The following is a 202,179-nucleotide window of genomic DNA, read 5'->3' as shown; positions in this document are numbered from 1 at the left end:
TTTAGTATGCAGAATCACAAGACAAAAAAATTGTTTCCCTACTTCACTATGGAAAATAAAATATTAGGGTCAATATCCAGAGTCCTGCACACCATTCACAGCTGTTAATTTGGCATCATAACACTACTCACTTTCCAGATGAAGTTTCCATGCAGAGACAGCTGCTTTGGTTTGGGATACCAAACATAGCACACATTCCATTGGGATGTTTCTAAGTATCAGGACTTTATGGATCATGTATAGTCTTCAAATGCACAACACAGCAGAAGACTGAAGGAACTTTTCCAATTGCCCTCAAATAATGAAGGAATTTTGAAGGATTAACATGCCCAGAGGTGATGGGACAATTTTATAGTGGGGTTGCTGAAGGCAAAAAAGAGCTATTTTGGTTCTTGTTATTACTTCAAGCTAAGGATATGACAGCAGCACCCCCACTACCTTATTTCTAGCACCTATGAAAGTATCCAACATAGAATGCTACACAAAGCCACATATTTGTCTACAGTCTCTGCTACAAATAAAATACTTTATACTTATACAGCATCTGTCAACAAAGGATCCCCAAGTGATTTACAAACATTGATGAATTAAAGCTCACAGCTCAGTCTCTTGTGATTATACCCATTTTACAGATTGGGTAAGCAGAGGTACAAAGAGATTTATAGGCACCACCCTGCATAGCATTTAGTAGTCTGACCCTGATCCAGCAAAGCACTCAAGTATGTGTTTAATTTTGGCATTATTCATGATATTACAATTAGCCATATGCTTAAGTATTTAGGTGGACCGGGACCAGAATGCATAACGCATTGCAGGATTGTGCCTCAAGTGACTTTCCCATGATCAGCACAGAGCAAGGAATAGAACTCGAGACCAGAGGCTGGGATACATTGTTCAAAGATTTCTAAGTGAAGTGCCACAAAGTTTCAATGAGACCTAGGCTCCTAATCCATTTAAATTCTTTTGAAAATTGTATCCTCTGGTGGCTACTCCCCTTTCCTATTTACTAAACTAGTGCTTGTTTGGGTTTTTTAAGTAAAGTTGACTCAAGAATACCAGCAAGTTTGAATAAAATAGCGAATTATTCCCTACATTAATATTTTCTTTTGAGAAATGAGATTTTTTTTTCTCTCCCTAATCACTGGCATACAGAGATTTAGAGTGCACAAAGGCATTTCAGCATGCTAGTACACTGCAAATTTGATATTTTCTCACTCATTATTTAATTCCAACTCCTTAAACAATGCATCTTATGTTAAGCTGTAGTACAGACAGCACATAGCATAAACCAATGCAATTTAATCTCACTTCTTTGTAGTGATGCTTAGAGACTGTTCACACTGAATATGATTTTCAAATCACTCTTCTACAGAAAAAAGAGTAGGCACTTTTCTGACACAGCATAGGATGCATCTTGAGCCGCACTTACTGAATTTGGTCAGCAATTTCTCGAGTAAGCAGTCATGACACAGAGACCTCGATTACCTTTCCCACTCTGAGAACTGTAGAGGGACATAACATTACTGGGGGAGATTTATGAGGCAGAGTACAGTTTCGTACCTAACTCCCACTGAAAGTCGGGGCCAGTTGAGCACCACCTAACTTTCTATTTGTGCCTTGAAAATCTTCCTCTCATATATTAAAATCATTGTTCTGGGGTAGGGCTAGGAATTAACTAATTGGACTGAGCATTAATAAGGGAAAGACCAAGACAATGAGGATCAACTAGTCCAACACCACATCTGGAAGATGTGGAGCAGTTCATCTAGTTGGGGATTATTACGGGCAGAGACGGAGGAACAGACAAAGATATCAATGCTAGGATTGGGAAAGCAACAGCTACATTCAAGACTCTTCAGCCCATATGGAGTTCACAAATAATATCTGCGAAGACAAAGCTGCGAATCTTCAATACAAATGTGAAGAGTGTGCTCTTGCATGGATGTGAGACCTGGCATACTAAAAAAGTCTTCAAATCACAAGCTACAGATATTCATAAACAGATGCCTGAGGTACATCCTTCACATCAAATGGCAAGACTGTCACAAATGAGGAGCTTTGAAACAGAGCAGGACCAGAACCACTTGACATTCAAATCAAGAGAAGAAAGTAGGGATGGCTAGGCCACACTCTCAGAAAACCAACATCCAGCATAGTCTGTCAAGCTCTCACATGGAACCCACAAGGAAAATGCAAAAGTGGAAGACCTCGGACAGTGTGGAGAAGATCTATTGAGATTGAAAGACAACTGGGGTACTCCTGAAGTCAGCTAGAAATTTTGTCTCAAGACAGAGTGAAGTGGAGGAGACTTGTAGATGACCTATGCTCCACTCAGCGTGCAAGGGCTTAAGAAGAAGAAGAAGAAGGGCTAGGAATGAGGGCAGTTCAGTATTCATGCTACCCCAAGGAGAGAGGATAACCCCAGCCCTCTCTCGCCGCAGCAGCTTATGGCCAGGTGAAAAGTGCCTGTCCATGGATGTTGGAGCTACAGCGGGCACAGCTGGGGGAGGGGTGCATATCCCTTAGTTGGTGGACAGACAAACAAACAGACCCACAGAAAGGAGTCAGGTGGCACTTTAGAAACTAACAGATTTATTAGGGTGTAAGTTTTCATGAGATACAACTCACTTCCTCAGATGCTAGAAAAGAAAAGGAAAGGGATCCAGAGATGAGAGTATGACATCAACTGCTAATTAAATCAGAGTGGGTAAGATATTTTAAAATACCATTGGTATTTTAAAAGAGACTCAATGCAAAGAGGACACACAGCATTTTATAATCTAAGTGGTCTACAAGAACATAAATTAATATAATTTTGCACTCAAACCAGCAACCACTTAAATCAGATGTTTTGCTGTATGTCAGGGTGTCAGATATCAGAAAATATATATATTAGTGAGAGTCTGTAGATTATTAAATGACAGTTGAGAAGCCAACTTTCCTTTTTTAACTTGGAAGATATTCCCAGGATCTGTGACATCTGTGGTGGCTAATCCCCCATAGAGAAACTGACATTAAAAGGAATTCACACTGTGGTAAAGCCATCTTCCTGTTACAATGTCAGATATGAGTTTCCAAAGCTCTCTTGGATTCTGGGCTGTAGAAGAGAACATGGAGTAAAGAATGATAAGGTTGGTTTCCAGATTAACAAATCTGACAAACAGATTAGAGATTGTAACTTTAGAACAGCTACTGACAGTACATGAAATCTTTCCAGTAAAGTATTGATAGTTTCCACACACTATACGCCTCATTAGTGACCCGTGTACATGATACAGAATACAAGTCATAATTTTAAATTCCAGTCCATGTCACTTTCAACATGCAAATTACACACGTTTTGTATTTCAAAAGCAAAATGTGTAATGAAGTATGATTGCATTCCCTCCAAACATCCTGGCTACGTCTAGACCGGCATGATTTTCCGCAAATGCTTTTAACGGAAAAGTTTTCCGTTAAAAGCATTTTCGGAACAGAGCATCTAGATTGGCACAGACGCTTTTCTGCAAAAGCACTTTTTGCGGAAAAGCGTCCGTGCCAATCTAGACACGCTTTTCCGCAAAAAAGCCCCGATCGCCATTTTCACAATCGTGGCTTTTTTGTTGAAAACAAATCTGAGCTGTCTACACTGGCCCTTTTGCGCAAAAGCTTTGCGCAAAAGGACTTCTGCCTGAACGGGAGCAGAATAGTATTTCCGCAAGAAGCACTGATTTCTTACAGTAGGAAGTCAGTGCTTTTGTGGAAATTCAAGCAGCCAGTGTAGACAGCTGGCAAGTTTTTCCGAAAAAGCGGCTGATTTTCCGGAAAAACTGGCCAGTCTAGACATATCCACACTGTCACGTACACAAGAATGAGGAATTCATAAGATTTTCTCAGTGAGCAAAAACTACATGAGAAAAAGGCATGCACACATTTTATGGTACTACATTGCTCTGGGTAGTTAACTGATTTCAGTCTTTCCTTTATCATTTCTTCCCTTTATAGTCTTAGTAGTACATTTTGAACTCTCACTAGAAGATGAAGAATTTGGAGTCTTCTACTCACTTTCACCTTTCCAACCATCTCTCCTCATCACCCCTATTTCTGGTCAAATCTAGGGCACTTCACAGAATTGGAAGATCTCCAGAAACATGGCCATTGTGCTGGCCTGCAATGAGCTCTTGTGAGCTCATAGTTTCCTTAACACTGTGTGAAGGTGTTAGATATGGAAATTAGTCAGTCAGTATATTAGATTATCTGATGTTACTATTCCAGCTCATCAATAATTTACACTAAACAGCTGCATATTTGTACACAGCTATTAACAACAGGCTCTTGTAATGAACAGAGCAAGTTGCCCTTTGGGAAAGCAAGTTTAAAAACCCTCATATAAGGAACTGATAGGGTCATGCTCTATCACAACCAAAACCTGGCTCTACCTCTTCATAGCTGTGCTGAATTTGGATCTAGCTTCACTTCTAGAACACTCAATCTTATTTTCCAATGAGCTTAGCCATATGACTTTTCTTATTCAAATTATTGAGTCATCTTCAGATGCTGTGCTTATTTGATAGTTTCTATGTTGAAAATTGGGAACAGTTATAGTATATGCACATTAAAACCCTATAGAAATGAGACAATCACCAGGCAGATGAAAGATGCTAGCTGGAGATTTGATCCCCATCTGGGATTGTCTGAGCCAACCAACCCTCCTATGCGTCCTTTAGAAAGGGACCCCATTCATATGGGAACATTGCTGGCTGTTCCTCTTTGCCAGGGAGCAAGGGGAAAGTGCAGTTTGTTGTATTCCTCGCTCCAGCTGGGGAGTGGGGGGGGAGGGGAAGACAAACCTGGATGTGCCCCAGACAGGGGAAATGCACCCCTCCCCTAGATGTGCCCACTGGAACTGCAGCAGCCAGGGAGAGGCGGTTCTCATCTGGCCTCACGCTGCTGTGGTGGGAGAGGGCTCAGATAGTTCTCTCTCCCTGGGGGCAGCCTGTATACTGAACAGCTCATCCCCAGGCCCACCTGAGGGCAATGATTTAAATAAAGAGAAACAAACCCAAATAATATCTGTTACACTTTCTAGCAATACATATACAATATCATTTCTAATTAAAGTCTCAGATCATTCTGGGGAAAATAATGGCCGCATAGTAATGAAACTATCAGAGATCTACACTGAAATTACTGAATATAAAAGACTCCTATGGCCTTTAAGTGGGTATTATGCAGATTCAGGAATTACAGGATTAGATATTTAACATGATTAATAATAGAGATGTAGCCGTGTTAGTCTGATCTTGCTGAAACAAAAGAGAGGACTATGCAGCACTTTAAAGATTAACAAGATGGTTTATTAGGTGATGAGCTTTCGTGGGCCAGACCCACTTCCTCACGTCAAATTCTGGAAGAATTTGGAATGGTCATGCCAATTCTCTCTCCAGCAGCCCTCTGCAGCAGCAGCCTGCCTGATGCTGTGTTTTTAATGCAGGACAGAACAGAAGCATTCCAATTATTTGTTCTTTGTTCCCCAAATGGAGCAGTGCACTCAGATGTCAGTTCTCAGAGCTTTGAAAGAGGAGAGGTGCATGCCTGCAAAGCAGCGGAGATCCTAAAACACTGAGCACAGCCATCAGGGCAGGCATTGTGGGACTCCAGCAAAAGCCAGTTCTCTCAACAAAACAGATTGCACACTGACTCTTTGTTGACAATAAAAGAAGACAAAAAGACCAAAGTTTCTTGGAGAGGTGGAAGTTTCGTGTTGCCAAAACTGGGTGTTTTCCCCCCCAACAAAAGTTACATTGTAGTGTGTACACTCTCACTATTTTTTTCAACATAAGGCAGTTTTGGGTGACAAAACATGCCTGTGTAGACAAGGCCTGAGTGACCCAGAGTCGGCCTTTAAAGACCTGTTGGGAAGATGAGTAAATAGTAAGTGGGCTTTTACATCTAAGTTAGGGTGTAACTTTGAAATGCAAACTTGCATTGTTACAGCAATAGAATGATAGATGTTTGCTCAGGTCTTATGAGGTGAACAATCTTTGTCTGTTACTACAGCTTTGATTCAAGATCAGAACAGAATATTAACATTTATTTTAAAACAAAGTAGTATTATTTTTTACAGATCTCTAAAGTTTGTGGTAAACTGCTTAGTGATAAATTATCTTATGTTCGTTACCATGCTGTTTGGGAAACAAGATTACACCAAAGAACCTAGTATGTGTTCCCAGGCCAAGAGGCTACTGCAAAGGCATAAAACCCCTTTGTTCATGGGGAAAGCTGCAAGCCATAAGAAATGACATCCCAGGATATCCTGGTGTCCCTTTTTAATGGACATTGATTTAGAGTCTCAGACCTGCTTGAGGTTTTATTATGGGGGGAACCAAAGCCACAAGGATTGAAATCCAAGTCATTGACTGGAATCAGCTTGGGATATGGATTTTGGAAAATAAAAGAACTTTTTGCAACTGCAGGATCTCTATTATGTGTCAGAGGAGTAGCCGTGTTAGTTTGTAACTTTAAAAACAATGAGTAGTCCTGTGGCACCTTAGAGGCTAACAAATATATTATATCTTGAGCTTTTTTGGGTAAAACCCACTTCAGATGAGTGAAATGGGTTTTATCCATGAAAGATCATGGTGTATTTGTTAGTCTCTATGGTGCCACAGGACTGCTCGTAATTTCTATTATGTAACTGAACCTTAAGAATTGAACTCCTGTCCAAGGCTCGCTGAACTGCAGCAAGCCCCACTCGCCAGCCGGCGAGCTGCGCATGAGCAGATCGTTCTGCGCATGCGCAGATCGCCCGAACCCGGCTCTTCCGGGTTGCAATCTACTCGCCATAGGCGAGTAGATTGCATTATTTGTCGAGCCCTGCTCATGTCTGTATGTATATTGATCTTTTAACCAACACTATTTTTTCTAGTAAATAGTTTAGTTAATAAAAGTTGGCTATAACACATGTGTTTAGGATAAGGTCTGAAATATTTTATTGAACTGGAAGATAATGTGTCTGATTTTTTGGGACTGGTAGAACCTTGTTTGACTGAAGTGTCTGAGTGGAAGCTTGAAGCTAGGTAATTTGAGGGAACTGCATTGTTTGGACTTCACATTGACCAATAAGGTAATATGGAAGCTGTTTTGTGCTGGCTTGGTGATTAAAAATACTGGAATAACCACCAGTTTTGGGGATCAGGCATCCCATTTCTTGCAGAACACCCTAATTGAATCACCTCAGCTGGCTCCCCTAGGGTCCGGGTACCACAGGTCCAAGGTAATTATCAATCTTTTTTCTTGGCTAAAAACAAAGAAAACTAATATGAAGTGTTCAAGAAAATATCAGGATATGAATGAAGGATAGTGTTGCCAGGTGGTTTAACCAAAAATACCGAACCCCCTTTCCCCCCCTCTCCCCCCCGGCCGGCCCAAAAAAACATCAGGGAAAAAATTCTGTTGAGGAAAAAAAAGGGGGAGGGGGGGGAAACAGACCATGAGAGTTATTAAGCAATGAAAATTTACAAAAAATTAAAAAACCAGCATGGCCCCTTTAAGAAATGCCTTGAGGCTTTTTTGGCTTTAACAGGCTTTTTTTCTGCTCTGAGCCAGAAGACAGCTCCCCTGAGGAACCAGGTAAGCAGAGGGGTGGGGGGAAGGAGGGACCTGGGCCCAGTTGCTGTGTGTGTGTAGGGTTGCCAGGTGTCCAGTATTTTTGCCTCCTGGCTGGGGAGGCAGGGGGGAGAGAATCAGAAAATAGCGGACATTTTAGGTGTCTAGTATTTTCTGAATTTTTTTTTTTTAACCGGACAGGAGGTAAAAATACCGGACTGTCCAGGTCAATACTGGACACCTGGCAAGGAGTCCTATTTCTCTAAAATGATTTAAAATGCTGTCCATTCACCTTTGTCCTAGCCAGCTGCTAAAGTTTCTCATTTTTAATCCATGCAATCTAAAGCAATGAAGAAGTCTGATAAAAATGAAATTAATTTAGTTCTGTACAATTAAGAATTTGGAGGAATCCCTCTTTCTTTTGAACATATAAAATGAAAAGATCCACCACCTCCAGAAGGCTGTGAATAATTAGTTTTACTAACAGGACTGTCAGAAATTTTTGAACACTTACTTAGCACAGGATTTTGCACACTTACTTAGCAAAGGTTTAAGTTTTCCCCTGATTCCTTCCCCCAGCAGATTTTACAAATAACTTTTTCCTCACACACACACACACACACACACACACACCATTAAAAATAAATGGCATTAATAAAGCCAGAGAGACAGCATTTTTATTCATTTAAATTTTGCATGGGAACATGTTTATATACACAGACGCAGGAGTTCAAAGTACAAGTCATTAGGAAACTGACCACAGTTCTCTCACTTCGCTAACTTGTCTGAGAATGGTATCAGACTTGACTCCGCCATTGACACTTATTTTATCAGATGAGCAATTTGAGTAATAACTTTATAGTCAATCTCTTGACTTCATATCAGTTTACACCAACTGCAGAGCTGGCAAAAAACCTGAATAAAGGTGTTAAAAATGATTAAAAGCCAAAAGAGAGGCCAGATTCTACTCTTAGTTACACTGCTGTAAGTTCAGAGCAACTCCATTGCAATCAATTGAGTTTTTAGTGCTGTTCCCATGAGGTTATTCAAGAATTGTATTGATACAACTGAGAATAAGTTTTGGCTCGGACTCACCTTGAAAATGTACAGCTCAGTTCTCCGGTCATGCCTAGTCAACTAATATGTCCAGAAAATGGCAAGAGGAGGGGTGAGGTCAAGGTTCTCCCTTGTCCACGCCTCTCTGTGTTCCCATTTTACACAGGGCCTGCACTACTTCACCAGAACCAAAGACAAGGCCCAAGTAGGCTACCCAATGGCATTGGGGCATATAAAACTCCAATGTACAAAGGTTTCACTCACCCACTCAGTGCCTGATTCATAGAGGATAAGAGTCCGTTACTGACCCTGAAGTGTTTGTGCTCAGGCTTCAGCAACTGGTGTATTTAAGCTTCGGAAGTCTCCACCTCAGTGTATTGGCGAAGTTGCAGCAGTCACAAAAGTTGTGTGCTTGTTCAGGATTCAAACTGCTTTGGCTCCTTTGTCTAACAGATGTACATAACCACTTTTGAACTTGTGTTACAAAAGTTTACACTCGGTGCCACATCCTCAGGGGATGGGAGCCCGTCACAGCTGCCTGCTCCAAACTCTGGCTCATGAGCTCTAGCAGTAGAGAGCTTTTGGTTCTAGAGGTTTCTGTGCCCCTTGAATAAGATAATTGTTCTCACACTTAGACCTCTTTGTGTTCTATTGAGCAGAACACAAATGTTGTAGTCTTGTGTGCATATCTTTCTCTTATGGATTATGTATAGACTGGCCAGATCCCCAACTGGTTTAAATTAAAAGTGCCATTTTACATCAGCTAAAGTACAATATTTTAAAGTACCTATGTATTTTAGGAATCTATCCCACTGGCTTTCTATAAAAGCCAGTCATATAAGAGCCTGGAAAATTTTACCCCTCACCTAGCAACATATGCGTGTGCAGCACATTTCATTAGGGTGTGAACCCAGGGAATTTTAAGGTGAACATTTATTGAATACTCAATCATAAAGGACATTATTTTTATTCATCAAACAAACTAAAGAAACTAAAACTTAAAAAAATTAAGTTAAATTAACAACTAAACTTTACTTTAAAAATACAAATTTAAGTATGGGACATTGTACTTTGTTTTTTACATGTGCGATCCAGCGCTTATTGCATAATACAGCAATCCATACTTTAAAACTAAAAGAGCGTATCATGCGATTAAATTAAAATGCAAAGCCACTTTTTTTTTTGAGACATTATAGGGTTACCAGGTAGACTTTAAAAAAAATACCGGACACACTTCATGGGGGGAGAAGCAGGGGGAGGGACCGGCCGGGAGGGGAGCGTGGCTGGCCGGGAGGAAGGGGGGGCAGCCTACGAGAAGCAGAGCTGGTCAGTGGGGGAAGGGGGGAGCGGGGCTAGCTGGAGGAGATCGGGGGGAAGGGGGTCGGTCAGAGAGAGCAGGGCTGGCCAGGGGTGTAGCGGGGCTGGCCGGGAGAGATCGGGAGAGGAGGGGAGAACTGGCCACCGGAAGCAAGGCTGGCGGCGGGTACAGTAGGGCTGGCCGGGGAAGATCAGGAGGAGAAGTGGGAGAGAACCAACCCCACCAGGAGGAGTTTGCATTGCCCCATTTCACATGTGCAGCAGCTCTGAGTGGCTCCTGGAAGCAGGGCTGGCCAGGGGCTAAACACATGCTGCCTCACCCCAAACACCAGGTCTGCAGCTGAGAACTATGGCCAAAGGGAGCTGAGGGAACAGCGCCTGCGGATGAAGCAGCATGCAGAGCCACATGGCCTCACCAGCTTATGGATGGCCTGGTGCTTCCAGGAGCCGCTAGAAGTAAAAGCTGACAAGTTCTTACACCCACCCACCCCAACCTCCTGCCCCAGCCCTGATAGGCCCCCTCCCCCCCACCACTAGTTCCAAACACTTCAATCCCAGTATGGTGCATCCTCCTGTATCCCAAGCCCAGACCCATCCAAGAATCTGCAGACCAGAGTCTCAGCACTCAAGCCTGACCCCAGGGCCTGCACCCCCAGCCAGAGCACTTGCCCACTCATGCACCGTAATCCCCACTTTTGTGAGCATTCATGATCCTCCATAAAATTTCCATACAAAGCTGTAGCCCTCAGGCAAAAGGTTTGCCCACCCTAGCACAGGACAACCTTCAGATCACGTTACTGCACCTAAGACTTACTCTTTAATCATGGACTATAGTCAAACAACTCCCCTCTGCCGTAGAGTCTGCCTCTACCCGTCCCTGCCCCTACTCTTCTTCCAATAGAAGTGGCCCAGGACACTGTCCCTGCTGTTGCTGGTGAGTGCACGAGGTAAAATCCTCTTAAAATCAGGAATAAGGGATCTTTCGGAAAAGGGTTTATTTTCCGAAAGATCCCGTCTAGACTGGCACTTTTCTCCGGCAAAGCCCCGAGCCGGAAAAAAGCGGCAGCCATGTTTATACAAATGAAGCGGGGGATATTTAAATCCCCCGTTTCATTTGCAATTCCGACTTGTCTCATCTGCATCCCTTTTCCCGAAAAGGGGTGCAGTGTAGACACAGCCATCGTGTATGAGTGTTTTCCTGACTTGGGGCCTAACCTAGGAATTTTAATAAATTGTATCAGCACATCCACAATTTCACGCCACCCAACGACAGATCAGTTTTTACATCAAGATCAGGGGATAAGGCAGTTAACTATGTTAAGACAGAAACTGTTACACAACCTTTACTAGAGCAGTCACTGCTGTTCCCACAATGACACAGGAAAATAGACATAACTTGCAAAGAGCCCAATAAAAAAATTTCATCTCTGCTCTCCTCTTTTCTGTGTTTGAAAAGGGATAGCTAGAAGTAAACTGTAAATTCCTTACTCAGAAATATCAGATTAGTAGGTCTGTTTCTCAGAAAATGTCATCTTTTTTACTTTCCCTACCCCCAAGAACACAATACAGCAATGCACAATTATTTTCTTCTTTTGTTTTACATTCTTATCCTGACATCATCTGTTAGATATCAAATCAAAACTCTGTGATAGTCTGTTTACCAGAAATTGAAACACCTCCTATGAGATTCTGTTTGTGTTTTTTTGCCAGTATGATTTCATGCATAATACATCATTCATTTATATGTGTGGTAGCTTTTCATGTATTATACTTGAAAAAGTGCAAGTACACATTATAATGCAGAATATTTCAACATGGAATGAAACAATGTGGTATATGCTAGAAATTCAGATGATCAGACAAAAGTTTCCCCAAACTATTGAACCATAATGATTTCCCCTATCTCCACCAGCTCTGCCTGCTGATTCTTTTACACCTAACAGATATTCATAATCCCTGATGTTTCCTCTTGTCTTCCCTACTTGTCAATCAGTTCCTTCCTGCCCATAGTAAAAATCTGCAGCCCCTCCTTTTTCATGCTCCTCCTCCCTAACCAGTTCCTGCTTGATTCTCTTCTGTTTGCTTCTGTTCCCTCCCTGTCTAAAATAAAATGTATTTGAGAAAGACGTTCTAAGCACACAAAACAGTATTAGTTAAAGCAGCATGTTCAAGTTTTTGCAGCTGTTCAGATGTACAGATAAATTTTATGTGTGTCCTTAATCAAGATTCAAATATTTTCCAAAAAACAATGCAGATTGATGAGAACTGGATAGAATATTTCAAGTTACTGGGCACTGGCAGTATTCCCTGTAAGTTGAGCACTTGGGTGGCCTCCCAGGAAAGATTCAAATGCCACCCAGCTCATTAGCAGGGCACCTACATCCAGCAGCATGTGTTTTTACTGGTGGTGCACATCCACACGTCTCGGTGAACAGAAAGTTTATTCTGCACATCAAGAGTGGAGAACCTTTTTTGGGTCAGGGGAAAAAAAACCACCCCAAAAAACCACCCCTCAGTGATGTGGCCCTTGACGGAGAAGGTGATACTTCCCACATTCCTCTTGCACACCAGAGCCTAGGGGGGGGGCCCAGCCTAGTAGATTTTGTGTGCTCCAACCCTGCAGTGGAATGGGAGAGGGAAGGCTGGAGAACCAGTACAGGCTTGCCAAGGTAGGGGAGGGGCCCTGAGCCTTGGGGGCCAGATCCAGGCATCCAGCCCCTGGGCCTTAGATTCCCCATCCTTGCTATACAAGGATGGAAACAATTAGAGGGAACTTGCTGGGCAGTTCAACTTATGGGGCTACATCTACGGTTAATTATGGTCTAACTGATTTGTTACTTTTCCCCACTGAAAAAATCAAGTACATTTTGTTGGGGGGAGAAAAAACAAGCCTCGTGGAGAAAACCAAGAGGTATAAACATATATTGTTCCTTCAATTTAAAAGCGTACATTTTAAGTGGAACTTTCCCCACCTTTCCCCACAGCAATATTGATGTGTAAAATCAAAATGTTGATCCTTTGACTTCTTATACATTTGTGTCTGGTTATAGAACAGACATAAGCAAATGAGCAGTATTACTGTAAAATAAGTATGACAGATGTTGTTAATCATTACTTATGCTTATCCTTCTAACTGTCTGAAGGATTTAAATGGTAATCAACACAGTAAACAGTGTGATGAAGAATATAGCAAAAAAAAAAATCTCATCTCATTTTTTCCTCTGGTTTTTGAGCATTTGTTTGCAATGACACACCGCAATAAGCAGTTTCTAAATAAACAGCAGTTTTTATGATTTACAAAATGTCTTCAATTTTCTCTAACACGATCGCTCTTATTGAAAAAATATTTGTTAATAATTTGAAAGCTGTATTATAGTACATGTACACCTAGTACTGTAACAACTTACACTGATACATTGTCTGAGCTGTAAATTGTTTTGTGATGAAAGGCACAGATCATCATTACGTGCCCCGTGAAACACAGATTCCTTTCATATGAAACTTGGTAGCTGAAGTACTGCTCTGTGCTATTAAACAAAAATTCTGGACAGGTAATAATAAAAGAAACCAAAAGGACGTTTTCTTTTGAGTAAATATAATAGGGCAATACTGCTCCCATTGAAATCAAGAGAGTTTAATTAATATCTTCATTAGAAACAGGACTGAGTTCTTTAAGGGCACGTCTACACAGCAGGGCAAAAGTTGAATTAAGCTACATAACTGAAGTTATGTCAATTGCGTAGCTGAAGTCAAAACAGCTTAATTTGACTTTTGGCACTGTCTACACAGCAGGAAATAAAAGGAAGAACACTTTTTCTTCAACTTCCCTTACTCCTCATAAAATGTGGGTTATGAGAGTCAGAGCAAGAAGTCCTCCAGCCTGCATTATTTCGAAATAATGGCTTGCTGTGTAGATGCGCTCTTTGTCATTTCAGAATAACATCAGTTATTCTGAAATAACGGCTGCGGTGTAGACATAGCCATTGAGCTAGAACCTATTTTTTGAGGAAATTAGATGTGGATTTTCAAATGTGTTTATAAAAAAAAAAAAAAAAAAAAAAAAAAAGAAGTACTTGAGACAGTGATTTACAATTACTTTGAAATACCTACCTCAGCATCAACATCAGACAATAAAACTGCACTCTGGTTCAAAAATGACTTTTAAAATGCAACCTATTGTGCATATCAGATAGGTGTTTCTTGAGGGGTCTTCCATACAAGCTTTTACTCAGACCAACCATGCTTGTTAGTCTCTAAGGTGCTAAAGGACTGCTTGTTTTTTATGCTCATAGTAGACAGAGATCCGTTACTTACTTTACCGCTGCACAGGAGGCATGTTTGAAGGCGTCTCACAACGTACAAAAAAGAAATAATCAATATTGTCACTAGACTCATGAGCCATGATCCCCAAAATAATGGTTCTTTTAATTTCCTTCAGCTTTTTAAGTGTCTTGAGTTCATACTTTCTGGCCTTCATGGTTATAAAGAAAACATTGAAATTACCTTCTTAATTAAAGCTAAGATTCTTCGCTCTGACAGAGGATTCCAAGAGCAGCGAGTTTGAGAAAAAACACCATATTGACTATAATGTCATAAGATTTGGAAACACCAAGTGATCTACCATTTTTTACACTCTAAAAGACTCGAGTTTACTGTTAGGTAGCACTTGTATAAATCTATTGAAATTCACTCTATAGTATAAGACGAAAGGGACATTCAATGAAACTGAAAGGGTGTAAATTCAAAACAGATAAAAAGGAAATACTTTATCACGTAATGCACAATCAGCTTACAAACTCATCACTACAAGACAGCATCAAGGCCAAGGGCTTAAGCAGGATTCAATTAAATATTGGCTGTTTAAAAACTTTATAGGGATAATAAATATAGATAATAACAGCAAATATTATAACTGGCAAAATTTTGAAGGAATATCTATCTACATGCATCTGGGCATAAGCTGATCTCCAACTACTGTGAATCTCAAGATACTGTTTTTAGGAATCTATTATCCTGTAACTGTCTGCTGCATGGTTTCTCGCACCTCTGATCTTTCACTGTCAGATACATGACTATCAACTAGTTTGGGAATTACCACTAGATGATATATATGAAATATAAATGTCAAAATACTTGAGAAGTTTGTATGCTTTCATTTTCATGTTTTAAGGAAAGAAAGAAGGAAAGCCCTAGTTGACCAACATTGAAAAATTCAGAATAATACTTAAAGCAATGTGAGTATCCTGTCAGAGTAAATCAGAAAGCATGTACTTCCATACATATTTTTAGACTGTATTCCTCATGCAGTCAGACAAGACCCTTTTGAGTTGTTCAAAACTAGACCATCACAGACATTCATGCAAAAATACTTTGGCACAACAACATTAACCAGAACTGACATAAGGAATTTACGTCTAACCAAACAGATTTCATAAGCCCATCTGGTCAGTGTTGTCTCTCCTAAAGGGACTCAATCTCTTTTGCAAGCTGAGGGGTCAGTTTCCCCCCAGAATATTGCTAAATAAATCAATCATGTTTGTTATTTAATACAGTTCTTTTTGACAGCTCTCAACACAACCAAGCATGGGCAAAGTAAAAGTGACTTCTGCATGGGCAGAGTCAAAGCAAGAGTACCACAATGTCAAAGATAGTGGACTGCACTGAGCCTATGAATAGAAAAGCCTCAAAGCAGTAAGTAAGTATAATAAGATCACTATAGCCCTATTTCTGCCCTTACCAGACAAGTTATCCTTGAGGAGAAGAAAGCAAAAAAGTGTACCTGGAAAGCAAGTCTGCCAGGTCATCTCTCGCCATTTCTTCTTATTTAGTGCCTGTAGCTACCTGTCATTCCCAGTCTCACCCAAACCGTATTGAAGTATTCGTATTAGAAGAATGTTTATCATTACAAACCGTGGATCCAAGGCCAGCCAAATTTGGGGAACCTTCAGAATGGTATTTTGCATTTCCACTGCACATCCCAGACAAGGATTTTGAAGGGCTGTTCCATATACATATATATTTAAAAAAAAAAAAAACCACAAACAGCAAAAGCTTGAAAAATCTATAAAGTCACAATCATCCTTTTTTTACAGATAAGAAAACTGAGGCACTGCAAAGCCCTATGCCCAGACTAACAGACAAATGTAGGCCAGAATTTATATATTTTGTACTTTAAACACCAAGACCATACTGGCTCCCTTCCCTTTATCCTGTTAGTCATATTCAGCATTACAAAAAGAGAGCCACGGGTCCCAATTTCCCCATGTTGGTGCCTTAAAAGGACACCCTATTTCCATATTTGCACAGACTCATCAGGTCTTAGACATACGAAATAGATGCTTAGGGCACAAATCCAGTCCTCCTCAACCCTTGCAACACTTCTGAGTTTAATGAAGGGAACTCCCATTTTCAGCTGTGTGACGACAGGATATGCCCTTATTGGCAGTGAGTGTCTCTCTGGAGAACATATACCATTTATGGAGAAGTGCTAAATAAAATTGTTCATGTTATCAGTGCCCCAATAGATAAACAAAAAACTTGAATAAATCTGTATTAGATATAGGGTTACAGAGAGCAACTGTGGCAGACAAAAAATTTACACAGCCATAGTGTTCCCATAAATTTGTGTACAACATTAAAAAGAAAAGTTCCACAATTAATGATGAGACAAAATCCTGCTACAACCCATATTAAATGATGACATTTCCATTTACACTACAATTACAAGTGGGTCAGGGGATCCAATTATAATACTACTCCATTCTGTAGAACAGGAAACAGCTTACCTCAAGCAACCTAAAAAACACATAAGCAAAGGCAAACATATATAATTAAACAACTACTTTTTGATATGAGGCTAAAGTCTGCCTTTAGAAACATATGCATAATCCCTATTTTAGTCAAGGGATTGATACATACAACTATGTGAGGGGAGAATGTGGTTATTGCAAACAGTATTATTCCTAACCATGCATACTCAGAAGCACAGGTGAGCTTGTATGCTTTAGTTTTCATGTTTTAAGGAAAGAATGTTTTATTACATGCTTCCCAAACTGTTTACAAATAAATACTCACAGATTAGAGTTGTAGAGGTTTTTTTTTCTGGGATCTAGGGAAACACATTACAAAACTGCTGTTCCTCCCATCCATGCACTTTGCCTGGTTTCAACTCTACCTTAGTTTTCTCTGTAATCAGTGCATGACACAGAGGAGTGAGAGGATGGTCTTAATTACCTGACCCTAACCACCTGACCGGAGTAAGTATTCCAAAAGAGTAGTACTCTCTATCACATGGTCACTATCCTTTCAGGGATTATTGATAGATGTGTTACTTCAATTAATAAAGGGAAACAAAGAAACTCATGTGGGTACATTTTAGTTTTTGTCAGAAGGACTCAAGAACTAGCCATCACCATTAAGAAAGTCATTCAGTTGAAGGTTCAAAGAACTCAGAATGTACAATGTATAAATAACAGATGTTAGTTTGATCTTTAATCTTACCTCAACTGTATGTTGCTTCTGAATAAACTCAAAGCTAATGATTTCTCCTGCCCAAATAATTGTTTGCACAAGCACCATCTTCTTATTGCATGAGTTAAATGAAATACAAACCCAAGTTTCTCACTTCATTTCATTAACATGGATTAAGCTACATATGACAAATCCATTTTCCTTTGCATATTACACCACCAAGTGGCCTAACAGCTCTTCATGTTTTCTTCTGTTTACCATGTGTTTTCTTTGGATACATTAGTACTCTTTCCTCCTTTACTGACAGAATGAAGATATAAATAAATAAAAGAGCTGAACTGTTATTTTTCTAAGATTACAAATAACACACACCCAAATAGTCCAGAAGCCTAGAGGCCCATCTAGAGGTTCTTAACACTGCATAAAGCAATAAGCTCACTGGAGAAGAGCATGGGTATTTTAAAATAAATCAATCCTCTTTTCATATGTTTTTTCTTGGAAAATTTGAGAATATACCGGGAACAATTTTTAATTATTGGAGCATGCGGAAAAATATAATGGACCCAATTCTCTGCTGGTATAAATAGACATAGTGCAAACTGGCCTAGCACCATGACTCATACTGAGGATTGAGCTCAGTATTTCTGTATATCTGAATCAGCATTTTTATATTCTAAAAATGTTAAAATGGCATGTTTGAAGAACTCATTAAAAGTTTCAAATCAAAGACTAGTTTGAGGAATTTCTTGTAATGATTATTACTGTAGTGACTAGGGGCCAACTGAGACTGGAACCCCATTGTGCCAGGTATTGTGCAAACATAAACAGATAATACAAACAATGGTTAGAGGGAAAGGCTATCATAAAGCAGAATAAACAATGCAATGGAGTTCCAATTTTTCCCCTTTGTTATCTGTTTCAGAGGAGCTATGTTAGAAGAGTGTCAATGTTCTAAATACAAACTTCAGAAAGCAATGTGATGATTGCATCAGTATCCTTTGGTTCCTATTTGACCTGCTGTCTGCGACTGCTCTACCAGCTTCAGTACCCGGCTTACTCCTCCCTGCAGTTTCTTTCCCAAAGGCCACATAACCAGAGCAAGCTGGGATACCATGTGAATCCTAATAACCCAAAAAGAAATTATCCTGCATAGTTCTGGGTGTGGAGGACATGATAGAAGAGAGCATGAACTCCATTGAATTCTCTTTCCTACTAAGTGTGTCAGTACCTATTTGAGCTTGGCAAACTGATTATTTGGTTTAAGAACAGTTTAAAAAAAGAAAAAAGTAATTTGGGATCAAATTAAATTTGATGGTATTTTTTAGGGACTTAACTAAGACCATGTTAGTTCTGTTCCAGAGAAGAGATTCCACTTGCATCTTCCACTTCATAGCTGAATGGTCTAATCATTCAGCTAAAAATTATCAGGGAATGGTGCAGCAGAACAGCCACCCCTAGTGAAAAGCCAAATTTCATTTCCCTGCATAGTCCAAATAGACTCTATGAATCTATTTGTGTAAGTAAGGCAAGAATAACTTTGACAAAGTTGTTCACATATATACTAATTAATAAAATTACATTAGCTACATTCCATACACACTGACCAGTGACTCAAAATGCTGAACCATAGGGTTTATTGTTTCCTTCTTGATTTAGAAGAAATAAGACCAATTTAAAGCATTTTAATTATTAATTTGCAGCATAGAATATGTGTTATCTGATATACAGCTAAATAAATATATACTGAAATATATTAACAAGTTAATATATCCATAATTGTTCATACAGAACAATCACACTTAACGCAAGGGGTGGAAGAGGCTGCCCTAGGATATTCCTGGATTTTATTTTAATATTTTCAAACATCAGCTCTGTTTACAGAAGAATGACTCACATTTACTATCTAGCACTCTTAGGCTAGTTGCTATGACACCGACTAAGCTAAGAACATAATTCTCTATAAAATATGCAGCAGATTGAAATTTATTAACACAGCATACTAAAACTTACAAGAATGAGAGCATGAGAGTTTACATTGGTCACTATATATATATATTCTTCTTCACCGGGCAAGTGCAAAAGACAAACTATATATTGCAAGGGCAGGAAGATGCAAAGACTCACCTCTCTCATGGAAAACTCAGCAGTTTTACTCCCTAGATCATTTCACTTTATTGTGCATTATCTAAATAAAAGTTGTACCACTTTGACTATTCTAATATTTAGTTTGGTATATACACACTATGCTATAATGGTAAACAACATAGTACAACTGCCCTAGTGTGGACACATACATATTTATTGGTATAAATGTTATTATACTTCTCTCTGTTTACCTCTTAGTTAAGTTTCACATCACCTTAAGAAGGCCAAAATCCTTCATTTGTTAAATGCCATTTTACTTTTCCATATAATCTCTCTCTGAATTCTGCAATAAAGTTCTTATACCTAGGTTATAGAAAATGTATAGTCATTCTTTCATCAGCTAGTTCTGAATTGTTATAGACAATATAAGGAATAGTCTGTGTGAAGGTTCTTTCACAGTAAAAGACTTTGAAGAAGTCCCAATATGGCTCTTGTAGAATCTTATATTTGGTTGTTTTGATGACTTTTGATACAAATTTGAAAGTCTTCCTAATCATGTCTTCATTTTATGCAATTCAACATTACATAAGTCAGCATTCTCTTCTTAAATTTTATATTTATCATATTGCGGAAAAATATAAACATTTGATTAATTTTTGAAGCATAAAATAATTGTCAAAACTGTTCTAATTTCACAGGAATAATTATATCTATCTTAATTCTGTTATTTCTTCCCATTGTTTATTGCTGGTTTTCCACAAGATCCTACATTTGTTGACTCACGGTTGACTATCATGCACCTTTTTTGACAGAATATTTGAACATTCAAGGAAATACTAGGTTGTATGTAATTAAGGGTAAAATACACCATTTCTTCCCTGACAAGCCTTGTGTTTAAAATTAATGGGAGTTAGTCGTAGAAAGAACTGCAGGATTCAAGCCACATAGGCTGTGTCCAGACTCAGGGGTTTTTTCGGGAAAAGTAGCCTTTTCCCGAAAAAACTTCCCCTGCGTCCAGACTCAAGCCGCGTTCTTTCGAAATTATTTCGAAAGAACGCGGCTTTTCTTTCGATGGCGGTAAACCTCGTTTCACGAGGAAGAACGCCCTCTTTCGAAAGTTCCTCTTTCGAAAGAAGGCGTTCTTCAATGTAAATAGGGCTTCCTCGAAAGAGAGCATCCAGACTCGCTGGGTGCTCTCTTTCGAAAAAGCGGATTGCTCTTTCGAAAGATCCGCCTGCAGTCTAGACGCGATCTTTCGAAAGAGCCTCTTTCGAAAGATGCTTTCGAAAGAGCCTCTTTCGAAAGAAGCCTGCAGTCTAGACATAGCCATATTGTGTTCTTTCAATCCTATGGGGGGAAAAGAACATATTATAACAGACTGACACAGACCTCCAATGAGCACCCCCAGGCCAGGTGCATATGTTTGCATTCTCTTAGGGTATGTTTACACAGCAGCATTATTTTGAAACAACTGATGTTATTCTGAAATAACATAGAGCACGTCTACACAGCAAGCCATTATTTTGAAATAATGTCAAGCTGGACGACTTCTTAGTCCAACTTCTGTAACCTTCATTTCACAAGGAATAAAGGAAGTACAGGCAGTCCCCGGGTTACGTACAAGATAGGGACTGTAGGTTTGTTCTTAAGTTGAATCTGTATGTAAGTCGGAACTGGCGTCCAGATTCAGCCGCTGCTGAAACTGACCGCCAGTTCTGACTTATATACACAATCAACTTAAGAACCCCAAGCGTCCCCAAGTCAGCTGCTGCTGAAACTGATCAGCAGCTGATTCCAGGAAGCCCGGGGCAGAGCAACTCTGCCTCGGGCTTCCTGTAGTCAGCGCTGGTCAGTTTCAGCAGCGGCTAAATCAGGACGCCTGGGGCAGAGCAGCTGGGGTGCTGCTGGGTTGCTCCAGTAGCACCCAGAGCGGCGCTGCAGGACCAACCGGCAGCGCCCCAGCTGCTCTGCCACAGGCGTCCGGAGAAAAGCCTAGTCTGCTGGGGGGGGGGGAGTACTAGCTGCGCCCCCCCACCCCACCCCAGCAGACCAGGAAGACGCGGGTGGCGGACCGAGACGCACCGCGGTCCCGCCGCCTGAGTCCTCCGCGGCTTTGCTCCCCGTCTCCCTGGTCTGCTGGAGACCAGCAGACCAGGGAGACGGGGAGCAAAGCCTCTGAGGACGCCGGCAGCGGAGCAGCCCACGCGCGCCTGGGTTGCCCCGCTGCCCGAGCCCCCCCGCGGCTTTGCAAAGCCTCGGGGAAGCCGGCAGCGGAGCAGCCCGCGCGCGCCTGGGTTGCCCCGCTGCCCGAGCCCCTGCAGTTACGAACGGGGCTGCCCCAGAGTACACGGACTGCGGGACCTCGCGGTCCCGCCGCCCGTGTACTCCGGGCGAGAAAAGCTGCTGCTACGCGTCTCCCTGGTCTGCAGACCAGAAAGACGCGGAGCAAAGCCACGGAGGGGCTCGGGCAGTGGGGCACCTGGGCTGCTCCGCTGCCAACTTCCCTGAGGCTTTGCAAAGCCGCGGGGGGGCTCCGGGAGCTTGGGGTGGGGGACTGCAGGGCAGGAGGGGTTGTGGGGTTTGAGAAGGAGTTTGGGTGACAGAGGGGGCTGTCATCTGGGGCAGGAGCTTGGGGTGCTCGGTCCAGAAGGAGTAAGGGTGCAGGAGAGGATTCTAGCCTGGGGAGGGGCTCTAGGAGGGATGCAAGGTCTGGGAAGGAGTTGTGACCTGGGAGAAGGGTGTGCAGAGGGTTTGGGTGGTGACCTGGGGCAGGGGAATGGGGTACAGGGTCAGGGAGGAGGTACGGGTGCAGGAGAGGATTCTGGCCAGGGGAGGGGTATAGGAGGAGGTGCAGGGTCTGGGAGTTATGACCTGGGAGAAGGGGGAAAAAGGGATACAGAGAGTTTGGATGGTGGCCTGGGACAGGTAGTCAGAGGGAAAGAAGTGGGTGGGCTGAGGAGGGCTGTCTACTGCAGTCCAAGGCTGCAGGCTGCTCCACTCTGGGCCTGGGAGACTTCCCACACTGTCTCCCTGCCCCACCCCCCACCCCCAGCAAAATTTCTCAGCTCCTATTGGCTGGAAATGGGACAGTGGGAGCTGAGAGATTTTACTGGTAGAAAGGGAGCAGTGTGCAAAGACTCCCTCCCCAGTCATCTAGAGCAGACAGCACCTGGCTGTTTATAGCATGAGCTGTTCTCTGCCTAAAGGTTCTGCTGAGGCTGCCATGGGCTAGATTCAGTGGCTTGGCAGGCCGCATCTGGTCCAGTGGAAGAATCTTGCCTACCCCTGACCTAGGGGCTGCTGCAGGAGCCTCGTGGTTGCTTTCAGGAGCTGCATGGAGCTAGGGAAGTACAGAGCCTGCCTTAGCCATGGACCCCCACCGCACTGCTGACTGGGCTTTTATGGACATGATACCATGATAACAAGACTACATGTTTTGTTAGTCTATAAAGTGCTACTAGACCATTTGCTTGCTGCTTTTTTCTGTAACAAACTAACTCAGCTACCCCCTGAAGCTCCTGGGCTTTTAATGGCTAGCTAGAGCAACCAGGATCTCTTTTTGACCAGCTGTTCTGATAAAAAACTGGACACCTGGCACCCCTATTTTTCAAGTGGGTTTTCAATTATTCAGTTCTCCAGCCAAACCACACACACAGTCTCTGTGTGAAACAAAACAGACCCCTTCTGGGATATCCCAGTATGCCTCTGCTGGTATCTCTGTAGCCTTCCCCAGGCTCAGTGGTCCTGCCCCTGGTATGGGGCTGTACAATACCAGGCATCATCTGTACAATACCAGGCATCACTGTCTCTGCCTGCTCTGGGTCTTTCTAGTTCCAACCCTCCAGCTGGGCCCCGAATCATCTAATCCCCTTTCAGGGGTATTTCATAGTTCAATATTCAGCCCCTTCTCAACTCCCTTTCCTCAGGGCTTGAGCTAGTGAGAGGTGGGAGAACTTGGGGCTGCCCGCTACATCAGGTCTCTGCATAAGGGACTCTATGAATAGCAGCCAATATAGCTGCATCCGCTTTAATTAGTCATAACCCTGCTATAATTCCCTGGTACTTATCCCCCGCCCCAGCACTTTCACAAACACTTCCCCCTTCCCATAAGGCTGAAGTCTTGTCATCAGTCCCAGCAGCCAGCCAGGAGTTCTCTCTTGCGCCCACTGTCCCTGCCAGCAACAAGCCTGGAGTTCCCACTTACTTCCCCCAGTGTCCCCAAATGATTAATTCATCAGCCAAGAAGACAGGCCTTACTTCTCCAGCTCCTTTGGTACTGCAGCTCCTTTAATATAGCCCTGCCAGGCCCTGATTGCCTGGTCCCTGCAACCTCCCTTTAATTGGCTGCTTTCTCTGCACCCACAATAGGCAGCCTGTAGGACTTCTTTACTATTTCTTTCTGGAATAGGGTGTCCTAAGGTCCTGGAGGCCTCCAGCAGGGGGAACTAGGACTTGAACTCTTATCCTCTAGTTCCCAAAATTAGCATCTACTTGCACTAAAGGAAAGTTTCTGCAGCTGGTAGGAATAGCTGTGTTGACATAGCCTCTTTATGGGGTAAACACTGGAAGGCAAGATTCTACAATGACTTACATACACTAAAGACATACATTATAACATCATTTACAGCCATTGAACACATTTTTTAAATAATAATTATCCTGTATGTCATTGTATGTTTTGGAATGTGGCATTTTATTTTGTAATTACCTTTCACAGACACTTGCATACAAGTGAGGAATGCCACAGGACAAACATGTCACAACTACTTGCCAAAATGGACAGAGCAAGCTGGTGTTTGCATGTATATTCCATAAATTATATTATTTTTTTAAATAATTAATAACATATTTATCTTTTAGGTAAAAAGGAGACCACTGGAAGAATCCATGGCATCAGGCCACTCTGAAAGTACTGTAATCGTTACATAATGTTATTTCTACTCGTGGCATAATGTAATATTATTATTCAGATTACATTCAAGATTGATTAATGACAGTAGATTCAAAAACTTCACTGCACTAGGTCTTACTGTATTTGGAGTCAAACCATGCTTCTCATGAAACAGATGGTTTTTGCTGTTAAAAAACAAATGCCCTTAGCTTCTCTCAGGTTGTCAGTTTCAGTGCAAGTATAGATCAATAAATATTTCTTTTTGGGAAAAAAAATCAATGTGCAAACTTTAACACCTTGCCTATAAAGGAAAGTTTGCTAGGAAAAATGAAAGTCCTTCAGCACTGGAACATGGATCTGCACCTGATCAAAACCAAGATTTTGAATCAAACCCTTGCATGTTGACATAACTTAAATTGCAAAGACTTATGTTATGATCATCTGCAGTTACATACTGCAGAGATGAACATACTTTCCCTTTTGTGATTTAAGGTTTTTTAAAACAAAAAAGATTCAGAGAAGTGAGCAAAGGAGGGGATTTTTTTAAAAAGCAAAGTTCAGTTTGGACCAATAACCCAATATTCAAACATTTTCTTAAACTTTTAACCCTGCAAAACTTTTAACATTTTCTTTAGGGCACAGCCCTGTGAAAAGGGGAATGTCAGAGGTTTTGATTCTGTGTGTGTGTGTGTGTGTGTGTGTGTGTGTGTGTGTATTCTTACCCAACTATTTTTGGCATGTGGGGATTTACTCAAGGCCATCAAGCAAAGAATAAAAATGGAATGCCCCATATTCAGAACTAATACAAATTTTAAATTGTCTTATTAGCTGTGGGAAATTGAAGAAGTGGGACACTGGGACACTTCAAGGTCTATTACTACATAAAAGAACTTTTTAACATACATTATTTGTACAGGTGGGTCTAAGTCACAAAGTGCAGACTGTGAACAGTATTACCAACCTAAGTATCAAAAACTCCTGAGTCAGCCCCTCCAAACATTATATTGGCTTAAAAAGCATGAGATTTAATATAAGAAAAATGGATTCTCGGTATTTTTAATTGATACTTGAGCCTCTATGGTGCAGTTGGATTGTGTGTTCGAGCTTTCCCCCACAACTATAAGAACTAAATGCTTTGCTTGTTTGTTCGCTTATTTGTTTGTAAATGAAAACTAAAATTCCTATGTAATCACATGGGTTGGACTTTAAGAAAAAAAATACCAAATAATATGGAAGACCAAGGACAGGGTAGGCCCACTGCTTAGTGAGGAGGGAGAAGCAGTAACAGGAAACTTGGAAATGGCGGAGATGCTCAATGACTTCTTTGTTTCGGTCTTCACCGAGAAGTCTGGAAGAGTGCCTAACGTAGTGAATACAAGCAGAGAGAGGGTAAGTTTAGAAGATAGGATACACGAAGAACAAGTTAAAAATCACTTAGGAAAGTTAGATGTCAGCAAGTCACCAGGTCCTGATGAAATGCATCCCAGGATACTCAAGGAGCTGATAGAGGAGGTATCTGAGCCTTTAGCTATGATCTTTGAAAAATCATGGCAGACGGGAGATTCCAGAAGACTGGAAAAGGGCAAATATTGTACCCATCTATAAAAAGGGGAATAAGAACAACCCAGGAAACTACAGACCGGTCAGTTTAACGTCTGTCCCAGGGAAGATAATGGAGCAGGTAATTAAGGAAATCATATGCAAACACTTGGAAGGTAATAAAGTGATAGGGAACAGCCAGCATGGGTTTATGAAGAACAAGTCATGCCAAACTAATCTGATAGCTTTCTTTGATAAGATAACGAGCTTTGTGGATAAGGGAGAAGCGGTGGATGTCATATACCTAGACTTTAGTAAGGCATTTGATACGGTCTCGCATGATATTCTTATTGATAAACTAGGCAAATATAACTTAGATAGGGCCACGATAAGGTGGGTGCATAATTGGCTGGATAACCGTAGTCAGAGAGTTGTTGTTAACGGTTCTAAATCCTGCTGGAAAGGGATAGCAAGTGGAGTTCCTCAAGGGTCTGTTTTGGGACCTGTACTGTTCAATATCTTCATCAATGATGTAGATATTGGGATAGAGAGTACGCTTATTAAGTTTGCAGATGATACCAAACTGGGTGGGGTTGCAACTTCTTTGGAGGATAGGGACATAATTCAAAATGACCTTAGAAAGTTAGAGAAATGGTTAGAGGTAAACAGGATGAGGTTTAATAAAGAGAAATGCAAAGTGCTCCACTTAGGAAGGAACAATCAGTTCCATACATACAAGATGGGAAGCGACTGTCTAGGAAGGAGCATGGCGGAAAGGGATCTAGGGGTCATAGTGGACCACAAGTTGAATATGAGTCAACAGTGTGATGCTGCTGCAAAAAAAGCAAATATGATTCTAGGTTGTATCAACAGGTGTGTTGTAAGCAAAACTCGTGAAGTCATTCTGCCGCTCTACTCTGTACTAGTTAGGCCTCAGCTGGAGTACTGTGTCCAGTTCTGGGCGCCACATTTCAAGAAAGATGTGGAGAAATTGGAAAGGGTACAGAGAAGAGCGACAAGAATGATTAAAGGTCTAGAGAACATGACCTATGAAGCCAGGCTTCATGAACTGGGCTTGTTTAGTTTGGAAAAAAGAAGATTAAGGGGGGACATGATAGCGGTTTTCAAATATCTAAAAGGGTGTCACAAGGAGGAAGGAGAAAATTTGATCCTCTTGGTTTCTGAGGACAGGACAAGGAGTAATGGGCTTAAAGTGCAGCAGGGGAGGTTTAGATTGGACATTAGGAAAAAATTCCTAACTGTCAGGGTGGTCAAATATTGGAATAAATTGCCAAGGGAGGTGGTGGAATCTCCCTCTCTGGAGATATTTAAGAACAGGTTAGATAGACATCTGTCAGGGATGGTGTAGACGGAGCGTGGTCCTGCCTTGAGGGCGGGGGGCTGGACTCGATGATCTCTTGAGGTCCCTTCCAGTCCTATTATTCTATGATTCTATGATTCTATGAGACTTGAATAAAACTGCAAGAGCTAGTGAATACTCTATGAATACTCCAGAGTTTGAGATAGTGCTGAGTTTAGTTCTGATTCGCCATTACCCAACATCTTATGTAGTCATTTACATCTATGCAAAGTGCATGTAACCCTAACAAAGTAGAGCTTAGCATTTTGTACCCATATTGCTCAGTGTAGTGGATACATAAGGAGCAAGGCAACAGAGAATCAAGCTGCTGTCCTGTACTGCTCTGGCTTTTCAAAGGGTGAGATATTGTGGATGGAGTGAAGGAAAACATGCCCCATAGGCATAATAATCCTGATGTTATAGGGGTGGGCAATAATTTTTGGCAGGGGGCCCTCCCAAGATTTTGGAAAGTGGTTAAGGGCCACACTTTTCTATGGAGGGAGTACGGGGTATAGAATGGCGGTTGGGCACAGAAGGGTGCATGGGGTAAGGGACTGGGGTGCAGGAGATGGTGTGAGATCTGAGAGGCAGTTTGAGCAAAGGAGGGAGCTGTGACCTGGGACAGGGGATTGGGGTGTAGGGCCAGGGAGGGGGTATGGGCGCTAGGGATGTAATAGTATAGTTGATTAACAGATAAGCAAAAGCTTATAGGTTAATGCTATAGACTACCCACATCCCCGCCCCAGTAAATTTTTAGCAGCCTGGCTCAGGCCTGGCTTAGGCTAGCAGCCTGGCTTGGTTCTGGCTTGCACTGGGACTGGGAGCTCAGAACCACCCCCCTGGCGAGGGGCTGCTGCCACTCTGCGCTACTGCCTCTGTATCAGAGCAGCAGCACAGAGTGACAGGCAGCCGGTCCACGAGGGGAGCTGGTTTTTAAACAAACTCTACTTATGGACCAGATCCCACCTGACACCCCGCGCTGTTGCCTCTGATACAGTGGCTGCTGGCTCCACCCCCGGGGACTACAGAATAGTTGAGTAACTGATAAGAATTCATAAGGTTAATCAACTATTCAATTAACCAATATTTAACATCCCTAATGCATGCAGGAGAAGATCCTGGCCTGGGAGAGGGACTTTAGGAGGGGGTGCAAAGACTGGGAGGGAGCTTGACCTGGGAGAAGGGAAAAATGGGGTGCAGACTGCAGAAAGTTTGGGTGGTGACTTGGGGCAGAGGAATGGGGTTCAGGGTCTGGGAAGGGGTTTGGGTGAGAGGAGAGGATTCTGGCCTGGGGGAGGAGTCCAAGGGGGGATACAGGGTCTGGGAGGGAGTTGCTCCCATCCCCCAAGCCAATCTCTCAGCTCCTATTGGCTGGTTGTTTCCACAGATAGAGATTGGCAGGGGTCTGTTCCTATTGGCCAGTTGTTTCTGGCCAATAGGCACTGAGGATTGAGCTGGAGTCGGGAGATGGAATGAAACTTCCCCCTTTTTGCAGAACAGAAAGCCTGGCATACCGCACTGTAAACCTCACAGCTGTGTGCCTGAGGGTCCTGGCAGGGTAGTCTGTGGGCCGGATGTGGCCTCTGGGCCGTATTTTGCCCAGCCCTGTGCAATTATGAGCTACTTTCCAATTAAACTCAGGGATACATTAACTTTTTCCTCTCCCCAAAACAAGAAGTAAGAGATCTTTAGTCAGTCTCCTAACCATCCTCAGTTGTCAGCTTACCCACTTGGCCTTAATGTTTCATTAGGAAAAATAAACATACTTTTTCAAATTTTGAGATGGAATTGGATGTTCTCAGCATCTCACAGCTTTGGGTCTTTCACTGGACAAGTCTTCAATTAGACAGATTCTATATTCAGTAGGATAGATGCTGATTCAATTAGAAAGGGCACACAAATGAATCTTTTGTACGGAAGCTGGACCTGAAGTGCTCAGGTAATGCCCTATATTTCAAATACGTATAATGCCATCCTGTTAACATTTTCTTGAACACTTGTTCCAGATTGTGCACAGCCTCCCATGTTGGCATGTAGCAGTCTCAGAGCCTCTTCCCTTTCCTGGTTGTACTCAGATGATGTGTTGAGTTGCATTCTCAGCAGAAGGTGACAAGTGAAAAAACTGCTCCTTAGCTTGCAAGACTTAGCATTATTAGCCACCTGAAATGGCTGTGTGTGGGAAGTATACTGAACTATAACTCCTTCCCTCACTCCTCACTATCCCCACACAACCAAACAGCTAGTGAGTTAGGAAGGGGAGCACATTCTACTTCCTGTAAATGGTTGACACAAGGGATCTCTGGGTATGTCTACACTACCACCCTAGTTCAAACTAGGGTGGTAATGTAGTCAACCGGAGTTGCAAATGAAGCCCGGGATTTGAATTTCCCGGGCTTCATTTACATGTTGCCGGGCGCCGCCATTTTTAAATGTCCACTAGTTCGGACTCCGTGCCCTGCGGCTACATGCGGCACGAACTAGGTAGTTCGGACTAGGCTTCCTATTCCGAACTACTGTTACTCGAGGAGTAGTCCAAACTACCTAGTTCGTGCCGTGTGTAGCCGCGGGGCACGGAGTCCGAACTAGCGGACATTTAAAAATGGTAGCGCCTGGCACCGTGCAAATGAAGCCCGGGAAATTCAAATCCCGGGTTTCATTTGCAACTCCGGTTGACTACATTACCACCCTAGTTCGAACTAGGGTGGTAGTGTAAACATACCCTCTAAGACAGACACACAATCCATCTTAGAGCTCTTCTACATATCCTCAAAGGAGGACTGTGCCTTAAAGACACAGCTGAGCTTTCAGTATTTTGGGGAATGGGAATGTTACATTGAGAGTGTGAAGCAGACCTGGAAATAAATTAAAGAAAAGGTGTATTCTGGTTATGAGTGTCTATGTCAACAGATAAAATCTCTTCTTGTGAGATCCAGGATGTGCTATAAAACTGACAACTCAAAAAGGTACGTTGCACTCTCAAAGGCTGGCAACAAGTCAGACTTACTTGGCTATGTTATAATTCTCTCAAATTTCAGCAGATTCAGGACAGGGTTAGTCAGTAAAATTCAAAACAATTGTACAAATGTTCTTGCCATGTAACATGAAAGAAACCTTAGAAAGTTTACCAGTCCCCTAGGGGGAACGGAGGATACAGACACATTTTTGTTTGCATTTTATGAAACATGTCCTTTAAACATTTACTAGGCTTGTATTTTTACATATGGCCTTACACCCAGACAAAACTCTCTGCCTCCCACTGAAATATACTTAGGGACATATTGTTGTGTTTGTAATAAGAGTATTAAAAAGTCCAGATGTGAATTAGAAAAACAACTGCTTTTATTAGAGCTAAATTTCAAACTACTGGAATAAGATCAAGCAAGAAAGTTGTGGTTTATTCCAGACCACCATCCACACAATTCTCCTTGTAGAATATTGAATAACAACAAATCTAGCCAGTGAAACACAAAAGTATCACATCATCCAACCAAATTCTCACTGATTCTGGCCAAGATTGTTACCTTATAACTCCTCAGAGCTGCAGGCTCTAAAAATTAACTATTAGCTGGTGCTCTCTGTCACCCACCCACACACCATAAATGTCAAAAAAATCAAAATAAATAATTATTTCCTTTTATCTATAAAAATTGTCTATGATCTAACAAATCTGACAAGCATGAATAGGATCAGTTTGTGTTGTTCAGATTGAAGCTTTTTTTTCTGGTGGAACAGAATCAATTTATTGGCAACACTGTATGGTCACCTCCCTGTATCTTGCACAGCTCAAATTTCAGATGACACTGGAGAGTAGATATACAGGCAGTCCCCGGGTTACGTACAAGATAGGGACTGTAGGTTTGTTCTTAAGTTGAATCTGTATGTAAGTCAGAACTGGCGTCCAGATTCAGACTTTGACTGAAGCGGCAGCAGCGGCGGTTCCCCGCGCCTCTGAGGCTTTGCTCTGGCAAAGCCTCAGAGGCGCGGGACCCCCCCGCGGCTGCGGCTTCAGTCCGGGTGCCTGTGGTCTGCTGGGGACCGTCCCCAGCAGACCACAGGCACCGGGTCTCAAGGGGCAGCAGCAGCGGTTCCCGCGCTTCTGAGGCTTTGCTCTGGCAAAGCCTCAGAAGCGCGGGAACCCGCCCGGTGCCCCTGGTCTGCTGGAGACGGTCTCCAGCAGACCAGGGCCACCGGAGCAGCTTACGAACAGGGCTTTCTCGCCCCGACTTCCGGGGCGAGAAAGCTCCGTTCGTAAGTGCGGATCCGACATAAGTCGGATCCGCGTAAGTCGGGGACTGCCTGTAGATACGGTGGCACTGTGTGCATTGTCCCACTAGTCTTTGACACCTATGTGCAGAATAATTCTAATGTGCACTGAGGCATGGGTGAATGTGCACCAGCAGTAGAAACTAAAAACCTAGCAGTGGGCGCTCTGCTAATTGGGTGGTGGCATTTGAATCTCTCCTGAGGGGCTGCCCAAGCACACAGTTTTAGGGTGGCCAGGCGTCCAGTTTTGAACTGGACAGTCCAGTATTTGAGCTTCCTGATCGGGAAACAAATTGAGAAAATATAAATGAAAAAATGTAAATGTCTGGTATTTTCTAAGATATAATGCAGATTGTGATGTAATGTCAAGTGTGTCTGGTATTTTTGTTGAAACCATCGGGCAACCCTAGACAGCTTGCAGGGAGCACTGGCCATGTGTGGGCTCTCTGACAGGGTGAAATGCCAACAACAGAGGAAAAAAGCACAGAAAAGAACCCAGTGATCTTTTGGGGAGAGCAAAGGTAAAAGAGAGACAGGAGCTGCACTTAGGAATCACTGAAGAAGCCGAGGCTGGTGGACGCCAATGGGCAGCAAGACCTGTGTGCTGATGGCGTGGGGCTGGCAGGGAAGGCTCCCTTGTGGGAATTCACCCCACACATACAGGGGGGCAGGAGCCCAGCCGCACTGGGGCTTGTCTATTCCCGCCGCACAGCTGCAGCGCAGACCGGACCCACGCCGCAGGAGCAGGTGTCTGCCCTGGCGAGGGGCGGTAGCTAGCCAGGCGGACGGGAGGATTCCTGCCTCGCCGCTACCCGGGCACGGAGGCGGGCGTGGCGCGGCTACAGCCTGTGGATTGGGAGCCCAGCGCGGCGCTTTCTGAAGCGACCCGCCACTCCGAGACAAAAGCCGCCCGGGCTGGGAGCCGCTCGCTCCCCGCTTTCCTCCGACGCAGCGCGCCAGAGCCGCGGCGGGCGGGCTTCAGCAGCGGGGCCGCCAGGGGGCGCCGCTCGCGATCGCTCCTCAGGCTCTCGGCTGCCGGGTACCCTCTTGTCGCGCGCGGGCTCGGCGGCGTCCGCGGGGCGACTGCGGGGCCTGGCTGGGCCGCGGGGCGCCATGGGCAAGAAGCACAAGAAGCACAAGTCCGACAAGCACCCGTATGAAGGTGACGCGCCGCCTGGCGCCGGGGGCTGGAGAGCGAGCGGGGAAAGGGCCTGTCCCTGTATGGGGGGAGGGAGGCGGGGGAGGGTGTTTGTGGGGGGCGGGGAGCGGTAAGATGGGAGGGGAGCCGGGGGGGGAGGGTGTTTGTGCGGGGGGGGAGGGGAGCCGGGGGGAGGAGTGTTGGGGGGGCGACACCGGGGTAGCTGGTCTATTTTGATGGTCAGTGGAGATACGGAGGCTCCACAGCGCAGATACCGTTAGTGACCTGGGCTGGGCACTCATTTTTGATGGGGGGGGGGCACTTCCGAAATTTTTGAAGTGGCCCCGGGGAGTGTCAGGGTTTCAGGCAGAAGGGGCGGGGCCAGGATACTGCTGTGCTTACCCACCCACAGTTCCTGTTTGGGCTGGGGGTTGGGGGAACAGCTGGCAGTTCCTGCGAGGTGCAGATGCCCCTGGCAGTGAGAGGAGACTGGGAATGCTGTCCCCAGGTCAATCAGGGCCTGGGGGAGGGGGAGCACATGAAGTCTTTTGTTCCCTGCCCTCACCCTGCCAGGGAGCTCTGCACTTAGTCAACCACCAGCTGAGCAGCACCTGGTGGTTGATTTTAAGTGCTGAGCCCCTTGCAGGGTGGTGGAGACTTAAATCATTCTTCCCTGATTAGGTGTGGGGGGGTGGAAGCATGGAAAATCTCTCACCCTTAGACGCACCGCCCCCTCGCAGGGTGGGAGGAGACTTTGTGTGTTCCCCACCCCGGGGCCCTGGTTGACCTGGGGACAGGGGGAGCAGCAGGACCTCCACAGGCTGGATCAACTCTCTTGGTGGGCCACAGAGACCCTTTTGCCCACCCCTGGTTCAGAGCATCTTCTCTGGGTGGTGGTGCTGGGTATAAAAGGTCTGGGGGCTTGAAGAAGTATCATAAAGAACAGATAATATATTTGCTGTGTTTTCTAGGTTGCACAGCTCAGAAGTGTATTGATAAAAATTTTGGTTGATCAAGGATTTGAAAAAACACATCCTGAATGGCAAAACTTTTACCAACAAAAAGCACTGGCGTGAACAATGCTTTGTAGACAGGAAAAGTTCTCCTGCCAACAAAAATACTAACCATCATTTCGGGTGGTTTTATTTTGTTGTCAGGAGAGTTTTCTCCTGCTGACAGAAGAGTTATAATGCATATTTCACAGTGGCACAGTGTAAACACAGCCTTAGTGTAGATTGAAGGGATATAGGAGAAAAAAACACTTGGAAATAAGGCATAAGAGGTGCCTGACTACCTTTGATCCTAGTCTGAAGTGTCCTATTCATGCCAGTTGAAATTGATGGGAGGTCTGCCCTTGAATTTGAGTGGATTTAGACTCAGAACAAAACACTTGTTTTTGAACTTATCTGAAAACTATTCACTTTAAAATGCTGTAGTAAGTTTTTTCTGGAACTATTTTTGGTTTAACCCAATTTTGTATGAAATGTAACCATTTTAATAAAGACAGAAAGGTGTATCAGTTTGGTATTTACCAAACCAGGTATGATTTTCTGTTCCCCGGGATCTAGTTTGCCTTTGTCAGGGTCCAAGATCTAGTCCACGGGTGGGGAACCCCAGATCTGGCCCCCAGCTTGCCTGGATCCAACCCCCCTGAGGCTCAGCACTCTTCACCCACCATTGGGGACCCTTTGCTAGCACTCCAGCCCCCTCCCCGACCTCCAGGGGGCTGGAGTACACAATCTACTAGTCTGGGCCCCCTTGTTTGTTGGGATGTTTTTGTTTTTTACTTTCTCCTCGTATGCAACCCAGGACTGGTTTTTCTGTGGGTCAAAAAAAGTTGACCCATAGAAAGTTCCCAAAAATGTTTCCCACTCCTGTCAAGTGAGTATGAGAGAGGGAAGAACATCCACAATGTTTTAGACAACAGAGCAATGCTGTTCAGGAGGTGGGAGAGTTGTTCCTGTATGAACTGATTCTTACAGAGACCATTGGACATGAGATTTGATTAGCATTAGTTCATATACTGAATTTGACAGATTCTAATTATAATTTAATGTTGCTTAATTACAAATCAGCTCAGGAGTAGTTTTATAATGTCAGAAATAGATACTGGAATACAGGCAGTCCCCGACTTACGTCGGATCCGCACTTACGAACGGGGCTTTCTCGCCCCGGAGGTCGAGGTGGCGGATTGCTACCTCGAGCTCCGGGGCGAGAAAGCCCCGTTCGTAAGCTGCTCCGGTGCCCCTGGTCTGCTGAAGACCGTGTCCAGCAGACCAGGGGCACCGGGCGGGTTCCTGCGCTTCTGAGGCTTTGCCACAGCAAAGCCTCAGAAGCGCGGGGAACCGCCGCTGCTGCCGCTTCAGTCTGGGTGCCTGTGGTCTGCTGGGGACTGTCCCCAGCAGACCACAGGCACCGGGACTGAAGCGACAGCAGCGGCGGTTCCCCGTGCTTCTGAGGCTTTGCTCTGGCAAAGCCTCAGAGGCGCGGGACCCCGCTGCCGCTGCGGCTCTGCTCCCCGTGTCCCTGGTCTGCTGGGGGGGTGCAGCTAGTGTGCCCCCCCCCAGCAGACCAGGCTTTTGTTTTGGACCCTGGGGCAGAGCAGCTGGGGCGCTGCCGATTGGTCCTGTAGCGCCGCTCTGGGCACTACTGGACCAACCCAGCAGCACCCCAGCTGCTCTGCCCCAGGTCCTGATTCAGCCGCTGCTGGTCAGTTTCAGCAGCTGCTGAATCAGGACGCCTGGGGCAGAGCAGATGGGGTGCTGCTGGGTTGGTCCAGTAGCACCCAACAGCACCCCAGCTGCTCTGCCCCAGGCGTCCCCAAGTCAGCTTCTGCTGAAACTGACCAGCGCTGACTACAGGAAGCCCGAGGCAGAGTTGCTCTGCCCCAGGCTTCCTGGAATCAGCTGCTGATCAGTTTCAGCAGCAGCTGACTTGGGGACGCCTGGGGTTCTTAAGTTGATTCTGTATGTAAGTCAGAACTGGCGGTCAGTTTCAGCAGCGGCTGAATCTGGACGCCAGATCTGACTTGCATACAGATTCAACTTAAGAACAAACCTACAGTCCCTATCTTGTACGTAACCCAGGGACTGCCTGTACTATCTAATTGAGTAAATAATAGGAATGTGAATGTTTAACTAGTTAACCAGTACCTGGTAAGGATTGCCATTATAGTTGGTGGCAGGAGCAAAGGGGCTGCTACAGCCCTGCAGATAGGCTATTCAGTGGGAGGCTTTTTCCCTGGTGGGCCTGCCTGGTGCAGGTCGTGCCCGTGGGGGGTGCTCCAGCTCAGCTGTGCCACTTCTCCTTTAATTGGTTAACCATTTCTTGTTTAACTGGTCAACTGCCCCCCCTTTTTTTAAATTGGTAAACTGATTAAACAATATGTTTAACCAGTTAACCAATTAAACAGGATTTTACATCCCTAATAAATAAGATTATATTTATTTTCTATGCTTTAATCATATTTCTCATTTCATTGATGCTTTAAGAATATGTTGAAAAACCCTTAAAGTTGGTACTAAAAGTGGCCGGAAATGAAGTCACTGAACTCTCTACTGGAAGCTCAGGACACGATTCAAGCCTTTATGAAGACAAAACTGAACATGAAAAACACAAAGACCGGAAAAGAAAAAAGAGGAAAAAAGGAGAAAAGCAGATGCCTGGAGAAGAAAAAGAAAAAAGAAAGAGAAAAGTAAAGGTAGATATTATCACACTATGTACTTAGGTGCTAAAAGCTTCACCTTGCCCAAATATGAGGGCTGGCCTTCACTACTGGGTGGATTAATGCTATGATGATCAAACCACTGGAGATTGATTTAGCAGATTTAGTGAAGACTAAGGATGTTAACTAGCAGTTAATTTACTAGACGAGTAGCCAATGGCATTTCTATCTACTACTTAATAGTCACTTCCGCATTCCGCAGCATACCAGCTTTGAAATGTACAAGAGTCCCCAGTCTGCCCTGAGTGGATGGGGATGGAGTTCATCGGAGAGCCCACTCCACCTCCATAACTTCAGCAGGTCCCTTATCCTGCCTTCCTAGAACAGGAGCCAGCTCCATCTCTGGGACAGCCTGTGTTGGCTGTGTGGTCACTCCCAGGGTGAGCAAAGCTGGGAGGTGGGACTCATGTTCAGCGGCAGTGCAGCATGGATCCTGGGATCAGCGGGAGCCGATTTGAAATGACATGCGGAGCTGGGGTCAGCTGGCAACTCTCCAGCTGATCCCAGGATCTGCGCAGCATTTCAGCAGAACCTGCGATTAGCTGGGGAATCCCCAGCTGACCTCAGGTTCTGTACAGCATTTCTCCAGAACCATTAGCTGGATCAACAGCTGATCCCGGGTTCCATGGAAATGCAGCACTTGAGCCCGGGATCCAAGCTGACCCCAGGCTCCATGCACAGCAGCATCACACAGCTGAGCAGGGGGATCAGCTGTGCCGCGCTGCCCCTTTGAATGCTGCTTTGGCATTTCAGAGGGGGAGTGCCACACAGCTGATCCCCAGCTCAGCTGTGCCACACTATCCCTTTCCAATGCCGAGGCAGCATTTCAAAGGGGCAGTGCCGTATAGCTGAGCCAGGAATCAGCTGTGCAGCACTGCTGCTTTGAAGTACCCTCTCTCCCCCCCCCCCCCCCCCTTGCTACTTCTGATAAAGGCAGCAAGGGGGGGCAATCGACTAGTCGACTTGCTAGTCGACTAGTCCTTAACATCCCTAGTAAATCAGCCATCTATCACGCTCCCATTTACTCTGCTAAGGCACCAGAACGAGATGAGTAAGGGGAGTGAATGGGAGAGTTTGTCTCATTGACCCCATACAGTGTTAACTTACTGATAAGCAGATCTAAGCTACATCAGCTCGAGTTATGCTACTAACATAACTCAAATTGTGTAGCTTAGATCGATTTCCCCCCCGCCCCCCATATTGTAGACCTGTCCCAAGTCATTAAGGTGTAAGAGAGCAGTTCTGGAGAGATTTTAGGATTAGGCCCTCTAAATTACTAGTAATTCAGACAAAGATGAATGCTCTGTGTGCCGGAGTGCGCTGGGGTGAGGGTCTTAGCAGGAGGGGGGCAGGAGCAAAGCAGGAATGGGGACCTGGGGGATCTGCACGATAGGAGGGGACATTTACCTGGCACAGTTTCCTGAGGCCACACATGGCTCAGTGTTCCCCCATGCTCCCAGGCCTTGCCCACTAGTGCCTTTCGAAAGGAATCCCAAGATTTCAGCAGATCTTTGTTTCCTGTTTTATGTAATCTGAACAGATTTAGATGACATATTTAACAACAATAATGTGATTTCTACAGCATCACTGAAATTGCTTAACTTTCCCTTTCTAGGAGGATAAAAAGAAGCGAGATCGGGAACATGCTGAAAGTGAGGGAGAAAGAGAACTGAAATGTCAGACTCCTGTAAGATTGGAATTACCACCAGAGAAACCACTTGCGAGTAGTTTAGCAAAACAAGAAGGTAGAAATCCTTAAGAATTAATTGGTTTTGTTGCGGTGTTTTAAAAGCAGAAATTGGTTCCTCAAAAATGTCCTGTAAAAGGTGTCTAGTATTCAGCTTTCATGAATTCCATTTTTTTAAAACTGGGAATGTTTACCTAGTTTCATCTTGATAATCAAATGACTTGATATTTGATAAATTTAAAAAACAAGAAGTAGTCTGGTAGCACTTTATAGACTAACAAAACATTGTAGATGGTATCATGAGCTTTCATGGGCACAGCCCACTTCAGATGACCAGAGTTTTGAGTTTAGGATGCCCAGACTCAAAATAAATAGGGGAGACAGGAGGGGGGGAGAAAAAAAATGGAAGGGGGCGGGAAACAAGAAGCAGATGGTATGTAAATATGAAAGGCAAAACTGGTAATCCATAAACACCTACAAATTGGATAGTTAAAAGAAGCAGATGAAGATCATAGGGTAGCAATTAGAGAGGAAGAGTACTAGCATATCTACACAGACAAAGTGCTGTTGGCACCTTCATTGTTTGGTTGGTTCATATTTAATGCCATTCAAAATGGCTGAACTTTGATATACTGCTGCTATGGTGGCATTTTCAAAATGAGGGTTGTTGCTTGTAAATAAGGCATTGCTGCAGTGCTTAATAAGGCTAATTAGAAAGGTAACCCACCTACTGTTTGTAGTTTGTGCATTTAGGGCAATACAATTAATATTTGACAGACCATGAATTTGTGGCAGTTTTGTGAAAGCAGATGATGATCTCTTTGTAATAGTTTCTTTTCCTCCCTTCTCCGCCAGAAGTGGAACAGACACCACTTCAAGAAGCTTTGAATCAACTGGTAAGACAGCTGCAGAGGTGAGTGTGTGCTCTAATAGTTTTCAGGGCTATAAAATAGAAATTGATATAATTAGTTGCTAAAGCATTGAAAAAAATTTAAGCGAGGAGGCCTATTAACAAGCTTCATCAATTTTTAAGTGCTTGATAAATATTTTGCCTGGCAGCAGCAGTAATACACAGGGTTCACGAGATAGATTACACCCCGAAGAGCCAGCATGGAGCGATCTGCTCATGTGCAGAACGATCTGCACGTGCGCAGAGGGCAGAACCGTGTGGCTGGCGAGCAGGGCTCGCTGCCACTCGGCATGCCCTGGTAATACAAACTGTCATACATTCACATGTCAGCATTTTATTTGCTTTATTGGCAATTTGTAGAATATTCTAGAAAGAAGACAAATTGACGTGAACCTCAGGTAACAGCTACATACAAATAATTGAAACTGAGGGGAGCTTACAGGGCTATTTTATAAATTTAACTACCAATAGTGGAATATCAGAAAGCTTGGTAATGTCTCCTCAAACTTCCTTTAAATACCTTCAGTTATCAAGTTTTAAAGCCTGTTGAAAGGAAACAGCATGTCAAATACACTGAACTCGCCACAAAGATGTGTCCCTTGTATGTCAAAGTATTTGGTTTGCAATAATTTGTAATTATCATTCTGTCAATTACTTCATTTAACTGACTATTAATTTATGTAGTTCAGTCTTTAAAGTAAAAGTAAATTCACGTACAAATTAATACTTTCCAATGCATAGTGTGAGCATCTATTGAATACAAAATTCAAGTTAGCAGATTTTTTTTTTGTTACAATTTGTTATGACTTTGCAAATCCTCTTAATTTAAGCCTTCTCTGTCTGAATCTGAGCGCATGAGAGAGGATCACTGTCTGTGTGCTTGGTTTACAAATGTGAAGATGAGGGGATAGCAGGTTAAAGAGCTTGCTTTGTTAACCACCCTAAAGTTTCCAGTTCTCTCCCATTTTTCCAAAATCAGTTAGATATACACTATATTTAACTTAGTCTTCTACTTAAATCCAAGCTCAGTATGTTCCTTGTTATAAAAATATAGTTAAAAGAATATTTTTTTGTATATCTTAACAGAAAGGATCCAAATGCTTTCTTTTCATTTCCTGTGACTGACTTTATTGCTCCTGGCTACTCCATGATCATTAAGCACCCAATGGATTTTAGTACTATGAAAGAGAAGATCAAGAACAATGGTTACCAGTCCATAGAAGAATTAAAGGTGCTTTTAAGTACATTTTTGGTAGAGACAGGGATTAAAACTTATGATTATTCCCTCTTGCGTAGTTTGTCTTAAAATGTTCATATTCTATTCATAAGAAATTGGCAGAAATCAGCACATGTAATCTAAAGAATATTTTCTGTTGACCTTGTAAAAAAATATATACTACTTGCTTCCAAACAATGGCAAAAACAAATGCGTATGGTACTGTGTGTGTGTGTGTGTGTGTGTGTGTGTCTATCTATATATATTAGTATAACTGTAATCCATTTTCACGATATGTCTGCTGCTTGATTGTAGGATATAACCCAATGAATTTTCAGCACTGTGCTAATGGAGTTAAATTTCTACAGCTTGTCTAGAACCCAAAATGTGCAGTGTAGTTGTAGATACATAGTCCCAGTATATTAGAGAGAGGACATGGGTGAAGTAATATCTTTTATTGAGAAAGGTACTTTGACTACCAAAACTGAAGAACTGTGTGGCTCAAGTTTTTCTCTCTCTCTCTCCAACAAAAGTTCTCACAGTCCTTGTCTCAACCAAAAACATAGCCTTCTACTCTTAAAGCACACAAGTGCAAGTCCGTAGGAACTTTATTACGGAGTCCAATGGTTGCTATCACTTTGTAATTCAAAATTCCATTTGATGTCTTTATTTCAGTATAAAATTGCAAAATTTACAATGGCTTGCATATAACCAGAAAACGTAATTGAAGTGAATGAACTTGTCATTCTTGCCTACCTCTTACTATTTCATCAAATTTGCCTACCCCCGAAATAGCAAATTTAAAAGTAAAACATAATACACATATGACCCTTTTACTGCTGTTTTCTATCTGACAAGTGCAAGTGTGAGATCTCCAAGGAAAGCTGTTTCTGTCTGGCATTGCCTTTATCTTCCCATTAATAATAAAGAGGTACTCAAATGTCTGTCAAATTGCTTTGGCCTCAAGAACAAACCTGTCATCTCAAGAAGAGATGAGCTCTCATCTGCAGGCCTTTGTAGATGTCTAGGAGTTGGGAAAGAACCTGTCATTTTGTTGGTCTATATGGGGAACTCTCATGCTCAGTGGAATTCAATGTTTTCAAGAAATTAAAGATGCTACTTCTAACCGTTCAAGTTAAACTCAAGGGTTAAACTGATATCATGGCTTCTCTGAATAATGATCCCAAACCCCCTGCAATAGGTCAGTCATAAATCTAACATAACTGGGGTTAAAGTTAAACTCAGCCCCAGGGACTGGGTCACAGTGCTGTGATGTCTCTTCAGGTTTCTTGTTGCTGCCAAAAAGGATTTCCTCTGAAGATTCATAATTGGTTTCCAAGAGCCAACAGTCATAGCAAAAAGGATATTAAGTACCATGTAATTCACTAATTGAATAGTCAATGCATTTTTAATTGACTATTCGATTAGTCAATAGGATGGCGCTGCCCCTTTGAAATGCTGTGGCTCCAAGTGGCGCTGCTGCTTTGAAGTACCCCCCTCTATCAGATGGAGGCAGCTGAAGCGACTAGTCGACTAGTCCTTAACATCCTGACATAGCAATGTGCCTTAAGGGCTTGATCGTTTATTCCATGTGCACTAAAACTGAACAGTTTAGTGTGAATGAGTAATACACAGGCTTAGGTACCAAAATGCTAAGCTACTCATCACATTTAAGATCTGCTGCCGTTCTAATCTGTACCCCTTTCCTGGAAAACTGAGGCTATAAAATAACTGTATTTCATTGGGATGTGGAGATAATGTAGGCAGAATCAGCATCACTTTCAAGGCAGCGTAATATAGTTTTACTTTTGTTGTGGCACAGAACACCAAAGCAACCTTTGTAATCAGCAATCACATTGTTCATGGGTAAAAATACTCAGTAGCCCTTCACCTGCCTGACTAGGTTCAAATGAGGCCCTCAGAATTGCAATTTCTGACAATAACGTGTTTGCAATTTGTGCAGCTAATATCTGGATCACTGTTAACTTCCAATTTTTTCCCAAAATGAATGTTCTTACTCAGAGCTCTGAAGCTGAAGAAAACATTCCATTGTTGTTTCAGCTGCATCAGATTAGTGCGGTGCACAGCTCTACAGAATCTGTTTCTGCTTGCTTTTTTTGGCTTCTTTGCCTTTTATACACAACTGCACTGATTCATAATGGAAGATATTTTGTGCCAAAACTTAAGTTTTCATTTCAACTTTGATACACGGCGTAAATGGTTGAATGGGAGGTCTAGCATATCTATGTAAAGAAAGTCTTGACATAGTTCAGGTCATCCTGTTAGTCTTTTCGATACCCTTTGCTAAGATTAGAATTCTGTATTTCTGTCTCTGAGAGAGACAACTAACACCTCAATGAGTAAATGCAATTCATTCAAGTAAATATATATTTTAAAACAATTAAGGATTTCGGGCAAGATTTTAAAAATGGAGATCTACATCCATAAGTAAGTACTTAAATAAGCAGCTTTTTTTTTCCAGAAATCCTGAGCACCCAACAAATCTCGTATCAGACTGCTTATGTGGGTTTTAACATATGGATAAATTGTCTAAATTCATATGTTCTGAAAAGCTTGACCTTACTATTTTTAATATTAAATTACTTAAAACATCTTTGAAACTGCAACAGACTTTTTTGAAGTTTTGTTACCTTAAGCTCAATACACCACTGGTATCTTAGCTAATTATTTTAGTATTTCATCCTTTATGATCTATCTTTACTCTGATTCAAAACTTTTTTTGTACAGGACAACTTCAAATTGATGTGCACTAATGCCATGATCTACAACAAACCAGAGACTATTTATTACAAAGCTGCAAAGAAACTACTGCACTCAGGAATGAAAATACTGAGCCAGGTAATGAAAAATTTAAGTATCAAAATTTTTGTTTGTTTAGTTAGTTAGTTAGTTATGGTCTTTGAGTGAAGTAACAGTTGCATGAGCATCCCCAAACTTTCTTTTCAAGATGGATTGAGATAATATTGTAAATGCATGCAAGACTGCAGAGTCATTTGGGGTCTGATACAATAAGAAGGAACTGTAGTATTTCAAATATTGACATAATTTCTGCATTATAAACTTTTGGTTGAAAACTGTTTACTGTTCTCTCATAGGTCAGTTGTAGGGAATTTGTTTATGGAAGACAAATATTAAATCCTGCACAAATATTGCTTTTGCTGTTAAATAGGTGGGACTTAATATGGGATATATTTTCTTTTAGTATCACCTTATCAAGGGCCGTTGAATTTCACCAGTTTATCTGTCGGTTGAGCCCAATAACTTATGTTTGACACAAGCGTAACTACCAGAAACGTATCCAGTCTTTATCTGAAGACTTGGGAGATGGAGAATCCAAAACTTCCCTGGGTAGTTTGTTCTAGTAGTTGATCACTCTCACTGTTAAAAGCTTATTTCTAATTTAAATTAATTATATTAGCTGGTGTGTAATTGAATAGTCATGTAACTGCCTCAAATTTTAGCAATTACATGACTATTTGATAGTCCTCAGGGGCAGCCAGTGTGCTCCCAGCCCCACTCCCAGGGGAGCCCCCTGCCATCCCACGCTGCTGTCACTGATACAGAGGCAGTAACGCAGGGTGGCGGCAGTCCCTGTCCATGGGGTGCCCAGCATCAGTCCTTGTTTGTGGGGGGGGGGGGGGGGGGGGAGGTAGGGGAGTCCAAGCTCCCCGTGGACAGAGGCTGCTCTATGGGATGCTATGAGAAACTTGAATCCCCTCATGGACAAGGGCTGCTTTGTGGCAGCCTTCTGCCCCCCCCCCCCCCCCCCTCCTCGCGCTGCTACCTCTGATAGGGGGCAGGCAGCACTGCAGAGCCGGTGCTGGGGGACCCAGCTGTCAAACAGTCAATCTTCAGTGATACCCCTCCGTTTTAATCAATTTTGTGGGAGATGGGATGAGAGAGAACTAGGAATGTTTTTCACAGGGACTAGTGAAATAATTTGATCCTTCAGATTGCTTGAAACAAAGTTTTAAGATGCAGAATACACTTTAATCTATTGTCTCTTCCTCAAACCTGCTAATGCTTCCACTATTTCTTCCCTGCTAGCCTTACCCTGATATTTCGTTGTACCATTGTCACTCATCTTTGCTAAGTGTTGCACTTTATCCTTTGCTGACATCTTGGAGTGGGGAGGGTTGACATTACAATATAAACACACAGTTTGTTCTTTGCACCCTTGTCACTGGGAGCTATTGAAAATTAAGACGTTGAATCAGTATTAGATACATTAGAAATGAATCAGATGGTATGTGCTTTAAATGAAGGAGTACAGAAACCTGTACTGGTATGACTTAGAACATTAAAATAGTATAATCTTTGAGCATTGTTTAGCATTAGATCTTTTTAGTGTTTTACAAATTCTAAGTTGTTAAAGTAAGGCTTTTTTTGTTTTACTGTAGTGCCTGTGGGTCATTTTGGTGGATTCTTTACAAACACAAAATAATAGTCTTTGTCCCCAAAAGTCAACAGTCTAAATAGACAAAATTAACCAAGGGTGAGATAGGAAAGAAAACCAATGAAGGTATTTGCCTGAAGTCACACTAGGTCAGTGGTAGGTTTCCTAAGACTTAGTATAGTCTCGTATTCACTGGGTAACATTGCTTCTTAGAGGAGCAATGTAATCTTTTTAAAACCTGTTCATAGTACATCTTAGGTTATTACATTTGTTTTGCTCTGAACAAACTGTGATTTCAGGTACACAGCAGCAAGATGCAAAACAGGTGAAAGACTGGAAATTCAGCACCTTTATACAGCCTTTTTCTGTGGCTGATTCTGACCTCTTTATTGTTATGTCTTTATTTTCTTGTTCAAGAGCCTGAGCCTTCCTGCATTACTTTGCTCTTTCCTTTTCCTGTCTGTGTGGGAAGGATTCTTTAGCTTACTGAAAATTTTAAAAAGAGATTGCTTTTTGTTGCAGCTCTTAGCACTAAGAAGAACAGCCCTGCTAAAAGTCCCCTCTCTCTGTTTACAAACCCATTTGTTACACTCAAACTATAGTAATACAACTGCAAAACACATATTCTGTGATGTTTTATTGCTTTTAAATGTTTACCTTGGAGACTGAAAATTGTTCTACACTCTTATAAATAGTTGGATGGGAAAGTGGAATAACTTTGTTTTTCTGAAGGTTGAAACGGTTCCTGGTTGGTTTCTTGGATGGATATAATAAAAATATGCTACTTTAGAACAAATCATGAAATCACAATAAGAACATTCTTTAAATATTCAGGAGTTCATTAAAATCTCAATTTAATTTAGATTTGGGGGAGAGGGATAGCTCAGTAGTTTGAGCATTGGCCTGCTAAACCCAGGGTTGTGAGTTCAATCCTTGTATATAAGCAAAATGTTTGTTTTTTTTTAAACTGTATTTACACTAGGGCTTTTGCCAGACACTTATGTGTATGGATAGTGGTGTTTTTTCCCCCATGCTTTTAACCAACACAACTATGCCAGTAGAAGTTTCTAGTGTAGAAAAGCTCTAAAGCTAGTTGCAAACACTACGTTGACTTATTTTAAAGAAACACCTTGCCATCAAACTTAACTGGCTACGAGCATTACATTGTTAGAGCTGATAACTTTTTGTGGCTACTAGAATTGAACCCATCTGTACACAGACCTATCACTTCAGTACACATTTCCTCTTGAACTCTTTTCCGTGTTTTTCATAATATTAATACTGTGTAAATTAGTAAAAACGCAGCATTTCTCTACTGAACGCTAATTTAGTGGAATGGCATCTCAGTCCATTTTTTAAGGGTCGTGCTCCAGTACTGGTGCCACACTTATTAAATACAGTATCCCATATTAATCTATTGATCATCAAATGATTCAGACAGCGTTGAAAGAAAAGCATTTAAGTTAATATTTATGAATTAGTTGTAAAAGTTAACTGAAGATGTGAAATGAAAACATGCCTTGTATATTTTTAGGAGCGAATACAGAGCCTAAAACAGAGTATAGATTTCATGGCTGACCTGCAGCAGAGCAGGAAGCAAAAAGATAAGTTGGAATTGCAGCAAAGTGGGGAAGACGATAATGTTCCTGGAAAAGACAAAGAAGAATCGATGGAAGCGGACATCAAAGCATTCAAAAGCCCCAACAAGGAACATAAAAAGTGAAGTATTGTTTAAGTAGTGATTGAAGTTACTCAATCTAATTCTATTGAAAGATGTGCTCTTTGACATCAGTAGACCTGACTTGTTGCATGTCTGGCACTGCATATGTACCAAGAACTCTGATTGCTAATATCAGGGAAGTTATTTTGTTTTTTCCTCCATTCTTTTCTTCTAGGTCTGTCCTCTGGTCAAAATAATCAAATGTGTGTGTTCCACTTTATGAAAGGTCTTCATTTTGCATTATCAGGGTATTTCTGCACCAAAATTAACTCATTTGTTTCAAGATTTAGGGGGGAGAGGGAGTTTGTGTATGTGTCTGTAATTGTACTCACTCAAGTAATGCCGGGTTAGTGCACGCTGGCAAACATGATTTTTCAAAGGTTTTGGATGCACTCTATTGAGAATTTCAGCTGGCACCTGTTATGTATTTGATAGGAAAAAATAGCTCTTAAACGCTGCAGAGAATGCATGTAACAATAGCAGTTCTTCTATATTGAAATATCACAAATACTTCAAAATATTTGCCAGTGGCTTCATTCCTCTGAATGTTGCTACTGCAAGATATAACAATATAGTTCCAGCAGATCAGTGTTTAAACTGTTGTAATGTACCAAAGCTATGTTTTAGTTTATGGGAATGCAACTACAGAGCATAGCAGTAACCCAAACTAGCAAATCTCTAACTGGAAAAACCCATGTGTAAAGACTTCTGCAGAGATATGAGCACACAGAGAACCAAATTATTTGTATAATCGACTTTCTGATTTGTAGATAGAACTGGACAGGAAAAAGTCTTCCCATTCAGCAAGAATTTGACTTTTTGTTGTGATTCAGGATGGAAATGTTTTTGAAATTGATTGAGATCTTTTACAATCCAACAACCTGAAAAAATCCATTTTGGATCAATCAAAACATTGTTTTAGTTGATTCTTTAAAAAAAAACCACAACTTTTAGTATAAGCTCAATTTCAAAACAATTCTGAAATCCAGTCCCCTTAAACATTGTTGCTTTGAAAATGTCACAATGGGTCACTTTGATAATTTTGAAACTTTTCAGCTTCGAATCTAATGTGTCAAAGCAGACCTTTTCCTGCAAATAGTTTGTTTTGATTTATTGGTGTTTTTTAATGAAAAAATATTTTGGAAGAATATTACCAACCAATCTTTAGTCACAATTTTCTAATGCATGTTTTCTTGTGTTTAAACCTTCTCGTACTGAACTCCTTTGTACATACCAGGTACTTTGAGACATGAGACTGTTTCTCCATTGGACTGTAAAGTGAGAAATTGTATATACTTGCAGGAAAGACAAAGATCTGCTTGAAGAAAAATTAAGGAATAACAACTTAGAAAGAGAACAGGAACAGATTGATCGTGTCATTAGAGAATCTGGAGGAAAGTTAACAAGACGACTTGTGAACACTCAGGTGAATTGAGTCTATTTGGAAACCCATTTGTTTGCTCTTTGGGAAATGCCAATTTAATATCCTATATCATTTGAAATTCTGGGCATAAGTGGTATAAATGGCATTGCATTTTATTTCTACTCTTGATTCAGATCTAACCTTTTAAAACACAAAGTTGAAAACTACTTTTCAGTTGAATATTTATTGAACTTAATAAACTAAACTCTGTAGTATGGTCCATCATGCTTCTTGACTTCAGTTGAAATAACATTGTAAATTAATTTTAGAGCTCATTTATGCAAGTCTGGTAGAAACAGTTTTAATCAAAGATTAAACTTTGAGTCACTTAAACTTTATAATAAACGGTACAGTGTAGAAACTCAAAATATTTTAATGCTAGCGCACAAAGAAAATTACTATTTCAGACTTAGTCCGTTCTAAGTAGACTGATAACTGTATTTAATGATGCTGGGATCTTGTGCTGGGATCAGATGTTAAGACCCTAGACTAACACAATCAGGCTTGTTTCATTTGTGACCAAATATTTGAATGTAGCAATTACATTCCTAGAAAATCACGTTATGAAACTGTTATGTGAACTAAGATAAATGGGAAAATAGGGTTATGTTCCCAGACATAACAAAGTTGTACACTTTGAGAATGCTGAATCGATGGCACACTCATCTCAGGCAGCTCCCTGTGCCTGCTGTTCCTGGTAGAGGTGGAGGTATGGCGAGGAGGCTTCACACGCTGCCTCCTACTATAGAGCTTGGGGAGGGGATTAGGCAGTGCATAGAGCTACCTAGCCAAGAACAGTAGGCCACAGGGAGCTAACCCCAGGGAGCTTGGATCTGGGATTATACCTCAGGCAGCTCCCCTGCTTGTTCCTCGTAGAGGCTCGATTAGGCGGCTTTAGGCACTGCCCATGTCCCTTGCGAGTACTGCCTGGGCAGGGCAGAGCCAGTGGTGAAGGCATCCGGCAATACCATTTGGCCATGTCTCTGCCAGGAACAAACAGCATGTGAAGCTGCTTGCAGGGAGCCCCAGAGATAAGCACCTGTAGATCTGGCATCATGAGTGGGCTCCTGCACTCCAACTCCCTCCTGTCACTCCAACTCCCTCCTGTGATTGCTCTTTATATAAAAATAGCATGTGCAACATAAAAATGGGTCAATAAAGGAAAACTATGGTATGTCAAAAATGCACCCGTAAAAAATGCATGTTACATAAGGGTTTACTGTATTCCCTTGTACCTTTTTGGAGAAAAACTTAAGCTACACAAAGATCTTTGTTAATATTAATAATTTCTATCACAAGAAATCTGTTCAGTCTTTCACAACAATAATTTATATTTTCCCTATCAATAATGAAATTAGAGTTTTTCAGAAGTTGGTAACTGGAAGAGATACAGATTGTAGACTATTGGTTTAAAAAAAAAGTGAATTTTAACGTTTACCATTTAAATGATTGAATACCTTGTGTTGTGACCTGATAGTATCAACTGAAGAATAAGTGTAAAAATAGCAAAACTAGTAGGGATGTAACATCCTATATAAAATATCAACCAGTGAATTTATATGCTTACCCGGTTAACTAGCTTCTGCTCCAGCCGGGCAGGGGAATGGTATGCTGCCGGCAGAGGTCTGTTCTAGCTGGGCCAGGTGCCAATTAATTGCGTACCCGTTGACATCACTAAAAGCTACTGTAGCGTCAAAGTTCATGGGTCAGATCTCATCTCTTAATACTCTTCTCAATAAATAAGGAAAATTTTCTTTGACCGTTTGAGTTTTAAATTGTCTTACGTAAGTTCTTATTGGTTCAGATACTAAATCTAAAGTTATTTGTAAAATCAAATGTTTTAATAACTTTATTTGGTTTCAGTGTGAGTTTGAAAGAAGAAAACCAGATGGTACAACAACATTGGGACTTCTTCATCCATTTGATGCTAACGCAGGAGGTATGTTTCTCTGTTTAGCATGTTAACTAGAGACACGCTTCGTGTGTGCTTCAGCTGCCATCAGCCATGTCACTGTTTGCAGCTCCTTTACATCCAGCTCAGCCGGGCCAACCACGCTGTGGACGGGGAGTGGGCTGCTTCAGTGTCCCCCCCCTTACCTGTGGCAGGCCAGTTAACCAGTTAAATACAAAGCTGTTAGGAAATCCTCGGCTGACAAATATGCTTTGCCACCTCTTCCTGCCATATGGTTTAGGGAGCATTTCCAGATTAAGAGGCGGAGGGTAGGAGGAACGGGCAAGACTACAGTTTTTGGCTATTCCTAAATTATGGCGGTGCCGCACTAGTCCTTGATGGACTTCAGAACAGAAGGAAGTATAAAGATAACATGGTTGCACTTACCTCTCACCAATGCTGCCCAGCCCAGTGATTGTGCTTGCAAACTCTCTGAGATGGGTCTTCCATGACTCAGCTCTCTGGCGGAATCTCTGTCTGATAAAAGCAAAGCAAACCCTTTCTGGGTACAAGTCTAATTGGGGGCTATTTCTTCACTCTCAATAGGGATCTGCAGCCCTGTCCTGGGGCTCACTCAGTCAATTCAGCACAGCCTATCACAATACTCTGGCCAAACAGTCTCTCAATCCCTCTGGGCTCCTTCAAATTATCCCCGCTGTTTATGCAATCTAAGCCCTAGTGTGAGGCCACATTCCTCAGAGCTCCCTCTCTACTCTTTGCGCCTCTGGGCTTTTCTGGCCTCAGTTCTTCAGCTGGGCCACTAAGAGTTCATTTCTCATTTTGGGGGTTCATCAAAGTCCAGGCCACTTTCACAGTGGCTGGTGGAGGGAATTCTGGATCTTCCCTCTAGACAAGGGCTCAGCCTAGGGACCCTTTGGTTATCAGCTGTCTGTAATGTCCATTTAAACAAACTCTATTGCGGTCATAATTCATGGGCTACTCCTCTATAACTCCTGCATATTCTTTACCTTTATCTCAGTGCTTTGTTCTCATGGAATATCAGCAGCCAGCCTAAAGCACCAACCATTCTCCACCAGCTCTTACAAGAAACTGAACTCACTCTGGCTGGCCCAGCAACTCTTCTTAGAATAGCCTGCTAGGCCCAGATTGGCTGCGTCCTACGTAGCTGCTCTAGTCAGCTTGGAGGACCTCTCTATTGCCCTGTTCTGGGGCTGGGGTGTTATATGGCCACAAAGGCGTAATCTACACTGTCTCAGTAACAACACTGTCCCTTCCCCATCTCTGGTTTCTGCACTAAGCAGAACAAGACAAGAATAAAGATCCAAGTTCTGTTACCATTCCATGTCAATTTTTTTTTTTTTTTGTCTCGTATTGGAGAATGGAAGGAGAGAATTTTTTTTTAAACTTTATATTAGCATTGAATTTTCCAGGAAAAGTGGTGGTCTTACCAGTAAGTATATTGTTGTGTTTAAACACATTGAACTTTATATAACCAGAAACTGGTATTATTTGGGTCTGTCTTAATATTTTGCAGAAATTTGTTCATAATGCAATTTTGACACCTGATTTTTTTTTGAGTATCCATAATATAGTTTGAACTTAAATCTTTATAATTGCAGACACAGAATTTGTGCACTGAACTTCCATATTAAGTTGAACATTTTGCATCTGTTTAATGTTGCTAAATATTCCTTGGTCACTTCTATATTGTGCTGTATTGTAGAACCAGGCTACAGCCCTGTGAAGTTAGGTATGACAGCTGGAAGACTTCAGTCAGGAGTTAATACATTACAGGGGTTCAAAGAAGACAAAAGGAACAAAGTAACTCCAGGTGAATATTGAATTTTCTTTAAACCTTTATTTTCTTAAAAACAGCAGTAGTTCATATATAATAGGTATTTGAACTTCACAACAGCCAACCACAGAGATTAGAACTCGGTTTTATACTGCTGTTAGAGCTAAATTGCAGTGTGCTTAATTGTTCTTTGAAGCAGAATATTGCATATTTTTCATATACTGTGTATTAAATAACTAAGCAGATCTAAAATATTTTCTAAGGCCCTATCTACACTGCGAGATAAGGTTTGAATTTATTAAAGTCTTTCTTACCACTCAATTTTGTAAAGTCGAAGGTCCATGTCCCTGCTGTGTGCAAGAATTCGAAGTAGTTTGAAATAGCACATCCCCAGTAGGTAGACTGCTGTTGACTTTGAGAGCAGTGCACTGTGGGTAGCTATCCCACAGTGCCTGCAGCACTTCGCATTGTGGGTTATGCTCCCCTTCATACTGGGACCAAAACTGTGCAGCGGGTGGTTCTAGGTTGATGTTGTCAGACTCCCATAATGCACTCATCTGTTTCCTTCCTTGAGATTAATGGGAAACAGTCTTTTTGCCCCTGGTTACCTGCACATGTGCCATAACAGCACAAGCATAGCCCCCCCTCATGGATCTCCTTGTGCAAAGAACTGTTATGATGTCTGCCATGGTGTGCCTAATGATGGAGTCTGTTGAGAGCTTTTGCACACTCCAGGAATAGGATGAGAAGGAATCTGGGCATATTAGAGACACGTTGTTTAGGCAAGCCCCTGATTTGAGTGAATTGGAATACAGCCGGCAATCAGTTGGAGCTCAGTGAAAGCAGTATTCCCTGTGTGGTGGCAGCATGCGGCATGCACCATAACATTTGTAAGAGTAAGGGGGAAAGCTTTATGTGGCAGCATAAGGGCCAGAAGCAGAGCGCCTAACCAGAATGTTTGAGCATCCAGACACCAGAGCAATAAGGAGAGCACAGCACGGGGCAGTGAAAGTCAGAGTGGCTTTGAAAGAAAGTTTTGTTACTGGCCAGTTTTGAGAATCATGCACATTGCTTTCAACAAGCTGCCTCTGAATTCAGTGTGTTTGCTTGGGACAGCTGCACCACAGCTCCGGCTCCAGCAGCTACCACACAGCCCACCCTGGCTTCAGGGCTAAAGCCACATGGTGGCTGCGCAGCTGCTCTTGGGCAATCATATTCAGTAGATTAACTTTTCCAGTGATCTCACATGAAGCATCTTGCATAAAGCATAGTCTAGTTATGTCTTCACATGAATAAGCATATTTTCATGAAGAATATTAAGCACCAATGTAGACTCAATAACTAATAAATATAAACTAGCTATCAACAAGTTTAAGGTTGAAATAAGACAAGGGTTTCTAATCATCAGAGAAGTTAAGTTCTGGAACAGCCTTTTAAGGGGAAAAAACCTAGCTTATTTCAAGAGTTAGCTTGACAAGTTTACGGAGGGGACGGTATGAGACTGCCTGCAGTGGCATGTAGCCAACCTGTAATTAGCAGTAAATATCTCCAGTGGCCAGTAATGGGACACTAGATGGCAGGGGTTCTCAATTATTAAAACATTATTTCCCAGGTGTTGGGTTGGTTGATTTTACCCACTTACTTAGATGCTGATAGCTATATTTGGAGTTGGGAAAGAAGTTTCCTCTGGATCAGATTGGCAGAGATCCTACAGTTGTTCACTTCCTTCTGCATCATGGGGTATGGATCATTTTCAGGTGTAAACAAGTGTAAATGGTGGATTCTCTGTAACTTGAAATCTTTAAATCATAATGAAGACTTACTTCAGTAACTCAGCCACCGGTTATGGTTCTATTACAGAAGTTGATGGGTGAGGTTCTATGGCCTCCAATGTCCAATTTAGATGATTATGAACTGCACAGCGAGATCAGACTTAGATTTTTAAGGACATAAGGAACCTCAACCATCTATGTGGAAATACAGATTTATGCACATAGTGATGGCATGCCTTTTTACATCATGCTTTTTTATAAAATTGGGCCCTTAATGTTTAGAGAATTCAGATTTATGTAGGGATTAAAAGCCAAATAACTTTTACAAAGCATAGAAATGGGATGGAAAACACAGTGAAGTCATCTAGTCTGAATCCCTGCCAATGCAGAACTGTACTTCTGTTTATTTTCTAGTGCTTTAACTAGATGTAGTTGAAGGAATGCTTGTATGTAAGAAACTCTTGGAATTACATTGATACATCAAATTTAGTAAAACTTGTAAGAAATGCATTGTCAAAGGTTCCCTGTTTGGGACAATTTTACAACACTGAATATTACTCAGGTTAGAATATGATTTTGTGCGTATGTAAGATAAGAATAAATTGTGATATTGTATTATTCAACAGTGGCATACTTGAATTATGGGCCCTACAGTTCTTATGCTCCATCTTATGACTCCACATTTGCAAATATCAGCAAGGATGATTCTGACTTAATCTATTCTACATATGGAGAAGATTCTAATCCAGAGTTTTTCAGGTAACAAACAACGATCTGTATTCCAGTAACTATCTTGAGAGTAGTAGAGTTTATATAGATTTTGTTAATGATTTGTTTTATCACAAGTTATGCATATCTTAAAAAAAAATATACTGAGCAATTGCAGCATATAATGCCCCATTTTTTTTTGTAGTCTTTGGATAACTGATGTTCAGTTTTTCCTCATGCAAAGCAGAATCAAACTGTGATGCATAAAATAGGTAATGGGTGACTTCAAAATTATCTGGGTTCAACTTTCATACCTACCATATGTAGCAAAGTTCTGGCCATGCCCTGTGGGTCTCTCACTACTGGCAGATAACATTAGCTTCAGACTCATTGTGGTCCTATACACAACCTCTATCTTTACAGGAGGGAGCATCCATGGCTTAGTGAGCCATACTTATCACAGGCTAGTCCATGGTTTTGGGGTGAAAACTCCTTGATAGTCCTAGTCTCTCATCTTGGCTCTGTGTTGGCAGGGGATTGGGGGAGGGGACCCACCCACTATACTGGGTTCTGGCCCAGGGTCCTTAAAGTAGCAGTAGTAGTCAAGGTTGTTTTTCCTTCCGACTTGGCAGCTTTTTCCCTGGGCCACTTGCCCTAAACGGCCATTTCCCCTAAACAGCCCCTCCAAATGTCTCCCTCTGGTACCTGTTAGCTCACAGCCAACTGCTTCTTCTTGTTCCTCCTTTCTTCTTCTGGTCACACTGTCTTCCCCCTCTCCTTAGCTAGAGGAGGCCTTCTAAAGCAATTCCACTGGCTGTAATAGGCTGCAGGTGTTGAGTGACTTGCGTGATCAAGCTAGTTAATTAGCCCCAGGTGTTTTCCTGCCTTCATTTTTTTTTATTGCAGCAGGCTTTAGTGGTTTACTCTAAAAAGAGAAAAAACACTTACACAGTGCTGTGTATACCTGCCTTCTGCCTGAATGTGGCAGGCTGCTGGGTTAGGTCTGTCTCACATAGTATCATCAAAACTTAATAGCTTTCTTCCAGTTAACTATATTTCTGTATGCTTGTGTTGTTTAAATACTTAAAGGTATTTTGCAGTTGGATGCAATGGTGATGTGGTTGGTAGAAATCTCTAGATCAGTGTTTCTCAAAGTGGTCTGCTAAATCTCCTTGAGAAACACACTGAGGCTACGTCTACACTGGTGCATTTTCTTTTGTGGAAGAGTTCTTCTGCAAAAACTCTTCCGGACGAGAGCATCTACACTGGCATGAGCTTTTGTGCAAGAGCATCCATGCCAGTGTAGACGCTCTCTTGCGCAAGAAATTTATGTTGCCTGTCTACACTGGCCTCTTCTGGAAGAGCTCTTGCGCAAAAGGGCTTCTTCCTGAGCGGGAGCGTCAGAGTTCTCGTGCAAGAAGCCCTGATTTTATACATTAGAACGTTAATTTACTTGCGCAAAACACGCGGCCGGTGTAGACGGGCAGCAAGTTTTTGCGCAAGAGCGGCCGCTTTTGTGCAAGATCGCGCTAGTGTATAGACAGCCTGACTGGCATGCCAGTTTGTTTACTTACCAGCCCTGCGGCCATGGAGCCTCGCAGCTCCCGTTCACCGTTGTCTGTAACCAGGGGCCTTGGCTGCAATCAGTGAACCGGGGCAATGGGAGCTGCAAGGCTCCATGGCCACGGTAAATAAACAAACTGACAAGACCAGCTAGCATGTTTCTCAAATTGGTTTCACAGACCACATTGAGAAACACTGATCTAGGGACTTCTACCAAATCACCATTGCATCCAACTGCAAAATACCTTTTAAGTATTTAAGCAACATAAGCATAAAGAAATATAATTAACTGGAAGATACTTAGTGTGCAAAGATGTTCTGGAAAAAATGAAAATCCACTTACATGAGTTATTTCACTGGTAAAAGAATCTGTTGTTGTTGAAATTTAGAAAATGTGCCATCCTACTTTAATACTTGTTTAGAAATTGAAGAGTGTTGATGGCTACAGATGTAGAGACAGAATACTACTTACAATTTCTAAGGAAATTTATTATGTTGGACATGAGGCATTTTTATTAGTACAGGTTGCTCCTCTTAGTCCAGGGTTCTCTGGTCCTACAACTTCCGTGGTCCCGCATGACCATGGATGTTCCAGGACCAGAGTGTCCCAGAGCATTGCAGGGAGGTGGGGGCATGGGAGCTGGCGCACAGCTCACTTGGGATGCAAGAGGGGAGCCAGCAAGCAGCTCAACTGGATTGGGAATGGGGGGCAGGAACCCTGCCTGCGGTTCAGCTGGGCTGCAAAGGTGGGGGAGGGAGCTGGTGTGCAGCTCAGCTGGGCTGCAAGGGGGGGAGGAGGAGAGGCTAGCACGCAGCTCAGCTGGGTTGCAAAGGGGGAGGGGATGGAGCAGGTATGTGGTTTGGCTGGAGGGGAGGAGGAAGCCTAAACGCAGCTCAGCTGGGTTGCAGGAGAGGACGAGTAGCTTAGTTGGGCTGGAGGGGAGCGCCAGGAGCCGGTGCATGGCTCAGTTAGGCTGGGGAGGGGACAGAAGCTGGCACGTAGCTCAGCTGGGATGCGAGGGGAGCCAGGAAACAGGGAGAGGGGCATCAGGGAGGTCTGAAATAACCTCCCCTGGTCCAGAAGAATCCCTCATCTGGTCTCAAGGGTCCCAGACCAGGGAGGTCCAACCTGTAGTGTCTAATGTTGGCTCACAAATAGCGAGGGTAACAATGGACCATCTCCTTGCACCACAAACTTCTGATTATCATTTTAGACACTATATTGTATTTGAAACAGATTTACTATCCTGAGCAAAATGGCTGTAAGTCTTGTTAATACTCCATGATGTGTAACTCACTTTAAATAAGTTATTTAAGCAAGTCTAATAGCATTAATGAATATCAAACATGCCAAATTAATTGCAGTTTGAGATCTGGATGCACTGTAGACTATGCTGGGAATCTAAGATATTCCACAGGCTACTACAGCCTTGGCCATTTATAAACAAAAAAATAAATCTGTTAAATTGAATCCCTTGCCAGTCTAATACCAGCATTTTCAAAACTCAGTACAGTGGTTTAACATACTGACCATTTACAGGTTGTTTTTATTCCTGTCATTTATGCTTGATGTGAGATTGATTTCATTGTAATTCCCTTTCAGTATTCATGATTATTTGGCAAAGTCTCAAGATTACCCATATGTTATGGCTGATAGTTTGCTGGATGTTTTAACTAAAGGGGGACATTCTAGATCTCTGAGAGAAACAGAGACGGTAAGAATTGTGATTTGGGAACTTTGTTGCTTGGTTTGCTCTAGAAGAGAATGAAATTAAAATTATGAAGACCGTTGAATTGATGTGATTTAGAAACGGGCATTTCTCATTCTGAGTTAATGTGGTTTTTGAGTATGACCTGTTTTCATATTGTAGGCATCTTCTATCATGTTTTGACATGTCTCTACCGTAGGGATGATGACTGACAAATTAATGGGTTTTGAAATGTTATAACCTATATGTCCTAATATTTAACATATTAGTTAACCAATTATTAAATATGATCTATTCTCGTAAGATAGATATGGCATTACAGTAGTTCTGCCAAGCTAGGGTGCAGATTTTGGGGTATCTGATGCTGTTGCGGTTGTTAAACCATTTGATTTGAGGATTAAATAAGACTTTACCTGTAGTAGCTTTCAGTATCAGAAAGGATATTTTCTCACATTCCCACTAGAGATGCTAGCATGTAGTAATTTACATTATTAACCAATAAGTCTGGGAGCCGGTACCTGTGGGAAGCTGGCTTTTAAGCCAGCTCCCCACATGTACTGGCTCCTGTGGAGCCACCTCTTTCCCCCTCCCTCCTACTGCCTCCCACAGAGCCCCAGTATCATTGCAGGTGAGGGGGGCAGGTGGGAGCCAGTACACACAGGAAGCTGTCTTTCAAGCTTGCTCCCTGCACGTAACAGCTCCTGCAGAACCACTCCCCTCCTGCCCCACTGCATCAGAGGTGGCAGCGGGGGGCAAGTGGGAGTCTATGCTCCCGCCTGACCCCTCTGCATTGTATACGTGAAACCACTGAAAAATTCAGCAGTTACACATTTAATTTACATACAAAAGGCATTGGAGAAAATTCTACATATGCGGTGCCTTGGGGTTTCCCATTGGTCCCCATAACACTTACCATTATAGGCAATGAGTCAGTTACAAAAGATTTAATCTCTCCTGAAACAGTTCAGAATGAATGAAATGTTTTCATCTGCTTTTCATTCTCCATTGAAAGTGAAGCTGAGAATATAATTGTTAATGTAAGAAACTCAATTTTTCTTTAGTTTCTCTCATTGATATCACTTGCACATTCTTTCAAATACCTATAATTATGTGTTTCCATTTTAAATGCTGTTTCAGATAATGCTGGGAGAGAGAAAATAGACATCTTTTAGTTGGAGTTATTGTCTAGTGAAGTCACTTAAGTTGAAGCAATAAATAAACTGTGCAGTTGGCTTCGTGATGAGAGTTGCTTCAGAACATAAGTTTGACAACTGCCATGATTTTCCAAAAAATAATTGCATCAAAACACTGGCAAGAGATATAGTAGCAAACACTGACTGCTTTCCACAGGCAGAAATGCAGTTATGCCACTCTTGATTTGTATAAGTGATTTATTGAGTCAACTTTATGTATATTATACACCATTATTATCTAGCTGCTATTACCTAACTTTATATAAAGCCATACAGTGGACAGAGTGCATACTCATAAAATATGACTTCATAGTGTAAATTCCCACAAGATTAATGTAAGCAATTTTTAAATAAATAATTCCACAGTGAACAGCTTGAAGCTGTGCAAGTGAGCATTTTCAAACTTATAAAACATTTAATAGCAACTTAACATAAACAGAATAGTTCTGTGAACAGTAGCACAAGCAAAACAGTATATTTTGCCATTTGTACATAGTCATTCCATACACAACGCTGCATTAAATGTTGTAGTATAAAGATGAAGTCAGATAGTTAAAAGCCAGGAAATGCAGAAGAGAAGGCTCCTGCGACAACGTTAACATAGGCCATATTTGAAATAGTACAGATGTGCAACTGTTTCTTTGCAAATGGGCAGTTGAAGGTATTTAATGTCATAAATCATTCAGGAAACATGTATTCCTTTTGCTACTTTCAGCCCTAATGTTAAGTTGATGTAACTGTTAATGCTTTTAAATTCTACTTTTCTAAAGAAAAGACTGTCCTTTCCTAACTATTTAAATCAGGGGTGGCAAAGCTCAGACATGGGTGCCAAATTCGGGCCCCTGGCATGCCTGGATCTGGCTCCCAAGGCTCAGGATTCCCCCCAGCACTGGCACTCAACCCCCCCCCCCCCCCCCCCCGCTGCCCCCCTCTGGGGTTGGCACATACAACATCTACTAGCCTGTCCCCTTTCCTCTCGCCCCCCCCCCCCCCCCGACTCTGGTGTGTAAGCGGAATGTGGGGAGTGTCTTTCTCCTTTTCAATTGGGAGTCATAGCCTCTGACTGACTTTTTTGCTGTGGGTCAGTGCTGCTCTCCCCACCTACCCAAAAATGGATTCCCCATCCCTGATTTAAATAGTTGAGATGAATGAGGGAATGATTCTTGCTTCTGCTGTTAGTGAATGGCTAGAAACTGTTTTTTGCAGGGTTTAGCGAGCCATTATCACATCTTTATCTTATGAGGTCTTTCTTTTACAATAGGAAAGTATAGAGCTGGATTGCTTGACATTTCCATTTCCATAAGCAGTATTGTGGTGCACAGCTAGATCTAATGAATCTCTTTTGGAGGTATTAAGATATGCAGACAGGAAGGAGTCAAGAGGCTATTCATACTGGCCTGTTTCAGAACCAATCATATAGCAAAGTCAGGAATTGATACCCGTCACCCATGATGGGTTCACCATCTTTTTTATATGAGGTTGAGGTGGAAGTTGAATTGTCCCTTAGCATTTTTTCCAGCATCAGAGACAACCTGTCCATCAAGTTCCATAACTAGGGTTGCAAGATGGTTTCAACAAAAATATCGGACACACTTGACATTCCAACACAATCTACATTACATCTTAGTTAGAAAATACCAGACATTTATATTTTCTCATTTATATTATCTCAATTTGTTTCCCAAACAGAAAGTTCAAATACTGGACTGTGCGGTTCAAAACCGGACACCTGCCAACCCGATCTGTAACGAAGTGAAAATTTTCAAAATGAACCAAGTCCTTATCTCTCCCTATTGTAATGGTCTCTATAGAGCAGGGGTTGGCAACCTACGGCTCACTAGGAAGCCAGATATGGTATGGCTTTTTTGGAGCTCCAGCTTAGCCTCCCCTAGCGCCCCCTGCAGCAGTGAGCCAGTGCTGGTGCTACAGGCTTATGACCCTCCCCCCAAGAATATTGGAATGCCAGCGCTAGCTTCATGCTGGGGAGAGGACGGGAAGTAAAAAGCCCCAAGCCTCCCTGCTGGATCTGGTGTGCGGGGGACAAGTGGAGACAAAAATGGCTCTGTGCCCTGCCGTTTTCCTTCCCTGCTTCCTGGAGGCTTCCCCTTTGCTCCCACTGGCCAGAATCCAGCAAATGGAAGCAGTAGGAGGCTCTGTTAGACAGTGCCTGCAATGTGTTGTGAAAGCAAGTTAGTGGCTACCTCTTACCCCCCCTGACCAGACCCCTCACTCACCCCCCTGCTGTGACACCACACCCCCAGCCTGCTCCTATCCCCTCCCTTCCTCCTGCCCCTTTCCCCCTGGCCAGGCACCCTGTCCCCTGCTCAGTCATGCAAATGGGCATTCTTACACAGCTCTTTGACCACTTGTTCTGAATCTTGATGTAATTTGGCTCTTTGGTTTGAAAAGGTTGTTGATCCCTGCTGTAGAATCTACCTACAATTTTTGTCTTTGCTGGTCAGGGAACATACCATGATAAAATCACTTGTTTTGCATTTTGGGAGCAGAGGTTTCTGTTAAATGTTTAGTTTGCCCTTAGCAGCAGCCAATCTAGCTATCTTAGGAGAGAGAATAATCCTCCTACCCCTTACTTATTTATTCTGCTAATTAAATACTTAGTTATTTAGCACAAACAAACATGATACCTGTGAAGTGCTCATGCTGAATGTTACCACCAACCAGAAGGGCTGATTTGGCAGGAAGAAAGCATGATACCATAATGTTGTCCACAGGTTTTTGGCTTAACTCTGGGCCTATCTAAAAAATAAATGGTGTTATTAATGATATTCCCATTTTTTAAATTAGATTTGTAAGAGTTTTACATCATTTTTGAAGGGAATGGGGAGTTCATAGCTCTGAGATTCAAATGTTAATCAGTTAAATTAGTAAAACTGTTGGTTGCTCTTTTGACTGAAAATACTGGTATGTCGGACCTCTGCCTGGAAATACTATTTTACTTGTTTTATGTTAGTACCGCTTAAAGGATTCCCTCACTTTTGCTTTAGTCTAAAGAATGATACTAACTTTTTTAAAAAACAGAGACTGTAGCACATGTTCTAACTTAAAGGAATTTTCTTCAAATTTCTTCCCCCATGTTCCCTCCTTCCACCCCACCCCAAAGAAAAAAACGTTTAGTCTCAAATCATGAATGGACAATTTTGATCCAAAAAGGGAACATTTGCAAAGAAAATAATGGAGGACATTTTGTAATAACTGAAATGGCTTTCATTGCAGTAATTACACTCACATGTTCCAAATAACTTAATAGAAGGAAACCTCTTGCTGCTAACTTCTGTTACAAGAGAGATATAATGAATGCTCTCTCAGAATGGACTATTGTATAGTTTTTGTTATCAGTGAAAACCTATAACACTGTTTTGTCTCCCTCCATTTAAGAACATCCCATTGTACAATTCTTGTTTTGTTTTTGTACTTTAAAATAGGAACTTATTTTAATGTCATATTAAATGCCCTTTTTCTCCCAATTTCAGTCGATGGATGCAGAAAGTCAACATGGGAGGAGTGATGCAATAAAAGATGTAGAGGTGATATTTTCTATCTTTTTCCAAGGAGCTACTCTCAAGAGGCATTTTTAACCTCTAACTGCAAAACTGCTTGAAGCTGGGAAAATGTGTGCAGTTATATAAGCAGATGTTTTGTGTGCTACCATTCAAAACTCCATGCTTTTTATGGTAACTGTTTTGTATTCCAAGTTTTGAAGATAAAGTCCAAAAAGTAAATCTCACATCAAAATATAGGTTTGATTGGCTTTGATACCCCTGACTGTGGCTATGTCTACACTGCAGAGCTTTTCCAAGGTACCAGAGGTATCCTGTTAAAAGCTATGCCACTTCCAAGGAAAACATCTGCTTTTTCGAAACAGTTCCCGAAAAAGTGGACACGTTTTTTCACTGTCCCTGTTATCCTTTTTGTATGAAGAAAAAGGGATGTGTTGAAAGAGGAGGCTTTTCCAAAATTTGGCCCCAGGGCCGAATTTCAGAAAAGTCTCTTCCGTAAGGAAAGCAGAAAAAGATCTGCAAAGAAAAGTCGGAATTTGCGTTCTAGCCATAGCCTGAGAGACAGAGAAATCTGAAGAATTTCTTTTTGAGTAGGAAAAGGCTGATGCCAGTATTTTCAGAAATAGACTATACTTTAGAATTTCATCTTGGGGAAACGTGGGTTGTGGAGAGTCCTGATTTGGGACGGGTGCAGGAGGATTTTATATTTGGAGGTTGGTCATAATTTGTGTGCTTGTTAGGCCACTTCTGTATGTGTGCCCAGAGCTTTGACTGTTTGCAAATCTTAACACAAATAGTTAACTACAGTACAGTAAGAGATGGTTGTGCTTTAAAATCTAAATTAGAGTGTCTCCCAGCATCTGACAGTATTCTAATGTACACACTGCTGAAGTGGTGGCAGGGATCAGCCCTCCCTGTCAGTACCCTGCCCAACCCCAGGAATCTAATGATCCAACCAACAGATTAAATTTGGTGATTTAATCCTGCTGATGTACCACCTGAGGCATGTTGTGAATACACTAAGACTGCAAAAGCATTCTAGATGGATTAAAAAACAACTTGATTTAAACAAACACTTATTTGTTGGTTTTTTTGGCGGGGGGGTTTAGATTATAGAAACAGATGCTGCCAACAGGTTGGACTCTAATCATGATAGGCTTACAGCACTGAAAGCAGTAACAAATTTTGGAATTCACGTAGAGGAATTTGACTCTGAAGGTGAGTAATCTACTGCAATTAGGAATGCAAATGCTATTTTTTGTGATAAATGCATTTATCACAATCTCAATTCTTTGGTATACAGGCAGTCCCTGGGTTACGTACAAGATAGGGACTGTAGGTTTGTTCTTAAGTTGAATTTGTATGTAAGTCGGAACTGGTACATATTGTAGGGGAAACTCTAGCCAAACATTTCTCCAGAGCTCAGTTTTATTCTCCCACACCTCACTTCCCTCAGTCCTTTATTCTCAAGCTGAGGTGTCTGCTGAGAAAAGCCGCTTCACATCTCCCTGGTCTGCTGGGGGGAAGCAGCTAGTGCGGGGTTGCCTCACTCCGTTTGTAAGTAGGGATTCGATGTAAGTCGGATCCATGTAACCCGGGGACTGCCTGTATTCAGGAACCTTGTATTTTGTATTATCCCATAATTGCTTTGCTGGAGCTTGTGAATGAGCATATGTGTATCCTCCTTTCACTGACACAGGCTTTTCTATCAATCAGAGGCTGAAATCTTCCAGAAGAAACTTGATGAAACAACAAAGTTACTCAGAGAGCTCCAAGATGCTCAAAATGAACGCCTGAGTACAAAACCGCCTCCCAATATGATTTGTCTTTTGGGCCCATCTTACAAAGAAATGCATCTGGGTGTGTATAACTACTTTTAATTTATTTTTATAAAACAGGTTATTTGGAATTTTTATCAGATTATTACAGGTAAAGTCAGTGGTGGGTAACCTGTGGCCCACTGGGGCTCCATTGGTGGCCTGCAGATCCCCATACTTATGATAAGTACCTGGGCACTAATCTAAACTGAAACTGCCTTGAAGCAAGTCTCTTCTCTCTGTTTGAAAATGACTGATGTGTAAAAATAACTGCTTGCTTTGGTTATTGCAATGCATTTAAACCGTTGTACAAGTGTTCTCATTGTTAACTAAGGTCAAATACATAGCTTAATTCTAAAATGCTGCATTAATTTGAAAGACTTTAGCTCTTATGCTTGTGTATTCCCTCTGTCTTTTACCAGTTTCATACAAGTCTTAAGTGGACCAAATTCTCCCTTTTTTGAAGAGAAACAATAGCTCTAGTGCACAGTGAAGATTGAGAACCAATAGCAAAATACCCAGATCCAGAGACCAGTGCCTTGGGTGCTATGTGGGTCACTTGTCATTGATTTCCCAACCAGCAGTTTGCACTGTGATCCTTCTGATATGTAGCACATATATAATATTGAAGCAGCATTACCTTATGCTTTCAATAATCTGCCTGACTTTTGTCCCCTTCTCAAAGGGGCCTTAGTAAGCAGCTGTTTCATCTGCTCTTGCTTTCTCCAGCTCCTTTACCATCCCCCCCCCCCCCCCAAACTCTGCTAATGACAATTTTCAAATGGTCAAGGAAAATGCTGCCTTTTCTCTCCCTCTGGTACCTTATGCCTTCAATATACGATTAACGCTCCTCTGCAATGCCAGGAGCCTAGAGTGAATCACCAGCTGTTTTGAACAGCTGGTAGTTCACTTTAGGCATGGCACACCCACAATCAGCGCCTTGAGGCAGGAGAGCATTAAGGCTGTCATGGGCAGGATCAACCAGCTTGGTGGACCAGATCCAGCCTGTGGAGGCTCTCTTGCCCACCCCTACTCTAAATATATGCTATTATAGACATTTATTTAATTTTATGCAAATACAAATTCTCTAAAGCTAAGTACTAATGGCAGTTGTGTGGCTGTAGCTGAAAGGACAGTTCAGCTATTCTGGACAATTTGTAAATACACAAATTAATTTATATTATTGTAACCTTCTAGCGGAGAGAGTGACCAATAATTTAAAAGAACTCGCACAACAAGTGACCCCCGGTGACATTGTGAGCACATATGGAATCCGAAAAGCAATGGGAATTTCAGTTCCTGTACCTGACAATGAGGCCAGTTTTGTAGATTTAGTGGATGGTGAGTATATAGTGTATTTAGACATGTTGTAGTAGAACAAAATTACATCTGCAAGTCATTATAGCATTATTGATAGCAAAGCAGTAGTTAAAACGGGAGTCTCAATTTCTGGTGTGTCTTCCCTCTTTTTAAATATTTTTTGGATGGAAATTTGCCATGGTTGTTCTCAGTCCCAGGGTAACTTTTTTTTGCTTAGAGATTTGGTGTAACCACTTAAATTAGTAGAATGAAAAATGTTTTCCTATACATACATTTTGTAATTTTTGCATTTGCATGACTGACTGAAGATGAAAACAGCACATGTAGAGAAGATTGGTTGACTGCTCCTAAACATTTTTAGTATTATTTTTGCATGTATGCATTGGAATTTTTCCTTTTTTTTTTTTTTTAATCTTTCTATTTAATGGTGCTCAATTCTAAAGTGCCACCTATTGAAAAGAGTGAAAAGAATATTTAAGCCTGTGGCCTTGGCTCCAGCTCAACGTTGGTGCAGCATAGATGATGTAGTTTAGGTAAATTTACCGCAGTGTCTACTCGACGCCATGCTGCTCTCCCATTGACTTACCTTATTCCTCATTTCAGTGGAGTGGTCAACTAGAGAAGGCTCTGCATTGGATTTAGTGCGTCTTCATTAGCCCCACTAAATTGACCCCCAGTGCATCAGTCACAGCCATGTAGATCCTCAATAAGTGTAGATGTGGCCTCAGTAACATTGTAGTTGGCAACTCAGTCATGAAATCATTAAAGTTTTCTACTGCAACTTACTACCATGTTTGTACTTATGGTATTTTGCATTTATCTTCCTTAAATATATACCTCCCTTTTTTGTGTCCTGGCCTACACAATGTAATATGGATATTGACACTTTAATACAAAGTTTTGACTTTTTTGAATTACCAGATTTCTCCATGTGGCCACTGCATTAAATGCTAGGTTTTCAACTTCATTTAGTATTTTTATATCAGTCTTGTTTAAAAAACCATTTACTACACAAAATAGCAGGATTTAAAAAAAAAACAATGAATTGCATAACGTGTTATAGCATACAATATGGTATATTCCATTCCTCTTGCTTATAACAAACTGGTTTTAGTTATATGCTAGTCACTGCATTTCTTGATAATTTTACCTTTAGGCAAATTTTTCAAGCAGTTTAGCATATTTCTGAAATGAAAAACAGACCTAATAGTTACTCAGGCTTCTGAGATCAATACATCTTATAAAATACATTTATGGAACTGTACACTGCAAGAGTAATGTATTGTCTGTTCCCTTAAATGCAAAATTTCTGACTGTTTTCCTGTTAATTGTACCTAGTGTAATTACTAACTCCTTAATACTAATGTGTTCACTGCATAAATGAAGGAAACTGACTGCAGGAGTAGTAAGGGATTTTGATTGAATATATACTACATTAAAGGATGTTTAATAGGCTAATCGACTGACCAAACTGTGTGGAATAACTTTTTTTCAGATTGCCAAGAATCTAAAAAGACTGTCACTCTCAGTGGAAATGAATGTGGTCCAATTGGAATTTGAAACTTCATTTGTTTTAAGTTATATATTTTATTGATCTTATTAAAGAACTAGATTTAAATTCTGTTCAGGATGTATTCATTGAACACATGTACATGGTGAGTTGAAGGTAATATTTCGTCTATTGAACTTTGGAACTCATGTTGAACTAAATCAAAAAGCATGATTTCATGTTAACGTCATTTACTTCTAATACAGCTGGTCCCCAAGTTGCGAACGGTCAACTTACGACCTTTCGCAGTTACGACCGAAGCTGTCGTAAATGGTGGACCCCAAGTTACGAACAGCGCGGTCGTGTGTAACTTTACAGGGTCCGACTTATGAACAAGCCTAAGTTATGTCCAATTGCTTGGTCTGTAACCAGTTCATAAGTCGGGAAGAGGCTGTACATACACATCTAACTGAATTTTGGAGTAACTCAGCGTTGTCTCTTGCTGCATGAATTTTAGTGTTATATTTTGAAAGGCTACGTCTACATTGGCCCCTATTCCGTAATAGGGATGCAAATGTAGCACTTTGGAATAGGCAAATCCGGCTTGTAGATAAGCCGGAGAAAAGCGCCAGTCTGGACACGATCCTCCGGAAAATAAGCTTGAAAGTAGGAATAAGAGATCCTCTGGAAAAGAGCTTATTTTCCGGAGGATCGCGTCCAGACTGGCGCTTTTCTCTGGCTTATCTACAAGCCGGAAAAAAGCGGCAGCCATGTAAATGCAAATATTTAAATCCCCCGCGGATTTGCCTATTCCAAAGTGCTACATTTGCATCCCTACTACAGAATAGGGGCCAATGTAGACACAGCCAAAATGTTTGGGGGGAGGGAGGGCCGGTTGCAACAAGAGCTAAAGCCTGAAATTATTGTACAGTCTAGAGCACAACACAATGACCTGCTTATACCATTATCCAGAAATATGCCAAAGCAATTTACACTTTTAGATCTAGCCCACTTGAAAACATCAACACTTGAATGCTTATATATATTGATTTTTAGGTGCAAAGGAGAAGTAGATGGTCATTAGTGGAAGATGCTATATTGAGGCTGTATAAATGTTGCCTAGGCATCTTCCATGATTTTGTTGTCTATCACTTTCAGCCAACTGGAGTTTTTATAATGTTGCTACTAACTATTGCAGCTATCAGGACAATCGATTAAAATACCTTTTCAGATGCCATTTATAGAGCCAAATGACAGTCAAAATGGACCACTCTTCTGAGTAAGATAACTTAAGTCACATGGAAAAAATCCTGTCTTGACAAAAGGCTCCATAAAACTTTAAGGACTTGACCACTAGAAGTGTAAATTCCCAAACGCTGGCAATACAAACTCGGCTAAAATATTAACCAAAAAAAATGCCTTCAATTAAGATGGAATAGCTGAGCTGGTGTAGGAGAGAGAATTAAAGTACATACCAATACCAATGTCCCCTGTAAGCTGTGTGCTTCTGCAGCTACCCAGCTGATTTTGCAGAGAGCTCACAGCCAGCAGCATGTGTTTCTACTAGTGGTGCACATCTACACATGACAGTGCACATAAAATTTATTCCATACATGGATGGGAAAAAAATTAGAGGGAACATTGACAAATACTGTTTCAATGGCTGTTATTCTCCATGGATCCTTAGTCACCAAAGCTGGATGAGGATGACTGAGATTTCCCCCTCTTTCCCCCCACTCCGCTGCATAGCTCAGATTAGACATGTCCTACTTCCTTTCCCAAGGCAGATCTGCACTACCACTGAGTATCAAGGTTCCATCCCTTTCACGGTCTCAAGATTTTACCAAGCCCCTTTCTTCCACATTTTCTTTTGAATGTAACAAGGCATCTTTCTCCAGTTTCCATTATCCATAATCCTGCAATAATCCATATTCTACTCCACTTTATTTCTTTATGTATACAATTTCCCCCCTCATCTTTTGTCTTATACATTATGGCTACGTCTACACTAGCAGCTTCTTGTGCAAGCACTCTTTTGCAGAAGAGTTCTTGTGCAAAAACTGTTCCACAAGAGAGTGTCTACACTGGCATGTGGTTTTGCGCAAGAGCATCCATGCCAGTGTAGATGCTCTCTTGCGCAAGAAAGCTCTGATGGCCATTTTAACCATAGAGGCTTCTTGCGCAAGAAATTCATGTTGCCTTTCTACATTGCCCTCTTCTGGAAGAGCTCTTGCGCAAGAGGGCTTATTCTTCGTGAGGAGAGGAATAACTCTTCCGGAGGAAGCCGTGTTTTACAACACTATACTGTAAATTTACTTCTGAAAGAATGCTCATGCAGTTTAGACGGCCAGCAAGTTTTTGCAGAAGAATGGCTATTCTTCCACAAGAAGCTGCCAGAGTAGACATAGCTATGTATCTATCTCAGTTTTTCCAGCAGCCCCTCCACGTCAACAAGTAAATGCTTGAACTTTAGCCAGTCAGCAAGTATGCAGTCTGTGGGGATGGGCTGCATTTGATTAAGTGGTAGGTGATTAAAGTTAAGTGGTTGTGTGAATTGACTTTGGAATGTTCAAGTGTGCCTATTAACAGGTCAAGTGCTTGCTTTGACAGCTCTACCAGCAATACTGCAAAATGCTGAATGACAAGACATGCATTTACTACATGATGTAATTTAAGAGAATTTTTAGATGCTTTAGCCCACTTTAGATAAATTAGGGAAACTACTCTCCAGTTTGCAAAATATCAATCATGAGTTTATGACTGCATATTTTCTAGCGAAGATTTCTATCTTGAACATTTAAGAGTATAATATTTTCTAGCGAAGATTTCTATCTTGAACATTTAAGAGTATAATTCTAATCAGGTTTATACTGCATAACCGGTTAATGAAATATGGAAGGAAGAAATGTGAAGGCTCATGTAGGAATGTGCTTTAGATGTTATGTCCCAACAAATAATTAAAGCAAAGCAAGTTTCAGAAAGTTCTTTATTTTTAAGTTTGTTCTCTGTGTGCAATAGATAACTGACTTCATCATTAAATGTTACAATATATAATGAGCTTTAAATTAGATAAATTGGCATTTTGTGTTTAAAGACAATCATTCTTCAATTTTCTAAACTGTTTAAAAACATATAAGTCAATCCAGCTACCTTAACAATTCTCCCCTCCCCAGTATCCATGGCTTTACATTCACTTTCTAATGTTTCTGTGAATGGATAATATATATAATAAGGTGAAACTGTAGAATATTTAACTGCACTTTCTATCCTCAAAGTCATACTGCTCTTTGAAATTTAATTAGATAATTTCCCTTTAAAATCCTATAGGGATACAACCAGTAACAGAAAGACACAACCCTACTTCTTCTAGTCCCATATAATTAAGACTCAGCTATGCCCAAGCAGCATGTTACTAGCTTGAAATGGCAATACAAAGTAGTTCAGAATGTTGTTAGACATGGTTTAGTTTCACATCTTAATTGTATCTAAATCTCTAGCGCTACTGTGGACAGCACCATCATTTCAGAATAAGCTCAGTCCATAAGCAAACTTCACAATTCAACACATTGAGGCAGTATGGTCTTTAAGATACTGATCACAGACTGCTGAATTAAACCTAGGCAGCAGTAGTCAAACTTTTTGTAAAAAAATAAAAATAAATATCTTTGAACGCATGCTTAGTTAAATGCCTGCTATCAGAAATAATATAAATGCAATAAGATACTAAAAAAGTATACAAAATGAATTACACTGACCTGTTTATTAGCTAGAAATTTAAGTATTAACTAGTTAATATATTATGAATCTGCTGCCAAAAAGGAAACAGCCAACCTCAAACTAAAGTTATTTAATATACTACTTTCTGTAGGAGACTACAGCAAAAGCAGTTTTGACCTACCACCCTCATTAACCGTTTTTAATACACTGATTTGTTCCCATCATGAAACAGGCACTTTCAAAGAAATTACACAGTAATTAGAAAATAGCAATGGTGCATGTAAAAGATTGTTAGAGACAATTTGGAGTTATGTGCCCTTAACTAAAACTGAAATATTGGCAAATGTGAGGCGTAATAAGTCATCCAGTCATAGCACTGTATACTAACAAAATAACACTTAGATTTATTTTAACCACTTCACATTCTAGTCACAATGACTAGTCAATGGAGGAAAAAAAAGTCCTTTCCTGATAAATATTTATACTCAAATATCAGTTATCTTTGTTTTAGAGACACTATCTTCCTCACAAGCAAAATTTTGTGGTATATCTTGACATAATGATGTATAGTAGAAAAAAATTGTTCATTGAAGGGCCATAGCTAAAGCTATTTATACTCACCCGAATAAACTTTAAAGGAAAAAATTTAACATTAAACTAACAGAAGTGGATTAACTATAACTTTTACTAATGCCCCTGATGAATAAACTAAGTGGAGTATCTCTCAGGAGCCTGTTTGATAAAACATTTCCACTATAAAAGTGATTCTCACACATCCTTCTGTACTAATAAATAATAAAATTTGTTAGTTTTGTAAACTGTGTTATCTTTAAAAAGGATCAAGGCTTTAAACAAACCTATCCAGCCGTAAATACGCAAATCACAAAGGCAGTCAGATAAAATTCAGGTTAGTGCTATATCTAAAAACTATCTAAATTGAGCATTCAGAATGTGTGTACCGATGCAGAGTAATAACAAGCGCACAAAATACAAGCTCTTATCACATACATACATATAGGGTACGTCTACACTTGCACCCTCTTTCGAGAGAGGGATGCAAATGAAGACATTCAAAATTGCAAATGAAACGGATTTAAATATCCCATGCTTCATTTGCATATTCACATTATGGCACTATTTTGAAATAGTGCTTTTCAAAATAAGACGCGGTTATTTCGAGGGAAAACGCTTCTCTTGAAATAACCCTTATTCCTCATACAATGAGGTTTACCAGTTATTTTGAGAGAGAGGTTTTCTCTCGAAATAGCTGCATCTCAACAGCGGCTGTCATTTCGAAATAGCGCCATAACGCAGATATGCAAATGAAAGGCGGGATATTTAAATCCCGGCTTCATTTGCAGCGCTCACCAGATGCGTGCTACCGCATGCTGCGCATGCACTGACTGCACTGCGCAGCCGTGCCAGGCTAAAATCTACTCTCCACAGGCAAGTAGATTATGTTAATTATCAAGCCTTATTAATTTGCATCCCTTTCTCAAAAGAGGGTACCAGTGTAGACATACCCATATTGGCTAGTCTGTTTTAAAAATTTGCCCGTGGGCTCAGTGTACTAACAGAAAAAAAACATTTGGTGACCTGTCTTAAAGTTATATATTATAACTATAATAATGTATGTAAAATTCTACCTTGTTCAGAAAAAATGTTTTGCCAAGAATTTCCGTGAAGAAAAACACATACCCCTCTTGTTGTAGGTATTACTACTAAAATGTTAAAGTTTTCTGGTTCTGAAGAGCTAATTAAACAGGAGGTGCCCTTTCTGATAAATAGCTAATTAGTCCAAAACACATACTTGTATATAAATGTACATTAATTTTTAAGAAATATACATCTATACTTTTCTTGTGAAGTAGACACCTCACTAGCAGTAAAATGATGCAAATCAGTTGTATGCTTACTCGACAGAAATAGTGGCCTCAAGTCATATTTGCCTCAAGTTTTTGGGGAACCTTTGCAATATGAAGTTCAGCTTGATTAGTTATTCTTATTTCCAGAGCTGTCCCAAATCTTTTAAGAATGCTAGTGCAAAATGGGTCAAATGAAATAAATGTTGAGGTTATGTATTCCACACAGAACACAACAAGGAAAATTACATTTACTGATAACACTGTCAAACTTATGAAGATCTCAGACATGGGATATGTTTTTAAACAGGCACAGCTCTGAAAACAGAGACATAGGTGATTAGCTTGGAGAAGGGTCCTCAAAGGTCAGTGCCACATTGGTTTAAGTTTGCCTTCAGTCACAAATTAAAAAAATAAATTTAGTCTTGTATTTGCCTGTACCACACTACACAATTTGAGTGGCTGTTTCTTGTCAAGAGAAATGTCCTAGAAGGAGAAGAGCTGCCAGCTGAATTAAGGTGCATTGAAAGATCTGTTAAGCAAAGTTTGCCGCTGCTATCCTGCCTGACAGGCAAATACAGTTCATACTTCATCTTCATAAGCACCAAATCCTGACTAATACATACTAATACATTTAATGCAAAATAACAAGAAAAAAGTTGGGATAGAAATTCAGAAGCAAGTCAACAGATTGAGGGACAGGCCTCATCCAAGCAATTGAAACCAAGCTAGAGAATCTCACAAAACAGTGTAAATACACAAAGTCAAATGGCATGATTGCAATGAATATAATAAATTTCTATGCTACTAACATTCACTGTTTCTCTCCAACGTGCATATATCCCTAAATGGGCTTTTGTTCTCTGGAAATAGTCTGGATTTCTTCAAAGTCAGAAGATCAATTCTGAAGGTCAAAGTGGCTTACTTCCAATACATACTAAAACAGTTGTTTTCATCTCATCTAAGAAATGAAATATGTTTTGTCTCTCGGTATAGGGAAAAGAGAGCAACATAGGTTGTATCCATAACAGAGGTATTTTGAACCAACTTTAGCCAAAATTCATTTCCTGTACAACTGCTGATTAAGAAAAGTTTTTACATGTAAGCTATAGAAGAGGCCTGAGTTTGTGGAAAAGGCATCCAGGGGCAAGGGAATGTGCATTATTGTGCAAATTACTCTTTCCAAAAGGAGCTAGAGTAGAATAACCATGTAATAAACTGTAGTTCATTTGTGCCCTCCCTTATTCAACAATCTTTGGCATGAAAACACCTTTGCCCTAAAGTCCATGCATATGTGAATGGTCCAAATGTCTCTGACACATGCAACACTGCTAGCAGATCTAATAAGCTATGAGGCAGTGGAATTACTGAATCGTAAATATAGAGCTGGAAAAGATCTTAAGAGGTAATAGCATCCAGTTCCCTGCACTAAAGGCAAGACTATGTAATAACTAGATAAATCCTGACAGGTGTTTGTCTAAGCTGTTCTTAAAAACCTCCAAGAACAGAGATTCCACAATCTCCCTAGGCAATTTATTCCAGTGCTTAACTACCCTGACAAGATGTTTTTCCTAATAGCTGTTTTAATAAGGAAATTAGTTAAATAGTACATCTGCAACTATATGTGCTAGCAAGGGCCTTTAATCTCCTTGACTGCATGTAGGAAAGGAAATATTAGAAAATGCTGCAAATAATTTTAGGATTTTTCTGGAATTTATCTCAGAAACAGGCAGTCCAACAGTTGTTTCTAGGCACTTTCAGACGTCTTTTAAAGACTCTTCCCTTGAGATGTGGAGGAATCATCAGTAGTACACATACATTTGAAATAATCTCCTTCACATAAGGAGAAAAATTCTAAGACTTCACAGAAGGGCAGTGTTGGCTCAAAACACATTTTGACAAACTTCGTTACAGACTCAGTTCAATCCAATACCTTGTGACTTGGCTGTATCTGTACACACAAAGTAAGTCCTTAGTTCTCCCTTTCCTTTGACATTAATGAGTCCCCTGCATTCACATGAATATCCCAGTCCCTGTAATATTTTGCTTGTCTCTTCTGTAACCTGAGTGAAACAGAAATAGTGAAATTCTTGTAAAACTCCAGAGAAATTAATTTTGAGTATTTATCAATAAAAATGCTAAAAAGTTTCTAGAAACATCTCATGCCTATCTTTATACCTGAATTCTTCCAAGTTCCCCAGTACTCTCCATTCGGCTAGCAACATTGACCGTGTTGCCCCAGATATCATACTGGGGTTTACGAGCCCCGATCACACCTGCTATTACAGGCCCATGGTTAATCCCTACAGAAATAAAAGTACATGTTATTAGATTTCATATAATTTTGCACTTCAGAATCTCCTTCCATCAGAGGTCCACTGTAGTGTTTTACAACCAGCAGTGACTACAGCCTTGCTGTGTAACCCACATACCTAGTGCAGTTCACTGTCCCATGTAGTGGCCCTTAGAACACTTACAGCAAGAGATAGGAACAAGGGAGCTCTACAGCCTAAGCTGAGAATCAGCTGGTTTTATAGCTCAAGCCGAAGAGGCTCATACACTAAACTCCAGAGGTCCCAGGTTCAAATTTGCCTGGTAGCAGTTACAATTGCACTTTGGTGATAAAGAAGCACAGAAATGAAGTGACTAGCCCAGGGTCAAAGGAAGGTTGTGACAGAGCTGAACACATTCAGCAAAAGTCCACCATTCCTGCACTAGGGAGAACATTAACAGTCTAACATCACTAGAAACTGCCATGTAACAAGCCAACAGCAGCACACTGTCCTCTTATCACCCCTATATCCAGCCAGCAAACACACTATGCTCTCCCTCTCTTCCCCATTAGCAGCTGCTGCATTATTTCCTTTTTCCCCACACCCAGAACCATTCCTGAATATAGCAGGAATATTGGGGTAATGAGACTATACAGCCACATTCAAAGGTTAGATGTGGAACCTCAATGCTTGGCACATTTAAAACCTAGACTAGAGAACGTTCTCTCTCTCACTATTTACATTATGTTTATTACTATAATAACCAAGTGGCTGATCAGTGGCTTGACCATCTTATAATCCTTTTCTAAGTTTTTGCAAAGCTTGTAGCAGTCACAACCGATATGAAAATGAACTTACCAACACGTAAGCGGAAATTGTTAAAGGAATGTCTGTTGATGCCATCCAGTTTACTCATCAAGGCAATTCCATACTCCACCACGATCCCAATTTGAGCATGCTGTCTCTCCTTGTCCTAGGTAATTTGTAATGAATATCAATGTCACATATACTCAGGCAAGATCATGTCAAGCTCTCAGTGTAATGAATGACAACCATCCCTCCCAACAGATGATGGAAGCTCTATGGCAGCTCAGTTATTTTGCGACATGCATTGCAAATGGTCACTGTAGTGCTGTTTTCTGATGAAGTCCAGTACTATGAATTTATTGTGTATCAATTTATAAAGATTGGAGGCCAAATCTATGTCAAGCCCCAGATGAAATAACAGACCACAATCAGAGCTCACGTCAGACAAACGTGCACAGTAATTAAAATGAATATTAAAATAAATTGGTCTGGCTGGCAAAAGGAGAGCATTATTTGCTTGGCATTCATAAACCTTGCTCTTTACATCTCTTTCCAGGCTTTAGTGCCTATTTTAAATTAATACGTAATACTGCACTTGTATATACGGCACATGTATTCTTATGCTTCACACTAACACCCTCCTGGTGATGGGCCTGAAATGAAAAACAGATTTGCAACACCTACTAGCTCCAGGGTGTTTGAAAGCTGGATTTGATTTTTGCTACCTGAGTTTATTATACCCGGTTCTCTGCATAGATAACAATAATAAAGTCAATCTGCCATCAAATCCTGCATCCAAATCAGCAGGGCTCGCCAAGCAGCGGTGAGCCCCGCTCACCAGCTGCACGGTTCTGCGCTCTACGCATGCACAGATCGCTCTGCGCCGGCTCTTCCAGGGTGTAATCTACTCGCCACGGGCGAGTAGATTACATTATCTGTCGAGCCCTGCAAATCAGACATGGCTGAGATTATTAATTATTTGGCATCAACAGGCCCTCAAGCCCTCAGGCTGCCCACAATTTAAACTTTTGTTGTATATTTAGGAACCTTCTGCTCCTGGAGTCAAAGATTCTTGGGAATTTAAAGAAAAATGACACTGGTTTGGGATCTGATGTCTGCTCTTGAGAAACAGAAAGTTAAATGAAAGTTAGTCAAAAGTCACAGCTTCCCAGTGCTCTGAATTTCAGAACAATGTAGATATAGTTGTAAAACAGCAAACTGATTTTAAAGGAAATAAACTGGCACGAACTTCACTGGTCAGGTATTAAAGAGCAATGAATTCTCTGGTGTATTTGTCGTCTGAAGTAGTGAGTTGTGCCCATGAAAGCTCATAATACTATTTATATATTTTTGTTAGTCTCTAAAGTGCTACAGGACCATTGTTGGTTTTTTTAGTTACAGACTAACAACTAACTAACCCCTCTTAGACCTGCTGTACATCGGGCTGCAGTTCCATCAGATATTGCATCTTGGTAATTTTAAACCACAGTATTTGTTTTTGATAACAAATATTGGAATTATAGCTTTAATTTAGAAACATTTCAGAAATGTATTATTTATAATATGTGATACAAAAGATAGCCTCATAATATATATCCCTATCCTCTTCATACCTGAGACTATGACTGCTAATAACTTTCATCTTCCTTTCCATCCCACTGCACGCTGTCACTACACATATACAGATATGGACAATTACAACTCTAAATGTGTTTATACTTCCAAAGGGTATCATACCTGCTTGTTTTCTTGGCCTGGTGCGACACTGAGGCCTGCTGCTGCCATGTAAGTGCTTCCAATGGTTTTGATTTTTTCAACACCACTAAATTTAGGTTTTAACAACAGCTGTTTGGAGGAAACAAACTAAATTATAATTTGAGACCTTAATGCCATATATCCCCATGTATTCTCAACAATGAGCTTATAATACCTACCACATCCATAAGATTTATCTCTAGAAACACTATGTTACTTTATCACAAAAACCTCAATATTTTAAACAACAAAGTGAGGAAGATTTCTTTTGCTGCTGATTTCTTCCACCTACTCCACCACCTTTTTTGGACATATATTATAGAAATGTAGTAAATCCTGCAGCCCAGTAATAAAATCTGTGACAGATCAGTATTTGTATCATGTGGAAAAACACTAAGTCTTGTTTATATTGTACAATTAAAGGAATAGATGATCTAAACTGCAAGAGTACATTAGATGCAAATCATGAAAATTTCACTTTCCAAGACAGTATGGCTGATCCTGGTTCATCTTACAATTTTTTTTTCCACTTTTCATTGTTCTTACACTGAAGCACTGTTCTAGAAAAGCATTTTTATTGTAATCATGTAAATTCAGTGTTTGCCTGGAACTTGAAATACCTCATCAAAATCAGCAATAATTTCATTCAGCAGTCGTAAGCACTCCAGTCCTTCTTTATTGACATCACATTCGGTGTAAAACACCTTAAAATCAGGTATTGATGCAAACATGACACAGACACAGTCATAAGACTGATGGTACCAATCCTGTTGGAAAGCAATAATTTCAGTTACGTTGTAACCCCATAGTGTGTAACCCAGTGGTCTCCAACACTTGTTACACAGTGTATAACATGATCACTTTTTCAATTTAAGTTCAATGTAAGACGTAACTCAAACCCAAATACCCTTGTCCCACTTCCTTCTCGCCCCTTCTTTGAGGCCCTGCCCCTAGGCCTCACCCTGCTCACTCCATTCCCTTTCCTCCTCTATTCTCACTCACTTTCACCAGGCTGGGGTAGGGGCTTGGGGTACGGGTTCTGGTCTTGGGCCAAAGAGGTGCTCTGGGCTTAGCCCAGGGTGAGGAACTGGGGTGTAGGAGGGGTTTCATGGTGCAAGCTCTGGGAAGGAATTTGGGTGCAGGGGATTCACGCCTGGGGCAGGAGGTGGGTGCAGTAGGAGGTTCAGGGCTGGAAGAGAGTTCAGGATGCAGGCTCTGGCTGGGTACCTTTTAACTGAGATGGCTCCTACGTGGTAAAGCAGTGGGGTTAAGGCAGGCTTATTCCTGCCCTGGCCCTGCACCACCCCTGAAAGCAGCTGGCATGTACAGTAATGGTTCCATGGCACCATGTGCTGCCCCTCATTGACAGGCACTGAGTACACAGCTTCCACTGGCCACGGATCCCCCTTATTAATCAATGGGAGCTGCAGGAGTGGTGTCTGCAGGAAAGGACAGCATGTGGAGACCCCCTGCTCTGCCTCTCAGGGGCTGCTGGGACATGCCAGCCACTTCCAGGAGTAGCAATTACCACAGGGATAATGACGCCAGCCATTACAGGTTAGGATTTGAAAACTCACTACTCAAAGAACTAAATTTAAGCATAAGAGAGAAATGAAAATGATGAAATGCACAGACCAGTCAAAAACCCAGAAATAACCCACTCTGCAAGCAGTAAAAGAAGTAACAACAATCCCCCACGTATGTGTTGGATCGGGAGCTGAGCGTGAAGGACAGTGTATTTGTGAGAATGACAGACGCACGCACAATGTGTGAGAGGGACAGAGATTTGCATTGCCAAGCTCCCTCCAACCCCTTCACTCTGTGTGGTGATATGGTACAGGAGTGGGGGGAGGGGAGACACCCTGACATCAGCACCCATTTCCCCTTCTCCCTCTTACACCCTGCCCAACAAGCAGGAGGTTCCCAGGGGGTGCTGCAAGGCAGAGGGCAGGAGCAGCATGACAGCGGGTGGAGGGGCATCTGTAGTGACAGCGCTTCATAGCTTCCCAGCCAAACCAGTCAGGATCACCAGTAGATCCTGATCTGGTTGGTTACCACAAGTGTAACCAAAATTGCATTAATCTTTTAGTACATTTAAAAAACAACTATGACTAGAAGTGAACCCAACTCAGCCACTGGAACTCAGCAACATTAGCAAGAGGACCATACTTTCCTATTTTTATTTAGTAAGGATTTTAAGTGCTGAGAATGAAACCCAAGAAGATGCCCCCCCACTGCGTTCTGCACAGTGATTTCTCTCTCTGCTCCAATAGGCCCCATCCTCCCAGCTCAGCCAATCCAGAGACTCACTACGGAGCAATGCTTGCTCTGTTTAAGGTGTTGGCAGAGTGAGTTGCAGGGTGTAAGAAGAGTTGCCATCAATGCCCTGTTATCACCTGTCATCAGGGAGCTGCTAAGCAAGTGCTGCCTGCCCCTCAGCTGGCTCCCTATAAAAATTAAAAGGATCAGCTGTCAAACGCGGTCTCTGGAGAGGTGAATCCCAGCATCACTTCTTAACTAATGATCAGTGCCATAGCCAATGATCATCTCTGATGTGGATTTCCATGCCCCACTTCTTCCAGTGATAAAAGCAAGCATTCATTTAAACTGAAGTCCTCTTAATGCCATGGGGTAGCAGCTCGTTGCATGTGGGAATCTTGTATCATGGGCCAAGAAAAGGGAGGAACAGAGGAAGTAAGCAGTAGCATGGAACCCATTCATGGGCGGCCAGGTGGCATTCTCCCAGGAATCTGATTTATCATCCTTCCTACTATTAGAGTAAATTAAATATACCTCATTTAATTTGTCACCAATGAAATGAGCAGCAACATGTGCTGGAAGAACATTTTCTAGCAAGAGCCTGTTTACGTTCTCCATGGTTTCAAATTGTTCATGTTCTTTTTTAAATTTATTCTTCCACAGGCAATCTAATCGACAGTAATACTCAATCTGCAAACAAAAATTCATGCAGTAAAATAAACCCATGTAGCTCTGAGATAAGAGTTTAGAGGTTTCAAATCAGGTGAAAAGGGGCGCAATGACAGCCAAGCTTTGTCAAGTCACTTAGGACCCAAATGGCCACTGAAATTGCGACTGCAAAAATTGCAGAAGCACTTGTTTTTGAAAACAGAACATATACAGACACATGCAATTCAACTGGCATCAGATGAATGCTAGTTTAATTTGCACATGTAAAGCACATTTGTATTGTTAATGTAATCATTATGAATGAATTTAATACTTATACTTTAGTTTAATAATTAAATTTGCTTTGAATAATGCACAGACACAAACAACTCTGCCAGAAGGGTGGAAGGTGATTTATAAATACAATTGAAAGTGGCTAGATTATGTAGATTCTAGGTGCCCACTTTTGTGACTGCAACATCAAAAGCCACTTTCAAAAGTTTTAGAGTTAGAATCCAAAATATTCCTGAAATGTGTAGAAATCTTACCCTCCTTTCCCAAACACTATACAAATGATTTTTTGGTGACTAGGACCAACTACCAGAGATAGAAAACAGGTAAATTTTATTTAACAACTATCACCAAGTGAAAAGGACTGAGGTTTTTATTTTTATCCATACCTGTCTTGAAAATAGTATCAGAGTTACGTAAAACAAAGCCAGGTATAAGTTAGTCATCACTACTGGATCTTTGATGAAAAGCCTAGAATACAGAAAATCAACATACAATTGTCACTGTGAATATTTTGGAACCATTGGGTGTTTAAAAACAGAATCTTCTTGCATTCTGAAATACTCTGTCACAGAAATAACACAGTCCCCCAGTGTTAACATAGTCCCTTTGCTTATGGGTCCTGTCTTCATAGCAGTTTCCTGCATCTTAGGGATATAAGCGAGTAGTCGACATTTCAAAACCTACTGGGTAGTCAAATGGAGTTGCTTCATCTGCTCCCCTCTTCCATCCGCTCCTCTTCTTCTCTGTATGAGAGGCAGCAAAGGGAGGAGGGGAGGACAGCAGCCAGTGCAGGAAGGAGCCAGCTTAAAATCTGATTCCCCCCAGCACTATCTCCACAGTGCTGCCTGCTCCCCCTCCCTGATGCTGGCGGGAGAGGGGGGGGCGAATAATAGGGGAGGATGCTGCCTCCAAGCAACCCCTGTTCACGGCATCCCCAGCTAGCCACAGGTGGGGACTGCTCTGGGACTGAGGCGGCTCTTACTACATTTAAAATGCAGAGCTGCAGCGGTCCAGAGTTGGCGTGAGCTGGGTCTGCTCTGTCCCAGTTCCAGCTGGCTCCTACTGCGGCTCTGCAGAGGGCCCCCTTATCAACTATTCATGTAGTTGATACAAATTGTATTGACCACACAATTAGCCAGGGATTTTTTCAATTATATTGAGCTAACACATTTGAAAAGCTCAGCAAGACATAACCACAGAGGTTTAAAGCAGGAAACAGCTTCCTTGCTTGTGATGGGCAAAGGTACTAAGAACTTGTCTGGAAACTGCACCTGAAATAAATAAATTTGCTGTAGGTATTTCAGTGCAAGTCTGAGTGGACACACTTATTTTGGAATACAAGTATTCCATTTCACACTTCCAATCCACTCATCAACTCACACTAAAATAACTAAAAGTGAGAATTACAACTGAGTTATTTTGGTTCCAGTTTCTGTGTCAGATGAACCAGAAGTCTCAGCACACTAAAGTTGTCTTTTGCCTAGCAGATTATATCCAGAAAATTTGCAAATGGCTATATCAAGCTTCCCACATGGTAAATGCGAATTATTTTACTGTCTAAACCAAACATGTATCTGGAATCAAGAAGGTAAATGAATAACTGTGGTGCTTAAAAGTGGTATGATTAGTATTGCATTGGCAAATATGCATTCTCCACAAATACGCATCCCCATAAGCTCCCTTAAAATTATCAACTATAACATGAATATAAATACCATACCATTTTGTAAAGATTTAATGTACGAGGTAGACAAAGTGTCTTAGACTTTGCTATACCGTTCTTTCCCTAAGGGCAGTAGAGTACATACTACCACTTGTCTTACAGTTATTACATTGTGAAGTTTATTTGAAAATGTGTGAATGAGCAACTACACTAAGCTCACTTAAGAACCAGCTAAAGCAGATCTATTAATTGGATAAATTATGGTGAATACTGGAATCTATTGAAGGGGGCAGTCTGCTTCCTAGTTGAAGCCAGCTTCCATCATAGGCTTAGATGGGGGGGGAGAGTCAGGGCAAATGGGGTATAGCCCCCTAGTGTATAAAAAATATCCTAATGGGTTCTGGCACAAAGTCTTACAATACTTCAAAATTCCAATGAAAAGTGATGGAATCTACCAGCCCTTTTTAGGGAGAATTATTGTTCACTATTGGGAACTTCATTCCATACCTTGTGTTATTGGTGTCATTGAGGCAGCCTGAACTCCAGTTCGGATAATTCTGGTGGTTACTAAAGATGATGATGTAGACAGTCACAGCGATGGACAGAAGGAGAACTTTGAGTTCAAAGCTCATCCGAAGGAATACAGAGCAAGCAATGAACCCTAGTATGCAGCAAGAAGTATAATACTGTAACAAAAGACAATAATGTGATGTTGAATAATTCACACTCTTAAGACAAAGTAGTAGCAGTAGCATCTGTATTACAGAGATGGGGAAACTGCAACAGTTTGCATAAGGAGTCACTGACAGCCTGATCCAAAACCCAGTGAAGTCAACAGAAAAACTCTCATTCACTTCAGAGGGATCAGATTTCTGGCAAATCGTAAGTATTGTTTCACTTTCAAAATATTCCCAGTTTTACAATCACGTTCTTCGTTTCTTTTGAATATAAAAGACAAAAATATCTACAAGGCATGGAACAAATTACTAAGCTATTTGTACCATAACAATGATAACCGTGCAGGTATAACAAAGATATAGGGGCTGATCAATTGAGCTATCAAAATTTACATCAACCGAGGATCCACTCAATAGCATGTGATGTATCACACTGGACCGAACTTGCCCTCTTAAAAGATCTTGGGTCTGATTTTCATAGATTCAAAGGCCAGAAGCAACCATCTAATCTGATCTTCTGTATAACACAGGCCATAGAATGACCCAAAATATTTATAAATCAGATCTTCTAGATCAGTGGTGGGCAACCTATGGGCTGAATGTGGCCCATCAGGGTTCTATGTGTGGCCTATGAGGCATTTTGTTTACTGCTGCCAGATTCTGCTGGGTTTTGTCCACATAGTTTTTCCCTACCACTATTAAAAGTAACCCACACTGAAAGCAAGAGCATGTGAAGTGAGGTGCATGCTGATCACACACAACACTGTGAAAACCAAGTGCTCCCTCTGCAGCCAATAGGCACACCTCACAAATTCTAGGTACGCAAGCGTAGTTAGCAAAACTACCCTAGCCCAGGAGACTGTCTTGATTATGACAATCTTGCAGCCTACTGAGACGAAGAAGGGCCACTCACATGGCCCACTCACTAGCCTAGGCTGCCCTTCACTGTTTTGGACTAGCATCCAATCTGGATTTTAAAAGTGACAGTGATGGAGAACCTGCCACCACACTTGATATATTGTTACCATGGATAATTACCCTCATTGATAAAAATGTACCCTTTTTTTCCCAGACTGGATTTGACCAGTTTCACCTTGCAACTGTTGGACTATGTCATATCCTTCTCTCCTAGCCTGAAGACCATTATTAAATTGTTACCCAGGCATATACTTACAGACTATAATCACGTCACCTTTCTTTTTTGTTAAACTAAACAGACTAGGCTCTTTGAGAACCCAATATTCCAGCAGCAGTTGCACCACTGCCAAATACAGAGGTAAAATAACCTGTACCCCTACTTGAGCGTCCCCTGATTATGCATCCCAGGCTCACATTTTCAAAGGTGCTCAGCACTCAAAGTTTAGAGGTCTGTCTATACTGCAGGTGGGAAGACAGACACATGCAAACTTTGCGTGAGCCAGCATGTCAGAAGTAGCAACACAGCTGGGGGTAACACGGGTAGCAACATGAGCTAACTGTCCCAGTCCATACCAGGGACTTGACAGGTTTGCACACAGGCAGCACCTTCCCAGTATGTGTAGACATACATATATGCAAGAGGTCAGTGCATATCCATGTATCATAACCCTTTCCCTTGTACTACCATAAACTCAAATACTGATTTATATTCATTTATTGTACTGTAATATGTATTTCAGTCATATCCACCGTTTCTGTTCTGACTACTTTTCTCAAATTCTACCTTTGTTTTTTTGAAAGTCTAAAATTTCCGAAAAGAGAAGCTATAAATGTATCTTCTGTAGATCCCTCCGAATGCAGAAAAACCATGTGGGTCTATGATAGACAGGACAACCAGAATTGCAGAGGTGAAGTACTGTGCACTTCAATGATTAAAAAGCCATATTTTCAAAGAGCAATGGAAAGATACCAAACGCCTGCCAGGTATCAATATTAAACCCATCATTTGAGATGTATGTATTTTAATCTTGGAAGAAAACTAGTGTTCTACTCACAGGCAAGGTGACATCCTTAATATACAATCCAGAAGTGTCCACAGTTGTGCATTTTTCAGTAGGCTGATTCAGAGGCAAGAAAAAATGGAAACACTGATTAGCAGCAGAATGGGATGTGCCCCATACACAAGCAGCACATCATTCGAGCAATAAGAGTTTGCACAAAAAGATCTCATCACAACTTGCCACATACATTTCAAAAACGCACCTAACTCTGAGTTGGGCAACCAAATGTGAAAACTTATCCATAACCATTTTGGTGACTTCTCGACAGAATTTAATTTCTGAACATTAAGTGCCCTGAAATCAATGGATGGAATCCCTCTGGACACCAATGGGAATTGGATGAGTCCTTTAGTAAGTGCTAATTGTGTTTTTAAAATATTTCCCACCTTTAAAATACAGTCATATCTGTTTGGACTATAAAGTGAAAAATCTACAAGACTGAACAAAAAACTATATTGCCAATAGGCTTCTATATAAAGTTTAGCTGATCAACAGTAGTAGTCACTCTTGTATTGTACCAAACTAGTCCCCTAGAATCATAGAATAATAGGACTGGAAGGGACCTCGAGAGGTCATCGAGTCCAGCCCCCCGCCCTCAAGGCAGGACCAAGCTCCGTCTACACCATCCCTGACAGATGTCTATCTAACCTGTTCTTAAATATCTCCAGAGAGGGAGATTCCACCACCTCCCTTGGCAATTTATTCCAATATTTGACCACCCTGACAGTTAGGAATTTTTTCCTAATGTCCAATCTAAACCTCCCCTGCTGCACTTTAAGCCCATTATTCCTTGTCCTGTCCTCAGTAACCAAGAGGAACAAATTTTCTCCTTCCTCCTTGTGACATCCTTTTAGATATTTGAAAACCGCTATCATGTCCCCCCTTAATCTTCTTTTTTCCAAACTAAACAAGCCCAGTTCATGAAGCCTGGCTTCATAGGTCATGTTCTCTAAACCTTTAATCATTCTTGTCGCTCTTCTCTGTACCCTTTCCAATTTCTCCACATCTTTCTTGAAATGTGGCGCCCAGAACTGGACACAGTACTCTAGCTGAGGCCTAACTAGTGCAGAGTAGAGCGGCAGAATGACTTCACGAGTTTTGCTTTCAACACACCTGTTGATACAACCTAGAATCATATTTGCTTTTTTTGCAACAGCAGCACACTGTTGACTCATATTCAACTTGTGGTCCACTATGACCCCTAGATCCCTTTCCGCCATGCTCCTTCCTAGACAGTCGCTTCCCATCTTGTATGTATGGAACTGATTGTTCCTTCCTAAGTGGAGCACTTTGCATTTCTCTTTATTAAACCTCATCCTGTTTACCTCTGACCATTTCTCTAACTTGCTAAGGTCATTTTGAATTATGTCCCTATCTTCCAAAGAAGTTGCAACCCCACCCAGTTTGGTATTATCTGCAAACTTAATAAGCGTACTCTCTATCCCAATATCTAACTCATTGATGAAGATATTGAACAGTACGGGTCCCAAAACAGACCCTTGCGGAACTCAACTTGTTATCCCTTTCCAGCAGGATTTAGCACCGTTAACAACAACTCTCTGACTACGGTTATCCAGCCAATTATGCACCCACCTTATCATGGCCCTATCTAAGTTATATTTGCCTAGTTTATCAATAAGAATATCATGCAAGACCGTATCAAATGCCTTACTAAAGTCTAGGTATATGACATCCACCGCTTCTCCCTTATCCACAAGGCTCGTTATCCTATCAAAGAAAGCTATCAGATTAGTTTGGCATGACTTGTTCTTCACAAACCCATGCTGGCTATTCCCTATCACTTTATTACCTTCCAAGTGTTTGCATATGATTTCCTTAATTACCTGCTCCATTATCTTCCCTGGGACAGACGTTAAACTGACCGGTCTGTAGTTTCCTGGGTTGTTCTTATTCCCCTTTTTATAGATAGGTACAATATTTGCCCTAAGAACACTGAATTCCAAAAGGTGCTAAATGTCCATACCTAACAACTTCAACTAGAGTTAAAAGTATTCAACACTTCTGGAAGTTCCAGAATGAAGAGCAACAAAGCCATCTCTTGCAGATCCCATGTAATGCAGAGAATTACACTTTTGGTCAGAGAGAGCTGCTGGCAGTGTTTAATGACAGGCGTTCACCTTTGTGTTGTCAATCATTGAGGAGTTCTATTTTCATATAGGAAACTGGCCAGCTATCAGTATTACACACATCCAGGTCTTGGTTTTTGTCTAAGAAATGGAAGTGGCACTCTACTGAACACAAAGGTGAGAACCTCATCACTTGATCCAGTAACAATTATGGATATACTTTTGTCAGCAAGCTGATTCATTGCCAAGAAAGAATATTAAAAAAGGAGGCAGGGGGGTGCAAGTGGGGAGGTAGTCATTTGTTACATAAATAATAGCACCAGCCCCTGGGGCCTTGCTCTAGCTGCCTTCTAGGCCTTCTTGTAACATACATGTTCAATACTGATGGTGATCCCCTGAACATGTGCAGCATATTGCTACAGTGATCTGAAGTTATAAGAAAAGGTCATGTCAAAACTTGACACATTTTTCAAAAGTGAACCTGTTTTCAGAGCTGCGTGATCCAGGGAGAAAAGTTATTAATATTTTGGGGACTTCTAAACAGCTTTTTGCCTTTCCATTTTATGAGCCAAAAGTTCAGTACAACAAGTACATTGAAGACAGTAAAAAGACTTGCTTTGGACTTCAATGAAAATTGAATCTGACCCTAAATCCTGCAGCCCTACTCAAGCTGAACTCCAACAATGGGAGTAAACACTCCTGAATAGGACCTTGCAACTACCATAGTGGCTTTGTTTTTAAACAGGGCACTGATTCTTACTTTTCTTGGTTATCCTCCTCAGTGACCTTAGCTAGTGCAATGAAGAAGTGCTGGGTTGCCTATATGCCATAAAACCATTGCCTATGCAAGCCAAATAACTCACTATTATAAAAAAGCTGGCATTCGCTTATAGCCATAGTAATTATAATCAGCAGATACTACAGACAGCCTGAAACAAATAGAGAATGAGATATAATATATGAATTTCTGGCTCCACAAATTGCACAATCTCTCTCCTCAGCATTCTACTTGGCCCAACATTCAGTATTATCTTTCTGTAATGATGAGTTACACATCAGAAAATAAGGCCAAGAACATGGTACTCGAGTTAACACAGGAGTGGAGTGGGTGGGCAGGTCTGGAAAGAATACAAAATTAAATAAAAGCACAGAACAAAGACAACTGCAAGTACTTACCAAATTAAAAATAGCTATGATCAGCAAAGCACCGATAGTGATGACTGCCAATGGGACTCTCACTAGAGGCACTGTTTCCACCTTATCCAGAATAGCACAAAGGTGGTGTGTAGAAGGCCAGTGTTCTGAGCAGCATTTCTATAAACGAAACACATTAGTCTTACCAAGATGCATTCTAGGAAAGCTTTAATGTGCCAAGAGTTCTAATTCTAGATACATTTGTCCATTGCACAAACAGAAGTCCAAATACACAATTAAACAATCAGAAGGTCACAACAAGAAATTATTTCGTGTAAATATTATAACTTTGCTAATTTTGCTTTTATATTTAAAACTAAAAACTTAAATAAGAGACTGAATAAAATAAACCAATCATTCAACAACAACAAAACCTAACCTGCACTTCCTATTACAGGAAATATCTCTTTGCTAACACATACATCTCTACAGAAACTCAGGATGTCAATGTGTAGTCGACTACACAATTAACTGATAAGCCTGGGGTTATTGTTTAATCCTATCAACTACACACATTTCTCTCCCCATTTGCTGCCTCTGTATCAGAGGCAGCAAGCATGGGCAGCAGGTTTGTATAATTTTTGGTGGTGCCCCATTAGCCACACCGCCTGGCCCCCATTAGCCATGCCCCCTGACCTCCATTAGCCACGCCTCTGGAGATAACACGCTCGGGGCAAGATGGACACATGACCAGAAGTAAAAGGTGTCATGTCACCCCTCTCGAAGGCCTTTTCCCACCATCCTTCTACCAACAGGGATTAGTTTGGCCCCCACCAAACCCCCCTCATGCAACTATCCTGCAGTTGCATTAACCCAATATGTGTGACATTAACTCGGGGGCAGAGAGGCTGGAGGAAGTGTTCCCTCTAAGGCTATGTCTACACTTGTGGCTTCTTACGCAAGTACAGCCGTTCTTGTGCAAGAACCCACAGAGCATCCACACTGCCCGCCTGCTCTTGCGCAACAAAATTTACTGTATGGCGTGGTAAAAGAGGGCATCTTGCGCAAGAGCTACTCTTTTCTAACAGGTGTAAGCTCTCTTTCGCAAGAGGGCAGTATGGATGCTCAGCAGAGATTTCTTGTGCAAGAAACCCCTATGACTAAAATGGCCATCGGAGCTCTCTTGGGCAAGACAGCGTCCAGACTGCCATGGATGCTCTTGTGCAAAAGCACGGCTTGCACATGGCAGTGTGGATGTGTTCTTGCACAAGAAATCGCCAGTGTAGACATAGCCTAAGAGTTTCCTCCCATGAGCAGAATGAATTTTGTGCTGTGCACCTGTACTGAGTTCATGTGGCTTGTCTGGATGTGTCACTGTGGCACCCAAGTTATTAATAAATATTTTTAAACCTTTACCTTTTCTCTCTGCTGCCATGTCTCCTCCCCTTGTTCCATCAGGTCCCCTGGTGCCTGCTGCTCCTCCCCTCCCCCCCCCCCAACTCCTCACCTTCCTCTGTTGTCCTGACTCCTGCCCTTCTCACTGTCCTCAGCCCTCCTGCGACCTGCCCCCCTCCACCAGCCCTTCTCTTCCCCTTGTACCCACTCCTCCAGTAGCCCTACTCTGATCATGTGAGCTACCCCTCTTCATCCCCTCATCCTTGCGGGGAACCTTAGGCAAGGTGGAGGGGCGGCTCAGCACTCCACAAGAGGCATAGCCTCGGGCAGAAGGGGAGCGGGGGGCTCAAGCAGCCAGTCCTCAGTGCTGCCCAGAGCAAACACAAAACTCCCTTCCCTAGCCCATGGAGCTGCCTGGAGCATGCCGGTGGTGATGTGAAAGGGCCACTCCAGCTGCCACCGCTCCTGCAGGAACAGCAGCAGCAGCCAAGAGTCTTTGGCCCTTTTGAATCGCTGGCCCTGAAGCAGTTGTCCCCTTTCCCACTCCCCCCGTAGGTGGGCCCTGAGTGGGGCTTGAGTTAAGGAGATGCTTAATTGTGAAGTAGAGGTTTGGGCTTGAGCAGCACCTCTCAGGGTTTTAGATCCTGTAATGCAGCCCACGCTCAACTGTCTCTGATGTCATTAAACAGCCCTGTAGCACAAGACCGGCAAACCTGTGTCAGCTGGCACTGGCCAGCCAGGGTTTTAGACAACACAGACATACCATAAATAGTTTGATCTTAGACCCTGGCTACCTAAGAGAACCATCGCGGACGATGGGGAGGCTGGACTGAAGGAAGTTATCTCTTGTACATCGTAGGACTGCACCCTGTTTTTTGTGCAGCCTTTTTTAATTTTATTAAAAACATTGTTTGCATACATTTGGTAACATACCCATTGATCACAGCACTGTCAATTCAAATACTAGTAATTTTACTTTCTAGGATTCTAGGTTTGCTAAGGACCAACATTAAGAACATTACCTTTTATCTAGCTATGGAAATGCCACCATAACAAGCTTATGAATTCTTGTAGTCAATCAAGTCCTAAAATGATTATGCACTCAAAAAATCCATTTCACTTTAATGACACTTAAAATTACAGGATCCATAATCAGGATTCCTACCATATAGTGTACATCTTCCAGAAAACGTGACTGCAAGAACAGAAAGAACTTTTAAAAAATCCAGTTCAAACTGTGTTTACAACTGTAAAACAGCACGGAGGAATTACGATAAAAATTTTCAAATGTGGGGGCCGGACATTAAGTCCCTAAATGTGTATTTGAGGCACCTAAAAATGAATGTCCTGACTTGTGAGAAGTGCTGAACATCTACAACTCCTATCAAGGCTCAGAACCTCTGAAAATCAGATCATTTATATTCTGATGCCAAACTTTAACCACTTTTTGAAAATGCTGGCCTATTTCTACTTACCAGGCATTTATTAGCAAAACACACACACAAAATAAGCAGAATTAAGATGGCTACAATTCCAAATGAACATGCTATTTTTTCTTTTCTAAAACAGAGAAAGGAAAACAAAGTTAAACAGAAGTGTTATGCAAATTGTCATAGTCTAATTACAATTGACCAAGTTACAGTCAATAATGCAGTTTTCCTTAACTAAAATCAGTATCATTGCTGTTCTTTTGGCATTAGATGATCATGACAAAGGGCCTTCCATGAATGTTTATTGCCTTATCTTGGCAAACATTCACTTTCAGGTTTTCCACACATTCATTCAAATCATGTGTTATTACCCCATTTATAAATCACAGAGCCATCATTAGTATAACAGCAGAGAACAACAGTATGGCAGAAAATTTAAAATACGGAGGAAAGTCAGCTGTCTCTAGAGCTGTAACAAACCTTCCCTGGCCTCAGAGTCCTATCAAGCAACTATATTAATAATGGCAGCCACGATCAGATTAGGGATGTAAGTGAGCAGTAGAGTTGACTACTCACATTTCCCCCAACTTGCTGCCTTTGTATCAGTGGCATCAAGGGGGGGGGAGGGGGGGAAGCAGGAGCCAGTGCTGGGGGAAGCCAGCCTAAAAGCTGGTCCCCCCAACACATTCTTCACATTGTGTCCCTGCCCCCACGCACTGCTGCCTCTGGGGGACAGGGGAGGCTGCCGCAAAGCTTTGGGGGGGGGGGGGGGCAGGGCTGCTGGAGCCTGGCTCAGTCCCAGCTTGTGCTGGGTCCAGGATGTACCCCGACTGCAGCTCTGCAGTTTAAATGTAGTAGAAGCCAAGCTGCCTGCCCACCTGGCTCTTACTACATTTAAGCTGCAGAGCCACAGCAGGGCTATCTCCTGGACCCAGCACAAACTGGGACTGAACGCCTTCCCTTATCGATTAATCATGTAGTCGATAAAAATTCTATCGACTACACAATTAGTGAAATACCTGCATCTTAATGTCCCTAGATCAGATAGCAATACTAGAGCTAATATTACTAACCAATTCACAATCCTGACATTAATCATTACAAGAGATGTGTGTGGTAAGAGTTTCTTTCCTAAGTGCTCCACAGCCAATTACAGGTGTTTCACCTTCGTCCCTCTCATTCACACTCTCACCAAATCTGACCTTCCTCCTCCAAGCATTTCGTAAGTTGTTTCCATCCTGATTGCTTAAATCTTTGTCAAAATGTGGGCCATCTCTATTTTCAACTGTTCAACTGCCTCTTCACTAGGCTCCACAAATCTTACCACCAGTCTACGCAAGATGCCACTGCTACAATTAAGTTTCTCTAATGAATACAACAAAATGAATGTCTAGCAGGTTCCCAATATGAATTTATAGTAGTCCCCTAAGATTACACTGTTTTGTTGAGCTAGTCACTCCAAGTTCAAACCCCTCATTGATTTTCTCGGTCCTTCCACATCAAATTCAGGCTTCAAACCTTCCCAAACTGCCTACTCCTACTCTCCTATGCTCATCCTCAATCAGTAAGGTGATGGTCAGAAAAATCCCCTTCCTTGTTTAACAGGTCTTCTCCCTGTGTGTACTGAGCAGAGTTACACACACAACTAAGGAAGCACCATCCACTTAGATTAACGCAACTGTCATGGTTCAAGCACAAAACTAACTATGATTGCAACATACTAACAAAGAGCATGTCACCATTAAGAATGAATATGTATGTAACTTATTAGGCCAGCTCTACATTAAAAAGTTAGGCCAACCCATCCACATCATTCAAAGCTATGAGAAATCCACACCCTGAGTGACATCTGTTAGTCTATAAGGACTCCTTGTCGCTTTTATAGGTAAACCTGTGACATCAACCAGGTAGATGACTCTAGGTGTATGGAAGAATTATTTCATTGACCTGGCCAGAGGCAGAAGAACGATACTAATGGCAGAATCCCTCCTGTCGCAGAAGTCTGCATGTCTACATTGAAACACTACTATCATGATTTAACTGTAGACAGAGCCTTAGCTACAGCCCTTCAGGATGAGCTGGAAGAGCTGAAGGCACTGTTCACATGTAAGCAGTGTTTTATCCAGAGAATCCATTCAAAACGTAAAGAAGTGCAAAACACCACCAACTTACTTTGGCATGACCAACATCTGTATCACAAATATACAGAGCAAGACAAAACTAGCACAGGCAAAGTAACTCCTCAGTCCAGGGATGGGGATGGTACGATACTGAAACAAAGATTGGAGTATTTAATAAGGCTAATACTTAAGTTTATTTTTTGTAATGTAATCTACTACTTGAATTTTTAAATTCTACTGATAAACAAATTTACCACAAAGTATCTTTACACTATACTATTAAGCCAAGAATGTCAAGAGAAACCAGATAAGATACACATTTAGGCATCTTTGAAGAAGATTCCAGTCCAGACGAATTAGTTTCTAACCAGCTGGTGACAGCTAAAGAGGTATAGTAACTGTGCAATAGATTATTATACAAAATGTAATAGCAATGGGATAGTGAAATACTGTATACTTAAAGATTTGAAATTCAATCCTGCGTCCATTTAAGCCATGACTCTACAATGACTCAGGATGTTTTCAGTATCAAGGATAATGTTACTATTCATACAGGTACATACTGTACCATTATGTTGATGTATAATGAAATGATGTTAAAAAGCAGAGTCCTTTTTGCTACAACATATGTAAGGCACATTTTAAATACCTCTTATAGCTTTTTTATAACAAAGATGTTCAAATGAATGCTGGGCCCACTGCCAAAACATCTATTGACTTCAAAGGACTGAGGTTTAACCCTAGATTATTAACAGGTTCCTTTTGTCCATATAATTAATGTTACCAAGAAGGAAGGAATAATCCAGGTGAACCAAGGCATCCGCATTACATCACATTGCTTAAAATGCATTTAGTACTGCAGTCACCTCAGGAATCAACAGTCACTGTAAGGACATACTTTCAATTTCAACTGTCCTTTCGTGTATCTGAGAAGGTGTGTCTACACTGCAGCTGGGGGCGAACCCCCCAGCAGACAGACACAAAAGTGATAAAAAAAATACCCAGGTGAACAATGGTGTCAAGTATCAGAGGGGAAGCCGTATTAGTCTGGATCTGCAAAAGCGACGAGGAGTCCTGTGGCACCTTCGTAATGAATCTGACAAAGTGGGTCTTTGCCCATGAAAGCTTATGCTCCAATAAATCTGTTAGTCTATAAGGTGCCACAGGACTCTTCATCGCATGTGAACAATGTAGCACAGGTGGCTGCTCAGACTAGCCTCCCAAGCTCAGACTCAGAGGGTCTCAGGCATGGGCACAGATGGACAAGCTATACAGCAGCTGTATCACAGTGCCCACACTGCTACTGTTAACGTTCTCAAGCAGAGATAGTGCATGTCTGTCTCCCTAGACTGGGAAGCATGCTCCCAGCTCCCATGTAGACACAGTCTTTTATCTGAAACTTAGGATAACCCAAAAAATTGCTTTCTCTCTTACCTCTTTTTCCAGTCCTTTTTCTACAAAAAACAGCGAGCCTCTATAGAAGTAATCTGATTTATTACACCATGGTCTGCATTGAAACAGAAACATGTTTCACAAAATGTATGCAACAAACGTAACAGAATGCAAAAATCACGTGTGTCATGTTGGATTCCATGGTTCACTTAGCCAGAGGCTTGTTTACGATGGCATCATGCTTTTCTGAACAGCTGGCGGAGTCCTCCAAAAGCCTTTACATTTCAGCTATTGATTTTGGTAGTACAGTAATCAGTACAAAAGGAATCCAATCTGAAACCTTCCTGGCTGGGTACCCTGTCATAAATGTGACAGACGGACTGGAGATGTTACAGATGGACTGGAGATATCCGATCACTTCTCCCTTCACTCTGCAAACCTGCTATCTACTGTGTGAGTGCAATTTCACCAGCCTTGCCAGTCCAGTAGGAAGTGATAGATAGCTCCCTCTCAACTGAAATTATTCTATGTTTGCATGAATTTCCATGCTAGAATTCATTTTAAAAGATACAAAATACAGCTCTCATCCGCTTTTTACAGATATACTGTACCAACTGCTGGGCTTGCTACTAGCACTGATAATCCAAGTACCATCAGTGAACTGCTCCCAGCAGTTATCCATGTGCTCCTGATCTCTTCCTACATGTGCCCCACTGCCTCACCCTCTGAGCTTCCAACACATCCTATAACTTTTATTCAGCCCATTACATTACAAAGTGCTGGGAGAATCTTAAAATGTGGAACGTGCTCACACTGATAAAATGCAGCACTGAATAACTGTGTTGGACATTATCTATTTTCAGTCAAATGTCTTGTTTTCTCACAATGAACATTTGTCTATAACCTGGTTGAGAATTTCACAATGGAACTATATTAAGCTGTGCTTTAACACAGGAACTCAAGTTGCAAACAAGGAAAAAGGCACACAGGCAAGTTGCTTTTAAAATCTAGAAAAACATTTAAAAATGCATGTACATAATGGAATTGAGACCCTCAATGGTTGACATCATTTCATCATAAGTATCGTCTTCCATCCTTCCCTTCTGAGACATATTTCTAAATATATAAAGAGAGACACAAGTTATTAAGCATGAAATCAATTTACATCTTTGAATGTGATATTTCGTTGCTCAGACTTCTGAAACATGCTGCTGAATACATGCACAGCATGCATTTTTACCAGACACTTAACTATTACAAGTATCCTCAAAATACATCAAAATAACAACATGAGCTCCACTATAAACCCAATAAACTATTTAAACAAATATAAGTAATTCCCATACTTTATGACAGACTAAACCAAAAACAAGAATTATCAAAGCAAAAACACAATTACTTTGTCAGTTCTGAAAAATTTAAACAAATCTTTTTTAAAATGATTGGGAACACTCTCAATTATTGCTAATATGAAAGTCAAAAAGGAATGGCACACAAAAGTATACATTTATATGAGGTTACCCTCCCTCACACAAGCATCATCTCACTTTCCTACAAAAACAAAGATGGAGTCAGCGAGGAAATATTAGGCCCTCAGGGGCTCAAAGTGACAGAACAAATAGAGAAGCATAGGGAGGAAGAAGGAACTCACTTATAGCTTACAAGGGAAGAGGGACATAACTTTTCTTGTCTAGATCCATGCAGACTAACACAGAGAGACAGAGAGAGATTGAATGTAATACAACAGCTCTAAGCAGATTAACCTCAAGCAAATTAATCATTCAAGACAAATCATTTTGAAGGCAGCCTTCTGTCCAGATGAAAAATCTTCTTACAGAAGTTTACATGAGAAGTCTGACAGGCCAAATTTGGTGTGGCTGGTTATTCTGATGAGACATTAGCTGCAACATCCATCATTCAGAAAGAGTTGGCTCTAACTTAAAAAAGCAAAAGCGCAGGTAAGAAGCATCTTGCAATTAAATGCAACATTTAAAAACTGGACTATACAAATTGTTCTACTTTAGATGAATATGAGGCCTGTATACCCATGAGAAATTTTAAATGTCTCTGACACCTCTTCATCTTGGAATGATGATGTACCATGGAAATTAGAAACCAAGAAAAACACCTTCACCTAATAAGAGAATGTATAAGAAATGGCCAAAGCTTGCTACTGTGGATGACAATAAAGAGGAAGCAAAGAGAGACTGCCTGGAAAAATTCTGTCACTGACAAGTTTCTGGCATGACTATGCCATACCAGAACACCAGGAGGGAACAAATAAGCCATGCAAAGTTCAAAACTAGTTTTAGGATTTGCAGGTTCATGTGACCACTGCATTTGACTTAATTAAACATTTCTGTAACTGAAAACCAAAGTTATTAGTGAATGAAGACCCAATACTCTTCCTGATAAACAGAAGCAGGTGCAGTGCATCTGAAACTGATCTAGAGTGAAAGCTCTCTGGGACAGGTACTGTTTTACTCCTTCTTTGTACAACAGGACCTCCTCCCAATCTAGAGCTTTGTGTTTTGTTTGTTTGAATAAAGTCACATAATTACAGCATGTCACACTATAATGGGATCACACAGTACATAATAATGGTGCTGGACTTACCTATCTGAAGTCTTTTGACGACCTGTAGAATTCAAATGTATCTCCTAAACAAGAGGATTTGAGAATGAGTTACTGCTCATAAACTGTAAAAAATATTTGCATGTCTGGTAAGAGAAAGCTACTTAGACACAGTGATACAGCACAAGTAGGAGGAACTGATAAATCACGCTGCAGCTTTGTTCCCCACTAGTCAAGCAGAGAGGTGCTGGAAAGGTGTTGTGTAGAGCATTACATTTGATTAGCATGTAAGTATGGGTTAGCTGAGAGCAAGATGCATCTCTTTCATTTCCTTTTCAGAGCCAGAAAAGCAAAGATTCAATCACCATGCCACAGCTTGGTATTATGTAATCAGTGATGGGGAAAGGAGGAGGAGGAAGAGTTAGAGATGCTATCTTTCAGATAAGGCATTAAAGTGAGATCTCTTTTGGGTCTAGTGGGTCTTCAGGTGAAAGTTAAGATCCAAAGAGGACAGACAATAACTGATGCACTTGAGACAACATCTCTCTCAGTAAGAGGGGTTTAATGGTTGATTTATTTACTTACACTAGGTGCACTACCATGGCCTCCATTCAGCAAAGCACTTAATCAATCAATTAAAATGAAGCTAGACATCAACAGCATTTACATGTAACTAAAGTTAATCATGGTCTTAATTACTTGGAGGAATCAGAGCCTAAACGGCTACCTTTAAGATCCTCTCCCAAATTCCAGGAGTATGAAAAGAAGAAGAAGAATTCCTGTTTTATTCTTCACATTAGCACTGTCAAGTTAATTAAGGTTCTCACTGGGAAAAGCCCTAGTGGCCTCCTCCGGACAGGGCACCATCTTCAATAGATCCAGAAACTGAAGCTGGTACAGGATGCAGGAATCCTCTAGTTACATGATTAACTTTCCATTCATCCTGTGCTCTGCTATCTGCATGAGCCTATTAATTTCTATTGATTTTATGGTGTAGTTATACTGATCACTGATGTGTGTGTGTTTCCGTCCCGCATCCTATCCCTGAACTCAATGTTCCTGTTTACGACTGTGCGTGTGCATAGCACTGGATGTCCCCAGTTGCCATAATGGTGTTCTCTGAGGGCACATCTACACAGCAGGGCTTAACTCGAAATAAGCTACGCAAATTGAACTGTGTCAACTATGTACTTATTTTGAAATAGGAAGCATCTACACAGCACTTATTTCGAAATAGAGCACTTTTCCTCCTCGTGCAATGAGGGTTACAGGAGTCAGAGTAAGAAGTCCTCTATTATCATCACCATCAACAATCATGGGCTCAACACCCAAAGATGTCTAGTGCCTCCCTCACTATTTCCTTCCATCTTTCCCTATCCATTGCAGAGTGGCTTAGTTTCTATAGAAGTAGTCCTCTAGCTTGACAGTATTTCAACAATATTTTGAAATAACTGCCTGACGTGTAGACGTGGACTAAGTTATTTCAAAATAACACTAGTTATTTCAAAATAATGTTACTATGTAGCACTTCAGAACAGCATTCACACACACACACCCCTACAGGGAGTAAAAGTACCAATCCAACCATCACCTTTCTTTGCTTCCTACTTGGAGTTGACGATTCACTGCTCACACTTTCTCTGTGGTTCAGATGGGCAAAGGGCCTGGCTGCTCCCCAGGACTCCAAATAACGTGTCATACGGACAGAGGCTCGCATCTTCAGCCCATCGTTCACTCGTGTCTTAGGGAGATGATTATTCGATGTTCGCTGTTTAGACTAAAAGTAAGAGACACACAATTACATATAAAATTACACTGCACTCTGAGGTTCTGTTGCATTTGTACATTTGAGCCACACAACTGTGCAGGACCTTGCTCTTCAGGAATATGGCATGTTATCCTGATTCCCCAGCTCCCATCTTGGTTAACTCTAGTTTAAGCAAATCATAATAAATTAAATTGTCTTAGCTGCTCTCTGAAGATTCAATGTTTGAAAAACTGCTTTTATTCAACCTCCTGGCTTTCTGGACCACGTGTATCTTCACCAAAGACTGCAGATCCTTGCAGACAGATTAATGGATTTCCCCACTGTCAGAGGAAAGTTGCAGGCAGGACAAAGACCATAATCATGAGGTCTTGAGTAAATGACAAAGAACAACCCCACACAATGGTTGGGAGGAAGCTGGAGAGAGTACAAAGCTCAGTCCTGGATTTCAACAGAGATCAGGTCCTTCTGCCACAGATGTGCAGCAAAGGAACATATAAGCCTCTTAATGCCCCTTTATGCAAGCAAAAACAGAAGAAACTCTAGGAATATTGGGTAATAGAAGCAACAGACCTTAGCACACTGATGGATAGTTATAGCCTCACAATTTAGGCATCTCCAGGAGTGGAAAGGCCATTTTAAAAGAGGTGTGTCACATCACAATAATGAGTACACACATAACATAATGTGCCAGTAAAAATCTATTCACCTACATGTTTTTGTAATATTCAGTCCATAATTTAGAACAGCTAAATGAGTTTGAATAGCCATTTCTAGTGGTATCACTAAAGAAAGACATTTGAAAACTGCCTGTAACAGTCCATATCCCTATGTTCACCCTTTTTACAAAACTATAATGCATTTTGTACAAAGCATACCTTCTGAGGTAGCATTTGAAAACTTATAATCTGCTGATCGTTATTGTCCTGGTAAAATGTATAGGCAACATTGTGTATATATATATAGTTGCATTTACACTGTATAACATTCCTGAGATATGTTCCCAGTTCAAAAAAAAGCAGGGTTAATCAGTTTCTCAGAGACAAAAGGCAAACTGACATGTCAGCCAGACAAAATTAAATGGACTATCACCTGGTTGAGTGGCCATTTTTTGACAGGAAAAATTGTGAACAAGAAATGTACATCTTGGCAAAGGAACAGCTGGAAATTCCTGAGTAATTCAAAGACAAGAACTGCTATAAGAAAGGGGAGCAAACTCCCCAAATGATCTCTCCCTTCATCTCTATGCATGGCATCGGCAATACTTGCAAAGCAAAGGTCACCTCATGAGACTGGGGAAAAGATCCAAGCTGAAAGATTCAGCTGGTAGGACTTCTAGACTACATGGTGAGAAAGTGCCAACAGATCCACACACTGCAAACACACTTCTGCTGTATCATGTAGCTCCTTCAAGGGGCCTCCATTCTCTCCCTGCTCATGCAGTAATGCCTAATGCAGCTTGCCACAGTAATAGCTTATGAGACCTGTCTGGAGACTTCGGCAGCTGCTTCACTCACCAGCATACATTTCTTGCTCTCAAGGTACTCAGCTTAACCATGAGATGTACCAGTTGGTAACCTTAGCCCAGGGTGCATAAAAATTTCAGCTGGGTTGGAAAAATGAGGGACAGAAAAGAGGAAAAGTAATCAGAACAGAGGCACCTAAAAACAAACAGCTTGGGATCAGGGGATGGGAGGGGGAGTAAGGATAAAAAAAGAAGGTGGCTGCTATCAGGTTTAGCGTTTCTGACGGATGCGCTAAGTGTCTGTATGCTCTCGTCTTGCTTTTCATTTTTCTAAATTCTATTTGTTAAATGGGCATTTAATAGCTACTGCGGTACCTCAGTATGTTCAGCATTCGAAGACTGGCTTCCAGAGCTACTGTCCCAGAATACAGATATGAGTGAGTTATATAAAGCATCCTAGATAGAAAGCCTAATCAAAACAACACAGCAGACAACCCACTCTTTTTCAGAGTCTACCTGAGGCATGGCACTTCTATGGGGGAACATAAGAACAGTTAGAGCCGAGTTTCAACAAGAACAAACATTTCATGTTTCCTAGGGCAGGAGTCCTCATAAACAAAGAAGGATCAGTGGTACCAGTCAACAAGGTCTGTGTACAAGGAAATGTAGAGAAGCTGATGTCTAGGTATATTCCTTCCATAAGCAGAATGTCAAATGTTCACTCACACACACACAAACTGTTACCCTGGATGCCTTTTCTATCTGTAGTGTTGATCCAGCCCCAGTTAAACTAGCATATCCAAGGCAGCTCAGGATTGGCTGCAAGGGCACATAATCCATGCTCGGAGAACCCAATAAAGTACAGGAACTGCTGGACTCCATTGCAATGAACTTCACAAGCTAAGCTCTGGATGTGACACAGCAGCGTCCCAGCTCAGATGATATTTCAGGAGGTGCCCCCCGAGTCTCTTTTTTTGCTGCTTTATTTGGTTTTCATTCTAAAACACTCAGAACTGTTACATACCCAGGTGGCTAGTTTACACACAGCCAGATAAAATCACGAAACATGGAGAAAATAATTAGATGATTCCTTGGCCTTGTTTGTAATGCTGACACTGCAGCCTGATATGGGGTAATCATGATGGACAGTGAATAAAGTGAACTGTTGAGGAAGGGCCGATGGTGAATAAGCCCCAGTCTGGCACTGCTTCAGAGATTAATCACACTAGAGAACACTTGTAGAGGTGGATGTATTTTCCATTTCTGGCACAAGAGGAGGATTGAGGAAGCCTTTAGAAAAGACAGAAGATCTCTCTTGGGCACAGAGTCTTAGTAGTTAACAAGTACGCATGTATGGCCATCACCCACAAACATCCCTTTCTGCGGACAGCAGTCATAAATGAATGTTCCCCATTTGGCTGTACTCTGTACTGAGAAAAGAGTCTTTACCAAGGCATCTATGGTGAAGCTACCAGCATGCCCTACACTGAACGCTATTTAGAATGAGCTTTCCTTCAGAGAAGGGCAGATCAATTTCAAAATTATTTGCTTTAGGAGCTTTAGCTGTTACTGAGAAGGACTTTATGGCAGTGCTTTTCCTTTGAAACTCAGGATTATGATATAGTTTAGCTTTATGCGAACCCTTTCTCCATATATTGGTTTGCACAACACACATACATCAAGTAATATGTAAGCATGTGTTTTGGTCCCTCCCTCGTGGCTGCACTATGTAAGACATGTATAATTCTGCTACTGCCTGTAAGCTTATGGACCTTCATCTCAAGCAGTACGAGGACAGGCTTTTAGATCCAGAGATCCTGCATTCAAACCATACAGATGACACATATGTTCTTCCCCTCCTCCCTGCCCGCTCACACACTTTAATTATATTCCTGAATTAAAACACACGTGTATATATATTTGTTACAGACACATACCCTTGGGTCAATCACCAAGTAGGTTTTGATGTTCATTGATTTAAGGTATGGGTCTCTTAGGTGTCCATTCCCTTCTTCTACTTCATAAGCTTTGCCTAGGTGATTTAGCGTTGCCTCAGTGATGTGTACCCGGCTAGAGTGGGAAAAAGAACAAAAGCCTAAACATTTACAGAAAGGTCAGTTCAAGCAACTCATTTACATTTCAATGGGCTCCATGGACATTTTTGTGCTTTTCAAAAGCTTTGGCAGACAACTCCAGGATCCTGCTAGCAGTTCAACGAGCACTGCTTATTTGTGATCCTTCACAGCACATTATACAATGCAACTTTATTTGTCTTGTGTCTTTCATACCATGTGTATCCCCTAGTACTTCCTAGTACAAAATAATAGTTATAACGTGAAAGTAAACAGCAGAAGGATAGAGACATTAAGAGGTGCATGCAAGGTAGAAGAAATATTTGTCAATGAAGACGTGTTGACTGACAAGGCAAATAGGCACAGGAAGATTATTCCAGATGGCAGCAGCTTCAGAGAATATGCACACAGAAAACAGTAGTGAGACTCTGTGGATGGATGAGTCCAGTGCTAGACATGTAGAGAGAATAACAGCAAAGCAGGCTGGAACAGATCGATAGAGAGTTTAACAGCAGGCCGGACAACTCTGAACAATATTTTTTCTGAAGAAAGCAACAGAGTAGGTCTCCTAACAGGATATACTAATATTCCCCTGCATTCTTTCACACATGAGTTGTCTTGACTATCTGATTACACAAGGTAATTACAATGAATCAGGTATTTATGCAACCCCTTTGTATAGAACTGCTCAATAAAAGAAATTCTGAATAAATGAGTGTGTAATATAATAAAATAACAATAACAATCCCTTCACTTATCTACGTCTCTTTAGCTGTAGATTCATTCTATTTTATAGATGGATTATTTAGGCAGAGAATGATTAAATTATCTGCCCAAGGTTACTCAATGAAACAACTACACAGCTGGAAAGAGAAGGCAGTCACTGGACTTGAAAATGGAATTTGAGAGAGCATACTCATGATTTATCTGATATGGCAAGAAATAAGTTAATGGCAGCTCCCCACTCCCTTTCCTTGCAAATGTGCTCACTGGAAGATAAATCAGGCAGCCTCTGAGACCACTGACAAATCCGATTTCCCAGGAGGAAAGGTAGCTCTCTGGGAATCAGTATATGAGAATGCCTCGCAGCAGGAAGGGCTGAATCCTAAGGAGGGCTGCACCTTAGCTTCACACTGACTGGAAATGTTTCTATTTGGTTTACTGGCAACTGGGCTATGAGACTATTTTGTTGCAATTCTTAACTCAGCTTTAACCAGCCCAAGAGGACTTTCTAAAATGAAAGTTTATCAGATGCCCTAAATAGCGATTGTGTCCAGGAATAATTGTAAAATGCAATACAACTCTCTAAAATTAACTGGGGTTTATTCAGACACTGTCACCCATGGAGCAAATTCCTTAGGGATTTCCAACATACTGGCACCATTCAAATGCAACGTCTGCTAGACAGCATCTTGATTCAAAAGTTTCCTAAGCAGAACATTATCATTAACAGCAGCAATTGTTTTTTTTAAGCCTATACCAATGGGTCTCAAACTCTTGGGCCCACGGCCTACCCCGCTTAATGCATTTTTTCATGGAACACTGGCCAGCCGCCATCCATGATGACAAAATGGGTGCAGGAGGTCTGGCTGGGAGGGAGTATGCAGAAGTAGGCAGCTCTGACCAAGAAGGAGGTTGGGTGCAGGAGTGGCCTGGGGATCCTGGAGTCTCAGTGGGAAGGAGTTGCTGCAGGTGAAAATGTTTCTAGGCATGAGAAGGATGAGAGGCACTTACCTGGCTCTGCGCTTCCTGCTGCTCCCAAGCACCACCCCCTGCTGCTCCCATTGGCTGTGATTTCAGCCAATGGGAGCAGCAGGGAAAGTCTCCAGGTGAGCTGTTTCCTGCATTGCCATTCCCCCAGCCGCTACTCCCTCTCCTTCCCCCACTAGCGCTCCAACCTCATGAGGAAGATGTCGGGCTGACGTGCCAGTGCAGGCTGCCTGCAAGAGAGTCCCAGACCACTAATGGACCATGGACCACACTTGGAGAGCCTCTGGCCTGTGCAATTAATGCAGCATGCATCAGAGTCAGAAGCAAAAATATCTTCTCTCCTTCACTCAAACTTGCATTGTAGAGTAAATGTCAGTATCATAAAGGATAAGTTATTGTTTATAAAAGATTATAATCATCAGGTCATAACAAGAGCTGGTCATAAAAATGTTTTTTAAAAATATTTAGAAACAAGAAAGAAAATATTTCTACAATTTCTGAAGTGATTAAGGGAGCTTTTATTTGCTCACGGACATTACTTGAGTCTCACTGAAAAAAGGTACAGGCATATCATGCCAACTGCTGCCTCAATGCTATTTTTGGTTATTGCCACAAAAGAGTAAATATGCCATATCCCCTGCTATCCCAGGACTGAAGACAACAAGGCTACTTGCGGTAAGGATTGCAGGCTTCGCCTAAGCTAATGAATGTTGTTTACATCATCCTGTTCTTCAGAAGAACAAAAACTCTAATAAGCTAAATTACATCAAGGGTGATGGTTCAGAGATTTCACTAAAACACTTTCTGATCGATCTTTCAAATACAGGCTGAAATGGTCATCAACATTTAGCTCAGCAACATCAAATGCTTTTAAAAAATTGTTCAGAACCACAAAAAGAAGTGAAGCCACATTACTATGGTTCAAATAACTGTGCTAGGTCAGAAGCTCACGTTTCCATAGGAAAATGGCTCTTTGGGTGCATGTCAATAAAGTCTTTTTTGGGAGTATTTGTACAGGGATTCTGAATATTGAGGATGGTAAATAAAAATTTCATCAGTGAACTAATCATCAAATTATGCCATCAGATCATTTACAATGGCTATTACACTGTAGCGAGACAAAAATCAAATAGCAAAATAAAAAATCCCACCATGCCCAACACTAAAATAGACTAACAAAGTCAGTTTGATATATAGTTCCATTATGTGTGAGGTTTTATAAAGTGCTAGTGCCAGTCTAGCTTCTTCCAGTGAAATACAACTTCCACTGTCTTCAGTGACAGCAAGCTTAGTGTGGTCACGTGGAAATCTCACCCACTCTGTATTTTTTTTCACAGGCGTTGTCTCGCAAGCAGCCTCCCTGTGATGCCAGGCCCATAACCTCTGTGATGCAAAATGCATCCTTCAGTCGAGCAGTATAACTTTTAAAGCTGGACAACTCAGTGCCAGATACATGTGAGAAGTACAGTATTAGCACCAGCATGCCAAACCTAAATGAGTCAATTTAAATAGCAAATTAAGTATAAGCATGTAGAAGGGAACAGAGCAATCGAAGATTTATAATGTGGTTGTGGTCCTAAAACTAACTAAAAATGCCTCTTCTGATGTCCTGGCTGTATTCAGTCTTCCTAGCTTGGGCTCATCCATTAATCCTCACAGTTACACGCAACTTCTCCACTCCCACCCCATGCTGCTGCCTGTGTATCAAAAGCAGCAACATAGGGAGAAGGGGCAGGTGGGAGCCGGTACATAAGGGGCCGGTACATGCAGGTTCCTGCACAGCCTCCTGCTCTCCCCTGCCCTGCGCTGCTCCTCCCACAGAGGCAGCAGCACAGGGGGGAGAGCAGGATTTGGGAACCAGTGCTCCTGCGCCGCACCTCCCACCCGTGTAAATGTAAAACCACTGAAAGTGTCAGCGGTTCCACATTTACATAATAAACACATTTTCACTGCCCTCGTTATCAGTAGAAAAACTGAGTAAATATGTAGCCTTGTAAGGCCTACAGAAGCTGCGTATGTGTTTTCATCTACATTTACAAATACAGGTTTATCTTTATATGCATCTTGAATCAAGTCAGTCAGCATATGATAAAATACAGTTTCTGCGATGCACAAGTTCAGGAGCTATACGAGAAGCATTCACTGACATAAGATCACAGTCCTATAGTTCCGGTGAGAAATTATCAAAAGACATAAATACTTTTCACAGTTAAAGTGGACAGTTTTTATGCATTTCAAGTCTCCGTTACTTAAATTTAGTGCAGCAGAACCGTGATGGATTCCAGGCTCAACAAAATACACAGGGGCTGGCTTCGAATTGTTTCTGGGGAGCAAAATCCCCATTCAGTCCTAAGCCCCAACCACACTCTACCTCTTTGTCCAAGGCCACACCCCCACCCTGCCTCTTCCTGCCTAGTTCCACCCCTCCCCAACTCCTTTCCATCCCTCCCAGTGCCTCCTGCACTCTGCTGAACTGCTAATCCATGGTGGGCAGGAGGTGCTTAGGGGAGGGAAGAGGGAGGTGTGGCTGCCAATGGGTGCTTTAAACCCTAGATGCATCCATTGAGTCAGTTCTTAAGGTACAATATAGGGAAATAATGAAAACAATAAAAACGATCATTGTGGAACTGACGCAGTACCTAAAACAAATATTCTTACCCAGGTATTCCTGAGGATTCCATACGATTAGCTAAGGAAACATCATGAGACCACACATCATATTGCCATTTCCGGACTCCAATCACACCACAAAGCACATTCCCAGAATGGATACCAACTCTCATACTGATATCCACTCCAGTAGCTTCTTTCACTTGTCTTGGTGGGGAAAGAAAAGAGGGGAGAAAAATTATTAGATAAGCTAGCTTCCCCAGATAGATACATTGTTTATTATAGTCTGAGTTCCTCTACTCACTGGAAAACAGATGTGAAACTCAGAATTGCCTAACACAGTAGGAAAAAAATGTGTTTTATTAAAAGTAACCAAAGGCTTTATGGAGACTTCCTCTAATTTGTGCATGTGAAGCTTTTTAAATTTTGTTGCACGGAAAATACTGTTAAGTCTGGTCTCCCAAATAAAAAGTAGACAAACAGATTGAGTCTCCGCTCACAGCACAAGGATTCAGAACAGCAATTAAGATTAGAATATTCACAAGGCTTAGTTTCATAATGAAAAGCAAAAGGAACTTAAGATGGGATTTTAAAGCAGTGATCTTTGGCTATCCCATTGTATGTTCTCTGCTAAACTATGCAATAAGAGTATTAAATCCTAGGAACTTCAATGTAATTTACAATTAAACCATTTTGTGTTATTTGGATGATAGGATGCAGCTATAGTTTACATTTTGTGAAGTATTGTTAAATACATGTCCTTTCTATTTGTGCTGTGGATAATAAAGGTTTTAGGTGAAGGTCTCAAGGCAGTAATTGAAAGAGTTGGCAGTAACTTCAGTGTCCTAGCCGACTTTGTCCTCTGTAATATTAGCAACAACATAGTTTAATTACCTTCAACCCCTGAAATTGTAAACCTGAACATGAGAAGGTGCTGGCAGTCAATCCATTCACACTATGTAGCCTTAGAATAGAGCATTACAGAATCTCACATTATTGTGGTAATGGATCTTTGCACTATTGCTTGAGACTTGACCCTGCACTCCTTGTGCATGCAAATCTGCATTCCTTCTGCACGCAAAAAATGCAAAACCAGGCCTGGTAAACTACCTGCTAATCCTCCACAGTACACTTTGGGTACATCTATACAGCAGCATTATTTTGGAATAACTAACGTTATTCCGAAATAACAAAACATGCGTCTTCACTACAAGCCTTTATTCCAAAATAATGTCGAGCTGGAGGACTTCTTATTCCAACTCATGGTAACACATTTCACAAGGAGTAAGGGAAGTTGAAGTAAAAGTGTTCTTCCTTTGACTTCCTGCTGGGTAGACAACTCCTAAGGCTGAGTTAAGCTATTTCAATCTAAGCTACGCAATTGATGTAGCTGAAGTTGTGTAGCTTAACTAGACTTTAGCCCTGCTGTGTAGACGTACCCTTTGTGTGCTAAGCAACAGAAATAATAAAAGGTATGGTGAATGTTCTCAATGTGAAGAAACAAAAAAAAAATAGGGCTTGTCTACACAGAACTGTCAAAGTGCATTAGAGGAATGTGATTTGCAAAGCATCCTGATGTGTTGTCCCCTACGTAGAGCCTGCTGACACCTTTAAGTGGAGTTTCTTCAGTTTGAGCACGTCAGAGTTCTTTATGGATTACATCCTTCTAATGCACTTTGCTGCACCATGTACGAACACAATCAAGCAGATTTTGCAGTTTTTGGTTTTATGGATTTATGATAAATCATATACAACTAAAAATAATAAATTGGCCTCAAAGAATTTCAATCAGCATTTTATTCTATCTCTTTCCTATATAAGCCATAAAGACTCATTATGTTCTGCTCTCGATAGGTATATTTGGTTCATAGAAAAGAGGCTGGAGTCATTCTGACCTGACATATTTAGAACAAAATAGTGTGAGGGATATAATAGTTAATGAAAGCACTCTAGACCGTCCACACAAAAGTCTAAGAATAACCTTACCCAATGGCTTCATAATTTTTCTTTAATAAAATCCCTGCCCTACATTTTTAACCCACTTGTTTATTCTCTGATTTCCTATAGGTTAAGAAGTCCTTTTCACACAGTACATACTTTATAGCTTCACATATGTCAAGTCCCATTTTCACACAGTTCCGGGCATGAACTGGTAAGGACACAGGTAGGCCTGAGACACAGTAATAACAGTCGCCCAAAATTTTTATTCTCATGCATTCATTTTCCTGCAAAACAATGAGAAAAAAATGTAACAAATAAACACTGCTAATGTGTACACCCAGTGTACACAGCATGGGATACATGACTTGTTAATACCATTTTCAGAATAGTTAGGACCCCATTTAATACTGGCTGAAGCAAGAAAACCATTTCCCTCCTTCTACATTCAAAACTCAAAGAGGTTTGTTAGTGATGTTTCTTGTTATCTACTTCACTCCTGAGTGTTCCTGAAATAAACCATAAATAAAATTAGTGATAGAAATGTAGCCGTGTTAGTCTGGGGTAGTTGAAGCAAAATGTATTTGATCTGAGGAAGTGGGTCTGGCCCACGAAAGCTCATCATCTAATAAACCATCTTGTTAGTTTTAAAGTGCTACATTGTCCTGCATTTTGCTTCATAAATAAAATTAAATCCAGAAAGAAGCCAAAGAAACGACTTTATTACTTCTGAGTCTACTCCAGTTACGTAGTCCTGCATAACTGCCATGGAATTTACCACCAGAAGGATAAAATCTGCTTATCTGCCATTTTACCATAGTTTTTCAAATATTAGAAGCCAACAATAAATTACTTGCCCTGACTGAAGCATTTTGCGAGACTGCTATAGTGGATAAAATACTGTATGCAGTCACTAGACTTCCCAAGACTTGGGAATGGAACCAGGCTTCTGTATATTCCGCTCGACGGTTTACTGATAGGGATGTTAGATAGCATGTAATTGAATAGCTGTGTAACCGCAAGAAATCTCAGTGGTTACACGACTATTAGACAGTCACTGGGGGCAGGGCTAGCAACCAGTGCACTCCCGGCCCCCTCGCCCAAAGGCAGCAGCGCAGAGTGGCAGGCGGGAGCCAGTCCACAAGGGGAGTGAGTTTAAAAAATGACTTCGTGTGCAGACCAGCTCCTGCCTGCCGCCCTGCGCAGCTGCCTCTGAAACAGGCAGCAGCGTGGGGTGGCAGCAGCCTGCATGGGGGGTCTGAGCTCCCCACAGACAGAGGCTGTTCCCCAGCAGCAGCCCCTGTCTGCAGGGATCTTTGATTCCCCACGGACTGGGGCTGCTGTCATAGAGCAGCCTCTGTCTAGTGAGCCCGGGCCACTGTAGACAGGGGCTGTTCTGTGGCAGCCTCTCCTGCCCCCTTCCATGTAGCTGCCTCAAATAGAGGCAGCAACATAGGGGAGAGGAAGCAGAAAGCATAACGGAGCTGGTGCTGGTGGAACCTACTTTTAAGGCAGCTCCCGCCTGCTCCCCTTTCCCTGCAGCCTCTGTAGGAGGCAGCAATGGGGGCGGGAGGTGGCAGGCGGGTCCGTGGAGCTGGCACGTGCGGGTAGCCTGCTTGAAAGCCAGCTCCCCGCGTGTACCACCTCCCGCCTGCCCCCTTCACCTTCCATGCTGCTGACTATCACAGGCAGCAGTGCTGGGAGGAGCGGGGGTAGATTCGGTGCTTGTGGGAGCCAGCTTTTAAGCCAGCTCCTCACAGGCACTGCTCTCCCTCCCCCCTTGCTGCCTCTGATACAAAGGCAGTGGAGGGTGGGGAGAGGACATGTTGTCGACAAGATTAACCGATAAGCCAAGGCTGTTAATCATGTAGTCTGCACATTTCCATCTCTATTTACTGAGGGTATAAGAAGTCAGTAGAAGAAAGAAACCAGCATGAATCACCATTTTGGTACATTTAACAGCTCTATGGTTCTCTTCCAGCTCTATGGTTCTATGATTCTATGAACTGGAAAATCATTAGAGAAGACTCTCAACAGCCTTCCACTCAGACCAAGACAAGGAGATGCGAGTGTCTCATCGCTTAAGGAGTTAGCTGGACAGCAAATCACCGAGATGCCTGAGCTAGTCATGAATTCAGCATTTCCTAGGAACTTAAAGCTCATTCTATGGTCATGAGGACACTTGAGATCACACCAGTAAACTATACAAGTTAAGGGGGGAAATCATTTGCATGCATTCTCCAGATTTCTGAGCTTTCAGTTTTGATTTTGAGAACATTGGAAGAGAACCCATACCAACACAGGCAGTATTTTTACCAACACAGTTTCCCCCAACATGCAAAGATATATTGTTCTGAAATTCTTTACCCATTGCTTCATAAAAATGTATAAAAAGCAGATGTCACAAATGATTCATTCTGCCAGTATAGGATCAAATTGTATATACACAAATGACTTAATTACAGAAAAAACAGGACAAAATATTCTATAATGTGACTCAATCACTACGTTATACAGTAAATATAATTGCATATTGAAAATATTAAAATAATCAAATAGAACAAGCCCCTTTTTCATGCTACATGGTCTCTGACATGGTATGACAATGCACAGTTCCCAATGCATTGCAACACCCAGTGAGGTAAACAGGTAAGCATTACTGCTCCCACTTTACAGGTGGGTAACCCACAATACAAAGAGCTAGGGAACTCACCCAGAGATCCATAGTGATTCAGTAGAAGAGCTCAAAGTAAAATCCTAGAGAACTATCCTGGTTTTATCCTACCCTCCTCCTGGCTCTCAAATAGCTTTCCTTATTCTTTCAGAGATTTTTAAATTAATTTGCCTTTTGCTGGGATTTTTTATTAGCTTGAAAGTCAGGCTAGGTAGACTCTCCAGTGGGTACTACCTACTGTGGGTTTTCCATCACCCAGACTTCCTAAGACACAAAAACTGACTCCCAGAGGGTGGAGCTAAGTTGTTTTCCAACAGTGACATTTATTCATATTCATATAATGAAGTGCAACACCTACCTTTGCAATTTGATCAAACTTCCCAAAGAGCTCATTCAGCATCACTACCAGCTCCTTCGGAGAGCAATCACTAGCCAGACGAGTGAATCCTACAATGTCTGCATACAGGATGCTAGACAAGAACACGCTAATTAGTCACATTTTAACTATCTTTATTTTCTAATAAAAATATGGGCATTCAATTAACTGTGTTTCATTTCTAAAAATATCTAACAGAACACCTCTCTAGCTCTGGAAATCAACTCCGGAAGTGACTTGATGGGCAATGTGTTTGGGGTTTTTTTTTGTTTTTTTGGGGGGGGGGGGAGTTAGTTTAAAAACACAGCATGCACTCATAGTGTTCAAACAAATTCAAATTTTTTTTAATGAAAGCACATTAAAAAAATTGACTTTAACCAGTCCAGGATGTGGATTTAGTCAATTAATAGTTTTTTTGGGTTTTTTACCGCTACAACCAAAAAAACGGAATCCCAAATCTGGCAAAATAACTTCCAATCAGTTCTCTTCCCTCCTCTCACCACAGAGCATCTGAGCATAAACTCTTCATTCCACTCGTCTGATCCCAACCATGGCACTTCTTACCATCAGTAAATGAACCAAATATTAAAAAGACAGGAACAAGTCTTAAGGCAGCCATTTGTCAAGTTTCTTTATTTACCTAACATTCTGGTGCCTTTTCACATAAAGATTATGGAAATTGTTATCATGCATTTGCCTGTCATCATTAGTTTCCTTCAGTCGTTCTATGATGGCTAGTTTCATTTCCATTGAGATATGAGCCGGCAGTATAGATAAAAGCAAGTTTTCCTAAAAAGGAAAAAAAATAACAATGTAGAGTTATGTGAAGTGCCATGTTCAGTGTTTCAGAAAATTACTGGGGGAAATAAAGAAAAAGTCTTCTCATTTAGTAATTTCTGAGTGTTGCAGCTCATGTTTTCAACAGAAGACTCCTTTTCTGATCTCAAAATGACAGGTATGAGTGTATGCATTATGCTTTGAAATATTACATAGACTTCAGTTTACCAGTTTAATATTATGCTGCCTGAACGCAACAAAGGAGATTGTAAGGGGGGAGCAAACAGCAACTAAATGTAAAGTCTTAAGGGAACAATGTGGGCAGGGCAGATATTAATTGGAGAATGCCCCTGCTTAGCTCCCTTCAGGTTAGCAAAGTTTACTCTTCCATCAACAGGAATACTAAAACCTAAAGATGCTGGCCTACAAAAGAAGGAGGGTTGAGTGAGCCATCAGCATGCAGACAGAGAGACATAATAACAGAAAGAGACAAACAGAAGAAAACTGTGTTTTTCCTAATCTAGAGATGACGGAGTAACTGTGCTGAGTGTAGCTCACTAAAGCTTGCAAGGAAAAATTCAGGATAAATAAGAGGATGCGTGTATATAGGCATTTTTTACCTTGTACCTTTGAGCTGCATGTTTTGTACCTTTGGATGAATGAACCCTTTAGTTGCGGAAGCAGTTTCTGTATCACTGCAAACTTAGCCTGTCAAAGGCTCCTGGAGGAAAACATCGTACAGGGTCTGAACACAGCTGGTCCTGTCTGGTGGCTGGTCTAGTAGTGTCCACTGGGCTGAATACATGATCGAGAACAGATAGAGATATACCATACCATCTCATAGAACTGGAAGGGACCTTGAGAGGCATCGAGTCCAGTCCCCTGCCCTCACAGCAGGGCCAAGTACCATCCCTGACCATACCAAATGCCTGACATCCCTCAGATACCAAACTGAGTCAGGAAATGGGGACCAATCGTCAAACCAGAGCAGGGTCGAAGGCAGGAGGCAGAACTAGTTACCATGTGGAATCAAGAGATGTCTTCCAAACTCTAACCAGACTGGAGTTGAAGACAGGAGTCAGAACTGGGTACCAAACAGACGCAGGTACTAAGGTCAAGCTGGGCCAGGGTAAAAGGTGAGAGTTGAGAGCACAACAGAGAGGTTTTTAGCAGTACAAAGCTGGCACCTGCATAGTTGCTCAGGTGGTTCCTAGGGCAGTTTCCTTGTTAAATAGCTGGTTTTGATTCATCAGGCAGATGCAGGGTTCTGTGGCTCTTGGCTCTTTGGGCAGTACTTTCTGCAGTAGCAAACTTTCCAGTAATGTTTGGATGTCTGGCTCTCTAGTGGAGTCACCAGTTGCCCAAGACCACACAATCCTGAGATCTAGACCTGCAAATCCCTACACTGTTGGGTTAATACAGTTGGAAAACGGACCAGGAGGCTGCAGCCCAGAGATGCAGTCCCAGAGTGGCTGAACTACCTGGCTGCGCAGAGTGAGATGCGGGAAGCGACGCCTATCATGTGAGATATGTACTTTAACTTGAGACAGGTGAAATGGCACAGCTTGTCCAGCCAGTGTGACACGAACATTCTTCTCTCAATAGTTTGCAGTCTCCCTCTTCTCTGCAGGCTTCTAGCATCTTTTGATAGAAATTCAGATTGAAAAGCACCCTCTGTAAAAGTAATGGACTATAAAATATTCAAAACACCTGAAAACTCAACACATGATATGAAGACTTTAATTGCCTTCCTTGCTGGAGGAAGCATCCGATTAAATCGAATACAAGGTAAGAGACTCTAAATAGAAAACTCTATTGCCAAAATACTAATGCAACTTGCAAAAACTGATATACTCAAGGCTATTTAGGTAAGCCTTTTAATGTTGGCAAGGATGGATTCCTTTCCTCTGAAATTACTAGTGCGGCTTGGCTAATCAGAGATCAATAAAGTTCTCTCCCATGTGCCCAAACAAACATATAGTAATGAAATTACACCTCTGATTGGGAAACAAGTATCAGTGGACAAGAATAAAAGAAAAGCAGGAATATCAGTGCTTGCAAGTCATGGACTGCTCCACAGTCAGGAATGAAACCACCAATACCCTGAAGAGCTCACCTGTAATGAAAGGGATCATAAGATCTTTCAAAGAATAAGCACACTCAGAACTGATCCAGTAGTTTTCTCCATAAACTACACAAGGGATGGCTCTGCTGACACAACTAAAGGATGGATTTAGTTCGCCTCCTTAGCCTTGGTAGATCAAGGCTGATGGGTAGGAATTCTAACAGCACCCCAACACTCTGAACCTATAGTCAATAAAATGTTTTTTAAAATGAAAAAATACAGAGGAAGATGGAAGTCCACAACAAAGTGAGTTTAGGAGACTGACAAATGGTTCTGCTACCAATTTATAGCTAGTGAAGGGAGAAGGATTTTCTTCCCTCTCATGTACAAAACTGCATAATTAGTTATGCATATTTCATAAATATGGTGAGGGAAGAGATCACCTTACTTCTGAAGCATCAAGAACTCCTTTTCCTCCTGCTGTGCTAGAGGATTAGTCAGAAATCTAGTTTGATGTGGTTATGGAGAAACCTACATTTGCCTGCCTAAACAAGGAAAAAGAAGCCAAAGTCTTCCTCCCCTTCCCTGGTATTTAAGAGACTTGAGGTAAGTGAACAATTCAGGGTAACAACAGAGCCCTACTGAACATGACAGAATAGTTCTTGGATGTTAGACGTTACTTTACTGGTCAGTGTCATATGTTTAGCAATTCAGTTGCCCTTCTCACATCTCCCTGGTTAGTGGGGCAAGGAAAATGAAAAGTGGGAGTCTGCCAAATAATGTAGGTGGCAAGGAAAACTATATGTAGGCTGCAAGACAGATGTGTTTCAAGTAATCAACCAGGAAAGAACAAATTACCGTTCTGCAGAGTCAATTTAAAGGGTTGCAGACAGCATGATACTAATTCAAGCTCACTAGTTGCTTCCCTATTTGTTATCTGGGGGGAGGGCGGAAAGGGAAATAGCATTCATATAATCTTTTTTATAGCTGTTTCATCTCTTCTGGGAAGATGAGCAACGGAGATCAGACTGGACATTAGTAATGTGCTGTCTTCTTTCCAATTCAGCCAAATCAGACATTTTCAGCCTTCTCCTTTTAGTTCCCAATTTATGCACTAAGATCATCATACATGCCCAACCATCTAGATCAGCCATTCTCAACTATCTCTGTACTAGGACTTTCCCTTCTGGTTAGCAATATGGAAAAGGCAGGAATAGCTGTGCCCTCACAATAACTGTTTGCAGCCTGCAAGAGGGAAACCCATGTTTCTCAATCATTTGTTCCCATAAGAATTTAAAGAAACACCACCTGTAATCCAACCATTGCTGCACAATTTTTTCTTCCAGCAGCTGAAATTTCCAAAGCCTTATTTTATCATGAAACGGTGTTTGCAAGAATACTACTCAGTTGTGTTTTGTTAAAAACAAGTCATCAGTAAGGACTGGCTTCACTGTATATGCAACAAACACAAAAAAGTTGTTAAGCAATCTACAAGAGGGAACCAATGTACTATGTAACAGGCTGGCAATGACGATTTTTGCTTGGTGAAGTGAGTAGCCAGAGGAAGACTGCAACAGCTGACTGTGGGTAAATAAAATGGACACAGGAGGTAGGAACAAAAGAGCAGAGCAGCTGATAGTAATAAAAAACACCAAATCTAAATAGAAAAAAATATTCTCTGCTTACCATGAGATTGGCTCCTGCTATTAGAGCTTTACAGGTATTAATGCTAGCTCACTACTGAATTATACAAAATTACATCTTACAACAGTATGAAAGTCAAAGTTTCATAGTGTTTAACATTATTCACTTCCAACTATCAAAGCCAAAATGATTAATTATTTGGCACTTATAAATAAACTGATGACATTTTGTATTACATAACACTATAATGTACACAACTTTTGATTACTTAGTTGACTACTTTAAAAATAAACTTCTAACTATCTCTGCATGAGCACTACCTTTTGCAAGTGCATTTCTAGGAAAAAATAAGACTACAGTATTACAAACATCCAATATCTGCATACGAAGGCAGGATTGACGACTAATTTAATTAAAAGGATTTCTCATCAATACAATTCTGAAGACTAAGAATTATTTTTCTTATGAATTGCCTGAGATTATTTTACATTTTAATATTTTAAACAGGTATGACTGGCAAATACTTCAGGTTTCAAATACTACATCTAGGAATGCACAGATGTGTCTTTTTTTCCCCCTACGTTTTTTACTAAGAAACCACACAAAGCAGCTTTCTCCCTTTAATTTCTCCTCTCCATCATCAATGGCACAATTGTTTTTTATATTAGGTGATTTTCATAGGGATTAGATCAAAATCTTTCAGTGTGAATTAGTCAAAAACTTAGGAAAAAAATGACACACCACACCCCAAAAAAAAACACCAACATGCAACTCAGAGGCTTTTACTCACTTGTTGCCTCTTTTCAATCTTCAGTTTCATTCGGACTTGAATGCACTTAAAAGTGTATGTGTACAAATCCCATGAAGCATCCTGCATCCGATACTTTTGAAATGCACCCATCAAATTACCACAAAGAAAAATTACAGCATTGGCAAATAACTGGAAGAGAAAAAAAAAATTGAACAGTAATAATTTGTATTCTATACAGAAGTAACTTATTTTTGTCCAGAACATAAGAAAAAGCTAATTTTTCCCTGTCCTTTCACTCAAACAACCCCACCACCAACCTTTATGTTAGCTAACTTGTATGTGTTAAATAGAAGGCAATTCACTAACATGACTGCTTCTATTTAACTCACTCAGGATAGTCCATTAAAACACAAGAGGGACTGAGTTGCATAGGTAAGGCCCAGGTCAGCAGACACATGCCTGCCATTGGAGCACAAGTTCCCAATATGATGTGTCTGTAAAAAAGGCAAATCTGATCTTAGGACAGGGTTCTCAACCCTGGTAATCTCTGAGGGTGACCATCAACTCTTACTAGTGGCTGCTCTGGGAACTTTTTCCCAAAATACTTAATTAAAAGTAAACTTGTTTACTTGTTTAAGAAAAACAAATAAATATGCACATATACATGTCTAGAGCATTGCAATTTATATGGGGCTTTTTTTTTCCAGACTCAGTAATAAAAATATAGAGAGTTGTCTATTCTTTACTGGAACTAAACAGATTAGAAACAAACATAACGTGCTCTGCATGGCTTGATTGCTTTTATATTGCTAGTTAGTAAGTCTGCTGTGAAAAGTGACATTTGTCAATTTGTTAATATCACTCTTCATGGCAGACTCACTCAGCTCTGGCATGCTGAGGGACAAATTAAGCCCTGGATGAGGAAGCAGGTAAGGAAGCAGGGGGGAAAGAGCAATGGAGGTAAAGACACTGGCTTCCTCCATGCCTGAAGGATACTCAATCCACCTCCCTCCCCATGCCTAAGGCCTTGCATCCATCCCTGCCTCACCTCTTTCTTCCCTCTCCCATGAGCGCACCCCAACCCCACTCTTCCGGCTCCCTCCCAGAGATTGCTGCATGCCATGAAACAACTGACCGTGGTAGGTGGCAAGTGGTAGGAGAGAGAGAAGAGGAAGAGCTGATTAGCGGGGCCATGAGTGGACAGCAGGTACTGGGGCGGGGGGAGGGAGCTGGTTGCTGGTGGGTGCTGAGCACCTGCTGCGGCACCCATGGATTCAGAACCTATGAACTGGGGTCTAGAGAAGGCAAAGAGGGTTGAGGTGATGGCGGGGGGATACTACCATATGCCATATGCCAAAGCCTGCCACCCACCACCCCTGGGCAGACGCCTAAGGCTTGAGCCCCACCCTGGCAAGGTGCAGAATTTACACGGATTGCCTGATCCTATGGTGTGTGGGGCTCCGAGCCAATCCCTGCAGGCAGCCATGAGGGAGAAGCCACAGAGAGCAGGAGGTGTGGTCACAAGAAAAGGCTCTGGTAGATGCATCTGAGAAACAATGTCCTAGGATTCATTAGGTAGGCAGAGATATTGTGACAGACCCGCGAGGGTCCACACTGCCGAGGGGGAGGACCCACCCCCCTAAAGGCGGAGAAGGCAGGCCGGTACCGCAGCAGCCCCGAACCCTGGCTCAGCAGGGCCAGGGATGAGTGGAGAAGCAACGCAGCCCCACCGCGCAGGAGGCAGGGCCAAGTTACGCCGGCGCTCCCCGGCATGAGGCCAGAGAGCAGACGAGCCGGCGAACGCCGGGAAGCTCAGTGGGCGGGGCCCCCGTCATGCCGCCCGAAGTCACAGCACGGAACAACGCAAGGGGGGTGGGGCACTGTCACTCGGCGTCCACCCCCGGGTCACTTGAAAAGCGGCCGGGTCAGACGAGGAGGGGGGACGCTCGGAGGAAGTGGCCTCATCCTGGTGGAGAGAGGGAGGACCTTCTTCCACGCTGGAGGAAACTGCGCGGGATCTGTGGGCCCCCAGGTCGCCTAGGAGAACCAAAGACTGACCAAGCAGGGGTAAGAACTCACAGCGGCTCCCTGGGCCAGACCACCCAGGAGGGGGAAAGGAAGCAGCCCGTGGCAGTGAGCCTTTGGCACCCATGGATGGATGAGGTACAGGAGTAACCCCGTCCATCGTGCAAGGGGAGCACTGCCCTCTACACTTAGGGCCCCGGGCTGGGACCCGTAGGTGAGGGCGGGTCCGGGTCCCTCTTCCCCCCCACCTACCCCTACCCTAGGGGTTCATGACACCCCAATCAGCCTGACCCCCACTCCAGACCCTACACATGTTGGCTGGACTCCGCCTGAGCACAGGCTAGACTGGAGGGCCGGGGACCCTGACACGACCCCTTCCATGAGGAGGATTTACGGGTTCGCCGAGCCTCTCCTCCCGGCTCGGGGGAGGGAGATCACACCCGAAGGACAGAGGACCCCAAAACCTAGACTCTAGCTAGGCGGTGGGTCTGCTGAACCCCCCTTCTGGGCGGGAGGGGGTGGTCACACCCTTAATACCCGTCACTGATATTAATGCCATAGTACACGTCACTGGTAAGATTTCATTTAGAATACTGTTTACAATTCTGGCCACCCATCTTTAAAGACTGAACAAGGGCAGAGCTCCTAAGATGATCAAAAAATGGAGATCCTATTTTATGGGAAAAGACTGGCAGACTGTGGCTTCTATGGCCCTGTAAAAAAAGACAGCTGATGTGGATACGATCACTCTGTCTCAGTACATCACAGTGGCAAACACCAGGGAGGATGCAGAACTATTCAAAGGAACAAACTAATATAAACTGACCATGAACAATTTTCAGGCTGGAAATTAAAAGATAGTGTCTCATCATCAGAGGCAAGAGGCTCTGGAACAGCTTGGGGGCTAACCCTACTAGCTGTCAGAGAGCGCTGGACATACTGAGGAGTGCAATTGTATGGCCAGGTTGCTTGGAATAGCAGGGGCCAGGCAGCCCCAGGACTCACTTCCAGTTTATAGCTTATATTCCTAAAAGCTCATGCTTCAGGTTTTCAGCTAACCACTGCAAGGATCAGGCAGGGATTTCCCTATAGCCACAATGTATTGGGGGGGGGGGGGGCTCTTTTTTAAAGCACTGATGATGACCATGACTAGGGAAGGGATACTCTAAGGTGGCACCGAGCACTCACTCTCTCAGGTGCATGGCTGGCTGGTTCTTGCTCACATGGTCAGAGAGTAATTGTTCACTCCATGGGGAGTTAGGAAGGGATTTTGCTGAGGTCAGATAGGCAGTGGTTTTGCAATGTCTTGCTCTTCCCCTGTAGTATGTGCACGCAGGTCACTTGCCAGAATTATCTGGATGCATCTCAGTCATTTCCTTGGTATTGAATGGGCTTCAACACTCCTAAGCTATGCCTGTTTTCGCTCTGTGGCACATACTGTGGGCAGTCATACTTCGGTCTCATTTCAGTGGTTGGGTTTAGTGTACAGGAGGCTGGGTGGTGGTTGGTGGTGATATACATAGGTCCGATTACAATTTGAACCTCTAAAATCCGGGACTCTCTGGTCTAGCAACATCCAGAGTCTGGTAGGACCATGAATATTACTGGAGCAAAGAACCATGGCAGCTGGGAACAAGGACTGGCCAGGGTCAGAAGAGAAGCCCTGATCAGGCCGGCAGTAGCGGGGCTGGTGGCAGCAGGGCCAGCAGCAGCAGGACTGGCATGGCAGGGAATGCAACCCCAGCTGGGGCTGGGACCAGAGCCCAATGGCTGGGGCTGGCACCCAGGAGCAGCACCAAAGTGGGGCTGATAGCTGGGAGGGGGAGCCTTGATCTCCCTTGGTCCAGCAAACTCCCTGATTCAAGATTGCTCAGGTTCCAAGGGCGCCAGACCAGGGAGGTCCATCCTGTAGTGTAGATGATCAGATGGTCCCTTCTGGCTCGTAAATTATGACTCTATGGTTTAGGCGCAGAAAACTCCATAGGCACCTACATATGCCAGAAGCACATGCAAATTTCCACTGTACATAAGTCTATACTCATCAGAAACTGGCACACCTGAAAGAGTTCAGAGTAGCTGGGTTCTTGTATGAATTCACCCTGGTGTTGAAACTGTGTAAGGACAGACTAATGCTGCTGACTCCACCTTGAACTGAAGAGAAGTGGAAGTCACCCTTGATCGGTGAATCCCTAGTCTGGGGTTGAAAGGAACCCTTCAAACAGCAGCCACGTCTGGAGGGAGGCATTGGGCTGGAGTTTGTTTTCATGTTTTGAGATGCCCCTGGGATAGTACCAGCCTCTTCCTGGTCAGGGGGACCCTCAGGTGGACCAGACAGAAATTGGGTGGGTTGCTCCCCTCTTCATGGCCCTGCTCCCCTGCCCCATGGCGGGTGGGGCACTGCCTGCTCACAGCCAGTAAGAGCTACTCAGGCTGGGGGACCCAGCTCTGGGGCCACAGAGCCCTCAGAGAGCAGTGACTGCCCAGGGCAGGGCTCAGGAGCCCCAGCTAAAGTGGGTCAGTCTGGAGCTTTGTGGGGAACTGAAGACCCTCCACCTGCCCTGAGAGCATATCCCAGTGGGCAGAGAGACAGGCCAGGGACTACTCTTGGGCACCCTAGTTCTCTGCCCAGGCTTTCTGCTTCTCTCCTGAGTGGGGGCCAAGCCAGCAGCCACTTCTCTCCATTCTGCCATCGGAGCCGGGAAGGCAGAGAGCAGCAGCTCTTAGGGGGTGGCTACAAGGGATCTAAAGCACATTTTGAGGTGATTATAGCCTTCGTAAGTCCTTCCCACCCCGGAGTTACCGAGCTAATAAAGCCAAACCTCAGGAAGCAAACATGTTTTGACCCAATACTTTCTTGGTTCACTGGGTTTAGGAGGGAGAAATATGGGGGCAAAGGCAAGAAACTGCTACTGGCTCCCTGTCGGTCATAGACTTAGGTGTACATGTCTGAAAATGTGAGCCTTGATTTCTTCACCTCAAATGAATCAGTCTAACAATACCAGGATTGCCTTCACTGATGTCTACCCTGCTAATATTGGCATAACTTTACAGCATTTGGTAGGGAGAGGAGAATAACCCGCCGAATGACATAAATTATGTCAACGTAAGCACTGGTGTAGACAGCACTGTCAGCACAAGGGCTCCTTTCACCGCTTGCAGGGGCTGGAGTAATTAAACAGACCGGGAGAGCTTTCTCCTGTTGTTTTAGAGTAGAAACATCCAAGAGCATACAGCAACACAGATGTATTGCTAAACTCTCTAGTGTAGCTGTGCCTGAGTAACCACAGGTCATGTGACAGGTTATTGCAGGTTTAATCCTTTCAGTATTTTATATCCTACTTCAATTTGTAAACTAAAATCTCTTCACAGTCTCCCAGCATAAACTTTCTTTGCATGGAAACGAGCCCTTTCAAGGACAGGTGTTGCCTGAATGCAGTACCAGAGTGGTAGGAATTTTAAATTGTGTGTTTACTTGAATGGAAGACACTCAAAATAAGAAAAGGAAATCACAAGTAAGTTTATTTTGAGTAAACCTCTGACCATCAAGAGACCCTGCTTGAAAGGGGCATCATTTAATAACTAATAAAAGAAAATTAACCATAACAAGTGGATGCATTTTGATGAAGAATTAATAGGTACCATGACTCAAGAAAAAGGCAATTACATCTTTTAATTGTCTCAGAGGGGTAGCCGTTTTAGTCCATAAGGGTACGTCTACACAGCAACTTTATTTCCAAATAACTAACTATTGTTTTGAAATCACTTAGTCTACACAGCAGGCAGTAATTTCAAAATAATGTCGAAATACTGTCAAGATGAAGGACTTCTTACTCCGACTCCTGTAACCCTCATTGTACGAAGAGTAAGGGAAGTCAGAGGAAGAGTGCTCTATTTTGAAATATGCTGTGTAGCCACACCCAATTTTGAAATAAGCTATTTCGAAACATGCTATGCAATTGACGTAGTTCAATTTGCGTAGCTTATTTCGAGTTAAGCTTATTTCGAGCTTCCATGGGCACAACTCACTTCTTCAAGCTCATGATACTAACTACATTTTTTGTTAGTCTCTAAGGTGCTGCAGGAACATTTGTAGTTATTTAACCTTTTAATTATAAGACCTAAAAATCAAAGAGGAACTGCCCTATCTAGGAAGATATTGTACTAACAGGAGCTAATACACAAATGCACTTGGTTGGAAGCTATAACTTGAAACTATTTGCCTCTTGGACAGGTGCAATCCAACTAATTGGGCTTGAAAAATCCATGCATCAAAAACAAGTGGGAAATGTTCTGGCCAAAATTCAAGCCTGAAACAAAAAGATAGGGCTAAACCAAACATTTCTGCAGAATGCAAGCATCTGTGTGTGTTTCTTTAAATTGTCTAGCCTATAACCTAGACAGTTTAACATGGCTACCCCTCTATACTTGTAGCCTATAAGCTTGTGAAATTATCAAAAGTTTGGTCAATTCCCCTGCTGCTATTCAGAAAAGTGTGGGCAGCAGCCATACTGCCCATCAATAATGTCTATTTTATTTTGCAACCACAAAGGAAAGCTATAGGCTGCAATTGATGCTGTCCATGGAATTATCCGAGAGTGGGATCAGCCACCAAAACACTCACAAAGAATCTTCTATGGGAGGTAACATAGTAGTAACATTTTTCTCCACCTCTCCTTGTAGGGGAGAGGTAGAGCAGCAGAGGCCTCCACTTCATAGCAGGCAGGATACTGGGAGGCTGGGGTAAAGCAGCAAGGATCTCAATGAGAAACTTCTCAGATCTACCCAGCGTCATCCACACCAGCTAATACTTCTGGAAGAGTGCCTTCTAATTTCTGCCTCTTTCTAGCAGATCTGTTTTTAATACTGATATATAGAGTACAGAGTAGGGCAATACCCACAGGTTATCCACGGCAAGATTTTTTTCCATTGAGCTAATTTTAAAATCCGAACATCCATCTATAAAGCTAAAACCTGAATTAGATGTGTGTGTGTTTTTGTTTGGGGTTGGGCAGTTGTCAGAACAAAAAAAATAAAATAAAAAAATTCATCCGTCGTTGCTCATCCCCATGTAGCAGCTCTGAAGTGTCCGCGCTCTCTCAATCATTTTAAAATAACAAAATTGCCAAGTTTAAGATGCTTTCCAAATAGAATTATAATACGGGTCCTGACCTGCAAATCTCTGGGGGTATATCTACACTTGCACTCCAGTTTGAACAAGGGATGCAAATGCAGGCATTCGAAATAGTCGATGAAGCGGGGATTTAAATATCCCGTGCTTCGTTAGCATGATTTTGCCGGCACGCTAGTTCGAATCATAGCTGATTCGAACCAGGAAGGGCGCACCAGGATGCGTTAATTTGAACCAAACCCTTTGGTTCGAACTAACGTGACTCAAAAAATGAAGAGTAATGTTAGTTAGAGCGAAGGGGTTTGGTTCGAACTAATGCGTCCCGGCGCACACTTCCTGGTTCGAATCGGCTGTGATTCGAACTAGCGCACTAGTGAGATCATGCTAATGAAGCACGGGATATTTAAATCCCTGCTTCATTGACTATTTCGAATGCCTGCATTTGCATCCCTAGTTCGAACTAGGGTGCAAGTGTAGACATACACTAGGAGAACCCGTACTAATACAAGTATTCCTATGGGCATCACTTACTTAGATAGGAAGCTCTTTGGTGAATCGCATGAATAAGTATGCTGTGTCCTACGATAACCTAACATTTCCAAATTTACAAATATGCAACCCTAAAATAGACTGAACATGAAGCTTCCTCCTTCTCCCTACCACATGCACACATAAAGGGCAATGTTAAGAGAGTTAAAGCTCTAGGTACAGTGAAATCACTTTGTGGTTACTTGCACTGGAAAGAAAAATATTGTATTTGGTGTCTGTAAAGTGATTAGAAATGTTGGGGGTTAGCTGCGTTGGATATATCGAGTATGGGGTAGGACAATGTCTGGAACACTTTACACAGGGTGTTTTGGATTTATTACATCAGTCGCAACATCTAAAATCTAGACCAAATTAAAAGACCAATTAAACTACATTATTTCACTGCCCATTCCATAATAAGTGGGAGCAAGAGAACACAATACGGCTCCCATTAGGACAATGCTGAGCCCACCTTCCATGTATACAACCCTTCCAAAAAGATACTCTTCCTACTTAAATAAAACACAAAACATGATCATTCAATTACTGTTCCACTTCAATGTAAACTCTCTGACCTGCCTGATCACCTCTCTCCCTATGACACATTGCCACAGTTTGCAGGGCCACTGATGCTAAACTCCCCTTAAAAGGCCAGAGAAGAGGCAGCTGGCAGGTTGTTCTCCATAAGAGTCCTGGACCTCTCAAATGCCCTTTGATTCCTGCTCTGAAAGAGACTGGAGTTTCTGAGTTCCAGGATGCAATGCATTTCAAGTGTAGACAAGGCCTGAGGCACCTGAAATCGCTAGTCACTTCTGAAAATATAGGCCTAGGACTGTTAGTGAAGTCATTTAGATTAGACACTGTTTCCATTACCAAGAGAGCTTTCAGTACATAGGAGCTGCTCTGGACTGTGATTACTATATTGAAAACAGATCTGCTGCTAACAATGCAGTGAGTATCGAATGTTAGAAAGAGGAGTGACCTCACTCTACCGCAAGCACTTGTCTGGGAAGGAAATAAGGTTGTCATGAGTTACCTCAGTTAGACATGACATGCATGTATAAAATATGCAGAGAGTCTGGATCATGGTGCTTGCACTCCTTATTCTAGCTCTTTATCTTTTTTAAACGTGGAAGGATAGACTGCTGGTGGCGCCTGCCAAATGACTGCGAAAATTTACTGATAAGGTGTGGCTGGTACATACCATATGCTGTTAGGAATGGTCAGATTTCCACCTTGCATCCTAGGGATGTTAATAATTCATGTACTAGTCGAGTAGTTGATGGAATTTCCTATGGTCTACTTGACAGGCACGTCCATATTCCTCCTTTGAAATGTTCAAGAGCCCCCCCACTTAATAGAGGCAGCAAGGGGGGGAATTGACTAGTTGACTTGGATAGTTGACTAGTCCTTAGCATCCTTATGTCATCCATAGGGTAAAAAAAATTGAAGGAAACTGCAGTGTTTCCCAAGATTCCCTCTAAGTTGCAGCTACTTAATGAACCCCACCCAACCAGGGGTTTAGACTCTACACATGGAGCTGCCGGTCTGGGGGAAGGGCACTTCTCTCTCAAAGACAGCAGCAGTTCCCTGCTGAGGACAGAGCAGCAAGTCTCTCCCAGCAGGTGAGGACACATCCCCTCCCTATCAGTTGCTTGCACTAGACTGTGCTAATCAAGTTGAAAGAAAATTATCTTAAAAAAAGGGGCAAAAAGAAAATGTGCATGAAGTAGCAATGGTGGTTGGGGAGAGAGGCTATACGCTAATAATGTTTAATGTAACAATTAAAACAATCAAAACACATGATACATCTGAAATACATTTTCAGATAAGAGATAAGACCACAGGGGAAAACTGACAAGTATAGCCGAGGCAGACTGCAAACAAAAAGACTGCTCTTAAAAGAATATCTACAAAAGAACAGCTGCAAATCACAGATGCCCATGCTATAACTGCCTTAGGGTGAACTACTGCATACTTCCTTCATCTGGTAATTTACTACTTCTCATATTAATTTGCTATATGGGTTAGCGCTCATGGAAAACATGCATGTAAATTCTAGAATTCCATGAGTTATTTTGATGGAAAAAACCCACAAAAAGTTATTTGCAGGATGAAAGTTACCTTAATATCATCAGTTTTTTAAAATCACTGTTTTACCTTTTGGCTGCAGGTCTATCTTTTGTCCTATAGTCAAATGGGGCACTTACTGAATTATAGTATGTTATACTATACAGTCAAACACCTGTAATACGAAGTGCTAATATTCTATTCTACTCTTATACTGCATTCATCACCATGGTACCAGAGTGACTTCCCATAATACATTAAGTGATGTGACTAATATCTGCCATATGTTTATTCAATAAATTGCCATTTCTTTTTGGAGATGCATGCAACATGAGTACGGTGATTCTAGAACTCCATGTTCTTGCAGAGTGATCCAGATACAATTTTATCACCAAAAGATAATCAGTTTTGTGGACACCTTTGTTCCAGTCACTAATAAAACATTTCATTCATTCAAAATTAGAATTTCATTTGATAGACTTGTTCTGCTACTAAATACACTCAAGTAACAAGGGATTATTTTTTTAATATAAAATCTTCCATAAAGAGTACAGCATAGTTTCTAAAACCATGGAATGAAGGCACTCAAGTAAACACATACGGTTGCATTTTCCTATCTTCTGTGGGTCTGCAACAGGGGTGAGCAATAAGTGGCTAATGTCCTGGATGCAGTTTGCCAGGGTTAGCCCCTGGCAGGGCACCAGACACTTTATTTACCTGTACGTCCATGGGTATGGCTGCCTGCTGCTTCCAATGACTGCCATTCACTATTCTTGGCCAATGAGAGCTGTGGGAAGCAGCGCAGGCTGGGCCACCACTTTTTGCAGCTCTCATTGGCTGGGAACAATGAACTGTGACCAATGGGAGCTGCGAGCAGCCGTACCTACAGACACTTGGGCAAATAAAGCATCTAGCAGCCTGCCAGGGGCTAATCATGTATCCAGCCCACAGGCTACTTACTGTCCACCCCTGTTCTCTGATCAGAAAGAACACAGGCATTACCCTTTTCCTTAATAGTCTGGAAATCATAATGCTAACAGAAATACCCTTCACTATTTTTAATTAGCTAATCGAGTAGTCGATGGAATTTCTATCAACTACTCAATTAGTCGATGAGGAGGGAAACTGCAGAGCCGCAGTAGGGTAAATTCCTGACCGCAGGAGCTAAACCCATTGCAGAGCTCTGCCTTATAATAGATAGAGGCAAAAAGGGAGGGGGAGAAGCGACTACTCGACTAGTGACTCGACTACCCAATAAGCCTTGGCTTATCGGGTAGCCAACTAGTTGCTTGCATCCCTAATTTTTAAAACTCTATTCTTAATGTTGACCTACTTAATCCACCTCCCTTAGGAGGTGGTAGTTAGGAAATGGAAGAATTCTTCTGTCAACCTAGCACTGTCTACACTGGGGGTTAAGTCAGGATACCTGTGTCTCTTGGGTGTATGAATTTTTTCATAGCCCTGAAGCTTGCATTCATATCTTAACTTTGCAGTTTGTGCCCATTTCTAATGCAAATGCCTAAGAAATTAGACTATTCTAACAAATAGCACTTCCTTACCTGAAATATGAGATATTGATTTGTTTCCGAATATACAGTCACTGCAATGCTTAGGGCTACAATGTGCAACACTGCAGAAAGGACACTGATGATGGCTGCATCTCTCATCCCAAAGGGTAACATAGTATAAACTGTGAAGATGATGAACAGAAAGAATGGTACCTTTAAAAAGAAAAAAGGAAAAACCTGTTATTTTTAGGTGCCAGACAAAAATCACCACAAAGCCAGGGGGGAAATATCAGCTTTTTGACTTTTCTTCATGCTGCACACTCTAATACTGACATTTCAATGGAACAATTACAGTCATCGGGAGATCAGTGTTCATAAAAGCATTGAGGACACTGGATAAAGTTATTATATACATGTAGACAAGTCAGTTGCTTAAAGAGGACATTTGATGATTAATTTGTCTCCTTCTTTGGTAAAACAGCAGATATACTGTAGACTAGGGATGTTCAAATGAGGTTATTTTAATAATTGAGTAGTTGATAAAATTTTTATCGACACCTCGATTAGTCAATAGACAGCCGGTTCAGTCCCAACTGCCTTTTAAATTGCACAGCCACAGTGGAGTTTGGTCCCAGCACAGGACTGAGCCAGCTGCCTGCCCAGCTGGCAGCAGCCCCTGCCCACGGAGATCATCAGTGGGGAATTGGGATCCCCTGCGGATGGGGGCTGCTGCTGCCAAGCAGCTCCTGCCCACGGTAGCTGGACGCGGACAGGGGCTGCTTCGCAACAGCAGCCCCTATCCATGGGAGGTGGGGTCCTAACTTCTCCCTGGGATCTCCGTGGACAAGGGCTGCTGCTAGAGCAGCCTCCCCTGCTCCCTCCTCCCCCTGCCACCCACTGCTGCCTCTATCAGAGGCGGGGAGAGGGAGACAGCACTCTGGGGACTGTGCTGGAGGAACCGGCTTCTGCTTCCGCCTCCCCAGCCCATGCTCTCTGATATAGAGGCAGCAAGGGGGAGAGGGAATGCGAGTAGTCAACTCAACCACCCACTAAGCCTAGACTTATCAAGTAGTCGACTAGTCAACTACTCCCTTAAATCCCTATTGTAGACCAGTGGTCACCAACTACTGGTAGATCCTGGAGCCTCTGACAGGTGATCCTGAGTGGTTTGGCTGGGAAGTAATCAAGTACCGGCACTTCAACTGCCCCTACCCACACTGCCATGTTGTTACTGCTCTCTGCCTTGGAGCTGCCTCTCTGGAGCCTCCTGCTTTCTGTGTAGGGTGGGGAAGGCAAAAGAGGTGGGAGCTGATGTCAGGGTGTCCCCCAAGCCCCATTACCACAGAGTGAGGAAGGTGGAACCACAGGGAGGAGACGGGGCAAGAGTATTTGAGTTTGAGGAAGATCCTGGATTGACTTGAATTCAAAGAAGGGATCTTGTGCTTAAAAAGGTTGGAGACCACTGCTGTAGACCTTATAACCACAGACAAGCTAGGACATAACCTACACCTGAATTATGTACCAACAATAATATAAAGCAAGAATGAAGCTACTGCCTTTCATTTCAAACTACCCAACTGCTTTAAGTTCTTATTATAATCTTAGAACCAACACCTTGTGAAAATGTTTATTTGCTTAATATTTTATTGACTCTAAAATCAAACAATCCTTCATGGAGTTGATTCAACAGAGTAATCACTACTGCACATAAACATACACTTGAAGGCATAGTTAACGAATTTACAAAATGTACCTTGGCCTGCTAAACCATAGCTCATAAAGTGCTATTAGAGTGTCATTAAATACATATTGATTAGGGCTGTCAAACAATTAAAAAATTTAATCGTCATTAATCGCGTGATTAATCATGTGCACCTCCCCTTTCAATGGGGCAGCGTTGCATGGAGCCCGGGATCAGCTAGAGTCCCCAGCTGACCCCGGGCTCCATGCAGCGCTGCCGTTTGAAATGCCGTGGTGGCACATGAAAGGGGCAGCACAACACGGAGCCCAGGAACAGCTGGAGTGCCCAGCTGATCCCGGGCTCCATGTTCTACTGCCCCTTGGAAATCCCGCCCCGGCACCTCAAAAAGGCAGCACATTAGGAGCCCGGGGTCAGCCGGGGACTGCCCAGCTGATCCAGGCCCTGCACGGCAGCAGAACCCAGGGGCAGCAGAGGCAGTGTTCCCAAGGGACAGTGCAAGGCTGATCCTGGGCTTTGCGTTGCATTGCCCTTTTGAAGTGCCGCAGCAGCACTTCAAAGGGGCAGCGCAGCATTAATGCCTGCAATTAGCGCACTAAAAAAATTAACGCATTAATCCTAGACTGCGTTAATCACAGGCATTAATGCAGGTCCATTGACTGCCCTAATATTTATGGATTTCTGTTGTAGCCTCCCATACAAAGGGACTCAATGCTTGCATGTAGTTCTGTGACAGACATATTGCAAGACTGCCCACTCAGCTTTGCCATTTCATTTCAACCCCAACTTGACTACTGTTCCAGACAGTAGCCTCTCTTGGGGAGATTCTCACTCATGGTAGATTCTAAATACTGTGTAAAGGTTTTGTAACATGGAGAAATGAAGACTAAATAAGGAAACACACACACTTCACTTATGATCAAAGATACTAAATAAAGACACATGAGAATGTTAAAGGCAGAAAATTGCTGTTCCATCTGACCTCCTATAATATGATCTTCACATTTAAAAAAAAAAGTCAAAGATATCAGCCCACATTAAGTGTTTCAGCAATTAAAGAAGCAAAGTCAGGCCCTTTGTTTAGTTATAGGAGCAAAAAACAAAAACAAAAATAAAAAACAAAACACCAAAACAAACAAACAAACCATCACCAAAACAACAAATATCATTTTTCCACAAATTTTGTATTCAAATTATTAATTAGAATTATTTTGAAAACCAACCTCACCAGTGTGAATTTATGCAATAAACCGAAGGCTCTATCGCTTCATATTATACATGCTGCTATCTTTAGCAAAGATATAGCTACAGTAGCTGAAGTCTGCAGTAAACATATCACTGTGCTGGACTGCAGTCAAAGTAGAAAACAGATTCTGATTGTCTGGGAGATTATTTCTAATTTTCATTATTCAAAAAAGGATGGATGGAATGGGAAGGATCAGTATAAATTAGATAAAAAGTGGTTTCTCTCTTCAAAACTCTTCTGCTTATGTTATCAGATCTTGGAAGGAGTTTCCTACAGATTATAATTTTTTGGCTTCAGAAAATTGTCTGTCTTCTGGTCAGAGATACAACATAATTAATGCCAACGACACCCAGCAATGCCAGAATGTGTTTACTTTCCTCTTTCTACTTGATCTGAAAACACTTTCACTAGGCACATACAGCTATAGGATATTTTTAAAAATTATTTGCATACCACTATATAATCAAGAGCCTAATCAGCACTCTGTCAAACCACTGAGAATTATTAGAGAAATAATTTACTTTTAAGATACACCCCTGACAAGCAATACCTATTTATTTGTTTAATTTAATTTAAAAGCATAAGGCCAAGAGCTTACAAAGACTTCTACACATGCTTAATTTTACACACTGTGTGAGTAGCCCAAGTGACATCAATGTGAAGATGCTGAACTTTAAGTAGTTTATATGCATAAGTCTTCTCAAAATCAGGGACAAACTTAATGAAAAGTATTATTCTGTAATCCAATCAATATAACTGGATTGGTGAAGAAGTAAACCTAAAACTCATGGTATACAATTACAATTTTAAGTACAAATTTATATTGACTACCACTGGTAAATGTCAGTGCATCAAACTGGAAATACATACCTGTTCCCACGCATAGAATAAATGAACATTTCCGTTTTCAAAAACTGACACACATCCTATGGTCAGGAAGCAGATCCAAATCAAAATCCCAAATAATTTCAGCCATCTCCGAAATAAGGATTCAATGCATACAAGCAAGTATATGACTGCAAATATTACAAGAGCAGTACATACTACAATAATGAAGCCAAGATGTCGATATTTCTGTTGAAAGCAAAACAAAAGTGTCATGTAAGTACTGAACTTTCCTTTTAATAAATGCAAAACCTACTTGTGTGTCTAATGTCAGCCATGCAGCTACGATGTCATCATATTACAAGCTATTCCTACAGCAATGTCTATTCAGACGTACTTTTTGTCATGTTATATGTGGAACTATGCATGTTTTCAGAATCTTAGGAAAAGGAAAATCCCTATGTAAACAAAAAGTATTACTCCAACTTATTGCTACAGTTTCACCTGCTAATATTGGTGAATATCTAATACTTGCAGAACAGAGCTTTTCTATTAAATTATGTTAAAAGTAAAGAAAGTTAATAAGAACAAGGGAGGGAGAGCGTGAGTAGCAAACTTCAGGATGAACTTCCCTCTAGAACAGTGGTTCCCAAACTTTTCGGCATCACGTCCCCTTTTTGATTTTTGAGAAACCCTCACGCCCCCCTCTCCCAGGAGCTGCAAAACTTGAGCCCAAAAAAAAAAAAAATAAGGAACTGACCAGGGCTGAAAAACAAAAATAGCAGCAAAACTTGGGGGGGGGGAGGGGTGGAGAATTACTGCGGAGGGGGAGTTAGGTCGCCTCACCCCCCCCCCCCCCGGAATTTCTTCACGGCCCCCAGTTTGGGAACCCATGCTCTAGAAGTACTACACATCATGGGTACACTGTCTAGGTCCTCAAAGAGCCCTGCAAATACAAAATTTTGTACCTGCGTCTGTATAAGCAAAAATGAGCCATGGATATCTGTGTATCTGCACAGGGCTCTAGTCCTCAGTTCCAAAGAACTGATTCAACTTGCACTTGCGGAAGACTGTTAAAAACTGACAGGGAGATTTACCAGCCCTTTTATCACCATCTTTACATTTAGCTTCTTTTCCTTTACACAACCCATAAATTTGTCTCTTTGGTTCTATTTATGAAAAAAAAGACACTCCATCCAAACCCTAATTTTTGTATTTCCTTAATTAGCCAGCAAGTGATCCTGGTAGCCAGTTCACATATAGATTTGGTGCAATATATTTTTCCTACCCACCATAAACTGTTCCTAAACTTGCATCTGTCACATAGAAAAGTGAACCATATCCAGCTAAAATTAACAATTTTACCCTGATTACATCCCAAAAGAGTTTCCATAACATTTTTTTTCAAACTCTAAAAATCAATCACAAGACTTCTTAAGCAAGGAAACCATTTGTTACTTCACATTTTAGTTTGCTGTATTTCTCAAAACACTCATATTCTTGAATCTAAAGTTACAATATCCTCCCTCTCAAGTTTTTTTTCCACTTTGTTTCACCTTTTTTCCTTAGCATATGTATTTATTGGCATGATCAGAGAAGATAAAAATCAATACATTTTTTCAAATAAAAAAACCCCTGATTTTTTAATTTAAATCAGATTTTTTTATTTTTTTTTAAATCAATAAAATACTAAATTTCTCATTTAAAAAAAACAGCTACATTTTAAAATAACAGTTATAATAAAAACTCATTGGGGGCAGATGACCATTTTGCAGGGCCCAGGGCAGCACAATTTCGTGGGGCCCCCCTTTGGCGCATGCACGGGGCTTCTTGAAGCGCGGGGCCCAGGGCGGCCGCCCCACTCGTCCTGCCTTATATCTGCCCCTGAATCTCATCACAAACATGCTATGCCTACACTTACGGTCTCATAAAAATGAATTAATGGCTCTCATTTGTCCAGACTAGTTACCAGCTCTTGCTTTTTGAAAGTTTTGAGTCTTCAATTTCTGTTTCTCAGCCAACTAACATGTACAAAGACAGGCACTGGCTAGATAGGATTGGTTTTGTTCTGTGCTTATGTTGTGGTGACCCTGGGTCAAGAATGGCAGAAGAGCTAGATAAAACATTGTCTAAAGAGACACAGAGACAGTATGTAGGAAAGGATGGAGGCAGCCTAGAAAGGAACAGTAGAGTGGACAAGAAAGAAAAAGGGAAGACATTATTCAGCATACACACTAGGGATGTTAGAGAGCATGCAAGTGAATACTCATGTAACTACATGAAATCTTAGCATACACACAACTATTTGATAGTCCCCGGGGGCGAGACTTCCTGCTTGTATGGGCTCCAGCCTGCCCCACTTCACTCTCAGCTTTGCTGCCTCTCTATCTGAGGCAACAGCACAGGGAAGAGAGCAGCAGGGAGATCTGGATCTTGCTGATACAGAGGCAGCAAGGGAGAGGGGAGAGTGCCTGTAGTCAACAAAATCAACTGACAAGCCAAGGCTTATAGGTTTCTACACACAGTTTCCTATATCCCCCTACACTCCTCCCATAGAAACAGTCAAGGCTCCTGGGTGTAAGAGAGACCCTATCTGGGAATATTTTGAAAAAATTCATTCCGTGGATAAAAAAGGAAAATGTGTCAAGTGTAAGCAGAGCAAGAGGAGGATGCAGGGACTAGCTGCAAGAATGAATCATCATAAGGAAAACTGCTTATTAGGAGAAAATGAAGTGGAGGAAGAAAGATGTGGATGTGTCTGAAGAAAAAAGTGCATCAACTTTGCAATGCGCCATTCTTCAAGACACTCTATATGCCATTTAGGGTAAGTGTGATTTGACATGTAAATTCCTAAGCTGTTCATTATGCTGGATGTAGCTAGGAAAAAAAGTTTAGCTAATCTTTATGGCTTGTTTAATTAGTTAACTAGGTTGGGAATCTATCACCCAAGTATACAGTACAGAAAGCTGTAGTAAGAGAAATCTGGAGTTGCCACTGTCATTTTCTTATTTTATATCACATAATAAGTGCCATAAGTCTATCCCCTATTTTACTTCAGCATAACTCAGCTTTCCCAAAGGAACACCATCCTATACTTGTTTCCAATGGGGCTTACTTCAAAATTAAGTGCATTCTAAGCACAGTCAGACTTTGCTTTTGGTGGTAACTCAAAATCTGATCTGCATCAAAATGATAATGGGAGTGGGGAAGAGGAGAGCTAGTTTTAGAAGTTTTAAGGACACTGTACACTTAGTGTTTTGAGGACTTGTCTGTTAGAGTTAATAAAATACGAAAATTTTAAAGAAGATTAAGGACAGCCATCAGCTGGCAACCCAGGAGAGCTGCTTCAATTGCAAATGTGAAACATTTATGTAACACTTAAGATTTAGTTTAATAAAATAAGTGCTACTGTGTGTGTGCGCCCGCTTTAGTTCTTACCATTCTTAATGTACTGCTGCAGCATCTGCAGCTTGACACAATTAATGAGTATGATGTGCTATTTCCTAAATAATTAAAAATCAAGTTATCTAAAAAAAATTACACAAAGTATATCATCTTAGATGTTGTAAAATGCTGTGCTAAGATGTAAATTAACATGTTTTAGTGATCAGATTTGCACCACTGTTTGAAGAAATACATGAAGTGTGAGTGGAAAACTTGATTTAAAATCAATTTTTGTTGGTGATTTAAATCGTGATTTAAAGCAATTATTTAAATTGCCTTGATTTAAATCAATCCATCCTGAGCATGACTCTAATATACCTTGGAATATAAACTGTTAAGAAGTCTCTGCCTGTCTGTCTGTCACACACACACTTTTACCACTAACCTGAAATACGGGTTACACCATTCTAGCCCAATGACATGACATGACATCACATCACATCACATCACACACATACACATACTTTTACCACTAACCTGAAGTAAGGTTACACCATTCTAGCCCAATGACACATTTATCTAGTGAGTTTCTGGGACCTTTGATACAAGTTGTTCCCTACCTCACACAATGTACAGTGCAAACCGAGAACCCTAGTTATACTCACAGAATCGACAAAGAATATTACAATTAGCGCAATACAGAAAGTAATTGCAATGAAGAGTAGCAGGAGAAGAAGCGGATGCTGCTGGCTTGTGTAGCGGTACTTCTCATAAAGTGGGTCTGTTATCTTGCAGTCTTCGTTTTCATTAAAGAAGTATTTGCCTTTAGCTGGCATTTTATTCCACTTTGGCTTTTATTTCTCAGCTCCCAGTAATAAGAAGAAAGCAAAGACAGAACTAGCCTTCTTTGAAGAGCACTTTTGTCTTCTTAAGTAGGCTTTGGTTCTGATTTGCTGGACCACACGGAGTGATTCACATTCTGCGTGCTTGCCTTGTGCTTTTGCTCATGAGCATAAAGTTCAGCTCTCAATATATATAATAGGGAAGAGCCCTCCTCCCCAGAGCCACCTCCTATTCTTCAAAGGCTGCATGCAAGTTTTTTTTCTAGATTGATTGATACTTGTGCTGCTGCTGTTCAGCTTTTCTTTTGCCACAGTCACTGTAACTTCTTTCCACAAACTGTCAGCAATTCCTTTGGAGTGTTTTTCACGGGATAAACTCTGTGAAGAGACAGCAAGTTAAACTTCAGTTAATTGGATGCATTTTTGTCTCAGAAAACTATATTCTTGAACCTCTCTGTAAATAACCTTTCACTGGGCCATGGGAATTAAGCACAACAGTCCCTCAACATTTATAACTTTCTGTTTAACATGCCATTTAAACTCTAATGCAGTGGTTCTCAAATACTGACCCCTGGAGCACTTGCTAAAGTTGGGGATTTGATGCTACCTTTTTATAGCAGCTGAAACACTTAAAACCAGCCAAAAATAAATTAAATACCTTTCTATTGTTATATTCCCACATGAGCAATGGCTGTTGTTACCATAGGCATGTTAAGTAATTGAGAATGATACGGTGAGATGGTTCAAGCAATCAAAAAATGGCAACAGATGTGACCAACACTATGTAAAAGTTTGTTCCCCTCCCCCATCTCTAATACAAGATTAATTCCAACTTAATCTTGAAACTGACTGTACATATTAACATGCAGAACTCTTCTGAGATTGAAACAGGCAGAATAAATTGAGCAGTGCAGTGAACTTCTCTTCATGCATATTTACTATTTTGATGGGCTAACAGGTTTGACTTTGATATTCAGTTATAAAAGGATATAACAGAATCATGTACTTGTCATACTAAAAACTGTCGGTTTAAAGATAAAACAACACTGAGTTTTCCGTTGTACCCCAAAATATTATTCCCCGCCCAAAACTAACAAAATTGTTCCATGTTTTTCCAAACACACTTTCATGATTTCTCTGAAGATAATTGCTCCATTGTACAGTTCTTTCATAAGTCTGCATAACATGTATTTAAAGATGTGTGCATAAATCACAGTACCTGCACTTAAATGGTAGAAAGACCACAAATGAGTAAAACATACAATCGCTTGGACTAGACTTTGCCACCCTTACTCACTAAGTGATATCTTAGTCCGCTAGCAATCCCACTGAAATTGATTTAACTGCTCCTGGAGGAAGAGTGGCACCACCCGGTCTTTTGAAGTTAGTACAGGTTGAATCTCTCTAGTCCAGCACACTCTGGTAACATCATGGTCTGGCATGATTTTAGTTAGCTGGATGTCCACTTATCATGGGTGTGGCCAAGTTTCTCATGGTCTCATAAAGTTTGTTTATAGCCACCAGACCTGGCGCTCAGTGTTCTGTGCTGTTATTTAGCTCTAATTTACCCCTAAGTATCTTCTAAGAGCCCAGTAAGTAGTGTGAGTGCTGGTAATGCTGCTAGACAATACTGACCTCCCATGGGCTAGCAAATTATTTGGTTTGGCACTGGTCAGGTCCCCAGGGTGTCAGACTAGAGAGGTTCAACCAATACTTTAAAATGTTCCGAATCAGGGCTACAGACTGATTTTGATTCTTGCTAATAAAAAATGAAGGGCCCAATCCTGTACTCCTACTCAGCCAAAATTCATCTGAGCTTTGAACATGTAATAGTTTGCTCAGATGGAAGATGCTTATTCTTGTTAAAAAGGAACAGGCCATACTAGATTATCAGTTTTAGGGAAAACCCACCACTAAATCATTGGAAATTTCAGCTTAAAACTGACATTACAATATGGACTAATACATACTATTTCATTTTTATTCGCAGTATCTTTTTCATATTCTATTGATTTTGAAACAATAAAAAACTTAATTTACATTTTCTTTAAATTTACCTCCTTAAATATATGAAACAAGTATCAAATAGAAAAATAAAGTACAGTTGTCAAAACCAAAACCTACTGCCCTTATATTTAAAGCACCAATCTGTTAAAAAAAGAAACCAAAGAACTGTAGCTACTAAATCTTTCCAATCTAATTTATACTATTTCTATGGCAACAGCCATGTTAAAATAACAATGAACATTAAGGGATAAGTTACACAGTTAACTAGTAATGACTGATAATTTTCAAATGGCTGCTTGAATATAGTTCATTCAATGACAGGGGAGACTTTTTAAAAAAAGAGTCAGCAAAGTGTGAAAAACAGGATTTAAAAAATGTTTTAGTAGGACTTGATTAAATAATTGCAGCTTCCTTACTAGTAGATTATCATCACCATGGTATTCTAATCTTGGTTTTTCTCTGAAAAGGAATGGCCTGAAAACTTGCTAGAAAGCCAATTTAAATGGCTTACTTTCAAGTAAACTGTTTAAGTATATACAGACACAGTGGACACAGTGCAGCTAGGGATGTAAAATCCTGTTTAATTGGTTAACCAGTTAAACATGATGTTTAACCGATTAACTCAGTGTTTCTCAAACTGTGGGTCCCAACCCCCGGGGGGGAGGTCGTGAGCAATTTTGAGGGGGGTCGCAGCTGGATTCAGTTTTTCCCTTGTGACCCATCTCTCCCGGGCCGTGAAGAGCAGCAGAGCAGTGGAAGGCAGCTGCCGGCAAGCCATGCAGCATGGCCGGGGCCACGGGACTCCAGCTCAGCTGCAGCAGGAGGCAAGGCGGTGGGAGAGTGAGGCCTGAGCAGGAGCAGACAGGTGAGGGGCTGGCCTGGGCATGGTTGCCGGGCAACTAAATGCTTCCCCAGCTGGGAGAGGGCGGGGTCCCTCAGGCAGCGGGCTGGGGAATTGGGTCGGGGCAGAGGACCCAGAGGTAAATAAGGGCACGTGGTGGTCAGAGGAGGAGGCAGAGAAGACATGGGAGAGGAGTGGAGGACGGAGGAGAGGAGAGAGAGAAGGAACCAAAGGGAATGGAAAAGAGGCACAGAGGAGAAAGAGATAGGGGGAAGGAGCCTGCAGGGGGGAAGGGAGTTAAGGACACAAATGCCTTGAAGGAACCCCAGGAGGGCAAGGAGTCTGGTGAGAAGGGGGGGAAGAAGTGACCCAGGGCAGTGAGGGTGGGAGGAAATCACACAAATTCATTTAGCATTTTAGGGGGTCATGGTATCACAAAGTTTGAGAACCCCTGGGTTAACTGATTAAGGGGAGGAGCGCCAGGAGGCTGCCTGCCCACGGGCTCGAGTAGCACCCCCCAACAGAGGCAAGGGCTGCTTCAGTCTAGCCAGAGCAGCCCTTGCCTACAATGCATCCTGTCCCCGTTAAGGGTGATGCTTACCACTTAACCTTTCATATTCTTAATTGCAACTGGAGATGTTGGTAGGGCTTTTGTTGTTGTTGTTGTTGTTGTTTTTTAAAGGAGAAGCACACCAAATTATACCAATATAACCAAATTCTAGAACATTACCCACTGGAAAATAGGGTTGCCAGGTGTCCAGCCGATTCTCTCCCCTCGCTTCCTCCCCCGCCTGCCCCACTCCCCCCGTCCCTCTCCCGGCCAGCCCCGCTTCCCCCCGGCCGGTTCCCCCCTGCCCCAATCTCCCCTGGCCAACCCCGCTCCCGCAGACCTCCTCCCAGCCAGCCCTGCTTCCCGCAGGCCAGTTCCCCCCCATCTCCCCAGGCCAACCCCGCTCCCGCAGACCTCCTCCCAGCCAGCTCTGCTTCCCGCAGGCCAGTTCCCCGCCCCCATCTCCCCAGGCCAACCCCGCTCCCACAGACCCTCCTCCCGGCCAGCCCTGCTTCTCGCTGGCCAGTTCCCCCCCGATCTCCTCCAGCAAGCCCCACTCTCCCCAAACCCTGGCCAGCCCTGCTTCCCACCGGCCGGTTCCCTCCCCCCCATCTCCCCGCCCAGCCCTACTCCCCCCGACCCCCTCCCAACCAGCACTGCTTCCCACCAGCTAGTCCTCCCTCCCCCTACCCGTCCCTCCTCTCAGCCAGTCCCTACCACCCCCCATCTGAGATCAGGTGTGCCTGGTATTTATTTCTGAAGCCACCTCGTAACTCTACTGGAAAATTAATAAGAGCATTTTCCAGACATTAGCCTTAGGTAAGGCAGAAGGCCCAATCCAAAAATTATAGCAAGTATAGAACTCCAATTAACAAACATGTTGAGTGTTTGCCCAAAATGTTTTGCAAGTCTAGATTACTTATAAAGCAAGTGACCAGGTAGAAAAACAGAATATATTGCACCAAGATTGTTGCTGAATAATAAAAAAGTTAATCCTATCAATATAATAAACAATGTTTATATACACTTTGCAAATGAAATGAAGTCATCCTTAGGAAAAAAACAAATTACATTTTTCTCTTCAGCATCGGAAGAAGTGAGTTTTATCTCACAAAAGTTTATGCCCTAATGCCTTATAGCAAAATAAATTTGTAAATGCATATTTACTTCTTGAACTACCAAATCATTAATGATAGCACAACTAGTTTTTAAAATAAACTGATACGAATAATTAGCACTGAGTCTCGTACCTCCTTAGGTATTGTCAAAGAATGACAATTTATCAGGCCCAATATTTTGAAATACTAAACCAGATTTTTCTCAACACAAGAGAAAGTGCATTTGTTAGAAGAGAGGCAATCACTTCAACATTAGTTTATACTGAATTTCTCATTGGAAGGTGTGATATAGACAAATTGGAGGATTGGGTCAAAAGAAATCTAATGAGGTTCAACAAGGACAAGTGCAGAGTCCCGCACTTGGGACAGAAGTATCCCAAGCACTGTTACAGGCTGGGGACCAACTGGCTAAGTAGCAGATCAGCAGAAAAGGACCTGCGGATAGCAGTGGATGAGAGGCTGGATATAAGTCAACTGTGTGCCCTTGTAGCCAAGAAGGCTAATGGCATATTAGGGTGCATTAAGAGGAGCATTTCCAGCAGATCTAGAGAAGTGATTATTCCCCTTTATTCGGCTCTGGTGAGGCCACATCCGGAGTATTATGTCCAGTTCTGGGCCCCCCACTATAGAAAGGGTGTGGACGCATTGGAGAAGGTCCAGTGGAGGGCAACCAAAATGATTAGGGGGCTGGAGCACATGACCTACGAGAAGAGGCTGAGGGATTTGGGCTTATTTAGTCTGCAGAAGAGAAGAGTAAGGGGGGGATTTGATAGCAGCCTTCAGCTTCCTGTACGGATGTTCCAAAGACAATGGAGAGAAGTTGTTCTCAGTAGTGACAGATGGCGGAACAAGGAGCAATGGTCTCAAATTACAGTGGGGGAGGTCTAGGTGGATATTAGGAAAAACTATTTCACTAGGAGGGTGGGGAAGTACCGGAATGGTTTAACCTAGGGAGGTGGTGGAATCTCCATCCCTCAAGGTTTTTAAGTCCCAGCTTGACAATGCCCTGGCTGGGATGATTTAGTTGGGATTGGTTCTGCTTTGGGCAGGGGGCTGGACTCAATGACCTCCCGAGGTCTCTTCCAGCCCTAAGATTCTATGATAATTCCTATAAACGGTGCTGATAAAAAATTTTCACACAATGTTTTCCGAACTTATTGTGGTCAGTTTATGATCTGAAACTGGAGTACAATAGCCCTGGTATTTTTTTAATGCCTGCTACCATACAGCAGATACTATTTTTGTTCCTATGCATCTAATCCCCCACTCCCCACCTCGTTTTTTAAAAATTCTGCTAGGTTCCTTGCGCTGATAAAATCAACTCTAGACAGTGAAAGTGATTGATTGTATACACTCTGAAAAAGTTATAAAATGTTTACATTTTTTTCTCTCTTCCAACATTTAAGCAGATAATGTCAACTTTTCTACAAATCAGAAATCTGTTAAAATTTCCAGTTTAAGTCTGATGATTCAGAATATTACACGTGGCATGTATTACTCATACATGCTCACAGGTACATATAGTACATTAGTTTTACTGAACAACAAGATTGTGGAATTGGGGCTGTAAGGTACTATCAACACGAGCAGGTTTTATTGTACAATAATTACCGCAATTCCCACAGCATTTGAGGAAACACAGCAGATAAATGCTGCTGTATTGACCCATACACAATTTTTATAGGTACCATTCTACCAAGAGTGGTTTTATTTTGAGGGAGGTTTTTCCCATTCACAGATGTGGGATTTGTGCAGATAATTACAGTGAACACTGAGATGTGTACACAATAAAAATAAAAGTAATGAGTTGTTGACCTAGCATTAGTCATTCCAATGTCAGCCCTAACACATAGACTTGACTACATATCATGTCATGACTACTTACAATAATCTCTTTTAAAGAGCAACAGGAAATATTTAAAAGTCCATCTGCATAGTCTGCATTTTCAAAGTGCTGGTTAAGTTTCTTTCCTGAGCAAGTCATCCATACGCCTACATTTGAAGAAGTGGGTTGAAACCCACGCAAGCCCATGATACCATCTATGTTTTATTAGTCTTTAAGGTGCTGCTAGACTATTTGTTGATTTTTAAGTTTTTCCAGTTACAGACTAACTCGGCTACCTCTCTGAAGCATTCCTACATTATCAGTTGATGAGTCTTTCTTAAACTTACGGAGCCAGGAAATAACATGAACAAGAAACAGTTTTTTCCAAGCAGATGCTTAAGTGCTTTGCTGATTAAAGGCCTAGTTGCCACCTGTTTGCTTCTTCCTCTCACTTATACGCCTGCACACACACTATCCAGTAAATTATCCCTATAGATTGATAGAATTTAAGGCCAGAAGGGACCTTCAGATCATTTAGTCTGGCCACCTGTATATATTGTAGGTCTTTACTGTTCTATGGAATCCAATAACCAGCATTTGGCTAACGTATCACATCCAGAAAGGCATCCAGTCTTTATCTGAAGTCATTGAGAGACAAAGAATCCAACACTTCCCTGATAGTTTGGGTTTATCACCCTCACTGTTAAAAAAAAAAAAAAAAAAAAAACCTTACAAATTTCCCTGGCTTCAGTTCAAGCTAGTCACTCATGTTGTCCTTCTCCTCTAGATTAAAGAGCCATTTAGTAACCAGAATTTTCTCCCTTTGGTCATATTTGTGCAGTCATCAGTCGTCTCATAGTCTACTGTTTGAGAAACTAAACAGCTTGTACTCTTTTCACACACGCCCCCTCTAAAGCATTTTCTCTAATCCTTGAATCATTTTGGAGGCTCTTTTTTTAATATTCTACAATTTTTCTGCACTATTTTTAAGCACCATGCACACAGTATTTCTTTACTGGTCTCACCAAATACCACACAAAAAGGTTAAATCACCTCCCATCTGTCAGACACGCGTTTCTAAAATGTATAGTAAGATAACCAACATCCCAACAGCACCCCAGGCAAATGCACCAAAACAAGCAGTTGAGTGGTAATCAAATCCACACTCCACTAGTGCCAAATTCTGACCACCATCAAGGAGAATCCATATTGCTATGAGTATCCTGTAAATCCATGACAAGAGCAACGGATGAGAGAAAAGTTGTATTTAGACAGGAGCAGAGTTAATTGTTACTAACCTTTAGGTTAATACATATCTATAAAAAGAGTAGGGAAGGTTAGGTGTCACACCAGTTAGGTGTTAGCACCAGTGCCAGCAACTTAGCCAAGACCTGTGTGTGCTCTGTAGTCAACCGTGTGCACCAGATAGCGAGATGACTATTTAGACCAAGTAAAGAAACTTAACCAATGAGATTACAATTCGTAATGGATACCCAAAGAGTGAAAGGAAAAGAAAGATTCCCTTTATAAAAAGACAAGACTCTTTCCAGTCCAAAACAGAAGAGTAAAGCTTGCTACATCCATAGAACTCGCACCTATTTCAGCTGGTGGGGGCAGGATTGGGACCAGAATCTACAGCAGGAACCGATACAAATGGCATTAGGCTAAATTTTTAATGGAGACCAGTTTGCTTCAATTAGAGCAGCAGTGTACAACCTTTTTTCAGCCGCGCCCCACGGCTGGGCCTGGCCATTGGTGGCCACGTGGCACTTAGATCCAGGCAGCCAGCGGCTGGGCCCGGCCATTGGCGGCCGCGCAGCACAGCAACCCCCCAGGAAGACATCCGGGGCCCCCACATGGGGGTCGCAACCCATGGGTTGCTCACCACTGAACTAGAGCCATACTAGACACACAAAGTAAGTGAACTACAGTGATATCTTTTATTGGACCAACTTCGGACAATGAGAAAGACAAGTTTGATACCATACTGAGCTCTTCTTCAAGGATGTGAAAGGAACTCCAGACATCACAGCTGACAGCAAGTTAAAATAGGTTTTGTGGGACAAATAGTTAACTCATAGTCTGAGGCTCAAATATGTCTTAAACTCCCAGCCCACAGACCATCCCAGCAGGAGCAATTGCACAATCCAATGTGTGAATCCCGGTGGGCTGTCCCCATTACCATTCCACCAATCCCTACTCCCTCCCACTATCACCTCACCCTCTCCCCCCATGTCATCCTGTCCTCTGAGGATGCGGCTCTGGGGATCGCCAGTGAGGCCTGACGCATCCCAACAGCAGTGGTTCCTCCTTCCCCCATGCTCCTAGCGGTGGCAGAAGTCGTGGGGAAGCGGCATGCAATCAGTGGACACATTTGCTCTGCCTCCCCGTAGCTCCTGCCACCGTGGGGAACGCAGAGGGGCTGCTGCTTCCTCACTGCATCAGCCCCACACCCCATGATCCCCGAAGCCACATCCTCGGGGGATGGAGTGCCACGGCAGGAGAGGGCAGCGTGCTGGTGGGAAGGAGCAGAGCTTGGGGAACAGTAACAGATAGCCTACCAGGACTCCCAAGTTGGATAGAGCAATTCCTCCAGCTGGGGATGGCCTGCGGGCTGGGAGTTTGAGACCCCTGGTCTAAGGGCTCTGTGCAGCTCAAAAGCTTGTTTCTCTCACCAACAGTTAGTTCTATAAAATATTACTGCACCCAGTTTGTGTGTCTAATATCCTGGGACTGACAAAGCAACAAGTACTCAGAATAGAGCTACAGTAAACAAATGCAAAAGGAAGCTTATGGGTTTAGTTCCCCTGACTTTTTTTAAGGTGCCATTTGTAGGATGCTTGCCTAAGTTCTTAAAAGGAAACTCTTTTCCTCTCTTCATATTTTGAAACATCAGTCTTTGCAATCTATTTCTCACACAGCATAGAGGTTTTATTATTTTGGATAGGCCTGTATTGTCATTCACAGGGCAAGTGTACACTACCACCTAAGTCAGGGGTGGCCAACCTGTGGCTCTTCTGAAGTTAATATGTGGCTCCTTGCTCAGGCGCCGACTCCAGGGCTGCAGCTATAGGTGCCATATTTCCAGTGCTTAACTCCTGGCTCCACCTCCTCCTTCAAGCGTATTGCACCCTCGCCCCTTCACTTCCCCACAGCCTCCTGAGAGCCTCCTTAGTGCCATGAAACAGCTGATTGCAGTGGGCAAGAGGAGTGGGGAAGGAAGAGGAGGCACTGATCAGTGGGGATGCTGGTAGGCGAAAGATACTGGAGACAGGAGAGGAGGCACCTGATGGGGACTACTCACAAATTACTGTAGCTTTTTGGCAATATACATTGGTAAAGTGTGGCTCCTTCTCAGGCTCAGGTTGGCCACACCTGGCATATGTCAATCTAACTTAGGTCACCCAGGGAGTGAAAAGCCACTGCAGAGTGAACCAAGTTACAGTGACCTAAGCACTGTCCACACCAGCACTATCAGGCTATGTCTACACTACATAGTTTTTCTAGGATACCAGAAGTATCCCAGCAAAACTCTGCCATGTCCAGGGAATGTGTCTGCTTTTCCAAAAAACCTCATTTAATGAGGAAGAAGGGATGTTTCAAAAAAGCATTTTTTCCCAACATTTGGCCCAGTGTAGATGGGCCAAATGTTGGAAAAGCCTCTTCCAAAAAAAGAAGCAGAAAAAGCTACACAAATTGCTGTTCGCAATTAGCGTAACTTTTTCCGGAAGAACAGTGTAGTGTAGACATAGCCTTAGTGGGAGAGCGTTTCCTGCCAACATTACTTCTGTCTCTTGCAAAGGTGGAGCAATTAGCCACTCTTCCATCAGCACAGAGCATCTTCATCAGACACACTACAGCTGCACCATTGTAGCACTTCTAGGATATACTTGCCGAGAAAGTTAGAAGTACCAAGAATGAAACCCTGTAGTGTCTTCATGTTACAAAGACACAGGAGTTTGTTACAACAAATGGAAAGGTACAACTATAAATCAAACTGCTCAGTACAGATTGAATCCCATTTGTTCTCAGACTTACTAAAACCATCTGCAGTTTTTCACCACACAGTTTTCCTTAAGACTGAGCCTAGACTCACCAATCACAAACTAGACTGACAACCCTGCAAAACGCATCCTAGAACACGGGAAGAAAAAGTTATGGACAAACTAACAGAAAAGTGAAATTGAGGACAACACTCAGCAAGTCATTTTCTTAAGTGAGCTACAAAAGAAAAATATGAAAATGTGAGCCACTTCACAGGGAAAACTGGCATAGAAGACATACCCTGCAGATCAATTCATTTATCAATACAAAAGCAGAAAGTTTGGCTGAGGCAAGAGGAGAGTCAATTTATGGTGTGATAACAACATGATTCAGGAGTTTGACTGATGTGCCTCCCAAGCAGCAAGAAATCTTTCTTTCTCTTTTCAGCCTGGAGAAGATCAGAAGTGAACAAAATGTTCAGTATATAGTCAATTAACAGCTAGTAATTTATTACAGAACAATACTTATATTGCAAGTAACAGCCACCTCTCATAATATTGCTGAGCTACTGAACAGAGTGCTTTTTCCTCCTCAAGTCTTATTTTCCAAGACAGTCTATAATATTGAATTAGTGGATCAGTACAGGGTTTCAGACATGTGCTGACCATCAAATTGTTGCACCAAATTTCACATTCCAAACATTCTTCCCAACTAGCATGACTCACATGGTTCTTGACCTTCTTTGCCCCTTAATTTATTTGTAGCAGGAAAATGTTTAGGGAGGATTTCAGTCTCTTCCCCCTCCCCCCCACCCACACACCAACAGTGAACTGCACCGCCTTGCATGCATTTATGAAGCAGTCTACACTAGTGGTCTCCAACCTTTTTAACCACGAGATCACTTTCGCAATTCAAGTGCAACGTAAGATCTACCTTAAACCCAAATACTCTTGCCCCACTTCCTTCCCGCCCCTTCTTTGAGGCTCTGCCCCTGTCCCACTCCTTCTCTGAGGCCTCACCCTGCTCGCTCCATTCCTCTGCCTCCCCCATCCTCACTCACTTTCACTAGGCTGGGATAGGGATGCAGGTTCTGATCTTGGGCCAAAGAGTTTGGAGTGTGGGAATGGCTCCCAACTTAGAACAGGGTGGAGGATTGGGGTTCAGGAATCAGGTTCTGGCTGGGCACCATTTAACTTGTGCTTCTAGGTGGTAGAGCAGTTGGGTTAAGGCAGGCTTACTCCTGCCCTGGCCCAGCACCACTCCTGAAAGCAGATGGCATGTACAAAAATGGCTCCATGTACTGCCCCTCATCTACAGGCACTGAGCCCACAACTACACTTCCCCACTACTGATCAATGGGAGCTGCAGGAGTGGTGTCTGCAGGCAAGGACAGCATGTGGAAAGCATGTGCTCTGCCTCTCTCAGGGGCTGCAGGGGCAGACAGCAAAAGAAATAGCAGTGTGTGTATTTGTGAGAATGACACAGAATGTGAGTGTGTGTCTGTGTGACAGATTCGCACTGCCAGGCTCCCTCCATCCCCTTCACTGTGTGGAGATAGGGTACAGAAATGGGAAAAAGGGGGGACACCCTGACATAAGTGCTTCCCCTCTTCTCCTTCCCACACCCTGCACAGCAAGCAGGAGATTCCCGGGGGGCAGCTTCAAGGCAGAGGGCAGGAGCAATAGCACAGTGGGTGGAGGGCAACTGAAGTGCCAGTGCTTGATAGCTTCCTGGCCAAACCAGTCAGGATGACCTGTCAGAGGCTCCAAGATCTACTGGTAGATCCCTATCTACTGGTTGGTGACCACTGTTCTACACAGAGTAGATGAAATCCAGGTCTTCCTTAAGGCAACGAGACTGGAATAATATTCTGTGCTTTAAAATATCAATTTACATGTCTGGTCAGCTATCCTGAGTTCTAATTTCTATTGACCCTTACTCAGCGCCAAAGGGTAAATTCCCTGGGGTTTGAGGTTTCTCAAGAAGCCCCTCAGCCTATTGTTTTGAGACTAACAAAATATATCCACATTTTGTGCATGGCAATATTCTAAAACAATCATTTAATAGGCTTAATGCAAGTCCCCTAGCTACTTTCCCAAGAGGACAAGTGAGGATGTCCGTGCACCAACTTTCCCTTTGTCTGTTTATGCTCCATAGATGCAGCCAGACTCCAGAAGGGCCTGGGTGCCTCCCCTTATCAGACATATCAGAAGTCAGGAGCCGTGGCTGGTGGTCTACTCTCACCAGCCTCTATTATCTTCTGGGGCCAGCAAACTACCCATTGCTCACTCTCATCTTGTCTGGGAGTGAGACACAAAAACCCACTCAACTTCCCCTCCCCCCTGACCCAATCCAGCAGCAAAAGGCCCATTGAAACCCTTCCTCCCAATCTCCTTGCGCTGTCACTTTAAGCATTATATACAAACGTACACCGCCGGGCACTGAGCTAAGGGGAAGACTCCAGAAATCTCTGCCTTCACATAGCACCCAAAAAGGGATGTGGTTGGAACGGAAATAGTATTTCAGGCACTGTCACATCAAGAGACAAGTGGTTGCCTACCGCAGAAGGGCCTACCCTGGGACTGTGGCAACAATGAGAATTCTCACCTGCTCCTCCCAAAACTAAACATGCAGGTCAGGGCAAGACAGAGCATAAGGTTTGCTTGGGTGGAAAATCAGAGTACAGACAGAAAGGGCAGAATGGGACCCTGACTTCCTTGTGCCTGTGGAGCATACAGCAATTTCAAGGTGCTAACTCCAACTCTATAATAACAATAATGAAGAGATCTGGTAGTCACCACTGTCCTCCCAAGGCAATGAAGCACGGTGTGCAAGTGGGTCTAGAATCCCAGCCATCCTTTCTGAGAGAAGCTGGGCATCAGGGGGCATTTCTTCTCTCCCTCCCTGAGGCAGCTTTCTCTGCAGACAAAGGGAGGATTAAGAGCTCCCTACCTGAGCTATAAACAGGATAGGTACTGACCAAAACAACTCCCTTCAGAGTGAAAACACTCCATTCATCTGAAGTTTGTTGTGGTCATGAAAGCTCATGATACCATCTACATTTTTGTTACTCTCTAAGGTGCTGCAAGACTATTTGCTGTTTTTTAAGTTTTTCCAGTTACAGACTAATACGGCTACCTCTTTGATTCCTTCAGAGGGGGAAGCCTGAAAAGGCTTTCAGTTTTGTTCTTTGTTTTGAAGTTACAGATAGGTTTGTGTGCATACTCACTGTAACTGCCTGGGTAATCACAAATGTACTTCTGTGCACACACTTTCATCTGGGCCCAGGCCTTTACCTGCTGAGAATTCTTTCCCATTCAACCAATGCTATTCTGTTTGTGTTCTAAAAGCTAACCTGTGAACGCTCGTCTGAGAACGATGAAACAAAGACAGATTACAAGAACCAAAGTAAAGAAGGATATGCTGCCCTATTTTTTGCAATAGTTAGAAAACAAAAGAAAGCAGAACCAGCTTGTCCATTTTTAGCTTCCGTCATTTCAAAACGTAGACAGTTGCATGGTTTTAAATTTCCATTCCTTCCTTCTTCTGTTGTCCAAATGGAACAACTACACTGATTCTGAAACATCTTTAGTAATTTCTATTTATTTCCATAACAAAGATTATATGCTATAAATTACTAACAAGCAGATATTGAAGCACAAGAAACCCAGGATCCCATGCAGACAATATCAAGTTAATTGAAAAGGATAGAACATTAATATGTGAACTGTGAACATCTGAAAATACAACCATCTACAGTTTGAGTTTCTAAAACTCACAGCTGAAATCAGTTTCTGTATTTTCTTCCTTTTCAGAACAGAATTCTTTTAGTAGCAGATCATCACAGAGTGCGACAATTGTGTTAAAAAAGCTTCAAATCAGGAGTAGCTCCTTCTTTCAGAGTTAGGATTTGCAACCCATGCTACAGTTACCTACACCAGTGGTTCACAACCTTTTTTATGGAGAGGACAACATTCATAAATCTTTAATGGACCAGTAATATTTTATTTGTGTATTTGCATATTCATTACAGCCAGTCCCTGACTTACAAACGCATCGATGTATGACCAGCCGCACTTATGACCAGCCTCCTATTAAGCGTGGCCCTGATTTACGAACGGCAATCTGCGCTTACGAACAGTGTGGTCTCATTTAAATGAAAGGGGTCCGACTTACGAACGGATCTAGTTACGACCAAGTGCTTGGAACATAACTCGTTCGTAAGTCGGGGACTGGCTGTATATGAATGAATATGCAAATAAAATGTTACTGGTCTGCCAAAAGCCCCAGCCCCCAGAGACGCTGCCAACAACTGGCTTCAGGTCCCCCATTCCACTACCCCTTAGAGCCCACCACCACCAGACCCCCTCCCCCCCAGTGCCAGCCTCCTGTTTCGGGCCACTTGGCCTTGAGGCCCCAAATCTCAGCAGGCCATGTGGTAGCTGCACAGCTGTTCCTGGATTGCGGCAGGAGCAGCTAGGGGGAACCCGGACCCCAGAGCTCCCATGGTTTGCCACCTGGCAGCAGGCCACAGACCAGCAGTCGGGAATCACTGACCTGAACCCTCAATAATCCTATCAAAAAGTGTATAGCAAGGAATACCTATTTTGTATTTAGTGACTTACCAACTATCAGTAGTGCAGACAAGAAGCTTTGTTTAAAAAAAGTTAACCTACTTCATGTGTTGTTTCATTTTTTGAGGAGTACGGGATCTTTTGAAAAAGCGCCCCGTTGTCAAAAAAACGCGTCTAAACCACGGATTCCGTTTCGAAATGGCGCTTATTCGAAATAGTGCCATGACGCGATTATGCAAATGAATGTAAATCCCCGCTTCATTTGCACTTTAGAAATGTCTAATTTACATCCCTCTGCCGACAGAGGGGTATAGTTTAGATGTAGCCTTAGTCTTTAAGATGCCACAAGACTCCTCGTTGTTTTTGCAAATGCAGACTAACATGGCTACCCCTCTGAGACTTTTGCAAAATATCCGTGTCTTATAATTAAATCTAACGTTTCACAAGTAGGCAAAAGAGTAGACAAAACAAGTGGGGTTAAAATCCCCATTACCTGTGAGCTAAAGGAGAGGATGAAACTTCATGTTGACACTTCCCAGATTCTTAGGAAGTATTTTAAGAACCACAACCGTGATACTACTAAATGCTTTCTAGACAAACATGCAAACTTAACATAATTTGTTTTTGTGGACACTCACAGTTCTAACTCCAACATATTGCTTAACTTCAGGTCCTTGTCACTATACACCTCTTAAAATAGGAAGTATTCAAATTATATATAATGTTTGTTAATTGAAAATTGTTCCCGTAGCAACAAGCAGAAACAGATTATTATATGCTGGGGAAATAAAATTAAAAACAGCTAAGAAAAAAATACTCTGTCCTGTGTAAGCTTTTACTTAGCAACTTCAAAGCATTCCTAGTTAGTAGTACTCAAATAGATAACAGGTATTTGTTTTTATTCACTTCCTTAACCTTTTAGATGCTGTTAACATGTACTGCTTTATAACCCATAGGTAGCTAAATTTCAATAATAGTGAAAAGATTTCCTTGTATACACACTCTCCCCCATCCTTGTCACTGGAGTTGTGTCAACCATGGAGAGCCGCTTCTCACCTGGCCCAAAGCTGCTGAGGTGAGAGACTCTGGGGTAGTCCTCTGTCCCCTGAGGGAGCCTGCATACTGAACCTCTCTTCCTCAGCCTCACCCCAGAGCAATGATTTAAATGAAGCATGCACATTTTAATTGAAAAAAATTAAGAGCCCAAGCAAAGCTGGGTAAATCTTGTTATCAATAAGGGACAAAAAACATACTATGGAGTTCCTTGGAGGAGAAAGATATAAAGGGAAGAGATTTCTCCAAAGCAACCTCAGTACTGAAGTCAATAGGCTTTTCACCCAAGCAACATAGTTATATCAATGTAAGTTGCTAGCATATACCAAGCTAATGAGGTCCAAGAGTCTGACTCAATGTTTACAGTGATCCTGTGAAGCGTTATATCTAATGCCTCACAAGGATCTTCCAGGGTATCCCAAATCAAAGTTTGTCTTTTTCTAGTGTTCCCCTCTCCACACTTACAAGAGAGAAAAGAGAAGGGAAGGGACCATGCATCTGGACTGGACCTAAACTTGACCATCTTCTTAGGATGAGCCAGGGAAAGGGGAGGAGAGGAGGGAAACAGTGTCTTTATGAGAAGAATATTTCCCAACAAGAGAAGAAATGTTGGGAGATTTTTAGCTTCTTTTAGAGACATTTTAGATGGGGGAGAGGAACAGAATTCAACCTCAATTTCAACAGGAACCTGCCAACAATGGCCTAAATCTCAATTCCCTCATTACTACACTCTTTACTTCCATGTTGGCAAGTGTCTTAAGAAACAGAGGGGAACCAGGAAATTGCAAATAAAACCTGTAATCTACAACTAGTTCAAAAACCAGACTGTAATGGATAACTGAAAGAACCCATGTAATTCTAAAGTAAGCTGCTGGACATAAACTTCACCTACATAAAGTATCTAAAAGGGCGTTACAAGGAGGAGGGAGAAAAATTGTTCTCCTTGGCCTCTGATGATAGAGTAAGAAGCAATGGGCTTAAACTGCTGCAAGAGAGGTTTAGGTTGGACATTAGGAAAAACTTCCTAACTGTCAGGGTGTTGAAACACTGGAATAAATTACCTATGGAGGTTGTGGAATCTCCATCACAGGAGATATTCAAGAGCAGGTTAGATAAGCATGTCAGGGATAATCTAGGTGGTGGTTGGTCCTGCCGTGAGGGCAGGGGACTGGACTCAATGACCTCTCAAGGTCCCTTCCAATTCTAGTATTCTATGATTCACAGCCTTATAATTAACTTCAATTTTTATCCCAGCAGAAAAATACCGCTTTCATAACATTGACTTTTTATAAGAAGCAAACTCTGGTGTGAAATTTCATGGCACCCTAAAGGGGAAATTCAGCTATGTTTTTTGTCTTTCAAAGCTCACAGGTTGTAATGTTTACCATTACATGATTACCAGACTTCCAAACACACCTTATAGATAGATTTTTCTGTCCATAGCTAGTTTGAAACAGATCTTACCTCTATAAAAATCAATATCCCATTTATTCTTTAAGCTTTCAGTGACCCATTTAAAATCCTTTTCTTCAACACACTGTCCTCAAAACTTAGGCAACTTTTCATGGTATAGATTTTTCCAAATCTAATAATAGTTTAGTTTATCCAAAGCATAATACCTGAGAGAGAATTGCTGGATTTGTTTGGCTGGTAATAAAGAGAGCAATTAAATATAAAGATAATAGCGAAAGCAAATGAATTTTTCCAACAGTCCTCACAACACTTGGATGTTAGGGAAATAACCATCTCAGTTCCATTCTTTTCAGGTAATGAAGATGAGACACCTACAGAAACTGAAGTCGACTTGCAAAGATAAAATAGATCGTTGCCCTTTCCTGTTTATTCGCCCATTGGTCAAATGTTCCAGAATGCTTGGTCCTAAAGATGCTTGTCTTCCAATCATTCCTCCAATAGATCAATAATTACTGCTTTCAAAGAGATGCTCTTTATAAAAGTTTGCTTGTTTGTTTTAACGCCACTTTGGCCAATTATGGTAAATCAGCCTTATATATATAAAATCTAATATAAACACATAATTTACTCGCATCATTGAACTCCTCTAAAATACAGAGCACACTGTAGGAGAAAACCCTCTTACTCCCCACAGTGGGGAGAGGAGAAGAACGTGCACTGCAGTGCCAAGATTCAATTAGAATGTTCTTGATTTTCACAAAATACTGAAAAGCCCTTACTTTTTCCAAGAGGCTGACAGAGAAGGGTTTCATTTTCTCTAGGAAAAAGCAGATTCATTAGGAAATAAATCAAATTTGCTCCTGAATTAAAAACATTAGTAAAAATCACAGAGAAGTTAAAAGTCTCCACAAGCAAGTGCTACATAGTACTGTCTTTTCTTTCATCTAGACCAGATGAACACGGCTGCATCTCTATCACCATTCCACAAGCAAGAGTGCAGCACATAATCTCACCAATCTCTTATTACACTTCAGATTCAGGTGGGACTGAATAGGTATATGCAGTACGTTTTTTTTGATGGTACTGCCCGGTACGCAGTACCGGCACCTCCAGTCAGAGCTCAACAACTTTTCCCCTGGAGTACTGGCACCGTGTTTGTAGGGTTTTTTTTTTTAATATAAAAAAAAAAGCACTGGGTATATGCATAGTGAAGTGTGGTAGTAATGTGGGAGAGAAATAGGGGATAAATCTTATCTTAAGGCAGTTTAGAAATCATTTGGTGTTTGCTGTTGGTATGACTGAGAAGAGCAAGAAAATAGGGAAATACTCAAATTCGAAACCTACTCAATCTACAAAACTTCTAGACTATCAAAATAAATAGCAATGTATTCCACGACTGGGTACCCACAACTCAGAGAGCAGTTACTTGGCACCTCTCAAGATCTGTCCCCAAATTTCCACTAGTAGATTTTTATTATCAGCAGCATCAATGACCTAGTTTATTAGAGTAGTAATACTGAAATACCGTGGTCCCCAACACAGTGGCATTTCCATGCGCCCACCAGGTGCTCGGGGCTGGCCTGGCACCGGGCACATGGCGCGGCGCTTGCGGGGAGGGGATGCCGGCCCCAGGCGCGCGGCGCTTGCGGGGAGGGGGGGGAAGCGCCCGCCCCGGGCGTGCGGCGCTTGCGCGGGGGGGGGATGCTGGCCCCGGGCGCGCGGCGCTTGCGCGGGGGGGGGCGCTGGCCCCGGGCGCGCGGCTATCGGGGGGGCGCCCCCGGGCGCGCGGCTATCGGGGGGGCGCCCCCGGGCGCGCGGCTATCGGGGGGGCGCCCCCGGGCGCGCGGCTATCGGGGGGGCGCCCCCGGGCGCGCAGCTATCGGGGGGGCGCCCCCGGGCGCGCAAGTGTCCCCGCCCCCTGGCGCCTGGCGGGCGAACGGCCACGCCCCCTGGTGCCCGACAACCTCAAAAGGTTGGGGACCACTGCTGTAGTACTAAGGACAAACCCAAAACGGATTAGATTGTGCTAGACAAGATACAAATATTGTAGTTAATAGTTCCTGCCCTGGAGAGCTTACAAACTAACCAGACAATACAGAGGACAGGGGTAGAACACACAAGCCCAGCAAACAATCTGACTGACACAAATGTCATGTTAGTGCAAAGATTCTTTTCTCAAGAGTGGCTTTAGTTAGGAGGAGATAATATAATTGTAAGAAAATGAGACATTGAAAGAAAGGGGAGTCAGGGACACAGAGGTGACATGGACATTGAAAAACTGGCTTGTGACCTCTGAGGCTGCAATACACGTTTACATGGCAACACTCGGGAGTGTTCAGGTGAACCAAAGTAAAGGAATGAAGCCAATGCCCCACTGCCATACCCATGTGGACCCTCTCATTTAGGAGTGAAGTGGCCTCATCTGGCCACTACTCCAAAGTGTAAAACAGCACTGTATTTCACCCCTGCAGCTGCACCAACTGCTACCACAGAACCAAGCATTTAAAAGTTATTTTTTCTGGCACAATAAATCAATTTCACTAGCAAAACAAAAAGGTACAAAGCTGAACAGTAAGCCATCCTGCAATAGCAACAGTGTTCAAGTATACTGCCAAAGGCAAGAACTGTTTTCCCATTTAAACTGCATTGAGGCTCCACTATCATAGTATCTGCACCTACAGCAAAGCACGCTCTGTCAGCAGGACCTAGCTGGAACCTGGTGAGATGAGTTATGCTGGCAATTTCATGATTGGAAATCAATCATAGACACGGGCCACTACAGTAGACAACAGAAAAGACATAGCTTCTGCAATATCTAAAGTAGCTATTCTGTATGAAGCAAAGCCCTTTTCTGGGTTGTCCCAATCCTGGCCTCTTGTACTGAAAAACTTTATCGGACTCTCATGAATGCATGAGGATCTTTTCAAATGAAAAGTATAGTGAATTTTATGGCTGCAAAGAAAGTCGTGACTATCTGCACACTAATGTTTCAAAAACCAGAAAGTAAATAAAAAGAGTCTCTAGAATGTATTCGTATTTTAAATTCCATTATTTTTTGTCAGTCTCAGGATTTGTGGAGGCCTGAGTCCACAATTTGATTTCTGAATGTCTGATATTGGCAATACTGTATTTATGCAGCACAAACCATGAGTCAGCTGCAAGATGAATCCACAAGTCTCATCAACCATAAAGGGTATGTCCTGCACTGAAGCAGAGGGCAAGTCTCACAGTATAGGTAGACAGATTCACACAAGCAGGACTAAAGCTAGTGCACTAAACATAGCAAAGTGGACATTGGGACGTCAGCCAAAGATCACCTGACCCCATAGCTTTAGAGCCCGAGCTCCAGGCCAAACAGGAATGGACACACTGATCTTTTTAACATCTTTTTAACTAGCTCAAGTCTCCTTGGCTGGGAGGCTTGCTCCCTGTTGTGGTGAAGAGGTCATTTTCCTTCCCTCAAGAGCAAGAAACGCTAAAATTGGCACCAAAGAGACATTAAAAAGATAGATATAGATAAAATTGTGAAGGGTGGGTATTCACACATCCACCACAATGTAAACTGTGTGCCCTTTCTCTTCTAATTCTAGCTTCCTTCATTTTAAATGACATTGTTCTACCTGGACACTGAATGTTACAAATTGCCGTGCACCCCTCTGTATTCCACTCAACCAAATACACTCATTCTTTGGTATCTTTCTTTTAATGACACAGTTGCTTAGGCTCAGTGGCCATAACAAAACTACTTTCTGCCTCGCCTCACTACTTCTTCCTGTAACTGTGTAGTAAACCCAGTATATGGCCACCTCTCCTCTGTACTATACAAGCAAGATGATGAAGTGAACTTGCATATTTTATATTTATTTAAACATCCAAGAAGTTCAAGAATCTCTGGAACCTGCACTGCATCCATTTGGTTGGGTCTCCCACTATAAGACCCAGAGTTAATGTATATTCTTATATAATTGTACAATCATAGAACTGGAAGGGACCTCAAGAGACATCAAGTCTAGTCCCCTACATTCATGTTTGACCAAGTACCATCTAGATCAGGGCTATTCAACACGCAGCCTGTGGGCCACATGTGGCCCGCGGTCCATTTGTTTGCGGCCCATGGTGTGGTTTCGGTTTACGTGGGGCTCAACATGCGTCCCACAGGTGGGATCCTTTGAATGTGGCCTACACTGAGAACACGCTCCACAACAGCGAGGCATTTCCCAGGTGGGGTGAGCACTGAAAGACACAAGCGGACAGGCTGGCTGGAATAGAGGAGTACAAGGTGTGGGTGTTTCTAGCCCCCAGGGAGGAGGTGCCGGGAGCACAGGGAAGTGCTTTGTATTCATGGCTGTCAGCGTGAAAGAAGCTATTTGCATATATATGGAACCACACTTAAATTGCGGCCCTCGGCATGTGCTGTGAGTGTCATTGTGGGCCCTTGGGGCATCCAAAGTTGAATACCCCTGATCTAGATCATCCCTGATAAGTGTTTATCTAGCCTGCTCTTAAAATTCTCCAATGATGGAAATGTCACAACCTCCCTAAGTAATTTATTCTAATGCTTAGCCACCCTGCCAATTAGGAAGTTTTTCCTAATGTACAACCTACACTACAACTTAAGCTTCATGTCCTATTATCAGAGGATAAGGAGAATACAGGCAGTCCCCGGGTTACGTCCAAGTTGGGACTGTAGGTTTGTTCTTAAGTTGAATTTGTATGTAAGTCGGAACTGGTATATATTGTAGGGGAAACTCTAGCCAAACATTTCTCCAGAGCTCAGTTTTATTCTCCCACACCTCACTTCCCTCAGTCCTTTATTCTCAAGCTGAGGTGTCTGCTGAGAAAAGCCGCTCCGCGTCTCCCTTGTCTGCTGGGGGGGCGCTAGCTTCGCGTCTCCCTGGTCTGCTGGGGGGAAGCAGCTAGTGCGGGGTTGCCTCACCCCGTTTGTAAGTAGGGATCCGATATAAGTCGGCTCCATGTAACCCGGGGACTGCCTGTAATTTTTCTCCCTGCCCCTTGTAATAACCTTTTAGATACTTGAAAGATGTTATCATATCCCCTCTCAGTCTTCTCATTTCTGGACTATACAAACCCAATTCTTTCAACCTTCCCTCATAGGTCATGTTATCTAGACCTTTAATCATTTTTCTTGCTCTTCTCTGGACCTTTTATAATTTTCCACATCTTTTCTGAAAGGTGCAGCCCAGGACAGGACACAACACAGTTGAGGCCTAATCCATGCACAGTACATTGTTAAAACATCCTAGAATGATGTTTGGGTTTTTTTCCCCCACTCGTGTTGCACTATTGACTCATAGTTGGCTTCTGGTACACTATGCTCCTTCAATCCTTTTTCGTAGGACTCCTTCACAGGTAATCATTTCCCTTTTTTTAATGTTTGAAACTGATTGTTCCTTGCCAAGTGGAGTACTTTGTATTTGACCTTGTTGAATTTCATCCTATTTATCACAGACCATTTCTCCAGTTTGTCCAAATCATTTTGAATTATCATCCTATCCTCAAAAGCACTTGCAACGGTTCCCAGCTTCAAGATGTCTACAAATATTACAAGAGTAATATTACAAGAGTACTCTCTATGCCATAATCTAATGCATTGATGAAGGTAGCGGCCCCAGAACTGATCTCTGCGGAACCACGCTCGTTATGCCCTGCCAGCATGATTGTGACCATTCATAACTACTCTCTGGGAACCATTATCCAACCTTTATGCTCCCACTATCCTTCTACATTGTGTTTCAGTAGTTTGTTAATGAGAAGGTCACGAGAAAATTATCAAATACCTTACTTAAGTCTAGATATACTACATGTATCGCTTCCCAATTAGCCACAAGGTTTGTTAACCTGTCAAAGAAAGCTATCAGGTTAGTTTGACATTTGTTCTTTATAAATCAATGTTGACTATTACGTATCACTTTATTATCTTTTAGATGTTTGCAAATGGATTCCTTAATTGTTGGTTCCATTATCTTTCCTGGCACGGAAGTTAAGCTGACTGGTCTGTAATTACCTTTTTATACGTGGGCACTATATTTGCACTTTTCCAATCTTCTGGAATCAATCCATAACTTTTCAGACATAATGGCTAATATCTCAGAAGTCATCTCAGTATTTCTTGAGGATTCCAGGACGTTTTTCATCAGGCCCTGATAGCTTGAACATCTAACTTTACTAATTTTAACATGTTCTTTTCCTATTTTCGCTTCTGAACCTACCCCATTTTCACAGGGATTCACTATGTTAAGTGCCCAAGCACTACCAACCTTCTTGGTGAAAACTGAAACAACGAGATGATTAAGCATCTCTGCCATTTCCACATTTTCTGTTGTTGTTTTTTCCTCTTCATTTAGTAATGGGTCTACTCTGTCGCTGGTCTTCCTCTTGCTTCTAATGTGTTTGTAGAATGTTTTCTTGTTACCCTTTACGTCTCTAGCTAGTTTGAGCTCGTTTTGTGCATTGTGGAATGTAATTTTATCCCTATGTACTCATGTTATTTGTTTGCTACTAAAGTGATCTCAGGCCCTTACGGAGGGGCTCAGGAAAGAGGGTTATGGTGTGGAGAGTTCAGGAGTCAAGGAAGGGGTTGAGGGATGTGGTGGGCTCTGGGCAGAAGGCTAGGGGTGCAGGAGTCAGGTTTAGGGAGTGAGGAGCTCAGGGCAGCAAGTAGGGTGTGAGATCAGGGAGTGCTCAGGGAAGGGTACAGAAATCAGGGTAGGGTGTGGGGGAACTCAGGGGACAGGGAGTTTGGTTGCTGGCTTCTCCCCAGGGCTTGCTGGGGGCAGAGTGGGGGAAGCACAGCTTCTCCCCAGAGGAGGCTCAGGGCAGGGGCGGTATGCAGCTTGTCCCTGGGGGCAGCCCGGGATGGTGGGGTTCATGCTGTCCGGATGGCAGGTGCTGTCCAGGGCAGAACAGGGTGGTCAGGCCAAGCTGATGGCCAGCAGCTGCTCCTCAGGGCTGGGGCATCTGCTGCCCTCCCTCTCCCCCACCCCCCATTCTGGGGTATAACTTTCCCTGCTATCACACCCCTCCCTGTCTCTCTGATGGAAAACAATCACATTCCAGGCACATCCCATTGTCCTGAGACAATCAAACCCTGATGTTGTTTTAAGTTATGATGAGGGGAAGCAACATGCTCAGTCAGGGCCAAGATTAAGGTGGAGAGAAACTCTGAGAATTTGTCAGTCGCTAGTTCCAGAGCAGCATCTCACACTAAACTCCCTGTAGCACCAGAACACACACAGTACATAGCACACCAATATTTTCACTCCCCTTTTGGGGCTGTGCCCTGTGTACCCTCAGCTGCAGTATAGTAGGGTCAGTCAAGACCATGCTGCCCAACATCCTCTCTCAGCACTTTCACAGACCCTTCTGCCAAATATTCCCACCAGTCCCTACTTTTGGCTTTTTCAAAGTACTGCACTGCTAAGCTGCTGGACAGTGTAAAAGCCAAGTCCATCTACAACTCTGCTTTGTGTGCTGGCAATGAACACTATTGCCGTATTCTACATTCCTATGTTCTGCCTCTTCAGGCAAGAGGATTTCAGTAAAGGTAAATTCCCTGCCAGCACACACACACGGCTTATAGGTTGCCATAAAGGATGAATATCAAATGAACATGAGGAGTAGGGAAAATGCGAAACAGCTGGGAGATGAGCATGGGAATGGATGAAGAAATCCAAAGCTTACCTAATATGCTGTCTTGTGGACATTCTATTTAAAATCTGGCAGAATGTCAGCAATATACATAGCAGACTAAAATTTGATGGGAAGACATCCATTAACTTCAGTGGATCTAAAATTTGGTAGAAAGGCTACACTGCCTCCACTGCTAAAGACTGCCAAGTACTATAGACACCATGGCATCCTAAGCAGAGAATATAAGATGTACTGACAGTTAAAGTATAAGAACCCAGATAGAACAGAACAGGAGTCAAACTCAGGTAGCAGTCAGGTATCTATAAGGAACCTGACATTTTTTTAAATGGGTCTTCTGAAATTAGACTTTATGGAAGTACAGTAATCTATTCCCCTGGTGGAAAATGATTTCTGTATTCTGTTACAGCAAAAGGAGTGCTAAAAACATTTAGTTGGCTAAGTGCTTGCAGTTTATAGCTATTTTGGTCCCAGATATTAGAGCCACAAAGGTGGTGAGAGAATCTTTTATTGGCCCAACTTCTGTTGATGAGAGTCACGTTTTTGAGCTTACACAGTGTCATGGAAACTTAGGTGTGTTACTGTAACATGGTGAGCCTCACCACCAAGGGACGCCTCCTGCTAGTCACTCAGGGAATTAGCACCCCTTCTGGCTGGTGCCTCACCCACTGTTGTTATTCTCTACCACTTTATGTCAGGGCCATGGCACCCCTTACCTGGATACTGCCCTACCACAGTGCCCTCACGCTCTGGAGTCCTCCCCCTCTGGGAACCCTCAATCCCCCTCTGCCCACTTTGCTTCAGTGACCCACTGCCAGTCTTCATCTAGCCTTTGCCACGGGGAGAAAATGCAGTCTGAAATGGCCACACATCCTTGGCAAGGGGTTGTGGACCTGCTGCCTTTGCCTATCTTGGCTGATTCCTTGCAGCCCCAGTACCCTGAGGCCTTGCTTCAGGCCCTGCAACTTGGGAACGTGCCTAGCCAGAGCTTTCCCAGCTCTGCCTGACTTTCTCCAGCCCTGCTTTAAATCAGGAAGTCTCTACCTTCCCTAGCAACTAGGTCCCTCCCGCTTCCCAGCCAGAGCAACAGTCCTCCCCTCCAGGAGCCTGTATTTATATTGCCCTCGGCTGGGCCAAAATTGGCACCTACCAGCTACAGCTGCTGGCTCCACAACTCCAGGGTTCCAGCCTTGTCCCAGGGGTGGGTTTAACCCTTAAAGGGCCAGTATGGAGAAGATGCCCCATCACAGTTACTTTGAAATACATAATGAAACAAATCGTTTAGTATAAGCAGTTAATGCATATTTCAATGGACCTTTCAAGATGAAGCGGCCCACTCTTTAGCTAACCCCATTTCAAACTTTGTCTATACTGCCCAGTTTTGTTGACAACAATTGCCTTTTGGCAACAAAACTCAGAGCGCACACACTGCAATGCAATTTTGCTGGGAAAAATGCCTAGTATTTGAGATAAAAAACTTCCACCCTTACGCAAGATTTTTTCTTATCCCCTCCCTTTATTGTTGACAAAAACAGTGTAAGTTTTGTTGACAAAATTTGATAGTGTAGACACAGCCTAAGGCATTTTTAAAGCTTCAGGGATAGATTTCTCTGTGGTTCCATGTTGCTTGGGTAAAGATTTTCCACACCTCTGTGCAACGTAATTATACCAGCGTAATATAAGTTGGTATTTCAGACCAAGTGTGAGGCTGAGAAATTCAAAGTTTCCAAAGGGAGCTAATACAGCAACCTATACTTGTAACATTAAATAACCTCTAGGAAATGGATATTGGGTGAAATCCTGGCCCCATTACAATCAGAGGCAAAACTGTCAATGAGGTTTGTTAGTAGGATCAAGATTCCACCTAGTTTCACTACTGTACATTGAATTTTTATGCTGGACTGAAAAATACAATGTTCACTTCCTCCTCTGATCTAGCAAACACATATGTGAACATTTCAACATGTTCAAATGGGGAAGTTGCTATGCAGAAGAGTTGGCAGGATCAGACCCAACAAGTATTTAACAGCATATGAAGACAATGAAAAGAAAAGAAAAAAAACAAGTGTGAGAACTATACAAAGTATTTTAGTTGGCAGGAAGAAAAAAGATTTTATTTATGTTTGTGAAGAGCAGCTTTCAGAAGTCAAAGAAACATCAAAATTTTGTCTCTTGCTGCTCATCAAGGAAGGTAAGTTTCAGCAAATCAAGTGACACGCAAACTGTGCACTTTAAACCACTTTCTGATCTGCAAGTCACACACAAAGCCCTCTGCATTCAGCACTAACCACAGGCACCTATTTCCCTAGCAACAGTTTGCAGGCCCACTTTATTTTCACGGAAGAACATTTAACAAGTTACATAAGCAGCACTGCACCTTGCTGCTTGTAACAGCAGCTGCTTTTCACACTTGTCCAAATGTTATTATGTAGCACTGAGTGGGCCAATACTTTTGCTGCAATTAAAGAACCTAAGGCATAAAATTACAAAAAATAGAAGTGATTAATCCATATTAAACAGTAATGTTAAAAGATATACTTTATTTATCCAAGCTGATTTCTTTTTATCCTTCCATATAATATTTAGTCTATTATTTTACTAGAACAAACCTTTCCTTTGCCCATCAAGACCTGAAACATTGAAAATAAAATAGAGCAAAAGAACAAGACGACACAGCAATTATATTTTCACTTTAGAGATATTTTACTAGCTACAGAAATTAACACATTTTACATAATAATTAAAATCTAAAATCTATAGAAATCCCCAACTGGGCTGAGCCTGAAGTAGGACACTCAGGGGGGAGGGGGAGAGAGAGGACAAGGTTCAGGGTGCAGGGTCTATGTCGGAGTTAGGGTGTCCAGTATTTTTTGGGAGACCATCTGGCAACCCTACCAGCATCAGTTCCTAGGGGGAAGGGACACATGGCTCTGCCTGCTGCCCACCATCTGCAGGCTCTACCCCTACACCTCCTATTGGCTGTGGTTCCCTGTTCCTGGCCAATGGGAGCCACAGAGCTGTTGCCTCCATGCAAGGACAGCATGTAGAAACGCTCCCCCAGCCTCCCCTCCCCTAGAAATTACAAGGATGTGCCAGACACTTCCAGGGTGGCACAGGGAGTCTGCATTTGCCCCGCTGAGCTGCCAATCTCCCGATTTTGCTGCAGAAGCCCCCATGGGATTGAGCCCACTTCCAAAAGACTCCATGCCAGAGTTCCACACATGGATGGAAAAAATTAGAGAAAATAAATTGTTATGCGCACCAATATCGAGGTTACAGGAAGAGATACACCACCAGTAGAAACAAAAAATGTAAATACAATAGAATTTAAGCACAAGAGAAATAAAAATTGTGAAATAAAAATATTCCAGGAGGAATAACAGCTAATTTGAGTTAGGGCTTTACTTCGAATTCCCGTTTCACTGCCGTGTGTAGACGAAGGCAGTTACTCCGGGCTAGTCAATTTCCAAAATGGCGACCGCCCAAGGAACAAGCTAATGAAGCGTGCAATATTTAAATCCCATGCTTCACTTGCAATTTCAGTCACCCTCATTAGCCACCCTAGTTTGAACTAGGAGTCTAGTGTAGAAATACCCTTTGAAAGAAGCAAAAGAAGAAATAACAGCACAGGTATGTGCTGAGTTAGGGTGAATGTGAAAGACAGAGAGAGAGATTCACATTGCCCTTTTAGGATGCCAAGCACGTTCAGATATAAAAACAGCTGCCAGTGAACTCACTCCGTCCTGAACCCTGTTTTGTCCCCTCTCTCTGTGCAGATGGTGTACAAAGATGGGGAAAGTGAGACACCTTGACATCAGTGGCTCCCTCTTCTGCCTCCCTCATCCTGCACAGAAAGCAGGAGGCTCCTGGGAGGCCAGTCCAAGACAAAAGGGCAGGAGAATCATGGCAGCAACTGAAGTGCCAATACCTGACACCCTCCCGGGCAACCCAGTCAGAATTACTTCTAATATCTATCAGTTGATCCCAATCAACTGGTTGGTGATCACAGCCTTACGTCTATACCAGACCAATGCGAACATCTGATTCGTAATACACTTTTTCAAACATATTTGATGCTTACCAGACCTAATCAAGACATCAGGTCACTGACTGAACTTTCATTGGCATGATATTAAATAAATTTTGAAAACAAAAATTCCATTACTTATGTCAATGGTGTTGTTAGCAATACATTGGAGAGGAAGAAAAATGAACAGAAAATGGCAAGAAAGGAAAGAGTAAAATCAAACAAAACCAGTTATCAGATATATTTGCCCTCCTGACCCACAAGTTTGTTTTTTACTCAAAATATTAATGATATCTTGATGATACTTGCTGTATCTTAATTACATAACTGTTTCAAAATACAAACCAAAGTTATGGGGGATGTTAAATAGGAATTTTTCACAGAAGTTAGCTGAAAGCACAACTATAGAAAGGTAGCAGCCTCTCCGTAATACTGAAGAGAGTGTTCAGCATGGGAGTCTTGTTATCGTATTGTGTCAGTGCTATGTAAACAACCCATACATTCTTTCTTCATTACTCCATCCAAACACTGAATAGGCTAGTTTAAAAAAAACAAACTTGTAGAACTTAGATAAGTCCTGGAGTAGGTTTGAGAGCATTCTTTGAACTAACTGGAAGATTCCACAGCTAGTAACCATGAAGTGTTTGGTTAATCCTATTTCATAGAATGATAGGGTTGGAAGAGACTTCAAGAGATCATCAAGTCCAAACCCCTCCTAAAAGCAGGACCAATCCCAACTAAATCACCCTAGCCAGGGCTTTGTCAAGCTGGGACTTAAAAACCTCTAAGGATGAAGGTTCCACCACCTCCTTAGGTAATTAATTCCAGAGCTTCACCGCCCTCTAAATGAAATAGTTTTTCCTAATATCCAAACTAAACCTCCCCCATTGCCATTACTATCCCTGGGCTGGAACCCAGTTGTGATGGATAGGAGGAGTGCTGGCCAGCACTCAATGACTAAAGCAGCATTTCCCAAACTATGGGCTATGGCCCGATACCAGGCCGCAGGAAAAAAAATACCAGGCCTCAGCGTGGTTGCCAGGGTGTTCCGGGCTCCCGGAGTGCCCGTGTGGTGCAAGGTCCCCCAAGCCTTCGGCCGGCCTGGGCACAGTCTGCAGCTGGATGTTCCAGCTCCTGGCAGAAGCGTAGCTAGGGGAGGTCGGAAGGGGGTCGGGGAGGAGGAGGAATGGGGAGCCGGCCACCGGAAGCAGAACTGAATGGGGGAATCGGGGCAGGCCAGGGAAATTGGGGGAGGGGGGACAGCTGGGGGAAACAGAGTTGGACGGGGGAGATTGGGAGGAGGAGTAGGGGAGAAGCAGCCACCAGAAACAGGGCTTGCCTGGGGCATTGGAGCCGGATGGGAGAGATTGGTGGACGGGCAGAAGCAGGGCTGCCGGGGAGGGAGGGGGGCGCGAGGTCGGGGGCAGGAAGCTGGCCAGGGAAGATGGGGGGTGGGAAGAAGTGGCCGCCGGAAGCAGGGCTGGATGTGGGCCAGTGGGGCTGGCCAAGGGAGATTGGGAAGAGAAGCAGGGGAGAACTGGCTGTCCGGGAGGAGGTTGGGGGAAGTGGGGCTTGCCAGAGTCGCAGCAGCGGGAGCGGGGGGGGGGGGGGGGGGAGGAGGGAGAGAGCGGGAGTGACCTAGCCATATGCAGATCTCGGGACACTGCTCCCCTTCCCTCCCTCCCCCGTAAAGCACGAGCGAGTCCGGCCCGGGGATTCTATTGTGCCCCCCCACACACACACACACATCCTTGAGTAATTGTGAACTGTCTGGCTGGTAGACACACTCATGCAGCCTGAGCACATTTACCAGCCAGGCAGTTCGAAACTACAAACTGATACATCTACTAATAATACAACTTACCTAATGAGAAAATACCAGACATGCTATATGTCTGGTATTTTCTCAGTTTGTTTTTTATGAGTTTATATTTTGGGGCTGCAAAAAACAGTACTGAAAAAATAAAAAGGTTCCAACTAAAGTAAAAAGTTTGGGAAACCCTGGTCTAACCAACTTTCTGTCTGTCTTACTCTCCATTTATCCAATCCATATTCCTTAACTTGCTGGCAAAGATATTGTGGGTGACCATATCAAAAGCTTTGCTAAAGCTGGCACTGGGGGCTTTGGGAGGACCAGAAACAACTTGTTTGAATATTCAACATTTGATTAATGAATATGCAAATGAACGTTACCAGTCCTCCAAAAGTTCGTGAATGGATTTACTAGTCCCTGTGTCAAAAAGTTTGGGAACCCCTGGACTAAAGAATTAAATGCAGGTAACTAAAGGTGTTGGCAGGGAGCCAGAAGAACCAATGGGACACAATGCTGAAATTTAAATTGTAAATATATAACTGCTGCCTGCTCTCTTTGTGTGAGTTCTAAGTTAGGTGCCGGAGGAAGCAAGATGAAGTAATCAAATTTAATTACCATGACTACAAGAAATATTGAGTATGGGAATGGACTGGGCCTTGAAGTACAGATTGGTACATATCGTGAATAGATAGAGAAATGTATGGTAAGTCACAATTAGGGCATTTTTTTTTATTTTGCTGTTTGGTTAAACTTCTCTGTGTGAAATCCATGTGCCCCCCCGCCCCATTCACTATACCTAAGCTGTGCCAGAGATACCATTCTTCTCTGTTTTTTAATCTGTTTTTTTCTCGGTTGCTTTGTAACAACTAACAAGCAAGTATGCTTTATCAGGCGTAACTTTTTGTTTTGTTAATAAAATCACCTTTTTTAAGGGAATGATTTGATTTTGTGTCCTGGATGATTCTTTGTCCTAGATGTGCCTGCCTAGGCTAAGAGGTCAGCTACTAGGGATTGCAGTTTGTTTTCTGTTTTCTTTTTCAAGCTCCCTTGTGGTAAGAGAGCTTGGGATACTCCTCTGGAAGAAGGTCAAGTGCTTCTTCTTGCATTTTAAAAGAAGGAGTTGGACATTTGATGGTGGCAGCCTATCTCCCAGTAAGAGTAAAACTGTGATTCTGGGGAGTTTTTGTAAGCAAAGCCTAAAGAACCAAGGTATTTTTAAAGTCTCTTGCAGGCGCCCAAATTCTGCACTCAGAGTGCCAGAGTGGGGAACAGCCCTGACACCAGTGTAGATGGTGGGCCTGTGTTTCTCCCAAACCTCCCTATACCATTACAGAGAGTACCCCTGAGAGGGGAGGCTGGATCTAAGGAGGGGTTTCACCCCAGATCTGTTGACTGGCCTATAATGAAGATGGCTCAGGAGACTGTGACCTCTTGTCTCCAGTAAAGGGAGAAAGGCCACACTGAGGGTCACAGCAGGCCTCTGGGGAAAGTGTTAACTCACAAGAAGCGCAGGATCCACACAGCAAAGCCGGAGCTCTGTCGCAGCATGTATATAGGTGTAGGAAATTGTAATTCTAACACAGGACAACTGCAGCATCACCTCACAACAGTGTGGTCAGGCAAACCAGCTTGGAAGGCACTGCCCAGACCAGTTCTTTACATGAAACCAGCTCCAAGAACTGAACATTGTCTAGACAGGGACAGACAGCAGTGGACCACTAATGGTAAAGGAAAAACATTGAAAGGACTTGAAACTGAAAAGAAAAACCCAGTGAATGAAGCTCCCATCTCCTGTGTAACTAGAACTACCACAGTGTGAGAAAGAAAGGTAAAAACATTTACAAACTCAGCTACAAAAGAAGGGATTTGACATGAAAAGGCTATCCAGAAACTGAGGCCAGCACCTAAGCAGAGTGCTTTCCATGAAGCATTGGATCCTCTCCTGGACAGAGTACCCTGGGAAACTATACAGAGGCAATAAGTAACTTGTATTAGGAAAGGGAATTTAGCGAATATGAATGCGTGAAGCCAGATTGTGCCTTCAGGTTTATTTGCTGTGTAACTTCCCTGTTTGCTTCCCTTAGTATTTCATCTTTGAATCTGTTATTATTCAATTAAATACACTTTTTTGTTTATTTTTACCTCAAGCAGGTCCCCATTGTGCAAACTGTGTGCGCCAAAGTGAACTGTTCATTGTGGGCAGGCTTCATACCTTCAGGGGTGACAAACCAGAGGGGAAAAGTCTGGGTGTCTGGACTTAACTCACAGAGCTGGATTTGCCGACAACTTGGGAACAGGCAGGATTGTTGATGTCATCCTTCAAGAAGTAGTAATTAGACAGAAGCCAGGGTGGTATTATATGCTTGTACGCTAGCTCCTGGTGACACCAGACTGTGTCATATTCCAGTGGTAAATCAATGAAAGTAGTACCAGTCTTGAGTTTTTGTTGGGATTTGGGCTGATTGCAGCAATTTGTGTGTGGATGGAAAATAGTTTGCTCCTTGGGTGGCACAATTCAGTTCAGAACCACACACACTATGACCTTGTAGATGCTACTCAACAGGGAGACTGAACTATCATAGAGAAGTCATCTGCAAGTTTTCCAGACTTTAGGAGCACAAGCCACCTTCCCAGTAACCTGCCACACAGGCTTTGGACCACATCAAACTCCATCTGAACCATCACAGAAGATGCTTTTACTTGATGTGCAAGTGGAAAAAACAAAGAATAACCTTCATGTGACTGCGGTGAGAACATACAAGCCATTGAACACATCATCATGCGGTGCCCAATATATGGATTCAGAGGTGAAATGGATGATACCAACAATGTCACAGAGGAGGGCTTGAGATGGCTTACGGATTGCATCTATAGAACGTTGCTCTATAAATGCCATACATGCCTGAGAAAGAACAAGAGAAGTCAATGGACCATCACATTCTACAATTTAAGCTATTTTAAAAAGGACCAAATCATAGCATTATGGAGCAAGCCAACTCCCATTTGTTTTAACTCACCAAACCTTCAATATCTTCTTTTCTTCCTTTCTGTTTTTTGCTCCATTTGAAGTCCTTGAACTATTTAGTTTCTTGCCTTTACATTCAACCTCACATATCTGTCTACATATCTATAAATTGGGCAAGTGAAACAGCAGCAGAATTTTGTGAAAACCTTTCCTGACATTTTAAGTGATTGCTTCTTGTATTAGCTAGTTCTAGCGTGCACAAGGAGAAGCTATTTTCTAGTTAGTCCTAAACAACATACAGGAGATAACTGAAGAAGTAATAGAGTCCACAATATAAATAATCAGGTTCAACTTCTTAGGGGGAGACAAGTACCTAAAAGTAAGAGTAATGACTTAAAAAAGGAAGATTTCTAAAAAATGAGGATAGTATAAAAGGCCCTAAAATCAAAAGAAAAGCAAGTAAAATCCTTAATGATAGCATAGAAGCTACTTAAAAATAAACAAAACAAAAAACAGTCAAGTTTCAGAAGGCCTCCGGACCACCGAACAAAAGAAACCAGAAAGACAACGAACGAACTAATACATCTAATTGGCAAGGTTCAAGAGGATATTCAAACCAAACAGGGATCTCATGAGGAAGGGATGGGGCCAAGGCAGCCAGTCCAAGCACTGCTACCCCCAGCTCTTAGAAGTGCACAGTGTGTGCGGAGTGGTGCTCTGGAGGCAATTTAAAGGGGCAGGGGCGGCGGCCGGGAGCCCCGGCCCCTTTGACTCACCAGGCCCCAGGACAATTATCCCCACCAGAACTCTTCCCTGTCAGCAGGTTTGTTCTTCAGACACTTTGGAGAGGTATAGAAGTTCAAATAATTATCTTTTATGCCCAGATCATTTAGATTGTTCTTAACACTACAGTAAACATTTTTGACATCTCAATTAATTCCATTGGCGTACATTTTGATTTCTTTTACTTTGAATCATTCAAATTATCATTTCAGGAAAATTCATGAAACACAATTCTGGCCTTTAAAATGCCATGTGAAACAACAATTTGAACATTCTGCACAAAGGCTGTTGACTGATACTCTGTTATCCCTACTGTGCATCCAGCTCTCCTGTTGACATCAAGAGTGGGGGAATTTACCTACAGAACAAGCAGCATGTCAGAGCCGTCAGTTGAGTTTTATTACACAGTGCTTTGGAAAACAAAGTTTGGTTTTGCAACAGCAAAGCAAATCAGTACAATTTAATAGAATGTGTGGGTAGCTTGGAGCAAGGAATACAATTTGGACTTTCCTTCAACCTTATGACAAAGTAGCCACAACTCCTCTAGATACAATTCTGGCCCCCACATGAATCATCATCAATAATTCATCCCTTTACAAAGGGCAATCATATTGTTCAAATATACACTAAAGCAGCCTTCTTGTGGAGAGAGAGAGTTTCCATTTTTATAGACACTCAATTAAGGAAATATTCAAAGTATGGTGAATGGATATTGATTCAATGATAAAGTGAGAAATGAAGCTTGTGATTTGAATGTATTAATTTAACAGAAATTTGAAGAGAAACCCTTGTTACTTCCCCCTCAGTTTATTTGTTCCAAGAGAATCCGCCTACCGTATCCTCAGGCCTGGTTTGCCCTGTGAGACAGATACTGTTCCAAAAGCTGCTAAACAAGAACCAGCAACAAGGACCAGCCTCCCACACTCCTGAGAAAACTCCAGTATTATGAATTTGCCAAGCATGCAACCAGGGTAGTTCTGCAATTCCCTATTTTAACTCAGCACAAAAATAATTAATGGCCTCTACAGTATACTGACACAAGGACATGTGCAAAAATGATGAGTTAAAATGAAGCTGAGCTCAATGGCTCAGAGAAAGGTGATAGCCGGGCCAAACAAAGAAAAAGTAACTTAAATGGTGATGGAAAAGGGAGGGGGAAAGAAACAGCAGACACAAATGAAAAATCCCAGCATACAGCCTTGAAAACAAGCTACAGAGTCTGATGAATATATGCAACACAGAAAGGGGGAGTGAACAGCGGGAGCTCTTGAATGGAGAATAGTTTGTCCTCAGTTTGTGATAGCTGGGGAAGTGAATGAGGATAATCCAATCTGGGAGGCAGAATCAGAATGATGTCATCATTCTACACTGAGCAGCCTCTCTTCCCTCTGAATTGGTACTGAATCAGCCCCAAGATACAGTGCTATTGTAGGATGGGACTTCCACACAGAACATAAAGCTGGGATTTAACCTGACCACTTGTGACCACTCTGGTCATCTGAGGAAGTGGGCTGTGCCCACGAAAGCTCATGTTAGTCTATAAAGTGCTACCAGACCATTTCTTGTTTTTTAACTTTAAAAAAACATGTTACTTTTCACAAAGAATAAGAACATGAGGCCAGTGTGTTGGACAAATTCTACCTCCCGCAAATTATTATATTTTGATTTCTATGACACCTTCTGTCTCCATCCAGATATCCCAAAGATCAGCGAATAAAGACTTATAAGACTCCTTTGGTACAAGGAGAATTAGTGTCCCCAGTTTTTAGACGAGGAAACATGGGTACAAAGAGGCTAATTTGCCTTAAGTCACAGCAGGAACAGAACTTAAATCTCCTGACTGCTAGGTTTATGTTTTCATCTCTACATAATGCTTGCTCTCTTCTGCCTAACTAAAATAACACTTTCAATTCAAGTAGAGAGTGCGCCTCACTTCCAGCCCTGAACTGCAGTATGATGGTATGTGTTGTTAAACTGCCCATGAGTTGCATTCCAGAGAGCTGATGACAGACTTCACCAGTTACTGGGCAATGGGGAGAGGGGTGGGACTCAGCTCTGGGCACCCTGGAAGGGGCGGGGCCCCAGGTTGAAGGGATGAGGTGAAAGGCAGCCAGCACTGCGCCTCCTCCACCCAGCCCTCAGCACTACACGGATGGCACCGCGCAGGGCTCTGGAAGTGATTGAAATAGCCCAGGGTTTGAGCCACCACTGCTGCAACAGCCCAGAGCCTTGGGCTCTTTTAAAAATCGCTGGGCCCCAGGGCAACTGCCACTATTCCCTCCTCCCTCCCTTCCTCCCCTCATGAACAGCCCTAATTCAGAAGTATATGAATTTCAGGGGGGGGGAGAGGAGAGAGCAGAGATCCCTGATAAAGAATCTCAAAGATATTTTGCAAGATTGAGTTAAACAGTACTGTTCCAAAGGGTCTATGGGGTCCTCAGGACAAAGCTTTTCGCAGCCTCAGAGTGTGGCCACCAACACTTGCTGATGGCCGCTCTGACACATTTTTTCCTAAAATACTTTCATTTACTTTAGGAAGAACAAATACATGTGCACATAGACACGTCCAAATCATTGTAATTTATTTATTGCTAGCTAGGAAGTCTGTTCTGAAAAGTGATATTATCAAAACGTACAAATATTACTTTTCACAGCAGACTCACTCACCTCTGGCAAGCCTGGAGACAAATAGAGCATTGGATGCAGGGGTGAGAGAGACAGAGGGGCCAGAAGGAAGCAGCAGGGGTCTGGAGTCCAAAGCCCAAAGCCTCACAACTGGGGGTTGAGGCCCAGGGACAGATCCTGAAGCTGCGCAGTAAGAGCCTGGGGCCTGCCATTGCGCAGGCAGAGCCCAGGACTACTGCCCAAACCCCTGCTATCCTCAGGCTGGAGCCCAAAGCCTAAGCCCAATATCCCTGGGAACACAGGGAAGTCACCGACTGCCTACTCCTTCCACATTGCATCTCCTACAACCAACACCAAGGTGGTACATCCAAAAGGAGCAGGAAAAGGCAGGGCTGCTACTTTGCCCCCCTTCCCATCACAGCCCTGGAAGCTGAGCCACAAGAAAAGCCCCTGGTGGCCACATTTGTGAAATGCTGGTCTATATTATGCTCTCATATACGTTAATGGAAGTTTTGCCCACAAAGTAGAAATCATCAATGGTTTAAACATCATTTCAAAACATATAGCATTTATATAGCATCCCTAAGTGAGCATCAAGTTACAAGAATTTTACATTTACTTCACAGTGTAGTAAGAGATGTCATTTATAGTTCCATCAGATTGAAATGTAATTTGTTTTGAACTCTCTCTCCTCCCCCCCCCCCCGCACCCTCCCCTATGAATGCAAAAGTTTTCAGAGGGAAATGTAATATTCAAGTTGATAGCATCCCTTGAATGTTCTACTTAAATTAGATTAATCACAACCTCTGACAAACTGTATAAGAAAATTCAGTAATAGCTAAATGAAAATTGATGACTCAAAGGCAAACATTTACAATTCAAGAAGAAACTATGGTATTCAGTATGACAAATCCCATACTCATAGGTGTTTCAGACCATCCTGCTTCTGCCAGAAGCCCATGCCCAGTGCTCTAGAGGAAGGACAAAAGTAATCCGTATGCAATCCTCAATTACCTAACTCTTCTGCCTAACTGAACATCAAACAGGTTAAAACTACATACCTAATTACTCATACTAAAGAATGCTGTAAACTCATAAATCAAGGTCTCAGCATTTTATTTCTTGAACATTATTTTAAAACCATCCTACAACAGCAGAGCATAAAGCAGATCAGAAAATAGGTGGATCCCATGAACGACTAAGGAAGTTTTCATTTCCATAGTTTGTTATTTTGTCATTAATTTCTGACTGGCTCTTCAAGTGACTGAAAGTGCTTACCATTTGTTACAGACACACAAATGCATACACACATGCTACTCTTACTTCATGAAGGTTTGTTTAGGAGTACACATTAAAGAATATAAGACTGGCCCTACTAGGTCAAACCAAAGGTCCAACTGGCCCAGAATTCTGTCTTCTGACAGCGGCCAATACCATGTGCCCAGAGGAAATGAAAAGAACAGGTAATCATCAAGTGATCCAAGCCTTGTGTGTCATCCATTCCTAGCTTCTGACAAACAGAGGCTAAGGACAACATTCCTGCGCACCAGGGGTAATAGCCATTGATGGACCTATCCTCCATTAATGTATCTAGCTCTTTTTTTAACCTTGTTACAGTCTTGGATTTCACATGATCCTCCGGCAAGGAATTCCAGAGGCTGACTATGTATTGTGTGAAGAATTACTGCCCTTTTGTTTGTTTTAAACCTGCTATCTATTGATTTCATTCGGTGACCCCTAATTCTTGTGTGCAGGCATAGGAAATATTTTATGGAAATTAAATCCAACTGGACTTTCAAAACTTGTTTTACTATATATAAAAATTACAAAACACTCAATGCTTTTAAAGCTATGTGTTAATTTTAAAGCAAACCACAAGAATATCTGAATGTGCTCAATAACAAGCAAAGTTTGATATTTTCTTTCACACAGATAGAGACGGAAGTCAAAAAGGAGATTCACGAGATCTGAAAAATTACACTAATAAAAGCAATGATATTATAGAAACCAGTAAAACTCCTTGTATCACTTAAGTACAGGATATTAAGTGCAAAGAACACTATCTGAAGTAAAAGCTTTATTTTTATACATCTAGAAATGGTATCAAATATATAAACTAAAATCAAACTCGATTCTCCACTCCAAAAACAGATTTATGTAACCCCTACTTACTAGACAGCATGATAGCAAAAGCTGTGTTGCAACCTCCCATCTCCGAGCAGAAAAGATTATGATGTATTTCCACACGGATATCTGCATGTATTTTGGACAACTAGATACTGATGACACACTATAGTTTTCATGGTTAAAAAATAACCTTGTATAATGATGGATACAAATCAACATCTGTAGTGATCCAGACTGAATACAGAATTACTAAAGATTGACAGATATAAACCTTACAGTAGCAAATGTTATAGTTAAGGGAACAAATCAACTTTCATATTAATTTTTGTTTCCTCACAAAAAATGTTTAATTAAGAAAAAAGACCTCTCCTTTTGTGTTGGTATTTCCATGCAGGATCTCAGCCCAAAGGGAAATATATTTGAAAATATGACAAGTTTGTTCTCTGAATGAGGTGAGCAGAAAATAATAATACAAATAATACTTTAGTTAATAAGAAATAATGTAATATATACACAGACATTTTAAAGGCATTTTTGTTCACAGCTATAAACACCTCTAGATAACTTTACTACTCCAGCCTCTGCATGTGGTTTGTGACTATGAGGAACAGACATTTAGGCTCTGATCCTGCACGCAACTGCTATTGCTGAACTCCTCCAGTGTCCCACTAACTTCAACAGAGCTCCTCATAGGGGCAACATCCAACCTCACACTATCCAATGCAAGTTCCAAGCCTTAGGTTCTGATTAAAGATGTTAAGAGGCAGGTAATTGGGTAACCATGTGGTCGATACAATTTGTATCGACTACATGATCAGTCAATAAGGGAAGGCAAGGTGCTCAGGAGGAGCTACCCCTGCTGTGACTCTGCAGTTTAAATGTAGTAAGAGCCAGGTGCATAGGCAGCCTAGCTCCTACTACATTTAAACTGCAGAGCAGGGGCAGATGACCGTTTTGCGGGGCCCCGGGCAGCATAATTCCACAGGGCCCCCCCTTTGCCACGGCGCATGCACAGTGACGCCATGCGCATGCACGGGGCTTTCTGAAGCGCGGGGCCTGGGGCGGCCGCCCCGTTCACCCTGCCCTATATCCGCCCCTGCTGCAGAGCCACAGCAGAAGTAGCTCCTGGACCTGGCACTAGCCAGCACTGAGCCTGGCTTGCTCAGTCCCTGCTCACACTGGGTCCAGCAGCCTCTGTTCGCGGGGGGTTCCAGCTCCCTGGGGGGAACCTCCATGGACAGGCGCTGCTGCGGAGCAGCCTCTGTTCACGCCACCCTAGTTCTGATCCTCCTAGCTTTATGCAGATTGACTAGCACCTTGCTCCAGAACTACTCCCACTGGAAACCATGAAAGTAATTCCCATTTTACCTTTTCATTATCACTCTGTGGGCTTGTGAATTTTGGAGTAGGCCTGATCTTCCATAGTACAATCTGAGAGGAACTGCTGCACTTATCTTTGATACAAGACACTGACACTAGAGAGGATTCGATAGAAACTACATTAAAGAAAACAGAGTGCATGGAAATCTTTTCCAGCTTTATAACCTAACTGTTTCAGGTTTGTAAATCCAAAAAAGCAGCACTACTCTGGGAGGAACTACTGCAAAATGCAAGACATAACATTCGCTGATACAAACGGATGGTTTTTTTCTGCACCACAACCCATGAAAAGCCACAGCCTCAGTTCCTGTTCAGAGCTCAGATAAACTCATGAACAACTCCCACTTGTGAGCTGTTATGTTACAAGTACAAAAGAGGAACTGTATTAAAACAAATACATATCAGAAGCTACAGAAAATAGAGAATATGGCCCCCACCAGATATTACTATTTCACGCACCATTTTTGTTGTATATATTTGCATAGATATTTTCATATGCTAAAAGATGTACCGGTATTGTGTCACACCCAAATGTATTGCAAATCAGTTGTCTTCTCTATGAAGAAAGGACACAAATATATTAACATTGTTCACAAAGTCAGTGCTGGAAACTCTAATGACTTTATAGTAAGTATTGCAATATGTGGTAATTGTCTTACAGCACACCAACTACCAGCTCCTGTATGGTTATGGGAAAATTACATTTTTACTTTAAAAAAGGTAACCTGCTAGTTCTCGTAGTGATACAGAAAACCTTGAACCAGGGTCAAGTATTCTTTAAAGGCTTTTAAAAAAATCAGAAAGCAAATCAGTACCAACATTTTTTTTAAAATCCATGAGATTTTTTAGACAATTTCACGATTTGGGGTCCTGACTAATTTTTTTTTAATACAGAAATTTAACTGTTTTTCCTTCCAGGTCACTGCTTTGTAAAAAATAAAGTAAGCCTTTGTTCAAAACAGTGTTTAGAGCTAATCTGATACACCAGTTTGTCTACAACCATATCTGAACTCTGTTTGAATATGGTTTATAAACACTGATATCAAAAGAAGTCAGGGCCATCATAAATCAATCCACAAATGTGGTTTAATCTAACAAGAAACTCTGAAACACTAGCACTTACGATTTCCCCAAACATCTTCAGGACAGTAGAACCTCAGAGTTACTATCCCCAGAAATACAAACTGACCAGTCAACAACTCATTTGGAAACGGAAGTACTAAATCAAGCAGCAGCAGAGACAAAATAAATATTTTAAAAGTAAATATAGCATAATACTGTGTTACATGTAAACTACTAAAAAAAGGGGAAATCGTATTTTTCTTCTCAATAATAATACAGTTTTGAAACTTTAAGTCAATGTTCAGTTGCAAAAGTTTTGTTCAGAGTTACAATTAGGAACAACCTCCATTCCCGAGGTGCTTGTAATTCTGAGATTCTAAAGCACATTCTCTGGAAAGTCCAGTGTAAACCAATTTATATATCAACATAGAGACTCTCTCACTAGTCATCATAGTCATACCAGAATAATCCAGCTAATCCCCTTAACCACCCATACTGCCACAGGGTGTTCTGAAATGCTAAGCAAGTTCTGAATACATAAATTATGTAACAGTGTGTAAACTCTCCGGGGAACCAATCTTTTGTCTGTCCAGCACTATGCACATTTGTGGGACTATAAATAAATATAGTCTATTGCATCTCATTTTGATTTTTTTTAAATAACTGAATTGCTTTCCATTTCTCTTAGAAGTTACAGTGGTGTTTGCACCAAGTACATTTTTAAATAAATTAAATCACAGAGTAATTCCTAAATGTAATTACTTTCCAAAATGTAGAAAAAACAGATGCTTGCAGGCAAAGAACACTGAAGAAATGAACATTACATACAAGCACAATTAACTTCATTAACCTGCTTCATAATGTGAACCAACAAATTTGGCACTGTAGTGGGATAAAGAGATGAGGGTTTTTTTGTTTGTATTATTCTTGGGGTGGAGGGAGGGAGGAATTGCAGCTGTTACTCTGCAAATGCTAAACAGAGTGCAATCTAAAAATAAAAAATAAAAATGACTAAATCTGAAACAGGATGCTCATCAGGAACTTGTAAAAAAATGTGCAGATCATTTTAAAAAGGCTACACTGAAATATTTTTTACATTTAATTTCCTGCTGTACAGACAGAGTGGAGGTTTTAGATACACAAATTCTTTTACCCATGAAAAGAACTGGAATTTTGCTGACAATTCTGTAGCTGATACTTGAGCCAGAATAAAATCCAGTTCATCTTCACTTGTTCAGAGTGATATTTCTGCAGTGCCAGCAGACGTAAAACTTACTTGAATCACTACTAAAACATGCAGGTGTGGCTCTAAATACAATACACCACTTCTCATAGAAAAAAACAATTATTTTTCCAGGCTATTTTAAAGGGAACCAGTTGTGCCTTTTCATGCAAATGAACAGCTCCTATTGACTTCAATGAGGCCCGGTCTACACAAGCGAGTTTACAGCAGCAACACTGTACTGATACAGCTGCGCCCCTTAAGAGCACTTGCATAGCCACTTTATGTTGAAAGGAGAGAGCGGTCCTGTCAACATAATAAAACCAGTGTCATGAGTGGCGGTATCTTTGTCAGCAGGAGAGTCGCCTGCCAACATAGCACTGTCCACACATGCACCTCTATCTTGGACCCCAAGAGGCCAAACTTAAACAAGTTCATGAACTTCTGAAGTTACTTTTAGATCTTGCTGATTTCAGGGAAAATAATTTCTTTAAATCTAGTTTCCACTTTCCGAAAGGAAGAGACACTGTGCTAAGGCATAGCTTCAATTCAGCCATCAGTGATGGGAGCTGTAGCAGTGTTGATTCCAAAATGGAGACAGAAACAAGATGTTTGCCTCCAGTTGGGCTCAGAGGGTCTTACTGCTGGTTCAAACAGGCCTCTCTGGACCAGCATACCCACAGAGGGGTTTTAGAGAAGGGGAAATAAATATGTGACAGTTTCTGTTCTTCCACATACTGATCTCACATCCCATGTATGCCTAACATAGACCCCCTTCATAGACAGCATCAGAAGGGAGCAGGGGAAGAAAATTAGGCCCAACATTTTAATGTACAGGCAGTCCCCGGGTTACGTACAAGATAGGGACTGTAGGTTTGTTCTTAAGTTGAATCTTTATGTAAGTCGGAACTGGCGTCCAGATTCAGCCGCTGCTGAAACTGATCAGTTTCAACAGTGGCTGAATCTGGACGCCAGTTCTGACTTACATACAGATTCAACTTAAGAACCCCAGGCATCCCCAAGTCAGCTGCTGCTGAAACTGATCAGCGGCTGATTCAAGGAAGCCCGGGGCAGGGGCTTCCTGTAGTCAGCCACTGGTCATTTTCAGCAGCTGCTGACTAGGGGACACCTGGGGCAGAGCAGCTGGGGTGCTGCTGGATTGGTCCAGTGGCACCCAGAGCGGCGCTACGGGACCAACCGGCAGCGCCCCAGCTGCTGTACCACAGGCGTCCGGAGCAAAGCCGCGGAGCACGGGGGCAGCGGGACAGCCCAGACGCGCCGTGGCTATCCTGCTGCCCTCAGGCTCCGTGGCTTTGCTCTGCTTTGCTCCCCGTCCCCCTGGTCTGTAGACCAGGGGGACGGGGAGCAAAGCGGCGGAACACGCGGGCAGCGGGACAGCCCAGACGCGCCGTGGTTATCCTGCTGCCCTCGGGCTCCGTGGCTTTGCTCTGCTCTGCTCCCCGTCCCCCAGGTCTGCAGACCAGGGGAAGAGGGAGCAGAGTAGAGCAGAGCAGCGGAACGCGCGGCCAGCTGACAGCCCAGACGCGTCTGGGCTGTCAGCTGGCCGCGTGCTCCGCTCTGCTTCCCCCCCCCCCCATGGTTTGCAGACCAGGGGGAGGGGGAGCAGAGCGGAGCAGAGCAGAGCGGCAGAACGCGCGGCCAGCTGACAGCCCAGACGCATCTGGGCTGTCAGCTGGCCGCGCGCTCCGCTCTGCTCCCCCTCCCCCTGGTCTGCAGACCAGGGGGAGGGGGAGGGGGAGCGGAGCGGAGCGGAGCAGAGCGGCGGAACGCGCGGCCAGCTGACAGCCCAGACGCGTCTGGGCTGTCAGCTGGCTGCGCGTTCCGCCGCTCTGCTCTGCTCCGCTCTGCTCCCCCTCCCCCTGGTCTGCAGACGGGGGGGGGGGGAGCAGAGCGGAGCGCGCGGCCAGCTGACAGCCCAGACGCGTCTGGGCTGTCAGCTGGCCGCGCGTTCCGCCGCCGCTTTGCTTCCTCTCCCTGGTCTGCTCGAGACCAGGGAGAGGAAGTGCCCCGTTCGTAACTGCGGATCCGACGTAAGTCGGATCCGCGTAACTCGGGGACTGCCTGTATTGTAAAACTGACTGTTTGAAATCATTTTCTCATTAACTCATTTCCTCCCATTGAGAGTCAGGCAGTCAGTCAGAGATGCTTGTTTTATGTCAAAAAAGTGCACTCTTAATACACATTGACCTCTTGCCCAGCTGTTTAACTAAAATGAATCATGCCAGTACCCTGTAACACCTTATTTCACAGAAGTAGTCTCAGTCTAATGCCAGCCCCTTAACAGATTGTTCTGTCAGGAACCACACGGGTCGGCTACGTCTAGACTGGCCCCTTCTTCGGAAGAGGCATGCTAATTTCTAACTTTGGAATAGGGAAATCCGCGGGGGATTTAAATATCCCCCGCGGGATTTAAATAAACATGGCCGTCGCTTTTTTTCCGGCTTGGGGAAAAGCCGGAAAAGAGCGTCCAGACTGGCGCGATCCTCCGGAATAAAGCCCTATTCCGGAGGATCTCTTATTCCTACTTTCAAGTCAAGTAGGAATAAGAGATCCTCCGGAATAGGGCTTTATTCCGGAGGATCGCACCAGTCTGGACGCTCTTTTCTGGCTTTTCCCCAAGCCGGAAAAAAAGCGGAGGCCATGTTTATTTAAATCCCGCGGATTTCCCTATTCCAAAGTTAGAAATTAGCATGCCTCTTCCGAAGAAGGGTCCAGTCTAGACGTAGCCGTCATGTTTCACGGCTACCTATGAAAAGATTCCATTCTTCAAGTACCAATAATAAAACAAGATGCTAAACATTTACTTAGATTAAAATAAACAGTACCTGAATCAAGCCATCTAATTTTCCTTTTTTAAAGCTGTTTTAAAGAAGGACTTTCACCCTGGAACAAAACTTTCAAATCTATCAAAATTAAACAATTATATGCACCTGTCAGATGTTTTTCAACATTTCTCTTTGCATATTTGCTAAATAATAAAGCTGGTGGTATGAACAAACCTTTATTGCCAAGATATCATTGCTCCTATCTGACCATGCAGAAAAATTTCAGTCATTTTCATGGCAACAGATTAAAGCCATCATAAAATAAGGCTAAAGTGCAAAACCAAGCAGCCATTATTAAGCTATACACAGGCTTGTAAAACCAAATCCTAGATCCCAACTCTCCCTCAACCTGGGGAAAAATCAGGCTGGACATGCATTTTGCTGTTACGATACATTTCTTATTAAACCCTATCTTTGTGGAAGAGACACGACACCACACAACCCACCAACTACTCTCAATAAGTTTCTCTCTTCTCTCTGCCTTCAAATGCAGTTTGCTTCTGCGTGAAAGTCCTCCTTTAAGGCCTGATCCTGTGAGCTGTTATGTTTATTCTGTACACAGTGCTGAGTGTCCTCCCGTCTAAATGACTGCACGAGGAGTTAACTATGTTTTGCACCTTGCACAAAGAAATCCACATCTTGAAGAATCAAGGCCATAAAACCTGATCAGAGCCAAATGAAGTCAATGGCAAGGTTCTCTAATGACTTAATTCAGCACTCCGACTTCTGCTTGCCTGTATCCACTATCCAATCTTTTGTGGATTACTCTGCCATCTTATTGGCATTATTTTTTCCCTTCATCATAAAGGTTATATGGATGGAAACTGTATGTCTGAGTTAAAGTGAGTCATCATTAGGTGGGGTCTGATCATTCACCTGAGTTTGCCGAAAACAAGCTTCCAGCGTAACTAAAATAAATGCCATGTAAAAACAAAACTAGTAATAATTTGGACATGACGCACTCCCAGAATCCAGGAAATACAGTGCAAAACCCATGGAGAGCGGGAGGGGTTAAACACCATTACATCAAACATTTGAACTTGAAAAAATTAACACTATCAATATAGTCAGCAGTCACATGTAGTCTCCTTCCAAGTTTATCTGCCTATCTTAGTCACTTATGATAAGGCTGCTCCTGACACAAGATATGTACTCTAAGACCTCTCCACTTAAAGTAATTTTCACAAAACGTTCTTAATATTTCTATTATTAGATGGAAAGCTCTTGGTGCTGAACCCCAGCCTTTTACAAAATTAAAATAATACATTCCTGCTTATATTAAGTATCTGAGAGAAATGCAGAGTGTTTTTGGGTGCATTGGAGGATTTCTTCACTCTCAGTAAATTCTGGACTGTCCCATGGTGACTCACACACCTGTAAAAGGTTGTTGATACATGTCTCTCATTAGCACTTTCTGCTATTTCAATGATGCCACAGCATATTGCCTAGAGGCATCTGGCAGGGTTCCTGACAACACAATGTAGCTGAGGAAACGATAGTGCCTTGTTTAGTCAACCTCCTTTCAGTTTATTTACACTTCCAAGCGGTAGAAAAAAGTCTGAAGTGTTGGTGTGCATGAAAGTATTATTTTTCTTATGTGGCTCTTGATTTAGTCTGCTACACTGTTTGACCTTTTGTGCTCTTTCAGACACTTATGCCCTGTTTCTGACCCCAACACACACTTTTTTGACCTGTCATTTGTTCCCGGACCCAGGAGACTTTTTCTGGAAAGTCTGAAGAAATGTAGGCAAGCCATTTTAGGAGATATTTGTTCAGTAAATTTATAGGAAATATACTGTATCTACTGTATATTTGAGTTTGTCTGTCTGTTCACAAACTCCTCCTAAACAGTTAGAGCTAGGACCACCAAATTCGATATACAGTTTGCTCTTACTATAACTTAGAGCTGGGTAAGGGTTTGGTGATGCCAGGAAGGTGAGATGTGCCTGGGATGGGATTGCTTCTCATCAAGCCATATAGAAAAGAAACAATTACCAGTCAGATGAAAGGGGCTGGCTAGAGGCACCTCCTTTATCCCCCATCTGGGACTGCCAAGCTTCCCACCTCCCGAGGCATCCTTTAGGGTGGCCAAGAGGTGGGTCTGAAGTCCTTCCCCGTCCTCGCAGTTCATTACTGGCTGTTCTGTTTAGTCAAGGAGCGAGGGGAGAGTGCAACTTTGCTTCATTCCTCATTCTGGTTGGGGAGTGTGGGGGGAAGACGAGCTGTGCCCTTGGCTCTCACTCCCTGACACGGTCAGGAAGGGGAAGAGCAAGCAGCCCTGGCACAAATGTCGGTGGGGTGGACTCCAGTCCCCCACGCTCATGACACGTACATCCCTACACACACACACACACATACAGCCCCATTTTGAGCTCCTCCTCACCCCCCCAACACTGACTCCTACACCCCCCATGCCCCGAGTTCTTTGCCCAGAGCCCCTAATAATGCCAGGTAAATGTGCTAGTAGTAAGTATTTGAAGCCACATCCCAGAAGTAGCATATAGACCAAGGGACCAGGCTTTGCATTAGCCTTCTGCACAATAGCAGGAAAACATCCTGTCCACCCCTGCCACTTTGGCTGAGGGGCAGCAGTGGAAGTATTTCAAAGACCCTTCATCAGCCCTAAGCATGCAACACCGCCCTGCAGTTGGTGTGCTCCCACTCCACAGGAGCCAACATCCAGTGGATTCATGACAACAAAGACCCATTAGGACAGCTCTCTCCCCATGCCACCACCAGATGCCCTTAACTTCCAGGCACAGTGAGCCTGCACCACTGGTATGAAACCCTGTCAGAGCATACCGCCCGTTTCTGCATTAGAACCATGGAAGGGTAACAAGATTTAGAGCCTTAACATGTTCAGTACATCTAGAGTCTATGCTGTCCTATCCAAATAATGGCAAAACCATAATCTGATTCCCTAGAAGAAAGTGTTGTTTTATCTTGCAAATTAAAAAACTCTGGATTGTACAATTCACATGCTCTATAGCTGTTATCTACATGGCTCTTGTAACAAAGTGACACAAGGCCCCATGTTATTTTTTTAGCAAAAAGTAATACATAATATATCTCTGAGTGAGAATGAATACATATCAAGGTCAACTTCAGATGCAGCTTCACCCTCTCATTATCAGCTGGGTACAGAAAGCTGCTTCAGTATGACCAGCAAATACACCCTATAAAACTCTTAGTATATGGAATCTTCAATGAAATATTGATTCTTCACTGCCAGAAGTGTGTACAGTCAGATATACAGGAACAACTAGTTCCCAACAGTTATTGAACTGTTTAATTATAATTTTGGTGGCCTTTGTTAGTTATATTTTTACCAAGAAGACTTTATCATTTATTCACGTAAGAAAAGTGGGTTAAGAGCAACACATTATGTTTGATCCTTATTTCTAGTTATAGCATAATAATTATATTTATCCTGACCTCCCTTGCAGTTACTTGTACATGCATATAGCAGTAATGAAACACAGCCATCACTTGACTTGGGGGACAGCCGTCAGAGCACAGTAGCCCAGGGAGGGAAGAGTTTTTGCCACTGACCCTTAAGGAAACAGTACCTTGGATCAGGTTGCTTTGTGTGTCTAAAAATCACAGAGACCCATACACAGTAAACTATTAAGATTCCAATATAACACAGTGATACTACAGTGCAATTGCCATGGCTAACTATTATGGAAGAGAATGTTTCTTTGGGTTTATATTAAAACAATTGAAAACAAAGGAGGTTTCTGTTTGGAGGATATCCTGCAACATAAACACATGTATCTTAACTCCATTACCAAGCTCTGAGACAGAGCAATCCTGTGGACCTGGCAAGAAATGAGGTTTGGGAGAATTTCTAATCCTGACTCTGTCATTCGTCAATGCAAGACTGTAGGCAAGTTACTTAACTTTTCATGCCTAAAATGGAGATACTTACCTTGGTGAGCTATGTGTGAAAAGTATTAGAAGCGTTGTTCAATAAAACAACTATATCTATCGCACATCTGTGTGTTCATCAGGCACATCCAGAGGAGCCAACAGCCATGCTGGCCCCTCGACAAGAGGGGCAGGGCCTTGGGTGAAAGGGACAGAGTCAGGGGCAGCCAGCCCTCAGCACTACCAGGAGCATACCACCCCTGTCCCCCACTACTCTTAGAGCCACTCGGAGTGTGCCACGCACCACTCCATTGGTGATTTAAAAGGCGCAGGCCTCTGGTTTTGTACACGTTATCTGCATAGTCTGCAATTTTGAGTTAATTTTTTTAAAGATGTAAACAAACAAATATTAATCGTAACAGTAATGCCTGCTTTCCAGATATCCGTAGCCATTATAAGCTGGTAATTTTCGATCGTTCTACTGGAATATATATGGGAACACTGCTATTATTTTCCACTTATATTCTGTATGTTCCAAAAACGTAAGAAACCTCCCCTTCTCCAAACATTTCAGGAAGTACCTATTGTGGAACTTTTCGGTGACAGAAAAGTGCAAATTCCCATAGGAATTTAACAATGAACTTCCAAAGTGATGAAGAAATTAACCATAATGAGTCATTAAGTGGGAGAGAGAGGGGTAGCTCTGTTCTTTTAGCTAAGGCAACAGCAGACTGAAAATTAACTAAGAATTACCACATGTACCAAATCAGATCACAAAAACCTCACGGTATTTTATCAAATCAGAAGAGAGTCTATTTTTCATAGCTCATTTACAGTTCAAGGCCCTGATCCTGCAATATACTCCCGTGTGATTTAAATAGGGCTCTGCATTGCCATAGGTTTCTATCATTCACTGTAGGATCTAGCCTACAGATTCATATTTTCCTTTTTCCTCAGGTACATTAAACCGCTTTCATTTTAAGTTTCAATAAAGGAAATTTACTCCTCAAATTCAACAGAATAACACAGTCAACCCTAATAAAATTCCAATCAAAAACCTACTCAGCTCAATTTTAAAGTTCAACAGCTCAGTCTTTTGTTACATAAGACAAAATATATGAAATATTTTGAAATATCAGTTTAGAGTGCACTGCACACTTGAGTTTATGTTGTGCCACTTTTTAAAAAAAGTTTTTATTACTTAGGATAAAGGAAAAACTATGCACCACTTTAAAGACTAACCCGAGATGGTTTAATAAGTGATGAGCTTTCATGGGCCAAACCCACTTCCTCAGATCATATTCTGGAAGAGAATTAGCATGACCATGTATACCAAAGGAATACAATGAGAAAAGGATAATATTTAGGATAATATTCATAAATTGTGAAACTCGCCATAAACTTTAGCTGGATTGTGATTGGGTTTTTTTAAACAGTTTAACTTTGAAGTTAAATTCCACCTGAACACAGTGCTTCAGCTAAGTCATAACTCTAGAACACTGCATAAAGGACTCTGACATTTCATAGATGAGCGCTTGTAATGTATTTACGTCAATTTCCCACATATTTCCAAGTCATTGTACAGCTAACAGTTGTTCACCTGCCTACTTAAAGCTCCATTCTTTACACATTGACAGATAGAAAGAATATAAGCAATATATCTGAAGATGGGGTTCAAAATACAGATAATATTCCTAATAAAAGTCCCCAATCACACAGAGACTTATAGGCATGCTTAGTTTGGACACATCAAGTCAAGGAGATTATTCACTTAGTGCAAAATGAAGCAGATTATAAATCTTTGCAGGCTTGGATCTAAAATCTAAAACAATATCTAAACTTAAAACAGATTTTATTGCTTTCTTGAGCAAAAAGACTCCTACAATATGGTTACTAAGCAATAAGAGTAATAAATTCAAGTATGATAAATATCTAATAACTTCAGTATCACTTATATGCACAGGAAAAGCAACAATGAGGCATTTTTAAAAGTATGTTGCTACGCATGTTCCCTTAAGAACCCTGTTGAGTAGTTCTGAAATACTCAAAACATTTCCTCTCCCCCCCCCCATTTCAAACAGCAAAACGTATGCATCAATGAACACTAGATTTGGGGGTTTCATGGTACTCTTATAAATACTCTGTTTTTGAAATTTATTTAACTACAGATGAAAGTGCACTTCCTGATTTGAATATATTATGATCTGATTTGACTAACAGGTAAAAATACAAGCTTATCAGCTGTAATATCCTGTCAACCTAGCAAATAATCATTTTGAATCTTTGTAGATTTTATCTTTTAAAAAACAGATCCCTTTATTTCTTTTATTAATATTTACTGTCAAACACTTATCATCCCTGAAATACTCAGTTCTTGAAATGAAATATACTATAGTTGTGAAGTTTAAATAGGCTTTCCTGAAGAACGTTAGCAACGAATGGGCATCTTCTCAGGGAAGGAGAGGGAATGGTACAGTTGGGTTAGCTCAGTGAGACTCCAGTCCTCATGTGACCTCAAATGGGACTACTCTAAGGGCCAGCATCTAATATCTTAACCCATGTTGAAAAGTACTACAGTAAAGTCATTGATAAAATTCATGAAGTAAGGTGCAACTCAGTGAAAGTAAAGGTATCAAATTCCTGTTACAAATAAAAGAAGCAGTATTAGTCACTGTGCATGTAACTAGGATTCTTCTTTTCAGAAGAAGCCTCAATGACTTGCACTTAACAATTACAATCTCCTTTGAAAATCCTAACCAGAGCATATCCATTCATTTTCTCTCCCTTGGTTCCATATTCCCATGTGGATGGTAAAAATAACCCTACTTCAGAAATCCTACCTCCATGTCAACCCAGAAGGAAGCATCAAGGTTTTATCAGATGTTACATCTCCACAATAACCAAACCATTTTCAATACTAGTTAAGGCAGGCCAGAAAATCTCCATAGTTAATATGCAATGCTTCTCATATACAGGGCTCTTCATTTTCAGTTTGTTATTTATATTTTTATATGTTATTTATATTTTTTCGTGGAATTTATCAGTTGGTATTACCACAACAACAAAATCAGAAAAAACTCAGTGCAAAAATTATTAATTTTTCAAGGTAAATATTAGGGTTTATTTTGGTGAACAGAAAGACAAGGGAAGTATTCTGTAGATTAATGCTTTGAATTCTGTTCAATGTGGTTTTCTGCAGAACCAAAACAGAACACAAAACACAATGCCTCTCTGAGTTTAAGAAAACGATTCCAAATAAAACTTTTTATTTGAATAAACAGTGTACTGTTGTAGACCAACGATTAGCCTATATTTGCATTTAATAATTGGTGTACCATTTATCTTGTATACACTCAACTTCATCCTTGTCTCCTGTTCGTTTTTTTCTAAGTTTTGAATACTTCCTTGTGTTATGAAGCATACTCTGGTACAGCTTTTCTCTTGCTTCCCATTTTAGTGTGTCAAATATTTAAACTGTTATCTGCTAATATCTTTAAATGGGTACGTAGTGACTATAAGATTCATCAGAACATTCAGATGTACAGGCACTTCAGAGCTTGTTTGCATGCCTATTTATTGTGTTTATCTTCTAATCTAGACTAACATATAGCTTTACTTCAACAGACAGCTTTGCACATACATACAGACTAATGTATTCTTGTACAGGTTGAAACTCTCTTAACCACAGATGTTCCAGGATCAGATTGTCCTGGTGGAAAGCTAGTGCATGGCAGCCCTGAAGGTTGGCAGGGCAGCAGGAGACCAACGTGCAGCACCGGGGCTTCCCAGCAGGGCAGTAGGAGCCCCACGCATGGCAGTAGGATATCGGGAGCCCAGTGCACAGAGGCAGAGGGCTGGGCTGCCAAGTGCTGCAATGGGGGCTGACAGGGCAGCTGGAGCCAGTGAGAGAGGGGAGCTGGCTGGGAGGCCAGCTGGAGGGGGCTGATGTAAAGGGAGCCAGAAAACGACCTCTCTTGGTCCAGAAAAATCCCGGATCTGGGACTGATCCGCACCATCGGGACCTGATCTGGGAGGTCTGACCTGTAATACTAAGGGTACTCGTACCACTGGCTGAGAAACACTGATCTGCAGCTTCTGACATCCTACATGAGGCACTGTGATAACCATTATAAGTCAGCATTAACCTCCTATGGCCAGACAGTGGATATCGCCATTCTTTTCTATTCTGCGCACAGTGGAAAATTGCAGTATCGCACGTGCCACTGTATGGTGATTGTTGGGCCCTGTTGACTTTATATGGCAACCACTACATAGTAAGCATCTTCAAAACCCAAGCACTTGTGTCACTACACACACACTGGCTACATCTAGACTGGCCACAAATTCCGGAAAAGGGATGCAAATCAGGTAAGTCAGCATAGGGAAATCCGCGGGGGATTTAAATATACTTTCAGGTAGGAATAAGAGATCCTCCGGAAAAGGGCTTTATTCCGGAGGATCGCTCCAGTATAGACGCTTTTTTTCCGGCTTTTCCCCAAGCCGGAAAAAAAGCAGCGGACATGTTTATTTAAATCCGCAGGGGATATTTAAATCCCCCGCGGATTTCCCTATGCTGACTTACCTGATTTGCATCCCTTTTCCGTTTTTAGGGGCCAGTGTAGACGAAGCCAAAGTGTAATCCATTATGAGTTTTAGCAGCAGACACACCACCAGTCTAATCTTCTGTTTAAAGGAAATAGAGAGAGCAAATACAAAGTTCATAAGCCAATACTCATAAATCAGGATGCCTTAAATAAAAAGCATTTTGATTTTTGACATATTTTAAGTCTCTTGCAAAGTTTCTGTACTATTTCTCACTACTTAAAATGTTATCAAAACATAAATAAGAATATTACCATATTGTCAATTTCTACCTTCAAAAGATATTTTATTATAATAGCTGTAGGTTTTCAAAATTTGTATTTTGGCACTGGTATTAATAAGGTCATATTGCCTCTTTACAGTAGACATCAATATTTTGAACTAGAGAACTGGGGTACTATTTCTCTTTCTAATCGATGATCTTCACAATGCTTGTTCATCTTGCAGTGTTCTGTTACAAGAGAGGATACTTGTTTTCCTATAACTAATCATAAAACATTGTCTAAATGTTTTTAGCATTAACAGCTGCCTAGAAAACAGCAGAATCTTTCTTACTGAGCCAAATTCAGATCCTGCAGTTAGTATTTATTTTAAAAGCCTCCAAAATTGTTCTCAAATATATTTTCCAGTTGTCAGCACTCTTGTTCATCAAGTCCTGGTTTCTCAATAGATTCTAAATAACTTGTGAACATTATAGTGGTGTAGAGAGACCTACTTATGAAATAACAGCATTTGGCTAGATAGATTTTGGATAGGTCACTGTCTTCAGTGTTAATTATATGACACTATGAAATTGAAAAACATTGTATTTGATTTATTTCAAACAAACAAAAAGTACCAATAATAGAGTCTGAGTGCAATGGTAAACATTTTGGAGAGTTCTTATCCTGTAATTAGGTTCAAGTTGTCATATAAGTCTCCATACTGTAAAACTTTCCCTCTGAAATTAGAAGTGAATCACAGACATATGATGCTTTTGGCCTACCAAACATTGACCAATCTCGTCAGAAATGTTTGCAAGTTTTCTCTCTGATTTCCTAATATCCCTTTCAGTGATGTCTGGCCACATTATGTAGAAATGTTAGAAAAAAGCACCCAAAACACTCCACTAGTCTTAAGACAGCTTTCTGACTTTGTGTTGTTCCGCTGTGCAAAAGACAAGTCCAGTAAGTTATGTTTTCAATCATCTTGACTGTATAAGCAAGGAACAGTCATCAACCCCAGAGTTTACCACATCTCCTCACATCTACAAAAACAAGACATTTTTATTATCACAAGCATCTAGGCTTTTTGACTGTTACACCACTAATTACATTTTACAAGCTCTCTCCCCTCAAGACTGCTTTTAATGGAAAGTCATTTATATCTTAAATGAGTCAACATTTACTAAGGTCCTGATCCTGAAAAGATATACACAGCTGTTTAGCTTCACACTGTTAAGCAGTTCCAATAGGACTACTCTCAGTACATTCATGTTAAGCACCTGTGTAAGTCTTTCCAGAAGGGATTTCTAAATAGTTTGTAGAGCTACCTGCCATAGATTTCAAAATCTCCATTCAGTTCACACCAATCTCCTCCACACACACTGAATCATTGATCAGAACCAAAAGGTGTGATATTGTCAGTATGTTATTAGAACTTCCTGACCCAAGTAAGATTTACCAGCTGAGCTAAATCATCACTTCCACTCTCAGAAGCTGAGATGTTTGTCTGCCATTGACCTCTTTTACAGAGAAAGGCCCATCAATTCACTGGTTATGGTCAGAGAATTTCTCATGTTAAGAAAATATTTAAATTCACAGGACAACTTCTGCTGTCCAGCATACACATAAAATTCCCACTGACTTCACAGGCAGTTGAGCAGGCATATTGGAGTGCATGATTTGGCTCACTCTAGTTTTCCGTTTGCAATCATATTCCCCACACACACACACACGTTTTTATCACAAATTGGTTTTACTATAATTCACCAGCTCAAGTGCATCGACTTCAGAAACAGGTTCTGGCAAGTCTTACACCATTTCTATTAAGATTCCTTGGGTGCAGTTTTCTCTATTTGTCATCGAGTGAGACAGCTTGACTCACTGACTCCCATGTGTGCCTGGGCTACTGCTCAGCTATAAGCTGTTTTAACATATTTTGCACGAAGGTCATTCCCAAATGTTTCCATCTCTTGGAACGAAATTTAAAATGATTCTGACTTAAGTCAGCTCAGACTCTTATTTCTAGGTCTCCCCCCCCGCCAAACAGTACACACTTGCTTAACTTTACTGCCCCACGAGGGACGTCTCACCGCGGTAAAATTAAGGATGGGGCTGTTTGGAAAACCCCGGCCCAGAACTTGTCTTTAACGCGTAGGAACCAGGGGAAGGAAGAAAGAGGCCAGCCACGCACAGCTCTCTCGGACTCCACTCCCATGCGGAGCGGTCACGCTGCAGGAGAGCCCGACTTACCACTCCCCCCATTACCCCAAATGAACGAACTCACCCTGAGGACTAGACGTCCAGAGACACAGGAGCGGGGCTAGACAGAGGGAGCCCGCAGCTCCGGCGGCGGAGGTTAGCAAAGAGCCTTCCCGCGGCGCCAGCAAGCCCCTTCCCGAGGGCTGGCCCAACCTGCTCGTCGCTGGCCCGAAGCGGAGCTCACCTGCCGCGCCCGGCGCGGGGAGGTCAGGGAGGCTCCAGGGCGCGGGCAGGAGCCGGCTGGAGGAAGTGAGAGCCGCGGGCTGCTCCGGAGCCTGCCCTGCTCCCCCCTCCCTGCCTGCGCCCCCGAAAGCGGCGGGGCGCTCGCTGCCTCCCGGGACGCGGCCCCCCGCGAACCCTCTCCCGCCGCCGGGGCGCACACTCACCGGCTGCGGCGGGGCGCGCCTCCAGGCTCACGCCGGGCTGACCTGGGAGAGCCGCGGCTCCCCGGGGCGGAAAGGCGCCGCCAGCTCCCTGCCCCCTAGCGGCGGCGCCTCCCGCCAGGTGAGCGCGGCAGGGCCGGGCGAGGGGCACAGCTCGGGGTGCACGGGGCGCGCGAAGAGCAGCCGGGGCCCGTGGGCGAGGGGAGCGGCCGCTGGACCCTGGAAAGTGGCCGAGGGGAGAGGAACAGGTGGCGCCCCCCGCCCGAGGCAGCGCTGTGGAGAATGGCCGAGGGACCCCAGAGCTGCTGGGGGACAGCGAGAGCTTGAAGGGACCGGAGCAGCCTCTTTCCAGGCTTTGCACCTCGCATCAGCGCAACCTAGGAGCCACCGCCCAGGGCGCTGTCCCCAGTAAGGACCAGCAGCCCTAGAGGCTCCAGAGTCCAGAGGAAAGTGCACGGGACAGCCAGAAGCGTGACATGTACAAATGGCTGGAGGCCCTCAAGGGAAATGCCACCCGTGTCTAGACTCCAAGATTTTTTCCAAAAAAGTGGCCTTTTTTCTAAAAAAAACATCCTCTGCGTTTGGACTGCCGCCGTGTTCTTTCCAAATTAAATCGAAAGAATGCGGCGGGTTTTTTTCGACTGCGGTAAACCTCATTTTACAAGGAAAAATGCCTTTTTTCCAAAGTGCTCTTTCAAAAGAAGGCATTCTTGACTGCAAACAGGGCTTTTTCGACAGAGAGCATCCAGACTGCCTGGGTGCTCTCTTTTGAAAAAACGGCTTGGTTTTTCGAAAGAAGTGGTTGTAGTCTAGACGCTCTCTTTCAAAAGAGGCTTGTAGTCTAGACGTAACCTACTCTTAGTTCTAAGTTGGTTTATGCCCTGAGGGGTGCAGATTTCTCTCTCTTCCTAACCAGGCGCTCTATTGAGCAGCAGCACTCCCTACCTCCCCCCACACTAGCCTTGTTATCCCTATAAGTGACCTAGGGTTGAATCCTACTTGTTGGGAGGCCTGCCGAAGGCTGGTTGTGCATTGCCTAAAACAGGAGTGGGGAACCTTTTGTGGGTTGGGGCCGCTGATCCACAGAAAAATCAGTCAGGGGCTGCACATAAGTGAGATGCCAAAAAAACCCCACTGACATGGCTCCTGGCTGAGAACAGAAATTCCCCATATTCCTCTTCCACACCAGAGCCTAGGAAGGCCCATCCTAGTAGATTTTCTGTGCTCCAGCCCCTTGGTTGGGCAGTGGGAAGGCTGGAGTGCCAGAGCAGGCGCTCCACTGCTGGATTGCCCTGAGGCTCGGGGGCCGGATCCAGACAAGCGGGGGGCTGCATCCGGCCCCTGGGCCTGAGGTTCCCCACTCCTGACCTAAACAAACTATTTCTTCTTCTGAGGCTTAGATTCACTGCTTTTCTTACCGTGTGGCCTTTGTTCATGTGGTACGGGAGTGAACAGGGACACACTATTAATCATCTCTGTACCGTTCTCCTTTCTGTCTGCCTTTATCATATCTTTGTTTTATTAACTGCCTTCTGAACTAAACAGTCCTATGGTTTTCAGTGCCTTTTCCAATGCAGTTTTCTCAGGCTGCCAGTCACTTTTGTTTCTCATCTGTGATTCCTCTTTGCTTCTGCTCTATTCTTTTTAACATAGGGTTAGGAGAACTGAGCACAGTGTTCCCTGGCTTTAGTGTATTATATTTCATTGTTTACTATCCCATTCCTTATACATCCAAACACTTTTTTTTCTGTTTTGGTTTTCTGCACTTTTAAAACACATAAAACTTAAGTGCCTGAATTCTGTTTTATGCTATCACCCCTTATCCTCTCCACTCTGTTCCCCTGCTGCCCCCCAGGGATGGAGTGTGTTAAACACAGGCTCCTTTATCTACTGACCTTTGCATTTCCAACCTGCTCTCATTCGCCTGTTTCTGCAGAACACTGAGGCTGATAGGATATATAATTTCTTCAACTAGGACTTCTCAAAAACTCCTTTGTTACTACAGAAGTCAACTGGCTCGGGAAACATACGCAGAGTCACAGATCTCAAGAGGTGGAAATATCCTTCCCTTTTCTAGTGATATCCAGTTGACAGTCTCAGTGCATTTTACTGGTAAATTAGATAGCACCCTTCCCTTGTGAAGACATTGGATATTTTGTCTCTCAGTTTTACAGCTGGGAAAACAAAGGACTAATCCCGTGTAGGGCTGAGCACACTTTATTCCCATTGAATACAGGATAAGACCTTGAAAGCAAAAAGACTTTACAGCCAGTGTTTTCACAACAGCTACCTATTGTGGGTGCTTAGATTCTGTGGGTCTTACTTTTTCAGCAGTTTAAGTATCCACAGCTGCCATTGGAGGAAGAAGCACAGTGTCTCTGAAATAGGCTCAAATAGAATACTTACATTTATCAATTTAGTGTTGCTTCACAAATGGTAAATGTTTCTGGATTTCACCTAGACATCACAGCAGTCCAGGGAAGATCCTCAAAGAAAAGTTTTATTTTCACTTGTAAAATACATACAAAAGGACTGAGCTAGGGATGTTAAGTTGCGATTAATTATCTAATGATGGAATTTCTCACTACCACTGTGACTCCACAGTTTAAGTGTAGTAGAAGCCAGGCATGCAGGCAACCCGGCTTCTATGACATTTAAACTTCAGAGCTGCAGCAGGGTTACCTCTCAGGGACAGCACGAGTCAAGACTAAGCAGTCCCAGTTCACGCCGACCCCAGGAGCTAACTCTTTTTGCAGCTCTGCTTTAGATGTAGTAAGAGCCCCAGTGGGCTCCTACTACATTTAAAATGCAGAGCCACCGCAGGGTTAACTCCTGGGGTGGGGCGAGCCAGGACTGAACAGTCCCAGCTTGAGCTGGCTTCAGGACCACTGCGGCTCTGCTTCCCCAACTCCCCCTCTCTCTTCCACACCATGAAGACAATGCTGGGGATAACCGGCTTTTAAGCTTTTGATTGCCAGTATGCAGGAGCATACTGGCAATCAAAATAGGCCCGGAGAAATGGGTTGAGAGTGGCCCTACCCATAACGTCACCCCTGCATGCCCCTCAAGCCCCGCCCCCTTTCCCTGCATCATGTCTAGCATGCGGCGGGTCGGGCTCTGCATGCCGCATACAGCACAGATGCAGAGCCACTCAGAGTGAGGGATCCAGTATGGCCGTTCTTATGATCTAGAGCCCATTGAACTCAATGGAAAGCCACCTCTCTGGAAACAGACTGGCAGTCAGTGCAGACAGCTGATGCACTGGCAATCATGTACTTTGTAAAGTATATCTCCTATCAAGTGACTGCCAAATTCTGCAATAGCTTTGGGTTGATTTAAGGAATTGTTTTGTCTGGAACACATGGCAGCAACCTAAACTTGAAGTGCCAGAGCATGAATGGCTGTAATGAGGTCAGCATCGAGAAAGGATTACAACCCTGCCTAGCTGCAGAAGAAAAGAAGTAGATCCAGTAATTTCTGTTATGCAATATGCTCCAAGCTGCTGTTAGACAAACTAGGCAACTAAAATGAAAACTCAACTGAATGAATAACTGTGGGCACACATTTTTGCTAAGAAGGAGGGACAATCTTTGCTTCTCTGAATCTACCATGACCTCAGTCTTTGAACTGAGCCTCAGGCAGTGTGCTCTTGCCAATCCCCAGTTTCCTCCAGACATTTGAGAAAGGTGCTCCAATGCCTTCTGTGAATCAGACAAAATGAGGGAATAGGACAGAGTATCATCAGCATATTAAAAACACTTTAAACAATGCCTCCTCACATTTTATTGGTTTCATATATTCATTTTGAAAAGGAGAGATGAAAGATGAAATCCTTCATGAGACACTTGGGATGAGAAGAACCTTCCACGTGAAATAAGTTACCTGAGCCTATTAAGATCTAAGATTGGTCTCAGATTGGGATCAATCTGAGAGAGAAAAATGAAATCACCAGAAGGGGTAGTGAGGTAATCAGGAATTTGCTTTTCTCGTTTTCTCTACTAGTAGCCAAAGAAATGCTTGTTCTCTCCTTAGGCTCTTATTCAAGTGTCTAGTCAGTGCACACTATTTTGGTGCTTCAGTGAATTTTGCAGCCCTAATGAGATAGATTTTAGGCTTCTGGTAACTAATTCAGACCAAGGCTGGCTCTGCCATAATGGGAGTCTTTCCATTGACTTTTTTGGGCTTTGAGTCAGACCCTTGGGAAGCGCACCAAGTAGCAGGAATGATTGATCTCAAACTGTGAGAAGCTGACATTTTCAAGTGTGCCTAAGGCAGCAGAACTACTGTAGGCATCTCTACCTCAGATAAGAAGAAAAACACAAAAGTCGGTGGAACTTGTTAAACCAAGTTAGTAAGGTAAAATTTAACTTTTAGTACAGTGATAAGGTAGCTTTTCTGTTTATGCCTCCCAAGTTGCAAAAGTTTGGATATTCAATAGTACATTCTTGAAGTGTACACTTGATGTTAGCCAGTAGATAAAAGTACTGTAGGCCAGTATCATGTATCTGACTTTATCATGAAAAGAAAAGAATGAATTTGTTTAATGCAGAACTCACATACCACTGACGTATTTTGGCTGAATTCTCTGAGGGTCATTGGAGAGAGGATGGGTAAATAAGGTATCATGTATTTATTAATACATTTTTGGAATTAAATGATTTTTGTAAAGAAATTATGTTCCCCTTTATGTATTATGGGGACTATTGGGCTACATCTACATTGCAGCACTATTTCGTGATACAGGAATATCCCGAACTAGCTATCCCACAATTTCACAGCAAGCCTGTTATTTCGAAATATAATTGGCTCGCTATTCCAACACCCCTGAAAACCTCATTCCATGAAGAATAAGAGACGTTTCGGAATAGTGTGTTAAATTTAGTGCTGTGTAGACAGCGCCAAAGTATGAAATAAGCTATTTTGAAATAAGCTAAGCAGTTTGTGTAGCTCAAATTGCGTATCTTATTTCGAGCTATGGTGCAGTGTACACGCACCCTTATTAAGGATATAGAGAAGAAAGGGTAGTTATGTAACAAGCACAGGAGAGGGTATAAAGTAAACTTGGGTCATGTTCCCAGCTGTGCTAGTTTTCATATGCAAGTTTGGATAAGTCACCTCATCTCGTTGTTCCTTGCTTCCCCATTGTTAAAACGGGATTAATTATACTTCCATATAACAGATGCCTAAAAGGCATTAGAAAAAGATTAAAACCTTCAGACAGAAGGTGCTATATAAGTGCACAGTATTATTCAATAACAATGAAAAATATCCATTTTATAGTCTCCTGATCACTGCAGGGGAAAAATAAATATCTCACAGAGAAGTACTTACTAAAAAGAACTTTCTCTTATTGAAACTTGGATTAGATTACCATAGTAAAGTATTGCAGGAAATGAAAAGTATACTGCTGTGCTGAGATCATATATGGCCTTATTTCAGAACAGATGGACTCCATTTACCACTTTAACAAAATTCTGAGGCATTTGAGAGTAGACAGACTATTCCATATATACATACATATAAATACTGTTTTTATATGCCATTGTAAGCGGGCATCTAAGTGTTTGCAATGCAGTCTTTGGGTAGTTTTATCATTGGTAGTAAAACATTCTCTAAATAAAAACTGTAAGTACATAATTGTTGAGAGTGGCTGCTACTAGTCTCCATAACAAAGTGTGCTAGCCAGACAGATCTGACAAATAAAAAAAGGCATGGTCAGGTTAGCTTTCTTCTGCTTGTTTATTGTTACCAACTTATCTTTCAGGCAAAGGGAACTGTATTTGATGTATTTAGGGCTTAATTTTCAAATGGCAACTTTTTGCCAGTTTTATTAGTGGTTGGCATTCGGGATGTAATAGTATAGTTGATTAACCAATAAACAAAGCTTATCAGTTAATGCTATAGAATACGTGCATTTCTCCCCCTCCCCATTGCCAATAATTTTTTTAGCATGCTGGCCAGCAGCTTGGCCCAGTCCCAGCTTGTGCCAGGTCCAGGACCTACCTCCATTGTGTCTCTGCATTTAAAGTCTATTAGGAGCCAGGCAGGCAAGCAGCCAGCCCAGTTCAGTTCTGGCTCATGCTGTGTCTGGGAGCTCAGACCTCTCCCCTCAGACAAGGGGTGACAGGCAGCCAGTCTGCAAGGGGAGCTGGGAGAAGCACACCAGGAAGAAGCACACCAGAAAAAAAAAGGATCCCAAGAGTTAAGCAAAAAAACCCCAAAACAAAGACAAAAAACCCCCCACCATGACCCCTTTGAAAACGATGTGGTGAGGTTTTTTTTACCTTAACAGGCTCGCCTCCCTGTGCCGGGCCAGACAGCTCACCTGCGGAACCCGGTAAGCCCTAGGGTTGCCAGGCTGCCTCCGTATTAAGCTGGACAGTCCTGGATTTTCACCTCCTGGCCGGGAAAAAAAAATCAGAAAGTACTGGACATTTTAGGTGTCCAGTAGTTTCTGAATTTTTTTTTACCAGACAGGAGGCAAAAATATCGAATTGTCCAGTTCAATACTGGACACCTGGAAACCCTACTCATGGACCAACTCTTTCCTGGTACCCCAGGCTGTTGCCTCTGATACAGAGGCAGCAGCAAGAGGCTACTTGGGAATGGGGCTGGAGCACACTGGCTACTGGCCCCACCCTCGGGGACTATAGAATAGTCAAGTAACCAATAAGAATTCATGAGGTTAATTGACTATTTAATTAACTGATATTTAGCATCCCTAGTTGCCATCTCATTGAACTCATCTTAAGGGTCAACCCCGACATGAACCAGGGTAGCAGAATCCAGCAATTAGTTTGAATAGGAAAAACATTCTACCACAAAACAGCCATATAGATGTGCAACTGTGTATCAGAGTATCTATAGTGCAGTTGTTGGCTATATGTGCTTTTTATTTTAAAAACTAGGCCTTAGTTACCAGAAATCATCTGAAATTACATGGGCCAAATTTGGATATAGTGATGTGTGTTTTTAATCTGCCTCTGTGAACAGTTGTTCACAAGATCTGTTTCTCTAAGCAAGTACCTTAAAAACGAAGAAAGTCCAAAAAATGTACAATAATGAAATTGGTCTGCATATGGAAGAGAGAAAAAACAAATTTAATGTTCATGTTTCCAGACTTTATTAAAAGCAGCTGTAACTAACTTATGATTTTAAAAATTAGAATTTCCTTTAAAGCACTTTTTGAAATGTAGATTGCTATATTTGATGTAATTAATAAAATGAAGCTAACACCAGCAAAATTTACTTTTTAAAATTCAGACTAGTTTTCTCGTAATGCTCTTTTATTTCAAATTATTTAGAACGTTAATTCAAAATATAAAAGTGTCTCAGTTTTACAGAAATTTCTGTTCAAAATTAAACTGCTGAAAACGCCAAGTACAAAAGATTAAAACACAAAAGAAACAAAGGTCCATAGTTTTAAAAAACATAAATGGCAAAACATATTAATCATCAAAATTACATTTGATAGATAAAAGGAAGCCTACTAACTCAGGCTATGTCTACACTGGGAGGGATTAGTGACAAAAGTGAAAACCAGTCAAACCAGTTTTTCTACCTTCCATTGTCTACATTTCATAGCCACATTGCTTTGCTCTTATCTGTCGACAGGGTGCTAGGAATGTGGGTAGGCATTTTCTTGAGTCCTCTCCTTATAGCCGCAGTCTGCCTGCTGCTATGTTTCTAGGGCTGGTCAAAACAGAAACATTCCAATGACTTTCACTTTGTTCCCCAAATAGGGTTACCAGGTAAGCTCCCCCTCCCTCAAAATACTAGACACACTTGATCGTGGGCAGGGGGGAAAGGACCGCCTGGGAGGGGGGCTGGGGGTTGCTGGGAGGAAGGGGGTGGGAGACAGGGCTGGCAGGGGGTGGGGGCCGCAGGGCTGGCTGGGAGGAAGGGGGAGCAGGAAGCAGAACTGGAGGGGAATGGGGGCCAGGGAGCTGGATGGGAGGAGGGTGGGGCTGGAGGAAGGGAAGCAGAGCTGGCGGGGGGAGGGGCCGCCACTGGCCACAGTCGGATTCCAACAGGCCACGCCCCCAACAGACATTCCCTCTAGTTGCTAGTAGAAGCCTGGCAGGGGTGGGGGGAGTGGCTGGGCACCACTCCTCCCTCCCAGCTGGCAGGTGGGGCCGTGATTGGCGTTGGGAGCCTCTGGTTGTGTGCAGAAGCCTGGTGGGGGGTGTGGCTGGGAGTCCCAGCCACTACCCGCCCCGCCCTGCTCCGCCGAGATTTTGCACGCGACCACAGGGCTCCTAGCGCCAATCGCTCCCCCGCTCCTGCCAGCCTTCCAGCCGGTGTCCAGGCGGAAATTCAGAAATACTGGACATTGCACCTATCCGGTATTTTCTGAATTTTTCTACCGGACAAAGGGCGCAAATACCAGACTGTCTAGTAGAAAACCGGACACCTGGCAACCCTATCCCCAAATGAAGCAGCTTACTTAGCTGTCAGATACTTCCCTGATCTTTGAAAAGGGGGGTCCATGTCTGCAGGGCATCAGAGCTCACAAAACACAGCACAGCCATCAGAGGATGGCTGTGTAATACAGGCGGAAGCCATTTCTCTTGACAAAAACAAACAGAGTCCACACTGGCTCTTTGTTGACAATAAAGGGAAGGGAAGACAATAAAGGGAAGGGAAGGGAAGAGACAAAAGTCTTTCAGGGGTGGAAGTATTTTCTTACCAAAACTGGGTTTTTCCTGACAAAAGTTGCATTGTAGAGTGTATGCTCTCACTGTTTGTCACCAAAAGGCAGTTTTTGGTGACAAAATATGCAAATGTAAACAAGGCCTTACTCACTAACTTTCTCCATATATCTGACACAGTGATTATTACCCACAAAAGCTTATGCCAACAAAAATGTGTTAGTCTTTAAAGAGCCACAGGACTCCTCGTTATTTTAATAACTCACTGTGGATTCAGTTTGCCTTCAGAACAGGCACTGCTCAGATAGGGTGCATCTACACTGCACCCATAGCTCAAAATAAGCTACATAAATTGCATAGCTTATTTCAAGTTAATTTCAAAGTAGCTATTTCAAAAATTGGCACTGTATACACAGCACTTATTTAGAAATAAATCACTATTCTGAAACATCCCTTACTCCTCGTGGAATGAGGTTGACAGTGATGACAGAATAGTGAGCCCATTACATTTTGAAATAATGGTGTGCTCAAAAGATGCAGAATAGTTATTACGGGATACCT

At 42.4% G+C, this 202,179-nt stretch overlaps 2 protein-coding genes across 4 annotated transcripts; one reads left to right on the top strand and one right to left on the bottom strand.

Annotated features, from left to right (window-relative positions):
- The first annotated feature begins 32,573 nt into the window (after positions 1–32,573).
- On the top strand, positions 32,574–66,733 carry BRD7 (bromodomain containing 7). Its single transcript, XM_075940250.1, has 17 exons — positions 32,574–32,730; positions 36,198–36,406; positions 38,046–38,175; positions 38,973–39,030; positions 40,114–40,258; positions 42,992–43,102; positions 46,195–46,379; positions 47,683–47,806; positions 49,667–49,742; positions 51,439–51,546; positions 53,909–54,041; positions 57,157–57,268; positions 61,947–62,000; positions 63,083–63,191; positions 63,690–63,833; positions 64,988–65,131; positions 66,606–66,733. The coding sequence occupies exons 1-17, from the start codon at positions 32,682–32,684 to the stop codon at positions 66,668–66,670; spliced, it is 1,956 nt and encodes a 651-aa protein (XP_075796365.1). The 5' UTR covers positions 32,574–32,681; the 3' UTR covers positions 66,671–66,733.
- Positions 66,734–69,567: 2,834 nt separating this feature from the next.
- On the bottom strand, positions 69,568–193,106 carry ADCY7 (adenylate cyclase 7). Of its 3 annotated transcripts, none has more exons than XM_075940248.1 (26): positions 192,971–193,106; positions 135,591–136,145; positions 131,587–131,790; positions 127,823–127,984; positions 116,552–116,701; positions 111,916–112,064; positions 111,258–111,369; positions 108,385–108,512; positions 106,336–106,494; positions 101,833–101,965; positions 98,257–98,442; positions 96,708–96,751; positions 95,127–95,207; positions 94,134–94,206; positions 92,752–92,849; positions 90,625–90,709; positions 87,797–87,934; positions 84,528–84,590; positions 82,385–82,563; positions 80,601–80,682; positions 79,807–79,962; positions 77,634–77,780; positions 76,996–77,103; positions 75,310–75,424; positions 74,357–74,481; positions 69,568–74,241 (listed from the first exon to the last, which is right to left on the bottom strand). In XM_075940248.1, the coding sequence occupies exons 2-26, from the start codon at positions 135,759–135,761 to the stop codon at positions 74,095–74,097; spliced, it is 3,195 nt and encodes a 1,064-aa protein (XP_075796363.1). In that variant the 5' UTR covers positions 135,762–136,145; positions 192,971–193,106; the 3' UTR covers positions 69,568–74,094. The 3 variants fall into 3 exon arrangements, with proteins under 3 accessions (XP_075796363.1, XP_006121204.2, XP_075796364.1); XM_006121142.3 differs by lacking the exon at positions 192,971–193,106 and adding an exon at positions 192,610–192,953; XM_075940249.1 differs by lacking the exon at positions 192,971–193,106 and adding an exon at positions 177,644–177,728.
- Between the last annotated feature and the right edge of the window lie 9,073 nt (positions 193,107–202,179).

This window comes from Pelodiscus sinensis, chromosome 12 (assembly GCF_049634645.1).
Source record: "Pelodiscus sinensis isolate JC-2024 chromosome 12, ASM4963464v1, whole genome shotgun sequence".
In the NCBI taxonomy this organism is placed as follows: Eukaryota; Metazoa; Chordata; order Testudines; family Trionychidae; genus Pelodiscus; species Pelodiscus sinensis.
This window is presented reverse-complemented; position numbering and strand designations above follow the sequence as displayed.

Coding starts and splice junctions, on each gene's coding strand:
- BRD7 (XM_075940250.1), top strand. CDS start 32,682: ATGGGCAAGAAGCACAAGAAGCACAAGTCCGACAAGCACCCGTATGAA. Junction 49,743..51,438: donor ATTTGATGCTAACGCAGGAG/GTATGTTTCTCT, acceptor GCTGTATTGTAG/AACCAGGCTACAGCCCTGTG. Junction 54,042..57,156: donor TCTAATCCAGAGTTTTTCAG/GTAACAAACAAC, acceptor ATTCCCTTTCAG/TATTCATGATTATTTGGCAA.
- ADCY7 (XM_075940248.1), bottom strand. CDS start 135,761: ATGCCAGCTAAAGGCAAATACTTCTTTAATGAAAACGAAGACTGCAAG. Junction 127,985..131,586: donor TATTCTATGCGTGGGAACAG/GTATGTATTTCC, acceptor TTCTTTTTAAAG/GTACCATTCTTTCTGTTCAT. Junction 108,513..111,257: donor AGTTTGATCAAATTGCAAAG/GTAGGTGTTGCA, acceptor ATTGTTTTGCAG/GAAAATGAATGCATGAGAAT.